Source organism: Crinia signifera, unplaced genomic scaffold (genome assembly GCF_055691185.1).
Source record: "Crinia signifera unplaced genomic scaffold, ASM5569118v1 HAP2_SCAFFOLD_132, whole genome shotgun sequence".
Lineage (NCBI taxonomy): Eukaryota > Metazoa > Chordata > Amphibia > Anura > Myobatrachidae > Crinia > Crinia signifera.
In genome coordinates, this window is record NW_028142025.1 from 60,925 (window position 1) to 347,500 (window position 286,576).

Here is a 286,576-nt window from a genome sequence, read left to right on the forward strand (position 1 = left end):
CCTCCAGCCTTGGGGTAATTATGTCTGAGACCTGTGGGGGGCAGCTCTCTCCTGGGGAGCGGAAGAAAAACAAAGAGCAATAGTTATCGGAAGCTGATGGTCACTCACAGGCTTAAATCTGCACCGTACTCATACCAACCAATAAGGCTTTTGCTTTGATTATCAAACACTAGGCAGATGGAAGCTAGCAGCCGATTGGTTGGTATGTTTATAATGCATATTTATGAATAAACCTTATAGCAATATAGATACATAAGAGGGTATTTATCAAAGCTCGGATAGGAATAAAACCATGAGAGATAAAGTACCAATCGATCAGCTTGTAACTGTTATTTTTCAAACACAGGTTGTAAAATGTAAGGTAGAAGCTGATTGGCTAGAATTTTCTCTCTTACAATTTTATCACTCTCTGAGGTTTTATATACAGTATACCCCCAAAAGCTACAGAACAGGGGATCACAGGGGAACGTGGGGATGTTGGAGTGGAGGGAGGTCATTTCTAGAGAATGTACTTACGTATATTTAGCGGTCCCGTGCTCCTCTCCAGGGGGTGCTCCAGGCTGGGGTGGTCCACTCGGCAGATGTATTCTGCTCCTTGGTCTTCCCTCACCGTTGGGGTAAAACACAAAATGGCCGCGCATCTATAGCCACGCGTTCCGCTCTTCTTCTGATGGTGTAAGACCTCGGACGTGCAGCCATTGGAGACCGGTACTACAGAATCATTCCCTTGTCCTTTCCTCAACCAGGTCACCGTTACAGCATTTGGGAAGTATCCTCTCATGTGACAATGCAGTTTGGTCTTTTGTTTATCAACCATTAGGTGTGAGATAATTTCGTCTACTTCTGGCCGCCAGGGAAGATCTACAAATACAAATAATTATTAGATGTAAATATTAGACCAACACGAGTTTTAATTTAGCTAAATCATCCAGCATCAACACCTATAACTGCTGTAACCTATAGCAACCCACAACCAGTGCCAGATTAAGCCTTCGGGGGGCCCGGGGCACTTTAGACAGGGGGGCCCCCTTGTACTTGTCATTACTGGCCGCAAACTGCATGAGAAAAACACATGCCAACCACAAGGGGCCCCTAGCTAGAGGGGGGCTCAGGGGTACTGACATCTTTTTCCCCTGCTTTAATCCAGCCCTGCCCACAACTACCCCTACTATCCAGAACCCTACTAAATATAAGCAATCATTGCCATATATCATTGGGGCCACTGCCATCTAGTGAGTCTCAGGGTCTTGTCCAAACTCCAAATTGATGTGGACACCAGACGACATTAGAGTTCTGTGAATCCCAGCATGTTACCATGGCACGATACAAGGTTTTACAGCGCCCTTGGCAAAGCTTCAGCTCCCACCCCCTACCCAACAATATCTACTTTCCAGTACCTCAGCTGAACATGTGAAGGTGGTGCCTTCAACACCATTTAACTTAAGTTCCGTTTGAGTTGAGTTCAACCAGGATACTTCTCTAAGTCATCCATCCTGTTGTGCTAGTCTGACTCAGTGGTGCCACCCAGATTCAGGAGCCGTACCTGATGGCATCCTTCCATTGGGATGCCTATTGTATATTAGTATTGCGTTATGGGTAGTGCTATATTCTATAAGTGTATTGAGTTTCCAGGAATTCTTACCTCTTGCAGTCAGTTCTTTGGTCTCAGGTCCATCCATAGACGCATGGTGCCAAGTCACATAGAGCTTAAATTGGGGATCGGCCAAGCTGCACCCCAGAATGCCACATTCGCTGGTAACGTCCCACAAAAAGCCATCATCATGCCCCGTGAAGGTTTCCGTGTGTAGTATGCCCTGCTGCACTCCTCTCCTGGGTTCTATCTCGTCCCGGTGCCACCTGATGCTGATCTCTTTGGGATTAAACATCATGAGACGCAGAGAGAAGTGCACCACCCCACGCTCATCATCCAGTATCATCTGTATGGGCTCCTCCTGAGGTTTCGCTGGGTGGTAACAACAAGATGAAGAACGTAAAGAGTCGGCCATGGGTGAGGCATTTACATTGTTCTGACAAAACCACAATATATGTATCTAAAAATGTTACTGCGCTAATTGAAAGTATCTTTTTGAGATATTGGATGGGTCTATGACAGTTTGTCCTCAATCCAGAAGCTACTACATGTCAGCCACTGTTACATCCAGGTTACACTGGGGCAGATGTATTAGGCCTTAACAAGAGATAAATGCAAGGGTGATAAGGAAAGATAAACGTCCAGCCAATCAGCTCCTTACTGACTTTTCACAAATACAGGCTGTAACATGGCAGTTAGCAGGTGATTGGCTGGACGTTTATCTCTCCTTATCACCTTTGGATTTATCTCTTGTTAAAGTTTAATACATCTGCCCCACTGTGTCTACCAGAGGTGAAGCCCACACCGCATTCTATGCCTTTGGCGAGTATTACACTCACCGGGTGTTGGCATGCCCAGGAGAGGGAGGGGGCGGAGAGCGACCTGGAGCAGGGGAACGCCCAATGTTTTATGGGGGTCCCCATAAAAAATGCTGGCCGTTCCCCTAGGAATTTGTATTTAAATCACCAGCGACCCCTCTTCTAGACTCGATAATTGTGCAGGGGAAAAGCTTCAACCACTGTCTCGCTCTCTTTTAACATGCTGACCCCAGAATGCAGACGGTATATTTTTGCATTATTTTCAGGGTTAGGGTTATGCATAGGATAAAATCTGCAAAAAAAGGAATGTCGACATTAGAGTGTCAACATTGTAAACCATGTCAACATTTTTGAAAGTCTACAGGTTGCTTGTTGACCTACTGTAATGTCCATGCTGACATCTATCAACATTCTGGTGTTGACATTCTGAATGTCGACTTCGCTACGACTGTACACTGCCAGTGTAGCCTCCACTTGAAAATCCATGGAACCCTGGCACCGCACATTGGCACAGCATGAGGAACGGATAAGAATACCCTGATAACATATTAAAGCAACATGTACCCCCTATCCGGTGGCTTCCTGATCTAACCTCGTTATCAGATTTAGGTTAAGCCACATCTTTCCCAGTGGTCTGACACTCACCCATCATGCTGAACCCTCCGGTGCTTTTCCTAATCGCATTCTCCAGAGAGGGGTGTTGGACTTGGCACATGTATTCTGCCCCCTGGTGGTCTCTCAGGGTGGGGGTGAGCAGCAGTTGTGCTATGCAGCTATAAGTGTTATCTGGATTCTTATGTGATTTTATCCTTGGGATGGAAACATCGTCAGACTCTTGGCATAACTCCTGTTTCTGCTCTTTCCTCCTCCTCAGCCACCGCACGGCGACAGCGTCCGGGAAATACCCCGAGATTCTGCACTCTAGGGTGACTGGGGTGTTGTGGTATAAACGGGGTGTCTGTATGTCCTCCACAACCGGCATCCACAGGAAATCTGCAGAAGTGAAGGCATCACATGACACACAGGCCTGGCGTCCCATAGGTGGAACACATGACACACAGGCCCGGCGTCCCATAGGTGGAACACATGACACACAGGCCTGACGTCCCATAGGTGGAACACATGACACACAGGGCTGGCGTCCCATAGGTGGAACACATGACACACAGGCCTTGCCTCCCATAGGTGGAACACATGACACACAGGCCTGGCGTCCCATAGGTGGAACACAGGCCTGGCCTCCCATAGGTGGAACACATGACACACAGGCCTGGCGTCCCATAGGTGGAACACATGACACACAGGCCCGGCGTCCCATAGGTGGATTATAACATTCACATCTTGTACAGCAGAACCTATATCTATATAATAATATGGGCAGGAGAGCGGTACAATGTAGTTACACATATGAATGCGTCTCGCTGTGGACCTAGCATCCCACTAGTGATTATTACTGGCATATACTGCAGAATAGAAGACTCGGGTGGTGGATGCATCTCTGCCTGTACTGTGGTTCCGTGATTGTCGTGTAACTACTACTAAGTGATGTAATTAGTCATTATATAACAGAATATGCCGCTAGAACCCGGTTAGCTTCCCTGCATGCTGCGCCCAGTGTCCTATGAGCATAGAACGTTCCTGGTAGAGGAGGGTGAGGCAATATAGTGGGGGTTAGGGCTAGGTTGTGGGTGGGGGTAGGGTTAAGCCCCATTGTGTACAATATTGCCTAGTGTGTAGGCTACATATCATTAACTCTATCTGCACATGTTACATCTGCCCCACCTGCAGCACAGCAGGTTTTGTCCATATGCAAATATTGCAGGCTTGCTAACAGTCCTGAATTAGCCCCAATGTCCCAGACAGTCTCACTGTAGGGGCTCCATGTGCACTGTCTGTAACCGTCTCCTCTCTCACACCCGGGTCTCGGAGAGTCAGCTCCTGTGCGCCATGGCTGTCTGTGTACTGATGGTCCCAGCTTACACACACTCTCCAGTCTGGATTTCTCAGGAGCGTCTCTGGAATTCGGACCTCGCTACAGACTGTGTATTTGTTATCTGCCTGTTCTGTGTAGCGATTCCTACAAGTAACCTCTTCTTGTGCATCACCGACTCCACACGTCCAGTCAGTCTGTATGTATCGGGGATAAAATCTCTCCAGAGTCAGGGAATACTTTATCTCTCCATTGTCGCACAGACTCGGGATAACTGCTCCCGCTGGAAAACAACCACAGATAATTGTATTACCTCCTCCAAATCCAGTATTTGCTTTATATAATAGAGTTTAATGGGCTATAGACTCATATTCTACAATGTTACTTCTATGGAATCATATCACTTTATTTCTGCAAATGACTGTGTAGTTATCAGTAACATTATCAATAATATTACTGCTGGGGACATTATGTAGGGACAGACTGGTGCACAGGGTCGACCAAAGGACCGTATCCTGTATACGGAGCGCAAAGAAACCTGTACTAGGAAAAAGTTGTGGTTGCTACATTGTAGCACCTTCTGTACAGACTCAGAGACTCAGTCGCACACAGATATACCAGAGTCTCCTGGTGCATTGCAAATAAAAGATGCATTTTCATCAAAAACAGACGCAAGAATGGTGCCCAGTGCCAGCAGAGTCTCACAGGACTTGGCACGGTGGGAGGGCTGTTTGGTGCGACTGCAGCAGTGATGTACGAGGACACATCCGGGAAATGGTAGTCACCGGACCACTTAGCATAGTGTGTAACCTTGACAATTTTAACACCCAAGGAAACACCAAGAAACCTTTATAGACACAGCAAAAGAAAATGTTGTTTTTGCACTGAACTCCTAAAATTCATGTCCCCGCCCCCAATTCCCACCAATACTACTTGCTCTCTTCCTGTCAGCTTCGTTCTCACCTGAAGGAGTCGCTCGGTCACCTGATCCCTCTGACAGAGTCAGTCTTTCAAATCCATCAACTGGAAATAGAAAGTAAGAGATTATCACATAAGAGGCAGTAAAAAAAAATGGTGAGAAACTAAATAAAAACTACCATTATTCTTTTTACATATACTAATGTATCATTGTACTTGCTTGTAACATGCAGTGAATGTATGCGGTATACCAGTTCTTTATAGAAAGCAAATAAGAATGAATAAAGATTCCAATGCATTATGAACATGGATAAAGAATGTACAGTAACTAAACAAAAAAACATACAACAGCAAACAAAATACAAGGATAGTTCATTAGTTTAACAGAATCCACATGGTCAGGCTACTACAGCAGTCCCCACTGGTCATTTTGTGTCCTTTAAATATATCCATCCAGATCATATTTACATTATTCAAGGAACATTTTAAATACATTTAGAGATATTACTATATAATGTTCAGAAGTAGGCACAGTAATGGGTACAAGGTTTGCCCCTAGTTACACTAACTTTTCAAAGATTATTGGGATTCAGTATGAAATGGACATGCTTACGGGGAAAAACTAGTATATTGGTGTAGGTATATAGATGATACTTTATAATCTTTGTATGGAAATTAAATAAACAAGATAATGAGAATGTCTGTGCCCAACTCCGCAACAACAATTGTAATATACATTTTTTTACTTTAAAGATAGACTAACAATGTGCAATTTATTGCCATTTGGAAGTTATTCGGGGAAGAAATAATTTGCACCATTAATGTTTTAAAGCTATGAATCCCCCATGCGATGCGATTGCACCCGATTTTGCACTGAAATGCATCAAAATGCATTGAAATGTGTAGTAAACATGTGAAATGCCCCCAAATGCCATTTTTCATAGTGTACCACCCCCACTATCAACGTCAACCCGAAGCGTGGCGAGCGGCAGCGGTACGCGTCCTACGACCTTCTCATACCCCCACTATCCACGTCGGCGTGGAGTTGAGAATAGAAAGCATGGCGAGCGCAGCGAGCCACCGAGCCCGAAGCGTGGCAAGCGCAGCGGGCCCCGCGAGGGGACGCGGATACCTTCACAGCTATACGCGTCCCCTGGCGGGCTTCACAGGTATCCACGTCCCCACGCGGGGCTCGCTGCGCTCGCCACGCTTCGGGCTCGGTGGCTCGCTGCGCTCGCCACACTTTCTATTCTGAACTCCACGCTGACGTGGATAGTGGGGGTATGAAAAGGTCATAGGACGCGTACCCCCGCCCCTCGCGGGCTCGCTGCGCTCGCCACGCTTCGGGTTGGCGTTGATATTGGGGGTGGTACACAGTGAAAAATGACAGTTGGGGGCCAATTAACATGTTTCATACTAATTTTGATGCATTTAAGATAAAAAACGTATGCCATCGCATCGCATCGTATGCCATCGTATGGCATCCGATGCGATCGCATACGATTTTTGACCAAAAATGCTCAAAAATCGGTAAAAATCGCATTGCATTGTATACCATCGTATGCCACTACATATGGCATACGATGCCATACGATGGGAGCCGTGATACTCCACAAGTACCAAAGGGTTATGCACTAGGAGAAGGTTTAGGCACTAAAGAAGGGTTAGGATTAGGCACTAGAAGAAGGGTTATGGTTAGGCACTAGGAGAAGGGTTAGGATTAGGCACTAGGAGAAGGGTTAGGGTTAGGCACTAGGAGAAGGGTTAGGCACTAGGGAAAGGGTTAGGATTAGGCAGTAGTGGGGAGGGTTATGGTTAGGCAGTAGGGTTAGAGAAGGGTTGGGATTAGGTACTAGGGGAAGGGTTAGGGTTAGGCACTAGGGGAAGGGTTAGGGTTAGGCAATAGGAGAAGGGTTATGGTTAGGCAGTAGGGTTAGAGAAGGGTTAGGATTAGGCACTAGGAGAAGGGTTAAGGCCACCATACATTAGGCCGAATTGTCCTAGGGACAAGTCGGACCCAATTTACCTGCGAGCCGCCCGGCAGCTCCCCGGGAGGCTCACATACAATTTGGCACTTGATGTGCCATTTTTTACATGGGATAAATCGCATGCGATTTATCCCATGTAAAAAAAAAACCCCGGGGAGCTGCAGGGCGGTGAGGAGTAGTGGGGGCGGGCAGCGGCGGCGGTGGTGGGGGCGGGCAGTGGCGGCCAGCGGTGGTGGGGGCGGGCGGCGGGTGCGGTGAGCGCTGCTGACCTGGCCGGGCAGTGTACTTACACATAGCAGCAGCGGAGACGGGACGCGTAGTGGCGGCTATTAGATTTTTAAAATATTTGTCAAATGACCGGCCGCTCTCTGATTGGCCGGAGAGCTCTCAGCCAATCAGAGAGCGGCCGGTCATTTGACAAGTATTTTAAAAATATAATAGCCGCCACTGCGCTGCCCGTCCCCGCTGCTGCTATGTATGAATGGGCAGCCTGTGATTGGCTGAGCGCTCTCTCAGCCAATTGCTGACTGGCTGAGAGAGCGCTCAGCCAATCACAGGCCGCCCATTCATTGTATGGGCTTTTTTTTTAAATTCCGTACTGACAGCTCCCGCCGGCTCCCCCTGCCCGGCTCTATGCCGCCTGTGTCCCCTGCAGCGCCCCCAGCCCCCCCTGCTCCCTCTACCGCCGCGCCGCCCAACTAGGTCCTAAGTCGGGTGGTCGGACGTGCAGCAGGTCCGACCACCCGACGCAGATCCGATGCGCACGGGACCGCGCATCGGATCTGAGGGGACATCAAAACTAGCCGATTTTGGTCCGATTTCGGCCAGATCCGACTGATCTGGCTGAAATCTGACCAAAATCGGCTAGTGTATGGGGGCCTTTAGGGTTAGGCACTAGGATAAGGGTTAGGCACTAGGGGAAGGGTTAGGATTAGGCAGTAGTGGGCAGGGTTAGGGATAGGCTGCTGGAGGGGAAGTTATTGTTAGCTACTAGGAGAAGGGTTAGAGTGAGGCACTAGGAGAAGGGTTAGGCACTAGGAGAAGGGTTAGAGTTAGGCACTAGGAGAAGGGTTAGAGTGAGGCACTAGGAGAAGGGTTAGAGTTAGGCACTAGGAGAAGGGTTAGGGTTAGGCACTAGGAGAAGGGTTAGGATTAGGCACTAGGAGAAGGGTTAGGCACTAGGAGAAGGGTTAGGATTAGGCACTAGGAGAAGGGTTAGGCACTAGGAGAAGGGTTAGGCACTAGGAGAAGGGTTAGGATTAGGCACTAGGAGAAGGGTTAGGCACTAGGAGAAGGGTTATGGTTAGGCAATAGGAGAAGGGTTAGGGTTAGGCAGTAGGGTTAGAGAAGGGTTAGGATTAGGCACTAGGAGAAGGGTTAGGCACTAGGATAAGAGTTAGGCACTAGGGGAAGGGTTAGGATTAGGCACTAGGATAAGGGTTAGGCACTAGGGGAAGGGTTAGGATTAGGCAGTAGTGGGGAGGGTTAGGGATAGGCTGCTGGAGGGGAAGTTATTGTTAGCTACTAGGAGAAGGGTTAGAGTGAGGCACTAGGAGAAGGGTTAGAGTGAGGCACTAGGAGAAGGGTTAGAGTGAGGCACTAGGAGAAGGGTTAGGCACTAGGAGAAGGGTTAGGGTTAGGCACTAGGAGAAGGGTTAGGATTAGGCACTAGGAGAAGGGTTAGGATTAGGCACTAGGAGAAGGGTTAGGGTTAGGCACTAGGAGAAGGGTTAGGGTTAGGCACTAGGAGAAGAGTTTGGCACTAGGGGAAGGGTTAGGGTTAGGCAATAGGAGAAGGGTTAGGGTTAGGCAGTAGGGTTAGAGAATGGTTAGGATTAGGTACTAGAAGAAGGGTTAGGCACTAGGAGAAGGGTTATGGTTAGGCAATAGGAGAAGGGTTAGGGTTAGGCAGTAGGGTTAGAGAAGGGTTAGGATTAGGCACTAGGAGAAGGGTTAGGCAGTATGGGAAGGGTTAGGCACTAGGGGAAGGGTTAGGATTAGGCAGTAGTGGGGAGGGTTAGGGATAGGCTGCTGGAGGGGAAGTTATTGTTAGCTACTAGGGAACGGTTAGAGTTAGACTGCACTAGGAGAAGGGTTAGGATTAGGCAGTAGAGGAAGAGTTTGGGTTAGGCAATAAGCACTAAGGATAGAGGTTAGCCATAATTAGCACCAGACGTCTCCCTGAGGTCACCAATGGGCACATTAGCCACTACTGGAGCTACGGGACCACTAGGGACAATTCAAATTCACATTATAATTATTCCAGCATAATGAATGTGGTCAATGTCAACATGCCAAGCCTGAGGACTTTACAACCATGACGACATTTTCATTTCACATTCTTAAGGCAAAACAGAGCACATGCACACACTGGTGCATCTATGTGCATATGTGCAATAACAGCCAATCACATATCTCTCCTGGTGCAAGTGTAGAAATACGCCCCAGTGCAGGGATGGGTTCCCCTGCACCGGAGCAGTGCCACCGCTGAGTGATGCCGCCCCCTGCAACCGGGGCCAGTGCACTTGTGCGGTCACTGGCCCTGCTGATGGTCGCCTGCCTCCTTACCTGGGGTGGCCCAGCGCCATCCTATGGAGTTGGAGGCAGGGCCCCGGGCACGGCGGTTGACAGAGGGCGTGGAGATCGCGGTGCATACCCACCGCTGCTCCACGCGGACAATGGCGGCGGGCCTGCATCCTCTGTGATGCAGGCCCCGCCAATCGCGGCGCGGAGATTTGTATTTGGCGCCAAAGGTGAGCCAATCATGGGTGGCGGTGGCGAGCCAATCCCGGCTCGCCACGTCATAGCCCCGCCCCCTGGCTCTGGTCTGAACTAACCAGCGCCGGGAGCGGGAAGGGAGTTCGGCGGCCAGGACTAGAGCAGCAGGAGCTGCCGCCGGAGAGGAGAAGACGGTGAAAGCCCCGGAAGGCAGCAGGCGTTTGCGGAGGACTGCTATGCGTTGCCACCCGCCGGGCAAAGGGCAGAGCAGCGGACGCTGGAAGCCCGGGCGCAGCGGGGTGCAATGCAAAAGAGCTTGCCCCGGTGAAGACTGCAGGAAGCCCGGAGGTGGTGGGAGACATCCCACCTCCGGTGAAGAAGGCCCAGCACGTGTAGCTGGACCAGGCTTGGTCCAGCAGCCACCCTGGGATGGTAAGTCCAAATGTGGCCCCACTAGACCACCAGGTGTTTGGGCAGTAGGCCCAATTCAGGCACAAGGCCTGTGGCGCTGGTAGTCGAGCAGTAGTACCGGGGGCAGTAAGGGATGTTATAATCGGGCATTAGGCCCATGGGGTGTTGGGCACTAGGCACATTGGATGCTTGGGCATTAGGCCCATTGGTGGTTTGGGCATTAGGCCCTAAAGTTTGTGGTGGTGGGCAGGAGGCCCATTGGAGGGTTTATTGCATTAGGCCGTGGGTAGTGTTTGTTTGGGGCCCTCTTGGCTCCCATTCAGGTTAGGTGAGGCCTTCAGGGCCATTGGTGTATTAGGCACAGACCCTCCTAGGTCTGGGGACTATCAGTAATAGGTCTGCGGCAACGGGCCATGGCCTTAGGTATCGTCACAGGGCTATTGTGGCACGGCTGGGAGGTAAGCCCTCACTAGTGTGCTGGTGCAGTGTTGTCTTTTTGCATTGTACTGTTTTATTTGGCGCTGTGTACTGTATGCTGTACTTGGGTTCATGCAATTGTGGCCCTGTGCAGATTGTGTTCTTTCCAGGTTAGGCACCAGGTTGCGCGATGCTAGGCCCTGGCATCGGAGGATCCGGGGCTAGGTCGCAGGTTGCGCGGGCGTTAGGCACCAGGTTGCGCAATGCTAGGCCGTGGCATCGGAAGATCCGGCACTAGGTCGCAGGTTGCGCGGACGTTAGGCGCCAGTTTGCGCGACGCTAGGCTGTGGCATTAAAGGATCCAGCGCTATGTCGCAGGTTATGTAAGAAGGCTTCAGGCTGCAGGTTTCACGGGCATTAAGCCACAGGCGCGTTGGCGTATTGCCCTGCCCTAGGGAGCAGGAGGTTACGTGTGTTCACTTTCAGGTGCCGGTGCCAGCATCCTAAGCGAGTCAGTAGGTGGCTGGTGAGTAGAACCTGTGTTGTATCTGTTGTTGTGTTGTTCGTGCTCCTTCCCCTCCCCGGAGCGTTTCCCCACCAGAGTTACACCCACTGTGTCCCACAAGTGGGTGTAACCACTCTGAGGCCAGTAGTGCCTGTGATGATCATCTCCTCCCCCATTTCCCATACAGGTGGCGTCGCATCGGAAGTCAGTGGAGCAAGAGGGAAGTACCGGGACCATCATCGGCCCGAAGGTGAGAGACAGAGGGCAGCGAGGTGAGTATGCACAGCGAGCATTGGCGCAGGCCACACCCCCGTGCCTCTTGCACAAGCACAACACATAATAATGTTCATTTATCTTATTATAAGCAAATCCCTTCCCCCATCAGTGGGAGATTTATCCAACCTTCTAATTAAAGTTGGGGGTGTTACATTGGATACCAATCAATGGGAAAACATCTCTCACCTTTTTTCAAGTCTCTCTCCAGCACCTTTGCCACGTTCTTCTCACTGATGCTATCCAGGACAGTGAGGGTCACCTCAATCCCATAGACATCCTTGTAGTATTCCCTGATGAGATTGGCCACCCCATCGCAGTCTTTGTCCTCTACTTTGATTCTAGTGATCTTCTTATAACGCTCATCAACCTCCAAGTCCAGTAACTTCTCTGTGAACTTTTTCAGCCCGTTCTTCCCCAAATTCTCCAGAGCGTTCACCAGGACGTCTCTCACTGTCATCCCCATGGCTTCCTGTAGGGTGACTGTCACAGATTATCCGTCACACGCCCCATTCTCCCTGCAGCATGCAGTACGGTCACAACTGCCCAGTGACTACGGTGACACAAGTTTGGGCTGACGGGATAACGCTCAGGTTGTGATCATAGTATCCCGGTTATCACCGTACAAGGGCACATCGGCTGCACCGGAGACAGGAAGAGGTTAATAAGTTACCGGAGTGTGGACACAGGAGCACACAGAGAACACCACCGCCCATCCCGCAGAGCAGTGCACACCTGTGTCCTTCCCTGTATCTCACTGTGGAGATTCTTATCAGGACAAGAATGTACTTTAACCGGTATGTAACTGAAACCAAAACATTCCACTCTCCCAGCAGTCACGGTGTGTCTCAGCCAGTGTTAACGTGGAGAGAGATACCAACCAATCAGCTACTAACGATCATTTTTCAAATGTAGCCAGTATCATTGGGTTGACCACTGAAGGTCAGCCGTGCCACTGTGGGCAGCTGCCCGCGCCCCTCCAGAGGCTGGGACAGCTGTACCCATTGCACCGCCCTGTCGGCGGCCCTGGATGGAAGGTTGACACAAGCATTAGGTCGACAATGGCTTGGTCAATAGTCAAAAGGTCGACATGATTTTTTAAACTTTTTTATCCCAAATGTCGACATAGTCGACATGTACACCATCAAAGTGTACCCAGTCCCCTCGCATAGAATGCTGGGCTGTCTGTTATCGGGACTCCTGTACGCAGAGGGGGTGTGGCCTCTGTAAAATGTTGGTGCATCTTTGTTTTAATGCTGCAGTCGTGATCCAAGCCCCTGTTTTTTTGTCATTTTGTGGGAATTGGCCTGCGTTTGGTGAGATCCTGGTTATGCCCCCAGCCCCTCCTGAATAGGAATCTATTCACTGCTGCTCAGTGAGTGACAGGGGTCCCCCCCCAACTTGTGGGATACTGCCAGCTGTGGGTGTGGCAGCACAGGGCCATCATTCCCATTGGGCTGGGTGAGCTACTGCCTGGGGTCTCCACAAGCATTGGTACCCCAGTGCAGCCTAAGGCAGGGCAGATCAAAACTAAAACATTGCTTATGGCAATACCATTAGCGCTTCCTCCTCCCCCTGTCCTTAGAAAGATAAGTGAAGGGAAGAATAAACTGCATGATGGAGGCAGAGTGAATAAGGGGAACATATGAAAGGAAGCAAAAGCTGCATGATGGAGGCACAGAGTGAATAAGGGGAACATATGAAGGGAAGAATAAGCTGCAGGATGGAGGCACAGAGTGAATAAGGGGAACATACAGTATGAAAGGAAGCAAAAGCTGCATGATGGAGGCACAGAGTGAATAAGGGGAACATATGAAGGGAAGAATAAGCTGCAGGATGGAGGCACAGAGTGAATAAGGGGAACATACAGTATGAAAGGAAGCAAAAGCTGCATGATGGAGGCACAGAGTGAATAAGGGGAACATATGAAAGGAAGCAAAAGCTGCATGATGGAGGCACAGAGTGAATAAGGGGAATATATGAAAGGAAGCAAAAGCTGCATGATGGAGGCACACAGTGAATAAGGGGAAAATGAAGGGAAGAATAAACTGCATGATGGAGGCACAGATTGAATAAGGGGAACATATGAAAGGAAGCAAAAGCTGCATGATGGAGGCACAGAGTGAATAAGGGGAACATATGAAAGGAAGCAAAAGCTGCATGATGGAGGCACAGAGTGAATAAGGGGAACATGAGGGCAGCAGCATCTGACCTGGCTTTCACTCACGCCTATGGAAAATGACATCCTGAAGACCACGGACTATTATGAAGCAATTCTCTGCAAAGAAATGTCACCAATATTTGTGTTGAACGGTGATGAATGACAACTAATAATAACCTAGTAATGTCACACTGTGCCATCTCTGTCTATCACTTACCATTTTCATGTTGAATTTCTTGTTTTTCAAATTCAAGTCTTGTGATATTGGCCTCTCATTTATGTGGATTCATTGCTGATTTTTTTTTTTAAATGTATAAACACAGATTTTGTTGCAGGTACCTATAAATAGAAGCTCGATTGTTCTGATTATTGAAGCGTGTGTGTGGTTGTGTAAGTATGGGCCCTACTGCACTGCTTTGCCCAGGGGCCCATAATCCTGTTAAGATGGCTCAGGGGCAGCAGAACAACAGGACTGTCCTGTGACAATCAGGACAGTTGGGAGCATGGCAGTTTAGAGCTGATGTTTGATACTTTGGGTGAAATGTAATAGGATGAGAGATTCAGAAAGTGAGAGATTTAGAAAGCGGCGGTTTTTTCAAAGCGGCAATCTTTTACACTGCAAAATCACACTGGTTTTGCAGTGTAAAGGATTGCTGCTTTAAAAAAAAAACTGGACATTTATTTTCACTTTTTGCATCTCTCATCCTATTAAATTTCCCCCTTTACCTCATTGTCTACTTTATTGCTCTCCAGGGCTCAGTACATGTCACCCTCAGTGTGTTGGGGCCTGTGGCTTCACCACTTACCTTGCACAATTAAGACTCAGTATTCATTCCGGAGCACTGACAATCTCAATACACCAGCACTGCGCCCTGTATACAAACCTCCCCAGCGTGTCAGCTGTTTGAAGACTGAGTTCTTATTGGGTGAGGGTGGAGTGAGTACAGCTGGGAGGCAAAGAAGTCATCTTTCGCCGGGCTCCTGCTCCCAAGGGGGCACCTCTCCTCCAAGTTTGAACCAGTTAATTAAAAGCCATCGATATTGCTTCTATGGTCAAACCCCGTCTCTTAGCAGGACCATAGATGTCACACACTCTTTATTCTAAACATAGTTTTTGCAAGGGCCAAACCCTGTATTGTACAAACCCTGTACTAACAATTATACATAGTGCAGGAGCAAATAGCTCCATCAGGTGTCTGACTCCAGTGTGACAGGTCACAGGTTCTTATCCTGGATAATCTTATCCTGGATAATTGTGTACACTGTACACCTGAAGGTTGGGACTCCTTCAACTTAGAGTAGCACCCTGCCCACCTGATCTGAACAATTGTTACCAGTTTGGCCCCTGGTAGCCACAGACTGCAAACCATACTTACCGGCTGCCCTTTCCGGGAGAGGGCAGCCAGCTCGGGGGGGGCGGCGTTGTGGGGAGTGAAAAGGGGCGGACGGGGGCAGAGCCACATGGCTGGCTACTTGTTTATGGGCGTGGCCAGAGCACTTGTGTCGTTTTAGCCCCGCCATTTTAAAGGCATTGCACGTTGGTGGGCGGGGCTAAAACGGCGATTCGCGTCATTTGACCCCCGCCGGCACCCGTGACCCCGCCGATGGGGGGGGGGGTCGCGGGAGCCGGGCGGCTTTGCGGGAGGGTTGCCCTTCTTTCCAGGGGCCTGGGAGGGGGACCCGATTTCCGGGACCCTCCCGGCCATTCCGGGTAGGCAACCCTGCTGCAAACTGAAGGCACAATGAAGGTAAGACCTAGAAATTGAAACAATTTGCTAGTCTTAGGGATGGATTTGGGTTGGTGTGGCTGAGTTGCCTTCGGGGTGGCACACCCTAACATTTATTTAGCACTACTTATTTTTCACCAATATTATACTTTCTAGCACTTTCAACTTTATAACATTTTTTAACCCCCTAGCTTCTGCTTCCTTGTTACTGGTGGGTGCTGCAACATTGTTTCAGCAAAATAAGAAAACAGTAGCAGAATCAGGTTGGGTGCTGCAACATTGTTTCAGCAAAATAAGAAAACAGTAGCAGAATCAGGGTGGGTGCTGCAACATTGTTTCAGCAAAGAAAGAACACACAGTAGCAGAATCAGGTTGGGTGCTGCAACATTGTTTCAGCAAAGTAAGAACATACAGTAGCAGAATCAGGGTGGGTGCTGCAACATTGTTTCAGCAAAATAAGAACACACAGTAACAGAATCAGGTTGGGCGCTGCAACATTGTTTCACCAAAGTAAGAACATACAGTAGCAGAATCAGGGTGGGTGCTGCAACATTGTTTCAGCAAAGAAAGAACACACAGTAGCAGAATCCGGTTGTTTTAAATAACGAGGCAGATATGATGCAACAGTGCACAACGTTTATTAATCATTTCAAACTCATTTTATACATGTCAGTTACATTCTCCCGAGCACATGTGTTACATGCATGTGTTATTAGTAAAGTAAAATTGGTAGAAATGTGCAAATTATATCATTATATAATAGAGAATATGGATACAAGCATTATGTGGTTTTTGGTCAATTATCTTTACAAGAATTGAAATGTATTCATTTTATTCAACAAAGAAAAGGACTGAACAGATCGTATACAGGTGGGGTCTCCTGTATCCAAAACTCCAAAATACAGAAAATTCCCAAATATGGATATTTTTTTATTTCTTTTTAGCACAACAATGAGATATTGAAGCCTTTGATTTCTGATGGATGCACACAACTACTGTATTTACAATATTGTATAAATTACTTTCAGGCTCTAAGGCAGAGTTTTTCAACCACTAGTGTACTGTGCGTTGAGCTTTTCACAAGTGTGCCACACCAGTTTCCAACCACCACCACCAGTTTAAGTGTCATCACTGGTCTCTTCCTGCTCCTGTCCTGTGTACCCCCAGGGGTGTTACACACTGGCATAAGACCTCTCCTGTGCAAGCAGTTGTGTTCATCTGGGGATTTTTGTGGTTTCTTTTTTGTGTTCCTTGAGGATGATGCAATTGTTTGTTTTTGTTAATGCGAGGGACCAATATGGAAAAGGAAAAGGAAATTAACTCAGGAGAGGATGTAGATACACTACAAAGTGACTTAAATAAACTGGGAGGTGGGCGGAAAGGTGGAAAATGCAGTTTAACATTGAAAAATGTAAAAGTGATTCATTATAGGAACAAAAATGAACAAGTTACTTATAGGCTAAATGGAGGTATTATAGGGAATTCTGCTGTAGAGAAGGACTTGGGGGTCATCATAGATGAAAAATTGGGTAATAGTGCACACTGCTCAAGTGCAGCAGCAAAAGCTAACCGGACACTGGCATGCATTAAAAGGGGTATGGATACAAGGGATGCCAATGTGATCGTGCCTCTTTACAAGGCATTGGTGAGACCCCACTTGGAATATTGTGTTCAGTTCTGGGCACCGCACCTTAAAAAGGACATAAATGAATTGGAACAGGTACAGAGAAGGGCGGCTAAGCTAGTAACAGGTCTGGAATCACTAGAATACAAAGATAGGTTATACCAGGCTGAATATGTTTTCACTGGAGAAACGGAGGCTGAGAGGTGATATGATTAGTATGTTCACATACAGGATTCGGAATCATATGGAACTGGGAGGTGATTGGTCACTAACAGGCCTATACTAAGGACACGCGGGCATGTACTGAGGCTCGAGGAAAATAAATTCTGTACTGAATTAAGATGAGGATTCTTCACCATTAGAGCAGTAACAATCTGGAACTCATTGCCGGTGGGGTGATTACAGCAACTACTGTTAATGAATTCATATCAACAATGGATACATTTTTGGGCACTAAGGGAATCCTATAGATATGACTTACTCAAGGCAGTAGTTACAAGTTAGATAGGTTGAACTCAAAGGACTATCGTCTTTTTTTCAGCTTTAATTACTATGTTACTATGGCCCTTATTCTCAGTGGCAAACGCAGGATTTTCAGAAGGGGGTTTCCAGAGGGGCGGAGCAAAGCACGGAGATGGACACTTAGGTGACCCAGAAAAACAAGGTATAAGCAGCGCTTTCATACAATAATTGCAAGTGTATGCATCAATCTTAATTGTAAAAAATTTAATAAAACAATACACATAAAATACAGTAATAGTAAAATACAGTAGAATTATATGGACCATTGATTAGAATATAGTCACCACCAATGTTGGAAAGACCTGCACTGATCTTGACAGCAAATGTCCAATGTGAAATGGAGGGAGTCCGTCCAAACGTTCTTATGTCACCTGGGGATGCTTGGTTGTTGGCCCGTTGGCAGATGTTGGTATAGCCAATCCGGGAAACTTTATTTGTATAGGCAATCCACTTTACAGGAATAGTTGGTCGGTCTGCAACCTTTCTCGTCAGGATTGAGGACAGGAACAGGATCAGATGATTTAGCAGGAGATATTGATTTTGCAAAGGGTGGTGTAATTGTTCTTCTCAGATGGGTGGTCCAAACGCACCAACGCGTTTCGCTGTGCTAACCCACAGCTTTGTCAAGGTGTGTTCTACTGGTGGGAGTCCATGATATTTATACCTGACTTCCTGTATGGTAATTTGCATACATTAATTGATGCATACACTTAATCCTTAAAAATAATACAAATATGTTTGCTCAGAGATGTAGTGACATAATCAACTATATAGATTACACTTATGAATATCATTTATATATAAAAAAAAACGTATATTTATAGTATTAGAAATCTTAGACATCTATAGGAGTTCCGGGTCACTTAATGATGTCACTTCCTGGTGTGTAGTGAATTGTTTACCCCAATTGAATTACCGTTATCTCATTAGAGGCAATGGATGTTTACACAATAGTGCTCGTTTTAGAAATTGGGTTTGTTTAGCCGGCTTAGGTACGTGTCTGAATATGGCACAGATCGTTTGGTATATGTCAATATTGATCCCCGTATTGTCACTCCGAAATCGGAAGTGACGTTACGGGTATAGGAACCAATAGATGCTGGTTTAGTTCGTCTGGTTTCTAAGGGGACGCGTCACTAGCAATGACCGATACCCGGAAGTGACGTTCCGTCTCTCAGACGCTTCTTGTTTAGTTCGTCTGGTTTCTAAGGGGACGCGTCACTAGCATTGTCCGGTACCCGGAAGTGACGTTCCGTCTCTCAGGCGCTTTATGTTTAGTTCTGTTGTCATAGCGATATCGTTCCCTAAGCCGGCAATCGGTTCAGCTTTGCTGTTAGGTAAAATATGTTCTATCGCTGAACTTCAATATATTGGATGGTCAGCCTCATATTGGTTGTATTACAGCCGGAAGTGACATTACGGGTGGGGAGACTAACAGAGCTTTCACCATAATTGAATGGTTACTATGGTGACATAGCGCTTCTGTGTTCTAGTCGCAAAGATGACATTATGTAGTTCAAGAGAGTAGCATACAAATAATGCTCAAAAAGAGTATATAATTATTAACAGTACAGAGATATATCATTTTATATATAATAGAAACTATTTTAATTAATAATTTGGAAGAATTCACAAAGTATGATTTGAATGGAGTTCTTATACATTATATAAATCTACATATTATCATTTATATCAGCTAGGTCAATCCTCCTAGTACAGTGATTTCATAGAAACAAAAACTGTATGGTAATACTTATATATGTATATATATGACTGGATCCAAGGGTACATAGACAGATGTTATTTTGCTTGTAGAATATCCTTATATATGTACATTTATGTTTTATATTTTAAGATAGAGAGCAAAATTGTATAGATATCTTATTTATAAATTTCATATAAATGTTTGATTATTGTATTCTAGTAAGACCAAAAAATATATAATAATAATAATATATATAATAAAAAGTAAAAAATAAAAAATAATAATAATAATAATCTTAATAATAATAACCGACCACCCCCTTAAGCAGCAGCTAACCAAGAAAACCACCCATATATAAGCGCTCTATACATTAACCTAGGTTAATTATTTGTACTTAGGTGACCCAGTATATGCCGGGTCAGTTAAAGTATTATAGATAGACCAAATGTAAATAAATAATAATAATATACACACACACATATATAAATATATATATATATATATATATATATATATACATAACAGCAGTGTAGACCCCTGGGCATAGCAATGTATTGGGACCCCTACCGATCCTCCAGCTGTAGGGGTGGGGGAAGCTTTGATGTCCCACGGGTGGTAGGGGGTATTATATCAACCGCTCAGCATGTAGGGCCTGGATCAGTAATTTCCACTAATTACCCCTTTACTGCACAGATGGTGGGAGATGGGGTGGAAGAAGTGGGCATTTGGCTGAATGAAGGAGCCCTGATACATAACTTCCAGGGTGGTAGAGGATGTTTAATATGCAGTGGAGGGGGTGTATAGTGGAGTGAGCTTATTATTCATAATTTTCTGATGGGAGGACAGCTTGCTCCACTGCAGATATCTCCAGTTCCCAGAAATAGATTTCTTAGATTTTAATGGAATTTAAAACTAGAGAATCCCACCTACCAAATGGTATTGGGGACTAGGGGATCAGAGTTCAGGAGGCAGAGCAATCCACCAACGAGTATATAAAACTACATACTAGTTGTGTGGAGCTGGAGCAGTAACCAGCTGCTAGAAGGCTGATATCTCTGGTTCTGGGAAAAGAAGCTACTAGTGTCCATCAAAGGGGGAGAGTCCCAGCTTTTGGAATATATCCTCAGAAAAACTCTAAGTCAGACAGAACCTGAAATATCTGACTGGGAAGAGCAATTAACAGGCTTGGATGGGGGCCACTGTTTTGAAGTCAGATATCTCCGGTTTCCAAGGGCCGATTTTTAAAATTCTTGTACCCATAAAAAGAGGAGACCCTCAGCTTTCAGTCTAGCGCCCTTAGACTCCTAGGGTGATTTCTGGGTACTCAGAAATCCCCCTGCGTGCATTACTGATTCTAGTTCACTCTTAGAGGCAAATTCCTTCTTAGCTGGACAAAACCATGGGCTTATTCTAGTTCACTCTTTCTGACAAAATCCTTCTTAGATGGACAAAACCATGTGCACTGCAGGGGGGCAGATGTAACATGTGCAGAGAGAATTAGATTTGGGTGGGGTTTTACTTCAAAGGGAGATCTACCAGTTTGATTGTATTTTTCATTTAAGAGCCAATGGTTTTTTTTTTTCTGTGGGGGCCAATATATTTTTAACTGTGGGGATTTGATGGTGTGCCGCAGTAATTTTAAAATCTTCTTTGGTGTGCCGCGAGTTGAAAAACACTGGTGCAAGTTGTGGATAACCTCATTATGGTATGCGAATAGTACAAAACATTAAAAAGTCCAATATCCAAAATACATCCGGTCCCAGCATTTTGTATATGGGAGACTGTATTTCCTTCCTTATGTCCCCGTACTGATTCCGGACACATTCAGGGGCCCCGTGCCTCTCTCTATTGGCTGTTCCAGACAATCATGTTCCACTACACAGATTAATTCCACCCCCTGGTCGGAGCTCTGGACAGGGGTAAAAGTCACATAAACCTTATGTAAATAGGTCTGGTCGTCCCAGTTGTATGATCTCTGATGTGAGACCTCGTATCTATCATTAGGCAGCTCGGTCAGGCTTCCGGCTTCCTTTCGGAACCATGTCACAGAAAAAAGAAGATCCGGGAAATATTTAGAAATGTGACAGGTCAGAGTCGCTTGTTTGTTATCCTCCAGCATTGGAGCAATTATGTCCGAGACCTGTGGGGGGCAGATATTTCCTGGGGGGTGGGAAGAAAAATAGAGACCAATAGTTATCGGAAGCTGATGATAACCCACAGGTAGAAATCTGCGCTGTACTGATTCCAACTAACAAGGAGCTTGCTTTCATTATCTAGCGCTAGGCAGATGAAAGCTAGCAGCTGATTGGTTGGTATGTTTACCATGCATCATTTTGAAGGAACCTTACAGCAATATCTATATAATAAGTTGAAGAGTCTGTGTGCGTGTGTGTGTGTGTGCGTGTGTGTGTGCGTGTCCGTCGCATTGCGGACACACCGTGGCACTCAGAGACACCAAATTCAGCAATAAGATACCTCTGGACCCGGTGGTGTGCACCTCGAAGCCCTTTTTGGGAAATTTCACTTAGAAATTTAAAAAAACACCAAGTTTTAATTTTCCTTCATTGATGTTCTGGGGAAAAGATCGATGATCTGGGAAACCGGTTGCGAAGGAACAACTCCACACCTGATTTCATTGCTGTCATTGAGTATGAATGACACAGTCTAACATTATGGTGAAGGCTTTAAACAATTAGGAAATAATTGAGGATATACATAGACCACACATAACACACACATACACATTGTACACGCACACACAGTACACCACATACGCACACATAGCACACAACACACACATTTATACGTAGAGCACCTCACACACTTACACATTGGACAGATACACACACACAACACACCAAATGCAGTACAATACAAATCCATACACACTACAACACACACCAAAAAACAGTACAACAAACACACACTTAAACATTGCCAGGATACGCAAAGCACAATACACACACATATATACGTAGCACACCTCACAAACTTACACATTCGGCAGAGACACACAACACAACACTCACAGTACAACACACAATCACATTCACTACAACACACACCCAAAAACAGTACAATACACAGAACAAACACACTTAAATATTGCACAGATACACACAGCACACTACACACACACAGATTTATACATAGCACACCTTACGCACTTACACATAGGGCAGATACACACAACACACACACACACATAACATACCTCTAACAGCACAACACACACCCACATTCACCACACACACCCAAAAAACAGTACAACACACACAAAACACACACTTAAACATTGCACATATACACAAAGACACAACACACACATACTGTATATACGTAGCACACCTCACACACTTACGCATTGGACAGATACATACAACACACATAACCACATACACTACAACACACACAAAAAAACAGTACAACACACACAAACACACAAAACACATAAAAAATAATTTGCCGTTTATTTAACAGTCTGTACCGGCAAATAAAAACTGTACCTAATGTACCGTTTCTACTTTGTTCCCCATATCCGTCTCTCCAGTCCTCCAGCCTGTCACTGCGCTCCCCGGCCAGTTGCACTGAGAAATCTTTGTCCTGGCCAATGCACCCATTGATCAATACAAAGTGGGTACACTGCACTCACCCTGTTAGTCAGTTTGATATCAGGCACTGCTCTGCCTTAAGGGTTTCTCAGACTCTTTTGGTTCATAGATAATGTTTGGTCGATGGGCATGAGCGCTGCATGCATTTGTTTGAATGTTATGAGTGTAAGAAGTTGAAGAATAAGACTGAGATGAAGATTTGTCATGTTATAGTGTACAATGTACAATTTACTCAATAAATCGTAAAAAAAAAAACTGTGTACATAGAAGTACAATCAAGAAATGAATGTAGGGTTAAAAAAATAAATTCTGATTCAAACTGATAATTGTTTGGATGGCGGTGGGTTGCGAAACAAATCTATAGGTGGAGGGGGTATGGATATTGTGGGCATAATTGGTGTTTGGTACACCTACAGGGGGTCCCCAGTTGATGAGAAATTTTCACTACAGTGTCACCGTAGGGGGATTTCCAATTGGGGTTCAGGTGGTCTTTTAGGGACCCCTTTACAATCTCCTGGAGCCTACGGTCTCCCTCAGTGATTGACTATCATTAAGGGAGACCGTACGCTCAAGGAGAAGAGACGTACAAGATTGTAAAGGGTCCCTAAAAGACCACCTGGACCCCAATTGGGAATACCCCTATGGTGACACTGTGACCGTGACACTGTAGTGAAAATCCCATCAATTGAGGGCCCCCTGTAGGTGTAACAAACACCAATTATGCCCACAATATCCATACCCCCACTTATAGATGTGTTCCACCCCATCCAAACAATTATCAGTTTGAATCAGAACTTATTTTTTAATCCTACTTTAATTTCTTGATTGTACTTCTACTGTATGTACACTTACATTTTTTTTCACGATTTATTGAGTAAATTGTACACTTTATAACATGGCAATTCTTTTTCTCAGTCTTATTCTTCAACTTCTTACACTCCAAACCTTATCAATGCATCCATTGATGATTGTGATGGCTGGATCAGTGGATTGGCCCGGCGGGTGGAGGGAAGAATTTGGACCATTGCACCCATTCCCAGTGGTGCATTACATTACATTTTTAATTAATTATGGCGCGGTAAGTAACGCGCACCCCGGTCCCTTTGCACTCAGCGCCTGTAATTACACACCCTATAAACTGTACCATTGAAAGTATAGAAATGGAGGTGTGGCCACGTCCCTTTCTGATTTTGTACCGATTTCTGACCCTCAGATGTTGGAGGGTATGTCATAGGTGCTAAATCTCAGGAGTGGATGTGGAATTCATCAACACATACAAGTTATCAACTCAGGAGCGTTGTGTTTCAAACAACAACACCACACCTGATTTCATTGCCGTCATTGAGTATCAGTGCAAACACATTCTAACATTATGGTGGAATCTATAACAAATTACAATCTTAGGTCTTTGGCACAGCATACTGTATATTGTAAGATGACATTTTTCAGCAATTTTGTAAAAAAAGAAACCCCAAGGTTTTCCCGGGCAACGCCGGGCGGGTCAGCTAGTAGATAATAAAACGATACATACACAAATAATAGTGCGGAGAAGCCATGCGTATTAATATGACACATTTCCAGAGAATGTACTTACGTATATTGAGCGGTCCCGTGCTCTTCTCCAGAGGGTGCTCCAGGCTGGGGTGATCCACTCGGCAGATGTATTCTGCTCCTTGGTCTTCAGCCACTGTTGGGGTAAAACGCAAAATGGCCGAGCAGCTATAGCCACGTGCTCCACGTGTTCCACACGTTTCGCGCTTCTCCTGATAGACTTCTGGCGTGCAGTTATTGGGGACCGGTACTGCAGAAGCGTTTCCTTGTCCTTTCCGTAACCAGGTCACCGTGATCACATTCGGGAAGTATCCTCTTATGTTACAGTACAGTTTGGTCTCTTCGTTATCCAGCAATTCCAGCACCAGAATTGTGTCTATCTGTGGCCGCCAGGGCAGATCTGCAAATACAAATTGTTACTCTGTGGAATTACTGGACCAACGGGAGTTTTATGGTCTCTAACTACGGCTTCGCACAAGCACCATTCAGCGTGAAAACGGCAGCTCTGAAATAACTTTGGTAATTGATCATTCTGCTCTATACTGGAGTTACACTGAAGTGAAACTGAAGGACAGAAACAACAACTGAGAAACCAAAGTCTGCTTTGAGTGAGTTCAATTCATTCTCACAACACACTACTCCTGGCTGCTTAATCTGGCGATTCAACCATAATATCATCATTTTTACATCTGCAAACAACTTTTACTATCACTGTTAATGCTTGTATTTGCACTGTCAGTTTTGAAAATGCCCAGCTGTACCTCTAATGACTTCACCTGTCCTGCTCTTCCATTGATTTTAGGTGTCCCCCAAAATTTTATTCTTGGCCCTCTTCTTCTCTATCTCTATACGTCTTCTCTGGGTGAGCATATTTGCTCACTCGACTTCCACTATCACCTCTATGCTGATAACAGTGAAATCTACCGCTCCTTTCCTGATCGCTCTCCCTCTATCCTCACTCATATCTCCAACTGTCTCTCTGCTGACTACTCCTGGATGACCCAGCGCTTTTTTAGACTTAAAATATCAAGGACTAAGCTGACCTCTTCCCACCCTCCTGCATAAAACCCGACCATCTCTCATCCTAACCTACTGTTTATGCCCACTTCTTCCCCTTCTGTGTCACCCCAGTCTGTCTAACCCTCCCCTTTAGAATGTAAGCTCTCACGAGCAGGGCCCTCTCTCCTCATGTGCCTTTCTTAGAATATATAAACCTCTGCCACCCTGATGCTTGCTTCAGTGTCCTGTCCCCTGATGCAACTATCCATATTAACCATGTACTTGTCCTAAACTGTCTTGTGCTGTAATTTGTTATGTGTTTTTGCTAATAACTATGCTCTGTAAAGCGCTGCGGAATATGTATGCGCTATATAAGAAACTGTTAATAAAAAAATAAATAATAACTAAACTGCTGTAACCCATAGCAACTCTACTAGAATATGAATGAATTTCATTGGTCGCCAAGCATCAGAAATCATATCATCGTTGCCAGATTACAGAAAACGTTCCTCTACTTTTCATGACCCAATAAACTGTGACTGCTCTACCTGGGCCAGATTAAGGGAGGAGCAACAAGGACGTCTGTCTTGGGGCCCCCACACATTAAGGGCCCCCTGCATACAGTCGTTTTAATGGTACTTTATCTCTCCAAGGCTTCGTACATCTGCCCATAAGTCCAAGATGCATTATTTATGAGGTTATGGTATACAACATCTACAGTCTCTAGGTCTACAACCACTAATGGTCAACAGGGTTAAATGCTCGACAGGGTCTAAAAGTTGACATTGAAAAGGTCCAAAGATCGACAGGGTTCAAATGTCGGCATAAAAAAAGGTTGACATGGTCAAAATGTCGACATGGAAAAAGATCAATATTTTTAAATGTTTTTAGGGTGTCTGTCGTCATAGGTCGACATGGAAACTGTCTAAGTCCCCTCGCATCGCTTGCTGCACTCGGCACACTATTTTATTCTCTCTCCACGCCCTAGTGGATGGTAGGTTATGAAATACAACGTGACGGCACATGTTGGTTCAAAATGTAGTAAAAAATAGCATGTCCATCTTTTCCATGGCTACCTGTTCACCATGTCGACATATTGTCTGTCAACCTTTTGAGATGTAAATCGTGGGCGCCGTGCTAGGAAACAAGTACCAAAGCATTTTACAGTACATGGGTCATAAACCATCAATGATAATGAATCGTCAATGGTCATCCTTAGCCTATTGTGTACTAGTATTGCATTATGGGTAGTGCTATATTCTATAAGTGTATTGAGTTTCCAGGACTTCTTACCTCTGGCAGTCAATAACCTGGTCTCAGGTCCATCCATAGACGCATGGTGCCAAGTCACATAAAACTTATATTGTGGATCGCCAAAGCTGCAGCCCAGAATGCCACATTCACTGGTAACGTCCCACAAGAAGCCATCGTCATGCCCCGTGAAGGTTTCTGTGTGTTTTGTGCCCTGCCGCACTCCTCTCCGGGGTTGTGTCTCATCCCGGTGCCACCTGATGCTGATCTCTTTGGGATAAAACATCTTGAGACACAGAGAGAAGTGCACCATCCCATCATCCAGTGCCATCTGTATGGGCTCCTCCTGAGGTTTCGCTGGGTGGTAACAACAAGATGAAGAACGTAAAGAGTCGGCCATGGATGAGGCATTTACTGTACATTGTTCTGACAAAACCACAATGTGTGTATTAAAATTGTTTCTGCACTAATTTAAAGATATTACAATCAGTGTGACCTCAATCTAGAAGCTGGTATAGGGTTAGTGTTAGTTTTATGGGTCAGGATTAGGTATAGGGTTAGTATTAGTTTTAGGGGTCAGGATTAGGTATAGGGTGTTAGTTTTAGGGGTCAGGATTAGGTATAGGGTTAGTGTTAGTCTTAGGGGTCAGGATTAGGTATAGGGTTAATGTTAGTATTAGGGGTCAGGATTAGGTATAGGATTAGTGTTAGTTTTAGGGATCAGTATTAGGTATAGGGTTAGTGTTAGGGGTCAGGATTGGGTATAATGTTAGTGTTGGTTTTAGGGTTCAGAATTGGATATAGTGTTAGTCTTAGGGATCATGATTAGATATAGGGTTAGTGTTAGTCTTAGGGGTCAGGATTAGGTATAGTGTTAGTTTTAGGGGTCAGAATTAGGTATAGTGTTAGTTTTAGGGGTCAGAATAAGGTATAGGGTTAGTTTTAGGGGTCAGGATTGGGTATAGGGTTACTGTTAGTTTTAGGGGTCAGGATTAGGTACAGGGTTAGTGTTAGCGGTCAGAATTAGATAAAGGGTTAGTGTTAGGGGTCCAGGATTGGGTATAGGGTTAGTGTTAACGGTCAGGATTAGATATAGGGTTAGTGTTAGGGTTCCAGGATTGGGTATAGGGTTAGTGTTGGCGGTCAGGATTAGATATAGGCTTAGTGTTAGCGGTCCAGGATTGGTTATAGGGTTAGTGTTAGTGGTCAGGATTAGATATAGGGTTAGTGTGAAATCCCAGGTGTCATTATTAGGTATATGGTTAGTGTTAGTCTAATGGGGTCCAGGATTAGGTATGGGGTTAGTGTTAGTTTTAGGAGACAGGATTAGGTGTAGGGATCATGTTAGTCTAATGGGGTGTACACATGCTTTGATTTTGACATGGTTTTGAATTAAATTTTGCTTCTAGAAGCAAAATCGAATTGCAATTAGACACTTTCGATCCACAATCGATGCTGATGCGCGCTCCCGTTTTGTCTTCATTGAAACAAAAACAGACTGTGCAGGCAAGACTCTATAGAATACAATATAGTAACTTGAATTTGTACTGTGAGCCTACACTGCGAAATCGAAATTGAATCTAATGCAAAAGTACAGATCTAATGCCAAATAGAATGGAAAATCAAATCGAACATCGAATCTAAACCAAATGGAAGCGTGTGTACACACCTTTAGGGGTCATGATTAGGTATAGGGTTAGTGTTAGTTTTAGGGGTCAGGATTAGGTATAGGGTTAGTCTTAGGGGTCAGGATTAGGTATAGGGTTAGATTTAGGGGGTCAGGATTAGGTATAGGGTTAGTTTTAGGGGTCAGGATTAGGTATAGGGTTAGTATTAGTTTTAGGGGTCCAGGATTAAGAATAGGGTCAGGGCTGGATTAAAGCAGGGGCAAAAGGGGTGAGTACCCCTGGGCCCCCCTCTAGATGGTTGGCATGTATTTAAAAAAAAAATGTTTTACTGTAGCTAAATGTTTTGTGCATGGCAGTGGGGTAGTGCTGCAGCTTCACCTATCTGCCAATGTGACAATGATTAATGGTGCTGAGCATCGGGAGCCAAGGCACACTGACTGCACAAGTGTGCAGTGCATTACTGGGAGTTGACTAAATCCCATGACACTTTGCACAAGAGGACAGAGGCTGAGAAGTTTGTGCTGAGCTGTGATTGGTGGAGCTCATTAAATGCTTCTAAGGTCCATGGAGGACAGCAGCAGTAGCCTAGTCATGGGAGGGTTTTTAATCAGAGGCAGCACTGGGACTGTGAGGTCTCCAACAGTCCTACAGAGTAAGGTGCAGAGGGACAAACACAGGTTTTTCATGTGGTATGTATGTATGTATGTATGTATGTATGTATGTATGTATGTATCCCCTGCAGTTACCCATTGACCAAGTTTATACTGCCTTTACTCTGTGTTTTGACAGTGTAATATTCTCCCATGCAGTTTGCAGCCAGTAATGACAAGTGCAAGGGGGCCCCCCTGTCTAAAGTGCCCCGGGACCCCGAAGGCTTAATGGCACTGTATAGGGTTAGTGTTAGGGGTCCAGGATTAGGTATAGGGGTAGTGTTAGTTTTAGATTAGATTAGATTAGATACCTCTTTATTGTCATCACCCCAAATAGGGTGACAAAATTCATTTAGCATCCATCCAGTACAAAACATCAATAAATAAAATACAAGATAGTCCATAGGCAAACCCAACCACCAACTCCTAACCCATTTCAACATTCATTTCTAAAATCGCCCTCGGGAAAAAACTATCCCTCATCCTACTTGTTTTACTTTTCAAGCACCTGAACCGTCTGCCAGAAGGTAACAAAGTAAACAGCACATTTGCTGGGTGGGTTCTATCCTTAGCAATACTGTGTGCCCTACGCAAGCAGCGTTTCCTCTGAATATCATTAGCTGATGGAAGAGGAACCCCCACTACTCGCTGAGCCAATTTTATTACCCTTTGGATTTGCTTCTGCTCTACTACAGTGCAATTCCCGTACCACACAGTAATGCAATTTGTTAGGATGCTTTCTACCGCACATCTATAGAAATTTAATAGAATTGGTGTCGATAATTGTTGTTTCTTAAGCATCCTAAGAAAAAAAAGGCGTTGATGGGCCTTCCTCACTAGACAATTAACATTAGTAGACCATGTCAGGTCTTCTGAAATGTAGGTGCCTAGGAATTTAAAATTAGGAACCTGATCCACAACTGTCCCATTGATTTCTACTGGCTGGATTGGTTTAGATTTCCTTTTTCTAAAATCTACGACAATTTCTTTTGTTTTACTGGCATTTAAGAAAAGATTATTGGCGCTACACCACTCGGTTAGTAACTGAATCTCACTCCTGTATGCTGCTTCATTATCATTGTCTATGAGGCCTATCAGTGTTGTGTCATCAGCAAATTTAATTATGACATTCGAGTCATACGTTGGTTTACAATCAGATGTAAAGATTGAATAAAGAAACGGACTTAGCACACACCCCTGCGGGACCCCCGTACTCAGCATAACTGGATCTGAGCACAGTTTACCTGCTCTTACCACTTGGGGCCTATCAGTCAAGAAGTCCCCTATCCAGTTACATAAAGAGTCGCTTACCCCTAGATCGTATAACTTAGAGATTAGCCTAGATGGTAACATCGTATTAAAGGCAGAGCTAAAATCAATGAACAGCAGCCGAGCGTATGTATTGCTTTTATCTAAATGCGACAGAACAGTATATAGCAGCAGAGAAATTGCATCATCAATGCTTCTATTTTTGCGGTAAGCAAACTGGAATGAATCCAAATCTGGTGGAAAAGCAGCTTTTAAATGTGTTAATACCAATCTCTCAAAACACTTCATCACTATAGGAGTGAGCGCAACAGGACGGTAATCGTTCAGAACTGCTGGCCTAGAGTTTTTTGGCACTGGGATAATAGTAGTGCTTTTAAAGCACTCAGGAACCCTTGACATAGAGAGAGACATATTAAATATATCTGTCAATACCCTTGCCAATTGCTCAGCTTCCACTCTCAGTATCCGCCCCGAGATGCCATCCGGTCCAGCCGATTTGTTAACATTAATTGCGTTCAGACCGGCCAGGACTTCAGCGTATGTCAACACAAGCGACTGGCCCGTACAGGGCAATCTGGACACCCTTCCAACATTAGCCCTGTCAAATCGAGCGTAAAAATCATTCAGCTCGTTTAATATGGGCATGTCCATTTCAGGGAGTGGACTATTTTTCCCCGCATTATAGTTGCAGATACCCCGAATTCCCTGCCATAAATGACGGGGATCAGATGTAATAAGATGCTCCTCAATCTTTGACTTATAGCAATATTTTGCCCTAGCAATACCCTTCTTTAGGTTAGCCCTAGCTGTATTATAGGCCACTGTGTCTCCCATTTTAAAGGCTATGTTTCGAGCCTTAAGCAAAAGCCGGACCTCCCCACTCATCCACGGCTTCTCATTCGGGTACACAGTAATCCTTTTCCAGGTACAGATATTATCGGCTGTACTTTTGATATAATTCAAAACAGATGAGGCATACATAGGGGTCCAGGATTAGGTATAGGGTTAGTTTTAGAGTTGTGTTAGTTTGAGGGAACAGAATTAGAGTTGTAGAGTTTTAGAGTTGTGTTAGTTTGAGGGAACAGAATTAGGGTTAGTGTTAGTCTTAAAGTGTCAGGATTATGTATATGTTTAGTTTTAGGTGTTAGGATTATTTATAGGGCTAATGTTAGTCTCAGGTGTCAGGATTATGTATAGGGTTAGTTTTAGGGGTCCAGGATTAGGTATAGCGTTAGTCTTAGGGTCCAGGATTATGTATAGGGTTAGTTTTAGGGGTCCAGGATTAGGTATAGCGTTAGTCTTAGGGTCCAGGATTATGTATAGGGTTAGTTTTAGGGGTCCAGGATTAGGTATAGCGTTAGTCTTAGGGTCCAGGATTATGTATAGGGTTAGTTTTAGGGGTCCAGGATTAGGTATAGCGTTAGTCTTAGGGTCCAGGATTATGTATAGGGTTAGTTTTAGGGGTCAAGGATTAGGGATAGGGGTTACTGCTTTCTCACCAGTGTGATGTTTTCGGGTGGTGTGCTTGGGCTGGATTAGGGGTAGTCCATGCACTACAATTGAGCTTAAAATGTTAGGGTTTTACCCTATGATGAGGTTACCTGGACGTGGTGGATAAACCCAAAATGTAGCAAAAAGAAACCCTATTAATTGCAAAATGTATAAATGTATTATAAATAAACATTTTGAATAGTGCATCTGCATTATTCTCATTGTGTGGCACTACAAGTCTCAGCACAGTAGCACATCTCATTACATGTACAGTAGTGAGGGTGTGCAGTCTGCACTGAGAACTTGACAATAATCTGGTGTTGACATTCGGAGTGTCAGCTCTCCGTAACACACCCTGCCGACTGCAGCCTGTGTACGTTCTGCTGCAGCTGGCATATTTCTGCTGAACTGATTATTAATAATAAGAGGACTTATGGAAACCCCCAGCCACCATCTTGCCCATAGTGGTCTGACACTCACCCATCATGCTGAACCCTCCGGTGCTTTTCCTAATCGCATTCTCCAGAGAGGGGTGTTGGACTTGGCAGGTGTATTCTGCCCCCTGGTGGTCTCTCAGGGTGGGGGTGAGCAGCAGTTGTGCTATGCAGCTATAGGTGTTATCTGGATTCTTATGTGATTTTATCCTTGGGATGGAAACATCGTCAGTCTCTTGGCATAACTCCTGTTTCTGCTCTTTCCTCCTCCTCAGCCACCGCACGGTGACAGCGTCCGGGAAATACCCCGAGATTCTGCACTCTAGGGTGACTGGGGTGTTGTGGTATAAACGGGGTGTCTGTATGTCCTCCACAACCGGCATCCACAGGAAATCTGCAGAAGAGAAGGCATCACATGACACACAGGCCTGGCGTCCCATAGTTGGAACACATGACACACAGGCCCGGCGTCCCATAGGTGGAACACATAACACGGAGGCCTGACGTCCCATAGGTGGAACACATGACACACAGGCCCGGCCTCCCATAGGTGGAACACATGACACACAGGCACGGCGTCCCATAGGTGGAACACATGACACACAGCCCTGGCCTCCCATAGGTGGAGCACATGACCCACAGGCCTGGCGTCCCATGGGTGGAACACATAACATGGAGGCCTGACGTCCCATAGGTGGAGCACATGACACACAGGCCTGGCGTCCCATAGGTGGAACACGTGACACACAGGCCTGGCGTCCCATAGGTGGAACACATAACACGGGGGCCTAATGTCCCATAGGTGGAACACAGGACACACAGGCCCGGCGACCCATGGGTGGAACACATAACACGGAGGCCTGACGTCCCATAGGTGGAGCACATGACACACAGGCCCGGCGTTCCATAGGTGGAACACATGACACACATGCCCGGCGTCCCATAGGTGGAACACATGGCACACAGGCCCGGCATCCTATAGGTGGAACACATGACACACAGGCCTGGCGTCCCATAGGTGGAACACATGACACACAGGCCTGGCGTCCTATAGGTGGAACGAACACATGACACACAGGCCCGGCGTCCCATAGGTGGAGCACATGACACACAGGCCTGGCCTCCCATAGGTGGAACACATGACACACAGGCCCGGCCTCCCATAGGTGGAACACATGACACACAGGCCCGGCCTCCCATAGGTGGAACACATGATACACAGGCCTGGCGTCCCATAGGTGGAACACATGATACACAGGCCTGGCGTCCCATAGGTGGAACACATGACACACAGGCCTGGCGTCCCATAGGTGGAACACATGACACACAGGCCTGGCGTCCCATAGGTGGAACACATGACACACAGGCCTGGCCTCCCATAGGTGGAACACATGACACACAGGCCTGGCGTCCCATAGGTGGAACACATAATACGGAGGCCTGGCGTCCCATAGGTGGAACACATGACACACAGGCCCGGCATCCTATAGGTGGAGCACATGACACACAGGCCTGGCCTCCCATAGGTGGAACACATGACACACAGGCCTGGCATCCCATAGGTGGAACACATGACACACAGGCCTGGCGTCCTATAGGTGGAACACATGACACACAGGCCCGGCGTCCCATAGGTGGAGCACATGACACACAGGCCTGGCCTCCCATAGGTGGAACACATGACACACAGGCCCGGCCTCCCATAGGTGGAACACATGACACACAGGCCCGGCCTCCCATAGGTGGAACACATGATACACAGGCCTGGCGTCCCATAGGTGGAGCACATGATACACAGGCCTGGCGTCCCATAGGTGGAACACATGATACACAGGCCTGGCGTCCCATAGGTGGAACACATGACACACAGGCCTGGCGTCCCATAGGTGGAACACATGACACACAGGCCTGGCGTCCCATAGGTGGAACACATGACACACAGGCCTGGCCTCCCATAGGTGGAACACATGACACACAGGCCTGGCGTCCCATAGGTGAAACACATAATACGGAGGCCTGGCGTCCCATAGGTGGAACACATGACACACAGGCCCGGCCTCCCATAAGTTAAGGCATGCGATTGGGTGCCCAGATATTACACAAGTACCGCCCACAGCTTTAATTTATATTGCAATTTAGATTTCAGTTAGGACATGCCCCATCCAAAGCTAACTTTTTGCACATATTACGTCTGCCCCACCTGCAGTGCAGCAAGGTGATGCATAGGTGCACAGTTACTTGCTTTTTTTAGATTGCCCTGATCAGTTTAATGTGCACCATGTATAGACTCTGGCTCTTATTCAGATCTGATCACAAATTTGTTCTCAAAATGGGCAAAACCATGTGCACTGCAGGTGGGGTGGATGTAACATGTACAGAGAGAGAGTTAGATTTGTGTGAGTTATTTTGTTTCTGTGCAGGATAAATACTGGCTGCATTATTTTTACACTGCAATTTATATTTCAGTTTCAACACACCCCACCCAATTGTAACTCTCTCTGCACATGTTACATCTGCCCCTCCTGCAGTGCACATGGTTTTGTCCATTTTGAGAACAAATTTGTACTGCGATCAGATCTGAATAAGGGCCTCTATGTAGACTCTCTGTGCCACGAGAACCGTTCTCTCACCCGGGTCTCGGAGAGTCAGCTCCTGTGCGCCATGGCTGTCTGTGTACTGATGGTCCCAGCTTACACACACTCTCCAGTCAGGATTTCTCAGGAGCGTCTCTGGAATTCGGACCTCGCTACAGACTGTGTATTTGTTATCTGCCTGTTCTGTGTAGCGATTCCTACAAGTAACAGCTTCTTGTGCATCACCGACTCCACACGTCCAGTCAGTCTGTATGTATCGGGGATAAAATCTCTCCAGAGTCAGGGAATACTTTATCTCTCCATTGTCACACAGACTCGGGATAACCGCTCCCGCTGGAAAACAACCACAGATAATTGTATTACCTCCTCCAAATACAGTATTTGCTTTATATAATAGAGTGTAATGGGCTATAGACTCATATTCTACAAATGCAGCACGCTCTCCTAAATCATCTCCCCCAGCTGAGACCTGGAGTATTCTCAATGTTCTACTATGGCAAATAATAGTCATTTCATGGAACACTACCTAGGTCTAACCTATTGCACTCAGGAAAATTCCTATGTAGTGCATACAAGATGGCCGCCTCGCCTGATACCTCTCATGCAATGACTCCATAACCCACAGAGGATAGAACCCAAACCCTGAATTACACTTATTGGGGGTCATTCTAATTTGGTCCTCCGCGCATTCTCATGGGGGACCAGTGAGTTGATTTTATATAGTGTGGCGAGTGCAGTAATCTGCGTCCCCTTGCGGGGCTCGCCACGCTTCGGGCTCGGTGGCTCGCTGCGCTCACCACGCTATATAAAATCAACTCCATGCGTAGTGGATAGTGGGGTTATGAACAGGTAAAAAATCAGATTGGGCGATATATCAGCCGATATCGCATCCGATATATCGGGCACCGTGAAACTAAACAAGTACAGATGTGTCCTTGTAGATTCAGCCTCAATACACCACACTGCATGTGAAGACTGATTAGAAGTGAGCCGCCAGGTCCAGTGAAGAGGTGGACATCACCTTTTGCCAAAAATGCATCTAAGGACTGCACCGATTAATATGATACAGTACATTTGTATACTGTGTGCGACTGAGTCAGCATCGAGAGTAGAACAGAACTTGTATTGGGAAAATCTGTACAGATTCAGGGACTCATTTGCACACAGATATACACAAAATACTTATCCGCACAGAATCCTGGTGCTTCCTAGCTGCACCACATTGCGACTAAGATGCATTTTCGGTACATAAAAATGACAGTGTCTCACGGAACTGCTGCAATGATCCATCAGGACACATGTGTAAAATGATGGTTCCTAGGCCACTTGTGGTCACAACAGAGGGTATTATAGGACCTAGAAACTTGTTTATACCCTGGTTTGTTTGGGGGTTTTTGTGTACTAAACTCCCAAAATTAATGTTGCCGTCCCTAATTCCCACCAATATTATTTGCTCTCACCCTGTAAGCTCCATTCTCACCTACAGGTGTCGCTCTGTCACCTGATCCCTCTGACTGCTTCAGTCTTTCAAATCCATCAACTGGGAATAGAAAGTATGAGATTAACACAGGCTCCCAGCTGCATAATGTGTGCAGTATACTAGCCCTTTATAGGGAGCCAACAAAAAGGAACAAACATTCCAACGAAATAAGACAATGGGTAAAGAATATTAATCAACATACAGCAGCAAAGAAATTCATTATAGGGCCAAATGTAACAGGGTGTGAGAATCAGAAAGTGAGAGGTTTTGGGAGCGGCAATCATTTACACTGCAAAGTCAGTTTGCCATGTAAATTGCCGCTTTAAAAAAAATGGGAAAACTCTCCCAAAATCTCTCACTTTCTGATTCTCACACCCTGTTACACTTGGCCCATATTTATCAAAATAATAATTTTATTTTTAATGGAGAGTATTAATTACAGAAACCGGCACAGCCATGGGTGCAAGGTTTTCCCCAAATTGCAATAAACATTTCACAGTCAATTAGGAACAACTTGGGTCAGATGTATTAAGCTTGGTAAAGTGATCTAGTGGTGATAAAGTGATAACGCAACAACCAATCATGTGTTTGTAAAAGGCCAGTTAGGAGCTCAATACGTCTGCCCCATGGTTCCGTATGGAATTGTAGTGCATATGGGGATAACTTAGTAATGAAGGTGGAGGTGCATAGATGATATTTTTAGGGTTAGGGTTAGGTACTACAGAAGGGTTAAGGTTAGGTACTAGAGGGAGGGTTAAGGTTAGGTACTAGAGAAGGGTTAAGGTTAGGTACTAGAGAAGGGTTAAGGTTAGGTACTAGAGAAGGGTTAAGGTTAGGTACTAGAGGGAGGGTTAAGGTTAGGTACTAGAGAAGGGTTAGGGTTAGGTACTAGAGCAGTGATTCCCAAACTGTGTGCCGTGGCTCCCTGGGGTGCCTCGGGTCACTTGCAGGGGTGCCGCTCCTTGGTGGTCCAGGACCAACTCAAATTATTAATGGTTAATTATTTATGAGCAAAACCAGTGCTGGTGGCTGCCAGTCATAGAATGTGTACAAACAGAAGCAAATCCTGCCCTTTACCACATAACTGACGCTAAGAATCGCATATAAACCCAATCTAATTCATTTTTTTGGGACCTAGGGGTGCCGTGAAAACAACTCAGATTCTCTAGGGTGCCGTGAATCAAAAAAGATTGGGAACCCCTGTACTAGAGGGAGGGTTATGCATTATGGGAAGGGATAGGCATTAGGGGGAGGGTTAGGTACTAGAGAGGGGTTAGGGTTTGTCACTAGGGGAAGGATTAGGGGTTGGTACTAGAGGGAGGGCTAGGGTTAGTCACTAGGGGAAGAGCTAGGTACTAGAGGAGGGTTTGGGTTTGGCTTTAGGAGGAGGTTAGGGTTAGGTACTAGAGGAACGGTTAGGTTTAGGCACTAGAGGAACGGTTAGGTTTAGGCACTAGGGGAAGGGTTACGGTTAGGCACTAGGGGAAGGGTTACGGTTAGGCACTAGAGGAGGGTTACGGTTAGGCACTAGGTTAGGGTTAGTACTAGGGGGAAAGTTAAGGTTACAAGTCATCTTGAAGTCACTACTGGACCCAGAAGACACACCAGAGATATTTTTATTCACATTTTAGTCATGTCAACATTTAATCATTGTCAACACGATGAGTGTCAAAATGTTCAATGTTGTGATGCCAAGCGTGCTGACATTACAAACATGCCAACTCCCATGTCAACATACTGAATGTTGGTAAAATACAATAACAGGTAATCACAGGGCTCTCCCGGTGCACGCGCCAAACATATTAATGTTCATCTATCTAAGAAAATCCCTTCTTCCATCCGGGGGGAGATTTACACATCCTTCTAAAAATGAAAGTTGGGTGTGTTGCTATTGGCTACCAATCACAATCCATTATAGCCTAGAGAGAATAGCGATATCTAGAATCTGATTGGTTTCCTATTTCCTTTTAGAAGGTGAATATCTCCCCCCCCCCCCCGCATGAACACAAGTGTCTTATAGGAAAACATCTCTCACCTTTCTTCAAGTCTCTCTCCAGCTCCTTTGCCACGTTCTTCTCACTGATGCTATCCAGGACAGTGAGGGTCACCTCAATCCCATAGACATCCTTGTAGTATTCCCTGATGAGGTTGGCCACCCCATCGCAGTCTTTGTCCTCTACTTTGATTCTAGTGATCTTCTTATAACGCTCCTCAACCTCCAAGTCCAGTAACTTCTCTTTGAATTTTTTCAACCCGTTCTTCCCCAAATTCTCCAGAGCGTTCACCAGGACGTCTCTCACTGTCGTCCCCATGACTTCTTGTAGAGTGACTGTCACAGATTATGCGTCACACGCCCCATTCTCCCTGTAGCATGCAGTACGGTCACAACTGCCCAGTGACTACGGTGACATATTGTATCAACGCAAGTTTGGGCTGACGGGAAAAGACACAAAAGGTTTCCTGCTTACCGATACTGCGGCAAAGCTCAGGCTGTGATCATAGTATCCCTGTTATCACCGTAGAAGTGCATATCAGCTACACCGGAGACAGGAAGAGGTTAATAAATTACCAGAGTGTAAACACAGGAGCAAACAGAGGATGCCACCGCCCCGTACAGTATGCATAACTCCAACTACTTTGTAATCTTGACCCTCCCCCTTCCAGTCCCAACTCCTTGCTTCCCAGCCTTGACTACTCCCCTTCCCAGTCCTGAAGGGTAGTGGGTAGTAGCGAAAGTATTGGCATACAGGTTGATTATGCCTCATCCGAAATGTTAGGGACCACAAGCATTTTGAATAAGGGATTATTACGTATCTCTGAATATATTTTTTTTCTTATACATACTCACCTGGTCCCCCTGTGGTCCCCCAACATCCACGGAGACCATCGGATTAATCTTTAACGGCATCTCCGGACCCAAGAATGCACTGCACACGTCACCAGCGCACCCGTACAATTCATCCTTGGGACCAGTTATGCCACTGAGGATGAATTCCGATGGTCGCTATGGACACTGGGGGAAGAGGTGAGTATGAAAAAAGGTGCAGGGTGAATAAATAAATCTCGGTTTTTGGAATATGTAGGTTTTGGGATATCCGGATAAGGGATACTCAGCCTGTATACATAGGTTGGGGGAAAGGTTGTATATATACTGTACACAGTGGATAAAAGGGAAGGCATTGAGGTATACATAGGAGGGGGATACTAGGGGGTATATACACAGTGTATATGCTGTAAATGTACATGTATGCACAAAGATAAACATGTATGTAATGAGTAACAACATAGAATGGGCACTGACACTAGGGACAGCAGTCACCGGGAAAGGGCCAACGTATCCATCGGCTAATTCAGAAGGCAGCCTAGGGGGGGTAATGCCACTACTTAGCCACTGTATCCTGTGTATCTTTCTTCTGTAGTTGGGGAAATGATCATTTTAATTAAGGGACAGAGCTCTGTAGCTTCCTCCCCCCTCTCCCGTCTGTGTGCACTCAGCAGCGGCAATAACAGGACTCATCTCTGGGTCGCTGCTGAATGTGCACAAGCAAAGGGTTAAAGATCACATTTTACATGCAGAAGCTGGCAGATAAGAAGTTCCAGACCTGAGCTACAGTACTCCCCCCCCCGCGGCTTCGCTGGGATGCCGCGATCAAGAGGCCATGCACCCAATTTGTTACCACTGTTGGGGGGCATGGGCAGCGCTCTGTAATATGCTAGCCATGCCCCCAGCCCACTTGTCTTCGTGAGCATGGTAAGCGTTACGAAGACACACCCCCCTTGCATGTGCCCGCAGCAGGAGAAATCAGCCGATAGTCCGCGACCACTGAATGATTTCCCCTGCCATCGCAAATATAGGTCAGCGGAGACTGACTTATATTTGTGGGTGCCCAGGATGAAGACAGGGCGGGCGGCTGACATCATCGGCATCGACCTGCCAACGTACCCATGGGAACGGCCAGCATTTTCATGAAACGCTGGGTGTTCCTATGTCCCGGTGCCACCACCCCTTCCGTCCCCATCCCTCCCTCCCCGCTGCGAACGGCCCGGCGACACTGTAAATGGGTTTGTCGACAAGCATTAGGTCAACACCATAAGGTCAACATGGTTCTAGGTTGACATGGGTTTAGATCGCCAGGAGATTAGGTTGACCTGGTCACGGTCAACAGTAAAAAGGTAGACGTGGTGTTTGTCACAGTTTTTTTACCCGCATGTTGACACAGTCAACATGGACACAGTTTCCAGTGCACCGCATCCCCTCACATCGCTCTCCATGCTTCGGGCACGGTGCCCCACTATGCTTAGCACACTATTTTATTTTCCCACCGTGACCTAGTGGATGGTAGGGCATGAAATACCGCCTGTCGGCACATGTCGGCTCAAAAAAACAGTGAAAAACCCATGTCGACCTTTTGACTGTGAACATAGGCCATGTTGACCTAACGCTAGTGTCGACCTAATGGCATGTCGACCTTGACCCATGTTGACCTATCTCCATGTCGACCAAATGGTGTCTACCCAATGCTTGTCGACCAACATGCCATAGACCAAATGACCGTATCCCCTGTAAATCGCCAAGGAAGTTGGCAGTTGGGGTTTGCACATGCACAGAAGTGTACATACGCAAACCCCGACCATGGGGGCAGGGGCGGAATTAGGTTCTCTCCTTGTGAACCAGAATCGGCCCCGTACTGTATATTCTGTAACATAGCCCCTCCCCCCACTAGTCACATGCTGCCTGTCTCTGACATAGTGCAGCTGCACAGTGACATCACACATCTGTGTTACACCACATTGTGCACTAATCACTAGTGACTGCAGACCATAGTAGTATTATTACTGTAAGGTGACTTGTCCCAGACACAGCACCATGCAATCAGTATATAACATTAGTATATAACATTCTGTACTTGCGTAAACTCTTCCGTCTCCTCTCAGCGTCCTCCCCTCTTCTCCCCATCACAGGAATCCTCCCATCAGGAAGAGGGCGGGTGCTGGGTGGTAACATTGTTTACACACTGGGGGTTATTCTGGTTCACTCGCAAAGGCAAATTCCTTGGACAAAACCATGTGCACTGCAGGTGGAGCAGATGTAACATGTGCAGAGAGAATTAGATTTGGGTGGGGTTTTATTTCAAAGTGAGATCTATATTGCAGTGTAAAAATAAAGCAGTCATTATATTCCCTGCACAGAAACAAAATAACTCACCCAAATCTAACTCTCTATGCACATGTTACATCTGCCCCACCTGCAGTGCACATGGTTTTGTCCATTTGAGAAGGAATTTGCTTTTGCTAGTGAACCAGAATAAGGGCCACTGTTACGTCTTATGGGAGAATGTGTGTAACAGACAGATAAGGAATGTCACTGTATCTGTACCCTGGCTGCAGCTGGGTGTCAGGCTACGCTGAGCTGGGACATCTGCCAGCAATGTCATCCCATAATCTACCTGTGCACCTGTACAAACATACATGTCACTTCATGAGTATCAACTGTAATCTACATGAGCATCAGTAAGCGGGTGTCTTATACTGTAGCACAGGGGTTCCAAAACTTTTTTTAATCATGGCACCCCTGGGTATCAGAATTGTGTTCGCGACACCCCTAGGGCAAAAATTTCTCATTGGTAAAATCAGAATCAGCGGGACCTTCAAGTGGCCCCCGAAATTATGGCGAGGGGGTGTAGCCTTCAAATCGCATCACTCGTGAGAAGCCATGCCCGTTTTGCCGCTGCTGCCCCTCTGGGGATTAGACACTGTGCGCATGCGCACAGCATCTAATCACTGCTGACACTGCTGGCCCCGGGTGGGAAGCGGGAACGTCCCCAAAAAACGGGACAGTTGGGAGGTACTGTATGCATTAAGTAAATTGTGTTTATAGCTCTTCCTTAGTGTCGGTTATGTGATATTGGACAGGATTCACTTGTGTTTGTCCACAAATTGCCTATTACATTGGTCACAAATCATTTGAATTGGTCATGGAGCGCCAATCCAGGGCACCGCTGCAATTCTCCAAGTGCCCAGGGAGGGAACCACTGCTGTAGGCATAATACCAAACATTGCTTCATTATGATAGTGAGAGCCTTAAGGCGGCCATACAGCAATTTATCTGAGGCCTGAAATTGCATGAGATTCCCTGGGCGTACATTGGTGTGTGTGTGTGTGGGGGGGGGGGGTACCGAACCTGCATGGAGGTTCAACCGCAGTCAGGTCGCTTCTGCCCCAAAACCATCGGTCTGCCAAAAACTGCTCTATAGCTTTCTTAGACCATCCGGCTGAGTAGGTCCGCAATCGGTTGGCTAATTAACGCACACCACACCTAAAATACTGACACATGCACGCAATAATAAGCAATGCACCACCACCATTCCGAGGTAGGATTGTTTGCATTGTTTGGGAGCCCAAATACACATGCTGTAATATGTGGAATTAGGTCCCTTATAAACATCTACACCCTTCATGCAACTGTGTCTGTCATGTTAGGACAACAGGACACACAAATCACAGGAGTCGACATGTGTCAACGCTCACACTTGCACCAAAACATACACTTCACACCATTAAATTACACACCTCTATGAGGTTTAACAATTCTTTCAATGGTTTGGAAATATTTGCCTATACTGTACTTGCCTCTTACACATAATTACACATGGAATGAGCCAAAATTTACACCATGGCACATGGATTGAGCAATAATACACACTATACTAAACAGATTGAGCCAAAATTCACATTATTTTTCATAAACAGGGACATTGCCCGCCAAAGGCACACATTAAACATTTACACCATAATGCCTATTACATGTTAAGCCACACACCATAATCTCCATTACGTATTATGCCAAACACCATAATGCCAATTAAAAATTATGCTACATAAGTGCTGCTTACCTACGTGCTCATTGCCAGAGGTTCCATGCCCATTGCCAGGGGTTCCATGCTCGTTGCCACGTGCGATTACATGCTCATTGCCAAGGGGGAATACATGCTTGTGGTAACTGGGAGACAGTCACCACCGAGCAGAAGTAACAGCCATGGACAGCCGGGCAGAGCACGGGGGGGCTGCCTGGCTGTATTCAGAGCACTGCAGGTCCCGGCTATTTGAAATAATACCCCTTTCACACCAGAAAATGCAGGGCCTCTTTTACACCAGCCTAGTCCCTGTGAAGGGGAGAGAAAACTACCCCCCTCTCCCCCCCCCCTTTAACCGGCTATATCGTTTAATTGGCTATACTGTATCTTAGGAACCAACTGACCCATTTACATGAGACCAGTATCATAATGAAGAACTGTTAAGTGGGCTTCGAATGATTTTTGTCCCAAGAAACTGAACAGCCATAAAATTACTCTTCAGAAATAAAAAAATCTGTTTACCCGCAATATCTCTGGAACCAATTAACCCATATGAACCAGCCTGGTATCAGATGGAAGTCCAGGCAATTTGGGTTTGAGCATCTGTTAAGCCAGGGTGGGAACTGGCTGCCGTCAGAACTGGGTGGGGGTTGGAATTAGCAGGTCCCATGTTATCCTATGGGGATAATGTTCCAGCTTTGCCCAGCGGTATCTTCGGTCGCGGAGGGCTAGTGATGCGGAGCTGGGCTCGTTGGAAAGCCACAGTCCTCATCTACAAAATGGGCCAATTTGGAGAGTGGGCCTGGAGCTGCAGCTACATCAGGCCCATGTTAATCTGACTATGTTTGGGCCCCCACAATAAAAGAAGCAATGCTTAAAATAGCGCATCATGTAATAAGAAGAATCTTAAGAAAAAGAAGAGGTGCAAAATGGAAATGTCCCTGGTCAAAATCGGACATTGCCCACTTGACAAATCAGTCAATTCAGCCAGAGGGACTGCCAGAGGGACTGCCAAACCTGTGACTGAAATGACGTCATCATTCGCCATCATAATCTTCACTCTCATCAGTGTGTACATCCTTGGAGTCCTCATTGTCACACAATATCAGTTCATCACTGCTGGAATACTCCATGGGCGATGCCTGTCTTTTGCGATGGAATTGGTGGGAAAGGTCCTTGTGAAATTTGTATTTCATTTTTATGAACATAATTTTTTCAACGTTTTGAGGAATTAGCCTCCGACGACGATCACTCACAAGGTTCCCAACAGTGCAGAACACTCTCTTTGAGTACACACTGGAGGGTGGGCAGCTTAAGTAATACAAAGCCAGCCTGTACAAGGGCCAACATATTGCCTTTTTTTCTTTCCAGTATGTGAAAGGACTCTCTGACATGCCTACAATGACACTGTCCTGAAAATAGTCCTCCACTAACCTCTGCATGGTGACTGTATCTGATGGAGTACTCACGCTAGAGGTGTCACTGATACTGGTAAAATCACTTAGACCCGACCAGATGTTCAAAAAAGGTGTTTTTGTGGACTGCTTTTCACCCTAACTAGATGTTTCTGAAAATGCAGTTTTTTAAAGACAGATTTGTGCGAAATTGAAGGAGGAGACGTCACTGCCGCTACCAACTTGCTCACCAGGAGCTCTTTGCATGTCTTAAGATCTGTGTCAGTTGGAAAGAAAGACACAGCATAGGACTTGAACCTCAGATCAAGCACAGTTGCCAAAATGTAGTGTTCCGCTCCCAACATATTGTCAACCCGTTAATCCTGTAGAAGAGAGAAAAAGACTTGATCTACAAAGTCCAGCATAGTTTGCGCATGGGCCTTGTTTGATGAAATGGAACTGGATGGAATCTGGCACTGGGAACACGCAGCCTCCATTAATTGTGTGAAACCCACAAAATTAATGGCAGATATTATACGCACATCCAATACTATCATGGCAGTCATGGCTTCTCTGATCTGCTGTGGCACTGGATGAGAACTGACATACTTGTTTTTCCTCCCCAAGGACTGCTGAATAGTCATTTGTTTTCTCAAAGTAGTATAATGGGTTTTCTTGGGACACTTTGGGGTTGAAGAACTACCCCCAGCAGCAGCAGTAACAGAAGGCCTTTAGATCAAGGATTCTTCTACCATATAATGGAAAGCGGAGGATTCTTCTAGCACAACAGTAGTAGCAGAAGAACCATTCCTGGTCATTACTGAGGATACTGAAGTTGAAGGTGAGGGTGTTGGTAGTGGAGATTGCAAGTGGTGGGGTCCACTAAAGAGAAGGGACATATTTGATGCTGGACTTCTTGTTGATGTTAATTTCTCAGGACAAATTTTGGAAACATCCCTATACTTCCCATGAGCTTGCTGCAGATGATGTAATAGGGTAGATGTTCCGAGATGCTTAGTTTTCACAACTAATTTTGTTTCCACAAAAGCTACAGATGGCTTGGCAAATGTTTTCTGAATTTGTGTGAAAATAATTCCACACATAAGATGTGCATTTATTGGTCCTATGACCATGCATGACAATGGCAGTCGTGTCATGCCCAACAGATGTTTCCACTTGTGCCTCACTTACACAAAACATCCTCATCCTCAATATCCGATTCCTTAGTAGTGCCATCGTCTGCTACACAAGTCAACCCCTCATCCTCTTGCTGTAACTCGACAGGAGTGGAAGGCGGCTTCTCTGAGAGATTAGGCTCACACGTAGCAGTCAAGGACACACTTGGACTCCCCTCAGTACTTTGTAACATTTCTGTTCCTAGACGCACAGTGGTTTACTTTCCTTGCCTGGTTTGAGTGATGGCGGTTTCAGTGACGGCGTTCGTTTTAGTAGTAGTACCATATTCATCACCATGAATGATGGCAGCAGCTGGTGCAGGAGTATTTGGTCCAAGCTGTTTGTTCTCCATTTTTAAATTAAATTTAAATAAGAGCAAAATATTTATTTTTCTTGTTTTTGAGGATAGAGCTAAAAAAAGATGACAAATGTTGATTAGGATTTTTTTAATTTAATTGTTTTTTAATGTGCTTGTACTATGCTGCTTGGACGCAGAACAATCACACACCCACCTTCTGACAGTATATTACGATTTTTTAAATTTGTTTTTAACCCCTTCCCGACATTTGACGTATATATACGTCATGGCCGGGATGTACTTCCCGACACATGACGTATATATACGTCATGACTTGAAACTGTCCCCGCGTCTATAGACGCGGGGACAGAGGGACGATGTCTGCTGTCCCTGACAGCAGACATGTCCCTGCATGCCCAGGGGGGGCTGCGATGCCGCCCCCCCGTCGGCGATCGCTGTGATTGGCTGTTCAGTGTGAACAGCCAATTACAGCGTTTTCTGTGTCACCGGCGAATAACGTTCGCCGGTGACACAGGGATCGGTGGTGATTGGTGCTGTAAAGTACAGCACCAATCACCGCGGGGTGTAAGGGTGACACTGGTGTCACCCCACCTCACCCCGCCCGCCCCCAAAGGCCGTGATTGGTTCGTCGGACCGACGAACCAATCACAGCCATGGAGGGGGGTTTAAACTAACGGTGACTGCACTGCAGACGCCATTCCGGTCTGGAATTGCGTGCAGTGCGGTCACCGTGCCCAGCTGCCGCGATATACTGACTAGAACCCCTCTAAATACTTACCTGATCACTGCCTGGATCTTGCTTCTTCTTGTGACATCCTGTGACATCCTGTGCTGTGTTGTGCTGTGTTGTGCTGCTGCGAGTTATTAGATAGAGAGAGAGAGAGAGATAGAGAGGCCTAGTGACAGAGAGTGCTATATTTTGTGCTGCTGCAGTGTGATAGAGCTATAGATAGAGAGATAGAGAGAGATAGAGAGAGAGATAGAGAGATAGTGACAGATTGTGCTATATATTTTTTATATAACTGACTGCTGCCCCCCCTTTTGTGCTGATCAGTATAAATTAACTGATCAGCAACTTTTTGGGGGCGCAGTTTTTTTTTTTAGATATATATATACCTGTCAGTGCTGCTGCTGCAGTGTCATAGAGTGAGAGATAGAGAGATAGAGAGAGATAGTGACAGAGAGTGATAGAGACTGCTATATTTTGTGTCTGCTGCCCCCCTTTTGTGCACCCCCAGCAACTTTTTGGGGGTGCAGGGGTTATTTTTCATATATATAACTGTCAGTGCTGCTGCTGCAGTGTCATAGAGTGATAGATAGTGAGAGATAGAGAGATAGAGAGAGATAGTGACAGAAAGTGATAGAGAGTGATATATTTTGTGTCTGCTGCCCCCGCCTTTTGTGCTGATCACTATATCTGAGGTGATCAGCAACTTTTTGGGGGTGCAGAGGTTTTTTTTTTTATATATACCTGTCAGTTGCTGCCAGTTGCACTGTCAGTTGCACCAAAGGTTGTGCACCTGCTGCCCCTCACTGGTAATCAGTGTCGCATCACTGATCACCTTTTTTTTTTTTGTGGGTGCTGTGGGGTCTTTTTTTAATTTTTTTTTTTACACACACTGTGATTTTGTGGGTGTCCTGTGGCCACTGTGCGCTGATCAGTGACGTAGTAGTAGTACGTTTATTTATAAGGCGCCACAAAGTGTCCGCAGCGCCGTACATAGCAAACAAAAAACAAAAACAAATTACAAGGTAACGTACAGGGTGTGTAGAAAGATACAGTATAAATAGGGGTATAGCTGGTAGAACTAAAATCAGCATCAGTTCAGAAGTAGGTGTCAAAATAGTCAAGGAGACCGAAGATGAAGTAGAGGAAGGGAAGAACAGGACAGGAGCACAGGTGGGGTAATGAGGTAGGGTGAGTACGTGAGGAAGGAGGGCCCTGCTCATAAGAGTTAACATACTAAAAATAGGTGGGTGGACGAACGAAATACAATAGGATAAGTAGGAACGGAGGGGAACGGAGGCAGGATAGGAGGATCAAAAGAGGTTAGGAGGAGGGATAGGCTAGTCGAAAAAAGTGGGTTTTGAGGGAGCGCTTGAAGGAGGTAAGGGAATCAGATAGCCTGATGGGTGGCGGGAGGTTGTTCCAGTGCAGGGGGGCAGCGCGAGAGAAATCTTGGACACGGGAGTGGGAGGAGGTGATTAGGTGAGAGGTCAGTCGGCGGTCAGCGATGGAGCGAAGAGGACGGGAGGGAGTGTGGATAGAGATCAGTGAAGAGAGGTAGGGAGCTGTGGAGGAGGAGAGAGCCTTGTAGGTGGTGGTGAGGAGTTTAAAGAGAACTCGGAAAGGAATGGGGAGCCAGTGAAGAGATAAACAGAGGGGGGAGGCGGAGGTAGAGCGGCGGGAGAGGAAGATGAGCCTAGCAGCAGCGTTAAGAATGGATTGGAGAGGTGCGAGGCGGGTGAGAGGTAGCCCAGAGAGAAGGATGTTGCAGTAGTCAAGGCGGGAGATGACAAGAGAGTGAATGAGAATTTTGGTCGCGTCAGTGGAGAGGAATGGTCTGATGCGTGAGATGTTGCGTAGGTGAAAGCGGCAAGACTGTGAGAGAGCACGAATGTGGGGGGTGAAAGAGAGGGAGGAGTCAATGATGACACCGAGGCAGCGCGTTTGGTCGGTGGACGTGATCTCGGTTTCACCAATGCTGATGGAGATAGCGGGAGAAGAGGGGATGTTTGGGGGATGGAAGATTAGAAGTTCAGTTTTAGCCATGTTTAGTTTCAGGAAGCGTTGGGTCATCCAGGCTGAGATGGCCGTGAGGCATTCGGAGACCTTGGACAGAAGTGATGGGGATAAGTCGGGGGAGGAGAGATAGATTAGGGTATCATCAGCATAAAGGTGGTAATGAAAACCATAGGAGCTGATGAGGGTGCCCAGAGAGGTGGTGTAGAGGGAGAAGAGGAGAGGGCCAAGGACTGACCCTTGGGGAACACCGACTGGCTGGGGGGTAGTAGGAGAGGAGGAGCTCGTGACGTACATCACTGATCAGCTTTTTCGGCACAGGGTTGATCTATTTTTTTTTTTTGATCAAATTCCTGTTGCCTTTGAGCGCTGTTCAGTGACGGACGTTACTGACCAACATCTGTGCTCAATTTTTGGCGCAGGACCTTTTTTTTTTTTTTTTTTTAACCCCTTCAATTTTTTTTTTTTAACCCCTTCAATTTTTTTTTTTTTGTATAAAGTATTTTTTTTTTCTGCACTACATACACACTACACACTACATACCCCCCGGGTTGAAATAAAGTTTGTACCCCCCCCCTACACTATACACGTGTTGAAACATTTCACTACCAGTAACACAAAAATAAAAATGGCATCCCAAATGTCATCCCAAATGTCATCCCAGTCATCCAGAAGAATGTATTCAGTGGAGGAGGCATATGCCATGCTTGCCTCTGACTCTGACACAGCCAGTGAGGCAAGCGGGGAATTTGAAGGATTCATCTTAAGCTCCTCTTCCTCCTCTAGTGATGAGGGACCCCCTCAAAGACGCCCCCGTAGAGCAGCTGAGACCCCCCCCCCCAATAATTGATCTCGTATGGACCCCACCACCAGACAATTTTGAGCCCCAGGTTCCTGAGTTTTTGGCCATGCCAGGAATCCAATTTGATTCCACAGGTCTCAGAGAAATTGACTTTTTCAAATTATTTTTCTCTGATGATTTTATAAATTTAATGGTGGACCAAACTAATTTATATGCCCAGCAGTTTATTGCTCAAAACCCCACGTCATCATTTGCTAGGTGGACCCCTGTAGATGCAGTAGAGATGATGACGTTTTGGGGTCTGGTGTTTCATATGGGCATAGTAAAAAAGCCAGAAATTAGGCAATATTGGAGTACAGATGTTCTGTACAGCACCCCATTTTACCGTATGGCCATGACTCGGGCTCGTTTTGAGATGATCCTTAAATTTTTGCATTACAACGATAATGCACAGTGCCCACCCAGAGATGATCCCACCTTTGACCGGCTATTCAAAGTCAGGCCGGTCATTGATCATTTCAGTGCCAAATTTGCAGAGATGTACATCCCTGAAAAATTTATTTGTATCGACGAGTCCCTTATACATTTTAAAGGAAGGGTTAAATTCCGCCAGTACCTTCCCAGTAAGAGGGCAAGGTATGGCATAAAAAATGTATAAGCTGTGTGAAAGCACCTCAGGGTACACCCACATATTTAGGGTATATGAAGGGAAGGATTCAAGAATTGAACCGCCAGAATGCCCCTCGTAGGTGTTAGTGGAAAAATTGTCTGGGATTTAGTGCACCCCTTCCTGGATAAAGGTTATCACCTCTATGTGGATAACTTTTACACTAGCATCCCCCTGTTTAAGGCCCTTGGTTCAAGAGGTACAGCAGCTTGCGGTACTGTGCGCAAGAACCAAAGAGGCCTCCCAAAAACGCACATTGCCCAAGTAATGAGAAGGGGTGAAAGCAGGGGAATATGCACCGAAAATATGTTGTTGGTCAAATATAAGGACAAGAGGGATGTCCTTATACTGACAACAATTCACGGAGACAGTACCACCTCCGTCCCTGTACGATACCAGTACCCACACTTCAAAACCTAATTGTATCCTGGATTACAATAGGTACATGGGCGGAGTGGATCTTTCAGATCAGGTACTGAAGCCGTACAGTGCCCTGCGGAAAACAAAAATCTGGTACAAGAAGCTGGCCGTGTATATCATCCAGATGGCACTGTATAATGCTTACGTGCTATTCCGTTCTACCGGCCAGAGGGGGACATTTATGCACTTTCAAGAGGAAGTCATAAAGGGCCTAATATTTGGGAACCAGCAGGCAGAGGGCCCCAGTACTTCTAGTACTGGCCCCCGTATTGTACCAGGGCAGCATTTTCCGAACGAAATCCCCTCCACTGCAAGAAAGGGCAGGACACAAAAAAGGTGCAAAGTTTGCTATAAAAAGGGAATAAGAAAGGAAACTATTTTCCACTGTGAAACTTGCCCCGACAAACCCGGCCTATGTATAAAGGAGTGTTTTAAAATATACCACACATCTATGGATTATTAGGTTCATCATTTCACCGTGCTTCGGGGGTCTTGCTAATGCCACATAGCACCCACCATTCATTCCACCAGAATCTGAGCTGCAAAATCCAAAAATCACTCCTTCCCTTCTGAGTCCTGCCATGCACCCAACTGGTATTTTTTGGTCACATATGAGGCATTGCCATACTCGGGAGAAATTGGGGCACAGATTTTGGGGTGCTTTTTCTCCTTCATACCTTCTGAAAATGAAAAATTTTGAGCCAGAACTGCATTTTTGTGTAAAATAAATGTAATTTTTCATTTTCACTGCCCAGTTGTATCAAAATTGGTGAAACCCCTGGGGGTTTGAAATGTACACTATACCCCTAGATGAATTCCCTGAGGGGTGTAGTTTGCAAAATGGGGTCACTTGTGGGGGGGTTCCACTGTATTGGTGCTTTGGGGGTCTTGCTAATGCGACATAGCACCCACCAACATTCCACCAGAATCTGTGCTGCAAAATCCAAATATCACTCCTTCCCTTCTGAGTCCTGCCACTTTTTGGTCACACATGAGGCATTGCCGTACTCGGGAGAAATTGGGGCACAGATTTTGGGGTGCTTTGTCTCCTTCCTTCCTTGGGAAAATGAAAAATTTTGAGCCAGAACTGCATTTTTTGTGTAAAAAATTTAATTTTTCATTTTCACTGCCCAGTTGTACCACAATTGGTGAAACCCCTGGGGGTTTGAAATGTACACTATACCCCTAGATGAATTCCCTGAGGGGTGTAGTTTGCAAAATGGGGTCACTTGTGGGGGGGTTCCACTGTATTGGTGCTTTGGGGGTCTTGCTAATGCGACATAGCACCCACCAACATTCCACCAGAATCTGTGCTGCAAAATCCAAATATCACTCCTTCCCTTCTGAGTCCTGCCACTTTTTGGTCACACATGAGGCATTGCCGTACTCGGGAGAAATTGGGGCACAGATTTTGGGGTGCTTTTTCTCCTTCATACCTTCTGAAAATGAAAAATTTTGAGCCAGAACTGCATTTTTGTGTAAAAAAATTTAATTTTTCATTTGCACAGCCCAGTTGTATCAAAATTGGTGAAACCCCTGGGGGTTTGAATTGTACACTATACCCCTAGATGAATTCCCTGAGGGGTGTAGTTTGCAAAATGGGGTCACTTGTGGGGGGGTTCCACTGTATTGGTGCTTGGGGGGGTCTTGCTAATGCGACATAGCACCCACCAACATTCCACCAGAATCTGAGCTGCAAAATCCAAAAATCACTCCTTCCCTTCTGAGTCCTGCCATGCACCCAAATGGTATTTTTTGGTCACATGTGAGGCATTGCCGTACTCGGGAGAAATTGGGGCACAGATTTTGGGGTGCTTTTTCTCCTTCATACCTTCTGAAAATGAAATATTTTGAGCCAGAACTGCATTTTTGTGTAAAAAAATGTAATTTTTCATTTGCACAGCCCAGTTGTATCAAAATTGGTGAAACCCCTGGAGGTTTGAAATGTACACTATACCCCTAGATGAATTCCCTGAGGGGTGTAGTTTGCAAAATGGGGTCACTTGTGGGGGGGTTCCACTGTATTGGTGCTTGGGGGGTCTTGCTAATGCGACATAGCACCCACCAACATTCCACCAGAATCTGAGCTGCAAAATCCAAAAATCACTCCTTCCCTTCTGAGTCCTGCCATGCACCCAAATGGTATTTTTTGGTCACATGTGAGGCATTGCCGTACTCGGGAGAAATTGGGGCACAGATTTTGGGGTGCTTTTTCTCTTTCATACCTTCTGAAAATGAAAAATTTTGAGCCAGAACTGCATTTTTGTGTAAAAAAATTGAATTTTTCATTTGCACAGCCCAGTTGTATCAAAATTGGTGAAACCCCTGGGGGTTTGAAATGTACACTATACCCCTAGATGAATTCCCTGAGGGGTGTAGTTTGCAAAATGGGGTCACTTGTGGGGGGGTTCCACTGTATTGGTGCTTGGGGGGTCTTGCTAATGCGACATAGCACCCACCAACATTCCACCAGAATCTGAGCTGCAAAATCCAAAAATCACTCCTTCCCTTCTGAGTCCTGCCATGCACCCAAATGGTATTTTTTGGTCACATGTGAGGCATTGCCGTACTCGGGAGAAATTGGGGCACAGATTTTGGGGTGCTTTTTCTCCTTCATACCTTCTGAAAATGAAAAATTTTGAGCCAGAACTGCATTTTTGTGTAAAAAAATTAAATTTTTCATTTGCACAGCCCAGTTGTATCAAAATTGGTGAAACCCCTGGGGGTTTGAAATGTACACTATACCCCTAGATGAATTCCCTGAGGGGTGTAGTTTGCAAAATGGGGTCAATTGTGGGGGGGTTCCACTGTATTGGTGCTTGGGGGGTCTTGCTAATGCGACATAGCACCCACCAACATTCCACCAGAATCTGAGCTGCAAAATCCAAAAATCACTCCTTCCCTTCTGAGTCCTGCCATGCACCCAAATGGTATTTTTTGGTCACATGTGAGGCATTGCCGTACTCGGGAGAAATTGGGGCACAGATTTTGGGGTGCTTTGTCTCCATCATTCCTTGTGAAAATGAAAAATTTTGAGCCAGAACTGCATTTTTGTGTAAAAAATGTAATTTTTCATTTGCACAGCCCAGTTGTATCAAAATTGGTGAAACCCCTGGGGGTTTGAAATGTACACTATACCCCTAGATGAATTCCCTGAGGGGTGTAGTTTGCAAAATGGGGTCAATTGTGGGGGGGTTCCACTGTATTGGTGCTTGGGGGGTCTTGCTAATGCGACATAGCACCCACCAACATTCCACCAGAATCTGAGCTGCAAAATCCAAAAATCACTCCTTCCCTTCTGAGTCCTGCCATGCACCCAAATGGTATTTTTTGGTCACATTTGAGGCATTGCCGTACTCGGGAGAAATTGGGGCACAGATTTTGGGGTGCTTTTTCTCCTTCATACCTTCTGAAAATGAAAAATTTTGAGCCAGAACTGCATTTTTGTGTAAAAAATTTAATTTTTCATTTTCACTGCCCAGTTGTACCACAATTGGTGAAACCCCTGGGGGTTTGAAATGTACACCATACCCCTAGATGAATTCCCTGAGGGGTGTAGTTTGCAAAATGGGGTCACTTGTGGGGGGGTTCCTAACTTTTAGCATCTTATGGTGCCTAGAATCCTACATGGTGCCTAAAAAATAATCTCATAAAAAGGAGGCTCCAAAATCAAGTAGGTGCTCCTTCTATTATGAAGCCTGTGGTTTGGTCAACGTGCACACTAGGGCCACATATAGGATATTTATGAAAACAAAAGAATTGGGGGAATCAATTTTTAGTCACATTTCTCTAGTAAAATCTACTGTGTTTCTTAGAAAAATGTATTAAAATTGCAAATCTGCAAAAAAAATGAAATTTTGAAATTTCACCTACACTTTGTTTTAATTCCTGTGAAACACCTAAAGGGTTAACAAACTTCCAAAATGCTGTTTTGAATACTGTGAGGGGTGCAGTTTTTGAAATGGCATCATTTATGGGGGTGTCTCACATACAAGTCCCTCAAAGTCACATCAGAACTGAACTGGTCCCTAAAAAAAATCAGTGTTTGAAATTTTCTTGAAAATTTGAGAATTTGCTATTCATATTGTAAGCCTCCTAGTGTCCAAAAAAATTAAAAGGAAGTTGAAATAATGATGGAAACATAAAGTAGACATATGGTCTATGTTAGTTATTAACTATTTTGAGTGGTATGATTATTTGTCTCACAAGCAGAAAATTTAACATTTTGCAAATTGCTAAATTTTCCATTTTTTTACGACATTTTGGTATTTTTCACAAAAAAACACAGACTGTATCGACCCAAATTTACCACTAATTTGAAGTACAATGTGTCACGAGAAAACAATCTCAAAATCACTGGGATAAGTAAAAGCAAAAAAAAAGTTATCCCCACTTAAGTGATACATGTCAGATTTGAAAAAAAGGGCTCTGTCAGGAAGGCAAAAACTGGCTGTGTCAGGAAGGGGTTAATGTGCAGTTTGGACAATGCTGCTTGGACACAGAACAATCACACACCCACCTTCTGACAGTATATACTATGGGTGCACTACACACAAAGAATTAATAATTAAAGACGAGAAAATGTTTTTTCATTTAATTTGTTTTTAATGCACAGCTTGTATAATGCTGCTGGGATGCAGAACAAACACCCACGCAACTTGTGGTGTATACTTACTATTGGGGTGCAGTATACAGCAAACAAAGAACAGCAAAATTTATTTTTATATTGTATTTCTTTTTTATGGACGGCTCTTGGATAACACTGCGTGCACCGTGGAGGCAGAATATTTACACACTGAACTTGTTCTGCTTCTTCTAACAGTAGTATATACTGTATGGTGCATAGTCTGCACTGCACAAGTTCACAACACCCCTCTGTATGCACTGCACAACACCCCTCTGCACACTAATGTAATGATGACTGAGTGATTGATGACAATTTCAAGTTAAGTTAAACACCCCAGTGCCAAACTCCTCTGCAGTTTGCATGCACTGCACACAACACCCCTGTCTACTCTGCACAACAGCCGTCTGTCTGCACTGCACAGCACCCCTGTGGCACCCTACTCCAGGGGTACCCCTTGTATGGCCCCTGTGCCCTGGAGGAGTTTAACTATTGCAGCCAATGCTGCCTGCAGAACCCCTTCCCTGTGACCAAGGCTGTGAGGGGTTAAACTAACCCAGCCAGTGCTAGGACCCAGCAGCCACCCTCACCTGTATCCTGTGAGAGAAAGCCTGGCCCCATGGGGATTGGCTGGCTGGGGAGCACAAAAAAAGAGGTCAGAGGCCAGGCAGCATGAGAGGAAGAGAGGAGAAAGCCCTGTGAAGGAGAGCTGCAACGTGGAGTCCCAGAGCCTAGCATCAGAGAGAAAAGAAGTGTGCTGCCTGAAGACAGAGGGAGTGAGTGCAGCAGTGTGATGACAGCAGCATGCTGCAGGAGGAGGAAGCATTGAGGCATGTGTGAGAGAAAGGTGAAGGAGGCGGCTGTACCAAGGGTGAGGAGAAGCAAGAGAGAGAGGGAGCACACTGAAGCACCCAGCAGAGGGGCCAGACAGCATGCAGCAGTATAGCCAGTGATCCATGTGGCAGGAGCCAGCAACACCCAAGGTAACGATTCATTCCCCCTGCAACAGCATCTGCATCCTTGCAATACCCAGCAGGGGCATCCCATACCACCTGTTTACAACCCACATACAGAGAGGGGTTGTTGCTTCAGCCACAGCATTAGCTGCTTATCAAGAATAGGGGGACCCCAAGTGCCAGAGAGGGGACAGCAACTGTGAGACTCCCACTGCCAAGGCCGGCCACTGTTAAGGCTACCCCTGTAGCCTGGTTAATACACAGAACAGGAGGCAACCCCTAAGAAGGGAGCTTGCCTGTCCCTCTTCCTGAGGACCGTTTACCATTAACCCTTCCCCTGTGGAGTATAAATATGTGTGCACACTATTGTAGGGACTTAACTATATAGGTGTGAGGACCTGTTATCGTGGGATCATTGTTTTGAACCAGTGACTGTTATTTGGGATAATGTACGTTGATTGCCGTTAATTTGCATGAAGGTTGTTGAAACGTTTAGATTGGCTGCAGGGCCAGAGAGGGAAGTTAGATATATTCAGGTTAAGAAGCGCCACCTGGCGGACACTGCAAGTTGCAGTTATATTGAATTCACTGTGATAAGCACTGTAATGTAATGAAGTCATCTTACTATGCAAATGATCTTGTTCTTGTATGCATATACCACCCTTAATCGCTGAGGCCAATTCAATTCAGAGAGTTAGAATGATTACAATTTTATGTAATGCTTTAAAGTGACAGTTTACTCGATAAGTATTGTTGATGTCATTTACAAATATCTATTTAAATATTGCAGCGACCAATCCATGTGTCTTTAAATAAATCCTTGTCGCTGTTAACTGTAGTAGTGTTCCTTTTTGTGGGTCCTCCTAGGGGTGTGACATTCCCTGCCACAGGTTCTCCAGAAGAAGCCATGAAAATCCCTGAAGCCTTCTATTCCAGAGCCTGGTAAACCATCGCACCACACCGTCACAGGGGTGCTGTTACACCCCTCTGCACACAAATGACTCTGAGTGATTGATGATGACAAGTACAAGTTCAAGTTAAACACCCAGTGCCAAACCCCTCTGCAGTCTGACTCTGCATGCACTGCACAACACCCTTCAGTTAAAGTCTGAAACACCCCAGTACACAATGCCCCAGAAGCCCGCCACCGCCGTGAACAGCAGAGCTCTGCGCAGCAGGAAGTGTGACTGTGAAATGACGCTGAATTCTCGGAACACCAAGCTTTTAAAGACTCTGTGTCTCACGAGAATCAGAAGCCAGCTTTCTGCATTCGGCCGTGCTCGGGTTTCCGAACAAAGCCATAAACTAGCAAGCATGGCTTGCGGGCACTCGGGCAAGCTATGTTCGGAGCGGTGGAATCCGAACCGCTCATCTCTAGTCAGAACCAGGCCACATGTGTGCTGCACATACATGTAGCCATAGCCTAGGGAGCAGGAGAACAATACCAGCAATCAGTACATAAATAACCCTTTGTGTGCTGGGTATCAGCGCTATTCTCCTGCAGCTGCCCAGTGTGCCCATATGTTATCCTGGCCCTGGAGTGGTCAGTACCAGGCCACATGTGTGCTGCACATACATGTAGCCATAGCCTATGGAGCAATAGAACTGTACCAGCAATCAGCACATAAATAACCCTTTGTGTGCTGGGTATCAGCGCTATTCTCCCGCAGCTGCCCAGTGTGCCCATATGTAATCCTGGCCCTGGGGGAGTGGTCAGTACCAGGTCATATGTGTGCTGCACATACATGTAGCCATAGCCTAGGGAGCAGGAGAACTGTACCAGCAATCAGCACATAAATAGCCCTTTGTGTGCTGCGTATCAGCGCTATTCTCCCGCAGCCGTTACTCAGAGATACGCTAAATATATACACTTACAAATATATAAATCCTTATAACGTGAGTGTAATAGTAAAATGCCATTTATTACAAGTACAGATATATATTGAATAAAAACTGGAAAAAAAAAACCTATAATAAAACACTTGCCCGCTATGATGTAACAGATTACGTTACAGTCACAGAAATGTCATTAGTTCCAAAGTCTGTAAAACAATGATTAGAAGTGAAATAACCAATAAAAGGTGTAATCCTGCCCCATGCAGCACCGTGAGTCTCCATCCAAACGGGATATATACAATTATGTAACACTACAGATGTCGCGCCGCTAATCCAGCGCCGGAGCTCAACAGACCGACCCCACTGGTGACCGTACGCTACATCTGACTGGGACGCACGAGCATCCCACACACACACATGCGCGACTCCCAGTTTCCCATCGGCGAGAGACGGGAACCCTGCCCATCTCCGCTTCAGGAAAACGGGCAGGGCTAGTGAGGGGAGCAGGGAGATGGGGAACGGCGACAAACCGATGGGGACCCGGGGGGAGCTCCGGTTAAAGGCGATGCGCATGCATCTCGTGCGCGCGCATCCCCTTTCGGCAGCTGGCGAATCCACCGCCAGCCCCTGCAAAGATCACAAGCACTCCATCTGTAGTTACTAACGCTTACAAACATGCAGATGCTGCCCATGGCCAATCAGATTCTGCCTATCATTTTCCAAGCTGCAATAGGAAAATGAGAGCTACGGTATAATGGGTTGCTAAGGGTAACACCTGCGCTATTCATTGTTAGAAGCTGTAGTAAATTCTATCGCCGCAGCCCCGTGTAACGCTACGGCCGAATCTGTGACTCGAGAGACGCCAGCTTGTAGTGACGCACGTCCATCTGTATGTACTCATATATAGTATGTACCATCAGATGCACCAATGTAACTTACACCAGCTCCAGCCAGGCGCAGGTTCCCGCCTGAGAATGGCGCACTACCTAGCCCCCCCCCCCCCGTTACCTTCCAGGAACACCCACTGAAATCCACAGACCCTGCATCCAAATCCATTCCGCATCTCTGTGCGGTAACTTTTGGGACACTGTGACTCAGCCGCACATGCCGTACATAATACATCCCCCGACCAGTCTCATATCGGCGTAGCGCATGTCCTGGAATTTGGCACAGATAATGTTGACCCCTCGATGAACCAGTCTCCAATGAATCGTCACAGTTTTATGTCTTATTTTTAAAATTCATTGAAAGTAATTCCCCCATTAGACCCCAATGTGCCATCACCGAGCTGTTCAGTGGCCTCTTCTTCCGTTTCTGTCAGGTCCTCCGATACAGGGGTGTATGGGGCTGATTCATCGTTCCTACAGACATAACAAACAGCTGATTAGTGTAATCCTGGGGTTTATTCATTATCCTACTGTTGGGTTCCAAAATATTACGATGCCCTCAGGGTCTTTGTCAGCCATTATTTCCAACAAACTAATTCATATTAACATATTATCAAGTCCCAGTTTTTTTTGCATGCACTAATATGGAGACCTGAATGGAGAAAATAGGTACTGGGTTCAATTAATGCATCACCCCTATTAGTCTGTCAGCTGTCTGCAGTGGTTATAATGAAGATGTTCCCTGATCAGATCGCATGGGACACTAGACCCTTAGTAGTACACGCACATAGGCCATAACCCTACTTACAGCTGCTGGGGAAGTGACAGATCTCATGGGAGACTAGACCCTCAGTACTACATGCACATTGTCAGAAACCGCGGTGTGCGTTCGCATCTGCGACCGCATTCCTTACCCGCACGCTGGTGCGTCCTGCGACGCAGGTCCTTGTCCTGCGCTGTCCCTGGGTATTCTCCATGGCAGGATCTGTGTGACATCACTCTATAGTCTGCATGGGCGCCGCCATGACACTTGCAATCACATGACTTTGTCCTCCAGTGGATTGCCTGTGACCTTGTTGCTCTGACCTGTGCACTGACTCATGTGACCAAAGGTGTGCACAGGTACTTCCTGGACTTAATTGCTGCTGCAGCTTGCAGCCAATCACAGACCAGCTGGAGGGATATAGGTAAGGCCTCTGGCCCATTACCCCTGCCTTGAACAACTAGTCTTAATCCTGTGTGCTACCAAGAGTCAGCGTTCTAGGCTCCAGATTCCCTTGTTCCTGTGTTCCTGAGTAATCTGCTACAGCTGCTGTTGATTCCTGAAAGCTCCCTGGACACCCTTCACCTGCCAGGTCATCTTCCAGCTGCTTATACCATCTGCAGTTCTCCAGAGCTCTCCAGCAACTGCCAGCAAGTTTGCATTGCCCTTAAAGGGCCATCACCACTTTCAACTCCCAAGTCGACACAGGTGTCAACACTTCATACAAATCCAGCAGTTCCCTGACTGCCGACTTCCCAGCAGTTCTCAGACTGCCGACAACCCAGCAGTTCCCAGACTGCCGACATTCCAGTAGTTTCCAGACCATTCATCGGTTACGATTCTCCACGACCAGAGACACTCACAGTCCATCTCCTGTGCTAGGCTAGTCAGGTGTGGGAACTCAGGTCAGAGGGTCGCGACCTCACCACCGAACGCAGCGGAGTCCAAACCTCCTTGCGGGGGTCCCGGGTGAAGACCGTCGGTGGTGTTAGACTCCGCGCCTCTGATCAGAGTCACGTCAATTCCCCACCTGGCTGCATCCGCAGTTCCCATACCATAAGAACCCTCCATACCTCAAACCACCTGCATTCCAGTACCCAGCATCCTCCACTGGCTCACTGCTGCCGCAGCCGGCTACACCAGTGACCCGAGGCCTGACACACATAGGCCATAACCCTACTTACAGCTGCTGGGGAAATGACAGATCTCATGGGACACTAGACCCTCAGAACTACACACACATAGGCCATAACCCTACTTACAGCTGCTGGGGAAGTGACAGATCTCATGGGACACTAGACCCTCAGTAGTACACGTACATAGGCCATAACCCTACTTACGGCTGCTGGGGAAGTGACGGATCTCATGGGACACTAGACCCTCAGTAGTACACGCACATAGGCCATAACCCTACTTACGGCTGCTGGGGAAGTGACATGTCTCATGGGACACTAGACCCTCAGTAGTACATGCACATAGGCCATAACCCTACTTACAGCTGCTGGGGAAGTGACATATATCATGGGACGCTAGACCCCAAGTAGTACACGCACATAGGCCATAACCCTACTTACAGCTGCTGGGGAAGTGACAGATCTTATAGGACACTAGACCCTCAGTAGTACACGCACATAGGCCATAACTCTACTTACAGCTGCTGGGGACGTGACATATCTCATGGGACACTAGACCCTCAATATTACACGCACATATGTCATAACTCTACTTATGGCTGCTGGGGAAGTGACAGATCTCATGGGACACTAGACCCTCAGTAGTACACGCACATAGGCCATAACCCTACTTACGGCTGCTGGGGAAGTGACGGATCTCATGGGACAATAGACCCTCAGTAGTACACGTACATAGGCCATAACCCTACTTACGGCTGCTGGGGAAGTGACAGATCTCATGGGACACTAGACCCTCAGTAGTACACGCACATAGGCCATAACCCTACTTACGGCTGCTGGGAAAGGGACAGATCTCATGGGACACTAGACCCTCAGTACTACACGCATATAGGCCATAACCCCTACTTACGGCTGCTGGGAAAGTGACAGATCTCATGGGACACTAGACCCTCTGTAGTACAGGCACATAGGCCATAACCCTACTTACGGCTGCTGGGGAAGTGACAGATCTCATGGGACACTAGACCCTCAGTAGTACATGCACATAAGCCATAACCCTACTTACAGCTGCTGGGAAAGTGACAGATCTCATGGGACACTAGACCCTCAGTAGTACACGCACATAGGCCATAACCCTACTTACGGCTGCTGGGGAAGTGACAGATCTCATGGGACACTAGACCCTCAGTACTACACGTACATAGGCCATAACCCTACTTACAGCTGCTGGGGAAGTGACAGATCTTATGGGACACTAGACCCTCAGTAGTATACGCACATAGGCCATAACCCTACTTACAGCTGCTGGGGAAGTGACAGATCTCATGGGACACTAGACCCTCAGTAGTATACGCACATAGGCCATAACCCTACTTACGGCTGCTGGGGAAGTGACAGATATCATGGGACACTAGACCCTCAGTAGTACACGCACATAGGCCATAACTCTACTTACAGCTGCTGGAGAAGTGACAGATCCCATGGGACACTAGACCCTCAGTAGTACACACACATAGGCCATAACCCTACTTACAGCTGCTGGGGAAGTGACAGATCTCATGGGACACTAGACCCTCAGTAGTACACGTACATAGGCCATAACCCTACTTACGGCTGCTGGGGAAGTGACAGAATTAATGGGACACTAGACCCTCAGTAGTACATGTACATAGGCCATAACCCTACTTACGGCTGCTGGGGAAGTGACAGATCTCATGGGACACTAGACCCTCAGTAGTATACGTACATAGGCCATAACCCTACTTACAGCTGCTGGGAAAGTGACAGATCTCATGGGACACTAGACCTTTAGTCGTATACGCACATAGGCCATAACCCTACTTATGGCTGCTGGGAAAGTGACAGATCTCATGGGACACTAGACCCTCAGTAGTACATGCACATAGGCCATAACCCCTACTTACCGCTGCTGGGGAAGTGACAGATCTCATGGGACACTAGGCCCTTAGTAGTACATGCACATAGGCCATAACCCTACTTACGGCTGCTGGGGAAGTGACAGATCTCATGGGACACTAGGCCCTCAGTAGTACACGCACATAGGCCATAACCCTACTTACGGCTGCTGGGGAAGTGACAGATCTCATGGGACACTAGACCCTCAGTAGTACACGCACATAGGCCATAACCCTACATACAGCTGCTGGGGAAGTGACAGATCTCATGGGACACTAGACCCTCAGTAGTACAGGCACATAGGCCATAACCCTACTTACAGCCGCTGGGGAAGTGACAGATCTCATGGGACACTAGACCCTCAGTAGTACACGCACATAGGCCATAACCCTACTTACAGCTGCTGGGGAAGTGACAGATCTCATGGGACACTAGACCCTCAGTAGTACATGCACATAGGCCATACCCCTACTTACAGCTGCTGGGGAAGTGACAGATCTCGTGGGACACTAGACCCTCAGTAGTACACGCACATAGGCCATAACCCTACTTACAGCTGCTGGGGAAGTGACAGATCTCATGGGACACTAGACCCTCAGTAGTACACGCACATAGGCTATAACCCTACTTACGGCTGCTGGGGAAGTTACAGATCTCATGGGACACTAGACCCTCAGTAGTACACGCACATAGGACATATCCCTACTTACTGCTGCTGGGGAAGCGACAGATCTCATGGGACACTAGACCCTCAGTAGTACACGCACATAGGCCATAACCCTACTTACAGCTGCTGGGGAAGTGACAGATCTCATGGGACACTAGACCCTCAGTAGTACATGCACATAGGCCATAACCCTACTTACAGCTGCTGGGGAAGTGACAGATCTCATGGGACACTAGACCCTCAGTAGTACACGCACATAGGCCATAACCCTACTTACAGCTGCTGGGGAAGGGACAGATCTCATGGGACACTAGACCCTTAGTAGTACACGCACATAGGCCATAACCCTACTTACAGCTGCTGGGGAAGGGACAGATCTCATGGGACACTAGACCCACAGTAGTACACGCACATAGGCCATAACCCTACTTACAGCTGCTGGGGAAGTGACAGATCTCATGGGACACTAGACCCTCAGTAGTACACGCACATAGGACATATCCCTACTTACTGCTGCTGGGGAAGTGACAGATCTCATGGGACACTAGACCCTCAGTAGTATACGCACATAGGCCATAACCCTACTTACAGCTGCTGGGGAAGTGACAGATCTCATGGGAGACTAGACCCTCAGTAGTACACGCACATAGGCCATAACCCTACTTACAGCTGCTGGGGAAGTGACAGATCTCATGGGACACTAGACCCTCAGTAGTACACGCACATAGGCCATAACCCTACTTACAGCTGCTGGGGAAGTGACAGATCTCATGGGACACTAGACCCTCAGTAGAACACGCACATAGGACATATCCCTACTTACTGCTGCTGGGGAAGTGACAGATCTCATGGGACACTAGACCCTCAGTAGTACACACACATAGGCCATAACCCTACTTACAGCTGCTGGGGAAGTGACAGATCTCATGGGACACTAGACCCTCAGTACTACACGCACATAGGCCATTACCATACTTACAGCTGCTGGGGAAGTGACAGATCTCATGGGACACTAGACCCTCAGTAGTACACGCACATAGGCCGTAACCCTACTTACGGCTGCTGGGGAAGTGACAGATCTCATGGGACACTAGACCCTCAGTAGTACACGCACATAGGCCATAACCCTACTTATAGCTGCTGGGGAAGTGACAGATCTCATGGGACACTAGACCCTCAGTAGTTCACGCACATAGGCCATAACCCTACTTACGGCTGCTGGGGAAGTGACAGATCTCATGGGACACTAGACCCTCAGTAGTACACGCACATAGGCCATAACCCTACTTACGGCTGCTGGGGAAGTGACAGATCTCATGGGACACTAGACCCTCAGTAGTACACGCACATAGGCCATAATCCTACTTACGGCTGCTGGGGAAGTGACAGATCTCATGGGACACTAGACCCTCAGTAGTACATGTACATAGGCCATAACCCTACTTACGGCTGCTGGGGAAGTGACAGATCTCATGGGATACTAGACCCTCAGTACTACACGCACATAGGCCATAACCCTACTTACGGCTGCTGGGGAAGTGACAGATCTCATGGGACACTAGACCCTCAGTAGTGCATGCACATAGGCCATAACCCTACTTACTGCTGCTGGGGAAGCGACAGATCTCATGGGACACTAGACCCTCAGTAGTACACGCACATAGGCCATAACCCTACTTACGGCTGCTGGGGAAGTGACAGATCTCATGGGACACTACACCCTCAGTAGTACATGCACATAGGCCATAACCCTACTTACAGCTGCTGGGGAAGTGACAGATCTCATGGAACACTAGACCCTCAGTAGTACACGCACATAGGCCATAACCCTACTTACGGCTGCTGGGGAAGTGACAGATCTCATGGGACACTAGACCCTGAGTAGTACACGCACATAGGCCATAACCCTACTTACGGCTGCTGGGGAAGTGACAGATCTCATGGGACAATAGACCCTCAGTAGTACACGCACATAGGACATATCCCTACTTACTGCTGCTGGGGAAGTGACAGATCTCATGGGACAATAGACCCTCAGTAGTACACGTACATAGGCCATAAACCTACTTACAGCTGCTGGGGAAGTGCCAGATCTCATGGGAGACTAGACCCTCAGTAGTACATGCACATAGGCCATAAACCTACTTACAGCTGCTGGGGAAGTGCCAGATCTCATGGGAGACTAGACCCTCAGTAGTACACGTACATAGGCCATAAACCTACTTACAGCTGCTGGGGAAGTGACAGATCTCATGGGACACTACACCCTCAGTAGTACATGCACATAGGCCATAAACCTACTTACAGCTGCTGGGGAAGTGCCAGATCTCATGGGAGACTAGACCCTCAGTACTACATGCACATAGGCCATAACCCTACTTACAGCTGCTGGGGAAGTGCCAGATCTCATGGGACACTAGACCCTCTGTAGTACAGGCACATAGGCCATAACCCTACTTACTGCTGCTGGGGAAGTGACAGATCTCATAGGACACTAGACCCTCAGTAGTACATGCACATAGGACATATCCCTACTTACTGCTGCTGGGGAAGTGACAGATCTCCCGTGGTGACACCTTCGGCCTTGTTTTTCTTTGACCCTGTAATGGAAGGTGATAGACACCGTATCAAGCAATTGGAACAGTACAAAAATTTTAAAAAAGTGATTGGTCTCATCAGGGGCACCGCACAGTGTGGGAGGGGCACATACTAGGGGCATAATTCTGTTTTTATCGTTCGAAATCGGCTCCTTTTCCGATGGTGTGAGCCTGTGCATGGATGGATATACGCATGTGCTGCACCTTTGGCGAGTATCACACTCGCTGAGGCGTTTGCACGGGTAGGGGATGGGGCAGGGGAATGCCCAGAATTTTATGGGCGTCCCTATAAAAATGCTGGGTGATCCCCTGGGAATGCAGGCGTGTTGATGCCTGCGTGGGTTGGGTGGCTGATGTCACATGACGTCAGTGCCCGCACCGAATTAGGCTATCTTTAGGCTATCTTATCTGCGAATGGGGAAAAAAATCATTTGGTGTTCGGTGACCATGTAAATGATTCTTCACTGGAGCGCTGGCATGCGAGGGTATGGTTAACTGTCCCCATCCCCTAGCATGCAAATGCAGGGATTCGCGTGGGGTGGCCGTTCTGTCGAGCAGGGGGCATTTACCTGTTCGCTAGTCTGCGAACATACATCGCCTAGCGGACCGGTCGGAATCAGACTCTAATTACCTTGAAATGGGTCTCTAAAAGAATGCGGACCGCTGGGTTTGCCCATAATTAAAATGGTGCCGTTAGAAACATAAAAGCCGCGAATGGGAATAGCAAAAGACGCGGAAACCGGAATTGCTTCTTACCGGAAGTGGTCAATGCGCATGTGGACCGAATGGCGCGGATGGCACTTCTGGCGGAAATGCACAGAGGATGTGCGCTGTGTTGCCGCCTTTATTCCCGGATTAGGAGGGGTATTTAAACCTGACCAAAGGTGATGGTGTCTATCCAAACCTGAGGAAGGGTATACAGTCCCTGAAATGCATCGCTTGGACAGACTCCATTGATGCACCAGCATTTTGTGGTTTCATCATACCGGACTATGAACCAATCAACATTTCCGGACCATTTAAGCTGCTGCGGTGGGGGCGAGCAATTGTGGCCCAGACTGCATTGCTTCTCGAGCATTAAACCCACCGCAGTTTTCAATTAGGGTGAGATTATCTTTTCTGTATTCACCTGGAATAGTGGACCACTTATGCTCAGCATCTTGTGCACTGTAGGTTTTATGTTACCATATCTGTAAAAAAGGGATTTTTGTAAGAAAAATCCCTTTCTTACAAAAATCCCTTTTTCTCTTTCAATGGTCCTGGTGACACAGCTCACATTGGGACGTTCCAGAGCTGGTCCTTTGGGAGGGTATGCTCAGGTTTGCAGCTCTCATCACTGCTCACCCGAATGATGCGTCCTCCGACGCGAACTCATGGAACCTATAGAATTTGGCAAAAGTGTGAACAGATGACCAAGTGGCAGCCCTGCATACTTGCTCAGCTGTAGCCCCATGGCGCACCGCCCAAGAGGTAGCAACCGATCTGGTGGTATGTGCGTTTATTCTGACCGGTACCGGCCTATCATCCTTAGTATATGCAAATGCAATAACTGATCTAAGCCACCTAGCAATGGTCTGTTTTGAAGCGGGCCAGCCTATTTTATGTACATCATACAAAACGAGTAAAGTATCCATCTTCCGAAAAACTTTAACTGCGCAGAGTGCGAACCACATCCAAATTCCTCAATTTGTCCCTTTTCTTGGAACCCTCAGGGGGATGAAATACAGGAAGAACAATATCCGGATTTAAATGGAAAGTAGAAAAAACTTTTGGTAAAAATGTAGGTACTGTTCTCAGCACAGCCCTATCATCATGAAAGATTAAGAAAGGAGGCTTACAAGACAATGCTCCCAACTCAGAAACCCTCTTGTCAGAGGAAATAGCTAACAAAAATACCATCTTCCAGGTTAGAAATTTAAGGTCAGCCGACCTTAACGGTTCAAAAGGAGGCTTTTGAAGAATTTCCAACACCAGAGATAAATCCCATGGTGCTACTGGTTGTTTGTATGGAGGATTTAACCTTGTAACCCCTTGATGAAAGGTCTGTACCTCCGGAATCATGGCCACTCGTTTCTAAAAGAAAATAGATAAGGCCGAAATCTGAACTTTAAGAGACTGGAGACTCAGTCCCGAAGAAAAAACATCCTGAAGACATTCAAGCAACTTGGTTAGCTTGAACCTAGCCGTGTGAGTCTTCTGGCGTTCACACCACCAGATATACGTCTTCCAGACCCTGTAATAATTAGCTGAAGACACCGATTTCCTAGCCTTGATCATCGTATTTATATCCGCCTCAGAAAATCCCTTGCTCTTTAAAATGGCCGTTTCAATAGCCAGGCCGTCAAAGTTAGCCGAGCTAAATCCTGATGGAAAAAAAACGGACCTTGTCTTAGAAGATCTGGCCTTAGAGGTAGTTGCCACGACTCTACTGATAGTCTCCGAACACTGGAATACCAAGACCTCCTCGGCCAATCTGGTGCTATCAGTATCACCGTAATCCCTTGGGATTTGATCCTCTTCAATACCCTGGCAATCATCGGAAACGGTGGAAAGATGTATGCCAAGCTCCCTGACCAGGTACCGTCATCGCATCCACTGCTGACGCTAGAAGGTCCCTTGTCCTGGAAAATAATCTGGGTACCTGATGGTTGAATCTGGACGCCATTAAATCCACATCCGGGAGTCCCCATCGAGACACAATCTCCTGGAATATCTGTGGATTCAATGCCCACTCCCCTTCCAGAAGCTCTTCCCTGCTCAAGAAGTCGGCCTCTACATTCCGAACTACCAGGATGAATACTGCCGATAAGGCCAGAACATTTTGCTCCGCCCAAATCAGAATCTGTGAAACTTCCTGCATAGCCATCCTGCTGCGTGTACCACCCTGATGATTCAGATATGCCACAACCGTGGCATTGTCCGACTGAATTCTTATGGGGAGGCCCCTCAGCCTGTTTTCCGCCAGGGATAATGCCTTCCACACTGCACGAAGCTCCAGTATATTGATCAGGAGGGACGACTCCTCTCTGGACCACAGGCCCTGAAGCCTCAAGTCCAGGACTACCGCCCCCCAGCCCTTGAGCCTGGTGTCAGTGGTAACAACCAGCCAGTCCCAAGACTGAAGAGACCGACCCCACTAAAGGGAGTCCACATCCGTCCACCATCTTAATGAGGACCTGGTTTTCAACGTCAGCTTCACTGATTCTGTTTTCATGGTCTTCGTGTTCCCCGACCAAGACGTCAAGATGTTCCACTGAAAGGCTCGAGAATGGAACCTGACGTACTGTAGAGTCTCGGAAGTCGCCCCCATCTTGCCTAGCAACTTTAGACATTTCCAGACTGACGGGTCCGGCAACTCCAGAATTGATGACACCAGAAGACAAATGTCCTTGGCTTTTGTCTCTGGGAGAAACGGTCAATGCAAATGTGTATCTAGAAGGACTCCCAAGAACTGGATCCTTTGGGATGGAACCAGTTGTGACTTCTGAAAATTCAACAGCCAGCCGTGAAGCTGCAGAAACTGAATTGCCTCTGTCAAGTGCAATTTCTGTCAGTGTAATTTCTCTGCTGATTCCGCTTTGAACAACAGGTCGTCCAAATAAGGTATCACTATAATACCCCGCAAACTGAGAACAGCCGCCATAACCGACATGATCTTTGTGAATACCCTTGGAGCCACTGCCAGCCCAAAGGGTAGCGCCTGAAACTGGTAATGCAGATCTCCAATTGCAAAGCGTAGGAGTCACTGATGTTCCCGGTGAATTGGTACATGTAAATAAACGTCCTGGATGTCCATTGACTCCAAAAATTCTCCTTGGTCTAGGCTCAGAAGCACAGACCTCAGAGACTTCATTTTGAAGGTGGAGATTTAACGACTTTAAATTCAGAATGGGTCTGAAGGATCCATCTGGCTTGGGTACTAAAAAAAGGATAGAATAAAAACCTTTCTTTCTCTCCTACCGGAACCACCACTCCTTTTTCTAGAAGAGACTGAGCCGCCCCTAAAAGAGCAGTCCTGATCCGTGACTCCTTTGGAAGTGGCGTGGGTAAGAACCTTCTTGGAGGAACACCCCTGAAAGAAATCTTGTACCCCTGAGAAACAATGTCCAGGACCCAAGGATCCTGTTCCAACAAAGCCCAAGCGTCCCGAAACTGAAAAAGGCGACCCCCCACTCTAAAGACACAAGGAGGAGGAGTCCCCAGGTAGTCATACCGAGGGCTTGTCTTCCCCCCTTGGTGCTTTGATTCTTATTGAATGCACCAAAGCGATATTTTGGGGCTTTTCCTTTCCCCGACTGAAATTTTCCTCTGTAAGAGTGTCCTTGAAAGGACGCACCTCCTCTATGGGAGGGTCGAAAGGACATCCGAAAAGCTGAAAACTTTGAGGTTTGCTTAGCCGAGGGGGCGGGGAGAAAGGTACGTTTCCTCCCCCGTGGCCTGCTTAATAGAGGGATTTTGTACTTACCGTAAATCCTTTTCTCCGAGTCCACAGGTGTCACTGGAGTTACACTGGGGGAATAGAAGGCGACCACAGGGAGCATGGGCACTTTAAATAAAAGATTAGAGTGGCTAACTCCTCCCCTTCTACTTCCCCTCCAGGTCAGTCATAAAGGTTGTGCCCGGAAGGGAGCAGGAAGATAAAACACACTTCTGAAGAGGAGGTTAATACCACATACAATCATTCAATACAAGATGAAAGAAAGAACAGTGAGAAAACACTGAAAGTTCAAACAAACACAGTCAACAGACAATGTAACATATTAACTTAGTATATATATATATATATATATATATATATATATATATATATATATATATATATATATATATATATATATATATATATATATATCCATGGTAACCCAGCAGGGAAACTCCAAGGTAATGGACCCTGCAGGACATAAGCCCTGAGGCAACTTTAAAGAGAACAGCGCTGCGGTGGGCGTCCAGTGACACCTGTGGACTCGGAGAAAAGGATTTACAGTAAGTACAAAATCCCTCTTTCTCCTTCATCCACTAGGTGTCACTGGAGTTACACTGGGGACGTCCCAGAGCCCTCAATCCCGGGTGGGAGAGCGCTGAGAACCCCTTAACACCCTGCGGCCAAACACTGAAGCAGGAGCCGCAAAGGTATCAAACCTGTAGAACCTAACGAAGGTTCTGCAGCCAGACCAGGTAGCCGCTCGGCAGAGCTGCTGTATAGAAACCCCTCGGGCAGCCGCCCAAGAGGATCCAACCGACCTGGTTGAATGCGCTGTAATGCAACCAGGAGGAATCCGTGAAGAGGTGACATAGGCCTGACGTATAGTTAACCTAATCCACCTGGACAGCGTCTGTTTAGAGGCTGGCCATCCACGACGCACAGGGTCGTAGGTCACAAACAGCGAATTAGACTTCCTGATAGAGGCTGTACGGGCTACATAAATTCTTAGAGCCCTAACCACATCCAAGGATCTCGCCACCAGGGAAGTCCTCTGGAAAGGCAGGAACGACGATGGGCTGGTTCAGATGAAAGGCCGATACCACCTTTGGGAGGAAGGCCAGGCTGGTACGGAGCTCCGCTCTGTCAGGATGAAACTGTAGAAACGGGGAACGACAAGAAAGAGCCCCCAGTTCCGATACACGTCTGGCAGAAGCCAGAGCCAACAAAAGTACGACCTTCCAAGTAAGGTAGCGAAGGTCCACCTCCTCCAAGGGCTCAAAAACAGAGGACTGAAGGTACTCCAGCACCAAGTCCAAGTCCCAGGGAGCCGTTGGAGGACTGAAAGAAGGTTTGAACCTCTGGAAGAAAGGCTAACTTCTTCTGAAAAAAGATAGAGAGAGCTGAGACCTGAACCTTTAGGGTATTCAGCCTCAGCCCTGCCGACAAATCTTCCTGCAGAAAAAGGAGAAGTCTCGCCTTTTTGAACAGGCATGTAGAGACTCCACGCCTCTCACACCAAGCCACATAGGAGCGCCATATCCTGTGGTAGTGTGCTGAGGTAACCTCTTTCCTGGCGCGAAGCATGGTGGGTATAACTGCTCTAGGTATACCTGCCCTCCTCAGGATGGACCTCTCAGCAGCCACGCCGTCAAATGCAGACGACCTAAATCTGGGAAGATGAAGGGTCCCTGGCTGAGAAGGTCTTCCTGAAGAGGTAGAGGCCACGGCTCATCTATCAGCATAGCTGTCAGACTGGTGTACCAAGACCGACGAGGCCAGTCTGGAGCCACCAGCAGGGCCGTGACCCCCTCTCTCCGGATCCGCTGAAGTACCCGGGGTATCAGCGGAAATGGCGGGAATAGGTACACATACTGGAATGGCCAAGGGGCCACCAGCGCGTCTACCCCCTCTGCCTGAGGATCTCGTGGTCTTGCGAAGAACCGGGGAAGTTGGAAATTGTGGCGGGACGCCATCAGGTCCACTTGGGGACAGCCCCAGCGATGTACCAGCTTCTGAAAGACTTGAGGGTGCAAGCACCACTCTCCTTGATGAACGTCCCGCCGACTTAAAAAGTCGGCCTCCCAGTTCTCCACTCCTGGAATGAACACGGCTGACAGGGCTAGGGCATGGGTCTCTGCCCAGACCAGGATCCTGCTGACCTCCTTCATGGCTGCGCAACTGCGGGTTCCTCCCTGCTTGTTGATGTACGCAACAGTCGTGGAGTTGTCGGACTGCACACGAACAGCTTTTCCCTGGAGAAGAGGTCTGGCCTTGAGAAGAGCATAGTAAACAGCTCGTAGCTCCAGGATGTTGATGGAAAGCAGACTCTCCTGTTGCGTCCACAAGCCTTGATACTGACGGTCCAGGGTGACCGCACCCCAACCCCGGAGGCTGGCGTCCGTGGTGATGAGGGTCCAGTCCCAAATTGCGATCCTCCTCCCCTGTTGTAGGTTGGCGGTGTTCAGCCACCACAGCAGGGACAAACGAGCCCGTGGGGACAGGGTCACCCTTTGCTGCAGATGCAGGTGAGAGCCCGACCATTGATGGAGGAGCGACAGCTGGAAGGGTCGAGAATGAAACCGGGCGTATTGCATCGCCTCGAATGAGGATACCATCCTCCCCAAAAGTCTGGTGCACAGGTGTACAGACACCTGTCTCCGTCTCAGGACAAGTCTGACCAAGGCCTGCAAGGACTGAATCTTGTCCACTGGAAGGAACACCCGCATCAGGCTGGTGTCCAGAATCATCCCTAGAAACAGGAGACGCTGAGTGGGATGAAGCTGTGACTTGGCAAAGTTGAGGATCCACCCGTGTGATGTGAGGATCTTCTGTGTGAGAAGAATGTGCTCCAACAGGGTGTCCCTTGAACGACTCTTCAGCAGAAGGTCGTCCAAATAGGGGATGATAGTAACCCCCTGCATGCGGAGGACCTCCATCATGACTGCCATCACCTTGGTGAAGACCCGAGGTGCGGACGAGAGGCCGAACGGAAGGGCCTGAAATTGCCAATGCCGGTCCTGCACTGCGAACCGCAGATATGCCTGGTGCGGGGCCCAAATGGGGATGTGCAAGTAAGCGTCCTTGATATCTATGGATACCAAGAACTCCCCTTCTTCCAAACCCTGTATAACGGATTGAAGGGACTCCATCTTGAATCTGGCCACGTGCAAGTATGGGTTCAGATCCTTCAGGTTGAGAATAGGACGTACCGAGCCGTCCGGCTTCGGTACTAGGAACAGGCTGGAGTAGTAGCCCCGGGACCGCTGTTCTGCGGGGACCGGAACCACTACTCCCATGTCCTGCAGCTTGGCGATGGCGGCCAGCAGCTGTTGTCCTTTCTCTGGAGGACGAGGAAGACCGGTCCTGAAAAACCTGTCTGGGGGAGACCTGCTGAAGCGAATCTTGTAACCGAGGGTCACAAGCTCTCTTACCCAGGCGTCCTGACAGGACTGGAGCCACATGGAGCCGAAGTTCCGTAACCGAGCTGGGACGGAGGACCGTCATGCAGCAGGCTTGGTGGCCTTGGGGTCCAGAGTGGTAGTGGAAGCACCTCTTCCACGGCCTCTGGTTCCTCTTTGTGAGGGAGCACCTCCCCTGGATCTACCTCTGAACCTGCTGGAGGGACGAAAGGCACGAAAGGAAGGCATGTGGGCAGTTCTGCGAGATGGAGGTGGAGCTGCCGACGGAAGGAAGTGTGACTTCCCACCTGTGGCCTGAGATATCCATCTATCTAGTTCCGGGCCGAACAGGAGCTCCCCGTTAAAGGCCATGGATTCCACCGCCCTTTTTGATTCTGCATCAGCCTGCCACTGACGCAGCCAGAGACCTCTGCGGGCTGAAATGGAGAGAGCAGAAATTCTACCTGCCACCGCACAAATGTCTGAGGACGCCTCTATTAAGAAAGTTGAAGCATCCTGGATTTGTTCAGACAGCTGCAGAATAGTAGCTGGATCTGAACCGTCATTCACCTCAGCAGAGAGTTGTGACGCGCAGACACCTATGGCCTTGTTCACCCAACAACCAATCTGCGCCGGACGCTGTAACACGCCAGCCGCTGAAAAGATGTTTTTCAAGGTCATCTCTAACTTACGGTCTGAGACATCCTTGAGGGTGGTAGCCCCAGGGACTAGAAGGACAGTCTTTTTGGACAGCCGGGATACAGATGAATCGACTCTCGGAGGAATTTCCACTTTCTTCCTGCCCTCCGGCAGCAGTGGATAGTTCTGAAAGAACCGTTTAGGAGCCTGAAAACGTTTGTCTGGGTTTTTCCAGGCGTCAGTTACCAGCTCATCTAATTCCTCAGCTACCGGGAAATTAGGGGACAATTTTGCCTTTTTCCCAAAAAGGGATGGACGGGAAGGTGTATCGACTCCCTCTGTCACATTGCAGGCTACTTTGACCATTTCTATAAGGTCCTCAATACCCTGTGAGGGTATGGCAGGTTCCTGTGTGTCAGACTAACACATCCTGTGCATCCTGCATGTCGTCCCCAGGGGGCGCAAATTCTCCCTCCTCCAGGTCTGGCATATCGTCAGAGTCAGGGGAGTGTAATGGAGAAGCTCTTCTCCTCAGCAAGGGAGGGGGCTGCCTTGAGGAGGACGGGTGAGGCTCAGCCTGCCGCGGAGCTAGGGCCCTAGTGAGGCTCTGAACTGCAGAGGTTAAATCAGTCTGCTGTGTCCTAGAGGTCTCTCTATCCCTCTGAGACTGAGTTAACTCAGAGGATAAACGGGACATAACCTCAGTTAGTTGTGAGGCCCAGAAAGGAGGGTCCACAGGGGTCTGTGAACCAGAGGGAGTAACAGTGCATTTCTCACAGTTAATCTCCCCAGGGGCTGAAGGGGTAAACTTAGCATTGCAAGTCTTACAGGCAATTTTCTTGGAGCTTCCCCCTGCCATTGTACAAATATGTCACAGAATCCACACACTACCACACACCCAAGGGAGAGTAGGTATAGATAAGTCCAGTAAGAAGGACTGACAGGAGAGATAGTGAAGGAAAGGAGCTGCCACAGGCTTTGTACTGCGCTATGGTCTATAACCAGGTAGCGCTATAGCCCTTTGATTTTTTGCACAGCCCAACTATCTCTCTCTAAGCTCTCAATCCCCCACTCACAGTACCGGGAGAGCTATAGCAGGACGGTCACCAGGATCTGCGATGTACTTGTAGCCTTTGGTGGGGCTGCAGCGGTACAGGAGCTTCCCACTGTCTGCTCTGCCGCGGCGCCAGTGTAAAAAAGATGGCCGCCGCGCGTGTTAGCGCTGGGGATAGCCGGGGCTGCTGGGAGTACCACGCGGTAGCTCCGCCCCCTCGCCCGACAGCTCTCGCGTCCTTGGCGCCAGGCTTGAAGCCCTCTGCTGCCGCCTTTCCTAATAAACCCTGACCACCGCCGCTAGCAGCGGTGGCAGGGAATACTCACTGTGCGCCTGCCGTCGGCGGTTGGCTGGGGGAGGACCGCGGCGTGCTTTGGTGGGCAGCGCCCGTTGCCTCCCGAGACGGTGGTCTCAGCAGCCAGGGAGCCGGGCGCGCTGTGTGATTAGGGCGGTCGGCTCCCTCGGCAGGCTCCCACGTAGCAGGCAGATAGTGTAACACTATCTGCCTGTTCCTCTGCGCAGAGTAAAAACCCATGCTGCTTAAAAAATCTCTGAAGTGCTCAGAGAGCACCTAGTGTGTGTCCGCTCCCTTTCGGGCACAAACTAAGACTGACCTGGAGGGGAAGTAGAAGGGGAGGAGTTAGCCACTCTAATCTTTTATTTAAAGTGCCCATGCTCCCTGTGGTCGCCTTCTATTCCACCAGTGTAACTCCAGTGACACCTAGTGGATGAAGGAGAAAATTTCCTCCAGCTTGGAACCAAAGAGCAGTTTACCTTTAAATGCTAAGGCCTCTAAGGCAGGGGCTGGCTGGCAACTTTTAGCCTAGGGGGCAAGTCCAGAGCACTGGCCCATAGCCCCCCCCCCCCCCCCCCCCCAACTTTCTGGAAGACGGAACGCTTGTGCGCGCCGGAGGCGCGCAGAAAATGTAGACTTGTGGCCTAACATAAGGGGGCGTGGCCTATTCCATGATTGTATTGTGTACCTGCAGATTGCACATTGTGATGCTAATTACACATTATGCCGCACACCTTGATGCCCATTACACTCTATAATGTGATGGCAATTACCCAATGATCCCCACACTGTAATGCCCATTACGCCCCATAACATGATGCCCATTGCACTGCACAATGTGATGTCCACAGTGCCAGATTTGCACCCACAGTGCCAGATATTCCGCCACAGTGCCAAATACACATATGCCCCCACAGTGCCAGAGACACATATGCCCCCACAGTGCCAGATATGCCCCCACAGTGCCAGAGACACATATGCCCCCACAGTGCCAGAGACACATATGCCCCCACAGTGCCAGAGACACATATGCCCCCACAGTGCCAGAGACACATATGCCCACACAGTGCCAGATATTCCCCCACAGTGCCAGAGACACATATGCCCCCACAGTACCAGATATGCCCCAACAGTGCCAGAGACACATATGCCCCCACGGTGCCAGAGACACATATGCCCCCACAGTGCCAGATATGCCCCCACAGTGCCAGATATTCTCCCACAGTGCCAGAGACACATATGCCCCCACAGTGCCATATATGCCCCCACAGTGCCAGACACAATGCCAGATGCACACATATGCCCCCACAATGCCAGATATTCCCCCACAGTGCCAAATATACACATGCCCCCACAGTGCCAGATATTCCGCCACAGTGCCAAATACACATATGCCTAGGGTTACCACCTAGTCCCTTTAATTCCGGACACATATTAATTATACAGGTTCTGTGGCTTGCTGACTTCAAGACTCCACTTCACCTGATTTTAAACTGCCACAGAACCTGTGTAATTAACATGTGTCCGGAATTAAAGGGACTAGGTGGTAACCCTACATATGCCCCCACAGTGCCAGAGAAACATATGCCCCCACAGTGCCAGATATGCCCCCACAGTGCCAGAGACACATATGCCCCCACAGTACCAGATATGCCCCACAGTGCCAGAGACACATATGCCCCCACAGTGCCAGAGACACATATGCCCCCACAGTGCCAGATATGCCCCCACAGTGCCAGATATGCCCCCACAGTGCCAGATATGCCCCCACAGTGCCAGAGACACATATGCCCCCACAGTGCCATATATGCCCCCACAGTGCCAGATACACATATGCCCCCACAATGCCAGATATTCCCCCACAGTGCCAAATATACACATGCCCCCACAGTGCCAGAAACACATATACCCCAGTGCCAGAATTTGCAACTCTCCATTGTTGCTGTTTCAACTATATCTGCTGCTGCTGCTGCTGATGCTGCTGGGGGAGGGGGGGGCGGGGGAGAGCGCAGTTCATGCCCCTCCTGCCCACACCCTGCAGCCCCAGTCCGGTGCAGGCTGCGCACCTCCTCCAGCTCTCCTGCGCTGGCCGCTGCTTCCAGAATCCAGAACACAGCCGCGGCTACAGGAAAATGGCCGCCGGCCTCCTGCACTAAGGATATGTCCTCAGTGCAGGGGGCCGGCGGCCATTTTCCTGTGGTCGCGGCCGTGTTCTGGAAGACGCGGCCAGCGCAGGAGAGCTGGAGGAAGTGCGCCGCGCGGCCCGCAGCAGGTGGCTGGGTAAGCGGCCTGGGGGGCACATGGCACCCTGCCCCCCGGCCCAGCCCGCCCCTGCTCTAAGGCCTTGTTAAGGAGCCCATACACGCTGCGATGCGGGCTGTGCGATGTGTGCTTTGAGGTGCGCACTCCCGCGGCACCTCATCGCACAGTTCATGCTGCACATACTTTTTGTACTTAGTTTTGATTGCATCGCATGCACAACGCATGCACAGGGCATGCGATGCGTGCTAGTTAAGCACGGAACGCACGCCCGTATCAGGACGTGTATGGGCGGCATTAGACTCATTATCCGCTTCCCATGCGAAGCCACAGGACTCTCCTGGCATTAACAGAGATAGCGGACACCTTAGAAGCCATTTGAAGGGCCTCTTCCTCAGCTTCCAAGACATATTCAGCTGCCGCCTTCAACTTTTCAGCAAGAAGCAAGACTCCTAGATCTGCGTGCACCATTGTACACAAGCTGCCTGCCCATACAATCATGGCTTTTGAAACCCATGCAGAAGCTATAAGAGGCCTGGCAGTGACTCCCACCCCCTCAAACATAGCTTTAAGGTTTCCTTCAAGCTTCTTTTCCAAGGGGTCCTTAAAAGCCGCACCCCCTTGTACAGGGAGCACTGTAGCTTTTGAAAGTCTGGCTACCGAGGCGTCCACCAAAGGAACCTTTTCCCAGAGATTAACATGCTCCTCAGGCATAGGATAAAGACTTAAAAACCATTTAGGCATCTGGAGTCTTTTATTGGGCGTTTTCCAAGCCCCCTCCAAAAGATCCTGTAAACCTTCATCTGACGGGAACAGCCTCTCTACGCTGCCTTTTAAACACCCCTTTAAAAAGGAGTCTTGTCCTCATCTGACAAGCTTAAGGCCTGTTTCACAGCAGAAATTAAGTCCTCCACCCCGGGGGCCAAGGCATCATCAATATCATCACCCTGCTCCCAGGTAATATCAGAAGTACACTCCCCCTCCTCACCTGAATCATTTGGCAACAGGGGAACTGAATAAGACTGTCCGGAAGTCCCTTCAGCATCATTGTCAAACCTATCCAGCAGTGCATTAAACCCGCTGATACCTTTTGCAGTATCCTGCATTACCTGCAGAAAACCAGGATCTGCTTGTGTTAAATGCAAGGAGCCCGAGGAATGTTGAGAGGATGACAAAGGTCTAGGAGAAGAAACCAAAACATATCTCTACTTATCCAATAACTGCACTAAGGCATTAACCGACCTGCCTAAGGCAATGGCCCACACAGGTTCTGTCTGCTCTACCCTCTGAGTTACATTACCCACGGGTCTCACAGCTGGGCACAATCCCTCTTTGGTCGCCTGTTCAGGGGTAATCTGAAGTGCACAATTACTGCACACGCTCAATGTGTAAAGGGCTCCCTCCCTCAAAGCTACAGACTGTTGCTCTGTCATGATTTAAACAAACTCCCACAGTGCACAATTTCAGGCGCTTAGTACTGAGAGAATATATTGCAGCACTTATCTGTCTGTAGCTCCAGAATCTTCCTCCAGAATGTAGGGGGTAGCGCTGCCCAGGAGAATCAAACACTCAACCAGAAACAGCGCTTCAGCTCCGCAGTCAGCGTCTCCCAAAGCGGCGCCAAGCAGAGTGAGGGAAGAGACCATCTGTCCCTGCTACAGCGGGGTCCGTGGATATTGGTGCTAAAACTACCCCCAGTAGCCGCTCCCATCTGCTGATCCTCCTATTCCCAGTGTCTCCCCTCCGAATGGGGACCACTTGGAATCGCCCGCAGGCCCTGTGACAAGCTGCTGTCTTTTTGTATAAAGAGCTCAGCTTGCAAACCCTGTTAAAATGGCCGCCGCCATAACAGAGCGCCTGTCCCCCATGATCCTCTTCTGTGTGAAGCCGGTTCAGGGACACTCCGGAGCCCAGGCAGCCTCTTAATAGAAGCTGTCAGCGCCGCACAGAGCGACCAGACAGCGTCTCCTCTGTGCGCAGGGAGCTGACAGGACGCGCTTCTGCCAGCCCCTGCAGCGCTGGCAGTGTGAGGATTCTAATAGAATCCTCAACACTGCTTCCTATCTAAATAAGAGTAAAATTAATCAAATAAAAAACACTTAACTATCTCTAATCTTCGGCTGCACAGCAGCCCTTCAGCATACCAGGACCATTGAAAGAGAAAAGATTGTTTACCCCTATGGGAGCATGTGAACATTTTTATGGTGCATGCACCAGATCAAGTGCATACTTTCCTATTATCTAATTATTTTGGCCCGGGTCAGTTTACAAAGAGTGTGGTGGGGTCGTTAACGATGGGCAGGAGTGTAAATCATTAACAATATTCAGTGTACAGACCTTTTTTCTTTTTAAACTAAAGATATTGCTCAGAAGGGCCGTCTCATCCAGTATGTATGGGACGTTAGTCATATACTGTATATGTGGATTTGCTTCATATCATGCAGACATTCTACCTGAGGAATGGGGATATTTGGACGCTTGGGAAGGGACCATTACTAGTAACATATTGCATGGAATTAGGAATGCACATTTATCTATGTTACAATGTAAATAGCCTGATGGAGTGTTTGTTCTAATAGTGACTAAAGGAACACGGACTATACAGGCACATATGTAGTACATACATGTAGTTCAGGATTCACCAACGCAGTTACTGCAGTGTCTGGGTATAGAGCCAAGACTCGTTGTTTTTGGAAGAGAAGGTATTACATTCAGACTTATGTATATATATATATACAGATGGAGCGCCTCTCAGCCAGTGCCGGGACTCGCCAGAATGCCCCCGTTGGCGATCAGACTGCCGGACCCCAGCTAAATGCGAGCGGCAAGAGAGACAGAGAGAGAGAGAGCGCAAGAGCGAGAGAGATATGCTATAAAACTACGCTTTTTGTAAACTACTTCCAGGCTCTAGAACCGCAGCAGCAGCAGGACTCGGGAGATCCAAACCGGGTTTTCCTAGTATGTATTGGGAATCACTGGCTGATTAGCAGCACCTGGTGCTTCCTGTGATATGTGTGTTCAAGACAGAAGCTTGGTGTTCCCAATGGCAGTTAGTGCCTGGGCAATAGGCTTGCGGGGGTCCGCGGATGATGTTAGGGATTCTCTGGAAGTACCCTTATTGGGAGTACTGCCATGCTGTAACTTAACAAATTCCAATCTGTTATCCTGGAATGCTGTCTATCTGCTGAGAATAAAGAACCAGACTTCATCTTTAACCGGTGTATGTGATTTTTTGTCACAATATACATACATACATACATACTGTACATACATACACATATATATATATATATATATACATACATACATACACTGTGTATATATATATATATATATATATATATATATATATACATACATACATACATACATACACACACACACACACACACACACACACACACACACACAACTCCACTTCTGCCGGCACTCCAATATAATAATACACAGTTTGCTTATGGTACCAGAAAGCATAAACACATATAACTACAATCCTGGTCACAGGAATAAACGGCACTCATAAAGCTGATGACATTTTCAACATATATTAAGGAATGGCAGGAGAACGTTTCGGGGTATGAGCCCCGTCCTCAGCTCCGACCTACAGCAAACAAATAGTGTACAATACATACATTTATACTCACAAGTCGCTTTGCCTGGCCCGGGAGCCGCCGCACGCACTGTCTCACCAACCAGAAAACGTCATCACCTGCATCCGGCGTGACCAACAAGCTGCGTTGCTAAGCAACCGCTAGCTTGCGTATCATCACTCGGAAGCACAGTGACACGCATACCCCGGCAGGGAGCAGACACGTGTAGCTGCATCCTCAGGGCCAGCCTCTAACAACTAAAAAACAGCCAGTAAAAGTCGAAGCCGCCCACCCGCCGGGGCAAGCAAAACCAAAGAAATAAGGTGAAACCCTCCGCGAACCAAGAAACAGCCATAATCAACTTGTCTACCTGTACTCTAACCTCGGATGAGGTACGAGTTCTCAATAAAGGCCTCTCATTCATTCCAACTAATGGCCATGATCCATTCCTTTGGAAAAGAGATGAGCATAATGCGAAAACTATGATTAAAGGAACATTTTCAACACCATCCAGAGACTGGTGTTACTGATCCACTAAGTGGCTTTTTGCAAACAAAATCTAAATCAGTCTTTGATCCTGTGTCTTCCAATGCTTCGATTAGGACTTTTGGACGTTTGTTGGACCAATCTGTGTCAAAATATGTCTCTGCTCCTGCTAAAATTAATAAAAATCTTTCCCCTGCAGAATCAGTAGCTCTCTGCAGTCTGTCAAAGTATGACGACATAGTGATCTGTCCCGCCGACAAAGGCGGGGCTATCGTTGTACAGAACTTGACAGACTACAGAAAAGAATTGTAGTCAGTTAGCAGATATACAGGTTTATTAAAAATTAGACAACAATATGACACCACTGAATCAGCGGGAATTACATACCCTGCTGTCACAAGCAGTGAAAGATGGTAAGATCTCTTCAAAGGTATTCAAGGCAGTGTACAATGAATGGCCACTAGTACCAGTATTATACTCCTTGCTAAAAATGCACAAAAATGCTAATGCCCCCCCCCCAGGAAGACCTATCATCGCAGCGCGCAACTCGTTATATCAACCTGTGGTGCAGTTGCTTGATGCAATGTTACAACCTCTGTTATCACGTAAGCAATCCTTCCTGAAGGATACCACAAGTTTTTTGCAATTACTAGGCAGGATCAGTGAAGTGCCGGCTGGCACTCTTATGGTATGCCTCAATGTGTGTGGCCTCTACACCTCCATCCCACATGGAGGTGGGTTGGAGGCTATGCATTCTTTTGTTAGTGAACATCTTCATCCCTCTCTTCTCGAACATGAACTATTTCTAAAACTATTGGAACTTACTTCTTTTTATTTGACGGAGCGTATTATCTCCAACTTCGTGGATGCGCTATGGGGTCTGCTGTGGCTCTGTTGTTTACGAATGTGTTCATTTTCAGGGCAGGAGGAAACCCCTTTTCTCAAGAGACCTGAAATTAGTCGACATCTGCTAGTCTACACCAGTTACATAGATGACATTTTTATTCTATGGACGGGTGGACAAGAATTACTCTCCCAGTTGTTATCAGAGATCAATGCTGGTGATTCCACAATTAAACACACTGCTTCTGTTAGTCAAGATAGCAGTCATTTCCTGGATGTTGCTATTAGCATCAAGGATAACAGGATCCTAACAGATGTTTTTTTTCAAAGATGTGGATAGAAATACATTTTTGATGGCCTCAAGCCATCATCCTCCGGCATTGAAACGCGGGTTGCCGCTATCACAGATGATGGATGTCTCTAGGATTATGAGTGATGCTACTCATATTGAATCTCGTCTCAATGATCTTATTTGTGTGTAGAGGATATGATCGTGCTTTATTAGAGACACAGAAAAACAAGGTACTGAATATGCCCAGGGCACAATTGTTCATCCCCAGAGTACGTAATCCATCAGCTGTATTACCATGGTCTAGTGAATTTTCTGTCAGCAGCCCTATAATCAGACATGCTACTAATGCATTATGGCCGATTGTAAAAACCGACCCGGACCTACCGGTATTTAGTGCAATTAGACCATTGGCGGCCTTCAAAAGGGGAGCCAATCTCAGGTATACAGGACATAACTGAAATGGGCATCCCGAGACCGGTGAACACATACTTTAAACCTCCGGGATGCTACAGCTGTTTCTCATGTGCCACCTGCAAACATATGGTACCATGCAGACAATTTAAGCACCCAGACTCTGTTAAAATGTTTGATATAAGATCTGTCCTTACTTGCAGGACTTCCATTGTGGTATACGTGATTGTCTGTCCGTGTGGGCTCTACTACATTGGACAGACCACGCGTCCTTTTCGTGACCGAATGGCGATGCACAGGTCCGATATCAGTCTGTCTAACTCAGGCAGGTTGATAGACCGTCCAGTAGCACGCCATTTTAAAATCAAAAATCACCCCATGTCTTCCTTGAAATACTTTGTCATTGACCATGTTAAAGAAACCATGAGGGCAGATGACAGGGCAAAGAAGTTACTAATCCTTGAATCCAAATGGATCTTCAAATTGGGTACCATCAGGCCAGATGGACTCAATGATAAATTGAATTGGAATAGTTTAATGTAAAATGTATATCTGTATACTTTCTACATGCTTTCATGCTGTTTATATGGTTGATGTCTCATGCTGTAATTCTTTGTGTAGAATTCATTTTTTATGTTTTGGTTTTATACATCAGCGCATTGAGAATAGAGTGCCCAGATTTACAAGTGTGAGCAGGACGGAAGCGGGATTGAAGGTGAGACTGAGATGAGTACTACACTCTTTCATACTGCAGCCTCCTATTCCCTGCACCGCACTCACAGGTAAGATCTGGTGCAGTTTCTCTGCGCTGTTGTATATTTGTTTTAGTTGTTAGAGGCTGTCCCTGAGGATGCGGCTACACGTGTCTGCTCCCCGCCGGGGTATGCGTGTCACTGTGCTTCCGAGTGATGATACGCAAGCTAGCGGTTGCTTAGCAACGCAGCTTGTTGGTCACGCCGGATGCAGGTGATGACTTTTTCCGGTTGGTGAGACAGTGCGTGCGGCGGCTTCCGGGCCAGGCAAAGCGACTTGTGAGTATAAAGGTATGTATTGTACACTGTTTGTTTGCTGTAGGTCGGAGCTGAGGACGGGGCTCATACCCCGAAACGTTCTCCTGCCATTCCTTAATATATGTTAAAAATTTCATCAGTCTTATGAGTGCCGTTTATTCCTGTGACCAGGATTGGAGATTATATATATATATATATATATATATATATATATATATATATATATATATATATATATATATATTAGTGGTGGGCAACGATTAAAATTTTTAATCGCGATTAATCTCATGAAATTTTTGCGATTAACTGCGATTAATCGCGCTGTTAGGCACATAAGTGCCGCTTACCTAAAATCTCCTTGCCAGGGGTTCCATGCTCGTTGCCAAGGGGGATTGCCACAGTGCCAAATACACATATGCCCCCACAGTGCCAGATATGCCCCTACAGTGCCAGAGACACATATGCCCCCCACAGTGCCAGAGACACATATGCCCCGACAGTGCCAGAGACACATATGCAGGTAATTCCATTGTCTTACATGACAACTATTGTATACAGTACAAAGTCTGGGGACATATATTGTTGCAGGACTGATGCATTTATATAGAGTGTACTATTGCAGGGCTGATGCATTTATATAGGGTATACTGTATACATAATATGCTGTCTTTCATTCCAACCCCCCTTTAAAGTGATTATTCTAAAGCATGGCATTTGTGTACTCTGCAGTGTACACAAACAAAATCAGTTCTGTAATGCACTCACAAAAGGGGCGTTTGTCCTCCTTGCAGCAGGTCCTAGCAGCAAGAGCAGCAGCCTAGTCCATCTGTATTTTCAACTCTCCTGCCGCTGGACGGCCACAAACCAATAGGAGCTTGTGATCTGGCAGCCGCTCCTGATTGGCTGTCAGACCGCGAGCTCCTATTGGCTCGCGGCCGTCCAGACAAGGGGAATTGATAATATTACTGATGGAGGGGAGCAGGGCAGGGACCGGGTCACCACCAGGCTGCTGCTACTGTTTTCACTTAAAGGTAGAGACTAGATCTAGCCGGGCAGCGCGCACAGACAGCGCTCTCTGCCCGGCTGTCAATTATTTAAGAAAACCGGTACATTCGGTACAGGTTGAATTTGCCGGTACAGACCGTTAAAAAACGGTACTGTACCGGCAAATTCGGTACTGTTGGAGGGTATGCGTTTCCCGGTACCCCAGCCCCGTTCCCCACTCCCTGCCGCTCCAGTGATCCCCCCTCCCCCCGCGCATTAACTGCGTTAATTTTTTTAATCGCAGTTAATGTGCTGGCGCGTTAACGCGATATTAACGCGTTAACGTGCCCAACACTAATATATATATATATATACATACATACATACATACATACATACACACACACATACATACACATACATACATACATACATACATACATACATACATACATACACTGTACACTGTACTTACCTCTAAATGGAAATCTTGCTGTGAGATTCTCCTTTGATTTTGCTGGAGAGAACAAATAGAAGATACAGGTATATCATTACTGTCTTATAAAGTGTATATAGCATTATATAATATCATTACATATTATTATGGTCTGTTTAGATTTACATTTAAATAAGACATTCGATAAATAGATTTTCCCAAGCAAACCTTAAGGAGATGAGGAATTGTACAGTAGCTATGGTGGGGCACATATCAATGTCACATAGCCTAGATCAGTGGTTCTCAACCTCAGTCCTCAAGGACCCCCAACAGTGCATGTTTTACAGGTCTCCACACAGAATCACAGGTGCTATAATTAGCTCCACCTGTGGATGGTTTAAAATGTGTCAGTGACTAATGAGTGCACCTGTGCACCTGCCGGGTGACCTGGAAAATGTGCACTGTTGGGGGGGTGGTCCTGAGGACCGAGGTTGAGAACCACTGGCCTAGATGGTGTATGTAGTAGAGGGCTGTTACTTTATGGTAATAGGAGAAAGGGTGAAAACCGTGTTACCAACAAATGATGCGAATGCGCCTGATGTATGTATTGTCTCTGCCGCACCTTTACCTGATCTCTCAGTGTGTAACTGACAACAGACCCATAGGAGATATGGGGGAATCTATACAGCGATTGTGTAAGATTGTGTGCGCACAGTGGTAGCCTAGGGGTGCACCCCAACACCTCATACTGCATGAGAGGGAGATGGGACGGACCTGGGGGACCAGAGGTATGGTAGCAGAGGTATGAGGAGTCGGAGAGGGAGATGGGACGGACCCGGGGGAGGAGGACCAGAGGTATGGTAGCAGAGGTATAAGGAGTCGGAGAGGGAGATGGAGAGACCTGGGGGAGGAGGACCAGAGGTATGGTAGCAGAGGTATGAGGAGTCGGAGAGGGAGATGGGATGGACCTGGAGGACCAGAGGTATGGTAGCAGAGGTATGAGCAGTCGGAGAGGGAGATGGGATGGACCTGGAGGACAAGAGGTATGGTAGCAGAGGTATGAGGAGTCGGAGAGGGAGATGGGAGGGACCTGGGGGACCAGAGGTATGGTAGCAGAGGTATGAGCAGTCGGAGAGGGAGATGGGACGGACCCGGGGGAGGAGGACCAGAGGTATGGTAGCAGAGGTATGAGGAGTCGGAGAGGGAGATGGGAGGGACCTGGGGGACCAGAGGTATGGTAGCAGAGGTATGAGGAGTCGGAGAGGGAGATGGGACGGACCTGGGGGACCAGAGGTATGGTAGCAGAGGTATGAGGAGTCGGAGAGGGAGATGGGACGGACCTGGGGGACCAGAGGAATGGTATCAGAGGTATGAGGAGTCGGAGAGGGAGATGGCAGGGACCTGGGGGAGGAGGACCAGATGTAAGGTAGCAGAGGTATGAGGAGTCAGAGAGAGAGATGGGACGGACCTGGGGGACCAGAGGAATGGTAGCAGAGGTATGAGGAGTCAGAGAGGGAGATGGGACAAACCTTGGAGAGGAGGACCAGAGGTATGAGGAGTCGGAGAGGGAGATGGAACGGACCTGGGGGACCAGAGGTATGGTAGCAGAGGTATGAGGAATCGTAGAGGGAGATGGGACAGACCTGGGGGACCAGAGGAATGGTATCAGAGGTATGAGGAGTCGGAGAGGGAGATGGCAGGGACCTGGGGGAGGAGGACCAGAGGTAAGGTAGCAGAGGTATGAGGAGTCGGAGAGAGAGATGGGACGGACCTGGGGGACCAGAGGAATGGTAGCAGAGGTATGAGGAGTCGGATAGGGAGATGGGACGGACCTGGGAGAGGAGGACCAGAGGTATGGTAGCAGAGGTATAAGGATTAGGAGAGGGAGATGGGACGGACCTAGGAGAGGAGAACCAGAGGTATGAGGAGTCGGAGAGGGAGATGGGACAGACCTGGGGGACCAGAGGAATGGTAGCAGAGGTATGAGGAGTCGGAGAGGGAGATGGGACAAACCTGGGAGAGGAGGACCAGAGGTATGAGGAGTCGGAGAGGGAGATGGGACGGACCTGGGGGACCAGAGGTATGGTAGCAGAGGTATGAGGAGTCTAAGAGGGAGATGGGACAGACCTGGGGGACCAGAGGAATGGTATCAGAGGTATGAGGAGTTGGAGAGGGAGATGGCAGGGACCTGGGGGAGGAGGACCAGAGGTAAGGTAGCAGAGGTATGAGGAGTCGGAGAGAGAGATGGGACGGACCTGGGGGACCAGAGGAATGGTAGCAGAGGTATGAGGAGTCGGAGAGGGAGATGGGACGGACCTGGGAGAGGAGGACCAGAGGTATGGTAGCAGAGGTATGAGGAGTCGGAGAGGGAGATGGGACGGACCTGGGAGAGGAGGACCAGAGGTATGGTAGCAGAGGTATGAGGAGTCGGAGAGGGAGATGGGACGGAACTGGGAGTGGAGGACAGAGGTATGGTAGCAGAGGTATGAGGAGTCGGAGAGGGAGATGGGAAGGACCTGGGAGAGGAGGACCAGAGGTAAGGTAGCAGAGGTATGAGGAGTCGGAGAGAGAGATGGGACGGACCTGGGGGACCAGTGGAATGGTAGCAGAGGTATGAGGAGTCAGAGATGGAGATGGGACGGACCTAGGGGACCAGAGGAATGGTATCAGAGGTATGAGGAGTCGGAAAGGGAGATGGCAGGGACCTGGGGGAGGAGGACCAGAGGTAAGGTAGCAGAGGTATGAGGAGTCGGAGAGGGAGATGGGATGGACCTGGGGGACCAGAGGAATGGTAGCAGAGGAATGAGGAGTCGGAGAGGGAGATGGGACGGACCCGGGGGACCAGAGGTATGGTAGCAGAGATATGAGGAGTCGGAGAGGGAGATGGGATGGACCTGGGGGACCAGAGGAATGGTAGCAGAGGTATGAGGAGTCGGAGAGGGAGATGGGACGGACCCGGGGGACCAGAGGTATGGTAGCAGAGGTATGAGGAGTCGGAAAGGGAGATGGCAGGGACCTGGGGAGGAGGACCAGAGGTAAGGTAGCAGAGGTATGAGGAGTCGGAGAGGGAGATGGGACGGACCCGGAGGACCAGAGGTATGGTAGCAGAGATATGAGGAGTCGGAGAGGGAGATGGGATGGACCTGGGGGACCAGAGGAATGGTAGCAGAGGTATGAGGAGTCGGAGAGGGAGATGGGACGGACCCGGGGGACCAGAGGTATGGTAGCAGAGGTATGAGGAGTCAGGGTCAGCGCTTACAGTGGTGTTGGGGAGGTGGGGGCACTCATTTCCCTCTGCTGCCTAATTCCACCCCTTCCCTATTCGAATTAGGCAGAGCCAGGGCCAGTGGCAGAGTTCATGGTAACAACTAGTGGTGTAGCTAGGTGCCGCGGTGCCCGGAGCAAGAGCATGTTTCGCACCCCCCCCCCCCCCAATTTGTAGTAGGTGAGGCTCCTGCACAGTGAAAAGTGGGCACGGCACAACATAATACCACACACTTAATGCCCATTGCACATTTTAGCAAACTTTGCAATGCCAATTACACATAAAGCCACACATGATGCCCATTACATACTATATAACACACCGTAATGCACATTACATACTATAGAACACCTCAATGCCCATTACATACTATATAAAACACTGTAATGCCCATTACATACTATATAACACACCGTAATGCCCATTACATACTATATAACACACCGTAATGCCCATTACATACTATATAACACACCACAATGCCCATTACATACTATATAACACACCGCAATGCCCATTACATACTATTTAACACACTGTAATGCCCATTACATACTATATAACACACCGCAATGCCCATTACATACTATATAACACACCGCAATGCCCATTACATACTATATAACACACCGCAATGCCCATTACATACTATATAACACACCGCAATGCCCATTACATACTATATAACACACCGTAATGCCCATTACATACTATATAACACACCGCAATGCCCATTACATACTATATAACACACCGTAATGCCCATTACATACTATATAACACACCGTAATGCCCATTACATACTATATAACACACCGTAGTGTCCACTACATACTATATAACACACCGTAGTGTCCACTACATACTATATAACACACCGTAATGCCCATTACATACTATATAACACACCGTAGTGTCCACTACATACTATATAACACACCGTGATGCCCATTACATACTATATAACACACCGTAATGCCCATTACATACTATATAACACACCGTAATGCCCATTACATACTATATAACACACCGTAATGCCCATTACATACTATATAACACACCGTTATGCCCATTACATACTATATAACACACCGTAATGCCCATTACATACTATATAACACACCGTAATGCCCATTACATACTATATAACACACCGTGATGCCCATTACATACTATATAACACACCGTTGTGTCCACTACATACTATATAACACACCGTTATGCCCATTACATACTATATAACACACCGTAATGCCCATTACATACTATATAACACACCGTAATGCCCATGACATACTATATAACACACCGTAATGCCCATGACATACTATATAACACACCGTAATGCCCATGACATACTATATAACACACCGCAATGCCCATGACATACTATATAACACACCGAAATGCCCATTACATACTATATAACACACCGTAATGCCCATTACATACTATATAACACAACGTTGTGTCCACTACATACTATATAACACACCGTTATGCCCATTACATACTATATAACACACCGTAATGCCCATTACATACTATATAACACACCGTAATGCCCATTACATACTATATAACACACCGTAATGCCCATTACATACTATATAACACACCGTATTGCCCATTACATACTATATAACACACCGTAATGCCCATTACATACTATATAACACACCGTTGTGTCCACTACATACTATATAACACACCGTTATGCCCATTACATACTATATAACACACCGTAATGCCCATTACATACTATATAACACACAGCAATGCCCATTACATACTATATAACACACTGTAATGCCCATTACATACTATATAACACACCGTAATGCCCATTATATACTATATAACACACTGTAATGCCCATTACATACTATATAACACACCGTAATGCCCATTACATACTATATAACACACCGTAATGTCCATTATATACTATATAACACACTGTAATGCCCATTACATACTATATAACACACCGTAATGCCCATTACATACTATATAACACACCGTAATGTCCATTATATACTATATAACACACCGTAATGCCCTTCACATACTATATAACACACCGTAATGCCCATTACATACTATATAACACACCGTAATGCCCATTACATACTATATAACACACCGTAATGCCCATTACATACTATATAACACACCGTAATGCCCATTACATACTATATAACACACCGCAATGCCCATTACATACTATATAACACACCGCAATGCCCATTACATACTATATAACACACCATAATGCCCATCACATACTATATAACACACCGTAATGCCCATTACATAATATATAACAAACCGGAATGCCCATTACATACCATATAACACACCGTAATGCCCATTACATACTATATAACACACCGTAATGCCCATTACATACTATATAACACACTGTAATGGCCATTACATACTATATAACACACCGTAATGCCCATTACATACTATATAACACACTGTAATGGCCATTACATACTATATAACACACCGTAATGCCCATTACATACTATATAACACACCGTAATGACCATTACATACTATATAACACACCGTAATGCCCATTACATACTATATAACACTCCGTAATGCCCATTACATACTATATAACACACCGTAATGCCCATGACATACTATATAACACACCGTAATGCCAATTACATACTATATAACACACCGTAATGCATATTACATACTATATAACACACCGTAATGCCCATTACATACTATATAACACTCCGTAATGCCCATTACATACTATATAACACACCGTAATGCCCATTACATACTATATAACACAGCGTAATGCCCATTACATACTATATAACACACCGTAATGCCCATCACATACTATATAACACTCCGCAATGCCCATTACATACTATATAACACACCGCAATGCCCATTACATACTATATAACACACCGTAATGCCCATTACATACTATATAACACAGCGTAATGCCCATTACATACTATATAACACAGCGTAATGCCCATTACATACTATATAACACACCGTAATGCCCATTACATACTATATAACACACCGTAATGCCCATTACATACTATATAACACACCGTAATGCCCATTACATACTATATAACACACCGTAATGCCCATGACATACTATATAACACACCGTAATGCCAATTACATACTATATAACACACCGTAATGCATATTACATACTATATAACACACCGTAATGCCCATTACATACTATATAACACTCCGCAATGCCCATTACATACTATATAACACACCGCAATGCCCATTACATACTATATAACACACCGTAATGCCCATTACATACTATATAACACACCGTAATGCCCATTACATACTATATAACACACCGTAGTGTCCACTACATACTATATAACACACCGTAGTGTCCACTACATACTATATAACACACCGTAGTGTCCACTACATACTATATAACACACCATAATGCCCATTACATACCATATAACACACCGTAATGCCCATTACATACTATATAACACACCGTAATGCCCATTACATACCATATAACACACCGTAATGCCCATTACATACTATATAACACACCGTAATGCCCATTACATACCATATAACACACCGTAATGCCCATTACATACTATATAACACACCGTAATGCTCATTACATACTATATAACACACCGAAATGCCCATTACATACTATATAAAACACCGTAATGCCCATTACATACTATATAACACACCGTAATGCCCATTACATACTATATAACACACCGTAGTGTCCACTACATACTATATAACACACTGTGATGCCCATTACATACTATATAACACACCGTAATGCCCATTACATGCTATATAACACACCGTAATGCCCATTACATACTATATAACACACCGTAATGCCCATTACATACTATATAACACACCGTAATGCCCATTACATACTATATAACACACCGTAATGCCCATTACATACTATATAACACACCGTTATGCCCATTACATACTATATAACACACCGTAATGCCCATTACATACTATATAACACACCGTAATGCCCATTACATACTATATAACACACTGTAATGCCTATTATATACTATATAACACACCGTAATGCCCATTACATACTATACAACACACCGTAATGCCCATTACATACTATATAACACACCGTAATACCCATTACATACTATACAACACACCGTAATGCCCATTACATACTATACAACACACCGTAATGCCCATTACATACTATATAACACACAGTAATGCTCATTACATACTATATAACACACCACAATGCCCATTACATACTATATAACACACCGTAATGCCCATGACATACTATATAACACACCGTAATGCCCATGACATACTATATAACACACCGTAATGCCCATGACATACTATATAACACACCGTAATGCCCATTACATACTATGTAACACACCATAATGCCCATTACATACTATATAACACACCGTAATGCCCATGACATACTATATAACACACCGTAATGCCCATGACTTACTATATAACACACAGTAATGCCCATTACATACTATATAACACACCGTAATGCCCATGACATACTATATAACACACCGAAATGCCCATTACATACTATATAACACACCGTAATGCCCATCACATACTATATAACACACCGTAATGCCCATTACATACTATATAACACACCGTAATGCCCATTACATACTATATAACACACCGTAATGCCCATGACATACTATATAACACACCGTAATGCCCATTACATACTATATAACACACCGTAATGCCCATTACATACTATATAACACACCGTTGTGTCCACTACATACTATATAACACACCGCAATGCCCATGATATACTATATAACACACCATAATGCCCATCACATACTATATAACACACCGCAATGCCCATGACATACTATATAACACACCGTAATGCCCATGACATACTATATAACACACAGTAATGCCCATTACATACTATATAACACACAGTAATGCCCGTCACATACTATATAACACACAGTAATGCCCGTCACATACTATATAACACACCGTAATGCCCGTTACATACTATATAACACACCGTAGTGTCCACGTTATACTATATAACACACCGTAATGCCCATTACATACTATATAACACACCCTAATGCCCATTACATACTATATAACACACCGTAATGCCCATTACATACTATATAACACACCGTAATGCCCATTACATACTATATAACACACTGTAATGCCCATTACATACTATATAACACACCGTAATGCCCATTACATACTATATAACACACCGTAATGCCCATTACATACTATATAACACACCGTAATGCCCATTACATACTATATAACACACTGTAATGCCCATTACATACTATATAACACACCGTAATGCCCATTACATACTATATAACACACCATAATGCCCATTACATACTATACAACACACCGTAATACCCATTAAATACTATATAACACACCGTAATGCCCATTACATACTATATAACACACTGTAATGCCCATTACATACTATATAACACACTGTAATGCCCATTACATACTATATAACACACCGTGATGCCCATTGCATACTATATAACACACCGCAATGCCCATTACATACTATATGTGACGAAACCAGGCCACGCCCCTTTCCGTCATATGTTGTTCTCCCGCCTCTTTCTGCGCTTCAGCAAAGAGAATTGCGAAATGCCGGCGATAACCGGATATTATCACTGACTGTATTCATATCTGAGCTGTGTTCCCCAGACTGCTGTATACAGGGGACATGACAGGGCTGTATGTCGGACAATAATAGGATGTTATACTGAATAATCCAAATAGGTTATTCCATTAGGCTGAGTATGTGTGCTACTGGAGGGAAATATTCCCTCATGTTATGTAAATGACTGTAATATGTTCCCAAAGCTTTGTATACTGTATCCCATACTGTTACATATGCATATGAAGGCAAGAAGATAGTTTTCTGGGCACAGGAGAAACTGGTAGGGAGGATCAGCGTTGCCCGTGGTTACGTCACTGCCTCCAGGTCCTGTTCTTAGTAAACTGCGATGGTATTATGAATAAGGGATTTGTGACTATGAAGTTAATTATGGCAGTCTTCCCAAAGGCATATTACTTAAATATTGTAACTGTATATGTGGAGACAAATGGTCTGGCTAGAATGGACCAAATGATTAGATTGGAATGTGTTTATTTTGTGTAGTCTTAGGTTCAGGGATCAAAGGGCCTCTTTATAGGCTGTTTAGTAACAGAGACAACAGGTAGTGGCAGAGACATACACTTCCCCCCCAAATAACAAGAAGCTCAAGGATGGATAACACCAGGGTCAGTCTCCAGAGAAGAGATCTGTTTACATGAAGGTGTGAAATCCCTCACATACACAAGCTTCAAAGCCAGATGAACGGAGTGAGTTAATCAGCCCCTGGACAGGTAATAGGAGACCCTGTTACATTCATACAACTGCACCCAGCATAGGAAGGGTTAAGAATTCCTGAGGGAGGGGGAGAGGGGTGCCTTTGGGATGTAAGTTGGTGTTTGCAGGGAGAGAGGGGAGAGTTGTGAATGAGAGCCAGCGCTGGGAGTCGTGGACTGGCGTGTCCTGCCCATCTGAGCTTAATCTGAAGGTAACGTGGTAAGGTTCTGATAACGTGACTAATACTGATGGCCTTTCTGTATATAATGTATATAGACTGTAATTGCTGATTTTACCTGTATAACCCGTGTGTAAAATAAAGGTAATACTTTTGTACCTTTGCTATTGTGTATTCCTGTGCGATCTTTGGAACTCGGAGTGACCCCGGGGCTCTGCGTGAGGCATAAGTCGCGCTGCGCTGCTGCATGATCCCGGGATCCTCACACTATATAACACCTTAATGCCCATTACATACTATATAACACCGTAATGCCCATTACATACTATATAACACACCGTAATGCCCATGACATACTATATAACACACCGCAATGCCCATTACATAATATATAACACACCGTAATGTCCATTACATACTATATAACACAACATAATGCCCATTACATACTATATAACACACAGTAATGCCCATGACATACTATATAACACACCGTAATGCCCATTACATACTATATAACACCTTAATGCCCATTACATACTATATAACACACACAACAGGATAGATGAACTCCATCAGCCCTAGTCAGGAATGTAATAGATGGCATTTGAAGCTGCATTAACCTATTCCCTCCTGCTGGCACACTGGTGCCAGGCTATGCGGAGCATATTCATTCATTACTATGGCTACTGGCAGCCTAGAGCAATGACAGCACATTAACCCTTCTGTCTACTTGGGAGTCAACACTGTGCCTTAGCTGCAAAAGGTACACAATGCATACTGTATGTACCCAGAGATTTCACTGATGGGCACAAACCAATGGGCAAACCCCACTACATTGTGCAGCATATAACAGAGGATGCACCAGTCAGTGATCACTACACCAGCGAGCTGTCAGGCTGCAGATGACACTTAACCCCTTTACTACCACAGCGGCGGCGCTGCTTCTCTATAGCAATGATACCTCTATCCCCACTCCAGCAGCTACTCACCGGCACCGTCCTCCTCCCAGGGGCGTAAGTTCAGAACCTGTAGCTGTCGCCCCCTCCTGCAGCACATTGGGGTCGGGACGGCGAGAGGAAGACCCAGGGCATGTCCCCTCCCCCTCCTGAGCCATCGCAGCGGCAGCCTCTATCGGCGCACCCCCTCACTGCTGTGTCCTGGAGACATGAACGGGGCTACTGTTTAAAATTCACATCTCCCGCTGGACCGCGCTAGCCAATAGGCGCTCGCGGTCCAGCAGCCACCAGTTGATTGGCTGCTGGACCGCAAGCGCCTATTGGCTAGCGGTTAGAGATGGGCAGTACTATTCATTGGAATGAGTTCAGCCGCACGGCTCAGCTCAGTAAAGTGTGTTGAGACAGTGACTCGGCTCTCGAGTCACGACTCCTATGGAATTACAGGCACACGGAGACAGTGCAGGGCTCACAGCACACTCAGGGACTGGCAGAGTCTCTGTCCCTCAGTGTGTGCTGTGTGCCGTCAGACAGGAAGATAGTCAGTGGCTGGGCTCATGAGTAGTGTGTGGAATTACAGGCACAGGGAGACAGTGCACGGCTCACAGCACACTCAGGGACTTGCAGAGGCTCAGTCACTCAGTGTGCAGGGAACACAGGAAGTAAGACAGTGGCTTGGCTCACAACTCTTAGTGAGTTGCAGAGGCTCAGTGTGCTGGCAGACATGACAGGGTATTGTCTAATCGCTGTGACCCATACCTCCTTGACCCTGTTTACACAAAAATGACACAAACGCCTCTTGTTGGATAAAATTGGCCACAGCGGCCATCTTTATTAAAACAATACAAGTTTAACAATAACCAAAACATTCCCAACGGAGGTGGTCCCCGAGGCCCCAATAACCTATCCACACATTCAAGCACTTCCAGGAGTTCTTACCCCCAGCCGATAGCGATTGGCTCGGGGGCACAATTGTCAACCCCCAGTGCCCATTACTTAACCTCACCCAGGGGAGTCCAGCCCCCTCATGGGGCCCTCCCCGCCACATAATTAAGCCTCAATGCCACTAACCTCGAGGACCCCCCTCCGCCACCAAGCACGTGGTTAATCCCTTAACCCCGTGCGCCCCCCCCCACATCCGGACCGCTGTTTCAACACCCTCTTGTAATCCCAAAGACCAAATATCTATCCCTACAGCATTCAGATGCACCATCCCCTCTCCAAAATGCCCCGGCACCGGATTCAAGCTCCCTGTGCCTCACCACCACTGCCCCATTTCTAGCCATAAAACGGCCAACCGCCCTGTTGACCTTAATCCTTGCCTTATTGATCTTGTCCGCCGACCTTGCATCCCTCCAAAATTGACACGGCACAATGTCCGACCATACCGTGATCACCTCAGGAAACATAGCCCACAAACGCAGGAGATCAAACTTGATATCCCGTATCAGTTCCCTAAATGGTCTGCCCCCAAGGTCATTTCCCCCAACGTGTAAAACCAATACATCAGGTGCCCTGTCGAGCTGAACAAAGCGGTGAAATTCCCGCAATACTCCACTCCATACCATACCGCGCTTCCCCAGCCAGCGGACCAACGCCTCCTCTCTAGCCAAACCCAACTGGCGGCCATTCGGTCTCGCATCAGCCCGTAACGCTCCCCAAAAGACATATGAATGTCCTAAAATCCAAATCAGGCACGGAGGCTGCCCTAAAACAGAAAAAACACGCAGTCAAAATTAACAATCCCCTAAACGAACATACGAACGAAAACGAGACGATTCCCAACGCCCAATACGCTTGATCAACTCGTCACCAAACCCCATCCTAGCAGCCTCAGTTGCGGCCCCAATCCGGAAAGAATGACCAGCATATTCATCCCCCTTGAGGCCCAACGTCCGCAGCACTGCCCTGAACACGCTTATGAACTGAAATCGCGACAGAAAAGACCCATTTGCATGCAACAACAAAGGATCCCTTCCCCTGCCAACTCTGATCTCCTTAAACTCCCTTAAACGTGTCACTGGGCACATATCTGACCCTGGTACAGAGAAGAGGACCACCCGCTTCCCCTTCCCCACCTGATCCGTCTTTGATTTCCTAACCAACAGCTCCAACCTATCCGAGTATAAATCCACATCCTCCTCTAACAAGCCCCCCGGCCTGGACACGCTTGGACTCACAAGTTCCCCTATTCGCAGTGCCCCGAAAAACGCAAGAGAAAAGGCTACCCCGAACAACTTCCCCTCAAAATTGGAACTACAAACCTCCCCTAACTTCTTTCCCATATTCTGCAACAACTGAAAAGAAACCGGCCTTCTCTTATCCTGGACCACATGACCTCTCCTCCACCCTTTCAGTGCTTGCGAAATCAGAAAATTCTTCGTGACATCAGACCTACCACATGAACGAAACCCAAAAGCCAAACCCGACATGCACCGGGTGATTTTTGCAACTGACCAACCAACCTCCTTACAGTGTCCAATATATAACAGGACGGCCAACTCATCATCATCTTCTGGCAAACCTACTACCTCACGCCATTCCAACCAATCCCGCCAGTCCTGATTATACGCCGACCATGTGTTCTGGGCCAGAGATGCCCTAATGAGCTGGTCAACTACCCGTCCAGCAGATCCCAAAGCCGACTCGGGCACACGGTCCCCTCCCTGTCTGCCTCCGGCGCCAAATCCCGAAAACGCTCCCACTGTGAACGAGACAAAGAATCCGCAACACCGTTAGATACCCCAGGGACATGCCTTGCCACCACCCACAAATTCAACGCTAGACATTCCAACACTAACTGCTGTAACAGAGTGACAACCGGCGGGGAAGATGCCGACAATTGATTGATGGCCATGACGACCCCTAAGTTATCACAATGAAAACATACCTTCCTGTTGCGGAACAACTCCCCCCAAATCACCACTGCAACTAGAATAGGAAACAATTCCAACAGTGCCAGGTTTTTTACTATGCCTCTCTGCACCCAAGACTCCGGCCACCGGCCCGCGCACCAATGTCCTTGGCAATATGCCCCAAACCCGACACTCCCGGCCGCGTCCGTGAAGAGGTCTAGCTCTGTAGCCACACACGCGTCCGACATCCACAACGCTCTCCCGTTAAAACCCTCCAAAAATGCTGCCCAGACTCGCAAATCCCCTTTTAATTCACTACCTAGTCTGACGAAATGATGAGGAAGAACCACCCCCGCAGTTGCTGCTGCCAGCCTCCTGCTGAATATGCGGCCCATAGGCATAATGCGACACGCAAAATTTAATTTACCTAGCAAGGACTGCAAATCCCGCAATCTAATTTTCTTCAACAGCAGAGCCCTCCCCACCTCAGCCTTCAGCCCCATCAATTTATCCTCGGGCAAACGGCACTCCATCCTTTCAGTGTCAATGACAATACCCAAAAAACTGATCATTGTAGCAGGGCCCTCTGTTTTACCAGGCGCCAGCGGGACCCCAAAGTCCGCCGCTACCCTTTCAACCGTCCTTAACAACAGGTCACAGACCCCTGACCCCCCCGGACCAATACATAAAAAATCATCCAGGTAATGAATAACTGAACTGCACCCGGAAACATCCTTCACCACCCACTCCAAAAAGGAACTAAAAGCCTCAAAGTAAGCGCATGACAAGGAGCAACCCATCGGTAAACAACGATCAACAAAAAACTCCCCGTTCCAACAACAACCTAACAAACGCAAACTGGTTGGGTGAACCGGCAGCAAACGAAAAGCAGATTCAATATCAGTTTTTGCCAACCGGGCCCCTTTCCCAAACCGCTTCACCCACTGCACAGCCGCGTCAAAAGATGTATAGACCACCGAACAAATGTCAGGGTCAATGCCATCATTGACCGACGCCCCTTTCGGGAAAGACAAATGGTGTATAAGGCGAAACTTGTTCGCCTCCTTTTTAGGTACCACCCCCAACGGTGACACTATCAAATCCGGCAATGGTGGCAACCCAAAAGGCCCCGCCATCCGACCCAACTGCACCTCCTTAAACAGTTTGTCCTGGACCACCTCAGGGTGATCCCTCGCGGACTTCAAATTCCTCTTAAAACCCCCCGAAACCCGCACCTCGGAAGGTATCTTGAAACCCTCCCTAAAACCCTCTTCTAACAACACGGCTGCCCGTTGATCAGGGTATCTACGCAGATACCCCAGCATCCTTTCCAGCCGCACCGGCGTCTCCCCCTTTCGAAGTACCATCCCTTGACTTCCCCCTGAAGCATTTATTTGCACCATGGGTACCCCCACACGAGGAACATTCATGCTTAAATTTACATTTTGCCCCAAACCGGCATGACCTGTCGTTAAAGGCAAAACAGAGTCCCTTCTGCATGGCCGTGCCATTTGTGGCCTCCCTCGGCCCCCCCCCATCCCCACGAAAGGGCTGCCCCGTTTTGACGGGCGCCGTAACCTTTAACCACAAAGCAATGTCTTTATGGTCCCATCGCACCTCTGCCTATACTGCTCATCGTACCGCAGCCAGGCCAGGCCCCCATAAACCCGGTATGCCTCCCCTATCGCATCCATGTAACAAAATAAGGCTGAGCAATTTTCAGGAGCCTTTTCCCCAATCACACTAGCCAAAATAGCAAATGCTTGTAACCAGTTCGTGAACGACCGCGGTATCAGCCGATACCTCCGCCGTTCCTCCTCCTCCTTCTTCTCCTCCTTACGGGGCCTATCCAAATTAAAACACTCTAAAGGAAGCAATGAAAATATATCCACATACTCCCCTTTCCAAATCCTCTCCCTCACTTCCTGCTTCAAGTGAGCCCCTAAAGGACCCTCAAAACAGACATACACCTCCCCTTTTGCAGTGTCACTGAGCCTCCCTACCTCCTCTTGTGTCTCCCCAATGCTCCCTTGAGCCACCACACTGCTGCTACCTGGCCCACTACCGGCCACCGGCACCCCACTGCTAACTGGCACACTACTGCTAACTGATACACTACTGGCCACCGGCACCCCACTGCTAACTGGCATACTACTGCTAACTGGCGTGCCCTCATTCTGCGGAACCCACGCCGCCGCCGGGGACGGCCCCGCCCCCTGCCGCAAACCAGCCAACCAATCTGCAAAACCACTCAATAAATCAGTAAGACCTCTGCTCATTTCCCCCTGGAGGGCTGACACCCCCCCCCCCCCCTGACTCTGCGCTAAGGTATTAACAGACAAAAAGACAGACTCACAAGGCTGCCTGGGGGCTGTGTACCCAGCAGCCGCAGGTCCAGCGTCCTGACGAGCCACGGCATCATTGGAAGGACCAGGTACCTCACCATCCCCCGCTGTGATTGTCATCCCGCGTCCCCTGGCATCACGACCGTCAGGGACAGCGCCAGCCGGCGTGTCATCGTTGGAGGCGGAGCCCGCTGAGCGCTGCTCGTTCCGGGCACCAGTCCTGCCCCCCTCTGCTTGCTCCTCCGCTCCCCTGGCACAGTCCACTGCGCGCCGGGCAGCAGCATGCGTCGCATGCCCCACCGCTCCAGGTCCCGCAACTCGCACCGCCGGATCTTCTTGCACTGGGGGGGGATTCCCCCCGCGCGGAGAGTTCCGCCTCCTGGCCGGATTCCTCCCAGACCGGGTCCTGCGGGCGGAAGGTGCCCGTCCCGCAGCCCGACCTGGAAGGTCCCTGACGGGGCTCCGTGAACGGCGCTGAACCCTGGGGGACACCGATGGGCTAAAGCGCTCCGGAGGCCGGGACCTCCGAGGCCGTGCGCCCGCTGGAGCAGCCTCTGGCGCTGCTGCTCCCAGTCCCCCTAGCAGACCGGCCATCTGCTGCTGCAGCCATTCCGCACCTCTAGTGCCCGCTGCTTCCCTAAGCGCAGCCAGCACAGCGGATACCTCTAAATCAGCAGCGCCTGGGGAAGCCATGGGAGCTGCAAGCTGCTGTACAAAACTCCCAGTGTCCCCTTTTCCCGCCTGAACCCCGCTTATAAACCCTTCCAACACCCTATTAAGCCCCTCCCACTATGACCCTTTCCTTTGAACACCCCTTCTATAACTTCCCCACTAAACTGCTCCCTACAAACCCTGTCAGGGAAGGCCTACCTCTAGGCTTTGCCTCAAGTCCGGCCCCTACAGGAAGTAAGACAGTGGCTGGGATCACAACTCATTTGGAATTGCAGCAGGCACAGAGAGACAGTGCAAGGCTCACAACACATTAGGGAGCTGCAGAGGCTCAGTCCCTTGCTGCTGCTTAGTAACCGAACCAGCTTTAATAATGATTGTGCAGTTCATCTGGCAGAGGCAGGCAGCTGCTTATGCAATGACTGTTAATAATATAATTACCAACATAGATTCAGTGTGCTGCTGCTGCTGTCCCGACTCAGCCAACAGTGAGTATCTCGAATCATGCAGTCAGCTGAATGTTTCGAGACACTGAGTCGAGACAATGATTCACTAGCCATCTCTACTAGCGGTCCAGCGGGAGACGTGAATTTTAAATAGCACCACGTCTCCCGGACATAGCGGGGAGCCGGGTCTTGGCGGGGGAACGGGTGCTGGTGGGGGAGACGGAGCGGGCGAGCTGGCGGTGCCGGTGCGGCTCCGGCGCCACAATAGCTTCACACGCCTGGAGCTTGTGCTCCACCGGCACCACCCTCGCTATGCCTCTGGTAACAACCCCCCCCCCCCCCCCCGCATAGTAACAACCTTCCCCTATAACCCCATCAAATTATAATGAATAAAGCAATGTAAGGTGTTACCTGTAGCACTGTCCTGCAGGGAGTATACAGGATATACATGCAGCAGTATAGGTGTAATACACTGAGCTTCTGTACCACCCCAATGTGTTACTAGCACCTGTCAGGTAACGCACTCACCTATATCTAGGGGTCCTGTGCTCTTCTCCAGCTCCTGCTCAAGGCTGGGATGTTCCACTCTGCAGATGTATTCTGACCCTTGGTCTGATCTGATTGATGCGGTAAATGTCAGACAGCATTCAACAGTAACAGTCTGATCTCTCTCCCCCTTCTTATTAGTTGTAACCGTGTACTTAGTAAATAATGATGTGATTTTATCTTTCATTCCTGTCAGTCCTGTCAGTGCTGTCAGTTGCGTTATGTTCCCATCCTTCTTCTGGAACCAGGTCACAGTCAGATAATCGGGGAAATAGCCGGAGATGTCACAGGTCAGTGACACTTTCTTATTATCTTCCAGCCTGGGAATAGTTATGTTTCCAACCTGTGGGCGCCACCGCTCATCTGCAAATACAGAATAATTATATAGCTGAGTATTGTTACACAGATTGCATCTTATACCTACAGATGAGGCCTTTCTTACTCCTGCCTCTTTTGGCACGCTGTGTCCCATACATCTTGGCTGCGCCCAGTGTCAATAAAACAAATGGCAACAGATTTACATTGCTAGCGTACATACAGATGGAGCCATGACTGTTTGGTGATTCAGTGTGACCCGCCTTGGCCTGGCAGGGACGCGTGAGCATCTCACACACTCGTCCATTGCCACTAATGGGCTCAGCACAGTATGGACGAATCTCCCCTTAATGCAGCCAATAAATTACATGCCCGGATCCAAATATTATTGCTTAGAATCCTCCTTTTAGCAGATGATAACAATATATGTAATAAGTAATATACACCTAATGGCCCCTACACACGGACACATGGGGGTAATTTCAGGGCATTTTCTAAGCACTCTGACTAGATCACTAACATCACTCCTTGTGTAGGGGGCATAGCGATAACAATGCATGGCCCCCCGCGTCGATATCGCCCCAGCAATTTATATCCAGCATGCTGGATAAATATAGGCACATCACCGGTCAGGGCAGTGTTCTCACCAGAGAACACTGTCCCTGACAGACCGCTCAGTACATATCGCTGGCACATCACTGTGCAGCACTGTGTGCTGAGAGATCTTGCTGAGCAATCTAAATTGTTCAGATTGCTCAGCAAAATCTCCCCGTGTGTAGGCATAACATCCGATAATAAATAATAATGGTACTTTAAATACTAAACGGCGTTGTTATCCCGCTGTTAGTAATATAGCCCTGGTAGGTAATACACAGATAAGTGGGTAGACCTGTAGTTACTGCTGGGAGGCGATACATCCACAGTCTCTCAATCCTGCACCAGCAATAGGTCCTATAGCACTTAGAGCAAGGATGTATTTTAGCCCGGTGGTTCCCAAACTTTTCTGAATCACGGCGCCCTAGAGTATCAGAATCTTCTTCGCAGCACCCCTAGGCTACATGTTTCTTAAAATAAGTAAATTGTGTTTACATGTCGTCCTAAAGGCCCCCATACACTAGGCCCCCCATACACTAGGCCGATCAGCTGCCGCCCGATCTTTTGTATTGGAGTTTTCTAATCTCCTGCCAGCCACCCACCACCACAGGAGCACCTCTCCTGCCCAGGGCTTTCCCGCTCTTCAGATAGTCATGTGCCACCGTTGGCATATTCGATAAAATACATTGCAGGTGCTAAAAAGTGCTTATGTGTAGTCCATCCGATGCGCACAGGTCCGCACATTTTATCGGATGTCCGCTTCTCGGATCAGAATCAGGTCAAATCTGGCCCACATCGCATAGTGTATGGAGGGCCTTTAGGGTCAGTTATGTTGTGAGGGACAGGATTTAGTTCTGTTTGTCCACATATGTTATGATTGGAGGCCACCAGCACTGGTTATGCCTGTTACATTGATCATAAATAATTTCAACTGATCCTGGACCATAAACCAAGGCAGGGCATCCATCACGGGGGACTGCGGGGACGTCAGTCCCAGGGAGAAAAGGGGCCCAGGACTGGAATTTATAAAGTATAATTTGTCATAAACAAAGTTCCCGGTACTTGTGTATTATCACGGCCCCCACTAAGCAAATAGCTTAGTAGGCTATTCTGCGTAGGAAAATCCCATCACATCGCGTAGCGTGTATAGTACTGTGTGATGCGATGTCCATATTAAGTGCATAAGAATGCTTATACAATGAAATATCCCATTGGATCGCATGGCACCAAATGCGATGCGATATTGTATTGTAAATGCACCCATGTGATGAGATGTGATGGGTGCTTACTATGAGGTCACCTATGGCATTATTTTGCGTCACCCCCAGTATACACGCCACACTGAAGCGTGGCGAGCACAGTGGAACGTGTCCTCTGACCTTTTCATACCCCCACTATCCACGTCGGCGTGGAGTTGATTTTATATAGTGTGGCGAGCGCAGCGAGACACCGAGCCCGAAGCGTGGCGAGCGTAGCGAACCCCGCAAGGGGTCGCGGATTACTTTACTTTTTTGTATTATGCGTGCACTCGCCAGGCTTCGGGCTCGTTGCGCTCGCCACACTATATAAGGTTAACTCCACGCCGACGTGGATAGTGGGGGTATGAAAAGGTCGGAGGACGTGTTCCGCTGTGCTCACCACGCTTCGGGGTGGCGTGAATACTGGGGGTGATACAAAATAATGCCATAGGTGACCTCATAGTAAGCACCCATCACATCTCATCACATGGGTGCATGTACAATACAATATTGCATCGCATTTGGTGCCATGCGATCCAATGCGATATTTCATTGTATAAGCACTCCTGTTAGGCATTTCTGTATCCCTGTATATCACCACTAGGGGCATCAGGCACCTGTGGACTTGTCTCTCTGTCTCCAGACTCTGAGGAATCAGGTGCCTGATGATTGGAGACAATCAGCTCAATTGAACACCTGTGAGCGGCCTATTTAGTCCTCCTCAGACCAGCACTCAGGGCTGGTCATTGTTTTCTATGTTCCTGTTGTGGAAAGGAGTGTTTCCAGCTCGTGTCCTGTACCTCAGCCTCAGCCTCCTTCAGCCATTGCCTCGTGTCTTGTGTTCATGTCCTGTGCCTCAGCCCCCTTCAGCCATTGCCTTGTGCCTCAGCCTCCTTCAGCCATTGCCTTGTGCCTCAGCCTCCTTCAGCCATTGCCTCGTGTCCAGTGTTTCATGTCCTGTGCATCAGCCTCAGCCTCCTACAGCCGTTGCCTGGGGTCTTGTGCCTCGTGTCTTGTGCCTCGTTCTCAGCCAACTGCCGGATCATCTGCATCTGTACCGTTGTTTATTCTGTTCCCCAGTCACCTTGTATTTTTGTTTCATGAGCATTCAAGTTTGTTCCTGTTGTCTTCTGCATTAGTTCCTGTGTTCTTTGTTTGTTTTTTCATTAAACACCCAGCATTCCCCTGCATCGGTTTGTTTGTTCTGTTTTTCCTGGAGCACCAAGGGTTAACCGTAACAACTCCTGTGCACTTAATATGTACATCGCATCGCATTTCATGCTTCTATAAGGTAATGCGATTTCACTACATTAGCGTACGTAACAAAACTGGGCACCGTGATAATACACAAGTACCAAGTTCCCTTTTCGATTGAAGCAGTGTAGAGGTTGTGTAGTGCGGCCAGCGCTGCAGACACAGGAGGTCTCACCAGGCATTCAGGTTGTTTGAGAAAGGAAGGGGGGTCCTGACTATATTGTCAGTCCTGGGCCCCACAATTTCAGATGGCAGACCCACTTGCTTGCACCTCTTGTAATCTGTCTGTCTCCCCTTCCTACTAGATTGCAAGCTCCTCCGAGCAGGGCCCTCTTCCCTCCTGTTGTCAAAGCCCACCTCTCTTCACATGTCACTCACAGCTCTCCTATACTCCAACACTCAGTGACCATCTTCATACTCATCTCCATCATTGGCCTCAAGCCTCTAGTTGTATGTTGATTGGGTCCTCACTACTTACATATAAGCTGTAATGTGTATTGATCTGTGGCGCTCTTTACCTGTACTCTATTTTTGTTATTTATTTAATGTAATACTGTTTTGTCTCCCTGTATTGTTCCTTTGTACGGCGCTGCGAAACACTTGTGCCCTATAAATAAAATTATAATAATAATATTAACCCAGGGCACCCCTGTAAGTGTCCTGGGCGGCGGTGTTTCGGTGCTCTGTAAGCAGCGATTTGTGCTGCTTACCGAGCTAGGCTGAATCAGGCCCTCTGTACATACACACACATAAATCTATATTTAAATTTATACATAAATTTTAATTGATAATGTAGTTTACATTTTTTTTTGTATGTATCCAAAATTTTATAATCTTTTTGCTAATCAAATTATGTTCATAAAATGCAAAAATCCTTTTGAATTTTATAAAAACTTCTATTGAATCCCATTTAAATAATTTACCTTATTTTATATAAAAAAAAACTCAACAATTTGTGGGACATTTTTATTTTAAAAAAATTACCCAGTTCAGTATCAAAGAGATAGTTTTAGTGTATCTTTAAATTGCTTGGAGGAGTAGTCATGTTCTAGATGCATATGCAGAAATACTGCAGTGAGATAATGCAGAGATACTGCAGTGTCCTAAGCCCCGACCTCTCCACCTGTGGCACCCCACTCTAAGGCCCAAACAGACCCCTTCTCCTCTGGCAGGAGCTTAAGGGGTTAATATAAACAGCAGGGTGCTAGGACCCGGCGGGTACCCTCCCAGCTCACCTTAGAGTGAGGAGAGCCTGGCACCCTCCAGATTGGCTGGACCAGCAGTGCCAAAAGAGAGTTCAGGGGTCAGCCAGGGAGACCAGCGTGAGCATGGAGACAGGAATAGAGGGTCTCACGTCCGCGCAGAGGAGGTGTTCAGCGTGGAGAGCAGCAGCATGTGGAGCCGAAGCCGGGACCCACCAGCAGGGTGCCGCACCAGAGATGGGTGGACAGGCAGACGAAGAGCGCGAAGCCCCCATAGCCACTTTACGGTGCCGCCCAGCTGGGAGAGAACCCGCACCCTGCCACTCTGCTTAAGCCTACCTCTGAGGCACCAGCTACTGGGACACTGTTTCTTCCCTGGCTACCCTGTGTCCCTGCCGCCCCAGCCGCTATTGCACCAAAGTATACTTGACGCCCAGGGACATGTCAAACCCCCCCTGGCTGCCCTACATACCAGTCACTCCAGCCAAGGTCACCCACCGGGCGACCACCTGTATTCTAGTTGCCTTAGCAGGTGGCGTCCCACATTACCCTCTTCCCTGTTACCCATCTGCCCTAAGGGTAACCAACGTCAGGGAGGACTGAGATTGCAGAGACCCCAAGAGTCTGAGGAAGGGAAATTTTTGGTCTAAGATGGGTGAAAGGTCACTGGAGGCAAAGGGACCTGACCACTCAACTGGCAAAAACTGAAATGAATTTAATGTACGAACTCGGTACTTTAATACCCAAGGGATTAAATTCTGACTATGAAATTAAATGGTTTTTATAAGGTTTCATTGGGTACTGTAATTTTTGTATTTTTAGTATGATTTTTTAGCGGAATGAAAGTACATTTTTAAGAAAATTGGTTTTGATTATATCTTGCACTGGCACTTTAATTAAATCTGCAGTCTTTATAACTTTTCTTCATATTGTACAGCTGCAGCGGAAAGTATTGAACTGACTGGCCGTGATAATAGGAATTGTATTACATATTGCCATGACAACGCGTCAAAACGACGTACAGCGACTCCACTACTGCGAGTGACACTGTGGGACAGCGATAACACACCTCCAGTCTGGAGGATCATGGGTAATGTAGTCAAATAACTCCTAATATGTCTGAAAGGACGTATAGAAATACCGTGACCGGAAGTGACGTTCCGGGATAGAAATTATGACATTTCCTGTCTAGAGGATTCTGGGTAACGTAGTCCTGCAGGTATACACACCGGGGATCGTTTACCAAAGGATTAACAGCCCTTAAAAGCCACACTGAGGCGGGAAAGGCATATGCCATTTGGACCTTGAAAAAGACTTATGTTAAAGTCGAAACGCGTTGGTATTATGCGAGCGAACGGACAGGCGAATCTGGAGTGACAGTGCCGGAGGGTGGAAGACTACTGGGAGTGATTTGCCCTGGGACAATTGCACTTGCGCATTTAAGAACTGCTGATACCAGTTCTACCCCATCTGGTAATTGTCATCCTTATGCTCACCCTGGATATTTTAGCAAATTTTGTTCAAAGCAGGAAATGCCCTGTATGAATTACCTGTATGGAATATTTGTGTAACATTCACTGTAAATCGAATTGTGGTTTACCAGTGATTTTGTATATTAAAGTGTTGTTTTACTGTACTTCACTATATTGAAATTTTTTCTTCACATGGTACCATCACATAACTATTGATGGGAGGATTGAAAGATTTTGAACCAATTAGCGCCTGAACAAAGTTATGTATACATTTTTGTTGTGCACCACCATCTTAAACCCGTTTGTTACAGGGGCCTTGTTACAACTTGGGTGTCTACGAACAGGATTACAAAAGACCCCTATAAACGGTGAAGATATCGCAGCCACAGGATGCACCAGATGCAGGTGACCAACACCAGGTCGACCAGCAACAACTCAACCAACAACAGCCAGCGGATCCTGCACTAAACAGGAAAAGACTGCCAGATACACCGGCAGTAACTCCAATGATACCACTCACCATGCCCTATTTCTTTGGGTGTGGTATAATACTCCGACAGTTGGGATTCCGACAGTCATTATTCAGACATCGGAATCCCGACTGCACAGCGGGGGGAGTGCAATGAAGCCCCTTGCCGGCTCGCTGCGCTCGCCACTCTGCGGGCACGGTGGCGAGCTGCGCTCGCCACCTATTTTACTCTCCCTCTATGGGGGTCGTGGACCCCCATGAGGGAGCAGTTGGGATTCCGACGTCGGAGTAATGACTGTCGGAATCCCAACGGTCAGGGAGCCGTCCGGCACCCATTTCTTTGGAGCGCCATGAATGCCAATATATTCGGGACATTCCCGCATGCCTGGAATTAGCTCCTTCAGAGAATTCAGGGATGGGCTGCATTTGACATTCCGGATGTACAACCCCAGCGAAGAGCAAATGGCGGAAATAGTCATCGGACAACTGAAAGGGTCGACGTGCTGAGAAGTTTGCTCATGGTCGAGGAGGAAAGAAAATCATCTGAAGGCATACTATAGAAACTAGCCAGTATCTTCAATGCACAGTACACCGCATAGTTGAAATGATGACTATATGCCCAGAAACAACAGCCTCAAGAAACCTTGTGGGAGTTTGATTTAGGACTACAGGAGGCAATGCAGGTCATCCAAGCCAGAACCCCTCAGGAAGTAGAACAGGTAGATGAAACGTTGATCGATATTTTTGTTGAAGAGAAACGACCAGGTCCCAACTGAGAATGAGGAGGTGGAAGAAACCCGACTGCACCTTCCCAGAGTTTAAAGAAGCCACCCTGGCCATCCTGGAGTTGAACCGGAATGTCGACAATGAACACGGGTCCGCGGCAGTGGAAGACGACGAGTTTGAGTGAACCCAGTTATTCCCAATGCTCAAACCCAGAAAGACCAGCAAGTCCAAGCTACCCCAGACCCGATTGGGGCCCTCACCAGTGCTGTCATGGAAATGACGAAGGAGCTACAGGACATGCGACTGAAACAAATGGAAGCCCAGCAAGGAGGATGGCAGCGTGACTCGGGTGGAAGAGGCAGATGACAGTGAGATGTCCCACAGAGGTCAGGCCGGTGCTCCACTGACCAGTTTGACGCTCAAGGAAGGCCCATCTGCCGACAAAGCAAGATCAGTGGGCAAGTTGAGTGCGAATGTGACAGTCAGCCTTTAAACAACCTGATACCGAGTCGAGGGACCGACCCTCGGGAGGAACCTCGCCAGTAGGTCCGTCAACCCAAGAGTGGTGGCCGCAGTTCTTTGGCAAGTGCCCCCACTTGAAGATAAAGGTGAATGGTGTAGAGATGGCAGCTCTCCTACACCACGTCCCAGGTAACGTCTGTACAGCTTGATGCATTCCAACGCCACTGGAAGGAGGAAGAGATAGTGTCACCCCCGACCCCGTGGCTTAGCTTGCTAGCCAGTAAAGGGCAGCCGATCGATTTCAGTGGCTACTGGGAAAGCAGACCTGACCATCGGAGAGGCACGACTGGAACGTCAAGGCTGTCTGGTCATGTCCACCTGCACCGAGCACCTACCCCCAGTCATCTTAGGGATGAACATCCTGAAGAATTGCCCCAATGAACTGGTAGAGGCCCTCAGGATTGAGATGTGGGCTGCCGCTCCAAAGGAGCCAAGAGCCATACAACAGACGGTATGCCTGATCGAAGGACACAAGCACTTTGCCAATGCCAGAGGAGAAGTGGGCAAGGTGAGGATCAACGACCAACAACTCATCCTTCTGTGGCCCAACACTGAACAAGTCCTGGTGCAAGGCCAGGATCGGACTAGGTGGGCGGGACTATGATGCTGTCATCGAACCCTGTGATCTTGAGGGACAGCAGCCCATTGCAGTAACCAGAACATTAGCAAGAGTGGAGCACGGGAGGGTCCCCGTCCACATGCTGAACCCACAAAGCTTACCCAGTCCAATTTTTCCAACACTGCCCGGTGGCGAACGTGGTCCTGATTGACTTCCAGGACATACTTGGAGAGTCCGTGCCTGAAGCCCGACCAGGAGCCGTGGTTGGTCAGTCGAGCCTAATCACAACTGAGACTGCGTGGTAGAAAGAGAAACAGATTGGAGATTCAAATACCCCAGAAGATCAGCGTGATAGCGTCATCCAGGTCATCTGCAGGAATGCTGGTGCATTCAGCCAACATCTGGCTGACTTTGGAAGAGCGGAGGGAGTACAACACCACATACCCACCGGGACCAGCCCACCCATTAAAGAGAGGAACCGACCACTCCCACTGGCCATGTACCAATCAGTGAGGACCATGATCAGCGAGATGCAGGAGGATGGCATGATCAAGGAGAGCCACAGTCCGTGGGCCACTCCGCTGGTCATAGTCAAAAAGAAGGACGGAAGCCTTCACTTCTGCATCGACTACAGAAGATTGAACGCAGTCACCCACAAGGATGCATACCCCTTGCTCCGAATTGAGGAGTCACTGATGGCCCTGAAGACTGTCGTCTACTTTTCCAACTTGGATTTGACCAGCAGGTACTGGCAAATACTGATGGCCCCAGAAGACCGGGAGAAGACAGCATTCATCACCCCATGGGCCTTTTTTAATTCAACCAGATGTCATTCGGGCTCTGCAATGCCCCTGCTACATTCCAGAGGGTCATGGAGCACTGTTTGGTACAGAGGAACTTCGAGATGGTCCTGCTGTATCTTGATGATGTCATTATCTTTTCCAAGATGTATGAAGACCATCTGAAGCATCTTGAGGAAGTTTTTGTGCAGCTGGCTCGGTGTGGCTTGAAGCTGAAACCATCCAAGTGCCACGTCCTGAAGCCCAGGGTGCAATATCTCAGGCACATCGTTAGTGACAAAGGGGTGCAGCCAGATCCTGAGAAGATTTGTGTGGTACGTGACTGTCAAGTACCCAGAACTGTGAAGGACATGCAAAGCTTTTTGGGGTTCGTTGAATACTACCGACGCTTCATCGAGAACTTCGCCAAAGTGGCGGCACCCCTCCATGAGCTTCTGCGTGGCAAGTAAGGTCATGAAAGGTGGAGCACATCGATAGTCACCTGGGCTGGGAAACATCAAGCCTCATTTGAACAGCTCAAGCAGGCCTTAATTGAAGCTCCTCTCCTCACCTATCCTGACTACGAGAAGCCCTACCTGGTCTATACCGATGCTAGCCACCGAGGCCTGAGAGCGGTGATCTCACAAGTCCAGGATGGTCCGGTTGCTAGGCAACCATTAGACGCCGGGCGGTGCGTCCTGGCTGATACTAAGCAGATTGATAGAGGGCAGCGTGTTTTCATTTTGTGATTACATACAGACCAGGGGCCAAATATGTCAAGGCAGACGCTTTGTCAAGATGTTTTTTTGCTTCTCAGGAGGAACGTGCCCCGGCAATACCTATTATTCCTGCTAAACAAATTCATGCAGATACAGTTAAGACAGGTTCAAGGCCAAGCTGCAGAGGGTATGCCTGCTAATCCTCTGTTTGTTCCTTCTTGTTGGAGACGGGATATTCTTCTGGAATTTCATGATGGCAAACTCGCTAGTCATCCGGGTGTGTGGAAAACTCAAAAAACTCCTTTCTCGATCAGTGTGGTGGCCGGCATGTTGAGAGATGTCAAGGAGTTTGTCTTATCTTGCCCAGAGTGTGCGTGACATAAGTGCCCAGGTCCTTGCCCTTGGGTAAACTAGTGCCCTTGGAGATACCCACGAGGTCATGGTCTCACATATCCATGGACTTTTTGGTTGAGTTACCCTTATCTTCTGGTCAGCAGGTAGTGTGGGTGGTAATGGACCGTTTTAGCAAAATGGCACATTTTGTGGCACTTCCCCGGTTTCCTTCAGCCCGAGGTTGACTTATTTATTCGCCATGTGTTCAGATTGCATGGGTTGCCTTCTGATATTGTGTCAGATCGAGGTCCCCAGTTTATCGCTCAATTCTGGCAAATGTTTTGCAAATCTTTGGGGATTAAACTCAGTCTCACGTCGGGGTATCATCAGCAGTCAAATGGTCAGACGGAGAGACTTAATCAGTCCCTAAGACAATATCTGCACTGCTATGCCTCCAAGCTTCAAGATAATTGGGTTGAGCATCTCCCTTTGGCTGAACTTGCATACAATAATGCGTGTCATTCAGCTTCTAAGGTTTTCCCTTTTTATGCGGTTCAGGGGTTCCATCATAGGTCAAATGCTCTGGATCCCAATTCGCCTGCATCATCTTCTTCGACCACTCGTTTGAAGAGGGTTTGGCAAGAGGTCCGAATCACCTTGGAGAAGGCAGTTGGCAAGGAGAAAGCACTGATGGACCGGAATAGGCGGTCTTGTTCTTTTAAGGTCGGGGACAGCGTGTGGTTGCGTCAGGTTGCGACAACCATCGGTCAAGTTGGGACCAAGATTTATTGGACGTTTTAAAATAATTAAACAGGTCAACCCGTTGCCTTCCACCTTCAAGTTCCTAGATCTTTGAAGATTGCTAATACCTTCCACTGCTCACTCCTTAAGCCTTTTCTTGTTTCAAAGAGGTTTCCCCGTAAAATGACTCAGGGAGAACACCTGTGTTGGTGCAGGGACAGCAGGAATTACAGGTGGAAAAGGTGTTAGACTCTAAAATTTCTAGAGGTCACCTCCAATTCTTGGTTCATTGGAGAGGTTTTGGGCCAGAAGAAAGGTCCTGGGTTAAAGACCAAGATTTGCACGCCTCGAGGCTTAAGAAGTTGTTTTTCCTACAATTTCCCCATAAACCTGGATCTAGGGGTTATGTAACCCCTTCTCGAGGGGGGTACTGTTAGGACCCGGGGATCCGTGGGTGCACAGACCGGCGCAGGTCCAGTGACTACACGGGATCCCCAGCGTCCGGTACCTGCTGGTGAAAGTCCCCTGGAGCTTGGTGGCAGGCGGATGGACACGATGTGTGGCAGCATCTGTATGCCGGACAGGTAAGGTACTTGAGTAATATCTGGGCGCCCGATGTGTTTGATTGTATGCCTTAACTTAAGGCATACAATCAGATGCGATACGACGCGATTTTCGTGAAAATCGCATCGTATGCAACCAAATCGCATGCGATGCGATCGACGCGATTTTTCCATAGGATTCAATGTTAAATGGTCCTGTTCATACCCCCATTATCCAAGTGGGCATGGAGTTGATTTTATATAGCGTGGTGAGCACAACGAGCCACTGAGCCCGAAGCGTGGCGAGCGCAGCGAGCCCCGCGCAGGGATGCGGATTACTTAAAATGTATTCCGCGTCCCCGCGCGGGGCTCGCTGCGCTCGCCATGCTTCGGGCTTGGTGGCTTGCTGTGCTCGCCACGCTATATATAATCAACTACATGCCCACTTGGATAATGGGGGTATGAACAGGACCATTTAACATTGATTCCTATGGAAAAATCACGTCCATCGCATCGCATGCGATTTGGTTGCATGCAATGCGATGCGATTTTCCCGACCTGATCAAAAAATCGGGCGCCCATATATTACACAAGTACCTTTCTTAGCAACCAGTCCAGCGTGCAGCTTCTGGGAGTTCACAGGAACTCCCGTCCGGTTGCTAGGCAACCATTAGATGCCGGGTAGTGCGTCCTGGCTGTTACTAAGCAGTCAGGACGCCGCTGTCTTTCCATCACACAGCTGCCCTCACTTGATTAATAGAGGGCAGCGCTGCAGCGTCTGAGATGATTGGTGAGGGACTCCTTTTAAGGAGCCCTCACAGGAATACAGACGCCAGTGATAATTCTCCTGTGTCTTATGCAGGATTGCTGCAGGGACATGCATGCTGCATCCTATCCACGGGAGCCTGCTCTCCATGTGAACACCTTGGGACGACCATCTTCCTTCTTCCATCCGGTGTTGTGAGTTGTCAGGGCTACAGTTAGGTTGCCTAACTTTAGGTTGGTCTTTAGGTAATCCTCCTTTTGGTTGGTGTGGGGAATTAACCCCTTAAAGTTGTGCAGCTTACCAGCCACTCCAGCCAAGGCCACCCACCGGGCGGACACCTGTATTCTAGTTGCCTCAGCAGGCGGCGTCCCACATTACCCTCTTCCCTGTTACCCATCTGCCCTAAGGGTAACCAATTTCAGGGAGGACTGAGATTGCAGAGACCCCAAGAGTCTGAGGAAGGGAAAGTCCCTGTGAGACTCCCTCTACTAAGTCGTCCCCCTATCAGGGCTCCTCCTGCAGCCTGCTTCATGTATTTTAAACAGGGGGTTACCCTAAGGCAGCGGTTCTCAAACTGTGGGTCGTGACCCCAAAGTGGGTCCCGACCACCTCAGCATGGGGGTCACGACTCTGTTGCTGGCAATCAGGCAAATGTGTCTGTGGAGGAGGGAAAGGTTATAACTCATTAAATAAAAACCCACTGCTTCCCTCTTCCATCCCCCTGTCACCCATTCCATCCATTACCCAATGCCTCCCTGTCACAATAGCGGTCACTTCACTTCACTGACCACACATGTGTAGTCCATTCAGTAGTAACTTGCTGGGGTTCTGTAATCATTTTTATTGTCTGATGGGGTCCCAGAGCAAAATAGTTTGAGCACCCCTGCCCTAAGGGATGGGAACCTGCCTGTCCCGTAAACTGAGGACCGTTTGTTATTCACCTTACCCTGTGAATTTTACATTAGTTTTTCACACTATCATAGGGCCTACCTTTTGTCAGTTTGAGGACCTTCCTTCTCGGGACCATTCCTCTGAGTCAGTGTCTGTTTGCCTAAGGCAGAGACTACAGTTCAGTGTAGACAGGGTGCATAGCGCCTTCTGGTGGACATTCCAAGTTACAGTCATATTGCATTTACTAATATCGTATTTTAGTGACATGATCTAATTTTTCTTCGTAAATGTTATTTCCTCTTGTATCATTCTTTTGATGTCAGTCATGACCGCTAGAGCCTAACCCGTTGAGCATGCTAGAATTGCTTATGCGATGCTTTATTGTGACTCTTTATTTTTTAGGCATTATTCTTGTCTTGGTACTTGTGGAGTATCACGGCTCCCATCGTATGGCATCGTATGCCATATGTAGTGGCATACGATGGCATACGATGCGATGTTTTACCGATTTTTGAGAATTTTTGCTCAAAAATCGTATGCCATCGCATGGCATCGTATGCCATATGTAGTGGCATACGATGTCATACGATGCGATACGATGTTTTACCGATTTTTGAGCATTTTAGCTCAAAAATCGTATGCGATCGCATCGGATGCCATGCGATGGCATACGATGCGATGCGATTGCACCCGATTTTGCATTGAAATGCATCAGCATGCATTGAAATGTGTATTAAACTTGTGAAATGCCCCCAAATGCCATTTTTCATAGTGCACCACCCCCACTATCAACGTCAACCCAAAGCGTGGCGAGCGCAGCGAGCCTGCAAAGGGCGGCGATACGCGTCCTACGACCTTTTCATACCCCCACTATCCACGTCGGCGTGGAGTTGAGAATAGAATAGTGTGGCGAGCGCAGCGAGCCACCGAGCCCGAAGCGTGGCGAGCGCAGCGAGCCCCGCGAGGGGACGCGGATACCTTCACAGCTATACGCGTCCCCTCGCGTGCTTCACAGGTATCCGCATCCGCTCGCCACGCTTCGGGCTCGGTGGCTCGCTGCGCTCGCCACACTATTCTATTCTCAACTCCACGCCGACGTGGATAGTGGGGGTATGAAAAGGTCGTAGGACGCGTACCGCCGCCCCTCACGGGCTCGCTGCGCTCGCCACGCTTCGGGTTGACGTTGATAGTGGGGGTGGTGCACCATGAAAAATGGCATTTGGGGGCATTTCACAAGTTTAATACACATTTCAATGCATGCTGATGCATTTCAATGCAAAATCGGGTGCAATCGCATCGCATGCCATCGCATTGTATCCGATGCGATCGCATACGATTTTTGAGCTAAAATGCTCAAAAATCGGCAAAACATCGTATCGCATCGTATGCCACTACATATGGCATACGATGTTATGCGATGGCATATGATTTTTGAGCAAAAATTGGTCAAAAATCGGTAAAACATCGCATCGCATCGTATACCATCGTATGCCACATGCGATGCGATGCAATGCTATTTTTAGCATACGACCTGCATACGATGCAGGTCGTGGGAGCCGTGATACTCCACAAGTACCCTTGTCTTTTGCACATATTTATTGAAGTAACGCAGTGGTCAGTTAGTGTGTGACTAAAATAAATCCTTGTCGCTGCTAATTGTGGTAGCGGTCCTTTTGTGTGTCCTCCCTGGGGTGTACCATTTCTTGCCACAGGTTCTCCAGCAAAGGGCTGTGAAGAATCCCGAAGTGGCAGCAGTCGTCTGATCCCAGTCCAGGTACCATCTTAAACCCGTTTGTTAAAGGGGCCTTGTTACACACCCTCAGCAGAGCCCTAGCTCACGTCCTGTGTAATGAATGTCACTAAGGGGGTGCGTGCGGCCTTCCCCAGAATGCTGCAGACGCTCATAGGTTGTATTAAGGGGGCGGAGCTTAATGCCGCAAAGTACTTGCCCCATCAGATACCTCGGCTGGATCAGGTAGTGTGCTAGCACCCCCCCCCCCTTCCCGGACACTCTCATTCCTGACATTCTGTGTCCCCGTCTCTCCCTTATTTTATGTCCCATCCTCCCTCTGCCTGACACTGTTCCCCCACTTTCCATGACAGTCTGTCCCAATCCTCTCTCCCTAATACTATGTGCATGATTCAGCTTTAATCGGCCCACAATGAATTGGCTGTGGGACCGATGTTGCGGCTTTGCGCATGCGTCTCAGTGAATATACGCATGTGAAGGGCCGCAGTGCAATGTCTTCAGCGACTATCACAGTGGGGGGGGGGGGGGGGCGGCCAGTGCGCGGATAGGGGGCCAGAGCCCAGTGTTTCCTGGGCGTGCCCAAAAAATGGGTGCAATTAGGCGTTTCTCACCAGGTGAGAAACGCCTAATTGGTGTAATATAACCAACAAGACTGTGCTCTAATCCAAGTATTCTTATCTACAACCGTTTTACTTATTGCAATATTTAAATACAAAGACTTCTTTTCCAACTGCCATAGTGACAAGCTATTATCCAAGGTGTCCTTGTATTCCGTTCGAAGTGGATTAATATTTTAAAGATATACTGTGTGAATTATTCATCTCTTTTAGTGTGTATATTAATATTGTTGTATTCTAAGGTGGCCACCTGAATAAAAACTTTTAAATATTATAATAAATGTTGATGCTACACAAAAACCATCATTTCAAAAAATAATCTGTGTGAAGGTGTATTCTTACATGGTGCCAGACAAACAGCGCAGTTTTTCTCATTTTTGTTTGTTTCTGTATCTTTCAGGCTACCTAACTGTACACACAAAAGTGTGCCCAAGAACAGGTTAGCTATAGTGTACATACTGTACACTTGTGCACTAAAAAAACTGCAGCTAAATTGAAAACCTAATTATACCAATTAATTATATATATAAATATATATATAGATAAAAAAAATCTTTTTTTCCATAAGCGCCCTGATGGTGACACTTTATTAAAGTGTCACCACTCCCCTCTTTTTTATGTTAGTGAATGTATGCTGCTTACCAAGCCAACCTGAGTTTTTTCTAGATAGACCACCAGGAGTCTACCCCTGTCCGCTTGTTGTTGGGCATGCCATCAAAAGGCAATGCAGTGTACGGGTAGCTGCCAAATCACGACACCCAGGGAGTCGCACGGCGTGCTTTTTAAACAAGTGTGTTCCGGTCACCAGGCTTTGTGTTCGGGAGCCACCATATGAAGAGGTCTTCCAGAGCCAGAAGCCTCGCCGGTGGGAGCTCCGAGCGGACGAACCCTCAGGAATCAGGTAAGCCCTCACTGAGGCCCTTTTTCTTTTTATTCTTGCTCCCACTACACCACCACCAATCTGGCGCTAGGCCGAGGCCTGATTGTTCCCCCCCACTTCCCACTGGTTAGGCAGGCCGCAGGCATGAGCCATTTTAGGGACTAGGCGCCATTGTTCTCACCCTGTCTCCCCACCCTCACCTTGTGCCCTTTCCCACCCTGCATACCCTCTGTCGCTGCATCCCCCCTCACACTGCATCCTCTCCCACCCTGCATCCCTCCTCTCACACTGCATCCCCCCCACTCCCACCACGTTCTCTTCTACCGCCAACCCCCTCTCTCAAAGTGCATCCTCTCCCATTGTGTGTTCGCTCTCACCCTGCATCCTCTCCCACCCTGTGTCCACCCACTCACACTGTGTCCCCCCACTCCTTGTGTCCCGCCTCTCACACTGCATCCTCTCCCACCTTGCATCCTTCCCTTCACACTGCATCCTCTTCCACCCTGCTTCCCCCCACTCTCAGTGTCTCCCCTCTCCCTGCATCCCCTCTCTCAAACTGCATCCTCTCCCACTCTGCATCCTGCTGCTCCCACCCTATGTCCTGCCTCTCTGCGTTCTCACCCACCTTGTACCCCACCACACTGTGTCCTCTCCCACTCTGTTCCCCCTCTCACCCTGCATCCTCACCCATTCATATAAGCAAAGAGGTGAAATAGATAAAGGTGAATGAAGGTAAGTAGATAGCTAGCTATGCCCTCCATGGTGCTAGCTACACCTTACGGCACAGACCAAATAAGTAGTCACACCCCCACCATGTGGTCACACCCCCTGCAGCAACTCACGATAGGCCTTTCATAAATTTCAGCTCCAGGCCCTTGAGGACCTTAATCTGGCACTGTACACTGCCATCCCTTTTTATATGAATGATACTTAGGACCTTATTCTGGTCCGTTCGCATCGGACCCTTCGTTTACACGGAGCCAATGTTTCTGCACATGTGCAGGGTGCATGCGCCCGCGGTGAACAAACCGTTTGCATAGTGCACGCATCCAACATTGTGGGAGGGGGTGGGCACGTGGGGTGGAGGGCCGGGGGACTCGCCCATGGGAATGCCCAGCATTTCATGGGCGTTCCCATGGAAATCTCCCGGTGACGTGGGCGGGCAGCTGACATTACTGGATGTCATCTACCCGCCCACTTCCATCATAATGCCCACGCACATCTAAGGTTACCTCAGAGCAACCTTAGATGAACGTGTGCCTTCCAGATCATTCGATGGCCAGCGACCATCAAATGATGTGGGTGTTCCCCCACAGCCTGTGAATAAATGTTTATGTTAAACATCCATTTGCAGCCAGTGCGTGCGAACACACGGTATGAAGGAGGGGGGGGGAGGCGGCCCGGCATTTGCCAGGTGGGGTTTGGTTGACTCACTAGGCTGTGAATTTGCAGCCTTGCGAATCAAAAAGAGTATCCCCCTTACTGTAGGTCAATCATTTACTGATTCCATTTTATTGATTTAATTAAAGATTATAAATTCTAGAAATACATTTATAACATGTAAGGTTATTAGGTTTGGTGCCTGTCCTGCACCAGGTATAGTATATGTAGCTCTATAATACACTGTTAGTGCCCCCTTATACACAGTACATTCTTACCTCTTATAGACAGTGATCTAGTCTCCGCCTCCTCCATAGACTCGTGATCCCATGTTACATACACTCTGACCTCAGGGTCAGCAAACCCCAGGATAGGAATGCTGCACTCACTGGTGACATCAGCCGTGCCGTCATCGTGTTCTGTAATTGATTGTTTGTGCCATAATGGAAATGTTTTCTTACTATTATCATAGCCCCACATTATATTTATATTATCAGGCCAGAATGTCTGCAGACTCAGGGAGAACACAACACGAGAAGAATACTCTGTGACCTTTATAGGATCCGCCATGTGGGGTTTAGCTGGAAAAGACCCACAAGATTAGAGGATTACATTATGCGGGTACCGGACCGGTGATCACATATTTACACATAAGATGTAGCAGCTGCTGTCACTGCCCGGACCCAGGATAATCCCATCGCTGTACGATGCGTCAGTCAGTATCACCTGTGTAATACTGCAGCTATACTGTATGTGTCTTGAGGTGGCTTGTTTCACAAAGATTCACTATTAGCCTAATGCTTTCCATAGACAGCAACAGCAGCAGTGACACCTGCAGGCTACATATATCATTACACTGCATTTACATAATAGAAGGATCAAACTTATAAATAATAATGTACAGTAAATGGCAGGAGATAGGGTATAATGTAATCATGTATGTAATGTGATGTATTACATGCCTGCCAGTCTGAGGGATCAGGGAGGATACATGTGGTGTTGGTGTGTAAATCCACCACTAGATGGCGCCACCTAGATCCATCATCTGTGTCACTCCTCCCAGTATCTACCCTGCTGTATACCTTTGTGACCAGAAAAGTCATCTGCCTCATTCCATGTTCCACTTGTTGTCACAAAATCCTCGGTAGTGTGTGATGTGTACAATGATTAGAGAACACTCACCCAGGACCCTGAGTTCTCCTGTGCTTGTCTCTATGGGTTTCTCCAGAGAGGGATGCAGCACCTGGCAGATGTATATTGCCCCCTGGTGGACAGTGAGTGTGGGGACGATAGTCAGCGTTGCTGTACAGCTATACGTGTTACTTGTATCTCTCTGTGACTGGATGTTCGGTAGATACACAGCATCAGTCTCCTCACATATCTCCTGGCCTTTCCTCCGCAGCCACCGCACACTGACAGCGTCCGGGAAGTACTCTGAGATATTACACTGCAGGGAGACTGGGGTGTTGTGAATTATTCTGGGTGGCAGTATCTCTTCCACAACAGGAGTCCATGGGTAGTCTGTAATGCACCACACGCAGGATGTTACACACACACATACCTGTATTACATTGTACATAACATACATTGTGCATCATATACATATGCGTCATGTTTACTTCATCTAGGCCAGGGCTGGTGTAGATTAGTCATGACCCATGCTAGGAAGCCATTCCCTACCCCTATGGTAAGGAATGGCTTTGGCATGTTTCACACTTGGGAAGGGAGGGCAGGGGGCGGCAGCAGGGTAACGATCAGCGTTTAAGGGTATCCCTGTAAATATCAAGCTCAATTATTAGGCGCTGATTCAAAAAATAGTAATCATAAAAAAATTATAATAAAAATAATTCTATTGATAGATTCAGCTATTAAAAAAGATTTATTGAGCTGCAGGCTTCTAGTGTGTTGATGTCTACACGCTGGGTATTTTGATTGGACTAAGAATACAGAGCAGCTTCAATTTTTAGGACAGAAGACAAAGAGGTGGAAGCTCTGCGCAGAGTTAACCAATCACACCATGTATGAACTCACACTGCTCTTTAATTAATAAAACAATTATATTTATTTAGTAATAAGGATAATTTAATATGGTGGCCACCACAATTAAAAAGCATACATTAAATACATGAAATACCAAATATATACAGTATATACATCAAGATATCTTTGAAAAAAGTATCTGATTTATCAATATAAATCGCTGCTAATTCCAATGCAAAATATTGTGCAATATAAATCTGAATGGCATCTATAATAAGCAGTCTTTAATAAGCCAGGGGAACAGTCATTTACTAGTATTGTATGCAGGGCCGTTTCTAGACAATTTAGCTCCCAGGGCAAAGGAATAAAATGGCGCGCGCGCCGAAATGGGGGCGTGGTTTATTTTTAGAAGGGGTGTGGCTTAATACAAGGGCGTGGTCTAGCAGGAAAACAATTACCTTACATCTCACCTTTGCAACCTGCATGACCAGACATTGGTTACCGCAGGAATTGTCATTGTCCTCCCGCACTTTAGTTGGCGGGCTGAAGGCCACACAGTGACATAAAAATATAAAGGCCCACACAGTGACCTAGTGCGCCTCACAGATCAAGGCCAAACAATGACAGGCTACTTGAATCATTATAAACTATTTATCCGTGATGCCAATTACACATGACGCCGCACACAGTTATGACAATTACACATTATGTCGCACACCGTGATGACAATTACACATTATGTCGCACACCGTGATGACAATTACACATTATATCGCACACCGTGATGACAATTACACATTATATCGCACACCGTGATGACAATTACACATTATATCGCACACCGTGATGACAATTACACATTATATCGCACACCGTGATAACAATTACACATTATATCGCACACCGTGATGACAATTACACATTACGCGGCACACCCTGATGACAATTACACATTATGATGCCTGTTACACCCCACACTGTGATGGCAATTACACAATACTCTACACAATGTAATGCCTATTACACATTATGCCCCACACGCCGCTGTCGCACAACTCATGCCGTTTACTAATATGCCCCCACAGTCCCACACATATGCCCCCACAGTGCCACACATATATGCCCCCACAGTGACAGCTATGCCCCCACAGTGCCACATACATATATGCCCCCACAGTGCCACATATATATATATGCCCCCACAGTGCCACATATATATGCCCCCATAGTGCCACAGATATGTCCCCAGTGCCAGATATGTCCCCACAGTGCCACACATATGCCCCCACAGTGACAGCTATGCCTCCACAGTGCCACAGATATGTCCCCAGTGCCAGATATGCCCCCACAGTGACATACATATGCCCCCAGTGACACACATATGCTCCCACAGTGCCATACAGTGCCCATACAGTGCCAGATATGCCCCCACAATGCCACATATATATGCCCCCACAGTGCCAAATATGCCCCTAGTGCCAAAGATATGTCCCCAGTGCCACAGATATGCCCCCACAGTGCCAAATATGCCCCCACAGTGCCACACATTCCCCCAAAGTGCCAGCAGCACAACTCACTATCTCTCTAGGTCTCCCCCGCCGCTGCTGCTGGTGCTTTGCTTTCACTCATGTCACGTGTCCCTGAGCCGTCAGCCATTCATACCGAGCGGGCTGGCTCCTGATTGGCTGCCAGCCCGCGAGGTCCTCTGATTGGCTGCCAGTCCAATGACACAGTGAGCGAGGGGAAGGAGATACGCGCGATGCGCTCCCCTCCCCTGGGGCTCACCTGTGCCTGTTCAATGCGGACGGGGAGCTTGGAGGCGGAGGCGGGCGGCGGGACTTGGAGGCGGCGTTGTGGAAGCTCAGCTGCCGGCCGGGCACCTGTGCCTGTTCATTGCGGACGGGGAGCGGGGGACGCGGAGGCGTGTGGTGGCGGCGGGACTTGGAGGCGGCGTTGTGGAAGCTCAGCTGCCGGCCGGGCGCCCCGGCTGTGTAACAGGTGGACAAGCCGTGCGGCGCCCCGGGCTGCTGCACGGCTTGTCCGCCTGTAGAAACGGCACTGATTGTATGGCGTATAAGTTGGTGAATGGGTAAAGTGTCACAGATAACCACTCACAATGCACACAGCAGGGGTCCCGAGTGCGATGTTTATACTGATATTAGGACTGGAAGGTGAGCACACTGGCCCTTATTCAGATTCGGACGGTACGGCCCGCGTGCGGCCGTACCGCCGATGTTTTTACTCTGCACATGCGCAGAGGTCAATCTGCGCATGTGCAGCCCCCTTCGCCGCAGACGTATTTCGTCCGCCGCAAAGGGGGCGTATAGGGGCGTGAGGGGCTTCATACCCTCATTTCCCTATGTGTACGCCCCGCGTTTCATGGGCGTTCCCATGCAAACGCGGGGCGTATGCATGGTAATGAGGGCATGACGCAACTCATGGGGGCGGAAAGCTGACGTCGCCGGATGTCAGCTCTCAGCCCCCATACAAGCTACCACACGCACGATTGTCCGTGTGGTCTCAGCTTGCGGGAGCTGCTGGGGCGTGCGGACCTGCCTTCGATGGTCGACGACCATCGAATGCAGGGGGCAGCTCCCACCATGGTGGAGGCGTACGCCTCCACCATTTTTATGCGGATCGCCAGCCGTCCGTGTACGGACGGCCGTGGCGATCCGTCTCGTGGGCGGGGCTTGGTTTGTGCGGCCGGAGCACCGTGTGCGGCTCCGGCCGCACCAACCAGAATAAGGGCCACTGTCTCCCTCTTGTCCCGTCTATCAGATGGAAGTTTAGACGGGATTGCTGAATGATGCGACACGGCGTCTCTCACCTGCCTGTGTCTGGCGTCTGCTGTCCTGTCAGCACACGGACCTGCCGCGGGTGTGAAGAGGCGTCAAAGCTGTTGGTTCGTCTCTCACCCGCACCTGTCCGGTCTGCTCGTAAGTCTCTGCATGTTATATAAGACTTGTCCTTCCAGGTTGTAAAGGCTGGGACTTCTCTTTAGTGGCACTGACCGTCCAAACACCGGGCAACAATATATCGGCTTTCAGATGTTGATGCAAACAGATTGTTTTGCAGATAATAGCGTTCTGCTCAATGCAGAGTATTGAGCAGAACGCTTAATTCCAATACACTGCATTGAGCACAACGCTATTTTCTGCAAAACCATCTGTTTGCATCGACATCTGAAAGCCGGCGAGGACCGACAGCAACGCGGTGGGGAGCTCCATTGTAAGTGGACGCGCGTCTCCTTCCGGTGTATGGCGGGGGCTGGCGAATCCACCGCCAGTCCTGCCTGAATGACAGAAGCTACATCTGTATATTGCTCAGCCTCCAGTTTTCATCAGCGACCAGAGATGGTTGCTGATGAACAGGAGACTCTGCCAGGGGAGCCCAGAGGGAAACAGCTGATCACAGGACCTGCGACCAGAGCCGGATTTGCCACTAGGCCCGTGAGGCACGGGCCTAGGGGCGGCACAAACTGTGGGCGGCAGGCAGCCAGGAGCCTCGCCCGGCACATGTCACTAGCTCCGGGTCTCTATGGGCAGCAGCACCGGATAGCCGAGCAGGAAGCAGGAGCACTAACATCACCCCTTTGCACAGCTGCCCATAGAGACCTGGAGCTAGTGATCTGTGCCAGGTCAAGGCTGTACTGTGTGCTGCAGCCAACGATAATGCTCCCTCTGTGGGTGCTGCCTGTGCCGGGCCGCATGCATTCTCCCTCCAGATTCCAGAACACTTTGGCCGGCGGTGGCGGAGGTGTCAGTGTGGCCGGCCGCCAGCTGTAGAAGGATGACAGGGGGACCCTGCAGGGGCTGCACGCTGCAGGCAGAGATGTTCTGGCGGCGTGGAGAGGCAGCTGGAGGACGCGCTGGTGGGGCCGCTTTCCAGCTCCGTCACTGACCTGCAGTGCGATTAGCGGCAGCTGCAGGTGAAGGCAGAGAGGCTGAGCCGGGCGACGGGACTGAGTGCCGACCAGAGGCTGGCCAGGTACAAGGAGGGGGGGGGGGCGTCCAACAGTGTGGTGCCTGGGGGCGGCAAGACCCCTAAATCCGGCCCTGCCTGCGACCATTAAGAGGCAGAACACGGGAGCGCGCACCTGGCGATTTATCACTGCAGCACAAACACATCACTGGCAATATGGTCGCTCAGCAACCATATTGCAAGCGATACTGTGTACACAGCTTATGAATGCAAACACATTCTAACATTATGGTGAAGGCTTTCAGCAATGGGAATAATTGGAGAAATACATCACACACACGTACACATTGTACACACACACATCACACCATATACGCACACACAGAAAACTACACACATATATACGTAGCACACCTCACACACTTACACATTGGACAGATACACACAAGACAACACACACACACACATACATACCGTGGCGGATTGGGGAATAAAAGTGGCCCTGGAAAGTATCTGGAAGAGGCCTCACGTGGGCGGCGCCAAATCAACAATAGGTGGAGCCTAATTGCAAGGGGTGTGTCCTAGTACAGAAAAAGGCGTCCCCATTACACATTATGCCCAGGTACTGCCCAATACATATGCCACACACCGTAATGCCCATTACACATTATACCACAAACTGTAATAGCCATTACACATTGTGCCACACACCGTAATGCCATTAAACGTTATACCACACACCGTAATGCCCATTATACATTATACCACACACCGTAATGCCCATTAAACATCCTAGCATCTTATGTGTGACCTTATGCATGTATACAGTTTCACGTTTCAACACTTCCTTATAAAACCTGAAATAATGACTCGGAGACTTGGGTTTGGCAGAAATTGTTAGCTGAATTTATTTAAAAGCACTTTAAGCTAATTGATCGTACAGGTCGAGTATCCCGTATCCGAATATCCGTTATCCAAATTATTCTGAAATACGGACTTTCCAGAAAGTGAAATTTTTTTTTTTTTTTGCTAAAAACTCACTGGGGACATTTGTAACAGCATCACTGGGGACATGATATGTAACTGGCACTATATATGTGCAAGACAATGATTGCTTGGCATTCAAATTCAGTGCTGAGATACAGATGGGTCAGGTCCCATCTTTGCAGGGGATGGCACTGGCGTCGCCAGCCGCCATCCCCCGCCAGCGCCATGGCGATGGTGAGAAGGGGACGCGCGCGCACGAGCGGCGCGCGCGTCCCCTTCCGACGGCGCTTCCATCCGTTCCCCCGGGGTCCCCGCCGCCTGCCCGCACCCCCCCTAACCCCCCCTAACCCTGTCCGTCTCCCTGAGGCGGAGACGGACAGGGTTTCCGTCGCGCCAGCGACGGAGACTGAGACGCGCGTGCGCGTGAGTCGCACGTGCGTCTCAGTCTCCTCGCTGGCGAGGCTGCTGGCGGGTCGCCAGCGTGTACGTTCTGGCGACCCGCCAGCAAGGATGAACAACATAACATACTGTAGTACACAAATTTTGTTTCACGTTTTGAAACCTTGTTTTTTTAACAATTAAAATATATTTGTGTGTATTTTATGTGGTAATAAAATATATTTGTGTGTATATTATGTGTTTATACAGCATAAATGCAAGATACTTCAAAATACATCATTGAAATATTAAAATATTCCAAAATACGGAATAATCCGTTATCCAAAATTCTCCTGGTCCCGAGCATTTTGGATAAGGAATACTCAACCTGTACTATGATTCCATAATTAAATTGTGGCCCAGAAAGAACGGCTAGTGATCTAAGCTCCACCCCACGACATATGTAATGGCGTATTCCCTAAACAACAAGTGGTAAGGCTCCTTCATTGACTGCCCACCTGACCGGGTGGGGTCGCTGTCCGCGAGTGGATGAGCCAGCGCAGGCCTATAGTCAATGAGAGGTGAGCGCACCGAAAACAACTGGTGTGATGCATAAACATCACTTAGTGTAGACCTAAATCAATTAATTTGCCGTTCTTGCCCGCCAAAGTGGGGGTCCTGGTCCCAACCTATAACCTATAGCCCTATGCTCTAACCTATAGCCCTGAAGACACTCCAAGGAACAGATCCTCCAAAGACATAAACAGTCCCTCTTTAACCAGATGGACGCCGTCAGGCCGGAAGAGACGGTGGCACTGATACCTAATTCGGTCGTGCTTGGTGACCGCCCCTCTGGCGCCTATAAGCCACCGTGCCACCGCTGCGTCAAGCTTCTTCCTAGCCTCATCTATTGCTCTACCATCTCCTGCACCTCTCCAACCAAATTATGGTGCAGGTAGGCCATGCTGCGTTAATGGCCCCCAGATCACTCAAGATCTGTGCCCGCAGCACCAGTTGGGACATTTTCCTCAAGTTGTTGCCGCCTAAGTGAATCACCAAGATATCGGGCAACCCATACAAACGTATGTTCACCATCAGGAACGCCTTAAGCTCATGCATGACATGTCCCAAATACTTAACCACCTCACCTGGCGTGAGCCAGCGAATACGGGTTTGCCCCCTGACGCTACCAGCTTTGTGGCCCAATAGACAAAAGAGTGACCTACCATCCATACCCTGAGGCTATCGCTTGCCACACCTCTAAGGGAAGGAAATGTGTGAGAGGATATTAGTATTGGTTTGCAAAAGAATGCTTGTCTATGCCTATTTAGGAGAATCTGCCAAAGAAAAGAACATTTTTGATGCCCAATTTTGGTTGCATATAATTTGGTAAAGTACCAATAGAACGCCCATTTCTGACACAAAGGGGGAAGGGTTCTGGGGAATGGGGTTTACTCGGCCGGAGGACAAAAACGTCTGGACCTGCTGAGGGACTATTGACTATAGAATTGAATTCAGTCCGTCGGTTCAGGTAAAAAAGCGTGAAAACTCCGGACGCTCTGCCAAACAACAGAGCGTAGTTAATCCCTGAGTAGGATGGGCACAATTGACATATAAACATCCACCCAAGCACTAGCGCAATCTGGCAGGCACACTGCCCTCATGGCAGTAGATGCGGGCGGATGTACTTCTTGTAACTAGCGGAACGCCATCGGCCCAAGGTCCTAATTTCTTCCGCTGTGCGGCCTGCCCTTGCCGCGGTTGCAGCCGCCCCTATTCTGCAAGAATGTGTGCTGGATTCCCTTGGGGAGAGGCCTAACCCTTCAAGGCATCTACGCAACATCCAGCTGAATTGATACCTGGTCAGTGGTGATCCCCCGTAATGTGGTAGATAGGATCATCCCCCAACTGGTCTGACTGTTGCATAGTGGTCTGCTAGCTCTGTTGGGCACACACTCCCAGGTGAGGAAGGGCCCAGAGTTATCTGCCTCCCCTTTCCTTCTTGGTCTATTTTTGATGTCCTTATCCTGCACCATAGGGATCTTCTGGTTGTAAATGGCTTGGGCCGCGCTGCAGTTCCCTCACCAAGCTATGGTCTTGTGAGCGTGCGCCCCAGCTCTCCCTATCAGCCATTCTAGGGAATTGTTCCGGCTGCAGCATGTCCCTTTTTCGCCCCATTTACTCCCTTTACTGTAGTTAAGTAAGTGGGCCTGCAATACTGCACCGCTGAAAGCTGCTGTACCAGTTATGAAGGTTGCCCTGTAGCAATGGCCCTTTGATCTGTGAGCTTCCAAATTAAGCCTTTTTCCATTTAGAAAGAAAGGGCTATGATGTCTAGCTGTAATTGGCTGGCATGCCTGCGGCTCTCTTTCAAGCCTTGCGGATCCGCGGTGTAGTCGTATTGGACCGCACTTGGCCATGCCGCCCTCCTGCACTTATTCCTGTGTCCTTGCTTGCTCGCCCGCCTACTGGCATACCTGACTGGCTGTGCACTTGGGAGCCCTGGCCGTGCTACTTACTCCCCGCCCTTTCCGGTGAAGAGTGGCTGGCGTGAGACCCAGCATGGGCAGAAAAGGAAGAACCCTGAAAGGACCCCATCTCAACACTGGAAGGCCCATAACCTGCTTGCTCCGACTCAGCTGTCCACGCCTCCTCAACACCCTTTTTCGATTTGGGTCCGCTTTCCACCTCTTTCCACGTTTCCTCGATCAATTTGTCATCTGTGGAGACATGTGACTGGGCCCTGTCCTACTGCCCTTGCTGTGCGGCCGCTTGCATTAACCCATCTGCCTGGTGTGTGCCTCCTGCGCCATGCTTCCCTAATGCTGGAGTTATGTTAATGCATATAGTGAGACCTTGTCAATGAGCCTACGAGGCTACTACTTACTAATCTCCCCCTACTGCCTTAAATCTCCCCTAGAATAGAATCTAGCCGCTGTGATGGCGACTCCAAGGCATTCAAGTAGCTTGGCATGTCGGCCTTTGTCTGTGTCGACCTACACCCCCAGTTTTTTGGAATAAATATATATCCCCTAGGTACTTTCCACCTCCTTAAGTGGGTATCAACATGATACTATGGCATTGCCACATATGGCCATATCTGACGGATCTTTCCGCTATGGCCATCGGATAACAGGCTAAAGGAAGCTATAATTCCGATGTATGTATTCCAGCCATTGCTACTATCTAAATGTTAGCGGTGATCTACGTTATACTCATATTACATAGTGCGTTACCGGGAACCTTTTACCCATAGCTAACTGCCCTGGATCTTAAATTCTATATTTCCTTCTATGTGGACGCATATGGCCATTAAAAACTCATTTTGTTGTCAGCAACCAATGAATTTACACGTATTAGTGTGAAATATTTTAATTGGGACTATTGATTATTAATGTAATGCTAGAGTTTTTATCTTTACTTATGTTGCCCTTAGCTTCTACCGTTATGTAATCTATTTATTACTATGCCGTTATAAGGCCCCAATTTCTACACCAATGCACTGGATAATGGTGATCCCTGGGCCGAACACCTTTTATTAGGAACTGTATACCTAGGGATTGCGGCTGATCTTATTGAGACATAAAACACAAAGGGCAAAGTGTCAATTATAGAAAGAGATTGGTGTTAGTGGGCAATATGACAGAATATCTATAGATTGTAAGCTTGCAGCAGGGCCCTCCTACCTCCCAGTCTGTCTGTTGTTACCCAGTTTGTTTTTCCACTGTCTACGATTGTAATGCGCAACCGAATCTGCTGCACTATATAGAAAACTGCAAATCAATAAATCAATGCGCAAATGTGGCAATTCTAGAAGGAAGTTGCTGTTAGTGGGCAGTATGGTGGTGCCGTGGTTAGCATCACTGCTACTAGCAGGACCATTGTATAACTTCAATACCTTGTCCACCCGTTTATCAACAAGTTTTTCTATTTTATAATTGTAACAGTATATAAGTCTAAGGCCGCCCGTCTTGGAGGTGGGCTATTAACTTTGGGGCCCCCTGTCTGCATATAGGCGCCACCAATTGCCATATAACATCTATGTGCCCTCCGGGTCCTAACCAGCAGTGACCCCCTTGCGATTGTTATTCTGGGACATACTAGGCTACTTTTGAAAACTATTAGCTACCCCCTTAGCACATACTATATTAGCCTGCACACTCCAAAAACATGCTGGTAGATTAATAGGGCAGACTAGATGGGCCATCAAATAACTGTATACCTTAGTAGCCCCATTGACACATAATGTGTCGGCATGCATTTGTTTTCTTACGTTGTAACACCAGTCTCAGCGCAATAGCTGTCGATGGTTATCCATTGCATAGTTATGCACCATCGATGGCCAGCAGGGTCCGACTGTGAATCTGGTGGTCTGGACTATATTATGCAGTTCAGATTTTATACCTCCCCATATATCTAATATGTTTATTGTTTTAAATTTAGCTATGGCCTTTTACCACTTATTCATGAATATTGTTCCTAATTTCCCCTATTATTACTATACCATGTACATTACGTGCACCAATGAATTTATATCTGACCCCCTTGGCATTTTAGACGATACTCAGCACATGCACCTTAGCACTCCAAGGGGTTAATGAGTAACCCTTGCTGCCATATGTTCAATTTAGCCACCTGCCTACTGCCGGGGACCGGGAGCCCTGGGCAGCTCCCCCCAAGGCTACAACTATTAATATATGCTCCCTGGATTACAATTAACATTTTTATGGTGCCTTTTGCTCCCCCCCCCTCCCCCGGCTCCCAGTTTCCCTGCTAAGTGCAGGCAAACTCAAGCTTGCTGCTCCTTTTCCCTGTGGACTTCTGAATGCTTTTATTATCATGCATGTTTCCAACTATAGGGCGCTACAGAATGTAATGGCACTATATCAAAAACCTCCCTGGCCTTCCCTTTTCCCTGTGCGACTGAGGTGAGCTCATATTGTTAGCGCCCTCTAGTCTCCGTCTGAAAATGCTGGCATTACACTCTCTCTATCCTGTCTTTTGTGCCGCCCCCACCCCGCCAGCCTCTGACCCCCGGCTTCCGGTTTCTCGTGCGGCCTTGCAGTTAGGAGCCACGGCGCCTGAGCTGACTTGGTTCTAACCGGCGACAGACTTCTGTCCCTTGTGTGACATGCTGCCCTCCCCGCTGCGCCCCGATCGCCTGTGACCTGCGTTTTACCCCTCCCCACCTCCACCCGCGGACAGCAGTGGCGTTCGCTGTAGAACCGGCCTCTATGTGACCCGTCCGCCGAGCGGAGGCGGGGGGGGGGGCAATGAGCGGTGCGCAGCAAAACCGCTGCTGCGGCACCGCTCAGTATTATGCACAGGGTCCGGCGGCGATCGGAGGCAGCGGGGCACCATGGGGGACGCAGTGATGGCTCTGTGTCTGAGTTGCTTGGCCCGACGTCCGCAGAAAATTGTGCAGGCGGACGGGCAGAGCGATGTGGCCAGGTAGTCGCCATTATTCGGCGGGCAGGGGGGCAGGGGGGGGGCACAAAGTAAACAGTCAGGGAAACTAACTAATGTCTGAATACTCTAGTCTCTAGGTAAGGTTGCCTTCCCGTGGCCGCCTGACCGGAAGTGCGTCACCCAGCCGGAACCGTGCTGTGCGCCGCTGCTGCGGCCCTGATCCCCGGATGTTCTGACCTGCGATCCGTAATGTTCTCCGACCCGCCGTCCTCTGTAAAGCGTGCGGGCGGGCGGACAAATCGCTGGCCGCGATGGGAGTTGGGCAGATGGGAGCCGGGACATGTATGGGCTGCGCTGGTCGAAGTCAAGCAGCGGGTTACAGCAGGCTTCTCCGGCCCTCAACACACGCAAACTTCTCACTTAATCTCCAGCTATGTGACTAAATCTCCCTTCAAAGGCTTTTATCTATGAGCCCCCTTGAAATTTATGTAGAGTAAATAAGGTTACTAAATGGGCCTACTAGTAAAGTGAAAAGGGAGCATCACTCACCAGGACCATCCAGGGGAAATTCCACAGGGAAAAGAGGAAGACTCCTCCTTCCCTGTTCCTATTATCCCAGCTAACTCTGCCCTCCCCTGTCTCCTTATTGGCTCCGAGTCACATGCTTCCTTTGGTACACACAGCCTTGGATGTTTAATTCACTCCTTTCCTATGGTAGTCATTCCGTTGTTCTACTCTACACAGTGTACCACACACATTATACCACAAACCGTAATGCCCAGTACACATTATACCACACACAGCAATGCCCAGTACAAATTATAACACACACACTCTAATGCCAAGTACATGTATTACCACACACCGTAATGCCTATTACATATTATTCCAGGAGTTTCATGACAAGATGTATCTTCTCCTGGTGGAACCAGTCAGTAAGAGAGGCCACATACTGTAGGAGTTAATGAGAGAGACAGCAGGGGAAATTTTGACTGAGACAGAAGGGAGGGGGAGAGTGAGAGCCTGCAGGGGAGTTAGTGAGAGAGACAGAAACAGGTGAGAGATAGACTGCAGGAGTCAGGGAGTACCATACCTCCCAACTGTCACGAGATGGGTGGGTGGAATCAGTCGTGACTGGAGTGGTCAGATGGTGGATTGATGGTGTTGTGCGGATCTCAGGAAGAGAGGCATGACCAGCAGGAGATGGGTTAACACGAACAGGTTTATTGAATGGACTCATACAACGGATAATATAACCAGGTTCAATAATTCTTTGGGTGGACAAAATAATAAATAGATGCAAGTCTCTGATAAATAGCAAAAAGATGGCAGTCCTTTGCAAAATAAACAAGATGGCAGTCCTTTGCAAAATAAACAAGAATACGTGCAGGAAATTCGGAGAGGACAAGACAATGTTCAGGATTTGAGTTTAAAGAAAAAGAAGGATACCTGAAGATTGGACGATTGGATGATTGAGAATTGGATGGTTGGATGACTGAAGATTGGATGGTTGGATGACTGAAGATTGGATGGTTGGATGACTGAAGATTGGATGGTTGGATGACTGAAGATTGGCTGACAGCTGCTGGGATCAAGATATAGCTGGACCAGAGTTGGTGAACTGTAAGCACTGTAGAGCTGACTGGAGAATAACCAGAGACTGGCCCGGAGTTGGAGGATTGCAGTGTAGCAACTGATGAGGGTCTGGATACAGCTGAATGGCAGGATTACTGGAAGCTTCACAGCAGAGATGTAGCACACAATAGCTGGGTGCAGGTCAGGAAACTGTGGAGTACCTGGTATCAGGACGTGGTAGCGACTTTGCTGAGAGCAGCCTCTTAGTCCAGGAGCTGAATATTTAAACCCCCTGCCTTGCACTGATTGGATGAATATCCAGGCAGCAATTGCAATAGCAGAAATGGACTCTGAATGGAATAGTTGGTGCATAAGAGGACAGCTATCATGACTTCAGCAAACAGGCAATCAGGGAGTTAATAGCTGATCAGGAGTTTCTGAGCAGATAGGGTTGTCACAGGTGTGCAATTAGCAGCACACAGACTTTCATTGAATGTATGGAAGCAGAAGTGCAGGCTGGAATATCCTGAGAATGCAGCAACTGGAGAGAACATGCTGAACAAATGTGCAGAAATAACTAGGTATGTGACAGTACCCCCTCCTTCATGGGTGGACTCCGGACACCCTTACTGGCACTTCAGGAATCTTGAAACGATATCTCTGTTGGACTAACTGGAACCACTATTAAAGAAAATCTTGAGATATGAATTTCTTCTGAAGTGGAATCAGGATCTGCGACGATTCTTTTTTTTCTTATGAGAACGTCTTGATCTTCCAGAGGGAGGTGGAATCTTAAGTTTAGAGAAGCATTTATCAGGTAACACAGGGCCTCCAAGGAAAGGAGAAACTTCATAATCGGAGTCAAATTCAGATTCTGAGTCTAGATCGGGAGTTAAACTTTGGCCCTTCTTCATAGATTGGTAACTTTCTGGTGGATTGCTGAGGTAACATGCAGCAGAAGAACCGACACATATTGTGGGAATTGAAGAGTTGGGATATTGATCAGAGGAAGAATGGAGAGTACTTGAAGGTCTAAGCAAATCCACACCGGAATGGGATAAGGAAGTGCAGCCGATTCTCAAGTCCATAGATGATGATTCTGGAGGACCATGGTTCGTAAAGGTTTTGAAGGCTTTAGTTTCTCGATCCTTGGATTCTTGAGATTGTGAAGATGGCAAAGGAAGAGTGGTCTGGGCAACTAGCGAGCCTTTAACTGGATAATTAGAGTGCTTTGTGGAACTCACATGGGATGCCTTTGGACCAAACCTTTTACAAACGGCTACAGTAAAGGTCTTTAAGGTATGGAGCACTGTATCATTGGATTCCCAGAGTGGATTTGCCCATTCCAGGGCTTCACCTCTGAAGGCCAGAAATAAGTATCTAACTATATTGGTTAGAGTAATACCGCAGGTTGGGTTTGACTCCATCATAGACAGATATCGGTGAACTAGGATACTGTATTGCTGGAGATCTCCATCAAAGAATACAGGAGAAGAGTCTTCGGGGGGTAACACAGTGTCACTTGATGGTTTCATTGAAGAACTTGTGTCTGCTTTCGGTTCTCCCGGTTGGGAAAGAGCACTTACAAGTTCCGTGGCTGTACATACTGATGACTGGGTTAACATCCCAGACTGCTTAGACAGAACCAAACCTGTGGATGGTCTCAACTGAGCAAGAGACTCTGAAGACTTTGACAGGGCTATGGTCTCAGATGGTTTTGGCAGGGCAGGCACCTCAGATTCGTCAGAGAAGGTAGGAACCACAGGAATGGCTGGAACAACCTCAGGCCCAAAGGCCAGGGTAGAAGTAACCTCAGACCCGGAGGCCAGGAGCTCTGTGGACAGCAGTAAAACCATGTTTGGCCAAGATGATCTTTGTTCTAGGGCCCCAAGTATTAACTCGGGTTTCTCTCTGAACTGAAACAGGAGGAATCTTCCCATTCCTGGGCAGACGTAGGGAACAATCTCCTATGAAATGGTCTGAACCACCACAATAGAAGCACAGGTCCAGCTGCCTGCGCCGCTGACGTTCTTCGTCAGACAGCTGGGCTCGTGGTCTGCTTCGTGGTATGTCCTTAAAAGGCTTATGAGAGGATTTCTCAGGAGTACTTGGAAGTGTAGTGGAAGGTCCTTTGAGTGCAGTTCCACTGGAAAGGGGTACCAAAGAACTGTCCAACAAGGTGGAGACTACAGAAAATTTTTTAGACGGTAATTCCTGTAGTTGATTCAGTAACTGGTGGAAAACCTTTAATGTCTCTGATTTTGGCTCTTTAAAGGTCCAAGCAGAACCAAATTCCTGACGGGAATGCAACGGACTTATGACAGGCCTGCTATTCACAGAAGTTTCATCATCCTCCCTTGGAGTAGCCAGGTAGTCAGGAGGTAGAGATGATGAGGCCAAATGACATGCGGCTGCAGAAACAGATGTGACACGTGAGGATTCATTACCTGGCAAGGATTGCTGCAGCTTACAAGAACAACCAGATAAGTCTTGCCAGAACTTTGTGAGTAAGAACTGAAGATCAATCTGTCTCTCCATGCTGGCACCAGGATCTAGACAACCCACACTTCTCACACTCTGGTCACTGACCAAGTCCATGGGGTCTCAGCAAACTGTCACGAGATGGGTGTGTCGAATCAGTCGTGACTGGAGTGGTCAGATGGTGGATTGATGGTGTTGTGCGGATCTCAGGAAGAGAGGCGTGACCAGCAGGAGATGGGTTAACACGAACAGGTTTATTGAATGGACTCATACAACGGATAATATAACCAGGTTCAATAATTCTTTGGGTGGACAAAATAATAAATAGATGCAAGTCTCTGATAAATAGCAAAAAGATGGCAGTCCTTTGCAAAATAAACAAGATGGCAGTCCTTTGCAAAATAAACAAGAATACGTGCAGGAAATTCGGAGAGGACAAGACAATGTTCAGGATTTGAGTTTAAAGAAAAAGAAGGATCCCTGAAGATTGGACGATTGGATGACTGAAAATAGGATGGTTGGATGACTGAAGATTGGATGGTTGGATGACTGAAGATTGGATGGTTGGATGACTGAAGATTGGATGACTGAAGATTGGATGGTTGGATGACTGAAGATTGGCTGACAGCTGCTGGGATCAAGATATAGCTAGACCAGAGTTGGTGAACTGTAAGCATTGTAGAGCTGATTGGAGAATAACCAGAGACTTGCAGTGTAGCAACTGATGAGGGTCTGGATACAGCTGAATGGCAGGATTATTGGAAGCTTCACAGCAGAGATGTAGCACACAATAGCTGGGTGCAGGTCAGGAAACTGTGGAGTACCTGGTATCAGGACGTGGTAGCGACTTTGCTGAGAGCAGCCTCTTAGTCCAGGAGCTGAATATTTAAACCCCCTGCCTTGCACTGATTGGATGAATATCCAGGCAGCAATTGCAATAGCAGAAATGGACTCTGAATGGAATAGTTGGTGCATAAGAGGACAGCTATCATGACTTCAGCAAACAGGCAATCAGGGAGTTAATAGCTGATCAGGAGTTTCTGAGCAGATAGGGTTGTCACAGGTGTGCAATTAGCAGCACACAGACTTTCATTGAATGTATGGAAGCAGAAGTGCAGGCTGGAATATCCTGAGAATGCAGCAACTGGAGAGAACATGCTGAACAAATGTGCAGAAATAACTAGGTATGTGACACCAACAGTCCCGATTTTATCGGGACAGTCCCGATTGTCAGGGCCTGTCCCGCTGTCCCACCCGCGGGCAGCAGTGTCCCGTGGTGTGGGGGGGCTGTTGGGAGTCCCCCCGTCAGATGCTAAGCAGCGGGGAATAAATGCTGTGCGCATGCGCACAGCTTCTATTCCCGCAGCCAGGGGGGCTGGGGGCATGGCTAGAGGCTCACAGAGCCTCTGGGTCATGCTCCCATAGCGGCAAAATGGGGGCGTGGCCTCGCGGGGAGTCACGGGTATAGGCCACGCCCCCAAATTAGGCCACGCCCCCCCCACAAATTTCGCCACGCCTGCGGCACGCAGCAGCAACATCACGTCTGCTCACCGGCCAAAGTTGGGAGGTATGGAGTACCTTTGTGTTATGCTCTGCTGTTTATGTCAGGTGCATGCAGCCTTGTCTTCTCCCTCCTGTGCGGTGCTGGGCAGTGCCAGTGGGGAAGCAGGGAGTACCAGGAAGCTCAGAAGACGAGAGGAAGAGAGTTGGGGGCAGGTCTCCTGGTGAGGTCTGGCAGGAAGCTGATCCGGTGGGGGGGGGGGGCTGAGGGGGAGGTTTCTGAGTCACTCTCTCTTAGCTGTGCTGCTGCTGGCCCCCTTGTGCAGACTGTCAGCACCCAGCTGAGCTCTGACACACAGAGCTACTGTAAGCACACAAGCAGTCTCCATCCATTGTGCTAAGGCTGCTTTGCTTGGCAGCGCAGCCTTATCCCAGACTGGTATAACTGTGTAGAGAATTCCTTACTCGCTGAGAGTGGCTACACAGCCAGATCTCAGTTTTGTAAGGTCCCCGGCGCTCTATATAGGTTTAATAAGATCACACCGTGGGGTTTAATTAAGTAGTTGTCAGCTGCTGCATACAACACCTGTGGGATTGCCTTTACCCACAACAAAGAGTACCAAAAATGGATCTGGGGGGTTGGTGTGTAGTTGCGCTGTTGACAATTTAAAAATTAACACTCATATTGCAAGACAATTGTGCAGATTAATGAATGGAGGACACACTGCTTGTATAGTATAAATGTTTATATATAGAAAAGTATAAAAAAGCTCATGATATACAGTACATAGAAAAATTACACATATGAAAATAAACAAAAATAAGGAAATAAAATCAAAATTATTAGGCTATAAAATATATAACATATAATATGGAATTAAAAATTGGACTGGACGTATGATTTGGGAGCTCCGCTTTTAGAATGTGCTTCAAATCGATTTATAGCAGCAACTGTAAGTATCCATAGATTTATGTTAATAGTTGATTAGTGGAAAGATGTCCAAAAAAAGTTATTTTTAATAATATGAAGGGTTAGTAGGCTGGATGGATGGTCAAATAAGCATGTGCATTACACGCATCCAGAGATTGTGAGCCAAGTAATACGTGTACTTGCGTTGGTGCAAAAAATGCAGAGCGGGGCTCTGGTTGTATCTCACCCCTTAGTGCCAAGTCGTCAGCTGGTTGCTCCTGATAGAGGGGGCGGCTGGAATATATCTGACGTCATCAGAATTGGGACGTACCTGGGATACACGCTGCCGCTTCACGAGCTTGCTGTGCACCCTCCAACGCTCGTTTATCCCGCAGGGCTCACGCCCAGACATCATCCACAGCGTCTGCAATATTTGGACGCTCCTGCTGCCGGAGGAGACAGCGCTGGCTGTTGGCGCATTGAAGCGCCCTACATAAGATATCCATTTTTGGTATAACTGTGTACTTACAGGGCTTCCGTAGCCCTGAAGCCAAGGTCCACAGTTTCCGGCAGTCTGTGATACAGCAACACTGCCGTGCATAGGCAGCCTTATGACGCTGTGGATGTATCCTGTATGGTGATGGATAGTGACAGCCTGACTGCAGCATACTAATGAAGGAGGGACTGGGAGAATACAATGCTGCTGCATTGATACCCGCACAGCCAGTACTCTGCGGCATCCAGCCACCCGCAAGCTGTCAGACGCTGATAGGTTAGTGTGACCCAATCGGAATTGTGTGGTCTGATGCCACACCCGCAAATGGGTGGAGCCTGTTCAATTTTCGGCCTCACCTTCGTCCGGCCTCCCGGGAAACTTCCCGGTGACTTAAATGGCCAATCCGCCCCTGCATATATAACACACCATAAACAGTACAACACAGGGGCAAACGCAGGATTTTCAGAATGGGGTTTCCAGAGGGGCGGAGCAAAGCACGGAGATGGACACTTAGGTGACTCAGTATATGCCGGGTCAGTTAAAGTATTATAGATAGACCAAATGTATATAAATAATAATAAAATATATATATATATATATAAATATATATATATACACATACATACACACACATATATATATATATATATAAAGTCTTTTAGAAAAAACAGCACTCAATGCAAGTAGAAAAAACGGTTGGTGCAAGGTCCAGATAGTATTTTTAAATAGCACTTACCCAGCCTAGGTGTGTAGGACAGGAACAGACCAGCACTCATAGTTAGAAGCAAAAAAAGTATTGAAATAATTAAAGCATGTTAATACAGGTACAGTGGCTGACCCAACAGCCGTTTCGACCGGAATCCAACCAGTCTTCAACAGGGGTCCAGTGCAGCTATGACAGATAGTGTTTAAATAGTATCCTAAACCAATCAAAGCAATGAAAAAACGCACCAAACACTCCCTACGGGTGTCAGGCCGGGAGCTGTCAATCAGCACCACTCACGGAGGTGCCGGAGCGTGCCTGTGTAGAGCCGCCTAATCAGCAGCTGGGAGGCGCGTCATCAGGGAATCCCCTGTGACGTGTGCTGTCAGTAGCTGCAAAGCGCGATGTACTGTATCTGCGCTGTAATAGAGACACAGCTCACACAGCGGCTGCGGTATTGTGAGATATACCGTGCCTGCCAGAAAGCTGTAGCTGGATATCTCTGCTGTATACTGCAGGGTAGTGCATACAGGTAAAGGAGGGTGTAGAGACGGGGAAGACTGGGCTTGTGGAGGATGGTGTCTCCATTGAGCGTGTACAATATATTAGGCACCAAGGGGGAGCGGATAGAAGGTCTGATGGTACGGTATGCGATGGGGAAGCAACTGTATGTGTGGGCTGGACAGCGTGAACTGCTGTGGAAAAAGCTGCTAATGAAAAGGAGAGTACATCAAAACTCCTTGCAGAAAAAGACATTGCAATAAACATTCAAAGTCTATAAGTAGCTACACATATCCTCAATCACCGCCTATTAAAACAGATACAGACAATGCTATATATATATACATAAAGCAGCAGTGTAGACCCCTGGGCATAGCAATGTATTGGGGCCCCTACCAATCCTCCAGCGGTAGGGGTGGGGGAAGCTATGATGTCCCGCAGGTGGTAGGGGGTATTATATCAACCGCTCAGCATGTAGGGCCTGGATCAGTAATTTCTACTAATTACCCCTTTACCGCACAGATGGTGGGAGATGGGGTGGGAGAAGGGGGCATTGGGCTGAATGAAGGGGGCCCGGATACATAACTTCCAGGGTGGTAGAGGATGTTTAATATGCAGAGGAGGGGTGTATCGTGGAGTGGGCTTATTATTCATAATTTTCTAGTGGGAGGACAGCTTGCTTGACTGCAGATATCTCCAGTTTCCGGATATAGATTTCTTAGGATTGTAATGAAATTACAAACTAGAGAATCCCACCTACCAAATGGTACTGGGGACTAGGGGATGAGAGTTCAGGAGGCAGAGCAATCCACCAACGAGGATATAAAACTACATACCAGGTGTGTGGAGCTGGAGCAGTAACCAGCTGCTGGAAGGCTGATATCTCTGGTTCTGGGAACAGTAGAGACAAGCTACCAGTGTCCATCAAAGGGGGAGAGTCCCAGCTTTTGGAATATACCCTCAGAAAAACTCTAAAGGCCCATACACACTAGCAGTGGCGGGCTGGGCCGGGGGGCAGGGTGCCACATGCCCCCCGGGCCAACACAATTGTACTACTTCAGGGCCAGGTCGGACTGACTTCAGGATTGCCCCTACAGAGTGACGGCAGCATTACTTTCAGATTTCCTGCTAGCTACACGGACTCTTCCCACTATTAGTCATTTGTGAAATACGTAAGTATCAGTGGTCCCGCAGCCAGCAGTATAGCAATAAGTCACCAGCTGCATCTGCTGCTCTACGGGCCGCCAGCAAACGGGGGTACAGCCACTGGGACAGCATGGGGGGAATTTGCCCGCTCTTACCCCCGCTCCATTGGCAGCTCCAACTCTGCCTCTGACCGGCTTCTGTCAGCTTGAGCACCCGGCAGCGGGACCTCTGTCTTCCCTGCCGATGGGCTGTAGCAACTGTCTCTCCGCGCCGCAGCAGCTCAGTCCTCCCTCCTCGCTGCAGGCATCTAGTCCGTCCCCTTTCTGCTTCCTCTGCCCCCCGGCTGTATGAGAAGGCAAAGGAAGTTCCCCCTGCGCCCTCCATCTTGCTGTGCCCAGTGGCCACTTGCTCCACAGAGCCTCATATGCCCGCTTTCTGGGGCATCGTGCACAAACTACAGCTCCTGCTCCGCAGCTATGACAGCCCCAGCTCCCCACCATGACAGTTTGAATGAGCTTCCCGTCCCTGTGTGAAGCTGACCTTGATGGTGAGCGGGCCATCAGATTGCAGCTTCTGCAGGAGATCCTTCAAGACTATGGAGGTAACTACCCAGGTGGAGGCTGTAAAAGGGTGTGTGTGGGAGGGCAGAATGATCACCCACAGGCTGCTGTAAACACACTACTGTCATCCTCACCCCGCTGTCACCCTCTTGCCATCACCCACAAGCTGTAATCACCTACATACTGCCATCACCCACAAGCTGTCATTACTGACACGCTACTGTCACCCTCACTTTTCTGTCACCTGCACATTGCTGTCACTCTCATGCTGCCATCACCCACACACTGCATCGCCCTCATGCGGCAATCTCCAAATCACTGCCATCACCCTAACGCCACTGTCACCCACACACTGCTTTAACCCTCATGCCACCTTCACCCACTCACTGCCATCACCCTAATGCCATCATCACCCACACCCTCACACCGTCCTTGCCCCCACACACTGCCTTCAGCTTCATGCTGCCATCTCTCTCACGCCATCATTACCCACTCACAGCTGTCACCCTCCCTCGGCTGTCTCCCTCTGCTGTCACCCACACGCAGCCGTCACCCACACGCAGCCATCACCCACTGCCTGTCAATGCAATGTTGGGCCACTTGCTTGTGTTTTCCCCCCAGGCTCAAACTTGCCAGCCAGCCCCTGCACACTAGGCGACTTTGAGCTGAAAGTTGCTGAAAACAGCAGGTTTGAGCGGCTTTCAGCTCAAAGCCGCCCAGTGTGTATGGCCCGGCGATGAGTGGGGAGCGCTGCTGAGTGCTCCCGCAACATCGTCGGGAAAGCCGTTCATCTGTTGGTTATACCAGCAGATGAGCGGCTTTCAGGATGGCTTTGCATAGCGCTCCGCAATTGCAATGCCCCCCCCCCCTCCCTCCTGTCGGCACCGGGCAGGGGGAAAGCCGCTCAGTGTGTATGCACTGAGTGGCTTTCCCTGCAGCGATGAACGCTATCATCGCTGTCCATACACACTGGGCATACAGTAGTGGCCCAGTGTGTATGGACCTTAAGTCAGACAGAACCTGAAATATCTGACTGGGAAGAGAAATTAACAGGCTTGGATGGGGACCACTGCTTTGAAGTCGGATATCACTGGTTTCCAAGGGCCGATTTTTAAAATTCTTGTACCCATGGAAATAGGGGACCCTCAGCTTTCTGAGTACCCAGAACCCCCCCCCCCCCCTTTAGACTCCTGGGGGGGGGGGTTCTGAATACTCAGAACCCCCCCCCCCCCCCTGCGTGCGCCACTGCAAAACACACCCATATACACTACAACACACCCAAAAACAGTACAACACACGGAACACACACACTTACACCCCTTTTATACCAAAAATTCCGGATCCGAACCGGCATTTGTAAAACACGGATCCAAGCAAGGTCAGATCCAGGATTTGCACCGTTTACACTGTGGTGCCTACCTGCAGTGTAGACGGAGGCGGCACTTAAAGATGACATCATCTCCAAGTGCTGGGACCGCAATCACCCCTGCCGGGACCCCTGATCATCGTGCTGGGGGCAAGCCCATCACCAAGGTAAGCTGCTGGACTGCCCCCAATACCCGTCCACGAGGTGAATAGATGCCGCACACAGGCTCCTCCTCCCTGCCTCAGCTGCTGTCTGCAGAGTACAGCAGAAAGCAGCGGAGGCTATGTATACTGACCGCAGGACGCTTCGGACCGGAGGTTGAGCTTCCCCCATTGATGTAAACAGGAGCCGGGTCAGATGAATGTGACCGGTAGCAGGTGGGAGGAATGTGACATGTAGTGTGACATAGAGGTGCATGTCCCTGTGCCACACAACCATCTCTGTCCCTGGGTCACCCCGCCATCTCTGTCCCTGTGTCACCCCACCGTCTCTGTCCATGCATCACCCCGCCATGTGGCATAATGTGAACTTTGGCTCAATCCAGGTGGCATAATGTGAATTTTGTCTCAATCCGGGAGGCATGATGTGAATTTGGGCTTATTCCAGGTGGCATGTTGGGAATTTGGGCTCATTGCGGGTGGCATGAGGTGAATTTTGCCTCAATCCATGTGGCATAATGTGAATTTTGGCTCTTTCAGTTTGGCATAACATGTAGCGCACCTCACACACTTACACATTGGACAGATACACACAACACAACACACCACACGCAGTGCACACACCCACATACACTACAACACACACAAAAACAGTACAGCGCACACAAACACACAAAAAAATGCATCATAGGTGCTAAATCTCAGAAGTGAATGTAGAATTCATCAACACACACAAGCTATGAAGTCAGGAGTGGTGCGTTTCAAACAACAACACCCCTGACTTCATTGCAAACACATTCTAACATTATGGTGGAGGCTTTAACATATTATAATCTTGGGCCTCTGGCACAGCATAAGATGATATTTTACAGCAATTTTGGAAATTAAAAAAAAAAAACAAGGTTTTCCCAGGCAACGCCGGGCGGGTCAGCTAGTATATAATGAAGCACAATACTGTAGTTAGGATCCACTAACCACTGGAACTTTAGAAACCACCGGCCGGTGTGTATAATTCTACTGCATGTGTATTTTTTTTCGTTTTTTATTAAATATAGTTTTTAATTTGCTTATTGTCGTGATTGCCTATTTCTATTATATGTAACTGAACACCCAGTTTCGAGCACTATTTTTTTCTGGTTTCAAATGCGTTTGTTTATATGGACATACAGATGTCTAGCCTGCTTTTGTGTTAAACAGCCTTTCTAGTCAGGCTGCTTGGTAGTGCAGGGCATCTTTTTTTTTTGCAACATTTTTTTTAAATTTAATACTGTATCATCTTATTTGCACAGCGGAGGACACACAAGCAGCTCATGTTGATTACAGTGATAATGCTCCATTACTTATGCAGATACTGCCACAGTCACACGATGAATATAGGCATGCTGTATATCATATTAATCAGCAGAAGCTGTGCATACTGTATCATCCACTCACCTGGGTCTCTGACTGACAGCTCTTTGTGTCCTGCTCCGTCCAGCGATTCATGCTCCCACTTGGCCAGTACTCTGCACCTTGGGTCTATGAGCCGAGCTTCGGGAATCCGGACCTCACTGGAGACGCTATATGTCCCATCAGGATTATCTGTAAGTGTCTCAGTGGATGACACCTTATCCTGAGAATCCCCAACCCCACACGTCCACCTGATCCTGATTTTCCTGGGGTAGAATTTCTCCAGGGACAGAACGAGCTTCATCTCTCCTGGGACCAATAAGCTCCGGAATACCGGCTGTAACAGCCGGGGCGGTCCTGAAATAGTATAAATCCGTATTAATGTATTATAGCAGGGGCGGCCAAACCTGTCCTCAAGATCTACCAAGGGTGCATGTTTTCCAGGCAACCTGTGGATCTATAGTAGGAATGAATGCAGCAGGTTTGAAAATGTGACAGTTAGTAATGACTACAGCTGTAAACCAGCTTGGTAACCTGGAAAACGTGGACCGTTGGTAGATCTCGAGGACCGGTTTGGCCACCCCTGCATTATAGTAAAGCTAAGACTATGGAGGGTGTATGAAACCTTGGTGAGAGATAAAGTAAAGAGAGATGATGTACCAACCAATTTTTTTTTTTTTTAAAGCCTGGTAATGTCAGTTAGAAGATGATTGGCTGGAAATGTATCTCTCTACATTATCTCTCTCCCAGGTTAGATACATCTCCTCCTATGAATGAATCACCAATCACAATTACCGAGCGTGAACCAGGACTTCATGGTAGCCCACATCTATGACACGAGCAACATCATAGGTTTTTACATGTCCAAGGGGAATGCTGAAGGTTCGTCTCATTTCGCTAGTTATAACACACAGGAGCTGCTGACAAAGGCACAAACGCTGCAATGTTCAACCTGCAGCTCCAGTCTGATACCCGCACCACTGTCCAGGTTTGGGTGCACCTGCTGTGCAACTGGGAAATTAGTACCTGGCATGAGCTGACCCACCTGAGCGCAGGATTGCTCACGTCACCTCCCCTCAGTACAGCGATGACGCCCTGGCTGCAGATGAAGCCAGAAACCCCTGCAAGCTGGCCGGACAATCGGTTTGCTATAGCTTAACCCTATGGATAATTTAAAATGGACTTAAAGCTTAATTTCTCTGGTTTTGGTCGTCCAATCGGCTCAGAACCAGATTATTTTGGGAGGGGATACATTTTGCTATCAGAAGATATGAACCCCAAGTTTCTGAGACCCCCCACAAGGCCAACAGGAATCATCGGATTCCATGGCGGGTCTGAATTAACGGTTCCATTGTTGCCTATGGGAAAATGTGCCCACTTTGCACCATGATATCTCCAGTTCTAGGTGTCCATATGAAAGAGGAGACTCTGGGCTTTTGGGACAGTCTGGCTACTAGTTAATATGTGATACTGGCAAGGTGTCACATCCTCATTCCGAACCCCATAAGCGCTACCTCTGATTACAATATATATACCAACACTAAAAAATTCAATATGGAATGATATACATAACTTCAGAAATGAACAATTGGCTATTGTCCCATGTAAATTGTCCTCAGGTTATCTGAAAAACAATCCCAAAAAGACTCCAAGTTTGGAGTAATTTTTGGAGATGATAGAACAACAATTGGTGCAATATTTCTTTAAGAGTTGGCAAAATGGTTTATTCAACAAGATGCACTCACAAACAGGCGATGTATAAAGCGCACTTTAGAAAATTCCCAAGGCAATTACAGCGGGGCTCTTCATTCAATACTTTCGTCACCACTTGGGGTATAGTAGTTTTCTGAACCCGAAAATGATCTCCACGGCATCCAAATCTCGTTTTTTAATTAGGATGTCAAGGAGACCAAAAAGTGGGAAGACAATTTTGTAGCTGAGGGTCAGGGCTTTCCAATGAGACCAGCCCCGCGTCGCTAGCCCCCCGGGAACCGGAGATACTGCCAGGCAAACCTGGAACGTTTTCCCTATAGGATAACATGGGACCCGCTAATTCTGACCTCCACCCGGTTCCAACGGCTGCCAGTTCCCCTACAGCAGTGGTGGGGAACCTCAAGCCCGGGGGCCGTATGCGGCACCGATAGCCGGTCTGAGTGGCCCTCCTACCCACCCGGCAGCTCTGCCATGAGTCAAGTACAGGGGACTTCTTGCGAGAGGTTGGTAGTTCTTGCGAGATCCCTCTTAATTAACAGCAACCAAAGACTATCAGTCCTATTCAGTGGCAGCTGCCGGAGCGTGGGACGGCTGCAGCAGGACAATTTGTAAGATTCATTTTTATATATGGCCCCAAAGGATTTCTCCACCATAAAAATTGGCCCTTGGCACAAAAAAGGTTTCCCACCCCTGCCTTACAGCATCACAGAAACTCGAGGTTGATCTCAGTCGAACCCAAATCGCTGGGCCTTCAATCTGATACCTGGTCCATATGGGTTCATTGGTTCTAGAGATATTGCAGGTAAAACTATTTTTTTTTTCATTTCTGAAATGTAATTTCATGGCTGTTCAAGTTGTTTGAGGACAGATTTCTCTGGAACCAAACGGCCCAGTTTCACGGGACCAAAATCATTCGAAGGCTACATGTAAATGGGTCAGTTGGTTCTGAAGATATAGCTGGTTGTTTAAAGGGGGGCGGGGGTGGTTTTCTCTCCCCCTCACACCAGAAAATGCAGGGACTAGGCTGGTGTAAAAGGGGCCAGTCCGAGAATGTCCCTGCATGATCCTGGGACCATATTCCCTGCATTTTCTGGTATCAAAGGGGTATTATTTCAAATAGCCGGGACATGCAGTCGGGCATGCAGCCGGGCAGCCCCCTGCTCTCTGCCCAGCTGTTAATGGCTGTCATTTCTGCCCGGCGGCGACTGTCCCCCAGTTACCGCGAGCATGTATTCCCCCTTGGCAATGAGCATGTAATCCCACATGGCAACGAGCATGGAACCCCTGGCAATGAGCATGGAACCCCTGGCAATGAACATGGAACCCCTGGCAATGAACATGGAACCCCTGGCAATGAACATGTAGGCAAGCAACACTTATGTAGCATAATTTTTAATAGGCATTATGGTGTTTGGCATAATACGTAATGAAGATTATGGTGTGAGGCTTAACATGTAATGGGCATTATAATGTAAATTTTTAATGTGCGCCTTTGGCGTGCAATGCCCCTATTTATGAAGCATATTGTGCATTATTGCTCAATCTGTTTGGTATGCAGGCATGTCCAAACTATGGCCCTCCAGCTGTGAAACTACAAGTTCCATCATGCATTGCCACAGTTTTGCAATTAGGGAATGCTAAAACTATGGCAAGGCTTGCTGGGACGTGTAGTTTCACAACAGCTGGAGGGCCACTGTTTGGACATGCCTGGTATAGTATGTATTTTGGCTCAATCCATGTGGCAAAATGTGAATTTTGCCTTAATCTGTGTGGCATAACGTGAATTTTGACTCAATCTGTGTGCCATAGTGTGAATTTTTGCTCAATCGGTGTGAATTTTGTCTCATTCCATGTGGCATAATGTGTAAGAAGCAAGTACAGTATAAGGGGTTACTATTGTGTTGCATGATTTGTATAAGGGGTATATGGTGTGGTAAACTTAGGTGACCACATAAAAGGTGCTGACATATTGTCTACCAAGTTTCGATTTTCAGTATTTTTTTATGACTGGAGTGCCGCCTCACCCCACAAGTATCTTAGGACATCAGCGTCCTGCGGGTGCACCTTTGAAGTGCACTCGCCAATATATCTCCCTGCATTTTTCTTATGCCATCCCCCTGCCTTTTCCAGGCATATATAATTAGTTTAAAGTATTTACACAAATAGAGACACACCCATGAGCAGACCACCCAAACAGAACATTGGTCACGCCACCCACATTATTAGGTGCTGGCCGCAACCCCTATTATTGCGCATAATAGGCCCTTGATCATTTTCAGCTCCAGGCCCATTTAGACCTTACAAGAAACCTAGGTTTTTAGAAAAAAAACCATCGGGCGCAAACACTAGTATGGTCACACTTATGGAAATAGAGGGATGGTAGAAGAAATAGTAATTGGCAGCTCCCAATTAGCAAATTGGATATATTTGCAAACTAGATACAGGGGAAAGCAAGAAGTGTGTACTGGTAACTGTACACAACCAGAGAGCGCCAAACGATTGGGGAAGGTACAAATGATTTTTATTTTTATATTAAATATGTATAAAACAACATTATATCAAATTATAAACACATAATAATAGAATATAAAATTTATAAATGAAAAGACATATTTACACTCAATGTGAAATCGTAGCAGCAGTCAATAGTCCCAATTGCGGGTATATGCTCTCCTTTGAGCCAAGGTTTCTAATACTGAGTGTCCAGCTTAAAGATGATGGTAAATAGCGATCGATTATAAACAATTTGATGCAGTCTGCAGACTGCTCAAGCCACTCTGCCAGCTGACGCCGCCTGTTGACGAACAGCTGATTTTGTATTGAGCAGAGAGCGAGCTGTCTGCCTTGGCAACAGCTTGGATGGCACACGCTGAATTGCCGGAGACTTTTGCACAACAGGTATGACAAGTGCACTCACCCAGGCTTATGTGATTCTGCCGATGTGCGGCTAGCGTGGTTCTTGCTGTGACGGCTGGGGAGGCTTGATGCTTAAATCAGCTGGTAAGCAGGAGATGATAGGAAACCTTTGTGAAGGAGCTGCTGGAAAGGATTTCACGATTAGAGTGAGATTGGTCTCTGTATCTTGACGCGTTTCTCCGCTGTAACTGTATGTAGCGGTTTCTTCAGAAGGGTATAACAGAGATCATGATTGATGGTTATTTAAAGCACTGCTCTCCAATCGTATTGAGGCACTCGTTAGTGCTGCAAGGTGGTTTATTAACCCTCTATGGACAAGTTTAAAAGGGAAGTGTCCGTTCTCCATAGGTGACTAGTATTGTTTGCACAAGACAATTAGACTACATGTCTCATAAAGAGATATATACATATATATACATAAACTAACCCCCCCCAAAAAAAGGAAAGAAAAAAAGGGAAAGAAAGAACCCTAAGCGAGGAATGGCATCTACTATTCTTTACATACATAGAAAAATACACATACAAAATAACTAAATTAGCGACTCTAGTAATAATTAATAGATATCAAGAAAACAGTTGTTCTCAATAAGGGGCACTGTGGCTCAGCAGGTAACTCGCCCGTCTGACAACATGAACTCTCATATATCCCCGGTTCAAATCCCACATATCTCCAACATATATTTATATTTTATAGAAAATTGTAAATATTCTTTGCTTTAGCATTATTTATACCAACATTTAATTTAAACATGGCAACCTTTTATTAATACGTGGCAATTAGTGATTTTAGTTCCATTTATGAAATTAATAAACAGTATAGTGAGTTTTCACTGCTGATAGAATACAGAAACGAAAAACCTGTTTTTTATAGATATATATAACATATATAGTATATAAACATATATAAAATATATATATGTTTCAAATGGGTTATAATGAACAGAAAAATGGATAGTAACGAACAGAAAAATATATATAAGTAAAAACAAATTATTTATAAAAAAAAAAAAAAGGGATAAAATAATATATTGATAGAATAAATGAATACATATGGAATAGGGTGAGGAGCAGGGATTGGGTTTTTAAATGTTATTTAGCTCTATACATTCATTTAAACCCGCTGGATGCAAGCTGTTCAATGCAAATATCCAATAGGCTTCTTTCCTGCACAATTGGTTAAACCTGTCACCTCCCCTTGGTGTAGCTTTGATGGTCTCAATCCCCTGAATGGTTAGACCATCAATGACACCCTGATGTCTATATTTTATATGTCGTGATAAGCTGTGTGAGATGGCACATTTGAGCATGTTCCTTCTGTGCTCCAGGAATCTCACATTAAGTGAACGAGTCGTGCGGCCTACATATTGTGAGCCGCATATGCAGGTAATCAGATAAATAACGTACGTGGATGTACAATTTATAAAGTTCTCAATTGTATGTACTGAACCGTTGGTGGAGGAGGAGAATTGTGTACTATTATTTAGAAATTTACAGGTTATGCATTTAGATCTTTGACATTTATAGCAGCCTTTCCGGCTATTAAGAGTTGTAAGAATATTTTTGGGGACTGGTAAAAGATGGCTTGGTGCTAGGGAATTTTTAAGGGTGGTATTTCTTTTGAAGACCACCCTTGGGATATCTCCCAATGAATGGGCCAAATATTTGTCACTTTTGAGAATTTTAAAGTTCTTTTGTATGACTTTTTTCAACTGTTTTTATTTACAGATTCTTGGTACCGCCATGGGCACCAGATTCGCCCCCAGTTTTGCCAATCTCTATATGGGTCACCTCGAGGAGGACTTTGTCTGGGGTGGCCCATATGAGGCGAATCTGGTGTACTATGGGCGGTACATAGATGATTTATTTTTTGTTTGGAAAGGGGATACTCTATCAGCGCACAATTTCGTTACTTTTCTTAATTCTAACACTTATGGTTTAAAATTCACTAGCACTATTCACGATTCACAAATTAACTTTTTGGATATTGCTCTCTCGACCAGGGAGGGGGCCATTCACACCTCAACCTATCACAAAGAAGTTGATTGCCATAATTATTTGAACTTCAAAAGAAGTCACCATCGGCCTTGGGTTGAGAATATACCCAAGAGCCAATTCTTAAGGATTAAAAGGAATTGTTCTGACGGTTTTGACTATGAGAGACAGACAAATGAACTCACTATCGCCTTTAAAGAAGCAGGATATCCTGAAGAACTCCTAGTCAAAGCTAAGAATGATATAATAGGAATTAATCGTGACTCCTTATTAGCTATTGAAGAACATCCAAGGGAGCAACAAAAAAATCCTGCTTTCTCTGAGAACTTCACACCGATTTTTGTTTCCAAATTTAATAGCCATTCAAAACAGTTGAAAAAAGTCATACAAAAGAACTTTAAAATTCTCAAAAGTGACAAATATTTGGCCCATTCATTGGGAGATATCCCAAGGGTGGTCTTCAAAAGAAATACCACCCTTAAAAATTCCCTAGCACCAAGCCATCTTTTACCAGTCCCCAAAAATATTCTTACAACTCTTAATAGCCGGAAAGGCTGCTATAAATGTCAAAGATCTAAATGCATAACCTGTACATTTCTAAATAATAGTACACAATTCTCCTCCTCCACCAACGGTTCAGTACATACAATTGAGAACTTTATAAATTGTACATCCACGTACGTTATTTATCTGATTACCTGCATATGCGGCTCACAATATGTAGGCCGCACGACTCGTTCACTTAATGTGAGATTCCTGGAGCACAGAAGGAACATGCTCAAATGTGCCATCTCACACAGCTTATCACGACATATAAAATATAGACATCAGGGTGTCATTGATGGTCTAACCATTCAGGGGATTGAGACCATCAAAGCTACACCAAGGGGAGGTGACAGGTTTAACCAATTGTGCAGGAAAGAAGCCTATTGGATATTTGCATTGAACAGCTAGCATCCAGCGGGTTTAAATGAATGTATAGAGCTAAATAACATTTAAAAACCCAATCCCTGCTCCTCACCCTATTCCATATGTATTCATTTATTCTATCAATATATTATTTTATCCCTTTTTTTTTTTTTTTATATATAATTTGTTTTTACTTATATATATTTTTCTGTTCGTTACTATCCATTTTTCTGTTCATTATAACCCATTTGAAACATATATATTTTATATATGTTTATATACTATATATGTTATATATATCTATAAAAAACAGGTTTTTCGTTTCTGTATTCTATCAGCAGTGAAAACTCACTATACTGTTTATTAATTTCATAAATGGAACTAAAATCACTAATTGCCACGTATTAATAAAAGGTTGCCATGTTTAAATTAAATGTTGGTATAAATAATGCTAAAGCAAAGAATATTTACAATTTTCTATAAAATATAAATATATGTTGGAGATATGTGGGATTTGAACCGGGGATATATGAGAGTTCATGTTGTCAGACGGGCGAGTTACCTGCTGAGCCACAGTGCCCCTTATTGAGAACAACTGTTTTCTTGATATCTATTAATTATTACTAGAGTCGCTAATTTAGTTATTTTGTATGTGTATTTTTCTATGTATGTAAAGAATAGTAGATGCCATTCCTCGCTTAGGGTTCTTTCTTTCCCTTTTTTTCTTTCCTTTTTTTGGGGGGGGTTAGTTTATGTATATATATGTATATATCTCTTTATGAGACATGTAGTCTAATTGTCTTGTGCAAACAATACTAGTCACCTATGGAGAACGGACACTTCCCTTTTAAACTTGTCCATAGAGGGTTAATAAACCACCTTGCAGCACTAACGAGTGCCTCAATACGATTGGAGAGCAGTGCTTTAAATAACCATCAATCATGATCTCTGTTATACCCTTCTGAAGAAACCGCTACATACAGTTACAGCGGAGAAACGCGTCAAGATACAGAGACCAATCTCACTCTAATCGTGAAATCCTTTCCAGCAGCTCCTTCACAAAGGTTTCCTATCATCTCCTGCTTACCAGCTGATTTAAGCATCAAGCCTCCCCAGCCGTCACAGCAAGAACCACGCTAGCCGGACGTCGGCAGAATCACATAAGCCTGGGTGAGTGCACTTGTCATACCTGTTGTGCAAAAGTCTCCGGCAATTCAGCGTGTGCCATCCAAGCTGTTGCCAAGGCAGACAGCTCGCTCTCTGCTCAATACAAAATCAGCTGTTCGTCAACAGGCGGCGTCAGCTGGCAGAGTGGCTTGAGCAGTCTGCAGACTGCATCAAATTGTTTATAATCGATCGCTATTTACCATCATCTTTAACCCCTTCCCGACATTTGACGTACATTTACGTCATGGTCGGGAAGCACTTCCCGACACATGGCGTAAATGTACGTCATGGATTTAAACTGTCACCGCGTCTATAGACGCGGTGACAGTTTCAACATGTCTGCTGTCCCTGACAGCAGACATGTCCGTGCATGCCCCGGGGGGGCTGCGATGCCGCCCCCCCGTCGGCGATCGCTGTGATTGGCTGTTCAGTGTGAACAGCCATTCACAGCGTTTTCCTGTGTCACCGGCGAATAACGTTCGCCGGTGACACGGGATCAGAGGTGATTGGTGCTGTAAAGTACAGCACCAATCACCGCGGGGTGTAAGGGTGACACTGGTGTCACCCCACCTCACCCCGCCCGCCCCCAAAGGCCGTGATTGGTCCGTCGGACCGACGGACCAATCACAGCCAAGGAGGGAGATTTAAACTAACGGTGACTGCACTGCAGACGCCATTCCGGTCTGGAAAGCGTGCAGTGCGGTCACCGTACCCCCCTGCCGCCATACTGACCAGAAATACTTGCTGCAATACTTACCTGATCGCTGCTGATTGCTTCCTGGATCCTGTGCAATAATTGTGCCATACTGTGATATTGTGCTGCTGCACTGTATTAGTATTAGCTAGATAGATAGAGAGATAGATAGAGATAGATAGAGAGAGATAGAGAGAGATAGAGAGAGAGAGATAGAGAGAGATAGAGAGAGATAGAGAGAGATAGAGAGAGATAGAGAGAGAGATAGTGTCAGAGAGTGCTATATTTTGTGCTGCTGCAGTGTGATATAGTTATAGATAGAGAGAGAGAGATAGAGAGAGAGAGATAGAGAGAGAGGCCTACTGACAGAGTGCTATATTTTGTGCTGCTGCAGTGTGATAGTTATAGAGAGATAGAGAGAGATAGAGAGAGAGAGATAGAGAGAGATAGAGAGAGATAGTCACAGATTGTGCTATATATTTTTTATATAACTGACTGCTGCCCCCTCCTTTTGTGCTGATCAGTATAAATTAACTGATCAGTAACTTTTTGGGGGCGCAGGTTTTTTTTTATATATAGATATACCTGTGAGTGCTGCTGCTGCAGTGTCATAGAGTGTTAGATAGTGTTAGATAGTGAGAGATAGAGAGATAGAGAGAGATAGTGATAGAGAGTGCTAAATTTTGTGTCTGCTGTCCCCGCCTTTTGTGCTGATCACTATATCTGAGGTGATCAGCAACTTTTTTGGGGGTACAGAGGTTTTTTTTTTTTTATATATACCTGTCAGTTGCACCAAAGGTTGTGCACCTGCTGCACCTCACTGGTAATCAGTGTCGCATCACTGATCACCTTTTTTTTTTGTGTGTGTGCTGTGGGGTATTTTTTTAATTTTTTTTTTTACACACACTGTGATTTTGTGGGTGTCCTGTGGCCGCTGTGCGCTGATCAGTGACGTACATCACTGATCATCTCTTTCGGCACAGGGTTGATCTATTTTTTTTTTTTTTTTGATCAAATTCCTGTTGCCTTTGAGCGCTGTTCAGTGACAGACGTTACTGACCAACATCTGTGCTCAATTTTTGGCGCAGGACCTTTTTTTTTTTAACCCCTTCCTTTTTTTTTTTTTTAACCCCTTCATTTTTTTTTTTTTTTATTGGTATAAAGTATTTTTTTTTTTTTCTGCACCACATACACACTACACACTACATACCCCCCGGATTGAAATAAAGTTTGTGCCCCCCCCTACACTATACACGTGTTGAAACATTTCACTACCGGTAACACAAAAATAAAAATGGCATCCCAAATGTCCTCCCAAATGTCCTCCCAAATGTCCTCCCAATCATCCAGGAGAATGTATTCAGTGGAGGAGGCATATGCCATGCTTGCTTCTGACTCTGACACAGCCAGTGATGCAAGCGGGGAATTTGAAGGATTTGCCTTAAGCTCCTCTTCCTCCTCTGCTGATGAGGGACCCCCTCAAAGACGCCCCCGTAGATCAGCTGAGATTCCCCCCCCAATAATTGATCTAGTATGGACCCCACCACCAGACAATTTTGAGCCCCAGGTTCCTGAGTTTTTGGCCATGCCAGGAATCCAATTTGATTCCACAGGTCTCAGAGAAATTGACTTTTTCAAATTATTTTTCTCTGATGATTTTATAAATTTAATGGTGGACCAAACTAATTTATATGCCCAGCAGTTTATTGCTCAAAACCCCACGTCATCATTTGCTAGGTGGACCCCTGTAGATGCAGTAGAGATGATGACGTTTTGGGGTCTGGTGTTTCATATGGGCATAGTAAAAAAGCCAGAAATTAGGCAATATTGGAGTACAGATGTTCTGTACAGTACTCCATTTTACCGTATGGCCATGCCCCGGACTCGATTTGAGACAATTCTTAAATTCATACATTACACCGATAATGCACAGTGCCCACCCAGAGATGATCCCACCTTTGACCGGCTATTCAAAGTCAGGCCGGTCATTGATCATTTCAGTGCCAAATTTGAAGAGGTGTACATCCCTGAAAAATTTATTTGTATCGACGAGTCCCTTATACATTTTAAAGGAAGGGTTAAATTCCGCCAGTACCTTCCCAGTAAGAGGGCAAGGTATGGCATAAAAATGTATAAACTGTGTGAAAGCACCTCAGGGTACACCCACAGGTTTAGGGTTTATGAAGGGAAGGATTCAAGAATTCAACCGCCAGAATGCCCCCCCTCCCTCGTAGGTGTTAGTGGGAAAATTGTCTGGGATTTAGTGCACCCCTTCCTGGATAAAGGTTATCACCTCTATGTGGATAACTTTTACACTAGCATCCCCCTGTTTAAGGCCCTTGGTTCAAGAGGTACAGCAGCTTGCGGTACTGTGCGCAAGAACCAAAGAGGCCTCCCAAAAACGCACATTGCCCAAGTAATGAGAAGGGGTGAAAGCAGGGGAATATGCACCGAAAATATGTTGTTGGTCAAATATAAGGACAAGAGGGATGTCCTTATACTGACAACAATTCACGGAGACAGTACCACCTCCGTCCCTGTACGAGGTACCAGTACCCACACCTCAAAACCTAATTGTATCCTGGATTACAATAGGTACATGGGCGGAGTGGATCTTTCAGATCAGGTACTGAAGCCGTACAGTGCCCTGCGGAAAACAAAAATCTGGTACAAGAAGGTGGCCGTGTATATCATCCAGATGGCACTGTATAACGCTTACGTGCTATTCCGTTCTACCGGCCAGAGGGGGACATTTATGCACTTTCAAGAGGAAGTCATAAAGGGCCTAATATTTGGGAACCAGCAGGCAGAGGGCCCCAGTACTTCTAGTACTGGCCCCCGTATTGTACCAGGGCAGCATTTTCCTGATGAAATCCCCTCCACTGGAAAAAAGGGCAGGACACAAAAAAGGTGCAAAGTTTGCTATAAAAAGGGAATAAGAAAGCAAACTATTTTCCAGTGTGACACTTGCCCCGACAAACCCGGCCTATGTATAAAGGAGTGTTTTAAATTATACCACACATCTATGGAATATTAGGTTCATAATTTCACCGTGCTTCGGGGGTCTTGCTAATGCCACATAGCACCCACCATTCATTCCACCAGAATCTGAGCCGCAAAATCCAAAAATCACTCCTTCCCTTCTGAGTCCTGCCATGCACCCAACTGGTATTTTTTGGTCACATGTGAGGCATTGCCGTACTCGGGAGATATTGGGGCACAGATTTTGGGGTGCTTTTTCTCCTTCATACCTTCTGAAAATGAAAAATTTTGAGCCAGAACTGCATTTTTGTGTAAAAAATGTAATTTTTCTTTTTCACTGCCCACTTGTATCAAAATTGGTGAAACCCCTGGGGGTTTTAAATGTACACTATACCCCTAGATGAATTCCCTGAGGGGTGTAGTTTTCAAAATGGGGTGACTTGTGGGGGGGTTCCACTGTATTGGTGCTTGGGGGGTCTTGCTAATGCGACATAGCACCCACCAAAATTCCACCAGAATTTGTGCTGCAAACTCCAAATATCACTCCTTCCCTTCTGAGTCCTGCCACTTTTTGGTCACACATGAGGCATTGCCGTACTCGGGAGAAATTGGGGCACAGATTTTGGGGTGCTTTGTCTCCTTCATTCCTTGTGAAAATGAAATATTTTGAGCCAGAACTGCATTTTTGTGTAAAAAAATGTAATTTTTCATTTTCACTGCCCACTTGTATCAAAATTGGTGAAACCCCTGGGGGTTTGAAATGTACACTATACCCCTAGATGAATTCCCTGAGGGGTGTAGTTTGCAAAATGGGGTGACTTGTGGGGGGGTTCCACTGTATTGGTGCAACATAGCACCCACCATTCATTCCACCAGAATCTGTGCTGCAAAATCCAAAAATCACTCCTTCCCTTCTGAGTCCTGCCATGCACCCAACTGGTATTTTTTGGTCACATGTGAGGCATTGCCGTACTCGGGAGAAATTGGGGCACAGATTTTGGGGTGCTTTTTCTCCTTCATACCTTCTGAAAATGAAAAATTTTGAGCCAGAACTGCATTTTTGTGTAAAAAATGTAATTTTTCTTTTTCACTGCCCACTTGTATCAAAATTGGTGAAACCCCTGGGGGTTTTAAATGTACACTATACCCCTAGATGAATTCCCTGAGGGGTGTAGTTTGCAAAATGGGGTCACTTGTGGGGGGGTTCTACTGTATTGGTGCTTGGGGGGTCTTGCTAATGCGACATAGCACCCACCAAAATTCCACCAGAATCTGAGCTGCAAAATCCAAAAATCACTCCTTCCCTTTTGAGTCCTGCCATGCACCCAACTGGTATTTTTTGGTCACATGTGAGGCATTGCCGTACTCGGGAGAAATTGGGGCACAGATTTTGGGGTGCTTTTTCTCCTTCATATCTTCTGAAAATGAAAAATTTTGAGCCAGAACTGCATTTTTGTGTAAAAAATGTAATTTTTCATGTTCACTGCCCACTTGTATCAAAATTGGTGAAACCCCTGGGGGTTTGAAATGTACACTATACCCCTAGATGAATTCCCTGAGGGGTGTAGTTTGCAAAATGGGGTGACTTGTGGGGGGGTTCCACTGTATTGGTGCTTGGGGGGTCTTGCTAATGCGACATAGCACCCACCAAAATTCCACCAGAATCTGAGCCACAAAATCCAAAAATCACTCCTTCCGTTCTGAGTCCTGCCATGCACCCAACTGGTATTTTTTGGTCACATGTGAGGCATTGCCGTACTCGGAAGAAATTGGGGCACATATTTTGGGGTGCTTTTTCTCCTTCATACCTTCTGAAAATGAAAAATTGTGAGCCAGAACTGCATTTTTGTGTAAAAAAATGTAATTTTTCATTTTCACTGCCCACTTGTATCAAAATTGGTGAAACCCCTGGGGGTTTGAAATGTACACTATACCCCTAGATGAATTCCCTGAGGGGTGTACTTTGCAAAATGGGGTGACTTGTGGGGGGGTTCCACTGTATTGGTGCTTGGGGGGTCTTGCTAATGCGACATAGCACCCACCAAAATTCCACCAGAATCTGAGCTGCAAAATCCAAAAATCACTCCTTCCCTTCTGAGTCCTGCCATGCACCCAACTGGTATTTTTTGGTCACATGTGAGGCATTGCCGTACTCGGGAGAAATTGGGGCACAGATTTTGGGGTGCTTTTTCTCCTTCATACCTTCTGAAAATGAAAAATTTTGAGCCAGAACTGCATTTTTGTGTAAAAAATGTAATTTTTCTTTTTCACTGCCCACTTGTATCAAAATTGGTGAAACCCCTGGGGGTTTTAAATGTACACTATACCCCTAGATGAATTCCCTGAGGGGTGTAGTTTTCAAAATGGGGTGACTTGTGGGGGGGTTCCACTGTATTGGTGCTTGGGGGGTCTTGCTAATGCGACATAGCACCCACCAAAATTCCACCAGAATCTGAGCCGCAAAATCCAAAAATCACTCCTTCCGTTCTGAGTCCTGCCATGCACCCAACTGGTATTTTTTGGTCACATGTGAGGCATTGCCGTACTCGGAAGAAATTGGGGCACATATTTTGGGGTGCTTTTTCTCCTTCATACCTTCTGAAAATGAAAAATTGTGAGCCAGAACTGCATTTTTGTGTAAAAAAATGTAATTTTTCATTTTCACTGCCCACTTGTATCAAAATTGGTGAAACCCCTGGGGGTTTGAAATGTACACTATACCCCTAGATGAATTCCCTGAGGGGTGTACTTTGCAAAATGGGGTGACTTGTGGGGGGGTTCCACTGTATTGGTGCAACATAGCACCCACCATTCATTCCACCAGAATCTGTGCTGCAAAATCCAAAAATCACTCCTTCCCTTCTGAGTCCTGCCATGCACCCAACTGGTATTTTTTGGTCACATGTGAGGCATTGCCGTACTCGGGAGAAATTGGGGCACAGATTTTGGGGTGCTTTTTCTCCTTCATACCTTCTGAAAATGAAAAATTTTGAGCCAGAACTGCATTTTTGTGTAAAAAAATGTAATTTTTCATTTTCACTGCCCACTTGTATCAAAATTGGTGAAACCCCTGGGGGTTTGAAATGTACACTATACCCCTAGATGAATTCCCTGAGGGGTGTAGTTTGCAAAATGGGGTGACTTGTGGGGGGGTTCCACTGTATTGGTGCTTGGGGGGTCTTGCTAATGCGACATAGCACCCACCAAAATTCCACCAGAATCTGAGCTGCAAAATCCAAAAATCACTCCTTCCCTTTTGAGTCCTGCCATGCACCCAACTGGTATTTTTTGGTCACATGTGAGGCATTGCTGTACTCGGGAGAAATTGGGGCACAGATTTTGGGGTGCTTTGTCTCCTTCATACCTTCTGAAAATGACAAATTTGGAGCCAGAACTTCATTTTTGTGTAAAAAAAATAATTTTTCATTTTCACTGCCCAGTTGTACCACAATTGGTGAAACCCCTGCGGGTTTGAAATGTACACTATACCCCTAGCTGAATTCCCTGAGGGGTGTAGTTTGCAAAATGGGGTCACTTGTGGGGGGGTTCCTAACTTTTAGCATGTTATGGTGCCTAGAAACCTACATGGTGCCTAAAAAATAATCTCATAAAAAGGAGGCTCCAAAATCAAGTAGGTGCTCCTTCTATTATGAAGCCTGTGGTTTGGTCACCGTGCACACTAGGGCCACATATAGGATATTTATGAAAACAAAAGAATTGGGGGAATCAATTTTTAGTCACATTTCTCTAGTAAAATGTACTGTGTTCCTTAGAAAAATGTATTAAAATTGCAAATCTGCAAAAAAAAAGAAATTTTGAAATTTCACCTACACTTTGTTTTAATTCCTGTGAAACACCTAAAGGGTTAACAAACTTCCAAAATGCTGTTTTGAATACTGTGAGGGGTGCAGTTTTTGAAATGGCATCATTTATGGGGGTGTCTCACATACAAGTCCCTCAAAGTCACATCAGAACTGAACTGGTCCCTAAAAAAATCAGTGTTTGAAATTTTCTTGAAAATTTGAGAATTTGCTATTCATATTGTAAGCCTCCTAGTGTCCCAAAAAATTAAAAGGAAGTTGAAATAATGATGTCAACATAAAGTAGACATATGGTCTATGTTAGTTATTCACTATTTTGAGTGGTAAGATTATTTGTCTCACAAGCAGAAAATTTAACATTTTGCAAATCGCTAAATTTTCCATTTTTTCACGATATTTTGGTATTTTTCACAAAAAAACACAGACTGTATCGACGAAAATTTACCACTAACTTGAAGTACAATGTGTCACGAAAAAACAATCTCAAAATCACTGGGATAAGTAAAAGCAAAAAAAAGTTATCCCCACTTAAGTGAGACATGTCAGAATTGAAAAAAAGGGCTCTGTCAGGAAGGCAAAAACAGGCTCTGTCAGGAAGGGGTTAAGCTGGACACTCAGTATTAGAAACCTTGGCTCAAAGGAGAGCATATACCCGCAATTGGGACTATTGACTGCTGCTACGATTTCACATTGAGTGTAAATATGTCTTTTCATTTATAAATTTTATATTCTATTATTATGTGTTTATAATTTGATATAATGTTGTTTTATACACTTTTAATATAAAAATAAAAATCATTTGTACCTTCCCCAATCGTTTGGCGCTCTCTGGTTGTGTACAGTTACCAGTACACACTTCTTGCTCTCCCATTTAGACCTTAATCTGGCTCTGGCCACCATTATCAACTTGTACCGCAGTATCTTTATTAAACCAGATTTATTTTATTCTATTGCTTCACTCCCTTCTGTCGTTGATGCAACAACCTTACATTAAAGCACCCAGCCTCCGTTACACTCCAGCTGGTGCTTCAAGGATCGTGACACAAGGGAAGCAGCAAGTAACCGTGAATGGGGTCCCCTCCAGTTGTCCTCCAAGCTTGCAGGGGTTTCTGGTTTTCTCTGCAGCCAGGGAGCCATTGCCGGACTGCGGGGAGGTGACTGTGAGCAATCCTGCACTCAGGTGGGCAGCTCCTGCCAGGTGCTCAGCTCCATGTTGCACAGCAGGTGCATCCAAACCTTGACAGCAGGGCAGATAGGGGACCATCGCTGCAGGTTGATCGTTGCAGCATCTTTGTCAGCAGTCCCTGTTAACTGGCGTAATGAGACGCACCTTCAGCATTCCCCTTAGACATGTAAAACCTATGCCATTGCTCGCTCCATAGATGTGGGCTTCCACAAAGCCCTGGTTCATGCTTGGTAGCCATTTTGTTAACCTGCTCACTCTATCCTCATAGCCCCTTTGTGTTTTAAATAGTGAAATGAGCGGCACGTACAGAAGTGCCCATATACAGTACATGCATAACCTACGCAATAGCATTTTCTGAGAACAATTCCTATTCAGCATACAGTACTGTACAGTAAAGTAGTGCTACAGTATAGTGTATTTCCATGGAGACTACACGCACACCCAATGGTGATTCTTTCGCTATAGTATTTAATTGGACATCTGACACATGCGCAGTGGTGATTGTACAAACCGATATCCGGTGCCCATATGCCATGGTTGCGTCACCTTGTGCCCAGGCACACTGCGACTCCGTTATCAGGACAAATGCCATAGACAGGCTAGATGAGGAGGCTCCTTCTGTATGCATCGGATTGTGCGCATTGTGATGCTCTGAAAGTTAGTTATGGAAACCGGTGTTTTTATGTGTGCATACTTCTATTAGATGTATGTTTCTTAAATGTATGAATTTTAGACTAAAAACAAAGAGAGAGAAAAAAACATTCTCACTTAGTGAAACACACCCGGATCTCTGAGCGTGGACAGCGGCACACTTATCCACTGGCCTATGACACCTGGTGAAAGCGACCGATGATCACCTGTCAATGTAAGGAGGGTACTTGTTTTCTAGCACAGCCACAATCGCGGCCATCGGGTGTAATTTTTAGTGGCCTGCGACGCGACCGACGCGATGCCCCCGATTTTTCCAGTGAAATGCATTAAAAACAGTGAAAATCGCGTCGGTCGGGTCGTATGCGGCAAAAAATGCTTAAATGGTCCACCCGCGATGGCCGCGATTTCCCCATAGGGAACAATGTTAAATGCCTCAATTTACCCGCGATGACCGCGATTTCCCATAGGAAACCATGTTAAATGGGTCAATTTATCCAAATCATCATAGGGAACAATGGTAAATGGGCCAGAAACCCCAAAAGATACCCCTGAACATTGACATGTCCCCCCAAAAGTAGTTCACGCCACCCCGCGATCAACGTGAACCCGAAGCGTGGCGAGCGCAGCGAGCCCGCGAGGGGCGGCGGTACGCGTCCTCCGACCTTTTCATACCCCCACTATCCACGTCGGCGTGGAGTTGAGAACAGAATAGTGTGGCGAGCGCAGCGAGCCACCGAGCCCGAAGCGTGGCGAGCGCAGCGAGCCCCGCGAGGGGCCGCGGATACCTTCACAGGTAAACGCGTCCCTTCGCGGGCTTCACAGGTATCCGCGTCCCCTCGCGGGGCTCGCTGCGCTCGCCACACTATTCTATTCTCAACTCCACGCGGATGTGGATAGTGGGGGTATGAAAAGGTCGGAGGACGCGTACCGCCGCCCCTCGCGGGCTCGCTGCGCTCGCCACGCTTCGGGTTCACGTTGATCGCGGGGTGGCGTGAACTACTTTTGGGGGGACATTTCAATGTTCAGGGGTGTTTTTGGGCCATTTACCATTGTTCCTATGATAATTTGGTTAAATTGAGCCATTTCACATTGTTTCCTATGGGAAATCGTGGTCATCGCGGGTAAATTGAGGCATTTAACATTGTTCTCTATGGGGAAATCGCGGGCATCGCGTCTGGCCCATCGCACCCGATTTTTTAGTGCATGCGATGGCCGCGATGGCCACGATTTTACACCCGATGACCACGATCATGATCGTTGTGGTTGTGCTAGGAAACAAGTACCGTAAGGAGTGATCCCATGCTATCAGTTATGCTTATGCTGTATTGGCTACGGGATGATTGCTGTAACATGGACTCAGACAAACCTAATGACAATGCACTGTTGCTTTAAAAGGTTCCAATTGCATGTGTATATTGCACACTATTTGTGTAAGGGGACTTGGGCGCACACATACAGTTAAGGCCACTACCGGTATTTGGGCTGATTTCACCCATTCCCAATGGATTGAGCAGAGAAATCGTCCCAAACCAGATACGTGTGATGTTCTCTTGGGTCCGATGCACGGTCCCGTGCACAGAGAACCTGAGTCGGAGGTCAGGTCAGCATGCAGGTCTGACCTCTGCGATCCCTCACATGTGAAAGAACCACATGCAATGTATGACATGGACCTTCCCGGGCGGTTCAAAGGGGATCAGATGGCCATACACTGCTACCATACATCATAGTAGTGTATGGTCACCTTAAATGTTAATTTGTGAATACACTAATTTTATTTACTGATTACAGTATTGGTTTCTTTTTTTTTACTCTCTCCATCTGACTATTGGTTTGCGTGTACCATATACAGTACAGTAACATTACAGTTGTCACAGTCTATTTAGCAGAGTTTGTATTGTACTGTATATTCATCTGTCGCAGGCATTAGCCACCCAGTGGTGGATATGTGTATTGCATGCTGTATATTCATCTGCCGCAGGATTAGTGGATCATTAGCCACCCAGTGGTGGTGATGTGTATTGCATGTTGTGTGTGTGTGTGTGTGTGTGTATGTGTATATATTATGCATATATATTATATCAATTATTTTCTAGAAGGTGTTAAATAAGAAGTAGATTCTGATTGGCTGGCCATAGCAACATTCCATCGGAAATAGAACTCCCATTTCCCCCATTGTCTGTGACCTAATTCACACCCCAAATAGACTGATTTATGATAAATCTTACCATGAATAGTATTACAGTGAAAGGTCTTCTCCTCGCTCTGACCACCGGAGACAACCCTACAGATGAAGGTCACATCTTTGTGTGTCCCCACAATGGGTATAAACGTCAGGGAAGATGAGAACTGAAGCCCCTCTTCCTGGGATCGGATTACATAGGATGCATCCAGCAGCTTCTCCTCCTCTCCTGCATCTACCGGCTGAGTCTGAGGGATCTCCCGGACCTGCCCATCTCTCTTCTCCAGCCAAGTCACACGTACGTCCCCTGTGCAGGTGGTAGCTGTACAGCAGAGGGTGGCTTCTTCTCCATGGACCAGCCGTGGAGGACACTTGATGTCCTTTACCATGAGTAACTCTATAACTGGTGAAAGGATTATAGCACGCTCAGTCAGTGACTACAGGAACAGCCAATAACATGAGCGTCACTGTCACAATCTGTACTTATAACAGTCCCACTCCATCAGAACAGATCTAAGCTTCCCTGTATTACCTTTCCTCCTGTTCCTCCAGTAATTTTGTTTTTTCCACCAAAAGATTCCAATCACCACAGCCAATACCAACAGCACCCCGAAGACCCAACCGAAAGCAGCGCCCACATTAGATGATTCCTCTGTGGGAAACAGATAAGACAATGGTGCATGTGAGCAGAGGGTGAGGAACCAAACTCAGGACCACCACTATGGTTGGTGTGACGAAGGGGTGAGCCCCGAAACGTTGATCTGCATTAAAAGCACGTTTGCACAGTGTACAAGAGTCTCCTAGTGCAGATTGTCCACCTATTCAGCGTATATATATATAGCTGTTTTGATAAAAGCCACAAGGCTGAAACGTCAACTTATTTAATTTGGCTACACACTGCCCAGATCTATATATATATATATATATATATATATATATATATATATATATATGTGTGTGTGAAGAGAAAATAAATGAAGCGCACCAGTCAGCAGAAAGTATAAACAACATCTACTTATAATAAGCTGACATACATGAGGGTTATTGAATAAAAGCTTGCCATAGGAAATCTCAAGGCGGTACTGTAGGACATGCACAAATGTAGCAGCTGCTAGGTGATGATCAGTCACCAGCGGGACATGAAACCGACAGCCACCAGCCAGGGAACTCCACAGGATCAACACGGACCAGCACAGACGTCACCACGTTGAGACCACAGCAGCCACATCCAATGTGTTTCGTCATAGACACGGACTTCATCAGGGGGTCCGTGTCTTTGACACCCACCCACCAACGCACATTCATAGTACAGTATCCACGCAACCGGATGCTAACCAGCGATACTGCACTCCGATCACCGAGATCACCTCAAGTGCTGTCAGCGGCTCTCACACGCAGCGTCCGGTTGCTGGGATACCATGAATGTGCGTTGGTGGGTGGGAGCCACTGACGTCATTCGTATGGGTCCCGGCGCTGGGCCTGATACTAGCAGGACGCTACACCTGTTGCTAGAGTAACCGCTTGGGGCGGGTGGATACTGCTGTCGGCGCCAGCGGAAAACTCCGTAACAGGTGTGCGGTCTGAGGGGCAGATTTATTAAGCTTGGAGAAGAGATAAACTGGAGATAAAGCAGAGAAAAGGTAAAAGAAGATAAAGCACCAGCCAATCAGCTGTGTTTGAAAAAGACTGTTGGGAGTTGATTGGCTGGTGCTTTATCTCCTTTTACCTTTTCTCCGGTTTATCTCCAGTTTATCTCTTCTCCAAGCTTAATAAATCTGCCCCTGAGACTGAGAATTCTGATTGGAGGGGTCGCAGACTGGTATCCGTTATAAGGTGAGATCTGTGCACTGTATTTGTGTTTCTCTTGAAAACAGGGTTGTGGTCCTGAAACGTCGAGGTAATAAACCTGCTTTTTGAACTCATGCTGCAGTGACGTGCTCGTTTCTAGGGAAGTATTCTGCCTACCTGGGAACACTGTCCATATGCTATTATAGCAAATTCACGGAGCAAAGCTGACTTATCGTGGTGAGTGCCAACCCGACCCCCCTGTATGCTACTGAGTGGATCTTTTGGATTCACTTTAGGGGTGAGGCACCCCAGAATTTTGAATTCACCTTTCTGGATATTGTGGAACCGTATTTGGTGTATGTGGAGATGTCCCAATATGATGCAATCTTGGACTGTATGCCGCCATATGGACCCACACTACTACCTAAGGGGGAGACACTTAGTTTTACAGAAGAGGATGCATCTAATATGCTGTTTGCAGGGACTCTGAGTGATACTGCTTTAAATGCAGTGGATATTTACCATCGGCTATTGAAGTTGCGGAAACGCGAAATAAACTTTTTGTTACATGGCCAGTCTTCAACAGACTATTTTCATGAAAAACTTATACCACGTGGCTTTCGTGTGAAAAATATGCCTACCATTGGTCGCTCAAGCCCAGAATTTTGCCGCAGATGGGTGGCCATTTTAAATAATTGTGGACTTGATTTAATGTTGCTGGTCATTGACCAAGCAGGGCGGGAGCTTAAAACCACACGTGATAAATTGGAATGTTTCAATATGGAACATGAGGCACTTCATAATGATCAACAACATGATAAGCTATGGACCAAACTACAACAACAATGTGACATGTACAAAGCTGAATTGGTTAAATTTAAAATGTCCAAGCTACACACTGAACAACAGGACTATGAGGATAATAATGTCTACAGGTGGATTATTGGCTCAGAGAACTCTAGACGTCCCTTTCATCAAAGGAATAAGAAAACTTGGCGTGGTAATAGAAAAGCCAGAGGTGAAGTACAGCATTTGTCATCTCAAAGTGACAGCGACTTTACGTGGCCTGAATCAGGTGACCCTACAACATTGCGCCCCCCTTTAGGGGCAGTTACGCGCATGTAACAGAGTCTAACCGTGGTGGTGATAGGATGAAAAAATTACTGCGCTTAGAAGCGAACTGGATTTTAAGGCTTGATACAGTTTATTCTAGTAGCCTTAATGAAAGAATCATATGAAGTACTTTAATATGATTTCCTTGTTGTCAATATTACTTGTTATTAATGTATATATATTATGATTTTTTGCCTGATCAGTAGCGCACGCAGGGGGGGTTTATGAGTACCCAGAAACCCCCCAGGAGTCTAAGGGTCTTCTCCTGAAAGCTGAGGGTCCCCTCTATCCATGGGTACAAGAATTGTAAAAATCGGCCCTTGGGAACCGGAGATATCTGACTTCAAAGCAGTGGTTCCCATCCAAGCCTGTTTTGTGAGGGTATATTCCAAAAGCTGGGACTCTCCCCCTTTGAGGGACACTAGTACCTTGTCTCTACTGTTCCCAGAACCAGAGATATCAGCCTTCCAGTAGCTGGTTACTGCTCCAGCTCCACACACCTGGTATGTAGTTTTATATTCTCATTGGCAGATTGCTCTGCCTCCTGAACTCTGATCCCCTAGTGCCCAACACCATTTGATAGGTGGGATTCTCTAGTTTTTAATTCCATTAAAATCTAAGAAATCTATTTCCGGGAACTGGAGATATCTGCAGTGAAGCAAGCTGTCCTCCCACCAGAAAATTATGAATAATAAGCCCACTCCACTATACACCCCTCCTCTGCATATTAAACATTCTCTACCACCCTGGAAGTTATGTATCTGGGCCTCTTCATTCAGCCCAATGCCCCCTTCTCCCACCCCATCTCCCACCATCTGTGCAGTAAAGGAGTAATTAGTGGAAATTACTGATCCAGGCCCTACATGCAGAGCGGTTGATATAATACCCCCTACCACCCATGGGACATCAAAGCTTCCCCCGCCCCTACCACTGGAGGATCGGTAGGGGCCCCAATACATTGCTATGCCCAGGGATCTTACACTGCTGTTGACGCCCCTGTATGTATGTATGTATATGTATGTGTATGTATATATATATATATATATATATATATATATATATATATACTAGGTGATTAATCGCGCCCTACGGGCGGTCTTCACACCGTCGTAAGGGGCTGCGCCCCCTTAATTTGTGAACATTTGTATATGAGAAAGATGGTTAGAATTGTATGAAAGATGGCCTGTATTGCAACTTAAGTTATAGGTGAAATTTGTTAAATAGAGAGCATATATACTTCATCGCGCCCTACGGGCGCTCTTCACACCGTCGTAAGGGGCTGCGCCCCCTTAATTTGTGAACATTTGTATATGAGAAAGATGGTTAGAATTGTATGAAAGATGGCCTGTATTGCAACTTAAGTTATAGGTGAAATGTGTTAAATAGAGAGCATATGATGTGGAAGGGGTATTGTTTTGTTTAATTAAAAAGTGGTTACAGAGTAAGATGTACATTGATAGTGTGGATGGTACAGTGACATTTTTGGGTGTGGGGGGGCTGTGTGTGCGCATGTTGTTTAGGTGTGTGTGTGCAATAGTAAAGTAGGGTGTTTCTGAGTCAGCGGCTCCCCACTGGCGGAGGTCACGACACAGGAAAACAGGAGGCTGGGTAGTGATAGGGGTGTGTGGGCATAAGGGGGACTAAAGAGGAGGGTGGGAGATACTGTGCAGCTTCTGCCAGTGGGTGAGGGTCCAGCGTGCCAGTACAGGAGTACAGGATGGTGGCCCTTAGTCAGTGTCTCCTCCTACTGGGTGGGAGTTCGGGTGCATGAGAGCAGGAGGCTGGGCTATGAGGCATGATAGGAGCATGTGGGCAAAACAGCGTCAGCGACTCCCCAGTGGTGGAAGTTACGGTTCAGGAGAGCAGGAAGCTGGGTAGTGATAGGTGAGGGCGTGAATTGCGCGAGGGGGGGTTGCGAATCGCGGGAGGGGGGTGCGCGGGGGGTCCGTGAATTGCTGGAGGGGGGGGGGGCACGGGGTGCGATGAATCACCTAGTTGGTTATATATTCTTGTAGAAGGATGGTAGGATGTTGCTGTCATTCAGAATGCATTTACATAAACAGTAATAGTAGCAGTAAAAGGTCTGACTTAAAACACCTACAGTAAAACAGAACAGGTGTTATATATTATACAAAGAATTGGTTGATGATGTGTAGGTTGACGTGCACATAGTTCATAGTTGTCACTGGAAAAAAATTGCTACAAGAAAAAATCAACACAGAAAGTTCAACACATGTAAATGTTGACATAAGTGTGGCACTTCATCGGTGTCAATGTCAACACATGAGAATGAATATGAAAACATTCAAAAAAAGAAAAATAAATCTTCAAAAACTCATGTCAACCTTTTTCATTGTCGACCATAGACATGCCAGTGTTTTGCATGTGCCATTTAATCCTGGGGTTGCCGTGAATCGCGCGCGGGGGTGGGGGGGGAGGGAGGAGGTAAGGGGTGTCTGCGAATCACGGGAGGAGGGGTCGTGGGTGGATGCCGTGAATTGCGGGAGGGGGGGTCGCGGGGGGGGGGGTGCTGCGAATCGTGGGATGGGGGGGCGCGGGGGGTTGCAGTGAATCGTGGGAGGGTGGGTTGCGGGGGTGGGGGGTTGCCGCAATGACAGGAGGGGGGGTCAGGGGTGGGAAATGGCGGTAGGGGGGTCGTGGGGGGCACCGTGAACCGCGGGAGGGGGGGCCCGGGGGGTTGGCGCGAATCGTGGGAGGGGGGGTCGCGGGGTGCCGCGAATCGCAGGAGGGGGGGTGTCACGCGGTGGGGCCGCGAATCGCGGGAGTCACTGGGGGTGCCGCGAATTGCGGGGGGTGTGCTGCAAATCGCGGGAGGGGGGTCGCGGGGGGGGGGCGCGAATCGCCACAAGAAAAAATCAACACAGAAAGGTCAACACATGTAAATGTTGACATAAGTGTGGCACATCATTGGTCTCCATGTCGACACATGAGAATGAATATGAAAACATTAAAAAAGTGAAAAATAAATCTTGTCAACCTTTTTCATTGTCGACCATAGCCATGTCAGTGTTTTGCATGTGCCATTTAATCGTGGGGATGCCGTGAATGGGGGGGGGGGAGGGAGGTGCATACCCAACATGACCCTCTCCAGGAGGGACACATTGCTCTGTTTCTGGACTTTCTTCTTAATTTATGGATTACCATCACCTGTGCTTAAACACCTTTCTTATCAATTACCCTGTTTAAAATGACAGGTGATGACAATCATAAATTAAGATGGAAGTCCACAAACATAGCATTCTGTCCCTCCTGGAGAGGGTCATGTTGGGAGGTATGGAGGTGTGGGGCGCTCACCTGGTGTGTCTGGTGAGTAGCTGTGTCTTTGCTGTGTAACATGGAGAGGCAGAGGGTGTCTGGCACTGCCTGTGGGCTCACTGGGCTGGTTCTCTGTCATGTGAGTCAGTCATGTGAGTCAGAGGCTCCACCCAGCGTTATAGCTCCAGACACACTTTGAGTGACAGATGTAGCCAAATATATAAGAGATTTTTTTTTATTATTATTATTTATATACATTTGGTCTATCTATAATACTTTAACTGACCTGGCATATACTGGGTCACCTAAGTGTCCATCTCCGTGCTTTGCTCCGCCCCTCAGCAAACCCCCTTCTTAAAATCCTGCGTTTGCCACTGCTGATTCTTACGTAAATTGCTTGAACTTTGTTTATTGTATTTATGTAGACTTATAGGGTGACATTCTATGATATGCGGTAAAATCCGCATGTTTTTTATCGCACCTAATTGCACTTTTGAAAATCGCAAGATTGGTCAGTTTTTCGCATATTTAATGAGATGCAAAAAACGGGCCAAATAGTGCGATTAGGTGCGATTTGATGCGATTTCTTTAGTCCTGAAAATGTGCGATTTTCAGGTCTGAAAATCGCACGTTTGCAGGAAATCGCAATTTAAAAAAAAAAAAAACAGCGCGGGGTCCCCCGCCAGAGCATAACCAGCCCCGGGCTCATTGAGCCGGTGCTGGTGACATAAAATCACGGTTCCCGACAAATAGGGGCCCCCTTGATTTAATGAATCCAGCACCAGGCTCAAGGTCCGGCGCTGGTTCCCAAAATACGGGGGACAAAATGACTAGGGGTCCCCCGTATTTTAAGAACCAGCACCAGACCCAACCAGCCAGCAGGGTAATGCCACAGCCGGGGGACACTTATTATATAAGGTCCCGCGGCCAAAGCATTATCCCCGTGGCTGGTCAGCATGGGCAGGGGTCCTGGGGAAGTGGTGACCCCCCCAATGAAGGGGTCCCCCCCCTCCAGGACTTACCAGCCCATGCTGAAAGTCTGGGGCTGTCCCCGATGCCCCTGGGCGGTGGGAATCGGGCTGATGCAAAGTGTAAAAAAAAGAAAAAAAACTATTGTCTTCTACTGTAGAACTATGAGTCCCAGCAAGCCTACCCCGCATGCTGGGACTTGGAGAACCACAAGTCCCAGCATGCGAGGCAATAAAGGGCCCGCTGGCACTTGTAGTTCTACAGTACAAAAAATAGTTAAATAAAACACACTGACACCCTGAAAAATAAAAGTTTAATACATACATAACACACACATACTGATACTTACCTACCTTGAGCCTGTAGGTCGGTCCCTGGATCCTGGGTCCGGGGCTCCAGGACAGAAGAGTCCGGTTCCGGGGCCTTGGTCCTGGTTCCGGGGCTGGTCCGGGGTCCTGGGCTCCAGGGCTGATGTCTCCGGGGTCCAGGATCCGAAGTAGTCCAAAAGGGGTACCTAAGGAAGGAAATCCTACTCACCTGGTCCCCGGCGACGACCTCGGCATCTTCTCCGGCAGACGCGCTGCTCCCGGCTGGTACCTGCTCACGGACTGGAGAGGCGCAGAGATGTTTCATCTTCCGCGCCTTTCCTCCGGATGATTCTATTGGCCGCCTAGCGGCCAATCAGGAGCCGACTTTCTCGGCTTCACATTGTGAAAAGTATCGCCAGTGATCATAAATTGGCAGTTGACAAAACAGCGAGTATCCTACTCGAATGTCTCTCCTAATGAGAAACAGGCCATCACAGACTTAAATTCCAACAAAAACATTGTAATACGTGCCGCCGATAAAGGCGGCGGCGTGGTTTTTATGAACACTTGCGACTATGTCGCTGAAATTAAGCGACAATTGGCCGACACGCAATGCTACAAAGCATTGCGATACAACCCCACGTCAATGTACTCCAAAGAGTTGCACAGTATATTGTCAATAGGGGTGACCAATGGTTGGATTAACAAGGCCACGTGTGAGTTTTTGACTCAGCCGTATCCAGTCACCCCATTAATATATGTACTGCCCAAAATCCATAAGAGCCTCCATAGACCACCGGGGAGGCCGATTATATCCTCAAAAAATTCATTGTGCCAGAATCTGTCCCAGTTTGTCGATTTTTTTCTTCAAGCTGTGGTATTAGAGGTAGATATTATTTTAAAGGACACCACAGACTTTTTGACCCGCATTGACAAAATCAGTATAGTACCCCCTGATAGCTTGCTAGTCACTTGTGACATCACAATTCTATATACTAATATAAGTCATACATCAAGAATAGATGCCATTAAGCGCACCATTACCCAGAGTCCAGCCTACAAGGGTCCTCCGGTCGATTATTTTATGTTACTGATTAATTTCATTTTGCACAAAAATTATTTTTTGTTCGATTATTCTTTTTTTCTGCAACTACAGGGCACGACCATGGGCTCTAACATGGCCCCGGCCTCTGCCAAACTTTATATGCATGATTATGAGACATCACATATTTTGAATAATGGTATTTTTTCCAGGTTTATATCATCTTATGTTAGATTTATCGACGATATTTTCTTTTTGTGGACCGGAGGCCCCGATAGGCTGGAGCTCTTTATTCAGCACCTTAATGGATTGCCAGGTACCATTCGGTTTTCACATGTGAGTAGTCCCACCAAAATAAGCTTTTTAGACGTAGAAGTGAGGATTGAGGGCAATAAGCTGGGTACATCGATTTACAAGCAAACTACGGACACCAATTCTGTTCTTCGAGCAGAAAGTTTTCACCCTCCCTCGCTCAAAAGAGGGATGCCTTATTCTCAGCTTTTACATGTTGTCAGGATCACCTCCAATGCAGTAGAACTCCCCAAGGCCCTACAAGCTATGGGTAAGGACTTTACTGATAGAGGCTATGATAAGAAGGAGGTAGAAGGGGCCATCCAGAGATGTTTACAACTAGACAGGAATACTCTACTTTCCCAACCCGCACGTGATAAAACAATACAGCGCATGCTTTTTCCCACCACATTCTCTATAGCTTCGGCTAAGCTTAGAGAAGTGATATTTGAGCACTGGCACATACTTGAATCAGACCCCACCATGGGCCCTTTTTGTGTGGAGAAGCCGTTATTTGCTTATAAATGGAGTAGCAACTTCAAAGACCAAATCACCTCCTCAGACATTGGACCGGCAGCCAATAGAAACACCTGGTTGGGTGGCAAGAATGGGGCCTTCAGGTGTAGCGGATGTGTCAACTGCCAATTTATGATCACTGGCAATACTTTTCACAATGTGAAGTATGGTACTGAATTCAAGCTTAAACATCGCATGAATTGTGACAGCAAATTCATTGTCTACGCTGTCGTTTGCCCATGTCATTATGTCTACGTGGGCAAAACGATTCGAATGCTCAAAGAGCGGATCGGGATGCACCGCTCCTCAATCAAAAAAGCGATGCTGGTGCATGATCATACTACCCTGCCGGTGGCGAGACATTATTTTGAGGCTGGACATACGTTGCAGGACTTTAAATTTATGCCTCTTTTTCAAATTAAGCCCCCTAAAAGGGGTGGTGACCGGCATCTTTCCCTTCTAAGGAAGGAGTGTGAATTAATTTATCATTTTAACTCCCTAGCTCCTAACGGACTGAACGAGGAGTTGAACTTGAATGTCTTTATATAGTGGGACTACTCACACGCTAATGTTCTATGTATCTGAGTGTACTTATGTGCAACTATGTATTCCCCTCTATCTTTTATAGTGGGGTGATTACTATGTATATATTGATTGATTGACTTGTATATATGATACTGTGTGTCACTTGGTGTTTTGATACATACACCTTCTTTATTAATTATTCATGGCATGCATTGATTGTTTGAGCCGGGTAGGACATACATGCTATTTCATGCTGTTTATAATATCACATGGTGATGGTCCTCTTTGGGGCAGTATTGTGGTGGCCATCGTCTTTGACAGACAGTAAATCCTCACTTTTATTCATAACCATTGTGGATACCTGTTATACACCTTTAATGCCAGTTTCTGAATCACCGTGGACATGTCATGGCTGTGCGTTTCACAGCCGCCGTATGTGTGCCAGAAAGGAGAGGTGAATGACAGCGGTGGAGCCAGAGCAATGGCCGTGTGTTCCATTGCCTTGCTCTGTGCGTTCCACTTAACAGGAAGTAATGCAAAGTCCGCCGGCCTGACCGCTCGATGGTGAGAGGCATACCGACGGTGTGCTGAACATCAAACAGCGGCAGGAGGTGGTGAGACTAGCACCACCCTGCAGCTATGTCTATACCAGACTCCGGGCACTGCGGTATATAAGAATGTATATTTGTTTACTTTGGTGAAATGAATGACCGGAACCGGAAGCGGATATGCGTTCCAAAGCATGCTTCCTGCGTTCCAGCGCCTTGGTGGTGTTTTCCAGGACAGGTGTTAGAATGAACAGGTGAGGTATGTTTGTTTGATTTTGGCGCCACTACCTGCTCTATTTAATGGCAACAGTCTCAGTATGCTTTGTACCCTTGAAGAAGGTGGTAGCACCACCGAAACAGGCTGTCGGGTATCCTGCTTTGAAGTGGTGATGGGTGTCCTACAGATTATGCAGTTCATTGATGCATTGGACCTATGATAAGTAACCTTCCCACTTGTTACAAAATATTTTTTCACAGTATGTTGCCATGTGCTATTAATTGACTTTTATGCTTATAAAAGCTTTTTTCATCTTTGCAAAACTGGTTTGCAGACCACTTTTCTACTCTGTGTGGGAATGAAACATATGATATTTAGTACGTGATCTGGCACCCACCGTTGGGAACTGAATTCTTTGTGTGCGGTTCCTCCATCTGTATGTATGTATGTATGTATGTATGTATGTATGTATGTATGTATGTATATATATATATATATATATATATATATATATATATATATATATATATATATATATATATATATATATATATATATAGTGACAAGAACACTAGAGTAGTGTTTGAGGGCAGGTATATTTGTCCCAGGTTCTTGTCCTACACCTTTTAGAAACAGGTGTTTGACCTCACAGAGGGGTCTAATCAGCAAGCAGCTGTGAGTGGGATGAGAAAAGGCTGCCAGACTGAGCAGTGTGTGCAGACTGCCTGGGGAGACTGCAGAATCTCTGTGTGAGAAACAAGCTGCCTTATACAGATGAGCCACCCAGTGTTGACTGGGAAACTTTGTGTTTTTGTTTAGTGGCAGTTAGGAACATCTTGTGTTTAGTTAGTGACGGACAGGCAAGGTATTTTCTTTTGATGTTATTTTATTTTCTGCTGAACAAAACTGGTTTTGGACAGTTGCACCACAAAGACTGGACTTGTATGATTTCTCAGCTGCTGCTTGCTGCCTTCTACCCCAGGAAAAGACATCCAAATTCCCCTACAGTGTTACAACTTGGTGGAGAATGCAAGCAACCTGTTTTGCACATAAGTGAGAGCAGCAGCTGTGTGAGCCCTGCAGAAAACTGTGGTTTATGCAGATACAGCCCAGTGTGAAGTTGCTGAGACTCACCTGAGGATTTGATATATGTCCTGGGTGAAAGCAGCTACAAAGCCACCGGAAAAATCTGCCAACATGGAGGAACTGCTTAAAGCCTTGCTGCAAGCCATAGTGGTACATTTGGAGGCCACCGCAGCTCAGCAGGTTGCAATCGAGGAAAGTAGCAGGCAGCAGCAGGTGGCCACCAGGCTGCAGCAGTTGGCAATGGAGGAAAATAGGAGGCTGCAGCAGGTGGAAATTAAGGAACTTTACAGGCAACAGCAGCAGGATAGAGAGGCCTTAGCAGAAGTGGTGCGAAGCTTGGCAACACGGACTGGGGATGTGGCCATCAGTGCATCAGACAGCTGTGGTTCTATGTGGGTCAGTCACTTCCTACAGAAAATGACAGAGACTGATTATGTGGAGGCCTGTCTCACCACGTTTGAAAGGACTGCTGAGCGTGAGACCTGGCCGAAAAAAATTTGATTTAAGCCTTGCCAATGCTCAGGAGTATGACAAATTAAAAAGTGAGATCCTAACTCACCTGGGAGTCACACTGTACGTACGAGCCCAATGGGTGCACCGCTGGGTATATGCCCTGGAGAAGCCTCCACGTTCACAGATGCACGACCTTATTCAGCTAACTGGTTACAGCCAGAGACATTAACTGGTCCCCAGATGGTGGAAAGAGTCGCAATGGGCCGCTATTTGAGATCCTTGCCTGTGGTCCTGCGCAAGTGTTTGAGCCATGGAAATCCGGATACTGCTGACTGGTTAGTGGACATGGTAGAGAGGTATCTGGAGGCAGAGGAATTACTGATGACCACCCAGCAACCCACAGATCCTCGACAGCGCCCTTCAGTAAAGACTGGTAAGACTGTTCCATGGGAAATTGTTGCTGGGCGGTTAAGAGAACTCAAGGCTGGAAAGACTGTAAACAGTGGCCCTGGAGACAGGCCAATGGGACTAGAAAGGTTTATGCTGCCCAAACGGGTTGATAGTCGTGTGATTAAATGTTTCAGGTGTGGTATGCTAGGTCATATTATTGCTAATTGCCCAGTTACGCAGGAACCCATGCAATGTGATGCTGCCTTTGAATGTCGCAGAATGTCTTTCTTTGCTAGGTTAGCCTGTACTGTGGTTCCTTCACCTAAACTGGAAAAACAAATGTGTGATGTGTTCTTAGAGGGTAACCGGGTAGAGGCTTTGCTAGACTCAGGAAGTTTGGTTACCCTTGTGAGAGCTGGGTTAGTGAATCCCTTAAAGGTCCAGCAAATACCTATTGGGGTTACTTGTATACATGGGGATACCCAACATTATGCCACTGCTGAAGTACATATAGAGACTTGTTGTGGGTCAGCAAGTGTGAAAGTAGGAATGGTCCCCTCCTTGGTGCATGGGGCCACAATAGGGAGGGATTTTCCTCATTTTTGGAAGCTGTGGGAATCACGTTTAGCCACAGATGGGAGAAGTGAAGAGCCAGTAGTTAATACTGTACCAGTAATTTTGTGGATATACGTTTGTCCTCTGAACTTTCTGACCCTTTACCTCTCGCTAGTTTGGCTGGGGAAGGGACAGATGGAGTGTCCAGTGAGGACCCTCTTGCTGGAAACAGAGAGGTAGTAGTGCCTGATCTGGAGGTAAAGAAGGATTTGTTTATGTCTGAACAGTTAAAGGACCCTACTTTAATAAAGGCTATAGAAAATGTTAAGGTTGTTAATGGGGAACCCGTGGTGCCAGGTGACAGGGTTACGTATTGCCACTTGGCTATTTGTAATGAGCTCTCGTACCACGTTGTCAAACAGGGTGAGGATGTGGTGGATCAGCTGGTAGTTCCCCTGCCTTATAGGACAACGGTACTAGATTTAGCCCATAGTCACGTTGCAGCAGGACATTTAGGGGCAGAAAAGACCACTGAAAGAGTTTTACAAAGGTTCTTTTGGCCAGGGGTGTATAAAGAAGTGTCTGAATATTGTTCTTCCTGTCCTGAATGCCAGTATCATGCCCCTAGGCCTCATTTCAGGAGCCCACTAGTTCCCATGCCTATTATAGAGGTCCCATTTGACAGAATAGCCATGGATCTCGTGGGACCCTTGTTAAAATCCGCTCGGGGCCATCAGTATATTTTGGTAATAATGGACTACGCCACTCAATATCCTGATACTGTCCTATTACGCACTATCACAACCAAGGTGATAGCTAGGCAACTGGTGCAGGTTTTCAGTAGAGTGGGAATACCAAAAGAAATTTTGACTGACCAAGGTACTCCATTTATGTCAAGGGTCATGAAAGAATTGTGCAAATTGTTTAAGGTCACCCACCTCAGGACGTCTATCTACCATCCCCAAACTGATGGGTTGGTGGAAAGATTTAATAAAACGTTAAAAAGTATGTAAAAAAAGAAGGTTGTTGACAAAGATGGGAAAAACTGGGATTGTTTGTTGCCCTACTTGTTGATGGCCATCAGAGAAGTTCCGCAGTCCTCTACGGGGTTTTCTCCATTTGACTTGTTGTATGGTAGACACCCCAGAGGGCTGTTGGACATTGCCAAGGAGACGTGGGAAGGACAACCCACCCCTTATAAAAGCGTTGTTGAACATGTATCACAAATGCAGGATATGATTGCAGATGTGGTACCTATTGTCAGAGAGCACATGGAACAGGCACAAGGTGCTCAACAGAGGGTATATAACCGGAGTGCCAAGATACACTCAGAATGTACAACTGTCATGGTCTGTAGAGACCTACATTCTAGATTCTAGATTTATATTGTTTGGACTTCTTATCTTATTTGCTATTTTTACCCTTATCTGTACTTGAACCTTGCTGTAACAATTGTAAATTTCTCCATTGTGAGACGAATAAAAAGGAATTCTACAGGAATTTGCTCCGGGGGATAGAGTTCTTGTGTTGGTGCCCACTGTGGAAAGCAAAATCCTAGCTAAATGGCAGGGTCCATTTGAGATTTTGAAGAAAGTGAATGAGGTCAATTATAAAGTATACCAACAAGGAAAGAGAAAACCTGAACAAATCTACCATGTTAACTTAATCAAACCCTGGAAAGATAGGTTGTCTCTGTAGGCAGAGCCTTGCTCTTCGCTGTCTTTACCTCAGTTGCTTCCTGCGGTGAAGGTGTCAGAGACATTGTCAGCTGATCAGAACAATAAGGTTAAAGAATTTCTCATCCGAAATAGGGAGATATTTTCAGAGCTGCCTGGCCCAACGACCATAATTAAACATGACATTGTCACTGAACCAGGGGTCAGTGTTAATTGAAAGCCATATAGGAATCCTGAAGCTCAGAGAGAAGCTGTCTCTAAAGAAGTTAAAAACATGTTAGAACTTGGAGTCATAGAGGAATCCAACAGTGAGTGGTCCAGTCCTATAGTTCTCATCCCGAAGCCAGATGGTAGCATACGCTTTTGCAATGATTTTCGTAAATTAAATGAGGTGTCCAAATTTGACGCATACCCCATGCCCCGTGTGGATGAGCTTATAGAAAGGCTGGGAACAGCCAGGTTTCTCACCACATTGGACCTGACTAAAGGTTACTGACAGATACCCCTAACCAGTAGCGCAAAAGAAAAAACAGCCTTTTCGGTTCCAGAGCGGCTGTACCAGTATAAGATGTTACCCTTTGGGTTGCATGGGGCTCCAGCAAATTTTTAACGGATGATGGATACAATTTTGAGGCACCATAGAAAATATGCAGCTGCCTATTTGGATGATGTGGTAATTCACAGTACGTACTGGGGGTCCCATTTGGTTAAAGTACAAGAAGTACTGGACTCAATCAGAGAAGCAGGGTTTACTGCTAACTCAAAGAAGTGCTGCCTCGCAATGGAGAAGGTTAAGTACTTGGGCTTCACCATTGGTAGAGGTCTCATTAAGCCCCAATTGAATAAAACTGATGCTATTCAAAACTAGCTTCGGCCAGTGAATAAAAGTAATGGCTTTTTTGGGAATAACTGGGTATTACAGACGATTTATTCCTAATTTTGCAGCCACAGCAGTGCCGTTGTCAGACCTTACCAAGGGGAAGCACTCAAATATGGTGAAATTTAACCCTGATGCAGAAAAAGCGTTCCAAACGTTAAAAGTGGCTTGGTGTTCACAACCTGTACTGATAACGCCAGATGTTTCAAAAGAATTTGTTGTACAGACAGATGACTCAGAGGTAGGGATAGGGGCTGTGTTGTCCCAAACCAGAGATGGGGACGAACACCCCATCATCTATTTGAGTAGGAAACTCAATGAGCATGAAAATAGGTATGCCGTTGCAGAAAAGGAGGCTTTGGCCATTTAATGGGCATTCAATACCTTGAGGTATTACCTCTTGGGAAGACAGTTTAGGCTAGTGACAGATCACGCCCCTTTAAAATGGATGCATGTAAACAGAGGTCATAATGCTCGGGTAACCAGATGGTTTCTAGCATTACAGGTTTTCAAGTTTTAAGGTCGAACATAAACCAGGTACACAGTTGGCCAATGCAGATGCATTGTCCCGCACCTTCTGTTTGGGGGCTACAAGTGTTCCGGCCCCTAGGTCGAAACAGGGGAGGGGGATATGTGATAAGAACACTGGAGTACTGTTTGAGGGCAGGTGTATTTGTCCCAGGTTCTTGTCCTACACCTTTTAGAAACAGGTGTTTGACCTCACAGAGGGATAATCAGCGAGCAGCTGTGAGTGGGATGAGAAAAGGCTGCCAGACTGAGCAGTGTGTGCAGACTGCCTGGGGAGACTGCCGAATCTCTGTGTGAGAAACAAGCTGCTTTATACAAGTGAGCCATCCAGTGTTGACTGGGAAACTTTGTGTTTTTGTTTAGTGACAGTTAGGAACATCCTGTGTTTAGTTAGTGCCGGACAGGCAAGGTATTTTCTTTTGATTATTTTATTTTCTGCTGAATAAAACTGGTTGCGGCCAGTTGCACCACAAGGACAGGACTTGTATGATTTATCAGCTGCTGCTGGCTGCCTTCTACCCCAGGAAAAGGCATCCAAATTCCCCTACAGTGTTACAATATATATATATATATGAAAAGCGGCACTCGGAAACTTGCAGACTGGTGAAACGTGGAGATTAATTTTAATCCAATTGCAGGCAAATGTGAACGTTTTCAGAGCTTGGTGGCTCTGTAGTCAGACAGAAATTATGCACGCTAGCCTACATCCAAGAATGTTATCGCCAATTAAATGACACTTCAGTGTATGTGTCACAACTGAAGAGCTGGATGAAGTCGTGTGGTGTGTAGCAACCGGAGGCGGACCAGAGGAGGAAGGATTAAATCGTGCAGGTTTAATAATAGAATTCATAAATGGAAAACAATACACACTTGAATACTTTCTTTAAGTGGCAGTTAGTGGTAATAATACTTGAGCCAGCACGGCACTTTGGAAGAAGAAAGTTCATTTGAATAATGACAGTTCAAGGCACTGAGGACGGCAGGCTGGGGTCTTGAAGAATGAGAGGATCCGGAAAGAGAATGTACTTGATGGTAAATGAAGGATCCTTGTAGACTGAAAGAAGGTGAATGATGACTGAAGAATGAAGAATTGCTTGGAAGCAGAAGACTTGAAGAGCTAGGCCAGGATGCTCAGGGATACAGGCAGAGACCAGACTGTGGAGAGAACTGGCAGCGATGGGGTTAAGCAGTAACCTAGACCAGCCACAGAGCACAGGAAGCAAGGCACCAAGTCAGGAGAGGTGAGTCAGAGAGCCAGAGTCAGCTGGGAGCTGTGAACGCCTCTGGAGACTCTTTGTACTGACACTGAACAGGCCTAGGCAGATCCCCTATATCCCTAGAGGGCGGCTGCCATTGGCTGTCAGGTCAGTATGGGCGGAAACCTCAGACATGGGCCAATCTGCTATTTGCCCTTAACCAAGATGGCGGCGCCGGCCTCCCGGCGCCACTACAGCACACACTGCTACACCTGCCGGCGTCCCATGCTGCCTGCTGCCCACCAGACTGCCGCTGCCTGCTGCCGCTGACCCGGAGACCACTACACGCTAGCCGACGGCGGGCGCGAACGGGTGAGTAATATGCCAGCCGCGCACCGCCGTGGCTGCGTGTGACAGTACCCCCCCTTTCTGGGTGACCCCAGGGCACCTACGCACCTTGTGTGGATTCCTTTGAAAGAATTGTCTCACCAGTCGGGGAGCATGGAGGTCTGCAGCATCAACAAAGGAATTTTCTTCAGGACCGAATCCAAGCCACTCTACCAGATACTGAAGATGGGTATTGCGACAACGTGAGTCGATAATGCACCTCACCTCGAACTCTGTCTCTCTCTCTGAGCCAATTTTGGGCACCTTCTTCTGATATAAATTCAATCTCAAGGGCTTTAGAAGAGACACATGGAAAGAATTTGATATCTTCAGGGAAGAAGGGAGCTGTAGTCTGTAGGCCACCGGATTAATCACCTGAGTGATTGGGTACAGCCCGATGAACCGGGGAGCCAGCTTCATGGATGGTAACCGAAGGCGTATATGGCGGGTAGACAGCCACACTCGATCTCCAACCTTCAATTTAGGAGCCGCTCTTCTTTTCCTGTCCACCATCCTTTTATATCGAGCGGATGCTTTGAGGAGAGCGGTATGAACGTCTGACCAGATTTTTGCAAACCGTTGTAGGGAAGAAGCAGCTGCAGGGACATCGGACGGAGATAAGTCTGAGAACTCTGGAGATCGGGGATGTTTGCCAAAGACAGTAAAAAAGGGAGTGGTGCCGGAGGATGAATGATAGGAGTTATTGTGCGCAAATTCTGCCCAAGGCAGAAGGTCTACTCAGTCGTCTTGAGAAGAAGAGATGAATAAACGGATGAAGGCTTCCAAGTCCTGGTTGACACGTTCCGTCTGCCCGTTGGTTTGTGGGTGGAAAGCAGTGGAGAACTTGAGCTTGATTTGTACAGCGGAACAGAGGGCCCTCCAAAACTTTGCAACGAACTGCACTCCACGGTCAGATGTAATCTCTTTGGGCAACCCATGGAGTTTGAAGATGGTGGAAATGAAGAGCTGAGCCAAAACTGGAGCGGATGGGAGGCCTTTCAATGGGAAGAAGTGCACCATTTTTGAGAACCGGTCAACTACCACCCAGATTACCGTATGCCCTTTGGAGGGAGGAAGTTCGCAGATAAAGTCCATAGACAAGTGGGACCATGGTTCTGTTGGTATGGCTAGAGGTAGAAGAGGACCGGCAGGAGACGTTCTGGAGGACTTATGCTGGGCGCACTTTACACAGGAGGTGACAAAGCTGGTTACATCGCGACGAATGGTAGGCCACCAGTATGAACGCAACAGGAACATTAAGGTCTTCTGTGCACCAGTATGTCCCGCGAAACGGGAAGCGTGTGCCCAGGACAGCACTCTCTTGCGGAGATTGAGAGGAACGAAGGTCTTGCCTGGTGGGGGTGAAGGCTGGACCGTTACTTGAGCAAAGACCAGAGGGTCGAGGATTGGTCGAGGAGGAGTCTCAAGGTCTGCCGGGGTCTCAAAAGAGCGTGATAGAGCATCGGCCTTGGCATTCATCGTCCCGGGTCTGAATCTGATTTGAAAATCAAAACGTTCGAAGAACATGACCCAGCGGGCTTGACGAGCTGTAAGACATTGGGCATGCTTGAGGAATGAGAGATTCTTATGATCAGAATACACAGTGATTTTATGTCGTGCCCCCTCCATGAGGTACCGCCACTCCTCCAACGCTGATTTGACTGCCAGTAACTCCTGCTCCCCAATGGGGTAATTCTTTGCCGCTGGAAGGAACTTCTTGGAGAAGAAGGCACATGGGTGGAGTTCCTGGTCCTCCCCTCTCTGCGACAAGATTGCCCCTACCCCCTCTGAGGATATCATCGAGATACACCACGATGGAATGATACAGTAAATCCCGAAATATGTCGTTTACAAATTGTTGGAAGACGGCCGGGGCATTGCAGAGACCAAATGGCATCACCAGGTATTCGTAGTGGCCGTCTCGGGTGTTGAAAGCCGTCTTCCACTCGTCTCCAGCACGGATTCGGATCAAGTTGTACGCCCCTCTCAGATCCAGTTTAGTAAAAATAGAAGCCCCTCTGATCTTATCGAAAAATTCGGTGATGAGGGGTAAAGGATAGCGGTTCTTGATAGTGATATCGTTCAGGCCCCTATAGTCTATACATGGCCGGAGAGTTCCATCTTTTTTTTTACGAAGAAAAACCCCGCTCCGGCTGGCGAAGTAGATGGGCGAATTAACCCTTTATTCAAGTTTTCACGAATGTAGTCAGACATAGCCTTGGTCTCAGGTAGAGACAAGGGGTAGATGCGACCCCGAGGTGGAAACTTCCCAGGCATCAACTCTATCGGACAGTCCCAGGGTCGATGAGGCGGCAGGGTATCGGCACCTCCCTTGCTGAAGACGTCAGAAAAAGAATAATATGGTGTGGGTATCGACAAGGGTGAAGCTGGTAAAGACGGAAGACAGGAACCTCCTTCTTCTTGAGGATTAGTTTGATGGAGTGGAATGACACGAGGCATGCAAGTGGTTAGGCAGTTCGTACCCCAGGCTTTGATCTCCATACTGGTCCAATCAATATGAGGATTGTGTTTAGCAAGCCATGGTAGGCCCAGGACCATCTGGTGTGACGACTGAGGAAGGACCAAAAACTCTAGAGCCTCTTGATGTAAAGCTCCCACGAGAACGGTCACTGGATTGGTTTGAAGGGTGATTTGCCCAGTACTGATGCGACTCCCATCCACTGCAGTGAGAACTAAGGGATGGACCAAAGGTTGTACCGCCAAGGAATGTTGAAAGACGAAAGAAGTAGAAAGAAAGTTTCCAGCCGCTCCGGAGCCTAATAAGGCCTGGATCTTGATTTTCCCCTGAGGGCACACAAGGGTAACTGGAATGGTGGAAACAGTTGAGGAGGGAGATGAAAGCAGGACTCCTAACCTGGCCTCCCTCGGGGAGGTTAGGAGCGGTCGTTTCCCGGACGCAATGGACAGGAAGACAGCAAATGAGCGGAAGAACCGCAGTACATGCAAAGATTCTCTCGACGTCTACGGGATTTTTCTTCCAAGGAGAGCCGATAGCGGTTGATCTGCATGGGTTCATCTGGTGGTGTAGTTGTGGAGGGGCGTGGTCTAGGAACAGGAACAGCGTTGGTGGTGAAACGAGGGCGGAGGCGATCGGAGCGATTTCTCTCTAGTTGGCGCTCCTGCATCCGTAGATCTACTTTGGTCGAACTCATCTCCTTGTGCAACAAAGTAGCAGGAGAGTCACGGGTAGCTAATTCGTCCTTGATACAACCTGCCAGCCCATTCCAGAAGGCGGAGACGAGAGCCTCTTCGTTCTATTTTAATTCTGAAGCCAGGGTCTGGAACTGCACAACATATTGTCCCACTGATCGGCTACCCTGGCGAATCCTCAAGATCTCAGTGGCGGCAGAAGGTAATGGAGGCTTCATAGTCATTGAGCAGGGGGTCAGAGCGTTCCCAGAGAGGAGACACCCAGTCCAGAGCTGGCCCTGCCAGGAGAGACACAATATATGCCACCTTTGCCTTGGAGGTAGGAAAGTGAGATGACTGTAAGGTGAAATGAACATCGCATTGGTTCAGGAACCCACGGCATCCCTTCGGCGAACCATCATATATGCTGGGGGTTGGTAATTGCATGTGATGAGGGACTACGGGTCCAGGTGTGGGAACAGGGACTGGAACCTCTGGTGCTGTAGCCACAGAAACTGAGGGAGCCGCCTGGGGCGGAGACAAGGCCTGAAGAAATTGAGCCACTTGGCGTTGGGTAGTCTCTACTTGCTCTAGACGAGCCACGATGCTTAGAAAAGCATCCGCCATGGAAGCCTGTTCTTCACCCGACTCCATCTGGTCAGTACAAACTGTCACAACTGAAGAGCTGGATGAAGTCGTGTGGTGTGTAGCAACCGGAGGCGGACCAGAGGAGGAAGGATTAAATCGTGCAGGTTTAATAATAGAATTCATAAATGGAAAACAATACACACTTGAATACTTTCTTTAAGTAGCAGTTAGTGGTAATAATACTTGAGCCAGCACGGCACTTTGGAAGAAGAAAGTTCATTTGAATAATGACAGTTCAAGGCACTGAGGACGGCAGGCTGGGGTCTTGAAGAATGAGAGGATCCGGAAAGAGAATGTACTTGATGGTAAATGAAGGATCCTTGAAGACTGAAAGAAGGTGAATGATGACTGACGAATGAAGAATTGCTTGGAAGCATGCTGCCTGCTGCCCACCAGACTGCCGCTGCCTGCTGCCGATGACCCGGAGACCACTACACGCTAGCCGACCGCGGGCGCGAACGGGTGAGTAATATGCCTGCCGTGCATCGCCACGGCTGCGTGTGACAGTATGAGCTATTGGAGGGTGATCCCACTGCAGGATACAAATTGGAGATTGATCAAGTCTTGAAAAGAGCTGAAGATGCGGGGATGTTAACAATTGAAGTGCATCAAGCACTAATGGTGGAATTTCCAATCACACCGTTATTCTATACCTTGCCCAAAGTGCACAAAGGGCTGAAGGAACCCCCTGGCAGACCTATCATCTCTACCAGGGGATCACTCCTTCAGCCCATTTTGGTGTACTTAGATACCCTGTTCAAGCCCTGTATACAAAAAATTCAATCGTATATAAAGGACACTACTGATCTATTAATTAGACTACAAAATCTAGGGACATTACCCAGTGATACGATCTTTTGCAGTGTGGATGTGGTGGGACTCCATACGTGCATTCCGCACGATGCGGGTGTAGAGGCTACCAGACAATTGTTGACCAATAATTCTTATTATCATGGTCCACCGGTTTCATTGTTTATTGAACTGCTTAAGTTAGTTCTAACTCATAATTATTTTTATTTTGATGGAAAATATTTTTTACAGCGCAGGGGCGTGGCGATGGGGTCGAATGTGGCCCCATCCTACGCTAATGCGTTTATGCGTTCAACAGGAATCAACATTGTTTTACACACAACCTCATAATGCAAAGATTTTGCATTATGTCAGATTTATCGATGACCTACTGATTGTATGGCAAGGTGATGAATTGACCTTAAAAAACATCTTGGATGAACATAGCCAAGCACGGCCAAATTGACATACAGTACAACATCGACAAATCTGAAGTAAACTTTCTTGATGTCCATATTCATTTAGTCAATGGAGAATTAACAACCTCACTGTTTGTGAAAAAGACAGACAGAAATTCTGTCCTCCTACATGACAGTTTCCACCCCATGGCATTGAGAAAAGGGTTACCATACTCTCAGATGCTCCGGGCACGGCGCATTGTGAGTGATCCGGCACAAATCGAGGGTAATTTGGACTTGATGGTTACAAAATTTGAGCAAAAGGTGCTATAGACAGTGAACTAGTTAAAAACAAAAAGAAAGTTCTGAATATGTCCAGAGTTGTTTACAGCCAAATAGAACTATCAGCCAAGAGAAAATGGTACCTTGCGTTAACCAGTATTCTGTTATTAGCAATGAAACAAATCATGAAATTAAAAAATTGTGGCCCATTGTCAACATAGATAGGGACCTACCCTCACTTCTGGGTACTCGCATCATGCCTGCGTACTCAAGGGGTAGGGGTAGTAACCTTAAACAGAAGTTGGTCAAAATAGATGTGACAGGTATGAGCAGTACAAGCAATACAGGGCACTTTTTGAGGCGAAACTTAGGGTGCTATCGCTGCACGGGGTGCACTACGAAAGCTGGTGGAGAAGTGGGGTGCAGGCAGTGTTGGTGTTAGTCCTCTCACCGTCCCAGGTGGGGGGGGTGCGGGCAGACCCGTTGCTTAAAAGGTGCGGCCCCACGGGGGGTGCGGGGGGGTGCGCGGACCTGCTGCTCTGGGGGGGGGGGGTGTGGGCGGACCCGCTGCCCTGGGGGGGGGGTGCGGGCAGACCGGCTGCCAGGGTGCATGGGGGGGGGCAGACCCACTGCCAGGGGGGGGAGAGACCTGCTGCCCGGGGGGGGGTGATGGTGTGCACTTATACTTCTATTGTCATGTGTGAAGATCCATCATGTTTCCACATCAACATTAAGGAATCATCAAGTGGATGTGCATTGGACTGGTGACTATTTACAAACAAATGCATGCAATTTTTCTTGGTAATTGTTCCTTTTGCACCCATTGTCTGGATTTTTCATAGATTTTTATTGGATATTGTCTGTATACATGTTGTTTTATTTATATTAAAACTGGCTTCACTATTATAAGCCCTGCCTCTCTTTCATGTATTGAAACACCACATCCACTTGATGATTCCTTAATGTTAACTAAGACAGGCATTAAGGCCATGGAAGAGGCTGAGATGTTGGGAACGATCGGCAACCTAGTAATGCTGCTATCTACATGCAATGTGGAAGATGTTTCCAAAGGTCTGGGGTCCCCTGGAAGCAGTGTCTGGACAAAGTGTCCCGCCTGCCCTGTGCTGTGTGAGACCATGACTGAGGCACCCACTGCCCTGTGCTATGTGTGACTATATATATGGTGGTAAGGTGCGCGTGCTAACAGCAGCTGGTATGGGGATAGTCAGTCCCCAAAAACATATATAGATACAAGAAAGAATAACCAGCGCTGGCTTGTTTCTCAAATTATTCGGAGAATGACGGTTTCTGAATTAAAAAGATTTATTAAAAATAAAACACATAAATTTAGACATATACATAAAAATATATATAGGCTGGACACATGGGGAATAGGTTAAAATATTGGAATAACACCCGTTAGACACTTATTGGACTCCTATATCCAGGATGAGAATAACTGGAGGGAAGGTCTCTAATGTAAGCAGCAGTATATTACCAGGTGGCCGGTTCCAGATGCATGATAAGATGGTGTGTGATTGTTCTGGTAGCTTGTCCGGTTTACCTGGGAGAGTTGTATCATTCCCTGCAGGTCCAATCTTTAGGCTTGTAAAGTAGGACCAGGTAGAGAGTGAGAGTCCCAAATCCAGTGAGTGACTAATAGTCAATTTGTAATCCTCAGGAGTCTTGATGGTGTCAGGGTAATAGGGTTCTGAAAGGCTCTACGCGTTTCCCTGGGAACGGTCTCCCAGCTTCCTCAGGAGCAAGTTAAAAAGTGTCAGACTGTGTCCAGATTTATAGCCCTGAACCTTAATTGGGAAGGGTTAGCAGCTGTGTGATTGTTGTTGGGGGAAATAAAACGTCATTCAAAATTGCAATATTGTTGTATATATTAAGTAAACATCATTATGTCACAGTGGTCATGTAGTACAAAGGTGATTTTAAACAGTGCAATAACCATAAACAGAATTATACATACAGATAAAGTTTTCTTTGATATATCTATAGGATGACTTGATAGGTTCCCAGTGTCACGTGACCGGGATCCGGACCACGTGACCCGGAAATAGGAGGAATTATTAAGCTTCTGGTTATAGAGGGAGAGAGATCTTATATTTGATTGGTTTTATATTGTGTATGGTGGGCGCTATGCACCTAGTTCAGATCAGTGACTCGCATGGTGGGAGACCGCACGAGTCACCTTGTTGTAATGGTAGTGTCTAGATCCCATGCAGTTTAGGTAATTTTCCCATCATGCCCTGGGTCCACGTATACCTGGAGGGGGAATATAAATCTGTGGCGAGCGAAGCGAGCCACCGTGCCCGAAGCGTGCGAGCGTAGCGAGCCCGCGAGGGTACAATGCTGCAAAAATAAAACAAAATAAACGACACCTACATGAATTACACATACATTTAAAAACGTTGTGAGGGCATCTAACAACTTCCGCCCTCACTGAACGTCACTTCCTGTAAGCTATACTGCATGGGAACTAGTCTCTACCTTGTTGTAATGAGATCCTGGGCAGTTACTTCCGGGTGTATGATGCAAGCGTCCAGCGTGGCCTGTGATTGGCAGACCCAGGTCATGTGATCGAGTTGTATCTCTGTGGAGATTTACGTATATATGTCCTAATAGGTAGTCATGGTTACATCTAAACAATGTGGTCACATGATCCGGAAGACTCAATTCATGAAGAGAAACAGGTAATACATGGAGTAATGATACACTAATATAGAGATGGCTTATACTAGCAAATTATAAGTAATAGAGATAATAGTTCTGGGAGTAGAAGTAATAAGATCTAGTGTACAACATATTTAGCATAAAAAATATATATACATATATAAATCACAATATATATTATACAGTATTTTGGTATATAAAAATAAAAAATATATAAATATATACAGATACATGTAAATAAAGATAGAAATTACATTCAAGTATGTTTTTGTTCATCGAAGGCATATGAGTATATAGTGTTTAGATATTTTGAATTCGTCATAATTATATAGAGAGTAATATGAAAACAGGAAGGATTATGTATATATATATATAAGTTCATATAGGGCAGGAGATTTATCTGATAGTCATTAAATTCATCCATATAATTAACACGTGCACACCCTGGCGCCGTGGACCACGTTCACCCAACCAGTTCGTCACAGTGCGCAGGTTGGGGACGTTGTACCACCGCACCTGGTGTGCACCTATAGATGGATGAATAAAACTATATGACTGAATTTAATTCCATTTGCTTATTTAGGCCCTCTGGATGTAATGAGTTGAATTTCAACATCCAGTATATCTCTTTCTTACAGAGTTCTTTAAACCTGTCTCAACCTCTCTGTGTGGGTTTGATATTTTCTAGTGCCACAATGGTTAGGGATGATGGGTCTCCATTGTGTATTTTACTAAAGTGTCTCGATACACTATGTGTATTGAGTTTTTTTATTATATTTCTCCGATGTTCCATAAATCTGGTCCGCAGAGCTCTAGTTGTGCGGCCGATATAGTTACATCCACATCCACATCTCAATAAATAAATAATAAAGTTGGTATCACAATTCATAAACGATTTTAACTCAAAATTTTCATTTATCTTTGGCATAGTTATTAAGGATAATTTTCTAGGTATGTGTGTGCACATTGTACATCTCGATTTTTCACATTGGAAAAATCCAGATGGTTTGTTGGTCAAAAATGGTTTGTGATCTTGTCTGGTGATTTTTTCAAATTTTTTAGGTGACTGGGTGCTAATATCGTTTTAAGTGTTCTGTTTTTCTTATATATCACCTTTGGTTGTTTGGGTAAAATATTACTTAAGATTTTATCTTGTTTAAGGATTCTGTAGTTACGAGATATTATTTGTCTAATGGGGTATGCACAGTTGTTATATTTGCATATAAATGCTAGGTCTGTAAAGCTTTCAGACTGTTTAGTTCCACTTTTTGGGGCCCTGTTCTTTTTAAGTTTATTATTCACTAGCAGATCTTGTCTATCCATCATGGATACTTCTAGAAATGCCTTTTCAACCAGTTCTGTTGGATATCCTCTTTCAAAAAATGATTGTTTTAAATCTATAGCTTGAGTTGAGTACATGTCCAGATCAGAGCAGTTCCTTCGAATGCGCATAAATTGACTTTTTGGGATGTTATTTTTCCATGGTGCGTGGTGTGCGCTGGTGTAATGAAGGTAGGCATTAGTATTCACCGGTTTCACATAATTTTGTGTTATAATCTTAGGGTCGAATCCAAAAAATTCACAGTGTATGTGTCAAATGTGTGTGTGAAGGATAGATTGTAAGTGTTATTGTTGAGTTGAGAAACAAAATTAGTGGCTGTGATTAAATCCCCATCCCAAATAATAAAAAGATCATCTATGTAGCGGCCATAGAAGACCAGGTTCGAACCCCAGCCGCCCCCCCCCCCCCCACACATGGCTCTCCTCCAACTCCCCCATGTATAGGTTGGCGTAACTGGGGCAAACCTGGTCCCCATGGCCGTACCCATCACCTGTAGATAATATGTGTTTAGAAAAGAGAAAATAATTGTGTGAAAGGATATATTTAATGGAGTCCAAGATAAAGGACCCATGTGTGCAGCTGAGTGTCTCATCCTTGTTTAATACTCTGGAGATAACTTCCGAGCCCAAGTCGTGAGGAATGTTGGTATATAATGCATTAACATCTAGTGTTAGAAAAGCATAGCTTGGTTTCCACTGTATATTTTGGATTTTGGTGAGAAGATCTGTAGTGTCTCGGATATAAGATCTCAGCTGCACAACATGGGGTTGTAAAAAGTGATCTACATAGTGCGATAAATTAGAAGTGATGGAATCTATACCTGAAATAATAGGACGACCGGGTGGTGAAGTGAGGGATTTGTGTATCTTGGGTAAAAAGTAAAAAGTGCTTAATAATTCCTCCTATTTCCGGGTCACGTGGTCCGGATCCCGGTCACGTGACACTGGGAACCTATCAAGTCATCCTATAGATATATCAAAGAAAACTTTATCTGTATGTATAATTCTGTTTATGGTTATTGCACTGTTTAAAATCACCTTTGTACTACATGACCACTGTGACATAATGATGTTTACTTAATATATACAACAATATTGCAATTTTGAATGACGGTTTCATTTCCCCCAACAACAATCACACAGCTGCTAACCCTTCCCAATTAATGTTCAGGGCTATAAATCTGGACACAGAGGGCCTTATTTTGGTTCATTCTTTCTGACAAAATCCTTCTTAGATGGGCAAAACCATGTGCACTGCAGGTGGGGCAGATGTAACATGTGCAGAGAGAATTAGATTTGGGTGGGGTTTTACTTCAAAGTGAGATCTATATTGCAGTGTAAAAATAAAGCAGTCAGTATTTTCCCTGCACAGAAACAAAATTACTCACCCAAATCTAATTCTCTCTGCACATGTTACATCTGCCCCCCCCTGCAGTGCACATGGTTTTGTCCATCTAAGAAGGATTTTGTCAGAAAGAATGAACCAAAATAATGCCCAGTCTGACACTTTTTAACTTGCTCCTGAGGAAGCTGGGAGACCTTTCCCAGGGAAACGCGTAGAGCCTTTCAGAACCCTATTACCCTGACACCATCAAGACTCCTGAGGATTACAAATTGACTATTAGTCACTCACTGGATTTGGGACTCTCACTCTCTACCTGGTCCTACTTTACAAGCCTAAAGATTGGACCTGCAGCGAATGATACAACTCTCCCAGGTAAACCAGACAAGCTACCAGAACAATCACACACCATCTTATCATGCATCTGGAACCGGCCACCTGGTAATATACTGCTGCATACATTAGAGACCTTCCCTCCAGTTATTCTCATCCTGGATATAGGAGTCCAATAAGAGTCTAAAGGGTATTATTCCAATATTTTAACCTATTCCCCATGTGTCCAGCCTACAGTATATATATTTTTATGTATATGTCTAAATTTATGTGTTTTATTTTGAATAAATCTTTTTAATTCAGAAACCGTCATTCTCCAAATAATTTGAGAAACAAGCCAGCGCTATGTGTGACTATGCCTGGGGTCTGGGCTGCCTGTGCTGTGTCTGTGGTGGGGCTGACTATGATGTGCGCGGTTGTGTCTGTGGTGGGGCTGACTATGCTGTGTGTGGCTGTGTCTGTGGTGGGGCTGACTATGCTGTGTGTGGTTGTGTCTGTGGTGGGGCTGACTATGCTGTGTGTGGCTGTGTCTGTGGTGGGGCTGACTATGCTGTGTGTGGTTGTGTATGTGGTGGGGCTGACTATGCTGTGTGTGGCTGTGTCTGTGGTGGGGCTGACTATGCTGTCTGTGGTGGGGCTGACTATGCTGTGTGTGGTTGTGTATGTGGTGGGGCTGACTATTTTGTGTGTGGTTGTGTCTGTGGTGGGGCTGACTATGCTGTGTGTGGTTGTGTCTGTGGTCGGGCTGACTATGCTGTGTGTGGTTGTGTATGTGGTGGGGCTGACTATGCTGTGTGTGGTTGTGTATGTGGTGGAGCTGACTATGCTGTGTGTGGTTGTGTATGTGGTGGGGCTGACTATGCTGTGTGTGGTTGTGTATGTGGTGGGGCTGACTATGCTGTGTGTGGTTGTGTCTGTGGTGGGGCTGACTATTTTGTGTGTGGTTGTGTCTGTGGTGGGGCTGACTATGCTGTGTGTGGTTGTGTCTGTGGTCGGGCTGACTATGCTGTGTGTGGTTGTGTATGTGGTGGGGCTGACTATGCTGTGTGTGGTTGTGTCTGTGGTGGGGCTGACTATGCTGTGTGTGTCTGTGGTGTGGGCTGACTATGCTGTGTGTGGCTGTGTCTGTTCTGTGGGCTGGCTATGCTGTGTGTGTCTGTGGTGTGGGCTGACTAGGCTGTGTGTGCCTGTGTCTGTTCTGTGGGCTGGCTATGCTGTGTGTGGCAGTGTATGTGGTGGGGCTGACTATGCTGTGTGTGGTTGTGTATGTGGTGGGGCTGACTATGCTGTGTGTGGTTGTGTCTGTGGTGGGGCTGACTATGCTGTGTGTGGTTGTGTCTGTGGTCGGGCTGACTATGCTGTGTGTGGTTGTGTATGTGGTGGGGCTGACTATGCTGTGTGTGGTTGTGTATGTGGTGGAGCTGACTATGCTGTGTGTGGTTGTGTATGTGGTGGGGCTGACTATGCTGTGTGTGGTTGTGTATGTGGTGGGGCTGACTATGCTGTGTGTGGTTGTGTCTGTGGTGGGGCTGACTATTTTGTGTGTGGTTGTGTCTGTGGTGGGGCTGACTATGCTGTGTGTGGTTGTGTCTGTGGTCGGGCTGACTATGCTGTGTGTGGTTGTGTATGTGGTGGGGCTGACTATGCTGTGTGTGGTTGTGTCTGTGGTGGGGCTGACTATGCTGTGTGTGTCTGTGGTGTGGGCTGACTATGCTGTGTGTGGCTGTGTCTGTTCTGTGGGCTGGCTATGCTGTGTGTGTCTGTGGTGTGGGCTGACTAGGCTGTGTGTGCCTGTGTCTGTTCTGTGGGCTGGCTATGCTGTGTGTGGCAGTGTATGTGGTGGGGCTGACTATGCTGTGTGTGGTTGTGTATGTGGTGGGGCTGACTATGCTGTGTGTGGTTGTGTATGTGGTGGGGCTGACTATGCTGTGTGTGGTTGTGTATGTGGTGGGGCTGACTATTTTGTGTGTGGTTGTGTCTGTGGTGGGGCTGACTATGCTGTGTGTGGTTGTGTCTGTGGTCGGGCTGACTATGCTGTGTGTGGTTGTGTATGTGGTGGGGCTGACTATGCTGTGTGTGGTTGTGTCTGTGGTGGGGCTGACTATGCTGTGTGTGTCTGTGGTGTGGGCTGACTATGCTGTGTGTGGCTGTGTCTGTTCTGTGGGCTGGCTATGCTGTGTGTGTCTGTGGTGTGGGCTGACTAGGCTGTGTGTGCCTGTGTCTGTTCTGTGGGCTGGCTATGCTGTGTGTGGCATTGTATGTGGTGGGGTTGACTATGCTGTGTGTGGTTGTGTATGTGGTAGGGCTGACTATGCTGTGTGTGGTTGTGTATGTGGTGGGGCTGACTATGCTGTGTGTGGTTGTGTATGTGGTGGGGCTGACTATGCTGTGTGTGGTTGTGTCTGTGGTGGGGCTGACTATTTTGTGTGTGGTTGTGTCTGTGGTGGGGCTGACTATGCTGTGTGTGGTTGTGTCTGTGGTCGGGCTGACTATGCTGTGTGTGGCAGTGTATGTGGTGGGGCTGACTATGCTGTGTGTGGTTGTGTATGTGGTGGGGCTGACTATGCTGTGTGTGGTTGTGTATGTGGTGGGGCTGACTATGCTGTGTGTGGTTGTGTATGTGGTGGGGCTGACTATGCTGTGTGTGGTTGTGTATGTGGTGGGGCTGACTATGCTGTGTGTGGTTGTGTCTGTGGTGGGGCTGACTATGCTGTGTGTGGTTGTGTCTGTGGTGGGGCTGACTATGCTGTGTGTGGCTGTGTCTGTTCTGTGGGCTGGCTATGCTGTGTGTGTCTGTGGTGTGGGCTGACTAGGCTGTGTGTGCCTGTGTCTGTTCTGTGGGCTGGCTATGCTGTGTGTGGCAGTGTATGTGGTGGGGCTGACTATGCTGTGTGTGGTTGTGTATGTGGTGGGGCTGACTATGCTGTGTGTGGTTGTGTATGTGGTGGGGCTGACTATTTTGTGTGTGGTTGTGTCTGTGGTGGGGCTGACTATGCTGTGTGTGGTTGTGTCTGTGGTCGGGCTGACTATGCTGTGTGTGGTTGTGTATGTGGTGGGGCTGACTATGCTGTGTGTGGTTGTGTCTGTGGTGGGGCTGACTATGCTGTGTGTGTCTGTGGTGTGGGCTGACTATGCTGTGTGTGGCTGTGGTGTGGGCTGACTAGGCTGTGTGTGCCTGTGTCTGTTCTGTGGGCTGGCTATGCTGTGTGGGGCAGTGTATGTGGTGAAGCTGACTATGCTGTGTGTGGTTGTGTATGTGGTGGGGCTGACTATGCTGTGTGTGGCAGTGTATGTGGTGAAGCTGACTATGCTGTGTGTGGTTGTGTATGTGGTGGGGCTGACTATGCTGTGTGTGGTTGTGTATGTGGTGGGGCTGACTATTTTGTGTGTGGTTGTGTCTGTGGTGGGGCTGACTATGCTGTGTGTGGTTGTGTCTGTGGTCGGGCTGACTATGCTGTGTGTGGCAGTGTATGTGGTGGGGCTGACTATGCTGTGTGTGGTTGTGTATGTGGTGGGGCTGACTATGCTGTGTGTGGTTGTGTATGTGGTGGGGCTGACTATGCTGTGTGTGGTTGTGTATGTTGTGGGGCTGACTATGCTGTGTGTGGTTGTGTCTGTGGTGTGGGCTGACTATGCTGTGTGTGGTTGTGTCTGTGAGTGGGCTGACTATGCTGTGTGTGGCTGTGTCTGTTCTGTGGGCTGGCTATGCTGTGTGTTTCTGTGGTGTGGGCTGACTAGGCTGTGTGTGCCTGTGTCTGTTCTGTGGGCTGGCTATGCTGTGTGTGGCAGTGTATGTGGTGGGGCTGACTATGCTGTGTGTGGTTGTGTATGTGGTGGGGCTGACTATGCTGTGTGTGGTTGTGTATGTGGTGGGGCTGACTATGCTGTGTGTGGTTGTGTATGTGGTGGGGCTGACTATGCTGTGTGTGGTTGTGTCTGTGGTGGGGCTGACTATTTTGTGTGTGGTTGTGTCTGTGGTGGGGCTGACTATGCTGTGTGTGGTTGTGTCTGTGGTCGGGCTGACTATGCTGTGTGTGGCAGTGTATGTGGTGGGGCTGACTATGCTGTGTGTGGTTGTGTATGTGGTGGGGCTGACTATGCTGTGAGTGGTTGTGTATGTGGTGGGGCTGACTATGCTGTGTGTGGTTGTGTCTGTGGTGGGGCTGACTATTTTGTGTGTGGTTGTGTCTGTGGTGGGGCTGACTATGCTGTGTGTGGTTGTGTCTGTGGTCGGGCTGACTATGCTGTGTGTGGTTGTGTATGTGGTGGGGCTGACTATGCTGTGTGTGGTTGTGTCTGTGGTGGGGCTGACTATGCTGTGTGTGTCTGTGGTGTGGGCTGACCATGCTGTGTGTGGCTGTGTCTGTTCTGTGGGCTGGCTATGCTGTGTGTGTCTGTGGTGTGGGCTGACTAGGCTGTGTGTGCCTGTGTCTGTTCTGTGGGCTGGCTATGCTGTGTGTGGCAGTGTATGTGGTGGGGCTGACTATGCTGTGTGTGTTTGTGTATGTGGTGGGGCTGACTATGCTGTGTGTGGTTGTGTATGTGGTGGGGCTGACAATGCTGTGTGTGGTTGTGTATGTGGTGGGGCTGACTATGCTGTGTGTGGCAGTGTATGTGGTGGGGCTGACTATTTTGTGTGTGGTTGTGTCTGTGGTGGGGCTGACTATGCTGTGTGTGGTTGTGTCTGTGGTCGGGCTGACTATGCTGTGTGTGGCAGTGTATGTGGTGGGGCTGACTATGCTGTGTGTGGCAGTGTATGTGGTGGGGCTGACTATGCTGTGTGTGGTTGTGTATGTGGTGGGGCTGACTATGCTGTGTGTGGTTGTGTATGTGGTGGGGCTGACTATGCTGTGTGTGGTTGTGTCTGTGGTGTGGGCTGACTATGCTGTGTGTGGTTGTGTCTGTGATGGGGCTGACTATGCTGTGTGTGGTTGTGTCTGTGGTGGGGCTGACTATGCTGTGTGTGTCTGTGGTGTGGGCTGACTAGGCTGTGTGTGGCTGTGTCTGTTCTGTGGGCTGGCTATGCTGTGTGTGTCTGTGGTGTGGGCTGACTAGGCTGTGTGTGCCTGTGTCTGTTCTGTGGGCTGGCTATGCTGTGTGTGGCAGTGTATGTGGTGGGGCTGACTATTTTGTGTGTGGTTGTGTCTGTGGTGGGGCTGACTATGCTGTGTGTGGTTGTGTCTGTGGTCGGGCTGACTATGCTGTGTGTGGCAGTGTATGTGGTGGGGCTGACTATGCTGTGTGTGGTTGTGTATGTGGTGGGGCTGACTATGCTGTGTGTGGTTGTGTATGTGGTGGGGCTGACTATGCTGTGTGTGGTTGTGTATGTGGTGGGGCTGACTATGCTGTGTGTGGTTGTGTCTGTGGTGGGGCTGACTATTTTGTGTGTGGTTGTGTCTGTGGTGGGGCTGACTATGCTGTGTGTGGTTGTGTCTGTGGTCGGGCTGACTATGCTGTGTGTGGTTGTGTATGTGGTGGGGCTGACTATGCTGTGTGTGGTTGTGTCTGTGGTGGGGCTGACTATGCTGTGTGTGTCTGTGGTGTGGGCTGACTATGCTGTGTGTGGCTGTGTCTGTTCTGTGGGCTGGCTATGCTGTGTGTGTCTGTGGTGTGGGCTGACTAGGCTGTGTGTGCCTGTGTCTGTTCTGTGGGCTGGCTATGCTGTGTGTGGCAGTGTATGTGGTGAAGCTGACTATGCTGTGTGTGGTTGTGTATGTGGTGGGGCTGACTATGCTGTGTGTGGCAGTGTATGTGGTGAAGCTGACTATGCTGTGTGTGGTTGTGTATGTGGTGGGGCTGACTATGCTGTGTGTGGTTGTGTATGTGGTGGGGCTGACTATTTTGTGTGTGGTTGTGTCTGTGGTGGGGCTGACTATGCTGTGTGTGGTTGTGTCTGTGGTCGGGCTGACTATGCTGTGTGTGGCAGTGTATGTGGTGGGGCTGACTATGCTGTGTGTGGTTGTGTATGTGGTGGGGCTGACTATGCTGTGTGTGGTTGTGTATGTGGTGGGGCTGACTATGCTGTGTGTGGTTGTGTATGTTGTGGGGCTGACTATGCTGTGTGTGGTTGTGTCTGTGGTGTGGGCTGACTATGCTGTGTGTGGTTGTGTCTGTGAGTGGGCTGACTATGCTGTGTGTGGCTGTGTCTGTTCTGTGGGCTGGCTATGCTGTGTGTTTCTGTGGTGTGGGCTGACTAGGCTGTGTGTGCCTGTGTCTGTTCTGTGGGCTGGCTATGCTGTGTGTGGCAGTGTATGTGGTGGGGCTGACTATGCTGTGTGTGGTTGTGTATGTGGTGGGGCTGACTATGCTGTGTGTGGTTGTGTATGTGGTGGGGCTGACTATGCTGTGTGTGGTTGTGTATGTGGTGGGGCTGACTATGCTGTGTGTGGTTGTGTCTGTGGTGGGGCTGACTATTTTGTGTGTGGTTGTGTCTGTGGTGGGGCTGACTATGCTGTGTGTGGTTGTGTCTGTGGTCGGGCTGACTATGCTGTGTGTGGCAGTGTATGTGGTGGGGCTGACTATGCTGTGTGTGGTTGTGTATGTGGTGGGGCTGACTATGCTGTGAGTGGTTGTGTATGTGGTGGGGCTGACTATGCTGTGTGTGGTTGTGTCTGTGGTGGGGCTGACTATTTTGTGTGTGGTTGTGTCTGTGGTGGGGCTGACTATGCTGTGTGTGGTTGTGTCTGTGGTCGGGCTGACTATGCTGTGTGTGGTTGTGTATGTGGTGGGGCTGACTATGCTGTGTGTGGTTGTGTCTGTGGTGGGGCTGACTATGCTGTGTGTGTCTGTGGTGTGGGCTGACCATGCTGTGTGTGGCTGTGTCTGTTCTGTGGGCTGGCTATGCTGTGTGTGTCTGTGGTGTGGGCTGACTAGGCTGTGTGTGCCTGTGTCTGTTCTGTGGGCTGGCTATGCTGTGTGTGGCAGTGTATGTGGTGGGGCTGACTATGCTGTGTGTGTTTGTGTATGTGGTGGGGCTGACTATGCTGTGTGTGGTTGTGTATGTGGTGGGGCTGACAATGCTGTGTGTGGTTGTGTATGTGGTGGGGCTGACTATGCTGTGTGTGGCAGTGTATGTGGTGGGGCTGACTATTTTGTGTGTGGTTGTGTCTGTGGTGGGGCTGACTATGCTGTGTGTGGTTGTGTCTGTGGTCGGGCTGACTATGCTGTGTGTGGCAGTGTATGTGGTGGGGCTGACTATGCTGTGTGTGGTTGTGTATGTGGTGGGGCTGACTATGCTGTGTGTGGTTGTGTATGTGGTGGGGCTGACTATGCTGTGTGTGGTTGTGTCTGTGGTGTGGGCTGACTATGCTGTGTGTGGTTGTGTCTGTGATGGGGCTGACTATGCTGTGTGTGGTTGTGTCTGTGGTGGGGCTGACTATGCTGTGTGTGTCTGTGGTGTGGGCTGACTAGGCTGTGTGTGGCTGTGTCTGTTCTGTGGGCTGGCTATGCTGTGTGTGTCTGTGGTGTGGGCTGACTAGGCTGTGTGTGCCTGTGTCTGTTCTGTGGGCTGGCTATGCTGTGTGTGGCAGTGTATGTGGTGGGGCTGACTATTTTGTGTGTGGTTGTGTCTGTGGTGGGGCTGACTATGCTGTGTGTGGTTGTGTCTGTGGTCGGGCTGACTATGCTGTGTGTGGCAGTGTATGTGGTGGGGCTGACTATGCTGTGTGTGGTTGTGTATGTGGTGGGGCTGACTATGCTGTGTGTGGTTGTGTATGTGGTGGGGCTGACTATGCTGTGTGTGGTTGTGTATGTGGTGGGGCTGACTATGCTGTGTGTGGTTGTGTCTGTGGTGGGACTGACTATGCTGTGTGTGGTTGTGTCTGTGGTGGGGCTGACTATGCTGTGTGTGGCTGTGTCTGTTCTGTGGGCTGGCTATGCTGTGTGTGTCTGTGGTGTGGGCTGACTAGGCTGTGTGTGCCTGTGTCTGTTCTGTGGGCTGGCTATGCTGTGTGTGGCAGTGTATGTGGTGGGGCTGACTATGCTGTGTGTGGTTGTGTATGTGGTGGGGCTGACTATGCTGTGTGTGGTTGTGTATGTGGTGGGGCTGACTATGCTGTGTGCGGTTGTGTATGTGGTGGGGCTGACTATGCTGTGTGTGGTTGTGTCTGTGGTGGGGCTGACTATTTTGTGTGTGGTTGTGTCTGTGGTGGGGCTGACTATGCTGTGTGTGGTTGTGTCTGTGGTCGGGCTGACTATGCTGTGTGTGGTTGTGTATGTGGTGGGGCTGACTATGCTGTGTGTGGTTGTGTCTGTGGTGGGGCTGACTATGCTGTGTGTGTCTGTGGTGTGGGCTGACTATGCTGTGTGTGGCTGTGTCTGTTCTGTGGGCTGGCTATGCTGTGTGTGTCTGTGGTGTGGGCTGACTAGGCTGTGTGTGCCTGTGTCTGTTCTGTGGGCTGGCTATTCTGTGTGTGGCAGTGTATGTGGTGGGGCTGACTATGCTGTGTGTGGTTGTGTATGTGGTGGGGCTGACTATGCTGTGTGTGGTTGTGTATGTGGTGGGGCTGACTATGCTGTGTGTGGTTGTGTATGTTGTGGTTTGACTATGCTGTGTGTGGTTGTGTCTGTGGCGGGGCTGACTATTTTGTGTGTGGTTGTGTCTGTGGTGGGGCTGACTATGCTGTGTGTGGTTGTGTCTGTGGTCGGGCTGACTATGCTGTGTGTGGCAGTGTATGTGGTGGGGCTGACTATGCTGTGTGTGGTTGTGTATGTGGTGGGGCTGACTATGCTGTGTGTGGTTGTGTATGTGGTGGGGCTGACTATGCTGTGTGTGGTTGTGTATGTGGTGGGGCTGACTATGCTGTGTGTGGTTGTGTCTGTGGTGTGGGCTGACTATGCTGTGTGTGGTTGTGTCTGTGATGGGGCTGACTATGCTGTGTGTGGTTGTGTCTGTGGTGGGGCTGACTATGCTGTGTGTGTCTGTGGTGTGGGCTGACTAGGCTGTGTGTGGCTGTGTCTGTTCTGTGGGCTGGCTATGCTGTGTGTGTCTGTGGTGTGGGCTGACTAGGCTGTGTGTGCCTGTGTCTGTTCTATGGGCTGGCTATGCTGTGTGTGGCAGTGTATGTGGTGGGGCTGACTATTTTGTGTGTGGTTGTGTCTGTGGTGGGGCTGACTATGCTGTGTGTGGTTGTGTCTGTGGTCCGGCTGACTATGCTGTGTGTGCCAGTGTATGTGGTGGGGCTGACTATGCTGTGTGTGGTTGTGTATGTGGTGGGGCTGACTATGCTGTGTGTGGTTGTGTATGTGGTGGGGCTGACTATGCTGTGTGTGGTTGTGTATGTGGTGCGGCTGACTATGCTGTGTGTGGTTGTGTATGTGGTGGGGCTGACTATGCTGTGTGTGGTTGTGTCTGTGGTGGGGCTGACTATGCTGTGTGTGTCTGTGGTGTGGGCTGACTATGCTGTGTGTGGCTGTGTCTGTTCTGTGGGCTGGCTATGCTGTGTGTTTCTGTGGTGTGGGCTGACTAGGCTGTGTGTGCCTGTGTCTGTTCTGTGGGCTGGCTATGCTGTGTGTGGCAGTGTATGTGGTGGGGCTGACTATGCTGTGTGTGGTTGTGTATGTGGTGGGGCTGACTATGCTGTGTGTGGTTGTGTATGTGGTGGGGCTGACTATGCTGTGTGTGGTTGTGTATGTGGTGGGGCTGACTATGCTGTGTGTGGTTGTGTCTGTGGTGGGGCTGACTATTTTGTGTGTGGTTGTGTCTGTGGTGGGGCTGACTATGCTGTGTGTGGTTGTGTCTGTGGTGGGGCTGACTATGCTGTGTGTGGCAGTGTATGTGGTGGGGCTGACTATGCTGTGTGTGGTTGTGTATGTGGTGGGGCTGACTATGCTGTGTGTGGTTGTGTATGTGGTGGGGCTGACTATGCTGTGTGTGGTTGTGTATGTGGTGGGGCTGACTATGCTGTGTGTGGTTGTGTCTGTGGTGTGGGCTGACTATGCTGTGTGTGGTTGTGTCTGTGATGGGGCTGACTATGCTGTGTGTGGTTGTGTCTGTGGTGGGGCTGACTATGCTGTGTGTGGTTGTGTATGTGGTGGGGCTGACTATGCTGTGTGTGGTTGTGTATGTGGTGGGGCTGACTATGCTGTGTGTGGTTGTGTCTGTGGTGTGGGCTGACTATGCTGTGTGTGGTTGTGTCTGTGATGGGGCTGACTATGCTGTGTGTGGTTGTGTCTGTGATGGGGCTGACTATGCTGTGTGTGGTTGTGTCTGTGGTGGGGCTGACTATGCTGTGTGTGTCTGTGGTGTGGGCTGACTAGGCTGTGTGTGGCTGTGTCTGTTCTGTGGGCTGGCTATGCTGTGTGTGGCAGTATCACGTAACCTATACAAGACCTAAAGAAACCCCATTGTATTTGAGTGGATTACGTCACTTTTAGTCTCCCTACAAGAGCCTAGTATTGTGTATCTTCTTGTCCCTCATATAGAGGCGCACGAGAGACATACAGAAATCACCTATCATTGGGCTGTAACATAGAAAACACTGCAATATGAAATACGGACACTGAAAGTTCTTACCTGTATTTTATTTTGTATCTTTTTCACATATTTATTGAGCATCTCTCACAATCAAATCGTCAAAAGAGCACTTACCACACTGGATATCATAGGATCCTTCTCATGATCAGGATTGGAGTGATCCATACATGAAAGAACAATCCACCACTTGTTTGGAAGGACGTCATTTTTATTTTAATTATTCTTTTTTCATTATTTGAGGCTGTATGTTTCACAAATGTGTCCAACATCCCATTTTTATATTTTGCACCACTAGATAACGTTGCCTGTGTTGATCTGATCGGATATTGGTACCCCAAGTGTCATTGTATCAATCATATAGGTACCTCAATTCCTTTAGGGTACCTATATAATTGGGACAATGATACCTGGGGTTCCTATTGTATATGATTGACACTTGGGGTATCATAATGTGGTCGCACTGACACAAGAAGTATCATCACTGACATTCCTGCTGTGTGCACCATTATATTACAATCCCCTGTGATGTAAATAATGTTACAATTTTACCTTTCTCACAGTAAGTTCCTGTAAATCCAGGGAGACACGCGCATGTGTTGGGGGCCACACAAGTTCCACCATACCGGCACTCCTCCTTACAGAGCACTACACAGAAAGAGAAGATTACTTTAGGACCATGCACACTAGACCAGTGGTCCCCAACCTTAATTGGGAGTGAGCTACTCGAGACAAATTAATGCTCCTGAATATCTACTAAAATAAAAAATAACAAATCTGGCTAATAACCAAAAATGCCCCTTACACATTATGCCACACACCGTAAGGCCCCGACACGTTATGCTGCATAACGCAATACATTTTACCCCACAGTAAGACTTCTAATTTACCTGCTCATTGCTAGTCCAGTGAGTGCTGCTTGGTCTCTTCAATGAAAAGAGAGAGAGAGAGGAGAGGGCAGAGAGGACAGACAGAGAGAGAGAAAGAGAGAGAGGACAGAATAAGAGAGACAGAGAGAGAGGGGGGACAGAGAGAGAGAGCGAGAGAGAGAGAAAGAGAGGACAGAGAAAGAGAGGACAGAGAAAGAGAGGACATAGAAAGAAAGGACAGAGAAAGAGAGGACAAAGAGAGAGAGAGAGAGCTATTAAAGCTCCTGAAGATCTACTAAAATAAAAAATAAAAATTCTGGCTAATAACCGAAAAATGCCCCTTACACATTATGCCATACACCGCAAGGCCCTGACACATTATGCTGCATAACGCAACACCACTGACACATTATACCATACAGTAAGACGTCTAATGGTACTTGTTTCCTAGCACGGCCACAATCTTGTGGATCGTGTACCTTTAAGTTAAGGTACACGATCCACACGATGGACCCGATTTCCTTTGAAATCGGGTCCATTTTGCCGGCTAAGACACAATATCGGGGGCATTGCGTCGGTCGGGACCATTAACATTGGTCCCGACGCGACCGACGCGATGCCCCCGATTTCCCCATAGGCTTCAATGTTAAAAAATATTTTAACATTGAAATCGTGTCGGGAAAGGTAAAATATCGGGGGCATCGCGTCGGTCGGGACCATTAACATTGGTCCCGACGCGATGCCCCCGATTTTTCCATAGGCTTCAATGTTAAAATATTTTTTAACATTGAAATAGTGAGAAAATGTGAAAAATGTGAAATGGGCCAATATGACCATTTCACATTATAGATGTCCCCGTCGTCACCCCACGATAGACGCCAACCCGAAGCGTGGCGAGCGCAGCGAGCCCGCGAGGGGCGGCGGTGCGCGTCCTCCGACCTTTTCATTCCCCTACTATCCACGTCGGCATGGAGTTGAGAATAGAATAGTGTGGCGAGCGCAGCGAGCCACCGAGCCCGAAGCGTGGCGAGCGTATGCGTATAACTTCACGGGTATACGCGTCCCCTCGCGGGGCTCGCTGCGCTCGCCACGCTTCGGGCTCGGTGGCTCGCTGCGCTCGCCACACTATTCTATTCTCAACTCCACGCCGACGTGGATAGTAGGGGAATGAAAAGGTCGGAGGACGCGCACCGCCGCCCCTCGCGGGCTCGCTGCGCTCGCCACGCTTCGGGTTGGCGTCTATCGTGGGGTGGGGTTTACGCCGTTAAATTTGGGGGGGTTGGGAATATTTTACATTGAATCCAATGTAAAATCGGGTCCCAGGGACCCGATTTACATTTCATTCAATCAAAAAATCGGGTCGGTCGCGTCGATCGCATCGCATGCGACCAAATCGCATGCGATGCGATCGACGCGATTTTTCCGACACGACCACCCCGATGTAAATCGGTGTGGCCGTGCTAGGAAACAAGTACCCGTCTAATTTACCTGCTCATTGCTAGTCCAGTGAGTCTGCTTGGACTCTTCAATGAGAGAGAGAGAGAGAACACAGAGAGAGGACAGAGACAGTGGCAGGTATTCAATGCTGTGGGCGAGCGGCGACAGTGAGCAGAGCTTCCTGCTCGCTGTCACCACTCACCCTGTCAGTATTCAACGCACCCCCCCCCCCCCCCCCCCCCTATACGCCAATTCCCCCTCGCTCCATTTTTTGAGCGAGGGGGAATTGTCGTATGCGGCTCCAGAAGCAGCGAGACTCACGGCTAAATACAGCGAGTTTTCTGCATTAGCCACGGGTCTCGCTGTTTTGGGGAATTCTCACCGTCTTGTGATGGCGAGGATTTCCCCAGAACATTGAATAGTGTGAGCGGCCGGCGTGGGGGTTAAACAGCGAGGATCGCTGGTTTCCTGCAATCCTAGCTGTTTAACCCCCTCGCCAGCCGTATTGAATACCTGCCAGAGAGAGAGAGAGAGGACAGAGAGAGAGGAGAGAGAGAGGAAAGAGAGGGGACAGAGAGAGAGAGGGCAGAGAGAGGACAGAGAGAGTGAGGAGAGAGAGAGAGGAGAGAGAGAGAGGACAGAGAGAGGGGACAGAGAGAGAGAGGGGACAGAGAGAGAGGACAAAGAAAGAGAGGACAAAGAAAGAGAGGACAAAGAAAGAGAGGACAAAGAAAGAGGACAGAGAGAGAAAGAGGACAGAGAGAGAGAGGACAGAGAGAGAGAGAGGACAGAGAGAGAGAGAGGACAGAGAGAGAGAGAGGACAGAGAGAGAGAGGACAGAGAGAGAGAGGACAGAGAGAGAGAGAGAGGACAGAGAGAGAGAGGACAGAGAGAGAGAGAGAGAGGACATTGAATAGTGTCAGCGGCCGGCGTGGGGGTTAAACAGCGAGGATCGCTGGTTTCCTGCAATCCTCGCTGTTTAACCCCCTCGCCGGCCGTATTGAATACCTGCCAGAGAGAGAAAGAGAGGGGGAGAGAGAGGGAGAGAGAGAGGGGACACAGAGAGAGAGAGGACAGAGAGAGTACAGAGAGAGATGAGAGAGAGGGGACAGAGAGAGAGGAGAGAGAGAGGGCAGAGAGAGGGCAGAGAGAGAGGAGAGAGAGAGAGGACAGAGAGAGGAGAGAGAGATAGGACAGAGAGAGAGAGGACAGAGAGAGAGAGAGAAGACAGAAGGAGAGAGAGGAGAGAGACGACAGAGAGAGAGACGACAGAGAGAGAGAGGGGACAGAGAGAGAGGGGGGACAGAGAGAGAGAGGGGACAGAGAGAGAGAGGGGACAGAGAGAGAGAGAGGACAGAGTGAGAGAGGACAAAGAAAGAGGACAAAGAAAGAGGACACAGAGAGAGAGGACAGAGAGAGGGAGAGGACAGAGAGAGAGAGAGGGGACAGAGAGAGAGAGGGGACAAAGAGAGAGGACAGAGAGAGAGGACACAGAGAGGACAGAGAGAGAGAGGACAGAGAGAGTACAGAGAGAGATGAGAGAGAGGGGACAGAGAGAGAGGAGAGAGAGAGGGCAGAGAGAGGGCAGAGAGAGAGAGGAGAGAGAGAGAGGACAGAGAGAGGAGAGAGAGATAGGACAGAGAGAGAGAGGACAGAGAGAGTGAGAAGACAGAAAGAGAGAGAGGAGAGAGAGAGAGACGACAGAGAGAGAGACGACAGAGAGAGAGAGGGGACAGAGAGAGAGGGGACAGAGAGAGGGGGGACAGAGAGAGAGAGGGGACAGAGAGAGAGGGGACAGAGAGAGAGAGGGGACAGAGAGAGAGAGGACAGAGAGAGAGAGGACAAAGAAAGAGGACAAAGAAAGAGGACAGAGAGAGAGAGAGGACAAAGAGAGGGAGAGGACAGAGAGAGAGAGGGGACAGAGAAAGAGGGGACAAAGAGAGAGGACAGAGAGAGAGAGGACACAGAGAGGACAGAGAGAGAGAGGACAGAGAGAGAGAGAGAGGACAGAGAGAGAGAGTGAGGACAAAGAGAGAGAGTGAGGACAAAGAGAGAGAGTGAGGACAGAGAGAGAGAGAGAGGACAGAGAGAGAGAGGACAGAGAGAGAGAGGACAGAGAGAGAGGACAGAGAGAGAGAGAGGACAGAGAGAGGGGCAGAGAGAGAGGACAGATAGAAAGAGAGGACAGAAAGAAAGAGAGGGGAGAGAGAGAGGACAGAGAGAGGACAGAGAGAGAGAGGACAGAGAGAGAGAGGACAGAGAGAAAGGACACAGAGAGAGAGGAGAGAGAGAGAGAGAGGACAGAGAGAGAGAGAGAGGACAGAGATAGTGAGAGAGAGAGGACAGAGAGAGAGAGAGAGAGAGAGGACCCAGTATTCAATGCTCCAGATTCACTGTTTTTTTGGCGAATACCTGCCAGAGAGAGGACAGAGAGAGAGAGGACAGAGAGAGAGAGGACACACAGAGAGAGAGGACAGAGAGAGAGGACAGAGAGAGAGAGGACAGAGAGAGAGAGGACAGAGAGAAAGAGGACAGAGAGAAAGAGGACAGAGAGCGGGGACAGAGAGAGAGGGGACAGAGAGAGAGAGAGGACAAAGAAAGAGGACAGAGAGAGAGAGGACAGAGAGAGGGAGAGGACAGAGAGAGAGGACAGACAGAGAGAGAGAGTGGACAGAGAGAGAGGACAGAGAGAGAGAGAGGACAGAGAGAGAGAGGACAGAGAGAGAGGACAGAGAGAGAGAGGACAGAGAGAGAGAGGACATTGAATAGTGTCAGCGGCCGGCGTGGGGGTTAAACAGCGAGGATCGCTGGTTTCCTGCAATCCTCGCTGTTTAACCCCCTCGCCGGCCGTATTGAATACCTGCCAGAGAGAGAGAGAGAGAGAGGGGGAGAGAGAGGGAGAGAGAGAGAGAGAGGGGACACAGAGAGAGAGAGAGAGGACAGAGAGAGTACAGAGAGAGATGAGAGAGAGGGGACAGAGAGAGAGGAGAGAGAGAGGGCAGAGAGAGGGCAGAGAGAGAGGAGAGAAAGAGAGGACAGAGAGAGGAGAGAGGACAGAGAGAGAGAGGACAGAGAGAGAGAAGACAGAAAGAGAGAGAGGAGAGAGGACAGAGAGAGAGACGACAGAGAGAGAGAGAGGGGACAGAGAGAGAGGGGACAGAGAGAGAGAGGGGACAGAGAGAGAGAGGGGACAGAGAGAGAGAGGGGACAGAGAGAGAGAGGGGACAGAGAGAGAGAGGGGACAGAGAGAGAGAGAGGACAGAGAGAGAGAGAGAGAGGACAAAGAAAGAGGACAAAGAAAGAGGACAGAGAGAGAGAGGACAGAGAGAGGGAGAGGACAGAGAGAGAGAGGGGACAGAGAGAGAGAGGACAGAGAGAGAGAGGACACAGAGAGAGAGAGGACAGAGAGAGAGAGAGGACAGAGAGAGAGAGAGTGAGGACAGAGAGTGAGTGAGGACAAAGAGAGAGAGTGAGGACAGAGAGAGAGAGAGGACAGAGAGAGAGAGAGAGAGGACAGAGAGAGAGAGAGGACAGAGAGAGAGAGAGGACAGAGAGAGAGAGGACAGAGAGAGAGAGGACAGAGAGATAGAGGACAGAGAGAGAGAGGACAGAGAGAGAGGACAGAGAGAGGGGCAGAGAGAGAGGACAGAGAGAAAGAGGGGAGAGAGAGAGGACAGAGAGAACGGACACAGAGAGAGAGGAGAGAGAGGACAGAGAGAGAGAGAGGACAGAGATAGTGAGAGAGAGAGGACAGAGAGAGAGAGAGGACAGAGAGAGAGGACAGAGAGAGAGAGTGGACAGAGAGAGAGGACAGAGAGAGAGAGAGAGGACAGAGAGAGAGAGGACAGAGAGAGAGGACAGAGAGAGAGGACAGAGAGAGAGAGGACATTGAATAGTGTGAGTGGCCGGCGTGGGGGTTAAACAGCGAGGATCGCTGGTTTCCTGCAATCCTCGCTGTTTAACCCCCTCGCCGGCCGTATTGAATACCTGCCAGAGAGAGAGAGAGTGGGGGAGAGAGAGGGAGAGAAAGAGAGAGGGGACACAGAGAGAGAGAGAGGACAGAGAGAGGACAGAGAGAGAGGAGAGAGAGGGGACAGAGAGAGAGGAGAGAGAGAGGGCAGAGAGAGGACAGAGAGAGAGAGAGGAGAGAGAGAGAGAGAGAGAGGACAGAGAGAGAGAGAGGACAGAGAGAGAGAGAGGACAGAGAGAGAGAGAGGACAGAGAGAGAGAGGACAGAGAGAGAGAAGACAGAGAGAGAGAGAGGACACAGAGAGAGAGGAGAGAGAGAGAGAGAGGACAGAGAGAGAGACGACAGAGAGAGAGAGGGGGCAGAGAGAGAGAGAGGGGACAGAGAGAGAGAGGACAGAGAGAAAGAAGACAGAGAGAAGGAGAGGACAGAGAGAGAGGACAGACAGAGAGAGAGAGGGGACAGAGAGAGAGGAGACAGAGAGAGGACACAGAGAGAACAGAGAGAGAGAGGACAGAGAGAGAGGACAGAGAGAGAGTGAGGACAGAGAGAGAGTGAGGACAAAGAGAGAGTGAGGACAAAGAGAGAGAGTGAGGACAAAGAGAGAGAGAGAGGACAGAGAGAGAGGACAGAGAGAGAGAGAGGACAGAGAGAGGACAGAGAGAGAGATGACACAGAGAGAGAGGACAGAGATAGAGAGGACAGAGAGAGAGGACAGAGAGAGAGAGGACAAAGAGAGAGGACAGAGAGAGAGGGGCAGAGAGAGAGGACAGAGAGAAAGAGAGGACAGAGAGAAAGAGAGGGGAGAGAGAGAGGACAGAGAGAGGACAGAGAGAGAGAGAGGACAGAGAGAAAGGACACAGAGAGAGAGGAGAGAGAGAGAGAGGACAGAGAGAGAGAGGACAGAGAGAGAGAGAGAGAGGACAGAGATAGTGAGAGAGAGGACAGAGAGAGAGAGAGAGAGGACCCAGTATTCAATGCTCCAGATTCACTGTTTTTTTGGCGAATACCTGCCAGAGAGAGGACAGAGAGAGAGAGGGTAGAGAGAGAGGACACAGAGAGAGAGAGAGGACACAGAGAGAGAGAGGACAGAGAGAGAGAGAGGACAGAGAGAGAGAGGACAGAGAAAGAGAGAGGACAGAGAGAAAGAGAGGACAGAGAGAAAGAGAGAGTACAGAGAGAAAGAGAGGACAGAGAGAAAGAGAGAGTACAGAGAGAGAGATAGAGGACAGAGAGAATGGACAGAGAGAGGAGAGAGAGAGAGGACAGAGAGAGAGAGAGGACCCAGTATTCAATGCGCCTGATTCACTGTTTTTTTGTCGAATCGGGCTGTTTTCACTCCTTGCGGTTAATTTTTTGCGCTGAAAATCAGATTCATCCTATTCAATGCGAAAGCGTACAGTGAATGCCGGCCAGTTCTCCGTTTCATGGTCACTGCAATTCGCTGGTGTATTTCAATGGGGTTTTCACTGGGAGTCGCAGATAGTGTATTCAATGGAGAGTGTATTCAAGTGTATTCTAGGATGGTGAATTGCTTTCTCCCTGATTTTTGCCATGATTCACCATTTTGCATTCGACATCTTTTTAAGGTGAACTGGAAAGTGATCTTTTAAAATAATGTTTTTTTATTATTTTTTTGGTGTCAAAAAATCTGATTTTTTTTCTGTTAAGGGGCATGTTATTTTTATTCATGTGCTTGAAGCACATTAATATATATTTTAAAAAAATTAACTTTTTTTTTACACTTTACACCAGCAGGGGGCCAGGAGCTGGGAACTGCTCATTAGATATTCATACTGTATATTCACAGAGAGAGAGAGGATAGAGAGAGAGCCACACACCGTAAGGCCCCGACACATTGAGGGGTATTCAATGCCGCAGCGAGCGGCCGGCGAGGGGGTTAAACAGCGAGGATTGCTGAAAACCAGCGATCCTCGCTGTTTAACCCCTGCGCCGGCCGCTCGCTCTATTCAACGTTCTGGGGAAATCCTCGCCATCACAGGACGGCGAGAATTCCCCAAAACAGCGAGACCCGCGCCTGCTGCAGAAAACTCGCAGTTTTTAGCCGCGGGTCTCGCTGCTTCTGGAGCCGCATCCGCCAATTCCCCCTCGCTCAAAAAACGGAGCGAAGGGGAATTGGCGGATGCGGAGGCTGTGTTGAATGCTGTCAGGGTGAGTGGTGACAGCGAGCAGGAAGCCCTGCTCGCTGTCACCACTCGCAAACAGCATTGAATACCTGCCATTATGCTGCATAACGCAATACCACTGACACATTATACCATACAGTAAAACTTCTAATTTACCTGCTCATTGCTAGTCCAGTGAGAGAGAGAGAGAGGACAGAGAGAGAGAGGACAGAGAGAGAGAGGACAGAGAGAGAGAGGACAGAGAGAGAGAGAGAGAGGGAGGACAGAGAGCAGAGAGAGAGAGAGAGAGGACAGAGAGAGAGGTCAGAGAGAGAGAGAGAGAGAGAGAGAGGGAGGGAGGACAGAGAGCAGAGAGGGAGAGAGAGAGAGAGAGAGAGGACAGAGAGAGAGAGGTCAGAGAGAGAGAGAGAGAGGGAGGGAGGACAGAGAGCAGAGAGGGAGAGAGAGAGAGGACAGAGAGAGAGGGAGACAGAGAGAGAGAGAGGACAGAGAGAGAGGTCAGAGAGAGAGAGAGAGAGAGAGAGAGAGAGAGGGAGGGAGGACAGAGAGCAGAGAGGGAGAGAGAGAGGACAGAGAGAGAGGGAGACAGAGAGAGAGAGAGGACAGAGAGAGAGAGGGAGGGAGGACAGAGAGCAGAGAGGGAGAGAGAGGACAGAGAGAGAGGTCAGAGAGAGAGAGAGAGAGAGAGAGAGAGAGAGGGAGGGAGGACAGAGAGCAGAGAGGGAGAGAGAGAGGACAGAGAGAGAGAGGTCAGAGAGAGAGAGAGAGAGAGGGAGGGAGGACAGAGAGCAGAGAGGGAGAGAGAGAGGACAGAGAGAGAGGGAGACAGAGAGAGAGAGAGGACAGAGAGAGAGAGGGAGGGAGGACAGAGAGCAGAGAGGGAGAGAGAGGACAGAGAGAGAGAGAGGGGGGACAGAGAGAGAGGGGGGGGCAGAGAGAGAGAGAGAGGACAGAGAGAGAGAGGACAGAGAGAGAGGACAGAGAGAGAGAGGACAGAGAGAGAGAGGACAGAGAGAGAGAGGACAGAGAGAGAGGACAGAGAGAGAGAGAGAGGGGACAGAGAACTGGAAAGTGATCTTTTAAAATAAAGGTTTTTTTTATTATTTTTTTGGTGTAAAAAAATCTGATTTTTTTTTCTGTTAAGGGGCATGACAGAGAGAGAGAGAGAGAGAGAGAGAGAGAGAGAGAGAGAGAGAGGGAGGATGACAGAGAGAGAGAGAGAGAGAGAGAGAGAGAGAGAGGCCAGAGAGAGAGAGAGAGGCCAGAGAGAGGACAGAGAGAGAGAGAGAGAGGACAGGCCCCTGGGGCAGATTTATTAAGCTTGGAGAAGAGATAAACTGGAGATAAGGTAAAAGGAGATAAAGTACCAGACAATCAACTCCCAACTGTCATTTTCAAACAGTTCATTGGCTGGCACTTTATCTCATTTTGCCTTATCTCCAGTTTATCTCCAGTTTATCTCTTCTCCAAGCTTAATAAATCTGCCCCAGAGGCCCTTATTCTGGTTGGTGCGGATATGTCCGCGTGCGTTCGTTCCACCTATGTTTTGTGTTTGCGCATGTGCAGAGGCATATCTGCGCATGTGCGAAAGGGACATACGTCCAAATTCCGCATGAATTGTTTACACTACGAACAGGGGGAGGAGAGGGGCGTGAAGGGCTGTTTGGCCTCATTAACATATGCATACGCCCTGCGTTTCATGGGCGTTCCCATGAAAACGCTGGGCGTACGTATGGTAATGCGGCCGTGACGCACGTGTAGGGGGCGGACATATGACATTGCCGGATGTCAGCTGCCCGCCCAGATCCCTGCTTTTGCACGGAGAAATGCCCGAGTGGTCTGAGCTCGCGGGAGCTGCCTGACCACTCGGTCCTGCATTCGATGGTATGCGACCTTTGAATGATGGGGGAGGTTCCCTGAGAGGGAGGAGGTGTATACATGAGAAATCCACTCGTGCTCCGTGCGGTCAGCGGCTTACCGCATTCGGACGGAGTTGGTGATCCGTACGGAAGGCGGGGTTTAGGACGCACGGTCCTGGCCGCATATTCGGCTCCGGCCGCACAGACCAGAATAAGGCCCAGAGAGAGAGAGGACAGAGAGAGAGAGAGGACCCAGTATTCAATGCTCCCGATTCACCGTTTTTTCAGCGAATCGGGCTGTTTTCACTCCTTGCGGTGAATTTTTTTCACTGAAAATCTGATGCACCCTATTCAATGTTCCATGTTCACCGAAAGCGAACAGTGAATGCCGGCCAGTTCTCCGTTTTATGCTCACTGCAATTCGCTGGTGTATTTCAATGGGGTTTTCACTGGGATTCGCCAAGAGTGTATTCAATGCTAGGAAGGCGAATTGCTTTCTCCCTGATTTTTGCCATTATTCACCATTTTGCATTCGACATCTTTTTAAGGTGAACTGGAAAGTGATCTTTTAACCCCTTACCGCCGCAGCATGTTTTTGCCTTCCTGACAGAGCCCTTTTTTTCAAATCTGACATGTATCACTTAAGTGGGGATAACTTTTTTTTGCTTTTACTTATCCCAGTGATTTTGAGATTGTTTTCTCGTGACACATTGTACTTCAAGTTAGTGGTAAATTTTGGTCGATACAGTCTGTGTTTTTTTGTGAAAAATACCAAAATGTCGTAAAAAATTGAAAATTTTGCAATTTGCAAAATGTTAAATTTTCTGCTTGTGAGACAAATAATCATACCACTCAAAATAGTTAATAACTAACATAGACCATATGTATACTTTATGTTTCCATCATTATTTCAACCTCCTTTTAATTTTTTTGGACACTAGGAGGCTTAAAATATGAATAGCAAATTCTCAAATTTTCAAGAAAATTTCAAACACTGATTTTTTTAGGGACCAGTTCAGTTCTGATGTGACTTTGAGGGACTTGTATGTGAGACACCCCCATAAATGATGCCATTTCAAAAACTGCACCCCTCACAGTATTCAAAACAGCATTTTGGAAGTTTGTTAACCCTTTAGGTGTTTCACAGGAATTAAAACAAAGTGTAGGTGAAATTTCAAAATTTCATTTTTTTTGCAGATTTTCAATTTTAATACATTTTTCTAAGGAACACAGTAGATTTTACTAGAGAAATGTGACTAAAAATTGATTCCCCCAATTATTTTGTTTTCATAAATATCCTATATGTGGCCCTAGTGTGCACGTTGACCAAACCACAGGCTTCATAATAGAAGGAGCACCTACTTGATTTTAGAGCCTCCTTTTTATGAGATTATTTTTTAGGCACCATGTAGGTTTCTAGGCACCATAAGATGCTAAAAGTTAGGAACCCCCCCACAAGTGACCCCATTTTGCAAACTACACCCCTCAGGGAATTCATCTAGGGGTATAGTGTACATTTCAAACCCCCAGGGGTTTCACCAATTTTGGTACAACTGGGCTGTGAAAATGAAAAATTACATTTTTTTTACACAAAAATGCAGTTCTGGCTCAACATTTTTCATTTTCACAAGGAATGAAGGAGACAAAGCACCCCAAAATCTGTGCCGCAATTTCTCCCGAGTACGGCAATGCCTCATATGTGACCAAAAAATACCATTTGGGTGCATGGCAGGACTCAGAAGGGAAGGAGTGATATTTGGATTTTGCAGCACACATTCTGGTGGAATGAATGGTGGGTGCTATGTCGCATTAGCAAGACCCCCGAAGCACCAATACAGTGGAACCCCCCCACAAGTGACCCCATTTTGCAAACTACACCCCTCAGGGAATTCATCTAGGGGTATAGTGTACATTTCAAACCCCCAGGGGTTTCACCAATTGTGGTACAACTGGGCTGTGAAAATGAAAAATTACATTTTTTACACAAAAATGCAGTTCTGGCTCAAAATTTTTCATTTTCACAAGGAATGAAGGAGACAAAGCACCCCAAAATCTGTGCCCCAATTTCTCCCGAGTACGGCAATGCCTTATATGTGACCAAAAAATACCATTTGGGTGCATGGCAGGACTCAAAAGGGAAGGAGTGATATTTGGATTTTGCAGCACATATTCTGGTGGAATGAATGGTGGGTGCTATGTCGCATTAGCAAGACCCCCGAAGCACCAATACAGTGGAACCCCCCCACAAGTGACCCCATTTTGCAAACTACACCCCTCAGGGAATTCATCTAGGGGTATAGTGTACATTTCAAACCCCCAGGGGTTTCACCAATTGTGGTACAACTGGGCTGTGAAAATGAAAAATTACATTTTTTACACAAAAATGCAGTTCTGGCTCAAAATTTTTCATTTCACAAGGAATGAAGGAGACAAAGCACCCCAAAATCTGTGCCCCAATTTCTCCCGAGTACGGCAATGCCTCATATGTGACCAAAAAATACCATTTGGGTGCATGGCAGGACTCAGAAGGGAAGGAGTGATATTTGGATTTTGCAGCACAGATTCTGGTGGAATGAATGGTGGGTGCTATGTCGCATTAGCAAGACCCCCGAAGCACCAATACAGTGGAATCCCCCCACAAGTGACCCCATTTTGCAAACTACACCCCTCAGGGAATTCATCTAGGGGTATAGTGTACATTTCAAACCCCCAGGGGTTTCACCAATTGTGGTACAACTGGGCTATGAAAATGAAAAATTACATTTTTTACACAAAAATGCAGTTCTGGCTCAAAATTTTTCATTTTCACAAGGAATGAAGGAGACAAAGCACCCCAAAATCTGTACCCCAATTTCTCCCGAGTACGGCAATGCCTCATATGTGACCAAAAAATACCATTTGGGTGCATGGCAGGACTCAGAAGGGAAGGAGTGATATTTGGATTTTGCAGCACACATTCTGGTGGAATGAATGGTGGGTGCTATGTTGCATTAGCAAGACCCCCGAAGCACCAATACAGTGAAACCCCCCACAAGTGACCCCATTTTGCAAACTACACCCCTCAGGGAATTCATCTAGGGGTATAGTGTACATTTCAAACCCCCAGGGGTTTCACCAATTGTGGTACAACTGGGCTGTGAAAATGAAAAATTACATTTTTTTACACAAAAATGCAGTTCTGGCTCAAAATTTTTCATTTTCACAAGGAATGAAGGAGACAAAGCACCCCAAAATCTGTGCCGCAATTTCTCCCGAGTACGGCAATGCCTCATATGTGACCAAAAAATGGCAGGACTCAGAAGGGAAGGAGTGATATTTGGATTTTGCAGCACAGATTCTGGTGGAATGAATGGTGGGTGCTATGTCGCATTAGCAAGACCCCCGAAGCACCAATACAGTGGAACCCCCCCACAAGTGACCCCATTTTGCAAACTACACCCCTCAGGGAATTCATCTAGGGGTATAGTGTACATTTCAAACCCCCAGGGGTTTCACCAATTGTGGTACAACTGGGCTGTGAAAATGAAAAATTACATTTTTTACACAAAAATGCAGTTCTGGCTCAAAATTTTTCATTTTCACAAGGAATGAAGGAGACAAAGCACCCCAAAATCTGTGCCCCAATTTCTCCCGAGTACGGCAATGCCTCATATGTGACCAAAAAATACCATTTGGGTGCATGGCAGGACTCAGAAGGGAAGGAGTGATATTTGGATTTTGCAGCACAGATTCTGGTGGAATGAATGGTGGGTGCTATGTCGCATTAGCAAGACCCCTGAAGCACGGTGAAATGATGAACCTAATAATCCATAGATGTGTGGTATATTTTAAAGCACTCCTTCATACATAGGCCGGGTTTGTCGGGGCAAGTTTCACAGTGGAAAATAGTTTGCTTTCGTATTCCCTTTTTATAGCAAACTTTGCACCTTTTTTGTGTCCTGCCCTTTTTTCCAGTGGAGGGGATTTCGTTAGGAAAATGCTGCCCTGATACAATACGGGGGCCAGTACTAGAAGTACTGGGGCCAGTACTAGAAGTACTGGGGCCCTCTGCCTGCTGGTTCCCAAATATTAGGCCCTTTATGACTTCCTCTTGAAAGTGCATAAATGTCCCCGTCTGGCTGGTAGAACGGAATAGTACGTAAGCGTTATACAGTGCCATCTGGATGATATACACGGCCAGCTTCTTATACCATATTTTTGTTTTCCGCAGGGCACTGTACGGCTTCAGTACCTGATCTGAAAGATCCACTCCGCCCATGTACTTATTGTAATCTAGGATACAAATAGGTTTTGAGGTGTGGGTACTGGTACCTCGTACAGGGACGGAGGTGGTACTGTCTCCGTGAATTGTTGTCAGTATAAGGACATCCCTCTTGTCCTTATATTTGACCAACAACATATTTTCGGTGCATATTGCCCTGCTTTCACCCTTTCTCAGTAATTGGGCAACGTGCGTTTTTGGGAGGCCTCTTTGGTTCTTGCGCACAGTACCGCAAGCTGCTGTACCTCTTGAACCAAGGGCCTTAAACAGGGGGATGCTGGTGTAAAAGTTATCCACATAGAGGTGATAACCCTTATCCAGGAAGGGGTGCACTAAATCCCAGACAATCTTTCCACTAACACCTACGAGGGAGGGGGGGCATTCTGGCGGTTCAATTCTTGTGTCCTTCCCTTCATATACCCTAAACCTGTGGGTGTACCCTGAGGTACTTTCGCACAGCTTATACATTTTTATGCCATACCTTGCCCTCTTATTGGGAAGGTACTGGTGGAATTTAACCCTTCCTTTAAAATGTATAAGTGACTCGTCTACACAAATGAATTTTTGGGGGATGTACATCTCAGCAAATTTGGCGCTGAAATGATCAATGACCGGCCTGACTTTGAATAGCCGGTCAAAGGTGGGATCATCTCTGGGTGGGCACTGTGCATTATCGTTGTAATGCAAAAATTTAAGGATCGTCTCAAAACGAGTCCGGGTCATGGCCATACGATGAAGTGGGGTGCTGTACAGAACATCTGTACTCCAATATTGCCTAATTTCTGGCTTTTTAACTATGCCCATATGTAACACCAGACCCCAAAACGTCATCATCTCTACTGCATCTACAGGGGTCCACCTAGCAAATGATGACGTGGGGTTTTGGGCAATAAACTGCTGGGCATATAAATTACTTTGGTCCACCATTAAATTTATAAAATCATCAGAGAAAAAGACTTTGAAAAAGTCAATTTCTTTGAGGCCTGTAGTATCAAATTGGATTCCTGGGTTGGCCAAAAACTCAGGAACCTGGGGCTCAAAATTGTCTGGTGGTGGGGTCCATACGAGATCAATCATTGGGGGGGAGTCTCAGCTGCTCTACGGGGGCGTCTTTGAGGGGGTCCCTCATCACTAGAGGAGGAAGAGGAGCTTAAGACGAATGCAAATTCATCGCTTACTTCACTGGCTGTGTCAGTGTCAGAGGCAATAAGAGCATATGCCTCCTCCGCTGAAAACAGTCTTTGCGATGAATGGGACATTTTTATTATTTTTAAGTGTAGTGTTTCAACACGTGTATAGTGTAAGGGGGGGGGGTATAAACTTTATTTCAACACGGGGGGTATGTAGTGTGTATGTAGTGCTTTAACACGTGTAAGTAAAAAAAAAAAAGCTCCTGCGCCAAAAATTGAGCACAGATGTTGGTCAGTAACGTCCGTCACTGATCAGCGCTCAGCGGGCACAGGACACCCACAAAAGCACTGTGGGTGTAAAAAAAATAAAAAAAAAAAACCCCACAGCACCCTCAAAAAAAAAAAAAAAAACTGCTGATCAGTGATGCAACACTGATTAGCAGTGAGGGGCAGCAGGCACACAAATTTGGGTGCAACCTGACAGGGTATATATAAAAAAAAACCCTGCACCCAAAAAAGTTGCTGATCAGTTAGTTTATACTGATCAGCACAAAAGGGGGGCAGCAGGGGGCAGCAGATACAAAATTATATCACACAATATATATCTCTGACACAATGACACTGCAGCAGCAGCAGCACAAGCAGCCAGGAAGCAAAAGCAACCACAGCAACCAGGAAGCACCAGCAGCTGGCAGCACGGATGCCACCAACGCTGATCAGGTCAGTATAAGGGCACAGATGGGCACGGAGACCGCTCTGCACGCTGTTCCTGACCGGAATGGCGGCTGCAGGGCTGTCTCCGTTATTTTCTGTGTGGTGTAATGGCTGTGATTGGTCTGTCGGTCCGACGGACCAATCACAGCCTTTGGGGGCAGGTGGGGTGACCACCAGTGACACCTTTACACCCGGTGGTGATTGGTGCTGTACTTAACAGCACCAATCACCACTGATCCCTGTGTCACCGAGCGACGTTATTCGCCGGTACACAGAAAACGCTGTAATTGGCTGTTCACATTGAACAGCCAATCACAGCGATCGCCGATGGGTGGGGGCATCGCTGCCCCCCCTGGGCAATGAGGGAAGATGTCTGCTGTCAGGGACAGCAGACATCGTCCCTCTGTCACCGCGTCTATAGACGCGGTGACAGTTTAATGGCATGACGTACATTTATGCCATGTGTCGGGAAGTACATCCCGACCATGACGTAAATGTACGTCAAATGTCGGGAAGGGGTTAAAATAAAGGTTTTTTTTTTTTTTTTTTTTGGTGTAAAAAAAATCAGATTTTTTTTCTGTTTAGGGGCATGTTATTTTTATTCATGTGCTTGAAGCACATTAATATATATTTCATTTTTATTTATTTTTTTATATTTTTTATGTTATTTTTTTTTTTTATACTTCAACCAGCAGGGGACCGGGAGCCGCTCATTAGATATTCATATATTCAATTCACTCTGGTCCCGGCTTGTTACGTGCGGGACCAGAGAAGTCGCTCCCTACCCCTGTCCCTTGCCAGCATTACCGGGGGGCAGCCTCTGCTGCCTGTGCCCCGGGAGCCCTCCCCCATAAATTCTGGGGCAGGCAGGGAGGCTTACATCTCCCTGCCTGCCTCCGTCTGATGTAGACTGACTATGCTGTGTGTGGCTGTCTGTGGTGTGGGCTGACTATGCTGTGTGTGGCTGTGTCTGTAGTGTGGGCTGCCTGTGCTGTGTGTGTCTGTGTCTGTAGTGTGGGCTGACTATGCTGTGTGTGTCTTTGTCTGTGATGTTGGCTGCCTGTGAGGTGTGTGTCTGTGTCTGTGATGTTGGATGCCTGTGCTGTGTGTGGCTGTGTCTGTGGTGTGGGCTGCCTATGCTATGTGTGGCTGTGTCTGTAGTGTGGGCTAGCTACAGTATGCTGTGTTTGTGTCTGTGTCTGTAGTTTGGGCTGGCTATGCTGTGTGTGGCTGTGTCTGTAGTGTGGGCTAGCTATGCTGTGTGTGGCTGTGTCTGTAGTGTGGGCTGGCTATGCTGTGTGTGGCTGTGTCTGTGCTGTGGCCAGCAGCCCTCCCTCCCCACTTCTGGGCCCACCTTATTTTAGGCGGCACACCCAGAAAATGCTGGGGTGCAACCTAGAAATGCCCTTACAAACAGCCATCGCTGGTATCATTCATAAGGGGACCCGTGAGTGTCCACAGCCTACCATGCAGATGTACGGTCATTCAATAATGTCAGGCTACATATTCACAGCCCGGTAATAGGGGTCTAAATCAGGCCCAATGTCCACACAGGGACATAACACTTACACGCTGTAACCACATAGTTACAACATGCACAGTACAACATGCATGCAGTGCACACACACGCAGAGCAGCACAAATACTTGCAGTGCCCACACACAGAGAAGTACATATATTTGCAGTGCCCACATACAGAGTAGTATACATATTTGCAGTGCCCACACACAGAGCAGTACACATACTTGCAGTGCCCACACACACACAGAGCAGTACACATAATTGCATTGCCCACACACAGAGCAGTATACATACTTGCAGTGACTACTGTAAGGAAGGTTATGTACAAGCCATCTGTTGCAGACTCCTAGCTGTCCTGATTGCCTCCTGTAAACCAAGGCTTCACCAATAACAGCCACGTTTGAAGGGGTAGATTAATTCCACCCACCCCGGAGCCGCCTGGTCTTACGGATGACAAGGCTGCTACAGGAGGCAAGGTATCGCAAGAGTAATTGGCTGAAGTACATGCACCTTCAATACCCAGAAATAAATGCAACAATGCAGGAAGATGATACCGGTAAATATAAATACTGGATGTAACAATACACAAGGTGGAAATGTGGTTAATAGTGCAAAACGATAATGAATGCAACAATGCAATAAAGTGGTACCTAGGTAATCAGACAATAGTAAATGCAACAATGCAAGAAGATGACACCAGAAAAGTAAACCAAAGCTAACAGCTCCTGACTTATCTGAGAGATGGAATGAAGCAGACCAGTTCAGGAGGGAGCACCACAAACTGGCAGGCTGGCTGGAAAGCAGTGGCTGGGACCAGGAACATGCTGACTAAGGCACAAACAAAGCTGGCACACAGGATGCTGGATACAAGGTACTGGGACCAGGAACACTCTGGAGCAGGAACCCTGACAAACCGAACTGCACTAAGAACTATAACTGGCAGGGTCTGCATGCTGCAAGCATAACTAAATAACCTAGCATGCACCCATACCCAAACACCAGGGTATGCACAAACACCAGGCAGGGTGGATCAGCAAAACCCGGAGAACTGATCCAGTGAACAAATACAAAACCCACACAGAACATATTGACTCCAGATTAACACTGACCAGCTGGAAGCAGATCGTAACAGTACCCCCCCCCCTCTTGAAGAGAGGTCAAGAGACCCCAATAACTGGGTTTACAACCACAAGGGGTACATCTGGAAAGCCGGTATACTGGTACAACAACAAAACAAGACAAACAGAAACAAGCTGCGGCTGCAACTTGTAACAGTGCCCCTTCTTTGAAGGTGGCCTCCGGACATTCGGTGGACAGATGAACAAACAAGACAAGACGAAGTACAAGACAAGAAACAAGACCCTTATATAAGGAACCCAAAAATATAGGGTAAGAGCTAGTGCTGATTTTACATTTTTCTAGATCTTGATGGTGTAAACAGTTTATGACCCCACACATTGTCAGAGCTGATGTACCTTCTAAAAACCGCAGCTATATCCTACCAAATCAGAATCCGAGTTTGAGTCGAGATCTGAGGGGATAGCAAGCGTTTTCGTCTTGGATGGAATCTGAGAAAGAGAGGAATGAACTACAGTAATTGGCCATAGGCAGAATTCTTACCGGATTCCTCAGACTCAGGATAATGCGTACTAGATTGGGCAAAAAATTCAGCAGAAGTTAGGGAGGCAAAACCAACACTTAAAGTCCTGAATTTGGAACTAAGTGATGGAGTAAAAGCCCCAACTGAGACTTCTCAGAAGCCAGGTCATTGAGCCCCTGGCTTATGTTGGAAGGGGCTGCAGATGGCTCGTGAGTAACTACCCCAGAATCAGAAAATCTCTTCAAAATCGCATTATTAAAGAGTACCTTGCAGAATAGGATCACAAGACCCAATTAGTGATTTTGCCCATTCCAAAGCCCTTCCTTTAAAGGCTGTGAACAAGAATAACATTTGCTGCTCTGGAGAGGGAAGAAGTGGACCTAATTCTAGACACTGACGCAAAAGATTCACATATTGTTCCAGATCTCCATCAAAAACAATGGGGCTAGGATCTTGATCTGGAACAATAGCTTGGGAGTCCCCCTCAGGGACAGGACCAACAAAACTCCTACCTGGGGCTTGACAGACCTTACCCCCTTCCCGGGTGCAACAGACCGTACCCCCTTTCAGGGTGCAACAGACCTTGACAGGGCCCCCACCTAGGGCTGCAGCCTTTGAGCCCCCACATTGGGATTGTGGTATCATATATAGTACACAGAAATAGTCACCCAAAGGTCCAGATGGAATGGTGCCTAATGTCCATTCCTAGGATGCTTTCCTTTGTAGTTCCCGATATTTAGAAGCCGCTTGGAGGATATTTGAAGGAGAGGCTGCGCTCTCCAGCCTCAGGAACGCCTGGATGGAAAAGTCCTGGTTGTTAGGAGATGGCTTGTCAGTATCCTTATGTCAATACGGCTGGCAGGGAAATTGGAGAGCTGGTCCGGTCATAGCAAAGGCAACACCATTGTAATCCAAATAGTGGGTGTCTGTGTCTGGATTAACCGACGCGTTTCGCTCTACAGCTTTTTCAAGGCCCACCATTTGGATTACAATGGTGTTGCCTTTGCTATGACCGGACCAGCTCTCTAATTTCCCTGCCAGCTGTATTGACATAAGGATACAGACAAGCCATCTCCTAACAACCAGGACTTTTCCATCCAGGCGTTCCTGAGGCTGGAGAGCGCAGCCTCTCCTTCAAATATCCTCCACGTGGCTTCTTAATATCGGGAACTACAAAGGAAAGCATCCTAGGAATGGACATTAGGTACCATTCCATCTGGACCTTTGGGTGACTATTTCTGTGTACTTATATATGGTACAACAATACCTTACAGTATGTATATATATATATATATATATATATATATATATATATATATATACACACAGAGGGATGAACCCGTCACTCAGGGCTTAGGTAAGCTGCGGTGCAGAGTAGCTTGCTCTGTTGCTGTAAGTCGATGGTCTGTGTCAACACACAGACATCCATGCACAAATTTCAGAGAGACAAAGGCACTCAGAGGCTTGAAGAAGGTGAAAAAAACTGGAGGAATTTTATTCCATTGCCTGTCTACGTTTCGGGGTCATGCCCCTGTCGTCAGGACAAAAAGGTTACCTTTGCCTTTTTGTCCTGACGACGGGGGCATGACCCCCGAAACGTAGACAGGCTATGGAATAAAATTCCTCCAGTTTTTTTTCACCTTCTTCAAGCCTCTGAGTGCCTTTGTCTCTCTGAAATTTGTATATACTGTATATATATATATATATATATATATATATATATATATATATATATATATATATATATATATATATATAAAATTAGTCTTAATACAAAAATATTTTTTAATGATATTTTAATAAATTTCTACAATTTTATTGTTACACCTGTTGCATGTGTTTAGATACAGCGCGGTTTTATATCCCTTTCTAACTTACTTTCTGTTTGGGTTTTGACATCCCAAATTACTTAACCACAGCTATGCACCTCAGCTCCTCCCTAGACGCCTTCTCAGGACACCTAGGGGGAAATTTACCAATATGAAAAACCTAGTTTTTCGTATTGGTATTTCCCCTACGGCTGCATACGACTGTTTTAGTCGTATGCAAAGTCGTGTTCCGGAGGGGAAATTACAAAGCAGTCAGATACGACTGCTTTGTAACCCTCTGATGGTGTAACCATTCGTATTAGCTGGCCATATATACGGCCGCTAATACGAATGTTTCTGGCAGTCTGCACGGATCAGTCAGATCCGTGCAGGCTGCAAGGTGTAAAAAAATAGAAAAATTAAATAAATTAAAAAAAAAAACAGCGTGGGGTCCCCCCCACAGCTGTAACCAGCACCAGGCTGAAAGAGCCAGGGCCGGTAATTAAAAATCAGGGAACCCGACAAATAGGGGTTCCCCGATTTTTAACAACCAGCCCCAGGCTCCAGGTCCGGGGCTGGTTCCTAAAATACGGGGGACAAAATGACTAGGGGTCCCCCGTATTTTAAGAACCAGCCCCAGGCACAACCAGCCAGCAGGGTAATGTCACAGCCGGGGGACACTTATGATATAAGGTCCCGCGGCCAAAACATTAACCCCCTGACCGGTCAGCCTGGCCAGGGGCCCTGGGGGGAGTGGGGACCCCCCCAATGAAGGGGTCCCCCCCCTCCAGGACTTACCTGACCAGGCTGAAGCCTGGTACTGTCCCCGATGCCCCTGGGCAGTGGGCATCGGGCTGATTCAAGTGTAAAAAATAGATTAAACTATTGTTTTTTACTGTGGCACTACAAGTGCCAGCAAGCCTCCCCAGCAAGCTGGGACTTGGAGAACCACAAGTCCCAGCCTGCTGGGCATTAAAGGGCCTGCTGGCACTTGTAGTTCCACAGTTAAAAAAATAGTACACAAAACACACTGACACACATTTTAAATAAAACTTTAATACATACAAAGCCCACACATACTAATACTTACCTATCTTCTTTCTGTAGGTAGCCCTGGTCCTGATGTCCGGTCTGTGTCGGCGTTCTTCTTCATGTCAACGTCCTTCTTCATGTCGACGTCGCTGTCGGCGATGGTGTCCGGTGTCCGGGTCCGACGAAATCCATGGAGGAAGCTGTGGAAGGAAACCATACTCACCTGTCCCAGCGCGACGTAGTCCAGGTAAGTGTCTTGGCAAAAAAACAAACCGAACACCCCGAAACCAGCCGGACAGCAGGGAGCCGCACGGTGTTTGTGTACATCGTGCGGCTCCGCCTCCCGGCTCCGCCTTGCGGCCTAGCGGCCAATCAGGAACCGCTAGGCCGCAAGAACTGCACAAAGAACTATGGATTCCATGGGGGTGAGCTCAAGTAGGCATCACCAGAGGTGTTCCGCTAATAGCTGCCACAAAAAAAATGGAGTTGCTAATCCCAATAGTACAAAAGAGAATACGAGAAAAAGTGTCGCTTGTTTGAAGAAAGATTTATAGATTTAATATCAATTTAATACACAAACATCTAAATACACAACACACATAAATCAACAATATGTGTAAAAAAATAAATAAAAAAATTATACTGTTAGGATTAGTAGCTTAAAAATAGCTTCAAAATTACCAAGTAATTGATCCGGCCCACATAAACCTATCAGTGGTTCAGCTATTTTTAAGCTACTAATCCTAACAGTATAATATTTTTATTTTTACACATATTGTTGATTTATGTGTGTTGTGTATTTACATGTTTTTTTAAATATTGATATTAAATCTATAAATCTTTCATCAAACAAGCGCCACTTTTTCTTATATTCTCTTTTGCACAAAGAACTATAACCGGCAGGGTCTGCATGCTGGAAGCATACCTAAATAACCTAGCATGCAGCCACACCCAAATACTAGGGTATGCACGAGCACCAGGCAAGGTGGATCAGCAAAGCCCAGAGCACTGATCCAGTGAACAAATACAAAACCCACACAGAACATATTAACTGCAGAGTTACACCGACCCACTGGAGGCGGATCGTAACAGTACCCCCTCTTGAAGAGGGGTCAAGGAACCCTAATACCAGGTTTACAACCACAAGGGGTAGATCCGGAAAGCCGGCATACTGGTACACCAACAAAACGAGACAAACAGAAAGAAGCTGCGGCTGCAACTTGTAACACCTACACACAAAGCTGGACACATACTTACAGTGCCCACACACAGAGCAGTACACATGCATGCTGTTTTCACACACAGAGCAGTACACATGCATGCTGTTTTCACACACATACTTGCATGCTGTTTTCACACACATACTTGCAGTGCACACACACAGAACAGTACACATACTTGCAGTGCCTACACAAATAATGCCCCTTTCTCACTGCAGGTCTTAAACGGTATATTGCCATTTTTCCCCCTTTCTAAACATTTAAGGCTGCAGTGGGAAAGCGCCAGAGTTGATTTACCTATTAAAGCTAACCGGTATTTCAACCCATTTCCAAAGCAGAGACCTACATGTTTCAGAGGCATTTTTTTATGCACTGAGAATGGCTCTGAAACGGTATTTAAGATCCTACACTAGTCTTCCCCCTCCCCTGGTACCTGTCCTGCCCCCCCTCCGCTCGTACCTGGCAGCTGGTACCCTCGCTTCCCCCCCTGCCCTGATACCCCCCCTTCCCTGGTACCCCCCTCCCCTGGTACCTTGCAGCTGGTACCTTGCATCCGGGCAGCATGGTAGGCAGGGTAGGCAGCGGGCATTCAAGGGCTACAAGTCGGCAGGTCCCAGACTGATTGCTGAAAGCATCATGCAGGAGGAGGCTGTTGCACAGACAGCGAGGGCACTGGGGATCCGGGCAGCGCGGTCCATGCTCAGGAGGAGGACGTGGAGGAAGGTTCATTAGGAGATTGTCATTTCATCGGCGGGGGTCCCTGCCGCGAATGGGAAATAGGGGGGGTAGCAAGGTACCAGGGCAGGGGGGGTACCAGGGCAGGGGGGGAGCGAGGGTACCAGCTGGCAGGTACGGGGGGCAGGAGAGGTACCAGGGGACACGAGGGGATTAAACGGTTTACTGCGATGTGAATGGTACTTAAACGGTATTTAAAACGGTGATCTACTGCAATGTGAAAGCTCATACCATTTTAAATACCGTTTTAAAATACCGGTTCTTTAAGTGGCTTGGCAGTGGGAAAGCAGCATAAGTGGTAGTACAACATAGTACAACGTTTGCTCACGCAGATGCTGAACAGTAATACAGTGCAAACATACCCCATCTGTGGACATGGTGACAAATGGCACTGCGACACACTGATGCAGCAGATAAATGAACTTGGTTCTTGTAAGGGGAATTATGGGATTGAATGATGATTATTTTGCTAACCAGAGGTGTACTAACATTTTGGACTACCCTCATAATCTCTTAATATAAAACTAGTAAATTTTCCCTCTTTGCTTAGCCCTATGGCCAATTTCTCAGAACCACTTTGTATGTTGTACAGATTGTCCAACCAAGATCTCAGATTGTATTACTTTAAACTTTTTTTCCTGTGGTGGCTAATGTGTGTTTTTTTATGTGTGAGGGACACTGTTTTTTTCCCTGTGGGGGACAATGTTTATGCCACCATATGATCTTCATCTATCATATGGTGGCATATTAAGACGCACAAATCATGATTGCAGTGTCTGTAGACATTGACAGTGGGCATCGCAGTCCTTGCGCATTCGGATACACAGATATACACCAGGGAAGGACCTTGTTGCAACATTAACATATAGGCCTTTATCATACCTCCCAACTTTTAGCTTCCCCAAGCAGGGACACTTGCGCGTGCCCGAAATTAGGGGGCGTGGCTTGCCAAGGAGGGGCGTGGCCTATATTTGCACCGTGCCGCGAGTCCACGCCCCAGTTTTACGCTGTGGGGGCATGGCCCTGAGGCTCTGTGAGCCTCTAGCCAAGCCCCCAGTCCCCCTGGATGCGGGGGATAGATGCTGTGCGCATGCACACAGCGTCTATTGTCCGCTCACCAGCAACTAACGGGGGACTCCCAACTGTCCCCCCCGCCGCGGGACACTGACGGTGGCGGGAGGGATGCGGGAATGTCCCCGAAAACCGGGACGTTCCCACGATTATCGGGACGGTTGGGAGGTATGCCTTATTCAGATCTGATCGCAGTACAAATTTGTTCTCAAAATGGGCAAAACCATGTGCACTGCAGGTGGGGCAGATGTAACATGTGCAGAGAGAGTTAGATTTGGGTGGGGTGTGTTGAAACTGAAATCTAAATTGCAGTGTAAAAATAATGCAGCCAGTATTTACCCTGCACAGAAACAAATAAGTCACACAAATCTAACTCTCTCTGCACATCTGCCCCACCTGCAGTGCACATGGTTTTGCCCATTTTGAGAACAAATTTGTACTGCGATCAGATCTGAATAGGTGCCATAGTCAGATTCAACTCTAGTAAAAAATGCAAGTTGGCTGCCACTGTGTCCAACTGAGAATCAGACCCCATGACGAGGGATCCCGCTCCCCTCAACAGACTCCACCACTAAATAAGCACCCCGCCCCCATGAGGGCTGCTTCAAGAAATTTCCCAGGCTGGTTTTCTATACCGTATATACCTGCCCATACCATAACACGTTTAACCACTGGCACATACCCCTGGAATACCACTTTGTTATGGATGGAGGATAACTCATTCCAAAGCTGGCAAGACATTTCAAATATTTGAAATTATTTTTAGGTTATCGTACATTATTAATATTGATTCATTTTTTACCTTGCACTTCCAGTAATATGTCCTTCTCCACCCGATCTGGAGTATAATAAACCTCGCATCTGTAGCTTCCCCCATCAGAGAGTGAAACATTGGACAGCGATAGTGAGGCATCTCCACGTCTTGCTGCTTCTACATCAAGCGAAATTCTCGGGTTATGGGTTATATATGTGGTGCCATATCTCAGAACCACCGCTCCCTGGAAATACCACAATATGGTCATGAACTTAAGGTTTATGGTCCCTTTATCCACAGAGAAGGTGCAGGGGAGATCCACATTAGATCCAACAAATCCCTGTTGAGGCGAAGGAGCAAAGATTTGGAGCGCTGCAGCTGCAAGAGATAATGAAATAATTAATGAAATTACCAAATCCAAAAACATATTCCAAAAACACTGCAGGTTCTAAATATGGGATATTGCTGATTATGTGTGTAACGATTGGTGGATTTGATGGTGTCGTGAGGATTTCAGGAAGAGAGGCGTGACCAGCAGGAGATGGGTTAAAACAAGCAGGTTTAATGAAAGAACTCATACAAAGAATAATATAACCAGCATCAATACTTCTTGAGTGGACGATAGTAACGGATAGCAACAAGTCTCTGATTTATAGCAAGATACTGTAACACAAATAGCAATCCTTTGCATAGAAAAGGTAAAACAAGATTGCAGTCCTTTGCATAAACAATAGTTCAGGCAACTTGGATTTAATGAAGAATACCTGAAGATTGGATGATTGCCGATTGGAAGATTGGACCAGGGCTGGAATCAGACCAGCATGGTATGGTGATGAGCCAAGGAAGTACCAGGAAGGAAGACAAATGGTGAGTGTGGCTCACCAGAGACAGCAGTGATGGGATCAGAGGCCAGGAGGGACAACCAGCTGGAGAGCGCAGTGCATAGGCACTAGGATGGCCAGGACTTCCCCTTGCTTACAGGCTGAGGAAACAAGTTGTACTTACCGAGATTGCCTTAGGCAGATCCCCTTTATACCAAGGGAAGGACTGCCTTAGACTGAGTGGACAGAATGGCAGGAGAAGACCTGACCTGGCCAATTACTGCTTTTTCCCTCAAGCAAGATGGCGGCACCATACTCCAGTGCCGGCTGACTGACAGCCAAACTGCCACACCTCTGTTTGAATCCATGCTTGCTGCTCACAGCTGCACAATGCCACCACTGCCTACCCAACCAGGACCCCAGCGGACACACGCCAGCTGTCGGCGGGCACGGATGGGTGAGTATTGTACCCACCATGCTAAGCCGCAGCGGCATGTGACAATGTAGCTGTATATTGCGTTTAGAAACTGGCACAAATGTAACTGGTAAACTGTTCCTTATATTATATATCACCTCCTCCGCAACCACTCCACAGTTTTTACTTATGAATCCCCAAGGACTCAATGCAGTAAAGACAGAAGTCAAATAATGTGGGTGTGTTGGGTGGTCACCCTAATGGACTTGGAGACAGACACTTAGCGATAAGTACCAAAAATCTCCTCTGCGAACAGCTCGGCGACTATGCCGCTAAGGTGTGTGTGGTCACATTCCAATCCCATTCGCTGCCATATCCTTGTTACCGGGTGCCAGACGGCTCCCCGACAGTCGGGATTCCGACAGTCATTATTTCGACGTCGGAATCCCGACTGCTCCCTCGTGGGGGTCCACGACCCCCATAGAGGGAGAATAAAATAGGTGGCGAGCGCAGATCGTCACCGTGCCCGCTCGTGGCGAGCGCAGCGAGCCCGCAAGGGGCTTCATTGCGCTCCCCACGCTGTGCAGTCGGGATTCCAACGTCTGAGTAATGACTGTCGGAATCCCGACTGTCGGAGTATTATACCACACCTTGTTGGACAGTTTTTTGTTAATTTCTATGTTCAACTTAAGTTATTAGCCTGGTGCTACTGTTAAAAATCAAGTTAAAAATGTTAGTTCCTCATCTTTGCGGCCACCGCTTACGCTACAGAACTTACATAGCATACAGCGAGCCGCGAGGGTTATTTCCGGGGTCCGCGCCATCATCTATTACCTTTAGTAATGTTGTGGCGAGCGAAGCACAGTGAGCCACCTAGCCCGAAACATGGTGGAGAAATTGTGACGGGACAATCGCGATTCACATAGCGGCTAATGTAACTGGTGTAAGCAGTGGCCGCAAAGATGAGAAAGTACCTTAAAAATATTTAAAACTAGCAGATTGTGAGCTGCTGTGAGTTTTTGCAATAAAGTTTTTCTAGTTAATGCTTCATTTTTTTCCCCTCCGTAACAAATTATATCTACCACATAACATGAAAAATTTATCCAATTGGTGGTAAGCCACCAATAAGATAAACTTAATAGAAGGATTATTTATCATTTCAGAAGTTTATTAGTGTATTATATGATTAAGTAGGCAGTTTATTAATAAAATATGGAAACATCGGTTAACATTGGTTAACATCGGCTTCAGAGTACCAATGTTTAGGTATATATGATGTTTTGTAACCAATGTTGAAAAACATAATTTAACTGATTTTTTTCTTTCGATGTCCCATCCCTAGTAAGAGGTAATAATAAATTTGCTACATATATACTAAACAAACTAAAGGGGTGATGGAAAGTGTATGACATGATGTCATGGAGCAGCCCAGCAACAGCAGCCCAAAGAGCCCTGCACCACAAACACAGTCCCACAGACCAACACTCAGCATATATGTATAGTAGGACTTACCCACATAGTGCTAAGCTGAGGTGTGCAGTCTTGAATGTTGGACTCCAACCTAATTAAAAATGATGATGATGGTCATCATTATGCTAATAACCTCAGAAATGCAATATAGCAAAGATATTAAAAGGTCTAGCATTTATATTTAGTGTGCACCTGCAAACTCCTCCTCCTGCTTGCTGCTCTACAGGTCTCAGCAGGTAGCACCTCATATGTCCAGGGTGTGCAGTTTAGGGCCCTTCCCCCTATGTACTATATATTTTGCGGTATTCAATGTGGATTTTGGCGATGTGCAGCGAATCCTGTTTAGGATTCGCTGCACATTCGCCACTGGTCGCCGCGTTCCGGAGCCTCGCCGGCTCCGGTATTCAACGAGTCAGGGGCTCGCTGCCCCTGACCGGCGAATTTGAGCTCCTGCGGCGATCGCCGCAGGGAGCCTGAGGACGGTGGCAGGCAGGGAGATGGAAGTCTTCCTGCCTGCCCCAGAGCGTTTGTGGGGGGGAGGTGGGCTCCCCGGGTGCCAGGCAGCACAGGCTGCCCCCCGGGGGTGCCAGCAGGGGACCACGTATATTCACTACACCCGATCATGAATATGTAATGATCGGGTGAAGTGAATATATGAATATCTAATGAGCGGCTTGGCTCCGGCCCCCTGCTGGCTGCTCTGTGTAAAAAAAAAAAAAAAAAAAAAAATTTTATTAAATATATATTCATGTGCTTACAGCACATGAATAAAAATAGCATGCCCCTCCTCAGAATAAAATTCCAGATTTTTTGCCACCAAATGTAAAAAACAAAACACTTTATTTTAAAAGATCACATTCCACTTCACCATAAAAAGATAGCGATTGCTACTCGGTGAATCATGGCGAAAAAACCCCTTGAAATGTATTCGCCATCTGGTCATTGAATAGGGTGATTCACCGTTTTAGTCAGAAATTCGCCTTACAGCACAAAATCGCCATAAAAACCTGGCGAATCAGAATCATTGAATACCGCCCAGAGTGTATTCATACACACTGGAAGGAACTAGAGATGCCTTCCTCCTTAACTAGCACCCCACCCACCTGTCCCAGATTGTTTATAATTAGGTTGGAGTCCAACATTCAAGACTGCACACCTCAGCTTGGCACTATGAGGGTAAGTCCTACTATACATATATGCTGAGTGTTAGTCTGTGGGACTGTGTTTGGGGCGCAGGTAGGGTGACCAACTCATCCCTTTAATCCGGGACACATATTAATTACACAGGTTCTGTGGCTGGCTTTCACCTGGTTTTAAACTGCCACACCTCAAGACTCCATTTCACCTGGTTTTAAACTGCCACAGAACCTGTGTAATTAATATGTGTCCCGGATTAAAGGGATGAGTTGGTAACCCTAGGCGCAGGGCTCTTTGGGCTGCTGTTGCTGGGCTGCTCCATGGCATCATATCGTACACTTTCCATCACCCCTTTAGTTTGTTTAGTATATATTATTACCTCTTACCTAGGTAAGTCTTATCACATATAATTTCCCCTATCCCTTTTACTATCACTTTAATTTTACACTAATGTGATGCCATGGGGTGGCTCTGCTGGGCTGGCCTGGGGGGCCCTGTGCCCTGGACCTGTCTCAGAGTAGTGTTAGGGACTTGTCCTATTGAGGTAACCTGGACGCGGTGGACAAGCCGATAATAATGGCCATTACTATGCTAATAACCTCAAATGCAATATAGCAAGATATTAAAAGGTCTAGCATATATATTTAGTGTGCCCCTGCAAACTCCTCCTCGTGCTTGCTGCACTACAAGTCTCAGCAGGTAGTACCTCATATGTCCAGGGTGTGCAGTTTAGGGCCCCTCCCCCTCCACTACATATATAAATGGCCCGGCCCGTGCCCCACCCTCCGCCCACAATGTTGGGTGCGTGCACCTGGCGAACAGCTTGTTCACCATAGCCGCACGCACCCTGTGTCTGTACATGCACATAAATGCATCTGCGTCTGTGCAGATTCAAAACAACGGCCCAGTGTGAACGAATGAAAACGCATTCCCCTGGGTGGGCCGATGCCACATCACATGACATCAGCGTCCGCCCCCACTTGGCAGATACCAAAGAAAATAAAAGTTAGTATAGACTGACATTTATTTTCAAAGGAGAGAGATATAATTCAGTGGTCGGCTTTTCCTCTGCCCTTCGGCCACATGGAAGGGGATGTATTTGCGTACATCCCATCGCATGTTACTGAGAGGATTCGGTGGCAGGGGGCGGGCGTATGGTCTGGCGGCGGGCAGTGTTAAGATGCGTGCTAAGCATCGAACGACCGCAACTTAGCGTATGGTGTTGAATCACCCCCAATTGTGTAAGCTGCACAAGATGTCAAAACAGCACTAGTGGTGGCATTACAGTGTGCGGCTTAAAGTGAATTAAGCATTACAGTGTGTGGAATGTGCAATGGGCATTACTGTATGTGGAATAATGTGTAATGGGCATTACTCTGTGTGGAATATGTGTAATTGGCATTACTGTGTGTGGAATAATGAGTAATGGGCATTACTGTGTGTGTAATAATGTGAAATGGGCACTACTGTGTGCGGAAAAATGTGTAATGGGCATTATTGTGTGTGGCATAATGTGTAATGGGCATTACTGTGTATGGCATAATGTGTAATGGGCATTACTGTGTGTGGAATAATGTGTAATGGACATTACTGTGTGTGGAATAATGTGTAATGGACATTACTGTGTGTGGAATAATGTGTAATGGGCATTTGTGTGTGTGGCATAATGTGTAATGGGCATAACTTTGTATGGCATAATGTGTAATGGACATTACTGTGTGTGGAATAATGTGTAATGGTCATCACTGTGTGGAAAATTGTGTAATGGACATTTCTGTGTGTGGCACGTGCAACGGGCATTACTGTGTGTGGCATGTGCAATGGGCATTACTGTGTGTGGAATAATGTGTAATGGGCATTACAGTGTTTCAGAATGTGAAATGGGTATTATTGTGTGTGGCGTAATGGGCATTACTGTGTATGGCATAATGTGTAATGGGCATTACTGTGTGTGGAATAATGTGTAATGGACATTACTGTGTGTGGAATAATGTGTAATGGGCATTAGTGTGTGTGGCATAATGTGTAATGGACATTACTGTGTGTGGAATAATGTGTAATGGGCATTACTGTGTGTGGAAAAATGTGTAATGGGCATTTCTGTGTGTGGCACGTGCAATGGGCATTACTGTGTGTGTGAAATAATGTGCGATGGGCATTCGTGTGTGTGGAATAATGTGTAATGGGCATTACTGTGTTTGGCACGTGCAATGGGCATTACTGTGTGTGGAATAATGTGTAATGGCCATTACTGTGTGTGGAATAATGTGTAATGGGCATTACTGTGTGTGGAATAATGTGTAATGGGCATTACAGTGTTTCAGAATGTGTAATGGGCATTAATGTGTGCGGAAAAATGTGTAATGGGTATTACTGTGTGTGTGGAATAATGGGTAATGTGCATTCCTGTGTGTGTGGAATAATGTGTAATGGGCATTACTGTGTGGAATAATGTGTAATGGGCATTACTGTGTGTGGCACGTGCAATGGGCATTACTGTGTGTGGAATAATGTGTAATGGGCATTACAGTGTTTCAGAATGTGTAATGGGCATTATTGTGTGTGGCATAATGTGTAATGGGCATTACTGTGTATGGCATAATGTGTAATGGGCATTACTGTGTGTGGACTAATGTGTAATGGACATTACTGTGTGTGGAATAATGTGTAATGGGCATTAGTGTGTGTGGCATAATGTGTACTGGGCATTAGTGTGTGTGGCATAATTTGTAATGGGCATTACTGTGTGTGGCACGTGCAACGGGCATTACTGTGTGTGGAATAATGTGTAATGGGCATTACAGTGTTTCAGAATGTGTAATGGGCATTATTGTGTGTGTGGCATAATGTGTAATGGGCATTACTGTGTATGGCATAATGTGTAATGGGCATTACTGTGTGTGGAATAATGTGTAATGGACATTTCTGTGTGTGGAATAATGTGTAATGGGCATTAGTGTGTGTGGCATAATGTGTAATGGGCATTACTATGTATGGCATAATGTGTAATGGGCATTACGGTGTGTGGAATAATGTGTAATGGGCATTACTGTGTGTGGAAAAATGTGTAATGGGCATTTCTGTGTGTGGCACGTGCAACGGGCATTACTGTGTGTGGCACGTGCAATGGGCATTACTGTGTGTGGAATAATGTTTCATGGGCATTACAGTGTGTGTGAAATAATGTGCGATGGGCATTAGTGTGTGTGGAATAATGTGTAAAGGGCATTACTGTGTTTGGCACGTGCAATGGGCATTACTGTGTGTGGAATAATGTGTAATGGGTATTACAGTGTTTCATAATGTGTGTGGAATAATGTGTAATGGGCATTAATGTGTGTGGAAAAATGTGTAATGGGTATTACTGTGTGTGTGGAATAATGGGTAATGGGCATTACTGTGTGTATGGAATAATGTGTAATGTGCATTCCTGTGTGTGTGTGGAATAATGTGTAATGGCATTACTGTGTATTGAATAATGTGTAATGGGCATTACTGTGTGTGTAATAATGTGTAATGGGCATTACTGTGTGTGGCACATGTAATGGGCATTACTGTGTGTGGAATAATGTGCAATGGGCATTACTGTGTGTGGAATAATGTGTAATGGCATTACAGTGTAGTGGGCATTACTGTGTGTGGAATAATGTGTAATGGGCATTACTGTGTGTGGAATAATGTGCAATGGACATTACTGTGTTTGGAATAATGTGCAATGGGCATTACTGTGTGCGGCATAATGTGTACTGGGCGTTACTGTGTGTGAAATAATATTTAATGGGCATTACGGTGTGTGGAATAATGTGTAATGGGCATTACTGTGTGTGGAATAATGTGTAATGGGCATTACAGTGTTTCAGAATGTGTAATGGGCATTACTGTGTGTGGAATAATGTGTAATGGGCATTACAGTGTGTGTGAAATAATGTGCGATGGGCATTAGTGTGTGTTTGGCATGTGCAATGGGCATTACTGTGTGTGGAATAATGTGTAATGGCCATTACAGTGTTTTATAATGTGTAATGGCCATTACTGTGTGTGGAATAATGTGTAATGGGCATTACAGTGTTTCAGAATGTGTAATGGGCATTACTCTGTGTGTGGAATAATGTGTAATGGGCATTACTGTGTGTGTGTGGAATAATGTGTAATGGGCATTACTGTGTGTGTAATAATGTGTAATGAGCATTACTGTGTGTGGCACGTGTAATGGGCATTACTGTGTGTGGCACGTGTAATGGGCATTACTGTGTGTGGAATAATGTGCAATGGGCATTACTGTGTGTGGAATCATGTGCAATGGCATTACAGTGTATAGAATAATATGTAATGGGCATTACTGTGTGTGGAATAATGTGCAATGGACATTACTGTGTTTGGAATAATGTGCAATGGGCATTACTGTGTGTGGCATAATGTGTAATGGGCATTACTGTGTGTGGAATAATGCGTAATGGGCATTACTGTGTGTGGCATAATGTGTAATGGGCATTACTGTGTGGAATAAACTTGTAATGGGCATTATAGTGTTACTTAGGGCGGGATGTATTAATATACATCGCCGCCTGCCGTGATGCCAGTGCATATGTACTAACATATGCAGCTGGCATTGCGGTAAGGGAGACCCCCCGCGATACCTGTACTGTGGTGTGCGGGGGGTCTCCGTCTCCTCCCTGCCACCTGAACTGCCTTCACGCCGGGGACAGCTAAGCAGACTGTCCCCAGCGCCTCCTCCTCCCCCCTGCAGACGGAAGGACGTCCGGCTGCGTTGCTAGGGGGAGGAAGGGCTTACCTTCCGGGGTCCAGGAGGACCTGCAAGAAGGTAAGCCAGAGAGAGAGGGAGAGGGGGGGTCAGCGAGGCGGCAAGGCGGCGGGCGGTGAAAAGAAGCCCATAGGCTTCTATAGGGTATCGCCACCCAAAGGTGATAGTACATAGGAAAATGCGGTAAAACAGGGGGTTTACCGCATTTTCCCTTTAGTACATCCCACCCTCAATGTGTATTTCCTTTTTTTTTTGCATAATGTGTTAGAGCAGGCTTTCCTACCTTCCTGAATGACGGGGAGGCTCCCGAAAATCAGGTCCCGGGAAGGTGGGTAAGGCTCCCACTTCCTGCCCACAGCCCCTGCACCCCCCTTCTCCGCTGATTCAAATACCAGAATTTGCAGGGGGGTGTGGCTAAAAATGGTTCTCACCCCTGACATGTTTCCACTCTGGGCTTCTTCCATAGACGCCACAATAATAGTAGGCAAGCATGTGATTGAGCAGTGGTTCCCAAACTGTGCGCCTAGGCTCCCTGGGGTGCCTCGGAGCACTTGCAGGGGTGCCTCGGGTTGGTGGTCCAAAACCAATTCAAATTATTTATGGCCAATGAAACAGGCAAAATCAGTGCTTGGGGCTTCCAATTATCAAATATGTGGGGAAAGAGAAGTGAATTGTGTTCCTCACCACATAACTGGACCTAAGGATGACAAGCACAACTTATTTCATTTAATTATTTTTTTTTATTCTTGGTAACAAACTTTGGCCTAGGGGTGCTCTGAAAAATATTCTGATACTCTAGGGTGCCGTGATTCAAAAAAGTTTCGGAACCTCTGTGTTAGAGGCATTACTATAAGAAGGAAAAATTATTGAAGGGGAAAAAACATACCCATTCTCCGGGCACTACCTACTCCTCCGACTATGGGGTTTATTCTAGTTCATTCTTTCTGACAAATTCCTTCTTAGATGGACAAAACCATGTGCACTGCAGGGGGCAGATGTAACATGTGCAGAGAGAATTAGATTTGGGTGAGTTATTTTGTTTCTGTGCAGGGAAAATACTGACTGCTTTATTTTACACTGCAATATAGATCTCACTTTGAAGAAAAACCCCACCCAAATCTAATTCTCTCTGCACAAGTTACATCTGCCCCACCCGCAGTGCACATGGTTTTGTCCATCTAAGAAGGATTTTGTCAGAAAGAATGAACTAGAATAACCCCCTATGTTATCTGTTTTAATATGTAGAGGGGACATAACATCATCTGCGTATGATTGTACTGTATCAGCGCCTGCAGGGTTAACAGTATAATAATGAGTAAGGACACTGTCCTGTTTGTTCTAGATTCTGAAAGTGAAAGTAATAAGACAGCAGCTGGAATGTTATTCAGAACACAAATAGCATGAGACCCAGTATAGGGGGGGATCGGGGATAAGGGGGGGACACACACACTTGGGTGCCTCAGATCGGTGTTCCAGGATAAAATCGAATTATTTATGGTCAATGTATTAGACAAAACTAGAGCTCGCTGTGTACAAACAGAAGTAAATCCTGTCCTGTAAACAGGGTTGCCTACCCTCCCGGAATGGCCGGGAGGGTCCCGAAAATCGGGTCCCCCTCCCGGCCCCCCGGAAAGGTGGGCAATCCTCCCGGAATCCTGGGCACCCCCGCTTAGCCCCCTGATTTCCGCTACCTCCATCCTGCCCTTAGCGTTTAAATAACCCTATCTGCCGATCTCCGCTGAGGGGGCGGGGCTAACGTGTAAGAAACGTGTCATTATAGCGCCGCCCCCTCCACGGAGATAGGCAAAACGGGTTATTTCCCATCCTGGGGGTGGGGCTTAATGATGTCACGCTCAAGCCCCGCCCCCCGAAGTCATGCTGAAAGTCTTCTCTCCGGGCTTCAAAAGTCGGCAACTCTGCCTGTAAATGGAACCGTGTGATGACATACAGTATAAACATGACATATAAACCTACTTCATTTTGTAATAAAAGTTTGGCCATGGGGTGAGGTGAAAAACCTCTGATTCTCTGGGGCACCCCCCCCCCCCATCAGTGTATAATGTGCCAGCAGCAAAACACTACTACAGGATACTGACACAACTATTATACTACTGACAAGAAACTAATAGAAGAGTGACACTTACATGAGTGATGCAGCAGCAGCAGTCCCAGCACAGGTGCCGATCCCATCTCCATACAGCAAATCTGTACTTTGGCTCCCAGGCTGAGAGAGAACTCCAGGTAACTGGTCACATGATGCCAGAGGGGGATGTCCTATGTACTCCTGCCCTTTCTGCATACGTTCCAACATGACCCTCTCCAGGAGGGACACAATGCTCTGTTTTAATGTATGATTTCCATCACCTGAGTTGAACAGGTTAAGGGCCAGATACACTAAACTTCAAAAGTGATAAAATGGAGAGTAATAAACTACCAGCCAATCAGCTCCTACCTGCCATGTCACAGGCTGTGTTTGAAACATGTCAGGCAGGTGCTGATTGGCTGGTTCTTTGTCACTCTCCATTTTATCACTTACAGTATGAAGCTTAGTGCATCTGGCCCTAAGTGATAAGAGAGATGTTTCAACACAGGTGATGGCAATCATACATTAAGGACCTTATTCTGGTCCTTTTGGTCGCCCGCGTGTTCGCACAGGGGATCAATGTTTGGTGCATGTGCAGACGCCGGGTGCAAATGGGCACGTAGAACGACAAGTTTGCCATCTCATTTGCACCAACCAGTGCGGATGGTGGGCATGGGGCAGTGGTGAGTGGACGCACCCATGGGAACGCCCAGAGTTTCATGGGTGTTCCCATGAAAACTCAGGGCGTTTCCATAGAAATGAGGCAGTGACACAGCTGCTGGGGGCGGGTTAATAACATCACCAGATGTCAGCTGCCCGCACTGTTCTCATACAGGGCGCACGCAAAGCTAAGGCATATGAGAGTGACTGTTTTACATGTACGCGCCAAATCACTCGATGGTCGACGCACTCTATAATATCTTTTCTGTACTTCCCCAACCCTTCACTAACAGGAGGGGTAAATACAGGTGCTGCTGTGCCATTCACAGCGCAAGACTGAGACCAATATTCTAGTTACTGTATATACTGTATTGGCTACATCTGTCACTCAGGGGATTATTCTGTTTGGTACGGTGAAACGTGCATACGGTCCGTCACACCGTACGCTCACAGTGAGTGTAAGTCCGCCCACAGAACAGCCGCACACGGACGGTCACAAACACCGACAATGGGGAGTGGCGTTCACTTGAACGTACGCCACCGTGCACGGACAGATCTCCCTGTTAGCCACCGATACCTGGCGTACATCTGAGCATACGCCACAGTGCAAGGACGGATCTCGTCCGTTTTCCCACCGACACCTTCCGTATATCCAGGGCTATTTTTCAGCAGGCTCCAGCAGGAACTGAGGCCCTTATTCTAGTTCACTCTTTCTGACAAAATATTTCTTAGATGGACAAAAGCATGTGCACTGCAGGTGAGGCAGGTGTTACTTGTGCAGAGATAATTAGATTTGGGTGGGGTTTTACACCTGCCTCACCTGCAGTGCACATGGTTTTGTCCATCTAAGAAATATTTTGTCAGAGTGAACTAGAATAAGGGCCTCAGTTCCTGCTGGAGCCTGCTGAAAAATAGCCCTGCATATATAAGAGCGTACGCCACATGCAAACATGTTCTAATATTGTTCAAAATAAGACTTTAGAGTGTGATAGGCAGATGTTGGGATCCTTTGTTAGAGATATGTGATTGCAATAATGTGCTTGGTGGCATCTTACATACAGAGTGTGATACATAAAGTTCATAGCAGATATGAAAGTGCATAATGTATGTTCTTGGGGAAAAAAATACAGATTGTGTGTGTGCAAAATAGTGGCCATGGCCTTAGGACATTGCTCCACCATTGCAAGCAGAAATTGAGTCCAAAAACATCATTGTTGCTCTTAGACGTGGTTTATGTGTCTATTTCATAATAAAAAACTGGTATGTTTGTGTTACAGTGAAAAAGTTGACACATGTCGACTCCTGTGAATTGAGTGTCCTGCTTTTTAAAGTATAAAAATACACTTTATGAATGGGTGTAAATGGTTATAAAATAACTAGCTGGACATATATAACCAGGTATTAGAATGAATATTACCTTAAATTAAACCAACCTTTACATGTAGAGAAGTATAGAAAGATAAGCTTCCAATGTGTTTGAGGGCTGTGTGTGGCTTGCAGGTAGTGAAATCATGGTTTTCACTTAATAGGCTGCAGCATTGCTTATTACATTCAAGTGTATGTGTTTTAGTAGTAATCAGCGTTAATTAGCAGACCCAGGCGTCCGCTCTCATGCGGTATCTGTAGGGGTGGTCATGAGCACTCTTTGGTGTCTGCCTGTTTTTGGGCCAAAATGTGCACAGTGCGTTCGCCGATCGAGGCGGTTGTGGCACCGTGCATTTTGTGTGCACACCCCCGTGTATGCCCATGTTTACGCCCTGTTTTCCTCATTATTCTGGATGCTCCCATAAAAACGCCCACATTGACCAGCCCACAGTGCCAGACACCCTCTCCCTCCCCATGCTGCCAGGCAAAGACACTGCTACTCCACAGCCACCAGGTGAGCGGCAGGTCTGCCCGCAAACCCCCCCCCCTCTGCCAGCAGCCCACCCCAGACCCCCGCAACGCCCCCCTCCCGCGATTCGTGGACCCCTGCCCCCTCCCGCAATTCTTGCAATTCACTGACTCCCACAACCCCCCTCCCGCAATTTGCGGACTCCCCCTTCTCGCGATTCACGCACCCCCCTCCCGCAATTTACGGACACCGGCAATTTGCAGACCCCCCTGACCCCCTTCCGGCAATTCCACCCCCCAGTGGACCCCTGCGATTCGCGGCACCCCCGCGACCCCCTCCCGCGATTCGCGCCACCCCCGCGACCCCCCTCCCGCGATTCACGGCACCCCCGCGACCCCCCCTTGCGGAATTCGCAGACACGCCCCCCCCCCGTGATTTGTGGACCCTCGCCGCTTCCCGCTATTCGCGGTTCCCCCCTCCCGCGATTCATGGCACCCCCCGTGCCCCCCGCAATTCACAGACCCCCCGCATCCCCCTCCCGCGATTCACACCCCCCCTCCCACAATTCAAGGCACCCCCCATGACCCTCCCCTCCCGAGATTCACGCCCCCTCCCCCCCCGGTTGCCGGGTGCAAAATCGCCATCAATGCCAACCATCCTCCTCCTGCTCTCCTGAACCGTAACTTCCACCACTGGGGAGTCGCTGACGCTGTGTTGCCCACATACAGATGGGGCAGGTCTCATCCTTGCTACCTATGGCGAGAGTTCCGCCAGCTGGCCACGTCGCCCGCAATCGCAATACATTTTAAATGCTTGGCGATTCGCAGTGGCATCTCCGGATGACTGCAATACCAGTGATCATCCACCAGATGTCACTTTTGAAAACCTCCTGGCCAGTTCTGCTAACATTGGGTGCCTTTTTAGCTAAAAATTCATCTTACAGTATTTGCATTGTTATGTGACCAGGACACACAAGGAGTTTTTGATGATTACAATAATATGCGGCATGCCTATATTCTGTGCACGACTGTGGCTGTACCTGCATATGGAATGCTACAGTACAGTATATTACAGTGATTTCCAAGAGTACACTATTTCATATGCAGATACAGCCTCACTCACACACAGAATATAGGCATGCTGCATATCATTTTATGCCTAGCTGCTGGTGCCCCTAGGCATTCCAAATGCCCTAGAAATTTGCCTAATTTGCCTATGCCTATGCCTAGGGCCGGCATTTGTTTTCAATGTGGTCGTTACATGCCTGTTGCCACATGCTAGTTTCCTACAGTATTTGTTTTCACTGTGTTCATTATATGCCTGTTGCCATGGGGTGATTACATGCTAGTTGGCACGAGAGATTTCCTACAGCATTTGTTTTCATGGTGGTCATTACATGCCTGTTGCCATGGGGTGATTACATGCTTCTGTAGTTGGCACACAGGATTTCCAACAGTATTAGTTTTCAATGTGGTCTTTACATGCCTGTTGCCATGGGGTGATTACATGCTAGTTGGTTGGCACAAGGGATTTCCTACAGTATTTGTTTGCAATGTGGTCATTACATGCCTGTTGCCATGGGTGATTTCCTACAGCATTTGTTTTCAATGTGGTCCAGAGCTGGCCCTAGCCTAAATGACACCCTACTGTAGGCAAGATTTTGGCTGGTGCCCCCTAGCACCGCCACTAGTTCTACTGTACCTCAATAGGCCACGCAGCTCCTGGCCAGTTCTGCGAACATTGGGTGCCTTTTTAGCTGAAAATTCATCTTACGGTATTTGCAATGTTATGTGACCAGGACACACAAGGAGTTTTTGATGATTACAATAATATGCGGCATGCCTACAGTATATTCTGTGTACGGCTGTGGCTGTAACTGCATATGGAATGCTACAGTACAGTATGTTACAGTGATTTCCATGAGTACACTATTTCATATGCAGATACAGCCTCACTCACACACAGAATATAGGCATGCTGCATATCATTTTATGCCTAGCTGCTGGTGCCCCTAGGCATTCCAAATGCCCTAGAAATTTGCCTAATTTGCCTATGCCTAGGGCCGGCATTTGTTTTCAATGTGGTCGTTACATGCCTGTTGCCACATGCTAGTTTCCTACAGTATTTGTTTTCACTGTGTTCATTATATGCCTGTTGCCATGGGGTGATTACATGCTAGTTGGCACGAGAGATTTCCTACAGCATTTGTTTTCATGGTGGTCATTACATGCCTGTTGCCATGGGGTGATTACATGCTTCTGTAGTTGGCACACAGGATTTCCAACAGTATTAGTTTTCAATGTGGTCTTTACATGCCTGTTGCCATGGGGTGATTACATGCTAGTTGGTTGGCACAAGGGATTTCCTACAGTATTTGTTTGCAATGTGGTCATTACATGCCTGTTGCCATGGGTGATTTCCTACAGCATTTGTTTTCAATGTGGTCCAGAGCTGGCCCTAGCCTAAATGACACCCTACTGTAGGCAAGATTTTGGCTGGTGCCCCCTAGCACCGCCACTAGTTCTACTGTACCTCAATAGGCCACGCAGCTCCTGGCCAGTTCTGCGAACATTGGGTGCCTTTTTAGCTGAAAATTCATCTTACGGTATTTGCATTGTTATGTGACCAGGACACACAAGGAGTTTTTGATGATTACAATAATATGCGGCATGCCTACAGTATATTCTGTGTACGGCTGTGGCTGTAACTGCATATGGAATGCTACAGTACAGTATGTTACAGTGATTTCCATGAGTACACTATTTCATATGCAGATACAGCCTCACTCACACACAGAATATAGGCATGCTGCATATCATTTTATGCCTAGCTGCTGGTGCCCCTAGGCATTCCAAATGCCCTAGAAATTTGCCTAATTTGCCTATGCCTATGCCTAGGGCCGGCATTTGTTTTCAATGTGGTCGTTACATGCCTGTTGCCACATGCTAGTTTCCTACAGTATTTGTTTTCACTGTGTTCATTATATGCCTGTTGCCATGGGGTGATTACATGCTAGTTGGCACGAGAGATTTCCTACAGCATTTGTTTTCATGGTGGTCATTACATGCCTGTTGCCATGGGGTGATTACATGCTTCTGTAGTTGGCACACAGGATTTCCAACAGTATTAGTTTTCAATGTGGTCTTTACATGCCTGTTGCCATGGGGTGATTACATGCTAGTTGGTTGGCACAAGGGATTTCCTACAGTATTTGTTTGCAATGTGGTCATTACATGCCTGTTGCCATGGGGTGATTACATGCTAGTTGATTGGCACGAGGGATTTCCTACAGTATTTGTTTTCAATGTGGTCATTACATGCCTGTTGCCATGGGGTCATTACATGTCCTTACATTCTCATTGCCATGTTGTACAGTATTTGCGTGCATTTTTTAATGGGTACTGTATACTGTATACTGTATTTCTTATTTTTACAGATATCAGCAGGATGAACGCCATTGTAAAAACAGTACTGTACATTGCAGTGCATACTGTATACAGTAGCCTGCTGTACACACAATGATGGATTTTGACTTTCGAACATGTGGCATACTGTACTGTACCTGCTCTGCTCCTGGACTTCCTTGCCAGTGCCAGTTGCAGAGGTGGGACTGCACCATTGTCCAAAGTTCAAATAGGGGAGCCACACAGTGAGTCCTGGACTGTGGTGTTTTTGGGTGGCAGTTGGTAGGGCTCCCCTGTCTGATTTTTGGACTCTGCTGCAGTCCTGCAACTCTGCAACTGCCACTGGCATGGAAGTCAAGGAACAGAGCATTTTGTCCCTCCAAAAATGGGTCATGTTGGGAGGTACAGTAATGTATGCATGTGGCGTTATACTGTAACACATTGTACAGTACAGGTGTGTTACAAAATATACTTTTTTTGGTTTGCTTTTCCACAGTGCCACCAAGTCAGCAGCGCAGCCCGCGGCGGCGTACACGCCCCCCCACCCAGGAGGAGGAGAGCAGCACCACCCCCAAGGAGGAGGCGAAAGCCAGCGCGGATGGTAAGTATTGTACTGTATAACACCAGTGTTCCCGCCATGTGTGCCGAATAATATAATACTTGTGGGCCCGACATGTGTACTGCGTAACACCTGTGGGCCCACCATGTGAACCCTATAACACTTGTGGGACCCACATGTGTGCCATGCGGAAAACACCTTGTGCACCTTATACCATCTGGGGTCCAACCATTTACTGTATGGTGCAGTATGTTTACTGTATTTTGTCTTTTTTTTTCTGTTGCAGTGTCCGAAACTATCCCCACCACCCGGGAGGAGGAGCAGCAGCAGAGCTGCATCACCCCCCAGGAGCAGATGGGACCCAGCGCAGATGGTAAGTATTGTACAGTATAACACCAGGGGTCCCGCCATGTGTACCAGAAAAAACTGTACTTGTGGGCCCACCCTGTAACATTCTGTACAGTAGTACTGTACCTGTACGGTAGTAATTAAGGCTGAAAAAAGACGTTAGTCCATCAAGTTCAACCGACTGTACTGTACTGGACAGTATCTACAGTAACTTGTAACTACTGTACTGACTTGAGTAAAACATACTGTATCTGCAGTACAGTTTACTGTACAGTAGGATTCCCTTAGTGGCCCAAAATGTATCCAGTTTTGATTGAAATTTATGAACAGTAGTTGCTGTAACCGCCCCCACCGCCAATGAATGAATGTTACTGCTCTAATGGTGAAGATTCTTCTTAAAGTAATTCAGTACGGAATTTACAGAATTTTCCTCCAGTACAGTACATGGCCGCGTGTTCTTAGTATACAGTGGGCCTGTTAGTGAACAAAGGCCTGTTACAGTATTTTCACCGTATACTATCTGGGGTCCAACCATTTACTGTACTGTACATTACAGTCTATTTATTTTGACTTTTTTTTACAGTGCCAGCATCCGAAAGCCTCCCCACCACCCAGGAGGAGGAGCAGAGCACCTCCACCCCGCCCCAGGACCACGGTGGCCCAGAATGGGGAAGCCAGAGCTCTGGCAGTGGTAATCATTGTTACTGTAGTGTTACAGTCACTATTTTCTGAAAGTACTGTATACTGTAGTACTGAACTGTATTACTGTTATTATTTGCTTATTTTACAATACTTGATATCTTTTATACACAGGTCATCTAGTCATTGACACAGACGTGGGGGAGGTGGAGGATGAGGAGCAGGAGGAGGAGGGGCAGGAGACAGAGGAGCCAGTCCCCAGCACGCACAGTAAGTATTGTACAGTATAACAACAGGGGTTATCCTGCCATGTGTACCGGATAATAGTGTACTGTACTCTACATGTGGGCCCAACATGTGTACCATATAATGTATAACACCTGTGGTCCGCCATGTACAGTGATTAAAGCTGAAAAAAGACATTAGCCCATCAAGTTCAACCTACTGTACAGTATCAGACTTCTAACTACTGACTTCAGTAAGTCATACTGTACAGTATCTACTGTATACTGTAGGATTCCCTACCAAAAATGTATCCAGTTTTGATTGAAATTCATGCACAGTATAAAATCTGGGGTCCAAACATTTACAGTACTTCACGGTACAGTATATTTACTGTATTTTGTCTTTTTTTTCTGTTGCAGTGTCCGAAACAGAGGTCACCACCCGGGAGGAGGAGGAGCAGCAGCAGAGCAGCACCACCCCCGAGGAGCAGGCAGGATGGTAAGTATTGTACAGTATAACACCAGGGGTCCCGCCATGTGTACCAGAAAAAACTGTACTTGTGGGCCCACCCTGTAACATTCTGTACAGTAGTACTGTACCTGTACGGTAGTAATTAAGGCTGAAAAAAGACGTTAGTCCATCAAGTTCAACCGACTGTACTGTACTGGACAGTATCTACAGTAACTTGTAACTACTGTACTGACTTGAGTAAAACATACTGTATCTGCAGTACAGTTTACTGTACAGTAGGATTCCCTTAGTGGCCCAAAATGTATCCAGTTTTGATTGAAATTTATGAACAGTAGTTGCTGTAACCGCCCCCACCGCCAATGAATGAATGTTACTGCTCTAATGGTGAAGATTCTTCTTAAAGTAATTCAGTACGGAATTTACAGAATTTTCCTCCAGTACAGTACATGGCCGCGTGTTCTTAGTATACAGTGGGCCTGTTAGTGAACAAAGGCCTGTTACAGTATTTTCACCGTATACTATCTGGGGTCCAACCATTTACTGTACTGTACATTACAGTCTATTTATTTTGACTTTTTTTTACAGTGCCAGCATCCGAAAGCCTCCCCACCACCCAGGAGGAGGAGCAGAGCACCTCCACCCCGCCCCAGGACCACGGTGGCCCAGAAGGGGGAAGCCAGAGCTCTGGCAGTGGTAATCATTGTTACTGTAGTGTTACAGTCACTATTTTCTGAAAGTACTGTATACTGTAGTACTGAACTGTATTACTGTTATTATTTGCTTATTTTACAATACTTGATATCTTTTATACACAGGTCATCTAGTCATTGACACAGACGTGGGGGAGGTGGAGGATGAGGAGCAGGAGGAGGAGGGGCAGGAGACAGAGGAGCCAGTCCCCAGCACGCACAGTAAGTATTGTACAGTATAACAACAGGGGTTATCCTGCCATGTGTACCGGATAATAGTGTACTGTACTCTACATGTGGGCCCAACATGTGTACCATATAATGTATAACACCTGTGGTCCGCCATGTACAGTGATTAAAGCTGAAAAAAGACATTAGCCCATCAAGTTCAACCTACTGTACAGTATCAGACTTCTAACTACTGACTTCAGTAAGTCATACTGTACAGTATCTACTGTATACTGTAGGATTCCCTACCAAAAATGTATCCAGTTTTGATTGAAATTCATGCACAGTATAAAATCTGGGGTCCAAACATTTACAGTACTTCACGGTACAGTATATTTACTGTATTTTGTCTTTTTTTTCTGTTGCAGTGTCCGAAACAGAGGTCACCACCCGGGAGGAGGAGGAGCAGCAGCAGAGCAGCACCACCCCCGAGGAGCAGGCAGGATGGTAAGTATTGTACAGTATAACACCAGGGGTCCCGCCATGTGTACCAGAAAATAATTGTGAGCCCACCCTGTAACATACTGTACAGTAATACTGCACCCCCACCACTGCCGCTGAAGTCCACTCTATCCTTCAATCCGCTTCTCCCTCCACCTGCCTGCTCGATCCTATCCCCTCCAATATTATCCGTCGTCTCAGTCTGTCAGTCTGCTCTCACTTGGTTCATCTCTTTAATCTTTCCCTATCCTCTGGGATCTTCCCTTCCTCCTTCAAACACGCTCTTGTCTCCCCAATTCTCCATCTAACTACAGGCCCATCTTCCTCCTCCCTTTTGCCTCCCAAGGTCCTAGAACGTCTGGCCTATAATCGTCTCCTAAGCCACCTTACTGCTAACTCCATTCTAGACCCCCTCCAATCCGGGTTCTGCCCTTTACATTCCACTGAAACTGCCCTGACCAAAGTCACTAACGATCTACTATCGGCTAAATCCAAAGGCCTCTTCTCTATCCTCATCCAGCTTGATCTGTCAGCTGCCTTTGACACTGTTGACCACCCTCTCCTGCTCAACACCCTCCGCTCCTTTGGCATCACTGACATAGTTGTCTCCTGGTTCACCTCATACCTCTCTGAGCCCTCCTTCTCCATCTCCTCTCCGAGCTCCTCCTCTCCTACTACCCCACAGCCAGTCGGTGTTCTCCAAGAGTCAGTCCTTGGCCCTCTCCTCTTCTCCCTCTACACCACCTCTCTGGGCACCCTCATCAGCTCCTATGGTTTCCATTACCACCTTTATGCTGATGATACCCTAATCTATCTCTCCTCCCCCAGCCTATCCCCATGACTCCTGTCCAAGGTCTCCAGATGCCTCATGGCCATCTGGATGACCCAACGCTTCCTGAAACTAAACATGGCTAAAACTGAACTTCTAATCTTCCATCCCCCGAACATCCCCTCTTCTCCCACTATCTCCATCAGCATTGGTGAAACCGAGATCAGGTCCACCGACCAAATTCTGTTTTGTACATTGCAAACTAACCTCTTTTTCTGTGCCTTTCCGTAGTACCACCCACCCAGATGACTGTAAGGCCACGCCGCAGCTGTGACCCTGCTCCCCCCGGGCCGTCAACAGCTGGTAAGTACTGGACTCTCCATTTCATCCTCTCTGGGACAGAAATGGCAGGGGTGACACATACTGTAGACAATGGGGACACTGACAGGAACCAGGTGCTGCACAGTCTGTACGACCCCCTCTCCTCCCAGTGCATCGGCCGTGGCACATCCGGATGCCACGGCCAGAATAGATTTTGGTGACCCATAATTGTGGTGCAACTGTCATGGGTATACTACTGAGCATGTTTCTTGGATACTGTACAGTACAGTAAATTGCAAACTAACCTCTTTTTCTGTGCCTTTCCGCAGTACCACCCACCCAGATGACACTGAGGCCCTGCCGCAGACGAAGCAGTGACCCTGCTCCCCCCGGGCCGTCAACAGCTGGTAAGTACTGTACTCTCCATTTCATCCTCTCTGAGAGAGAGACGGCAGGGGGTGACACATACTGTAGACAATGGGGACACTGACAGAAACCAGGTGCTACACAGTCTGTACGACCTCCCCTCTCCTCCCAGCACAGCGACCGTGACACATCCGGATGCCACGGCCAGAATACATTTACTGTAGGTGACCAGAATTGTGGTGCAACTGTAACGGTTACACTACTGAATATGTGTTCTGGATACTGTACAGTAAAGTATGTTTCAAACTAACCTCTTTTTCTGTTCTTTTCCGCAGTTCCACCCACCCAGACGACCCTCCGCCACCGCCACCACAGGACCAGCGAACCATCCCCCCTCCAGGCCATTGGCAGCTGGTAAGTACTGTACAGTACTCTGATTTCATTTGGGACAGAGACGGCAGGGGTGATGCATAGACAATGGGGACACTGATAGGAAACAGGGACTACTGTACATGGTTTATACTATCCATACGACTTCCCCTCTTCTCCCAGCACGACGGCCGTGACACATCCAGATGCTGAGGCCAGAATAGATTTTGTTTACCATAATTGTGGTGCAACTGTCAGTTACTGTACAGTACACATTACTGAACATGTGTCCTGGATACTGTACAGTACAATAATTTGCAAACTAACCTACAGTTTTTTCCTTTGCTTTTTCACAGACAACCGTGAAAGGCTGCGGCCCATTTTTCACACGATGGTTCGTCTGGTCTGCAGAGCTGTGGCGGACAGCTAAACTCCCCCAGAGGACCCACTGTCTAGAGGTAAATCATACTGCACTGTATCTCTACACCATGCTGGAAAGGGATCTACTGTACAGTAGGAGTCATTATTTCAAGTGACTTAAAGGCAGGAAAGCAATGTACTGTACAGCATCAAAGCAATGATGAAGGCTAGTCAGATGCTTGGTTGCATAGGGAGAGGAATCAGTAGCAGAAAAAAAGAAGAGGGAACAGAGAAGGGAAAGGGGGGACATGATGGAAATCTTTAAATATACTGTATCAAGGGTTTGAACATACTGTAGTACAGGAGGGAAATTTTCTTCAAAGGAAAATAAGTTATAGAACACGAGGACATGCACTGAAACTGGAGGGAGGTACTGTAGGTACAGGTGAAATATTTGAAAGAATTACTGTACTTCACAGAAAGGGTAGTGTATAAGTGGAATAGCCTCCCATCAGAGGTGGTAGAGGCTAAGACAGTAGAACAATTTAAACATGCTTGGGATAGGCATATGAATATCCTTACAAAGAAATAAGGATTAAAAAGGGTTGAGATGACCTGAAGGAAAAATAAGGGGCAGACTAGATGGGCCAAATGGTTCTTATCTGCCGGCAAATTCTACTACAGTATATGTTTCTACAGTTATTTCTCCTAAAGTAGGGTTTTAGTTACTGTATCGTAATACTACAGTATCCCTTTTTTCCCCCCACAGAAAACTTCCGTAGGACAATGGTGAACATGGAGCTCGTTCTCCATCAACTGGTGGACCAGTTATTTATTGGCGCCTTCCGCCAGCTTTAGTTTTTTTTTTAAGATTAAAAGTTTAAATGTTTACTACTGTAGTTTTGTCTCTTTCTTTATTGACAGCAGATGATATGGGATACAATCAGTGGGGAAAGGGAAACGAGGTACTGTACTGTAGAGTACCGAACAATACAAAAGATACTGTAAAGATACTGTACAAACAAACATCAATTTTTAATTTATTTTTATAAATTTTTTAAAGGGGGGCAGGGTGGTCAATTACAGTACACTTTTATTGACAGCGGAGGGATGACAAGGGATACAGTCCAATCAGTGGGGAAAAGGTAACAAGATACAGTACAGTACAGCACAGAACAATAAAAACAATGGTAACATCACACACAACTTTTTTTTTTTTTGTATTTTTTTTTAGGAATAGCAGCACACACACGGAAAACACACGGAAGAGAAATACTGTAGGGTGGGGTGAAGTGGGGTTTTTTTTGGTGTTCTTTTTTTTGGGGGGGGGGGGTACAGTAGTTTGGAACACTGACACATACAGAGGACAGATCGGTGAAGGAAAATAGCAGATGCTGGATGCACGGCGCCGCAACTGGAAAGAAACACTTTTATTGACAGCACATGGATGACAAGGGATACAGTCGAATCACTGTGGAAAAGGTAACAAGATACTGTACAGCACAGAACAATAAAAACAATGGTAACATCACACACTATTTTTTTTTTGCTTTTTGTATTTTTTTTTATTATTATGTTTTTTTTAGTTTTGTTTTTGTATTTTTTTTTATTTTTTATATTTGTTTGGGGTGGGTGTGTAGGAACAGCAGCACACACACATGGAAAACAGACCAGTGAAGAGAAATACTGTACTGTAGGGTGGGGTGAGGTGTGGGGGGGTTTATATTTTTTTATCCTTTTTTGGGGGGTACAGTAGTTTGGAACACTGACACACACAGAGGACAGATCAGTGAAGGAAAATAGCAGATGCTGGATGCACGGCGCTGCAATGGACTCAGCCGCAACTAGAAAGAAACACTTTTATTGACAACACATGGATGACAAGGGATACAGTCGAATCACTGTGGAAAAGGTAACAAGATACTTTACAGCACAGAACAATAAAAAACAATGGTAACATCACACACAACTTTCTTTTATTATTATTTTAGCTTTTTGTATTTTTAGTTTTTTTATTATATTTTTTTAGTTTTGCTTTTTGTATTTTTTTAATTATTATTTTTGCTTTTTTTATGTTTTTATTTTTATTATGTTTTGTTTTACTGTAGGTTTATTTTTGCAGGGGGTTAGGAACAGTGACACACACACGAAAAATAGACGGGTAAAAGGAAATACTGTACCGTATGGTGTGGTTGAAGTTTCATTTTCGTTATGGGGATATTTTGGAACACTGATGCACATGGAGGAGAGATCAGAAAATACTTTACAGTAGCACACGCTATCGCTCTGCAGCACAAATAGAAATTCATGCAAGATGGAAGTGCTGTGAACACCCCTGCTTCATCACCAAGTTGTGCACAAGGGAGGACAAACTCTGGGCAATGGTGGTAAAGGTGTTGTGACATGATTGAGACGGACCCACTGTGATATCCTCTTCATCCGTAGTAGTGCATTGATTGTATTGACTATCTTGGTTTCATGGTGCTTCAGAAGTTCAATCCGTTTACCACATCTTTGCCATGCTCTTAGAAGCACCAGCTGTAGAGTAATGGAGGCTGGGTGCTTTAACGTATGGTGGTTGCATCCACAACAGAAGGGAGTGAAACAAGGAGGATAAAATTAACCCCTTCCCGACATTTGACGTATATATACGTCATGGCCGGGATGTACTTCCCGACACATGACGTATATATACGTCATGACTTTAAACTGTCCCCGCGTCTATAGACGCGGTGACAGTTTAAACATGTCTGCTGTCCCTGACAGCAGACATGTCCCTGCATGCCCAGGGGGGGCTGCGATGCCGCCCCCCCGTCGGCGATCGCTGTGATTGGCTGTTCAGTGTGAACAGCCATTCACAGCGTTTTCCTGTGTTACCGGCGAATCAGACGCTCGGTAACACAGATGTCAATCACCGCCGGGCGTCAGGGGGCATGAGGGGGTCATCGGTGACGACGACACCTCACCCCACCTGCCCCCAAGGCTGTGATTGGCTCGTCGGACCGACGAGCCAATCATAGCCAAGGCGCGCCATTTAAACTAACGGTGACTGCGCTGCAGACGCCATTCCGGTCTGGAATTGCGTGCAGAGCGGTCACCGGCCACTCTGTCCTGCTATACATACCTGAACCTTGCCTTATACTTACCTGATCACCGCTGATCACCGCTGGTAGCGTGCTGCCAGCAGCTGGATGCTTCCTGGATCTTGTGACTTCCTGTGTCCTGCTGCTGCAGTGTCATAGAGTCCAAGATAGTGATAGATAGTGAGAGATAGTGACAGAGAGTGACAGAGAGTGATAGAGAGTGATATATTTTGTGTCTGCTGCACCCCCTTTTGTGCTGATCACTATATCTGAGCTGATCAGCAACTTTTTGGGGGTGCAGAGGTTTTTTTTTATATATATACCTGTCAGTTGCACCAAAGGTTGTGCTGCCTGTGCAACTGACTGCTGCCCCCCCTGCTGCCCCCCCCCCTTTTGTGCTGATTAGTTTAAGTTAATTAATCAGCAACTTTTTGGGGGTCCAGGGTTTTTTTTCTATATATATACCTGTCAGTTGCACCAAAGGTTGTGCTGCGTGTGCAACTGACTGCTGCCCCCCCCTGCTGCCCCCCCCCCCCCTTTTGTGCTGATTAGTTTAAATTAATTAATCAGCAACTTTTTGGGGGTCCAGTTTTTTTTTATATATATATACCCTGTCAGGTTGCACACAGTTGTGTGCCTGCTGCCCCTCACTGCTAATCAGTGTTCACTGATCACTGCATCACTGATCTGCAGTTTGTTTTTTTGGAGAGTGCAGTGGGGTTTTGTTTTTACACCCACGTTGCTTTTGTGGGTGTCCTGTGGCCGCTGAGCGCTGATCAGTGACGTACAATCACTGAACAGCATTTTTGGCACAGGGTTGATATAATTTTTTTTCTGCAGTTTTTTTAAATTGTTTTTTTTTTTTTTGGAGAGTGCTGTGGTATATTTTTTTAAATTGTTTTTACACCCACGTTGCTTTTGTGGGTGTCCTGTGGCCGCTGATCAGTGACGTACATCACTGAACAACATTTTTGGCACAGGGTTGATATAATTTTTTTTCTGCAGTTTTTTTAAATTGTTTTTTTTTTTTGTTTTTACACCCACGTTGCTTTTGTGGGTGTCCTGTTGCCTTTGAGCGCTGTTCAGTGACAGTCGTTACTGACCAACATCTGTGCTCAATTTTTGGCGCAGGACCTTTTTTTTTTTAACCCCTTCAATTTTTTTTTTTTTAACCCCTTCATTTTTTTTTTTTTATTGGGATCAAATTCCTGTATAAAGTATTTTTTTTCTGCACTACATACACACTACACACTACATTCCACCCGTGTTGAAATAAAGTTTGTACCCCCCCTACACTATACACGTGTTGAAACATTACACTTACAGAAACACAAAAATAAAAATGGCATCCCAAATGTCATCCCAAATGTCATCCCAGTCCTCCAGAAGAATGTATTCAGCGGAGGAGGCATATGCCATGCTTGCCTCTGACTCTGACACAGCCAGTGAGGCAAGCGGGGAATTTGAAGGATTCGTCTTAAGCTCCTCTTCCTCCTCTGGTGATGAGGGACCCCCTCAAAGACGCCCCCGTAGAGCAGCTGAGACCCCCCCCCAAATGATTGATCCCGTATGGACCCCACCACCAGACAATTTTGAGCCCCAGGTTCCTGAGTTTTTGGCTATCCCAGGAATCCAATTTGATAGTACAGGTCTCAGAGAAATTGACTTTTTCAAAGTCTTTTTCTCTGATGATTTTATAAATTTAATGGTGGACCAAAGTAATTTATATGCCCAGCAGTTTATTGCTCAAAACCCCACGTCATCATTTGCTAGGTGGACCACTGTAGATGCAGTAGAGATGATGACGTTTTGGGGTCTGGTGTTACATATGGGCATAGTAAAAAAGCCAGAAATTAGGCAATATTGGAGTACAGATGTTCTGTACAGCACCCCATTTTACCGTATGGCCATGACTCGGACTCGTTTTGAAGCAATCCTTAAATTTATACATTACACCGATAATGCACAGTGCCCACCCAGAGATGATCCCACCTTTGACCGGCTATTCAAAGTCAGGCCGGTCATTGATCATTTCAGTGCCAAATTTGCAGAGATGTACATCCCTGACAGATTTATTTGTATCGACGAGTCCCTTATACATTTTAAAGGAAGGGTTAAATTCCGCCAGTACCTTCCCAGTAAGAGGGCAAGGTATGGCATAAAAATGTATAAACTGTGTGAAAGCACCTCAGGGTACACCCACAGGTTTAGGGTTTATGAAGGGAAGGATTCAAGAATTGAACCGCCAGAATGCCACCCCTCCCTCGTAGGTGTTAGTGGAAAAATTGTCTGGGATTTAGTGCACACCTTCCTGGATAAAGGTTATCACCTCTATGTGGATAACTTTTACACTAGCATCCCCCTGTTTAAGGCCCTTGGTTCAAGAGGTACAGCAGCTTGCGGTACTGTGCGCAAGAACCAAAGAGGCCTCCCAAAAACGCACATTGCCCAAGTACTGAGAAGGGGTGAAAGCAGGGGAATATGCACCGAAAATATGTTGTTGGTCAAATATAAGGACAAGAGGGATGTCCTTATACTGACAACAATTCATGGAGACAGTACCACCTCCGTCCCTGTACGAGGTACCAGTACCCACACCTCAAAACCTAATTGTATCCTAGATTACAATAGGTACATGGGCGGAGTGGATCTTTCAGATCAGGTACTGAAGCCGTACAGTGCCCTGCGGAAAACAAAAATCTGGTACAAGAAGCTGGCCGTGTATATCATCCAGATGGCACTGTATAACGCTTACGTGCTATTCCATTCTACCAGCCAGAGGGGGACATTTATGCACTTTCAAGAGGAAGTCATATGGGGCCTAATATTTGGGAACCAGCAGGCAGAGGGCCCCAGTACTTCTAGTACTGGCCCCCGTATTGTACCAGGGCAGCATTTTCCAAACGAAATCCCCTCCACTGCAAGAAAGGGCAGGACACAAAAAAGGTGCAAAGTTTGCTATAAAAAGGGAATAAGAAAGGATACTATTTTCCACTGTGAATTTTGCCCCGACCAACCCGGCCTATGTATAAAGGAGTGTTTTAAAATATACCACACATCTATGGATTATTAGGTTCATCATTTCACCATGCTTCGGGGGTCTTGCTAATGCCACATAGCACCCACCATTCATTCCACCAGAATCTGAGCTGCAAAATCCAAAAATCACTCCTTCCCTTCTGAGTCCTGCCATGCACCCAACTGGTATTTTTTGGTCACATATGAGGCATTGCCATACTCGGGAGAAATTGGGGCATAGATTTTCGGGTGCTTTTTCTCCTTCATACCTTATGAAAATGAAAAATTTTGAGCCAGAACTGCATTTTTGTGTAAAAAAATGTAATTTTTCATTTTCACTGCCCAGTTGTATCAACATTGGTGAAACCCCTGGGGGTTTGAAATGTACACTATACCCCTAGATGAATTCCCTGAGGGGTGTAGTTTGCAAAATGGGGTCACTTGTGGGGGGGTTCCACTGTATTGGTGCTTCGGGGGTCTTGCTAATGCGACATAGCACCCACCAACATTCCACCAGAATCTGTGCTGCAAAATCCAAATATCACTCCTTCCCTTCTGAGTCCTGCCATTTTTTGGTCACACATGAGGCATTGCCGTACTCGGGAGAAATTGGGGCACAGATTTTGGGGTGCTTTGTCTCCTTCATTCCTTGTGAAAATGAAAAATTTTGAGCCAGAACTGCATTTTTGTGTAAAAAGTTTAATTTTTCATTTTCACTGCCCAGTTGTACCACAATTGGTGAAACCCCTGGGGGTTTGAAATGTACACTATAGCCCTAGATGAATTCCCTGAGGGGTGTAGTTTGCAAAATGGGGTCACTTGTGGGGGGGTTCCACTGTATTGGTGCTTCGGGGGTCTTGCTAATGCGACATAGCACCCACCAACATTCCACCAGAATCTGAGCTGCAAAATCCAAAAATCACTCCTTCCCTTCTGAGTCCTGCCATGCACCCAAATGGTATTTTTTGGTCACATGTGAGGCATTGCCGTACTCGGGAGAAATTGGGGCACAGATTTTGGGGTGCTTTGTCTCCTTCATTCCTTGGGAAAATGAAAAATTTTGAGCCAGAACTGCATTTTTGTGTAAAAAAATGTAATTTTTCATTTTCACTGCCCAGTTGTACCACAATTGGTGAAACCCCTGGGGGTTTGAAATGTACACTATACCCCTATATGAATTCCCTGAGGGGTGTAGTTTGCAAAATGGGGTCACTTGTGGGGGGGTTCCACTGTATTGGTGCTTCGGGGGTCTTGCTAATGCGACATAGCACCCACCAACATTCCACCAGAATCTGAGCTGCAAAATCCAAAAATCACTCCTTCCCTTCTGAGTCCTGCCATGCACCCAAATGGTATTTTTTGGTCACATATGAGGCATTGCCATACTCGGGAGAAATTGGGGCATAGATTTTCGGGTGCTTTTTCTCCTTCATACCTTATGAAAATGAAAAATTTTGAGCCAGAACTGCATTTTTGTGTAAAAAAATGTAATTTTTCATTTTCACTGCCCAGTTGTATCAACATTGGTGAAACCCCTGGGGGTTTGAAATGTACACTATACCCCTAGATGAATTCCCTGAGGGGTGTAGTTTGCAAAATGGGGTCACTTGTGGGGGGGTTCCACTGTATTGGTGCTTCGGGGGTCTTGCTAATGCGACATAGCACCCACCAACATTCCACCAGAATCTGTGCTGCAAAATCCAAATATCACTCCTTCCCTTCTGAGTCCTGCCATTTTTTGGTCACACATGAGGCATTGCCGTACTCGGGAGAAATTGGGGCACAGATTTTGGGGTGCTTTGTCTCCTTCATTCCTTGTGAAAATGAAAAATTTTGAGCCAGAACTGCATTTTTGTGTAAAAAGTTTAATTTTTCATTTTCACTGCCCAGTTGTACCACAATTGGTGAAACCCCTGGGGGTTTGAAATGTACACTATAGCCCTAGATGAATTCCCTGAGGGGTGTAGTTTGCAAAATGGGGTCACTTGTGGGGGGGTTCCACTGTATTGGTGCTTCGGGGGTCTTGCTAATGCGACATAGCACCCACCAACATTCCACCAGAATCTGAGCTGCAAAATCCAAAAATCACTCCTTCCCTTCTGAGTCCTGCCATGCACCCAAATGGTATTTTTTGGTCACATGTGAGGCATTGCCGTACTCGGGAGAAATTGGGGCACAGATTTTGGGGTGCTTTGTCTCCTTCATTCCTTGGGAAAATGAAAAATTTTGAGCCAGAACTGCATTTTTGTGTAAAAAAATGTAATTTTTCATTTTCACTGCCCAGTTGTACCACAATTGGTGAAACCCCTGGGGGTTTGAAATGTACACTATACCCCTATATGAATTCCCTGAGGGGTGTAGTTTGCAAAATGGGGTCACTTGTGGGGGGGTTCCACTGTATTGGTGCTTCGGGGGTCTTGCTAATGCGACATAGCACCCACCAACATTCCACCAGAATCTGAGCTGCAAAATCCAAAAATCACTCCTTCCCTTCTGAGTCCTGCCATGCACCCAAATGGTATTTTTTGGTCACATGTGAGGCATTGCCGTACTCGGGAGAAATTGGGGCACAGATTTTGGGGTGCTTTGTCTCCTTCATTCCTTGTGAAAATGAAAAATTTTGAGCCAAAACTGCATTTTTGTGTAAAAAATGTAATTTTTCATTTGCACAGCCCAGTTGTATCAAAATTGGTGAAACCCCTGGGGGTTTGAAATGTACACTATACCCCTAGATGAATTCCCTGAGGGGTGTAGTTTGCAAAATGGGGTCACTTGTGGGGGGGTTCCACTGTATTGGTGCTTCGGGGGTCTTGCTAATGCGACATAGCACCCACCAACATTCCACCAGAATCTGAGCTGCAAAATCCAAAAATCACTCCTTCCCTTCTGAGTCCTGCCATGCACCCAAATGGTATTTTTTGGTCACATGTGAGGCATTGCCGTACTCGGGAGAAATTGGGGCACAGATTTTGGGGTGCTTTGTCTCCATCATTCCTTGTAAAAATGAAAAATTTTGAGCCAGAACTGCATTTTTGTGTAAAAAATGTAATTTTTCATTTGCACAGCCCAGTTGTATCAAAATTGGTGAAACCCCTGGGGGTTTGAAATGTACACTATACCCCTAGATGAATTCCCTGAGGGGTGTAGTTTGCAAAATGGGGTCACTTGTTGGGGGTTCCACTGTATTGGTGCTTCGGGGGTCTTGCTAATGCGACATAGCACCCACCAACATTCCACCAGAATCTGAGCTGCAAAATCCAAAAATCACTCCTTCCCTTCTGAGTCCTGCCATGCACCCAAATGGTATTTTTTGGTCACATGTGAGGCATTGCCGTACTCGGGAGAAATTGGGGCACAAATTTTGGGGTGCTTTGTCTCCTTCATTCCTTGTGAAAATGAAAAATTTTGAGCCAGAACTGCATTTTTGTGTAAAAAATGTAATTTTTCATTTTCACTGCCCAGTTGTACCACAATTGGTGAAACCCCTGGGGGTTTGAAATGTACACTATACCCCTAGATGAATTCCCTGAGGGGTGTAGTTTGCAAAATGGGGTCACTTGTGGGGGGGTTCCTAACTTTTAGCATCTTATGGTGCCTAGAAACCTACATGGTGCCTAAAAAATAATCTCATAAAAAGGAGGCTCCAAAATCAAGTAGGTGCTCCTTCTATTATGAAGCCTGTGGTTTGGTCAACGTGCACACTAGGGCCACATATAGGATATTTATGAAAACAAAAGAATTGGGGGAATCAATTTTTAGTCACATTTCTCTAGTAAAATCTACTGTGTTCCTTAGAAAAATGTATTAAAATTGCAAATCTGCAAAAAAAATGAAATTTTGAAATTTCACCTACACTTTGTTTTAATTCCTGTGAAACACCTAAAGGGTTAACAAACTTCCAAAATGCTGTTTTGAATACTGTGAGGGGTGCAGTTTTTGAAATGGCATCATTTATGGGGGTGTCTCACATACAAGTCCCTCAAAGTCACATCAGAACTGAACTGGTCCCTAAAAAAATCAGTGTTTGAAATTTTCTTGAAAATTTGAGAATTTGCTATTAATATTTTAAGCCTCCTAGTGTCCAAAAAAATTAAAAGGAGGTTGAAATAATGATGGAAACGTAAAGTAGACATATGGTCTATGTTAGTTATTAACTATTTTGAGTGGTATGATTATTTGTCTCACAAGCAGAAATTTTAACATTTTGAAAATCGCTAAATTTTCCATTTTTTTACGACATTTTGGTATTTTTCACAAAAAAACACAGACTGTATCGACCAAAATTTACCACTAACTTGAAGTACAATGTGTCACGAGAAAACAATCTCAAAATCACTGGGATAAGTAAAAGCAAAAAAAAGTTATACCCACTTAAGTGATACATGTCAGATTTGAAAAAAATGGCTCTGTCAGGAAGGCAAAAACTGGCTGCGTCAGGAAGGGGTTAAAGAAATTAATGAAGATATTGCAGACAGTGATAATGATGATAAAAACGGTATATGGCAAGTATGTAAATATAAAGTCAATTGTCCAGTAAGTTGTTATAATAGACGATGAAGCTTGATCCTTGAAGAATATTGCAATATAATTTGAAGAGTGGAATAGAATATAAACCGGAGTAGTAATTAAGGGTTGCATAAGGAATTGAGGATTGGATGACTTGAAGAACGAATGAAGATTGTATTGCAGATTGGATGATTGGATGAAAGTTGGAAGATTAGATGATGTGGATGATTGGATGAAGGTTGTAAGATTGGATGATTGGATGAAGTTTAGAAGATTGGATGATTGGATGAAGGTTAGAAGATTGGATGAAGGTTTAGAAGATTGGATGATTGGGTGATGTGGATGATGATTTGAAGATTGGATGATTGGTTGCGGATTGGAGGATTGGATGATTGGATTAAGGTTGGAAGATTGGATGATGTGGATGAAGGTTGGATGATTGGATGAAGGTTGGAAGATTGGATGATGTGGATGAAGGTTGGATGATTGGATGATGTGGATGATAATAAATGAAGATAACTGAAGAAGAGGAATCCTTGCAGTATATGGTCGTGGCTGCTGCCAGAGGTAACCTTTGGAAGTGACCGTCGGGAGTATGGCAAGGTGAGACCCCTTTGAGGATCTGACCTCGCTGTCCACATAGGCGGTAGGCAGAGTCCGGTGGTACTTGATGCAGTAAACGGCCAGCAGGATCTTCTCCAGGGGAAGCTCAGGATTGTAGTGGGAACTACAGAGCCAGGTAGGAGCAATGATGCTACAGGATCGACATCATTGTACTGACTGCTGGACTAGCCTGAGCAGCCAGTACTTACCAGGTGAGCTGTGCTGGGATTGGTCAGGCAATCAGAGAGGGAGGCAGAGATGTGCAGGAGAGGCTGGGAAGCCCTGATTGTATGCAGCTGCACAAGCACCGGCCTTTACACAGACACAGACCAGGCACAAACACACATGGTGATATGCTACTCATGTCCTGCATGGAGCTGGAGCACAATACATCAGTGTCACCACGCGATGACAACACGGCCACATGTACCCCAGTGGAGCAAGAGACATAACAGAGGTGAGCGCCATGGTTTTAGTGCACCTAGAGGGTCCAGGACTGGGCACAGTACAGGGGTCTTTAGGCAAGCGCCATGGTGGATGTGACAATCTTCTCATGATGTCTTTGGTCAAATTCTTTGGCAGTGCAAATTTCCCACCCTTGCCATGGAAGTTGACACGATTTGCCCATGTCAAATAGACGTCATGTGGCACATGCTCTTGGAAAACAAATTGTGCATATCTGTTGAGTTGGTCCTTTGCTTTTCCATAAAGCACGTCGTCAGTTGCTTCCGTGATGTCACACAGGGGAATATTGGGCAGAAGAGGACCAAAAACTTCAGGCTCTGCAGGGGTGCTGCACTGAATGGGTGCTCGAGGAAGCTGCAGTTACTTCACCCAAGTTCACCACTGGATGTGCTGTTGAAGACAGTTGTTCATGTCTATTGAAGTCCATTCTGCTGTCCACTTCACTGGGTGCATCCACTTCGCCGCCAGCATCCACTTCGCAGAGTGCATCCAGTTCGCCTGGTCCATCCAATTCGCAGAGTTCACCGAGTGCATCCAGTTCGCCTGGTCCATCCAATTCGCAGAGTTCGCCGAGTGCATCCAGTTCGCCGAATGCATCCACTTCGCCCGATCCATCCAATTCGCAGAGTGCATCCAGTCTGCCAGGTCCATCCTCAATGCGACATACAGGCACAGCTACTTCATACTTTGTGGCGTGTGTTTTTTCATTGCGTTGCCGATGGCATCCTTCACTGCTTCGATGAGGGCGTCCTTCACTGATTCGATGAGAGCATCCTGCATTGATCCGATGGTGTCCTTCAAGGCATTTTTCAGCACAGCATTTTCTATCTCCAGCCGATGTACCTTTGCTTGAAGGTCCTGTGCTCCATGGTCATCTTGCAGGTTGTCCGTCATCTTCCCCAATTCTTTTGCTCCAGAAAGATTGGCAAAATCAAGCTTTCTTCTTGGTGAAGAATGTATTTGCTGACCTGGGTTTGAAACAAAATCCAAAACCACAAAATCATCATTTACATCATAACCCACTGCCTGTACCAGGGTTTCATCCATGCTGAGCACTGTCACATGTTCAGCTACTTCAGTCTCCTTGTGTGATGGGCCAGCTTCATTACCCACCGCCTGTACCAGGGTTTGATCCATGCTGAGCACTGGTACATATTCAGCCACTTCAGTCTCCTTCTGTGATGGGCCAGCTTCATTATCTGCAATAAAGAAAGGCACATTGTTAACGTCATTCAAAGCACCATCAAACTGGAACAAACTAGCATTCTTGGCCTTGGCATTTTTCCTTGGCTTCATAGGTACATTCTCTTTTTGGGCATTCTTCTTTGCCTTTTTGGGTGGATGCTGTAGAGCCATTGCAGCCAAAGACAATTGTCTTTTGGTGGGACGTGCACTGCGTTTTCCATAGAAGGTTCCACTTGGTACGCTCATTGTTGTTTGTCTACAAAAAAATATAAGTAAACATTAAATTGTGTACAGTATACAGTAAAGCATGTTAAGCACAATACATTATGGTTAAAATAACATCTAATCATGTGCACAACCGTTTAAACCTTTCATGTCCAACGTCTAGTCAGGCTGAACAGCCAGAGCACTACAGTACCAAAATCAATGGTTAGCCATTTTAATATCATGTAATATCAATGTTATAAAAAATGCTATGTTAAACAGTTTTAAAAAATAAAAAATTATTTACAACGGTTCAACAATAGTGTTTGACACCACCCCCACCCAAAATAATAAATAAGCTTCTAGTGCGTCTCATTTGCAAGTGATTCTCCATTGCAAATGAGTCTCCTTTGCAAGTGAGTCACATTTGCTAGTGAGGTCATTTGCAAGTGAGTCTCATTTGCAGGTAAATTCATTTGCAAATGAGTCTCATTTGCAAGTGCCTCTCAGACTCGTGGGAAAGCAGACTCGTGGGAAAGAAGGCCAGTGCGTCCCAAGGCGCAAGCCACATCTACGTAGCAAACTACAGTTTATTAGCTACTCAGACGCTTCTGCGTCTCATTTGCTAGTGCGACCGAAACGCCGGGAGGAGGGGAGCATGCTTAACGGGGGTCGTGCTTTACGGACAAGGCTCGCTCGATACCACTCGAGCAAGTTTCACTCGGGCGCTTACAAAGTGCCGGGAGGAGGGGGCGTGCTTTACGTGTACGTAGCAAACTACGGCAAAGCTTTTATCTGGCTAAGCTACAGTAAATACAGGGCAAAGTTACGGTATTTTAATATAGAAATCAAAGAGATAGAAAAAGATTTACCGTTCAGGTACTTTTGCAAGAAGCAGTTGAAATGAGCTGGATTCCGTGAGGCCAGCAACGATTTCAAATGCAGGAATACTAGCAGAAGTACAGGAACAGTAGCAGGAAACTTCAGCGAGTACAGGAACAGTAGCAGGAAACTTCAGCGAGTACAGTAGCAGGAAACTTCAGCGAGTTTTGAGAGGAGCCGGACAGCAAGTCTGCAAACAAAGAAACAGGTTTGTCGAGTGGTAGCTGGCGTCCCTGCGAACGCTCTTTTTATCTGATTCAAACAAAGGAAATTTTTGCCGCCCAAAGCAGATCCTGTGATTGGATTATGGGAATGTTACCGCCCACAACATATCCGCAGAGGCCAATCCCAGGATCTGCTTTGGGCGGCAAAAAATTTCCTTTGTTTGAATCAGATAAAAAGGGCGTTCGCAGGGACGCCAGCTACCACTCGGCAAACCTGTTTGTATGCAGACTTGCTGTTCGGCTCCTCTCAAAACTCGCTGAAGTTTCCTGCTACTGGAGTCAAACACTATGGTTGAACCGTTGTAAATTTTTTATATTTTAAAACTGTTTAACATAGCATTTTTTATTACATTGATATGACAAATTACAAATAAAGATTAAATTTTTAATACAATTTAAAGTAGTAATTATTTTTGAGAAAGTCCATGTCTTCTAAAGCAAATTTAAAAATGTATTTTCTTCACACAGGAACGTGTACAGTACAGTTATACAAAATGCCGGTTAAAATCGACGAGACAATGAGCAAAATAATTGCAAACATCAAAAAAGACAAGAAAACTACCAAAGTGGGATTGTAGTCACTTTACAAACAGTGCGCTATCATGCTTTCGAGAGAACAACGGCCAGAAAGGAAATATTTGCTCCAAAGTGCTCATGGTAAGATCAGTACTGTACAGTACAGTAAATTAAAGTATTGTTTGTTAAACGTGCTAAAAGTACTGTACTGTCTTGACTATAAACAACGGTAGTATTAACCTTTGCTGTAATAATACTGTATAGTGAAAACCATAACACATTACTTTTCAGTCATTGACTTGTTCATTAATTCTTATTTATGCACTGTAGGAGAGCTGAAAAAATTGTGGAGCAATTAACTAGTGACAATGATTAACTGACTGCTCGACAAATCAAACACATCTTCAAAACAGGGTATGACTTTGACATATCACTCACCAGCATTCCAAAAATGCGTCGGAATATGGGATGGAAATATGGAGCTACAAGGTAAGACTACTGTATACAGTATAAAGCAGTAATGCGCACCTTTTCACATTTAATACCTGAACTTTACAAAGTACAGTACGACTGTATAATGATGTACAGTATACAGTATTTAATTATATTTTTGGGTACTTATGTAATATCTGGACTCCCGGTTTTCTTATGAGACCGTGTCCCCTCGCGGGGCTCGCTGCGCTCGCCACGCTTCGGGCACGGTAGCTCGCTGCACTCGCCACACTATATAAAATCAACTCCATGCGTAGTTGGATAGTAGGGGTATGAAAAAATGGGGTGCCTTTAACATGGGAGTCCAGATAATACATAAGTACCTATTTTTGTGCTGTTGACAGGATATCTCCCATGATTAGAGATGTGAACAAAGAGAAGAGAGTGGAACAGGCACGTCGTTGGATTGAGAGCGGTGAAACATTTCCGGATGTCATTTTCACAGATGAATCCTCAGTAGCACTCGAGAGGTTCTCACGAATGTCATTCCGTAAGCGGAACCATATCTCATTAAAGCCACGTCCAAAGCATCCATTGAAGATCCACGTATAGGGAGCCATATCACTATAAGGAGCTGGTCCCATGTTAGTGTTCGAAGGTACAGTACTACTGTCTATTTGATGCTGTGCCTGTGCTTGTAAGAATTACTGTACACTACAATAATTAAAATTGAATGAGGTGATTATTAATAAACAATACTGTTTGTTATGTCTCTAGGGATCATGGATAAACAATTCTTCCATGAAAAAATAGTAGAGGGATGTATGGTGCCATTGATTCAAAAATATTACCCATCGCATCACAGACTATTCCAGGATAATGATCCCAAACACTCTGCCTCCGCGAAATTCATGGAAGAGAAAGGCATCAATTGGGAACGCACACCACCAGAGTGAATATTGCTTTAATATTGTACTTTAATGGTTTTCTAAAGTATTTTGTGTTTTAAAAGGTTTTTATTCTCTATAAGAAACATTATTGAAATACTTTACCATACTGTTTACTTTAGATCCCCGGACATGAATCCAATTGAATTGGTATGGGCTCAACTGAAGAAGTACATCAGGAACACTGCAAAGCCAACAACAAAACAGCAGCTGTGCGAAGGGATCTGTAAATTTTGGCAAGAAGTGCTGACACCAGACAACTGTAATAATTACATAAATCATCTATATAAAGTATTGCCTGTTGTAGTTGAAAGAAATGGCCAAGCCAGTGGTATGTAGTACTGTACGCAGGGTGTTAAGATAGAATGTACACTGTACTGTATGCATTTATAAAACGGACTACTGTATCTCATATCATCCGCTGTCAATAAAAGTGTTTCTTTCTAGAGGGAAAAAAGTATAAAAAATACAAAAATGTTGATTCTGTGCGATGTAACCAGTCTGTTTTCTGTGTGTCTCTCGCTGAACCCACACCCCAAACAAATATTAAAAATACCAAAAATAAAAAAATGTGTGTATGATTTTACCTTGTTTTATTATTCTGTACTGTACCTTGCTACCTTTCCCCACTGATTGTACTGTATGCCATATCATCCATCTGCTGTCAATAAAAGTGTTTTTCGAGTGGGAAAAAAAGTATAAAAAAAATACAGAAATGTTGATTCTGTGCGATGTAACAGTCTGGTTTCTGTGTGTGTCTCGCTGAACCCCCACCCCAAACAAATATAAAAAAAAAAAAAGTTGTGTGTGTGATTTAACCTTTTTTTATTATTCTGTACTGTACCTTACTACCTTTTCCCCACTGATTGTACTGTATGTCATATCATCCATCTGCTGTCAATAAAAGTGTTTATTTGCAGTAGCATACAGTAAGTTACTGTACAGTATTGTCCCACGCTGGAAAAATGACAATGATAGGTACTCTTTACCTAGAAGGGCGCCAGTCGTGGTGATCGCGGGTACATTTATGTCTGGCCACGACGCGACCGACGCGATGCCCGCGATTTCCCATTGAAACCCATGTTAAACATGGAAATCGCGTCGGTCGCGTCGCGGCCGGCCATAAATGTACCCGCGATGCGATGCACCCGATTTCCCATAGGAATCAATGTTAAATGGCCCGACCGACGCGATTTTACTGTTAAATGCCTCAATGGACCCGATGTGGCCATAGGAATCAATGTTAAATGGGCTACATGCCCTACTATCCACGTCGGCGTGGAGTTGAGAATAGAATAGTGTGGCGAGCGCAGCGAGCCACCGCGCCCGAAGCGTGGCGAGGGGACGCGGATACCTTCACAGTTATACGCGTCCCCTCGCGGGCTTCACAGGTGTCCGTGGCCACGCGGACACCTGTGAAGTCCGCAAAGGGACGCGTTTACCTGTGAAGGTATCCGCGTCCCCTCGCGGGGCTCGCTGCGCTCGCCACGCTTCGGGTTCGGTGGCTCGCTGCACTCGCCACACTATTCTATTCTCAACTCCACGCCGACGTGGATAGTAGGGCATGAAAAGGTCGGAGGACGCGTACCGCCGCCCCTCGCGGGCTCGCTGCGCTCGCCACGCTTCGGGTTGGCGTGGATCGTGGGGTGGCGTTAAAAATTTGGGGGGACATTTAAGGGTTAATTGTGCCTATTTGGGCTCTGTAGCCCATTTAACATTGATTCCTATGGTAAAATCGCGGGCATTGAGGCATTTTACATGAAAATCGCGGTCAATCAGCCTTTTTAACATTGTTCCCTATGGGAAAATCGCGGTCATCGCGGGCAGCAGATTTTTATGTACCCGCGATTTACCCGTGATGCCCGCGATGACCGCGATTTTACCCCCGACGCCCGCGATTCCAATCGCTGGCGCCCTTCTAGGTAAAGAGTACCCAATGATACATTGGCGTAACCATAAAATATTTATAAAGGAATACAAATCATAAAAAAAAAATTACATTAAACGTAACAAAAAATAAAAATAAAAATCTATACACTGGTGCATCAGCACCCGCACCATTTGAAGTGCTCTCAGCCGGTGAGCCCTTTGTTGCTGTTCTGTGGGGGGAAGTAAAATATTATTGTTACTCTAAGTACAGTACAACACAAATACAGTTATTGTTATTACTGTACATCTTCAATTGCTTCAGTTATTGTTATTGAACAGTGTAGTAGTGACAATACAGTACTGTATCTTGAGGGGGGTGCACACATGCGATTTACTGTAGTCCTGAGGTACAAAAGCAATCCAAACAGTTGAATCACTGACATTACTGAACCTCTATCATTTGGCCCGGTGCCCGGGCCAGCCCCCTGGGAGCCTGGATCTTGCATGCCCTGTTGAGGGTGCCGGTGGGGGATGGCCAGACACTGTTCGGGCCTTGGGCCCCCATGGACAATTGGCACTGTAGTGGGAGAAAAAATGAGCATTAGAATACAGTACTGTAATTTTCACAACTGTCAGTACCAAGGGAAATACAGTAAAGTGAGAGAGCTACTGTATGGAGAGATACTGTACAGTAGTGATAGAGAGATACTGTGAAGTACTATAGTGTCAGAAAGATACTGTACAGTAGATTGAGAGCGCAATGTCTACACTACAGTCCATTTACTGATTGCACGAGATTAGTTCCCCCTACCATTAGAGGTGGTGGAAATCAGTTCCACCCCGTTCCCCCTCACTTTAACCCTTGGTTACAATACAGTACAGTCAGTACTATTTTTCAGCAGGAACTGAGGCCCTTATTCTAGTTCACTCTTTCTGACAAAATCCTTCTTACAGTAGATGGACAAAACCATGTGCACTGCAGGGGTGCAGATTTCAAATGTGCAGAGAGAATTAGATTTGGGTGAGTCATTTTGTTTTTGTGCAGTGTAAATACTGGCTGCTTTATTTTTACAATGCAATATACATCTCACTTTGAAGTAAAACCCCACCCAAATCTAATTCTCTCTGCCCATGTTACATCTGCACCACCTGCAGTGCACATGGTTTTGTCCATCTATAGTAAGAAGGATTTTGTCAGAGAGTGAACTAGAAGAATAAGGGCCTCAGTTCCTGCTGGAGCCTGTTGAAATATAACAGTACAGTACTACAGTAATTCTTACCGCTTTCATCCTCCTCCTCTTGCTCCAGCTCCATTTGCTGGTTTTCCTCCACCTCAATGATGTCTGAGTGGAGAATAAAAGAAGAACAGTATTAAAAACATTATTTGGCTACTACTGTACAACTCCATAGAAGAAGGCCCTAATAGGCTGAAATGCCTACACACCATCTCCAAGCGGGCACCACCCACCTACTGTACAACCAGCCAAGGACCAAAGGCTGCGTGACACCCACTGCAGAGCACCCCAAAGTGAATACCTACAACAAGCGGCAGGTCTAGAACCACCTGCACTTCCACCCTCTTCAGCAACCAACCCCCACCTCCGCATCACACAAAGCACCCCCTCCACCGGACACAGGCATCAGGCTGCCTGTGCAGACTAGGTCCAGACTAGCGAGATGCCGCAGTCAGACAAGGTGTACTGGCCACCCCCCACCACACACCCAATAACAACAGGACTGTACTGTAGTTTACCCCATTCTCCATACCACCACCAGTACCCTTGGCCAATTACAATAAGCGACCACATAACCATAGAACCACCTACTGTACTTTGTACAGTAGTAGAGATACTGTGAGATCTCTCACTTCTCTCGTAATGTATAATTTACTGTATGCAAGATCGTGTATTGTTTTATTAAATACTGTAAACCTTGTTTTGCAATTACACCGCATTGTTGATCACTATTCATACACAACCCCAATTGTTTATACTGTATGTACTGTACCACTGTACTTACTTAACAGCTGCTCCTCCTCCTCGTCTTCCTCCTCCTCCCCCTCTTCCTCCTCCTCCACCACCACCACCTCTTCTTCCTGCATTTACATTTTGCAAATGTAAAAAAAAAGGGGATACGCGTCCCCTCGCGGGCTTCACAGGTGTCCGTGGCGACGCGGACACCTGTGAAGCCCGCGAAGGGACGCGTTTACCTGTGAAGGTATCCGCGTCCCCTCGCCACGCTTCGGGCCTCCGTGGCTCGCTGCGCTCGCCACACTATTCTATTCTCAACTCCACGCCGACGTGGATAGTAGGGCATGAAAAGGTCGGAGGACGCGTACCGCCGCCCCTCGCGGGCTCGCTGCGCTCGCCACGCTTCGGGTTGGCGTGGATCGTGGGGTGGCGTTAAAAATTTGGGGGGACATTTAAGTGTTAATTGTGCCTATTTGGGCTCTGTAGCCCATTTAACATTGATTCCTATGGCCAAATCGCGGCCATTGAAGCATTGAATGTAAAATCGCGGTCAATCATCCTTTTTAACATTGTTCCCTATGGGAAAATCGCGGTCATCGCGGGCACCCGTTTTTATGTACCCGCGATTTACCCGCGATGCCCGCGATGACCGCGATTTTTTACTCCCGACGCCCGCGATTCTAATCGCGGGCGCCCTTCTAGGTAAAGAGTACCGTATTATTATACAGTAGGATACACATGGCGGGCACCCACGTACTTTACACTGTGTACAGTAAACTTTGAGTGAACACAGGAATTAAAGGATACACTTGGCGTTACTACTGTATACACTTGTACTGCAGTCACCACTTTATTAAAACTTTATTCTGGTACACTGTACAGTATCCTCACATTACTGTACTTACAGCTCCTGATGGCCTGAAGTCTGTCAGAATCTCTCCTGACCAGGTCGCTCCAGCGGCGCTCTAGGGAGCGGACAGACCGCTCACGACCGGTGTCTGCCAGAATGGCCCTATGGCCCTTTCTGTATGCCCGCAGCTTCTCCTTGTTGCTGGAGAGAGTCAGATCTCTACAGCGCACCAGGTGCTTAAGCTCCCGGGTGCTGTACGGGCCTTCTCTGCTGCGCTGCGCCATTGTACAGCATACAGTACAGTAGTCTCAAAATGGCGGAGCGGTTGTCCTAGTCACACATGCTGTGTGCGACACATGACTTTCATCATGCGTCCCAAAACTTTATTTGAAAGAGTTTGAAGATACTGAATCGATGTGACAACCATTGTAGTTACAGTATGTAATCTGTTAGTTTGTGTGTACAATCCTATGACATGTAACCTTTATAAACAAAGCTTTTATCCCTAACATTTATCTTATTAATTAATAGTTTCTTATATACTGTAGCGCATATATATTACGCAGCGCTTTACAGATATTACTGTAGTTGAACATTTACAGTACATCAGTCCCTGTCCCAGTGGAGCTTACAATCTATATATCCCTACCACATGTACACGCACACACAGTCTTCCATAATAATAAAAAAACATTAATACTGTATGAGTGCCTGAGACGAGTAGGCGTCTGAGACGGAACTCGTTTGAGCGTCTGAGACGAAAGCCGCATTGTATGAGTGTCCGGGACGTGAGCCGTGCGAGCGTCTCAGACTATAGTCTCCTGGGGGAGGGGAGGAGGCGGTTGACTTCAGCTCAATACACATTACTCCCTGGAAGAGACAGTATTGCATTGCAGTTCATCTGGGTCACCATGTGCAAAATGTGTAAAAGACAGTAGAAATGGAAGAAACAAATTGTTATGGAAACAAGTTATTTTATGTACTGTACTGTATGTCTTAAGTTTTATTAAAATATCACTTTCCAAAATATTCGAATAAAAGAAAAAAAATTGACACCATAATCGAACACGGGTCTCCAGCATGAAGAGCCGCGCAGCTATCCACTATACTATGCAACACAGTGATGTGTATGGTCTGTAGAGTGCTGATATAATCAGTGGCATACGCAGCCCTATTGGCGAAACCTGAGTCGCGGCAGCGTCTGAGACGGCCCGCCCCTTCGTGGATTAGCGCTGCAGGAGATGTTGTAGTGTAATGTCCTGTACTGTATTTCAGGTCAGTTCAACCACCTCCACCCCTGGGGGGAGGGGAGGAGGCAGTTGACTTCAGCTGCATACATATTACTCCCTGGAAGAGACAATAGTGCAATGGTACTGTAGCCAAATCAAGTCCTCTTAAGGCCCATACACACTTGACGATTTTCAGCTGAAAATCGCTCAAAACAGCCGTTTTGAGCGATTTTCGGCTCAAAATCGCCTGGTGTGTATGGCCCAGAGATTGCCGACTAGCGATGATGCGCGCTCCCGCATCATCGCTAGGAAAGTGGTTCATCTGCTGGTTTTACCAGCAGATGAGGCGATGATGGATGGTTTTTCATCCATCATCGCCATGTGTGTACGCCTGCCGGGCTGAAAGATTAACCACTTTCAGCCCGGCGGACCGCCCCGCTGCCCCCCCGCCCCCCTCGCCCCCCCGCCCCTCGCCCCTCCCCCCGCCCCCCCCCGCCCCCTCGCCTGTCATACTCACGCCTGTCAGCTCTCCCTCTGGCCGGCTGGCGCTGCTGCTGCTGCTCCCCGGCCAGGTTAAACACCCGGCTGGCCCCGCCCCCCGCCCTGCACAACACGGAGCAGACAGCACAGAAGTGCTGTCTGCCCAGCTAAACACACTGACCACCAATGTTCATATATTTCTGCCCACTGCCACCAATGTATTAATTTAAAGGCAGCAAATATTATATATATATATATATATATATATATATACTGTATATATATATATATATATATATATATATATTATATATATTATTATATATAATATATATATTATAATATATATATATATATATATTATATGGCCAGGTAGCGCCCCAGGCGGGGGGGGGGGGGCGCTCCGGCACTACTCGCTCCATTCGGGAAGGGGGTGTGATGCGGGTGCCGCGTTGCTCCACGGGGTATCGCTCCGAGGGAGGGAAGGTACTGCGGGTGATGCGGCCGGCGCTGCATGGCTCCACGGGGGGGGGAGGCTGGCGGGTAATGCGGTGAGGGCTGCCACGTCGGAACCCTTGGAAATCAAACCCAGCCCATTTATAATGAAAGATTTTCAGCAAAGTCTTTCGCCCTTCTGAAAATCTCTTGCTCTTTGGGGACAATAGCTCAGTGTGTACGCACTACTTTGGTGAAAGATATATCTATCAAAGATTTTGGCAAAGTCTTTTGAAATTAAAATCTTCAAGTGTGTATGGGCCTTTACTCTACAGTACCAACACTTCATGAACACCTACAGTAGCTGGGGCACAGGTGTACTCGTTACTGACTGACACATTATAAATGATCCACAGGTGGAGCTAATTACTTCACTTACAGTATGATTCTGTGAGGAGACCTGTAAAACATTAACTGTTTTATTTGTCTAGTTTTGTTAAACCTGTTACATTTCATGGTCTAGTTTTATTAAATATCACTCTACAAAATATTCGAATAAAAAAAAAAAATTGACACCGTAATTGAACACGGGTCTCCAGCATGAAGAGCTGCGCAGCTATTCACTACACTACACAACACAGTGATGTGTATTGTCTGTAGAGTGCTGATATAATCAGTGGCATATGCAGCCCTATTGGCGAAACCTGAGTCGCGGCAGCGTCTGATATGGTCCTTTAATGAATTAGCGCTGTAATGTGATGTAATGTATTGTACTGTATTTCAGGTCAAGTCGACCCCCTCCACCCCTGGAAAGGGAGGAGGCGGTTGACTTCAGCTGCATACACATTATGCACAGTACCAACAGTTCAAAATATTCAGCATCGGCTACGTAAACGTGAAGGTAAATGTTTGTATAGGATCATGACACTACACAGCACTTTTGAGTGCTCCGATGTTCACGAGCGACTCATTGGCACGAGCGTCTCATTTTCTCCGAGCGTCTCATCATGCACAAGCTTCTAATACTGTAAGCGCGCTTCGTATGGCGAATGGCGGGATTCCATTGGCACATTACAGTATACCACTCCGACTCTAGCTTGATGAAGCATTAGCCACCCAGTGGTGGTGGATTGTATTGCATGGCGTGCACCACGCCCCTTGGTGGACGCCGGTGCAAGAAGAATATCGGAGCGCCAGAACCTCCACCATGGCGGCCTGGCGGCAAGGATAAGACCTGCCCCATCTGTACCCCTTTCATGCCTCATAGCCCAGCCTCCTGCTCTCATGCACCCTAACTCCCACCCAGTAGGAGAAGACACTGACTCAGGGACACCATCCTGTACTCCTGTGCTGCCACGCTGGACCCTCACCCACTGGCAGAAGCTGCACAGTGTCCCCCACCCTCCTCTTTAGTCCCCCGTATGCCCACACACCCCTATTACTACCCAGCTTCCTACTCTCCTGAACCGTAACTTCCACCATTGGGGAGTCGCAGACGCTGTGTTACCCACATACCCCTATCATGCCTCATAGCCCAGCCTCCTGCTCTCATGCACCCTAATTCCAACCCAGTAGGAGGAGACACTGACTCAGGGCCACTGTCCTGTACTCCTGTGCTGCCACGCTGGACCCTCAGCCACTGGCAGAAGCTGCACAGTGTCCCCACCCTCCTCTTTAGTCCCCCGTATGCCCACACACCACTATCACTACCCAGCTTCCTGCTCTCCTGAACCATAACTTCCACCACTGGGGAGTCGCTGACGCTGTGTTGCCCACATACCCCTATCATGCCTCATAGCCCAGCCTCCTGCTCTCATGCACCCTAACTCCCACCCAGTAGGAGGAGACAATGACTCAGGGCCACTGTCCTGTGCTGCCACGCTAGACCCTCACCCACTGGCAGAAGCTGCATAGTGTCCCCCACCCTCCTCTTTAGTCCCCCATATGCCCACACACCCCTATCACTACCCAGCCTCCTGTTTTCCTGTGTCATGACCTCCGCCAGTGGGGAGCCGTTGACTCAAAAACACCCTACTATACTATTGCACACACACACCTAAACAACACGCACCCCCCCCCCCCACACCCCTAAATGTCACTGTACCATCCACACTATCAATGTACATCTTACTCTGTAACCACTTTTTAATTAAACAAAACAATACACACCCCCTTCCACATCATATGCTCTCTATTTAACACGTCACCTATAACTCAAGTTGCAATACAGGCATCTTACATACAATTCTAACCATATTTCTCACAATACAAACGTTCACAAATTAAGGGAGCGCAGCCCCTTACGATGCTGTGAAGAGCGCCCGTAGGGCGCGATGAATCACCTAGTGTGCGTGCGTGTGTGTATATATATATATATATATATATATATATATATATATATATATATATAGAAAAGACAAGATACCCAGCGCAAAAGTCCTCAATGCAATATGTCCACAGTGTCTATCGGTAAAGAAAAGAGTGTCTTTTTATGGTGCACCTGGAGAGAAATTAATCATAAAACGTCACTTTTATTTCATTAATTAAAATAGTTGCGAAATATAAAAGGATATTGACAAGACATAAGACAACATTTAGTGAAAATAAAAAAGGATAAAAAATCCTTCACCTAGTGGAAACACCCCACTGATTGATCTCCCAATGATCGTTTTAATTATATCGCTGCTGAGCTGCGTAGTAAGTGATCATTTAAAATGATTCTAATTAACTTTAATAGTCTGCAATGTTGCAAAGATACTCTGAGCTCTCAGGAGTAACTGCTAGCAAGCGCCTGAGCACGGATATAATTCCGTCTCAGCGCTGCTGCTAGTTTACTGGAGTCAGTGAATTAACGTCCTGTGTTCTACCACAGAGCTACATCAAAGGAGTGCCTGCCTGCACTTCCTTGCTCTCGTGGATTTTCAGAACAGACAGGGACACTACCGGTTCTGGCGCCAGATACCGTGTCAGTGTCTAGGATAGGGGACCGTGTCCAACGGAAACCCCTCACGCAGCCAACAGTTCAAAATATACAGTTAGTAAGTGGGGAGGGGAGAGTGGGGTATTAGACACACTAGGTGTGTAGTGTCGAGCGTACGCTTTCGCAAAAAAGCTTCCTCAGGACCACCGGGCAGGTCACCGGAAGCTCCTTAAATACCAGTTCCTCCCTGCATATTCATGGTATGCAAATTGTAATGTAATTGTAAATTTGCATACCATGAATATGCAGGGAGGAACTGGTATTTAAGGAGCTTCCGGTGACCTGCCCGGTGGTCCTGAGGAAGCTTTTTTGCGAAAGCGTACGCTCGACACTACACACCTAGTGTGTCTAATACCCCACTCTCCCCTCCCCACTTACTAACTGTATATTTTGAACTGTTGGCTGCGTGAGGGGTTTCCGTTGGACACGGTCCCCTATCCTAGACACTGACACGGTATCTGGCGCCAGAACCGGTAGTGTCCCTGTCTGTTCTGAAAATCCACGAGAGCAAGGAAGTGCAGGCAGGCACTCCTTTGATGTAGCTCTGTGGTAGAACACAGGACGTTAATTCACTGACTCCAGTAAACTAGCAGCAGCGCTGAGACGGAATTATATCCGTGCTCAGGCGCTTGCTAGCAGTTACTCCTGAGAGCTCAGAGTATCTTTGCAACATTGCAGACTATTAAAGTTAATTAGAATCATTTTAAATGATCACTTACTACGCAGCTCAGCAGCGATATAATTAAAACGATCATTGGGAGATCAATCAGTGGGGTGTTTCCACTAGGTGAAGGATTTTTTATCCTTTTTTATTTTCACTAAATGTTGTCTTATGTCTTGTCAATATCCTTTTATATTTCGCAACTATTTTAATTAATGAAATAAAAGTGACGTTTTATGATTAATTTCTCTCCAGGTGCACCATAAAAAGACACTCTTTTCTTTACCGATAAACTCTGTCCTTTCCGTGTCTATGGTAGCACACCCTCATATATATTACAATTGATTAGTGTAACTAATACACTGAGGGTCCATCTCTATATACTAAACCTATGTATTTCTGTGCGACTGACTACACCCGTTCTTAGTTTCCATGTCCACAGTGTCATTCAATGTGTGCAATCTTCTTCCAGAAGGATAATACCAAGATCCGAGTAGTACACTTGCAAAAAAACAGAGAAGAGACGCGTCCATGAGCATATAATTAAAGACAATTTTACTGCACAATAAGGCTCACGTACATTGAAAGTTTAAATGAATATGCTTGCCAGCCTAGTAGAAACTCAGTCACGGTGGACCTCCTCGAAATGTACCAGAGTACCGCCGCTCAGCCGCAGACCCAGGGATCTTTGAACCAAGCCGCAGAGACCTCGACACACACGATCAGGATCACCGGGACCACAAGTGGAAAAAAGGACGTCACTCCGTCAGCAGGAATAAGCCACGCCCAACGCGTTTCGACTACGGTCTTCGTCAGGGGGTGTGGTTAACTCAGGTACGTATCCAGCTTTTATACTCTATCTTATCCACAGGTGTCATCATTATACCATTCACTAATTATTGAAAATGCCGGCAAGCAACAACAACATCAATTACATACAAGTTTACAATCATATATCAATCAGGCTGACACCCAGCAACAAATAAACATACATCCGACATTATTTATATTCCATAAATTCATGAATAAAAAGTTTATGAATAAGCATATATAATAAATAGAAAATTTTAGAAAATTACAAAAAGACAAAAGTATAAAAATATCAAAAGTTTAAAAACAGTTACTGGTGTATATAAAATCTGGTGCTTGGTCTCAGCCTGTAACAACAAAATACATATTAGCAGCAGGAATATTTAAACACTTATAACATGCAGCATTGCAGTCTTAACGATACAAAAAACTATATATATAAAACGATAAGTATATTTAGCAGCATTCTGATGAAGAGCACTCACATAAGTGATGTTTTAGAAACAATATACACATACACAACGGTAGCAGCATACAGAGACAATCAAGAGATAATACAAAAGGAGAAGAAAATATAATACGACGAAGATGATGGAAAAGTGGTATCAGATCTTAGTACAATATATCAACATACAAGGGTCAACACCACCGCTGTCAACACAACGTCTGATCGTGACCTCCTATTAGCCCGAAGTACAGAGCACAGCTCAACAGTGTCCATCGGACCAGGAAGCCATCGATACAAAGACATCGATCAATCACAGAAAGGGGGTAATGTCGCAACCCTCATTTAAACCTCGCGGGGCCATAGTTCCTAACGTGTAAATCCAGAACGTCTCTCTTTTACTAAGTTTTTTCTGGATATCCCCGCTACGCTCATCCAAAGTAACATGTTCTATCGCTTTAAATGTCAAATTATCCACATTGGAATCACAGCAATTCATAAAGTGCCTGGGTACGCTATGCAGAGCAACCTTATTCCCCGCGAGGTTTAAATGAGGGTTGCGACATTACCCCCTTTCTGTGATTGATCGATGTCTTTGTATCGATGGCTTCCTGGTCCGATGGCCACTGTTGAGCTGTGCTCTGTACTTCGGGCTAATAGGAGGTCACGATCAGACGTTGTGTTGACAGCGGTGGTGTTGACCCTTGTATGTTGATATATTGTACTAGGATCTGATACCACTTTTCCATCATCTTCGTCGTATTATATTAACTTATCCTTTTGTATTATCTCTTGATTGTCTCTGTATGCTGCTACCGTTGTGTATGTGTATATTGTTTCTAAAACATCACTTATGTGAGTGCTCTTCATCAGAATGCTGCTAAATATACTTATCGTTTTATATATATAGTTTTTTGTATCGTTAAGACTGCAATGCTGCATGTTATAAGTGTTTAAATATTCCTGCTGCTAATATGTATTTTGTTGTTACAGGCTGAGACCAAGCACCAGATTTTATATACACCAGTAACTGTTTTTAAACTTTTTATTCATGAATTTATGGAATATAAATAATGTCGGATGTATGTTTATTTGTTGCTGGGTGTCAGCCTGATTGATATATGATTGTAAACTTGTATGTAATTGATGTTGTTGTTGCTTGCCGGCATTTTCAATAATTTGTGAATGGTATAATGATGACACCTGTGGATAAGATAGAGTATAAAAGCTGGATACGTACCTGAGTTAACCACACCCCCTGACGAAGACCGTAGTCGAAACGCGTTGGACGTGGCTTATTCCTGCTGACGGAGTGACGTCCTTTCTTCCACTTGTGGTCCTGGTGATCCTGATCGTGTGTGGCGAGGTCTCTGCAGCTTGGTTCAAAGATCCCTGGGTCTGCGGCTGAGCGGCGGTACTCTGGTACATTTCGAGGAGGTCCCACTGTGACTGAGTTTCTACTAGGCTGGCAAGCATATTCATTTAAACTTTCAATGTACGTGAGCCTTATTGTGCAGCAAAATTGTCTTTAATTATATGCTCATGGTCGCGTCTCTTCTCTGTTTTTTTGCACAAATATATATATATATATATATATATATATATACAGAAACCATGAGACTTGTACTGCACACACTAACAACGTTTAAAAACGGAGTGCTATGGCTAATATATGTATATAATGCATGCAAGCATTTAGAGAACCAGCAACATCCTTACCAAAAAGTATAAATCTTTAATATTGAAAAAATGGCATAAGTGCAATCAGTGCAAAAAAAGGTCAATACATACAATTTAAAAGGAAGGAACGAGTGCTTAGCATAATCCACAAATGCAGCACAGGCATGATGCTACAGAAAGCAAAGTCCCCTCCAGGCAGAGCATCTGAACGCCCGTTCAGATGCTCTGCCTGGAGGGGACTTTGCTTTCTGTAGCATCATGCCTGTGCTGCATTTGTGGATTATGCTAAGCACTCGTTCCTTCCTTTTAAATTGTATGTATTGACCTTTTTTTGCACTGATTGCACTTATGCCATTTTTTCAATATTAAAGATTTATACTTTTTGGTAAGGATGTTGCTGGCTCTCTAAATGCTTGCATATATATATATATATATATATATATATATATATACAGACACTGGACCGGCACTTCCCACGAAGAAGTAGAATAAAGCTGCGTGCCTTTGTCAGAATTTGTAGAAAGCAAGGTTCCTAGTACACCATCAGGTAGCCAGGAACAACACGTCACTGCAGCGCTTGATGAAGAAAACGAAATCTTTATTGCATAGCCTCGAGGCTATGCAATAAAGATTTCGTTTTCTTCATCAAGCGCTGCAGTGACGTGTTGTTCCTGGCTACCTGATGGTGTACTAGGAACCTTGCTTTCTATATATATATATATATATATATATATATATATATATATATATATATATATAAAATGTACAATGGATAGCGTCAGTCCAGGTACTTGCGAGTCAAATTTTACTGTAAAATTTCTACAGTGTTTCGGGCCGGAGCCCGTCTTCAGGACAGAAACAGTGATATAAAATACAATTCAGAGTTATATAGCTTACCTAGTCCCTGCGTCAGCGCCGCCATTCAGTCCCCTCCTCGGCATCCGGGCTCTCCTTCCGGGTTGTCGCAGCCGGAAGTGATGCGGCGCCCTCTCTGAGGACTTCATACGTGCACTGTGTCAGTACTTCTTTCTGGCATCTACCAACAAATACAAAACATCATAAAATATGTATCTTAACCCCTTCCTGACAGAGCCAGTTTTTGCGTTCCTGACAGAGCCCTTTTTTTCAAATCTGACAGGTATCACTTAAGTGGGGATAACTTTTTTTTGCTTTTACTTATCCCAGTGATTTTGAGATTGTTTTTTCGTGACACATTGTACTTCAAGTTAGTGGTAAATTTTCGTCGATACAGTCTGTGTTTTTTTGTGAAAAATACCAAAATGTCGGAAAAAAATGGAAAATTTAGCAATTTGCAAAATGTTAAATTTTCTGCTTGTGAGACAAATAATCATACCACTCAAAATAGTTAATAACTAACATAGACCATATGTCTACTTTATGTTTCCATCCTTATTTCAACTTCCTTTTAATTTTTTTGGACACTAGGAGGCTTACAATATGAATAGCAAATTTTCAAATTTTCAAGAAAATTTCAAACACTGATTTTTTTAGGGACCAGTTCAGTTCTGATGTGACTTTGAGGGACTTGTATGTGAGACACCCCCATAAATGATGCCATTTCAAAAACTGCACCCCTCACAGTATTCAAAACAGCATTTTGGAAGTTTGTTAACCCTTTAGGTGTTTCACAGGAATTAAAACAAAGTGTAGGTGAAATTTCAAAATTTCATTTTTTTTTGCAGATTTGCAATTTTAATACATTTTTCTAAGGAACACAGTACATTTTACTAGAGAAATGTGACTAAAAATTGATTCCCCCAATTCTTTTGTTTTCATAAATATCCTATATGTGGCCCTAGTGTGCACGTTGACCAAACCACAGGCTTCATAATAGAAGGAGCACCTACTTGATTTTGGAGCCTCCTTTTTATGAGATTATTTTTTAGGCACCATGTAGGTTTCTAGGCACCATAAGATGCTAAAAGTTAGGAACCTCCCCCACAAGTGACCCCATTTTGCAAACTACACCCTTCAGGGAATTCATCTAGGGGTATAGTGTACATTTCAAACCCCCAGGGGTTTCACCAATTTTGATACAACTGGGCTGTGAAAATGAAAAAAATTAATTTTTCATTTTCACAGCTCAGTTGTATCAAAATTGGTG

At 46.8% G+C, this 286,576-nt stretch overlaps 2 protein-coding genes and 1 gene segment (V, D, J or C); all 3 read right to left on the minus strand.

The window, feature by feature from the left end:
• Nucleotides 1-12,035, minus strand: part of LOC146053261 (uncharacterized) — a 12,889-nt gene extending 854 nt beyond the window's left edge. Inside the window, exons 1-6 of the mRNA XM_083167964.1 lie at nt 11,734-12,035; nt 5,303-5,421; nt 4,326-4,622; nt 1,643-1,963; nt 517-861; nt 1-51 (exon numbers count right to left, since the gene is read on the minus strand). The exon at nt 1-51 is cut by the window's left edge and continues 167 nt beyond it. Of these exons, the coding sequence (XP_083024090.1) occupies nt 1-51; nt 517-861; nt 1,643-1,963; nt 4,326-4,622; nt 5,303-5,421; nt 11,734-12,035 (1,435 nt within the window). The remainder of the gene's footprint in view (nt 52-516; nt 862-1,642; nt 1,964-4,325; nt 4,623-5,302; nt 5,422-11,733) is intronic.
• A 5,755-nt stretch (nt 12,036-17,790) lies between these two features.
• LOC146053258 (immunoglobulin heavy constant epsilon-like) lies at nt 17,791-41,316 on the minus strand. The segment is given in 9 exon segments: nt 17,791-21,468; nt 24,514-24,870; nt 26,763-27,077; nt 32,239-32,586; nt 34,823-35,119; nt 36,267-36,326; nt 38,302-38,665; nt 38,735-38,801; nt 41,174-41,316. Coding segments are annotated over 7 exon segments (2,019 nt in total).
• Nucleotides 41,317-58,135: 16,819 nt separating this feature from the next.
• Nucleotides 58,136-243,410, minus strand: LOC146053259 (uncharacterized). Of its 2 annotated transcripts, XM_083167962.1 has the most exons (12): nt 243,356-243,410; nt 232,655-232,984; nt 207,034-207,129; nt 167,837-167,956; nt 167,351-167,707; nt 147,140-147,451; nt 122,817-123,155; nt 121,913-122,215; nt 103,868-104,248; nt 86,181-86,222; nt 65,964-66,024; nt 58,136-59,418 (listed from the first exon to the last, which is right to left on the minus strand). In XM_083167962.1, the coding sequence occupies exons 1-12, from the start codon at nt 243,405-243,407 to the stop codon at nt 59,292-59,294; spliced, it is 2,520 nt and encodes an 839-aa protein (XP_083024088.1). In that variant the 5' UTR covers nt 243,408-243,410; the 3' UTR covers nt 58,136-59,291. The 2 variants fall into 2 exon arrangements, with proteins under 2 accessions (XP_083024088.1, XP_083024089.1); XM_083167963.1 differs by lacking the exon at nt 207,034-207,129 and having other exon boundaries at nt 58,137-59,418.
• Between the last annotated feature and the right edge of the window lie 43,166 nt (nt 243,411-286,576).

Coding starts and splice junctions, on each gene's coding strand:
- LOC146053259 (XM_083167962.1), bottom strand. CDS start 243,407: ATGGAGATGGGATCGGCACCTGTGCTGGGACTGCTGCTGCTGCATCAC. Junction 167,957..207,033: donor AGGAACTTACTGTGAGAAAG/GTAAAATTGTAA, acceptor TGTTTCCCACAG/AGGAATCATCTAATGTGGGC. Junction 104,249..121,912: donor TAGATCACTGTCTATAAGAG/GTAAGAATGTAC, acceptor CTGTATTTGCAG/ATGAGCGGTGGCGCCCACAG.